Consider the following 232,748-nt stretch of genomic DNA (forward strand, 5'->3'; position numbering starts at 1 on the left):
CTTTACTTATACTTGGATGTTAGTTCAGATATTTTAAGGAAATGCTGTTTGTTCATTTGTCAGTACCAAATGTATTCTAGCCTAACAGCTGGCAAGTACATTTAGTTCAGATTTAAGTACGGTGCATGCACGCGAGCGCACACATCTCAAATAGAAATCCAAATGATATCTGTCCAACTCTTTACTAAGTGGATACAGAATCAGTTTACTCTTTTGTGTATGTTATCATGCTATGATGTAAACTCAAGATTTGAAGCTTAGGCCCTTTGCTTTATCACTAAAATACCTACTGTGGCACTCGTAGATTAAGAGAAGCTTCTGCCATTCCATCTCTACTTTCAGTAAAATATTCCATTAAGCACCAGGATAAGGCTGTTTGAAACACATTTCTAGATTGCCTGGGATAACATGAATAATTGTACTATGTGCATCAGTCGTTAAGCTTTGCACTTCATTAAACCGTTATTGATCCCTTATTCAGGGACAGGGTTCACCTAAGATGTGCTCTACCCAGGATTCTCTGAAACTGTTTGTAAAATGTCAGCTTTCAAGACTTAATGTCTTTACCACATTTCTGCTTTCACGACTTGATGTCTTTTCCATATCTGCCACTACAAGGCCAATCAGATCTTTAGGAATCATTTCCATGAAGTTCTTCCCAGTACCAATTAGCTACTTATATTCTGCTTTTAGGGAGTCACATAAGCAATCAGTCATCAGTAGTCATATCTGATATAATTAATATCCTTAGTTAACTTAAGGTAGACTGGCCTCAATTTTGCCTTTTCTAGGTTATAAAGATTGTGTTCAATTAGTATGTGTTTCTTAAGTTTGCAAAATATGTTTGTATATTAATTTTCATCGAATTCAATCAGGTTGATACTATTCTAAATTCCTAATTCCAGAAATTTTTTAAAAAGACAAAGAACAGTAATAGTCAATGAGCATTTCCATACTTTATAATATTTCACTGTACATTCTTAAAATCTGTTCCTTCAACAGGCTATCCGTTTGCCATATTGGATTTGTACCAATATAATCCTATTAATTCAGTGCAGTGATCCAGTAGATACCTACTTTTTTAACATACTTGTTTTTTAAAAATCCACTTGGCTAAAATGCACTCAATCTAGTTCATTGTTAAGGTTTTATTTATTTATAATGAGTAGGGGTCGCACAAAGTAGAATTTATTTCTCCCTTTTTTTTTTTTTTGCTTCGCAGTCACAGGTATGGTCCATTCACTCCGTTCAGTCTACATTCAGCCTTGGAATCCTTCCAAGAAATTGTTCATGACAAAAATAACTTCTCTAACCCAGCCAGGCTTCAAGACCAGTGCTTTGGCAGGTATCAATCAAATCCCTTTTTTTGAAGCCCTTATTTTTTTCAGGAAACACTTGCCACTTCACCATTAGATATTCTGATAATTATACCTTGGGTTGTCATGGTCACGTAAACATGAAAGTGTCGCGTGCTTTGAAAATTATCAACCCCCCCTCCCCCCAATAAGACGAGGTTCACTAACATACTTGTCATGAACCCAACTTGAAACCACTTAGTGAAATACATTTGGGCCCTAAAACATAGTTCCTATAAGAAGTAAAAAAATAAAGTTTGTTCATGGTTAGGAATGACTCAGGGTCTTGAAATATGCCCTTAAAATCAAAGTGAGTTGTCGAATCGGTTAGAATACATACATGTCGGGTTTGTCTTCGGGATCTGGGCCTCGGGCTTTGTAGCAGCAGAACTTCTGGCCCGGGGGAGGGGGGGGGCCGGACCCGGCGGACCGGGCGGGTCAGCGCGGCGGGGGGGGGGGGGGGGGCGAACCCCAGGCCGCCTCATCGGCCAGTTCCATCTAGGGCGGCCTTTGACTTCCCGCAAAGCTGCTCCTCGCGGCCACGCGTGTGAGGGGGATGGCGAGTCGTGTCTATTTCACGGACCAGAAGTGACTCCGGGAGCCCTGTGGCTAATAAAGGTAGGCATGGCTCGGACCACGCGGAGCCTCTATGGGGCTGCCCCTCCGTCACGATGAGACGGAGAGGGGAGATGTTGGGGCTCACTTTTGGTGGGTGCTCTAGGCATTGGGGATGACACTGACATCCCGCAGGGGGAGGGCGTGACCCCGCTGCAGGGACCCCCTCCTGCCCAGGGCCCCCAGCCCCCTGGCAGCCCTCTCCGTGGCCCTCCAAGGCAGACTTTCTGGGGAGGGTGAAGGGCCGTCCCCCCCTTCCTTATTCAAATTATTCCAGGAAACGAGTTTGGTCTCCCCCACAGAGGTCAGAGGTCAGGGCTAACTGCGTTGGGACCGGACTTGACTGAGACCGGAATGCTGAGCTTTGCACGCAAACTAAACTGCATCACGGGGGAGGGCCGACCGTGTACGGGGAGCCCGACCTTCCCGGGCCTCATTTCCCCTTTCTGTAAAAGGCGGGGACTTGAACTGCGTAGTTTCAGAATGCCCCTGCTGTTGGTCCTCGGTTTACTCTTCTATACAATGGGGGCGGGAGGGGTTGAGGACTGGTCTTCACAGTAAAGAAAGAAGCCACAGATACCACAACAGGAGCTTACGGGTTGTAGGCCCGCGCGGGAGCCTCATTGAGCATGCGCCCCCTGCCCTCGCGCGCGGCCGTTAGCCGCGCATGCGTTCACTGAGGCAAAGTGCCTCCTGGGCCGTTAACGGTTCACGTCGGGAGCCAAGCGTGGAGGTGCCGGGCTCGACGACGTCATGGCCCCGCCCCCCAAGGCTCGCTACCTATTGGGCGTGCAGCGCGAGACCCCGTCCCCAGCCGCGTGCGTGCGGGCGCAGGAAGGTGACGTCAGCCGAGACGGCGCTTCTCCCCCACGGTTGCGGCGGCGAAGTAGGAGGAGCAGCGGGAGCCTCGAGAGGCGGCCGCGGTCTCACGACGGGCCTAGAGCCGCGCCGTCGCCATGACCATCTGCCACTTCTTCCTGCAGGGCCGCTGCCGCTTCGGCGAGCGCTGCTGGAACGAGCACCCGCGCGGTGGCGGCGGAAGCGGCGGCGGCGCCGGCGGCGGGGGCCGGCCTCCACAGCAGTACCAGGCGGCGCCCTCCGGTACGGTGACCCCGGGAGCCCCGGCCCGGGCCCGAGGGGCCGGTGTTTATGAAGTCCCTACTGTGTGCTAAGTACCGAGCCAGGCGGGGGGGAGGCCAGGAGGCGGCCCCCGCCCTCTGGCGGCTCTGCCAGGTGTCAAGCATTGCCCGGCCCCGCCCGAGACGTAGAGGCCGTGATCCCGGCGGCCCCCGGGGAGTCCCGGACCCGGGGTCACCTGATCTCGCCTTAGTTTACACACCCGCCGAGGGGGGCTGGGGGACCCAGGGCTCCTCCCAGGTGCAAGGTGCCGCCATCACACCCATATCACGGGTGGGGAAACTGAGGCCCGAGGCCGGCCCCGGCGGCAGAGCCCGTCCCCCCAGCCCCACTCGGTGCGCCGTGCCCCGGGGTGAGATTGGGGAGCCGAAGGGACCCGAGCCCAAGTGTCAGAGGGTGTGAGGAAGCCTCTGGGCCCTTGAGGGGGGCTGGCCGAGAGCCCCGGCAGGAGAGAAACCCTTGGGGGGGAGATGCCTTCCAGCAGCCCCCTTTTCTCTTGGCTGAGTTTAGGGTCAGGCTGCGAAGCTCACGGGGGAGTTTTTCCGCCCTCACTTCATTTCTAGAAAAAGATCTCGAGATTCAGTCAGGGAAAAAGAATGACTCTTAGCTTGGGATTCTTCAAGGTCAGCCAGGGACTTGGGGTGTAAATGAGATGAGTGAACTAAGGAGAAGAAAAAGACTCTAAGGGCAGGGCCCGGGAAAGAGGGTCCGCTGGCCGGGCTCATCCATCTTGTCGCCGAGAGGCAACTGTGGGTTTAGTAACCTCACCTTCACGGGACTGAAAATTGCTGATTCTGGAGGGATCTGAAATGTGGTACTAACGCGTAATTTAGACCTCAGGTCTCACTGGAAACCAGCCCTTATTAAAAATGGGAAGACTCCGGGCATTTCCTAGCACGCTAGTGTAAGAAACTGGTCACCTCTGGACTATGCATGCTTCTCTGGGGAACAGTTTTTTAAATTGTTATGCTTGTGTCAACCAAGTCTTAATGTATTATTTTACTGTGACATTATAGTACTTTCACTTCTGTTTAATAAAAGTGGAGTTTTGCTGTTAATTTGCTTCATTGATACGAAGCTTAAATCATTTGTACCATCTTTGATTCTGCAAATGATTGAATTAAGCATTGTCATTTTAAGAACTTAACTGGATATGTAATGTTTGTAGAATCCTTCCATATTCTCTAATATTCTTACAGATGCAATTGGATAAAACAGTGTATAGTTCTGTTTATGTAAGGGATGTAAAGATTTTTTTTAATAAAAAGATGATCAATAAAATAATATTTGGGTTTTATTTTTTATTTTAGGTGGTAGCAGAGGGGGATGGAGCAACAGTTCTCAGAGATACTCTAATGTCATCCAGCCATCTAATTTCACCAAATCCTCATCTTGGGGGGGCGGCAGAGATCCAGGGAAGATATCCTTTGGGTTCTTTGACTCAGGGGCATCAAGTAGTGGAAGCAGAAGTGTGGGGTTTTCTCAGAATAGATTCTCTTCACTGAGCTCTAACCAAGCGGATGGGCAGAAAGATGACGAGGATAAACTGCTGTAAGTGGCTTTGGGAAAAATGACTGCTTTCCATTGGTACGGTGATAACTCATGTTTCTTCAGTGCTCTACATTTTGTGCACAGCTTTCACTTGTATTATCTGACTTGGCCTCCAGAACAACCCTATTCTCAGTGGGGTGTTTGTTTACCTGAGGCCGCCCCAGAACCAAGGTCTTTGAACTTTTTCTGAGTTTTCAACTTGAGTGCCTCCCATGGCTCACAGTGCTTTATTTATTGTTTTTGGGGGGGGCAGTGAGGGTTAAGTGACTTGCCCAAGGTCACATGTCATGTGTCTGAGTCAGGATTTGAACTCAGGTCCTCCTGAATCCAGGGCCGGTGCTCTATCCACTTTGCCACCTAGCTGCCCCTTCCCCTCCACACACACCCCTCTGCTTTATTTTTAAATCATCATTGATGCTTGAAACTTTTGGTGGTGGTGTTCAGTCATGTCCAACTCAGTGGCCCCATTTGGGTTTTCTTGGCAAAGATACTGGAATGGTTTGCCATTTCCTTTTCCAGCTCATTTCACGGATGAGGAAACTGAGGCAAACAGGGCTAAGTGACTTGCCCAGGGTATTTGAGGCTGGATTTGATCTTGGATTCTCCTCATTCCAGTCCCCATGCTTGAAACTAGCTGTGTTTATTTTTTCTAGCTACTAATGTTAAAATTCACAACTACTTAAGTGCTTCAGTTTGTTAAGAAACTGAAAAGTACTATTTTAGACTTCTGGATCTGTGATGACTTCCTTTTTTCTTGTGAAATAGATTGAAGACAAGTTTGAGAAGCAGAATTTTATGTAATCAGTGATGAAAATGGCTTTGAAGTTGGTTACTGAAGCTGGGGTTAAGGAGCTGACTTCTTCAGACTAGCATCCCATGCCACTGAAGAGCTTAAGCCAGCTGGGTTTTTTACTCTTTTCCTCTCTAGACCCCAACCAGCAGCAGTAGCCTGGTAGTGGGCATTTTAAGCCCAGTGTGTAATTGAAAAAAACCCCTTTTTGTAGTTTATTAGGTGTCAAAATCCCTAATTCAGCACAATAACCTGTTACCCAGCTTTAAAATTTTGAATAATTCTGTGAACTATTTCATCTGCATTTCCCCCCGTTTGTTCTGGAGGGTAACTGAGGCACAGTAGCTAAATCAGCAGAGGTATTTAGAGGTATATCAGCAGAGCTCAGAATTGTTTATTTTATTACATTGTAATTATTTGAAAATATGTCATCAATATATAAATATGATGGTGACGAGAATGTTTTGATTAGCCCAAACACTCCATTCCCTGCCTGCTGAATAATAATTTCCTGTCATTTGAAATCAGGAAGATGTTCTGTCTATTGTTGATAACAATAGTCATGAGTTCTGAGCATGGCCAGAATGGGGACAGGCAAGGGAGGCAGCAGCTGCTTGGGGTATGACCTGTGGGACAGAGTGAAAGATGCATGTTATTGTTTTTATAAATGCTCATGTTGTTATGTCAGAAAATTCCTTGTCCGTGGCCCACGGAGAGTTCTATGCTATAGCAGGCTGCAGGTTTTACTCTGAAGGCTGAATGTTTGCAAGGATTCTAATAGATGGATGCAATCTGCAAACCTTCCCAAGGACATGTAAAGACCTTGTCACAGCTCAGCCATCTAAAGACATTTATTTCTTTTGTGTTTTAAAGGACACTATTCAGATTAAAGAGCAAGAGAAACCAACATTTATTTATTTGTTTGTTTATTTGAATAGATTGACATTTCTCAGTGTTTTGAAGTCATTAAAAATAGCCTCATAATTATCAACAGATTTTTTTTAAGTATAGCATTCTGAAGTGTGTTTTATTGCTCTTTTCCCCCATCAGTGAAGGAATAGTAAAAGACATGGAGGTTTGGGAATCTTCAGGGCAGTGGATGTTCTCTGTTTATTCACCAATGAAAGAAAAGCCAAACATATCAGGTAACATAGGAATTCTCTATACACATACATATTGTTCATTGATGCTGCCATTTTTGCTTTTAGCTGCAGAGAAGGTGCCCACCTGCATTGGTAGAGTAACTTTGCTCATTTGCAAGTCTGTATCTGTGTCTGTGCCAACTCCATGTGTCTGTGAAGGTGCATTCAGTCACAATCCAAAAGGGGATGAAATCCCTCCCTTGTCCTTTGGTCTCCCTTGTCATTTGGTCTCCCTCGTCCTGACTTGCCTTAGTTGTTTCTCTTGAAGAACTAGGCGAGTAAGCTGGCTCCTCCATGGGAACGGCAATGCTGCTTGGGGGTCCCCATGGGCAAGGAAGGACTTCTGTCCTGGACTGCCTCTGCTGCTGCCATCACTTATCTGGCATCTCAGATGGGGCCCCAGCCCAGTTCTCATTGTCCCTGCACCAAGGAAGCTGCCCTGGGGTCCTTGGTCTAGAAAGCTTCCTTGGGGCCTCCCTTGTTGTCCACCCACCCTCTGGCCCCAGTCAGATGAGGGGTAACACCTCAAGGCTCTCCCAGTCCGCTGGGTAGTCTCCCTGGTCGGCCTCTTGTGGCCCCCATGGGGTCATGCAAAGCAGGAGGCCTGAAGTTCATGCCAAGGCAATCCACAGGCTTGGGCAAGTAAGAACAGAAGGAGGACAAGTATGAGGTGGGGTAGGCAAGGCAGGGAAGCAGGATCAAGAGAGCAAGTTGCTCAGGGCTATCGGGATGAGAGTCTGCCAGGTTCTGTGCGTGTCCCAGCGGCGAGGCCCCTTTCTCAGGGGCCAACCTGTCAGCAGCTATGCTCAGCTCATTCGCTGCTGCCAGCCAGGAGCTGGAAGGAAGGGCCCTGGGCTGCCCTCTGTTTCACAACTTCGGGGGCCCCTCCCTCAAAGGCTCTTCCTCCCCAGTTATTTTTCCTAGCCTGTGGATCCCTCATCCCTCTTTAGGACTGGTTCATGACTAAAGCCTCCCCCAGCCTGTCTCTGAACCTTCTTCTCTCAGCCTTATTCTCCACAAGAACCACCTTGGGCCGAACCTCACCCCTCATCTCTGTTCAGCTGTACCATCCCCTTCCCCAGGGCCCTCCTACCCATGTGGCCTCCCAGCAGCCTCTAATTTCTCTCTAAAGTTCTCCTAAACCTCGCTCCAGTGAAATGAGAAAAGCCGTTCCTTCCCCTCCACCAGGCTGGCATTTCAGAATCATGTTCTTGAATACACAATGGATGGACTGCAGAGTAAGACAGGAAAGGGCAAGAGAACGTATGAAGCACTGATTGCATGCCAGGCACAAAGATCCTCTCCTCTGACCTTCACAACAAGCCTTGTCTGAAATCCATCCCATGCCCTGGGACCACCCTCTTCTCCTCTTGACCCCTAGATATTCTCCCCCTTCCATACTCAGTGACATGTCACTGAGCCCTCTCTTGTCTGAGCACCCTCTGCTCATCTACATTACAGAGAATTAGGGCTACTGTGTCCTGTCCTTACAGAGAGTTCCGCTCTTGTGTGCTGTGTGCTGAACCTTCAGTCCTAATAAACCCTTTCTGGGGGAGATGAGGCAGGAATGAAAGAAGCCGCATTTATTAAATACTTACTGTGTTCAGTCTGTTGGCATTTCTACCAATACCTCCTTCTCTGATACTGCCACCAGCCTGGTCTGGGCCCTCATCATCACAGCTCCATGCTTTGAGTTCAGCCTCTTTCCCCTTCTCTTCCGAGCGGTCCAGCCTCCACACAGGTCTGACTGTGTCATCCCCACTGAATTCCCCCATTCAGGCAGCTCCAGTGGCTTCCTTGCCTCTCCAGGCTTTCCACACTACTCTGGGATCCAGGGACACTGGAGTCAGACTTCAGATCTTGCTTTCCACAAGCAGCCTTTCGTAAAACCCTTAAATAGGTGAATGAGCCTCCTCTTGGCTCTCCTGGTCAATCTTAGCTCTGTCCTGTTTCTCATTCAGGCAGCTCCAGTGGCTTCCTTGCCTCTCCAGGCTTTCCACACTACTCTGGGATCCAGGGACACTGGAGTCAGACTTCAGATCTTGCTTTCCACAAGCAGCCTTTCGTAAAACCCTTAAATAGGTGAATGAGCCTCCTCTTGGCTCTCCTGGTCAATCTTAGCTCTGTCCTGTTTCTCTATGGTGGTTTGCACGTTGAGTCTCCCCATTAGACTGGGAGCTCAGTGCAATGCCTGGCACACAGTAGGCCTTTGTAAATGCAGACCTTGCTAGGCCTGGAGGCACAGCTATAAAAGTGGATGACCCCTGCCCTCAAGGGGCTTGTATTCTGATAGAGGGAGGTAGCATGGACCTAGTAGGTGGGGGTATCATGGCCAGAGAAGGGAGTTATTTTTTGAGCCCCACAGTGGGTCATCTCCAGTCTACCACTGTAGAGATTGAGGCGTGGGGGGTGGGGAGGAATTGTTGTTGTTGTTTGTCCTTCATTCTCTAAGGGGACCATGACATCAGGAGGTGATGTCATGACATGCAGTGAATTGGATTTAAGTGAGGGAGGGCTGTGCAAGGTCACCAACCTCACTCATTCCTCCAGAGCCATCTGGATCCAGTGGCAAGATGTACATTAGGACAACTGGAGATGGCCCCGGATGTTTAAGGCAATTGGGGTCAAATGACTTTCCCAGGGTCACACAGCCTAGTAAGCATCTGAGGTGAGATTTGAACTCAAGTTCTCCTAACTTCAGGGCCAGTGCTCTATCCACTGTACCACCTAACAGCTCCTTCCTTAGGAGAGCTGCAGTATCAGAAGAAAAAATGTTTAGGAGAGGGGTCTTTCTCAAGTGGTAAGCAAAGACAAGACTCTGGAGCTGCTGGGCAGAGGGCAGATTAGACGCTCAAGGGAAAGAAGGAAAGGGAGAAGACTTGGCACAGACTGAAGGGTGCCACACCCAGAGCTCTGGATTGGCAGCAAAGTACAGAGAAAAGGGTATGACCTGGAGTCAGGACCTGGGTTCAATTTCTGCCCGTGTGATTTTCAGCAAGGCATTCAGCTCTTTGGGGCTTGTTTTCCTCTTCTATTAAAATGGGAGACTTGGACTAGATGGCCCTGTAACTGTTAGTCTCTGGACCTAGTAGACTTGCCAACTTCACTGTCAGCACTAAATCTACAACTTCCTAATACCTAGATCAAACGCAAGTGGGTCCAGGGCTCAGAGGACAGGGCCAGGGCAAAAGGGTCGTTTGGATGGAAGGAGCTAAGAATGAGGCTCAGCCCCCTGAAGCTGCCCGGCTCAGCTGCAGAGATCTGAATTCGAGAATTGGACCCTTTGATTTGCTGTTGGCATCTCCTGTGGGGCTTTGTAGGCCCGACAGTGCAGACAGCCACCCCTCAGAGAGCAGAGCTGGGAGGTGGGGAGAGGGCTACACTTGAACCATGCTCAGAGACAGGAGTCGGAATGGGCAGCCGGCCGGGGGCCAGAGTCCCATCCCATCCTCCTGTGACTGTCGCTCCAAAGTAAGCTTTGAAATCCTCATCTCTGACCACAGCTCTCCTTCTAGGCTGGTCACTGCCTCATTCCTGCTGAATGCCCTTTTGCAAATGCCTGACTTAAAGCCCTCCCCTTTCTCCCCAACCAGCTCCGCCCCCGTTTCAGGGGTTTTCTCATTAATGCCACCTGGGCAAGCCTAGACGACTCAGACTTGCCCTCCAGGCTGCTCCTCCTTTCTTGGAGTAGTCCTGACCCTGAATACTAATGACCTCTGAAGATTAGGTCAAATGATAAGTTACTGAACAAGGCTGGGTCCCAGAAGCCAATTGTCGGAGCCAGGCCCCAAGCCCAGGCTTCCCCACACTACACCGGCATTCTCCGTCCCCTGGCAGACGGCAGGATGCTCTCTGGGGCAGGCCGTCCATCCTGTTTTACTAATAGAAACTCCTTGAAACTAAGGGCCGGGCCAGTTTGTTCTCCGGTCCTCCATCTGCCACAGGGCCTACATGTTCAGTGGGCTTAACAAGCATTGCTTCAGACTATTGACCTTTTTATACCTTTGTTCCAGTTGATTAATGAGATCTTGGGGGCGTGGGGGGGCTAGTTGTTAGAAAGTCCTGCTACTCTGTTCAGATTCTCTTCCTTTTGAGATTCTCAATGATTTCTTCTTGCAGGTTTCACAGATATTTCACCAGAAGAATTGAGACTTGAATATTCTAACTATATAACCAGCAATAACTTACAAAGCTATGTAAGTTTATTTCCAGTTGACTTTATATTTAGACATCATGACCAAACTTCTGATGATTTTCTCCATATATTGTTGCTTGTTTGTGAAGTTGATGGATTTCAGTTATTTTATAGTTTGATTTATTTATTCAGTTTTACTCTAGAAACTGTTCTTTAGATAAACCACTTATATAACATTATGGTAACCAAGGCTTTATTAGTTTGGAGCATCTTTAGACTACTTAGAAAACCCCCTGATGTCCGTCTTGAAGCCCATTCTATATGTTACACAAATGAACGCCTCCCGATGTGTCCAAGACCGCAAAGAAATAAGGCTGGGCCTTGAGAGATTTAGTAACCTAAAAAATTTTATGAACTTTGTTTCTGTCTTCTGTTGCCTGTTAGCATAGGGTGGGGTGAAGAGAGTGAGTACATCTGTGCAGGGTCAGTGCACATTTGTGGGTGGGCCCCTTTCAAAGCTGCAGTGGCCGATCCAGTTTTGTTTGGCTTTGTAATTGGAGAAAGTTATACCTAATGGGATTGACGAACCGTTCTTTAAATAACAGAGAGATTTTGCCTTTGTTAATGTTTAGCATTTAAAATATCCCTAAACTATTCAGTAGTGACAAGCATGCTTATCCATTGTGTTCATTTCAGCTAAATTCCATCCAGCAATTAGTAAACCTGTGGAAGAACAGGTTACTTGAACTGAAGAACATAAATACAGCCACCAAAGGAGCACTGGTGAGCACCCGAGTTTGAGTTTTCTTCCTGGGTGGGTGGTTTGGGCCTGCCCTTGGAAGAAGAAGCATTCCTCATTGGGGAATGGATCTCCCTCTCAGCAGTGAGAGTACGAGGAATCTTTGGGCTGCCCAGAATTATCCCATGAATGTTGTCCAAAAGGGGGGCTCTGTGTTTTGGTTTTTTGGGTTTTTTTAGTGAGACAATTGGTGTTAAGTGGCTTGCCCAGGGTCACACAGCTAGTAAGTGTCAAGTGCCTGAGACCAGATTTGAACTCAGGTCCTCCTGACTCCAGGGCCAGTGCTCTATCCACTGTGACACCTAGCTGCCCCTCTGTTTTGTTTTTGAGAAAGGTATCGAGAACTTTTGGTCTCATCTTAAGAAATAATCAGATTGTCTTTTCTACTTGTATCTTCAGTGCTTGGCACAGTGAGGACTTCATGAATATCCCGAGAATACTGAGGAAACTTAAGTTTTCAGTTTGAATGTTAGTCACACTTTTTGAGAACTGGAACAAGTTAGATTAATTCCAGGAATTTCAAGCTCAGTACTTCAGAAGTATAGAAATGGGTTTTTAGAATGGTTAGCTCTAAGTACCCATTCATTGTAATGGCAGCCGTCTTTTCTAACTGAACGCACTTGATAATGCATGCGTTCTTGGTCATTTATCAAAATCAAGGAAAAATGATTCTGATTAGTAGAAGAGGGTTCCAAATTGACCCATTTGTCTCTAAGAACACTTAGGATAGACTGTATAGGACATATCAGCCTGTCATTCAAATTATTTTTTTCTTTAAAACCATCTTAATAGAAAAGAAATTATGTGATCGAATAAATTATGGTATATTAATGTAATGATACCATAAAAAATAGTAAGAAGCATACTGAGAAAGACGGAAAGAACTCTTATACTAAGAAGCAAAGCCAGATTAATAGGACCAGAGTAAAAATTTGTAACAAAAGAAAGAAAGAAAGAGGGCTCAGGCCTCCAGCTGAGCAACCTGTCCAGGGTTCCCACGGCCACCACCTGTCCAAGATAGGCCTTGAATCTAGGCCTTTTTGATACAAAGGCTGCCTTTCTACCATTAGACCATTTGGGGGATTTTCTGGACTTAGTCTCTCATGAAACTAATGAGCTTGTTTTTTTGTGTTTTTTTTTTAATTAAGTGGACTTTAATCTTGACTTGGCATGTTAGAATGCAGCACCTGAGTTGCCAGATATGTATCTATGTCTGTAAACCAGTCTAAAACAGACACTGAAATGTGCCCTTTTCTCCTTGTCTTTCACTAAAGTGAAGGCTTCTTGGATAGGTAGTTCTATGGAAAAAGGCTTTCTCAGAATTAACAATTGAAAAATTGTACTCGCATTTGTTCTTTAAGCTTTCTAAACTGAAGAATGAAGAGAATCCAGCAGTTCCTACATTTGGATTTCAGAATCAGGAAACCTCCACATTTGGTTCCACAGGTAAGGTACAAAGGAGTCTGCACTTGATGGGCCTTTCCAGGTTTGTCATCCTCCTCACACGGGAGAAAAGAAGGTGACAGAGTGGATGGAAGGGGGGACTTGGAGCCCACAGTGCCTTGGTTCATGGTGCTCTCCCTCTCCTTGCCTGAATTCCTTCATCTGTGGTTCCTTCCTCACAGGGCTCCTAGAACACAGGTAAAGCACTTGCCTCACTTTAAAGGCCCGTCTTCATGGCTTTTTCAAACCAGGCTTGCAAAGGCCTCTCCCCTTCAAAGACCCATCTCTGCAGAGTGGTGAAGGGGACAGCGGCCGATCCTCGCCTTCATTCTCCAAGAGCTGTTCTAGGATCTGACAGGCGCTGGCCTTACAAACCAGCCCGGGGTGATTAGGAAAGCAGAGGTCAGCGATGCCACAGCTCTTGGGACTGACTCAGTAAGAGCCATGAGCAGCAGCTGCGGCAGTTTTTGAGAGCTGAGATGCAGGATGTAGGGAAGAGGATTCTGGTCTTCCTGAAAATGGCTGCCCCAGCAGACTCCCGTGTGCAGAGGGAAATGGTTTCTCCTGCCCCTCACACTGACTGTGGACCTCCCAGGACCAGATGTGTCTGTTAGAACGGTAACCGAAGGCTTCCGTCATGGGGGGGCGAAGTGAAGAGAGAAAAGGGTTCCTGGGGAAGAGCTTCAGCTGTAATGAGAGGTGGCTGATGGCCCCAGCAGCTGTGCTAGGTGTTTATTTACAGGAGCCTGAACTTAATTGTTTACAGGACTGAGGAGTTTTTCTTGTTTGTTTTATTTGATTTTTTTAAAAAGCCGAGTGAGCCCAGGTTAGGTTGGGAGGCCCTGTAATCACCGCACCCCATCCCCCTCAGCCCCTCGCCTCATCTTTGTGGCACATGACTGTGTTGGGATGAGATCCTGGTCCTTGTTGCTCCCAAGCCCACCTGCAGCCTAGCCGAGGACCGGGAACCCAGGCTTTGGAGATGTGGTCAGATCCCCCGCCTTTGGGGATTGTTTGGGCTGAGCCCCCTCCCTCGAGGCGAGGCCTGGCAGTGGCACTGGACATAATTAACCATTTAAAGGGACTTTGTTCTCTGTCCCCCTCCCAACCCTTTGTCTGCTCCTTCCCTTCCCACTAATTACTCCCACCGCTGTGGTGCTTTACGCTTTCCCAAAGCACTTTCATCAGTACAATGCTGGGAGGGAGGTAGCACTGGGCCCCTTGGCCCAGTGTTCTCTCTGAGAAAGCATAGTCTGGAGTCGCTGAAGTGGTTCCCCCCCTCCTGCCCCCCGGGGCCCCCCCTCGGTTCCCCCCATCCCTTGTGCCCCTGCCAGGAAGTGTTGGCTTCAGGACCCACCCAGGTGACCTGACCCTTCATCCAGGCTCTATCCACTCTGAGAAATGGCTAAGCCCCAAAGGCCAGGTCCTCTCCCTGAAAGGGAAGGAGGGGAAAGAGCTGAAGACAGGCCAGCAGACTCTGCGGACTTAGCAGGTTTCCTTTCTTTTTTCTGCCAACACAGGTTTCCCGGTGAACAGTAGCAGCAGTAGCGGTGTTCAGAATTTTACTTTTAAGCCAGCTTCAGGATTGGGTGGCACCCCGCCGAGCAGCAGCAGCAGCAGCAGCAGCACGTCGGTCTTTGGGTCTCAAGCACTAACAGCAGCATCTTCTTCCAATTCCACCATGACCAGCCCTGCTCCCACTTCCTTTGGGTTTGGGGAGCCAGCAGCAGCAGTCTCTGCAGCATCTTTTTTTTTTAAAAGCCCGGAAGTTTTTAGCTTTGGATCAGCTGGGTTTTCCGGATTTCCTGCTTCCTCCCCATTAGGCACAGCAGGTGCCACTGGCAGTCCTGCCTTTGGGGGAGGTGCTTTTGGCTCCTCTGGCCCCTCAGGCGCCTCAGGTGCCTCGTTATTTGGACTGCCCACCAGTACCTTTGGGCACAGTGGTACCCCCTCCTCTCTCTCGTCGTCCGGGGGCACTAATGCAGCAGAGCAGTTATTCACGCCCAAAAATGAACTAACAGCAGAGGAGTTAAAACAGTTTGCAGCAAAGAAATTCACATTAGGAAAGGTTCCTCTAAAGCCCCCACCCGAAGGGCTTTTGAGTGTGTAAAGGGACATGCTTTAAATATAGGAGAACATGCTTTCTCAATGATGATTTGAATAGTGTGCACACAGGCTGCTAACTAAAATGTCCAGGCTCTGCACAGCATTTTCTTGGCGTTTTATTTTCCTTGGTTATTTTTTCATGTCCTAGGCCAGGCAGTTCAAGTGAAGTGGAATCACAGCAAAGAACCATTAGTAGTTGGGGCCTTCTCCTAATGTAATTATGAAGGGGACAACCTACCGAGGGTTGCCGGTACGCCAGAGGCTTTGTCCTGGCCCCTCACCGCACCGTAACTTTTAGAGGGTGTGCCATTGTCTAGAGCCCGAAGAGCACATGATAGACAGTGGGTCGGCTAGCCGGCTTAGGAAATGAACCAAACAAACTTAGAACTTTCCTTCATGGTAAAGGGATGTGTGTTAAGTATATATTTAAATAGAACCTGAGAAGTTTTTATTCCTAGGCAATAATAAGAGGCATTTTTTTCCTTCCTGCAAGTTTGTATCCCTCTTGATTTTGCAAAAAAAAAAAGTTTCAATCGTAGGGCTTGCCAATTGAATTACTTTCAGCATCTCTCTGATGACTAACATCCTGATACCTGAGTGATTGCTATAATCCTGATAATTCTTCTCGATGTCTTGTGAAGAAGAATATCCCCATCTGATAGATGAATAGTGAGAGAAATGGAAGTTGTGACCTGCCCCATGAGCTCATGGTGAGCGCATAATGGACCCAGGCTTCTCCGGCTCCCGCCTGGGAGCCTTGTGTGCAGAATTGTCTGACACGTTGCAGTCTCTTCTTTGTCCTCGGCTCGGAGGAGCCAGTGATTGTGCGGCTCAGCTCCTGTAAAGGACAGGAGGCAAAGACCTGCAATTACTACTTGGTCAAATCTATTCTAAGTTCTCAAGCGTCAGGATCTTTTATCAACCTGGAAAGCTCCACAGCTGGCACTGTAGACGCCGTTGCCGTATATGTTGGTGTCTTGTATTGGGCTGGTTTTTTTAATGAAAATAAAAACTTTGCCTAGCAACTGTGTTCTATACCAATGTAGCCTGAGTGATGGTTTTTACCAGCAAAAGAGTGACTGATGTTTCAGGGACTTTGTAGCTGCCAGGCCCAGGGCCCCTAATCCATACATTTCCCCCAGCTCAGGGCAGTCCTGCAGCCAGGCAGAAATCGAAAACAAACCCAGAGCTACCCTAGAGAGGGCTCCCAGGAGCCTCATCTCCCACATGAGAACTGTCTGAAACTCTCCTTCTGGTTGAAATAGCGGGTGGGGAACCCCAGAAGGGCTTTGGTTGAGGAAGCTTGTCCCAGAACCTCTCAACCAATTATTCCTGGAGCAGGTTGCGGTTTACAAAGCACCTTGTCCCCATTTTATAGAAGGGGAGGCCTGAGCATGGAACAGGAGCCGCTAGTAGAATTTGCAGCTTTTTCATGAAGTCAGCAGTGCTGTCTTTGTGGGCTAGTCCTGCCTCAGGGTTAAGCTCACATGTTGATGCAAAAATAGCATTTGTTTTTTACTAACAGACTCAGGAGGGCTCTGCCGATAGCACTTCCCTGCTCAGGAATCTACAGCCATTTCATTTGACCCACTGAGTCAAGTTCATGTTCCTTTGCCTAGCATTTAAGACCCTCTACCATTTAGGACTAATCCTCACCCCGACTCCTCGATCCCCAGCCGTCTGTTACAGTCTGGAATTCGGCCAAACTGGACTCTGTGTTCCCCAAACAGCCTGTGCTCTCCTTTGACTCCCTATGCCCAGGGGGCCTGCCCTCCCTCCCCCTTCTCCACTCAACAAATTACTGTGCCACCTCCCCCTCAAAAAAAGCCTTCCCCAATACCTCGGCCAGAAAACCTAACAGCGTGCTTTGTCCTGCGATTCTCTAACGTATTCATTCCATAGCACGGTATGTTGTAGTTCTCTCCATCTGAGTCTTCTCCCCTCATCGTACCCGAAGCTCCATCAGGGTATGGACGCTATCTTCTCTAAACTTTGTTAGTCAACAGTTGGGCACTGTGCTAAGTGCTAAACTTTGTGTCTTGTTCCAAACAAAACAAAGAAAAGGGAAAATGAATCAACTTTGTATCTTTCCCCAGGCCAGTCCTTTGCACATAGTAGGCTTTTAATTAATGTTTCATGAATGAATATGAATGAATATTTCCTTCTGTCCCACCTGGCTTATTTGAATATTGCCATTAAGTCGGAATCAGCTTAAATGTCGTTTTAAATGACCAATTTACTCTAATTGCTGCTTTAAGCGCTAAGCATGACACTATCAGTTGCATTTCTGAACTGGGATTGAGTATCCTTTTTCAAATGTTATCAGAATGAATATAGCAATTTTACACAAATTAAGGTCTCTCTCAATTCTGTCTTTCAACTGTATATTAAAGCATAAAATGAGAAGAATGCTAAGGAGTGATGACCCACCAGAAGTGGGATTCTTGTTTCCTTTCATTCTACTCTTTCAGCAGAGGCAGGTTGGGGAGAGGGAAATGATACAGCAACTGCCAGAAATCCATCCGGATTTTGAGTTTTGCTGTGGAAGTTTAATGACAGTTTTGCTCGCTGCTTCTGAGCTGTTTCCACTTGACAACCCTTTGTTGGATTAAGTTAAATCATATCCGACTTTAAAGAATGCGACGTTGAAGTTTGTGTGGATAATCACAATGAAACCTAAGGATGGAGCTTAAATAAACAAGAAGGATCTCGCAGGAAGAAAGGACCCTCTTTCCCCTTGCTCAAGAAGCATTAATGGCTCCCTGTTGCCTCTAGAATAAAATAACAGCTTCCCCTGTTTGGCATTAAGACCCTTCACAATCGGGATCCAGCCTCGACTGACTGAGCTCCCCTCACTGCCCCTTACAGACTCAACATTCCGGCCCCTTTAGTCTGCCGGCTGCCCTTCCTTACACACAAAATTCCATCTCCCCACTCCAAGACTTTGCACAAAGCCTGGAATCCCCGCCCCCCCGCCCTCCCCTCCACCCCTCAGAATCCGTGGCTTAGCTCAATACCTCCTTCTGCATTAGGCCTTTCCCCATTGTGAAGTCTCCTCCATCTAAATTATTTGGTATTTACTTTGTCTGCATCTCCCATTCACTTATCAGTGGATGCTTCTTCCCCAGTGGAAGGGGAACTCTTGAGTGTAGAAGTATTTCATTGTTGTCTTTCTGTCCCCGCTGCCTAGCAAAGTGCCTGTCACAGAGAAGAAACTTAATCAATGCTTAGTGAATTGAATTTCTCTTCTGGCCCTCCCCCTATATCATCAAATAATTTCAATGTGATGTGATAAATGGCATTATACAGAGATACAAGAATGCTCCCCTTATTCAGCTTACTTCTGGCACCCCCAGCCTTCCAGAACACAGCCCACAAACCCAGAAAAACATTTTTTAAAATCCCTGAGAAACAAGAACATAGTCATTATAAAGCTTTTGTACTTAACTCAGGGGGGAGCCCCAGAATAGGGGCCCTTACTCAAAAGAATCCAACCTTTAGGAATTGGGCAAAATTCTCTATAGAGACCTGGCTTTATTTGATTTTCTTCTAACCTCCATCCTTTCCCTCTCTTCTACAACTTAAAAGAAAGGATTAACTGCAGCCAACTTCACACACACACACACACACACACACACACACACACACACATATAAAGAAAGAACCAAAGAAAAATGTTTTTGAAGGTAGATGTTATACAATTACAAATTATCTGATAATATTCTTTTTCCAGGAGATATTGCCACAGAAAGACATTTCATGAGAAATAATCCTCCTTTTCTGCCCTAACTTATACCTGACTGAGAACTTTTCAATCCCCGAAGTAGCCATGATGAATCTTTTAAGTTTGTCAAACTTTAGCCAAACCCACCTGATTAAGTACACACCGTTAACTAAGCGCGTCACTTAGATGTAAAAGGAAGGAGTAGTGAAAACACTCTAGTGAATCTTTCCATGAGTACAGGTATAGATGTTTTTTTTTAAGTAATATTTGACAGTTAATGAAATGGTGAGGGTGGAAATTTGAGAATTTGTGGGATAAATGAAAACGAAGCTTAATTCATTCCATTTTTTAAAAATTGTGTTTAGGTTGTGTCTATCCAATTATACAAGACAAGAAAGGTAATTTACAATCAATACACTAAGCTGTTGCCCTGAGGCCTTTTTCTCTAGCACATATGATCAGCCAGCTGGAAGTCTCTTCTTATTTCCTCAGCCATTTATAATTTAAATAGCATTTAGGGCTGTCAGCATCGGAGCAGAGAAATCCACTAGTGCTCTTAACATTGACTGTGAAGGTTCTGCAACTCTCTCAGAACCTCCCTTCAGGGCTCTCGTGATACTTATTGTCCTACGTATGTCACCTCACCATCAGGGGTGAAAAAAAGAATATGTTCTTTTGATGTTGTTCAAAAAAACTGCATTCAAAAATATTTATGTGATTTTGTATTTAGGCCTCTCAAAGAATGTGTTTGACCAAGTTTGGGTTTTTTTATTTGTTTTTGTTTTTGTTTTTGTTTTTCATTTCAGTGGTAATAACTGACATTCATTCAGCCTTAGATTGTGAGTTCCCATACTTGGGGGCAGGGATGGTTTCTGTCTTTCTTTGTTTCCCCAGGGCTTAGCACAGTCCTTGGCACGTAGTAGAGTGCTGAGGGAATGTTTGCTGACTTGCCAGAGTGTTTTCAACCGATCCTCACAGTAGCACTTTGGTAGAACATACTTTGTGCTTCTGAGATATAGCTGTTACCTTTAAGAATCAGTAGCAAAATCTTGGGGTTAGTCTGCAAAGTCTTCCTGAAGGAAGTGAGTGGCATATAGCAAGAGTTTAATAGATGTATGTTCCTTTGAATTTTTTTTTAGTTGAAGTAGAGACTGGACATACTGTGTTAGCAAGGAGAAGGTGAGCATTTGGACAAAAGAAGGGATAGGAACTGGATCTCACTAATATAGGGAACTCTCTAAAGGGGGCTCTACCCGAAAGGACCCAGGTCAGCACTTCTTTCTGCATCTTAGTCTTACAGCTTTGCCCGGGCACGTGAGGTTTAATGACTTGGCCAGAATCACACAGACAACATGCTTCAGAAGCCCATGAAATGAACTGAACCTAGGTCTTCCTGACTCCAAGACTGGCTCTGTCCACTAAACCACAACTAAAAATATACCTGAAAGCAGAGATACTGTGCTTTTAACTATCATGGCATTATATTAACTAAGCAGAGAATCTGAAAAGCTTCACCATCTCTAGGTTTTGTGTATGGGAACAGGAACAAGAGCAAGGAAAAAACCACATTTGGACATCACATGTGTCTTGAAGTCACTGTTTGGGGAGGGGGGGGGCAAGACAATAGTATTTTTAGAAAAGAAAAGTCTTCAGATGTTTTATGATCCCGTGTCTTACACATGGTACTGATCTAGAGGAAACACCCAGCGGGGGAACATAGAAAACGAGGCTGAAAGATGGAACACAAATAACTCTTCGTTCAATAAAAGTCTTAATTGTATGCCCCTCCTACCCAAGAGGAGTAGATAGGGGCTCCTTCCAAATGCATCCTATGAAATGACCAGGCTTCTGTTGCTAACTAGATTCTCGGTTTGTGACAAAGCTTTTGAATTCACCTTACCCGACTAAGCCACGCTGGGCGATCAGTGCCCTGGGTGGAAGGAGGTAAATGCTTCCGTGCCTCCCACCCCAGAGGTCCTGTACGACTCTGGCTGGTTACCCCCTATTCACCTAGAAAATCGGACTCCCCACTTGCAGTGAAAACCAAAGCATCATTTCTCTGCTTGCTTTTCAGAGATCTCCAGTCTTATTGCCTGCCAGTTCCTGAGGCTGTCTGGAAGCCTCCTACTAATAGTAATAATTCACATTTTTTGTACTGTTCTAAGGTTTACAAAGCATTTCCCTTACAATAACCTGGTGAAGTAGGATGCGTCCATGTTACTATCGCCATTTTCTGGATTAGAAAACACATTGAGAGTGAGAAAAATGACTTGTACTTGGTCACACAACTCTAAAATTTCCAAAGTCAGAGCTGGGGATGCAAATTCAGGTCTTCTGACTGCTGTGAGGTCTGATGAGCTTTCCCCTCTTCCACACCCCTGCTTGGACCCCTCCACGCCCCTCCCCCAGCTCCTTCCTAACAAGCCAATAAAAGCACATTTGTTAGAATTGTGAGAAAAAAGAAGAATGAAAAGGCTGAATTGAGGTTCTCTCTTATAGAAGTATAAAACGAACGGTCTTCAAGATAGTCACAGCCTCTTCAGGAGTCCTTTTTCTACTTAGCTCTACATTATTAGCTGGCTTCACATTCTTTCAATAAAAGTTTATTAAGCAAGAAACATGTGAACTGGAGAGTTGAGATCACCACTTTGACTTTAGACTAAGCAGGGGCATTATTGAATAGCATTTCTCCGTCAGCAAAGTGGAACGTGTTCCAACAACATTTTTTTTTTGTCCAGAAACTTCATTATCTGAGATAGAAATAACATAGGGCACATCGGGGTGAATTCCAAGACGTCAGGAAAGGGGATCAGGGCCATGAAACATCTCATTAAGTATTAACTAAAAACAATGCCACAGATGTCAGAAAACAAGATTTGTATTGCTGAAGGAATCTTAGGGGCAGCAGAAGGAGAAGAGCTAAGTCTGAGGTGGGGGGGCTTTATGGAAAAGTGGGACAGATTTTAGAAGGAAGGGACCGGCTAGGAAAAACTCTTCTAGGGTACAGCGTCTTTGGGGAAACTGGTGTCTTGTCTCTCTGTTCCCAGAAACTCCCAGGAATAGCAGCAGCACCCCCAATAGCTGTCTCCAGTCCAGCCTCACCGACCCACTGTATTCTTCTCAGGGGATGGCATTACACTTCTTTTCTGACCTGTGAAATGACAAGCTTGAATGACTGATTACGGATTTCTTCCTTTTTTAGTGGGAGGAATTAGTGAACAGAAGAGTACCAGGTGCCTGAAGGTGGGAGAAGAGAGATGAGGCCAGGGATGCTAAAGGCAGATTGCACGATTAAAAATAATTTTGTACAGACACTAACGTTCTCAACAACTGTCTATCTGTAGGGAGGGATTTTTGTCTCACTCTGTCCGAACCTGGCCACTATTGAGCGTGTGACACAAGGCAACACCACCTGATGTGATTTATGGATTGTGTTTGTTTCCTAATGTGACCCCTTTTGTTGTCTTGTGGTCAGATTCCCAGGGGGTTCACTAATTGTTTATGGAGAAAAATGGTCAAAGGTTCTCTCAGTTCACTCATTTTTTTCTGGGGTGGTCCTCTGATGGAGAAGAAATAGTTAATATAAGAAAATGTCACCTAAAAAGGGGGGTGGAGAGGGGAAGTCCATCACACTCTCCTCACTAGTGATTTAACCCAATAAGCCCTTCAATGAAATGAAGAGAGACACAAGGACAAGGCTGTTCTAAGAACATCACAAATTTTAGTTTATTTTAAATTCTCTGATTAGCAGCGAGAAACTTTGACGAAACCCTTTTAGAATGGTGTGAATAGGTCATTTTTTTTAAATGGGGAGGGAAAAGAGCTTTTATATGGAAAGAATGAATCGCGGGCTTAGGGGTCCTTGAGTAATAATGGTTCTCCTTGGTGAAGAGATGGCTATTAGGCCCAAAGACAAAAGCCTTCATCACCCAGTAAGTGCAGTTATCACAGGCCATCATGATCCCTGGAATATGTAATTCTTCATCAAAGAGAAGAAAATTAATGAGTCCAAGTAGTTCCATTTTGCGTGCTTCTTGCCTAATGAGTTGAGATCTTGGGAACTGGAAGAATTAGAATATAGGATAGGACCTTTCATTACAGAATCTATATCAAACTGTGAACACTGGGATAAGGCCCGGACTGTCAAGCTGATGACTGACAAGCTCTTTCAGCACGCAGCAGTGACAAACCCAAAGAGGACTCCTGTGACAATGAGTTAAAGATGCATATTACCCTCCTTGAATTCATCCATAATTAAGCTATTCAATGTATTTCTCCTTTGACATAATTAACCACCGGCACATGTAGGCATCCTCACAACCTCGTACAAACATGCAAGCCCATCCTTCTTTCTTTCCCCAGACCGCACGCAGAAGCCTAGGAAGGCGCTTTGAGGGAAACTCCCATTGCACTATCCAAGCACCACGTAAAGGGGTCTGGAACTTGGGCAGGGGCCCTGTGGCCGGTGGGGTCGGCCAACCCTCACACATGGCTTCTGGGAGGCCAGGGTAGGGGCGTCATAGATTTAGAATCAGATGGGACCTCAGAGGCCGTGTAGTCCAACCCCATGATTTTACTGAAGAGGAAACTGAGGCCCATGGCTTCAGTGACATGCCGAGGAAGTAAGTAACAAAGACAGGATTTGGGCCCAGCTGCTCTGACTCCAGCCCAGTGACTGATGTTGATGCAGTCTTATCAGGGGCTACTGAGGGCCCTTTAAACCTAAATAGATAAATTGGCTAAATAGAGTGAGCTGTTTGGGTTCAAAGGGCAACCAGAGTAGTTAGTCCAGGATGAGTTACTATGTGCACCCTGGCATTTGGAGGCCAATATTTGTAGGCAGTAGTCAGGTCTTCCCCCCAAAAGCCCATATTCAGGGTTGGAGCTGGAAGCTGAGGTCGGGGAATGCAGAGAGGTGAATCCTAGCTGCTTCTGTCTCAGACTCCACAGAGTTTTGCTGTATTGACTCTAGTGGAAACACTGCTGGTACCCTGGTCCCTGACTCTCTCATAGACATCTCAGACCCTTCACATAGTCCAGCCCCATCACTTTACAATAGAGGAAACGAGGCTCAACAAGAAGTGATCTGCTCAAGGTCCCACAACATGTGGCAGAACTGGAGAGAGGGTGGGAAAGAATTTGGAACTCAAATTTTTAAAAAATGAATGTTTATATTACCGGGAAAATAAGTTATAAAATTTTTCCAAAAAAAATATGTGGCCGAACTGGGATAGAAACCCAGGTCTTCAAATTTTAATCCCAGTGTTCTTTCTATTGTACCTAACACTTTGAGATCCTCCACTTCAAAATCCTGGATGTCTCACTTTTGTATCTGAATCCTCATTGATTAGCCTTATGCTTGACACCTAATAAGTGCTTAATCAACGTTTTTTCGTTCATTCACTCACTCACTCACTCACTCACTCACTCACTCACTCACTCACTTACTTATTCGCTCGTTCATTCCATCAGGAAAAGTGGCCAGGGGAAGCCCTCAGCAACTCTGCTCAGTCTCGGGAAGGAGATCGAGGTGAGGTCCGGTGGTCACTACATTGAAGGCATAAAGGGAGAAAATCGGCAAGGACAGGACAGTTTGAAAAGGGCTTTGAGCGGCCCAGGCTGAAAGCAGGAGCAGAGAGGCTGGCTTATCTTCAGCGCTGCCTTCTCGGAGCCTCCTTTCCCCGAAAGGAGATCGGGGCCAGAAGGCTTGCCTGGGCACCCCTGCTCGGGACTTTCTATCATCCCAGTTTTTCCAAGAGCTCTCGGCATTAGCGGCTCTCTAGCCTTTCTCAGATACGGCTTCATCTCTGCATCTCTGCTTAATTCCCTTTCACTCGTGAGATTTCGAAGAGAGACTCTTAAAAGGAATTCTATAAGAACTTAACTCACCTCCGAACTCCTACCGAGTAAATATCTAATGCCTCAAGCGGACCTGACAGTGATGAAGAGAAATCGGTTACACTTCTCCCATTACTTAATTTAAAGAGCCTGAAATAAGACACAAGGGTTTGCTGTATTGATTGCCTGGTTTGGTAAATTGCATCCCCGGTATTAGATGATGTTTCGGTCTATAATAATTTTCAGCCTTGGACATCGGCTCTTCTCTCAGCAGACAGGTTCTCCATTACCCAAAATACACCTTTGCAAGCAGCCGGGACAAGCCTGCCCCATACACCAGAGGGACCCAGCACTGTACAGATGCTTAATCAGAGTTAAATGATGTACAGCCTCGGCCCCACCTAGTCCTCCCTGAGCAGTGTTTCAAATACCTGGCCCAAGCAAAAAAAGAATAAACTTCATTATTGGTTAGTTTTCTTTCTTTATTCCTTTTTTCCTTCCTCCATTTCCTTTCTTCCTTATTTCTTTCTCTATTCCTTCCTTTTTCTTTCTCTTTCTCCTTCCTTTCCTTTCTTCTTTCCTTCCTTCCTTCTTCCCTCTTTCTTCTTCCTTCCTTCCTTCTTTCTTTCATTCATTCATTCTTTCTCTATTCCTTCCTTTATTTCTTTTTCTTATTTTCTTCCTTTCTTTTTTCCTTCCTCCCTCCTTCCCTCCTGTTCTTTCTTTCTTCCTTCTTTCTCTAGTTCTTTCTTTCTCTTCCTTTTTTCTCTTTTCCTTCCTGCCTCCCTCTTTCCTTCTCTCTTTCTTTCTTTATCCTTTTCTCCCTTCCTTCCTTTTTCTTTTTTCCTTCCTTCCTCCCTCTTTCCTTCTCTCTTCCTTTCTTTCTCCCTTTCTTCCTTTTTCCCTTTCCCTTTATGAGAAAATGATTACTTTAATAATAAATGCTTACTTCCTAAGTTGGCATGATAGCCATTCGTTTATAAGTAGCAATAATCTAGAAAAACCCAATCTGGCCCCCAATAATTTAGCTAGAAACTGTTAGCCCCCCCCCAATATTTAACTCACCTTCCTCCCTCTTTCCTTCTTTCTTTCTCTCTTTCTCCTTTTCCTCTTTTCCTTCCTTTCTCCCTCTTTCCTTCTTTCCTTCTCTCTTTCTCCCTTTCTCCCTTTTCTTCTTTTCCTTCCTTTCTCCTTTTCCTTCTCTCTCTTTCTCCCTTTCTTCCTTTTCTTTTTTCCTTCCTTCCTTCTTCCTTCTTTCCTTTCTTTCTCTTTCTCTCTCCTCATCTCTCCCTCTTCCTGTTCCTTCCTTCTCTTTCCCTCTTCCTCTCCCCTCTTCTTCCTCTCTTCCCCCTTTCTTCCTTCCTTCTTCCCTTTCTTCTTCCTTCCCTTCCTTTCTTCTTTCCTTCCTTCTTCCTCTCTCTCTTCCTTTCTCCCTTATTTTCTTTCTTTCCTTTTTCTTCTTTCTTTCATTCCTTTCTTCCTTCTCCCCTCTCTCCATTTCCTCCTTCTCTCCCTTATTTTCCTCCCATCCTTCCCTCCTCCTTTCCTTCCCTAATCCAGAAGCTAGATTAAGCAACAAGAAAAGGAAGTCAAGATAACAGACAAAGGAGGAAACAGACCCCTCTCCTTTCCTTGGAGCAGTAGGAGACTCTGGGTATGGAATATTGCCTGGACTGTCAGACCCAGTGCTCATAGTGGCTGGTTCTATTGAACTGTTTCCCCTTTTTCCCTGGTCAGCCTTGCTGGTTGGAGAAAGCAAGAAAAGTATACCCAGAGGTGACTGTAACATACAAGCAGCTTTATGTGTTTTCCTATTTTGCCCCCCAAGATAAAGCCAAATGACTGGAAAGAATCCTGCCCCCATGTGCAGTCTGTCTCTGAAGTTCTGCAGTTGCCTATCCAGCAAGGTAAATGAGCCCTAGTTCTGGAGGACCTGACCACCCCCATGCACCCATTCACACCCCCCTCCCCGTACTCACCAGAAGGGAGGCTGCTAAAAGCTGAGGGGTCCTTACCTGGACGAGGGTGGCAGTCAGGTACCTACCTGCCACACTGGCCTAACTCTTGGGAAAAGGGAAGCAGAAATTACAAGGATGAACCATAGGAGTAACCTGAAAGGGGAACTCTGTTAGTAAGTATTTTATGTCAGCTTTTTCAGTGTGGATAGTAGTTATAGCAACTTAGCTAATTTCCACTGGACTGGGCCTGGGCTGTAATAATCATTCAATAGCATTGGCCATCAATGACCCAAATGATAGAGCAGCATAGATGGTCACCCATTGTAATGGTGATTTGCCCCCAAATGTCTCCTCCATCCAGCCACTATAGCTCTACTCCAATGTTTCAGCACCTCTGTCGATTTCCCGGATATGGGCATTTACTCTGCTGTCACACACCACAGCTTGTTCATCCTCTTGCTCCTGGGTGATTCTTGTACAGATCCTCCCATGGATCTTCTCCCAAACACCAGAGGGATGGAAGTTCTACCAGGAGAAGGGCCTTCTCTTGGGTTAAGCATCACCCTTTCTCCATAGCCTCTTTTTCAAATGCCCCTGGGAGGGGCAACCCATTTGGGTGCATTAGTTTATCAGAAAACTTTCACCAATCAGATCAAATGAACTTCAATAAACATTTCATTTCATTCATTCAAATTTCATTCATTCAAACACCTCAAACATTCAATAAACATGATGTTTACCAGGCATTGTGCTAGGTACTGAAGACACCAAGACAAAAAATGATGTAGCACACCTGTGCTGGTCAATGTTCACCAATGGGCTCTCTCAAAATGCACAGCTCCCTTAAGTTTAACCTGCATTAACATTTTCTCCATCACCTTCTGAAGTCTACACAATCTGTTAAACCATAAGTCAGCTCTGATCTGTAGCCCAACAGTGTCAATATTCACTCTGCAATTTTGACAATGGGCTCTCCTGAGTCACAGTCCCAGACACAGCCCAGGTCCTCTAGAAGTTCAGGCAGGGAAGGGGTCGCATGCTAAAGACAGTCGTCATTTATTTTACAAGCTGGCCTATGGCAGTCCCTGATGCTGGCCTAGAGCTTTGTTGCCCTCCCGGTCTGGATCAGAACATGGTAGAGTCAGGTTAGGTCAGGCCTAAAAACATCAGAGAAGAGGCAGAGGATGGGGTCATGCAAAGTCCAATTGGCAAGTCTCCACCAATTCCATATCTAGTCCATGAGACTCCATCATCCCAGAGACTCCAAAGGTCTGTTGTCCCCAGGCAGAAACTAAACCTGTGTCAGAGACTGCCTCCTTTAGCAACACAAAGTATCCCTTTAAACTATTGTCAAGTTTAATATCACTAAACACCAGCCGGACAGATCCAGGCAGGGGTGCAGGGGTGCAGGGGTGCAGGGGCATTTCTCCAAACTGTCACCCAGAGTAAAGGAAACCATTGTTTTGTCAACCTGGGATGTCCCAAACAGTGCCACACTAAAGAATTCTCTTGGTGATAATTTGGAGATGCTGAAACAGATCTTAGAGCCAAGTAGTAAATTTGTGCTCAAACGACTTTTTGTGTTGTGGTTACACACAAATGCATACATATATAATAAACAGATGTGAACACAATTATATGTATGTAATATATAATAAATATTAAACAATAAATTATTTATGGAATATATAATATAATGGTAGCCTGATAGTCATATATAATATATGCTATATAATATAACATGATGCATAATACAGTTCATATACAATATATAATTTTGATTATAATTGTTTATACCATTATATATAAATATAATTGCATGTATATCTCATTTCTAATATCTGAAAAGTGAGGGTCCCTGAATGCTGTAGGTCATTGACGATGATGACGAAGAAGGTGGAGGAGGAGGAGGAGGAGGAGAAAAAGAATTTCCAGGACTAATCCAGAAATTCAGAGATGAGTTGTGACTTAAGCATCTCTAGGCTACACTCTTTTTCTATCTACATTAAAATTTCATTTTTAATCTTTCAAAGGGGGTAATATTGCTTTTCCTTGTGGGTGCAACTTGTAATGATGATTTATTTTCCTTGCACTTGTCCAAGGTCCACAGTGAATCTCAAAAGGGCCACATGGTCCAGTTTGGCCCTATACAATATATAGGAAAACTTTCTATGAACTGAAACTTTGGACCAACCGACTCATCAGGATAAGCGGATTTCCTGGACTGTGATATTTCTGGTGCTAAGAAACTCCCCCCACCTCTCCTGAAGTGCAAGGCTTTTATAAACTCCCCCCACAGTTAGGGGCTGAAGCGCACAGCGCTCTGGGTCTGGGGTCCAGAAGACTTAAGTTCAAATGTGGCCTCAGATATTTACTAATGGGGTAACCCTCGACAAGTCACTTTGGCTCAGTTTACTCAACTGTAAAACGGGAATCAGTGTAGCACCTCCCTCACAAACTTTTGTTGCAGGGATCAAATGAGATCATATTTGTAAAGCACTCAGTGTGGTACCTGGCACGTAGTGAGTGGGCACTCGTGTGCCTGATAATTACTTGTTCCTTCCCTCCACTCCGTCTCCAGGCTCCCCACAATGGTGCAAAGTCCTCTGAATGATTCTTCATCACAAAGAGTTCCAATGGTTCCATATGAAATACGAGCAGTCCACACCCCTTAGCATGATGCTCTGCAATGTGGTGCCTGCCACTGTCTCCAACCATATCTCCTACTTCTCCCCTGAATCTCCTTCAGTGAAACTGGCCAACAATAGCCCATCTCTCACCTCTAGACCTTTGCATGAGCCAGTGCACACACCTGGTTTGCCTTCTCTCTGAGACTCAGCTCAAAGTACCACCTCCTATAAGAGGCTTTTCTTCATCTCCAATTTTGGTGTTCCCCAAACCCAGAAGGGACTTAATTTTGTTTGCATTTTGAATTTATTCATCTATGGACATCTTGCTTTCTTCCCCAAAGAATATAAACTCCTTGAAGATAGGGTCTGTTGATATTTTTTGTCCCTGACTCCACATGCCTGGTACATGGTAGGTATCCACTAAACACTTGCCAGAGGAATGAGCCCTCCCACCCACTCATTTTATGGAGAAGGAAATATTGGTGACGTGCATCATCCATAAATACATAGATGTGCCAAAGCCGGGATCTGAACTCGTGTCTTCTAACTACAAACCCACTGACCTCGGTAGGCTGAGCAAGGGTGGCCTTATGCATAGGCAGACTGTTCTGCCATCTTCTGTAATGTGATTTGAGGCAAAAAAAAAATGCCACAGTAAATTAATTCCTGCCATAAGAACTTTATTTCTTTGTGTAACCCTGGAACATAGCACAGTACCTTGTGATCAACCGATGGGAGTTGTGAGGGATAAGAGAGGGAAGGAGGTGGAGGAAGAGAGGAAAGAGAAAGAAGAGGAGAAGGAGGAGAAGCAGAAGGAAGAGGGAAAAGAGGAGAAGGAAAAAGAAGAGCAGGAAAAGAGGAGGGAGAAAGAAAAGGAGGAGAAAGAGGAGGAGGAAGAAGGGTAGAAGGAAAGGGAAGAGGTGGAAGGAGGGAGGAGGAGGAAGAAAAGGAAAAGGAGTGGGGGAGAAGGAGAAGGAAGAAGAGAAAAAGGAGGATGGAGGGAAGAGGAGGAGGAGGAAGTGGAGGAAGAAGTGATAGAGGAAGGGAGGAATAGCAGGGGGAGAGGAAGAGGAAGAGGAGGGCAGTCAAAGAAGCACCATTTCAGGCTTCAGAGGACTCTGGGAGTCTTTCCTCTGGGCAGCACCAGGGGCAGAATGAGAGGGGGAAGTCACTGCCCAGTCCCCTGACTCTCCCTTTTCTCCTCACCTCCTCTCCATCAGCCCACGCTCCCCTATGGCAGTTAATCTTTGCAGTCAGGAGACAGTCCTCCCAGTCACGATCACCTTCCCTCGCCTCCCTGATTAATTGACTGCTTCATTTATCACACTTACAAGGGTGTATCTTTTTTTTTTTTCCTGGCTGTCTGGCTTCCTGGGGGACCGACATGTTTCAGCATGTTTTCACAAACTCATCGGCTTTTAGCTGGATTAAGCTCTTCATCACCCGGGCTTGGAGGTGTTCTGCAGCCATAATAGGCTGATTGCACCAGGCTTCGAGTTGCTTGGAGGAGCAGGTCTGTGCTGAATGGCTTCACCCTGTTTTTGGACTATGGTTCCTGCCGATGCCCCCCGAGCCTCCTCTGGAAGCCATTCTGCCCTTTGGGAATGGCTGCCAAGCCCAGACATCTTTGTCCTTCGAGCCCTGCCAGAGACCCTCCATCAGATGCCTTCCCCCGAGGTGCCCATCTGACAGCTGTGCGCTCCCTACTCCAGCTCCACAGAGGTCTAATGTTCTCCCCCTCACAGTCTAAGGTTTGTTCCAGCCAGAAAAGTCTACTTCCTCCAGGCTCCTCTTTTTTGTGGTGTCACTCGGCCAGGCCTTGAGTATCTTGCCAATTTCTTGCACACTTGACGAAATGATTCAGGAACCCAAGAGCCCCAAATCAATGGGGTCTTTCTACTTTGGGGTATCGGTAAACACCACAAATCAGCAAAATGTCCCCACCCCCCTTGGTGACTTCCACACTGGCTGGAGTCTCTGCCCTGCATTAAGGCAGCTCTGTCAATGCTTCTTATTATTCCGAGCTCATAAGGAACGCTGGCCTTTTTTCCTGAGCTTGAACACATTCCAAAGCATTTGCCTGGAGGATCAATATACCGTCAGAGAGCTCACGATGCATACTCTTTCCTTTTGCCTTTTTCTACTGTTCATTGGCATTATTCTTATCCTTTTTTTCCCTTCTGGAGAACGAAGCAGGTCATGAACTGCATGCAAAAATCGCTTGGCTTTGTATCGATGAAACAGCAAAGAAGAGGAATGGGAGCCCGGAAAATTCCCCTCGACCATGAGCTCTCCCGGGTCCCCCTTTTTCTCACCCTGTGTCTCCTCCACCCCCAAACTCACCAAGAGTCATTTGGGAGAACCCGAAGAAGAACTGAAACCCCGCGTCCTGAATTTGGAGTCATCCCTAGCACTCTAATGTACCGGGCGCATCAATAACACAAGTAAAACTGAAGTAGCCTGGCTAGTCAATGGGACTCTGAAGGTCTAGGTTCAAATCCCACTTCACAGGCTGGATGAGCCGGGCAAGCCACTTCCTCTCCCTGTGCCTCCATTTCCTCATCTCTAAAATGAAGGAATTAACCAAAATGCCCTCTCAGCTCCCTACAAGGTATCCCATGTTCTCTGGGATCTACACATTAATAGGTCCCTGAAAAATTCTCTGGAAAGCACAATTCACCATAGGGAGCCCTCTTTTCCTCTGCGTTTGTACTGTAAAATGGAAGATTTGTTCACACACACACACACACACACACACACACCAATGCCAATAGTATAAGTAGGCAGCACACACAGCCTTGCTGTACCAGACCCAGCTTAGGAGGTTCAAGTCCAAGCACCCCTTGAGATAAGAAAGCCTCTCCTAGTCCACTATTTCCTCGGAGTGGGCTACTTACCAGGACCCTGATGGGGTCCAGCAGGCAGGAAGGCAGCCAAGAAGCATTCTTCTAAGTAGTTGGTGGGAAGGATGGCTAAAAGGTCGGCTCAACCCCCTGTGCCTGCCAGAGCCCTGCCTGCATCAGTGTACCATCAGTTATGCTTCTACCTTCACCAATCAATCATTTCCAAAACACCTCCCCCAGGCCGGGGCAAGCACTATGCTAAGCACACAGGAGACAAAGCAAGCCACCGACTCAAAAAGCAACCCCTGCCCTCCAGAAGCTTCCATTCTCATAGAGAAGGTGACCTGTAAACAGATAGACACCTCCAAGATGACCGCAGAGGTACAATAACCGCCAGCACTGATGTGGCACCTTAAGGATTTCAAAGTCACAAATAAGATGGCATTGGGTCCTCCCAACCCTGGCCATAGATGCTATAATGACCCTCATTTTACAGCTACAGATTAAGAAACTGAGGTAGACGGAGGTTCAATGACTTGCCCAGGACACACAGCTAGTAAGTATCTGAGACCAGATTTGGTTTTGTTTTTTGTTTGTTTGTTTGTTTTTTGTTTTTTTGGTGAGGCAATTGGGGTTAAGTGACTTGCCCAGGGTCACACAGCTAGTAAGTGGTAAGTGTCTGAGGCTGGATTTGAACTCAGGTACTCCTGAATCCAAGGCCGCTGCTTTATCCACTGTGCCATCTAGCTGCCCCTGAGATCAGATTTGAACTCAGGTCTTTCTGACTTCACTGCACCATCCAGTTACCTGGGATCTTTGGGGACAACCCCACAGATGATATTTTCTACCTGGGACTTAGAAGCCTTGTGAAGTCACTTGTGGGAGGATGTCAGTTGGTTGGTGGTTTAAGAACCTGGAATGGGAAATGAGAAGAAAGTGTGACCCAGAACAGTGAGAGTGTTTTCTGGATTGGGGGAGGGGGGTGAGTAAGAGTGGAAAGGGAGAGAGTGAGTGGTCTAATGTGGGCAATGCAGAGTTTGGGAACCAGGCCAGTGACGTTGGGATGTGGCCAACAACAAAGGGAAAGGGGTGAGCAGGAGGGAGAAAAAACAGGAATGAGGACCTGTTTCCCAGTAAATACTGCCTTGGTGAGGGCAGGTCAGATTCTGGCCACACCTGACAGGGGCCTGGCCTGGAACAGGAGCTGAGCACTTATTTATCGAGTTAAATAATCAAATCAAGCTGATTCCCAGCCTTTGGGTTCTCTCCTGGGTTCTGTCTTATATGGAAATGGCTTGTGAAGATTTCTGCCACTCTTTTGAGTGGCTTGTTTGTTTTTAAATATGCTTTCTATCCCCTTGCTATCACACATCTGATCATAATTACAATTATTGGTTTCTGTGTCTGGGACTGTAAATTCATTGATGCGGAGAACCTCACGGAGGAAACTCATCTACAGATGCAGGTTGGCCACACCACCCTCCAAATTGGAGTCTTCAAGCTGGGAAGTATCAGAGAGAGGACTTGAATTCTGCTCTTCCTGAGTCTGAGGCCAGCTTTAGTAACTTCAAAGGGACACCTTGTGTATCCTTTAAAGTCTGAAAAGCACTTCCAACAGGCTATCCGATGAGGTAGGAACTACGGGTTTTATTACGCCCACTTAACAGATGAGGAAACTGAGGCCCCGAAGAAGTGAAATGACTTGCTCAGGGTCTCCCAACCAGTAAGGGCCAAAGGCAAAAGGATTTGAACCCTCAGACTGGAGGGCCAGCCTCAATCTACACCATGTCACCTTTCAAAATGGACTATGTTCCCCCGAGCATGAGCCCCGCTTCCTGTAAGTATGTGCACAAATCATTCGGCCTCCTGAAAGATCTATCGGATGAACTTCCTTTGCTGATATTTTGAAGTCCATATTCTTCCCCTCCATCTATGAAGCTCTCATGGTTAAAATGACGAAGATCTGGAGGTTAGTTGGATGGCGTACTAACAAAGCGAGAGGCTGAATATATTTGAGCCGTCCTTTAAAGCCCAGCTCGTCTCACAGATTATTAGAAATGGAGCGATTTTAGAGGTCATCCAGTCCAACCCCACCCCCATTTTATAGATGAGGAAACTGAGGCTCTGTGGTTGTGCAAGATCACACAGCTAGTTAGCCAGAGAGTCAGAACCCAAACCTAAGTTTTCTGAGCCCAAACAGAGAGAGGGTGATACTATTCTGCCACCCTCTCCATGAGATCAACCCTGACCAGCGATACCTTCCTCCCCGAATGTCCATAGCAGTTGTATGATTTAGTGAGATCCCTGAAAATAACAAATCCCCCCAAGTGGTGCCATGCATTCAGACTCACACTATTAGAAGTTACAGTTATGTGAGATGCAGTCATTGGTTTCAACCCAATGGAAATAAGTGGTTTGAGAGTTGTGCTGCTCTTTCAGGCACTGCATCCCTGCTTACTGCTTACTGCTCATTCAGGCATTCATACTAAGACCAATGGACAGATTAATGTTCTATAGTCTGCCTTGGATTATTACTTATCTATGTCTGAGCACTTGGCACAACTTCAAGCATTCTATCAATGTTAGCTACTGTTATTCACCATTATTATTAAAAATGGCACTGTAAATGTGGTTCTTGACAAGCAGAAGTGAGAAAGGCCCCCAGCAGTTGGGGCAATGCCCTGAAGCTGGATTTGAACTCAGAAAGATGAGTCTTCCTGACTCCAGGCCAAGGAGTCACCTACCTGCCCATCTCTTCAACTAGACTATAAAGTTTCTAGAGGTAGAAATGGCATCTGACTCCTCAACACCTAGCCTACCTCAGGAGCCAATAAACATTTGCTGATTAATTGATTATATTAATTGATGAACCAGATGGAAATTGCAAAAAAAGTGGCTGTTTCTATATAGAAGTAGCTTTATCATTATGATTCATTTAAAGAGACTATAGTTTAGCTTTCATTCTTTTGTTAAGGAATTCATTTGAAAATAGAGGGTGTGCCTTTTTCAGAAAAAGTTTCAGAAACACAAATCTTTCCCCCCAAAAGTATTGACTGAGTAAGGAATTCTGTAAAGTGAGTGCTCTGATCAATTTGACAAGCTTACCAAGAGGAGAGCTTTGGTTTGGAAATATTGATCAGCCACACCTCACTCCTTATAGAATGTGGACAACACCTACAGGTCCCTTGTTATGAGTTCAGAAGATCTTTTTGTACATTTATGGAAACTTAGACTTGGCCTGTGCTCAAGTTATATTGGGAAATTTTCCAGATTGTGTTCTGGGTGTGGGCATTAACCAATTTCAGGTGATCTTTAGGAATACCCTTGAACTCAATCCCAACCTAGGTCTGAGCACAAGAGCCCTGGGTCACAGGTTACAAGGGTTTTGTTTTGTTTTTAATAGTATTTTATTTTTCCCCCAAATGACAAGGTTAATGTTACCCAGGCACGAGCCTTCTTGTGTGTATGAGACAGAGTCTGACCTTGAAAGAGTCCTAACAAATGATTAAAGTCAACTAGCATTTGTTAAGCACTTACTGTGTGCTAATCCTCGAAGATACAAAGAAAAACAAGCATCAGTTCCTACTCTCAAGGAGCTCACAGTCTAGTGGGAACACCTCTGTACAAACAAGCTCATAACAGGATAAATGAGAGCTAAGGAACAGAGGCCATGAACCTAAGAGGCTCCTGCATGGCTGAACTTTTCTAGAATGTGTCTGTTTTGAGGGTCATGGGATTGATCTCCTGGAAGGGAACCAGACTCAGTCAGAGGTTGATGGCTTTGTGTAGACACTGACCGTTGCATGCTAATGTTTCAATGAAATGAAGAAGTTAGTCAGATGCATAACACGTGACTCCAGGACTCAGTGATTCAGAGTCACTGGATACAGGCAGGCTCCAACAGATTGCTTTCCTCTTATCCCTTGAGCTCACATGCTGTAGGTTATATTTATGGCTCCTTTCCCAGGGTTTAGGATGTATATTTGATTCAGCTGATGGTGATAGTGACAGAGACCTGCTCTTGAGAGCCAGCCAGTTAAGAAGGAAGGGAATATTAATAAATAAGACTAAAACAGGGGTCCCTGATCCATTTGGTGAAGAGGCTCTTGGCAGGTCAATGTCACAGACTGTAAGGATGCTAGAGGTTGTCTACCCCATGGGGCTCTTATCTGAGCCTTCTCTGCCATCCAGGCTAAGCCTTCATTGGTCCAGACAATGGTCATGAGGATGACTTGGGTGGGATGGGAAACACCATTCTACAAAACAGAAAATTGCTACCCTACATTCATAGGCATTGAGAGGGCAGGAGAAGCAAGGGTGAGAAACAATGTAGGGATGCCCTATAGACCTATTCTCTGCCTTCTAAACTTGGCATGCCCTCTCCCATTCTGTGACTTTGACTGGCTGTCCCCCAGACCTCCTCATCTCGACCTCTTAGAACTGTTTCTTTCATGTTGTGCCTCCCACAGAAAACATTTCTCAAACCTGTTGGGGCTCTCACTCTTCTCAAATTATCATATCTGTTTACATGCTATATTCCTTCAATAGAACGTAAGCTCCTTGAGGGCAAGAATGATTTCATTTTTGGTGTTTTATTCCCAGTACGTGGAGACTTGTATACAGTAGGTGCTTAATATATGTTTCTTGGACTGCAGTGGAGCAGATTTACTCTAATGACAAAAGGCAACTGTTTTTACTAGTTAAGAACAAAAGGCCTACCTGGATACACATTCCCTAACACAGGAAGTAGATAAGAAAGGAACAAAGTATTAATCAATCAACATTTATTAAGCACCTACTATATGCCAGGCACTGTCAGCAGCAGAAATGGACAAACCTTTGAAAATGTAAGACTTCTTCACTCCTGCCAGAGAGGTGGACTGTAGAAAGGAATATTGTTTACATTGTCAGATAGGTCATTGTAGGAGACGCTTTCACTTAATTGTTTCTGTTTGTTCCATGCGGAGAGGGTGTGTATGTGAAATAACTGTAATGCAAAGGAAAAAACACATCAATAAAACCTCAATTTAAAAAATTAACACATTGGACCTAACATTGCAATTCAATTCTATTCTAAAAACCCTTCTGGCAATGCTGCACCTAACAGCTCAGATGCTGCTTTTCAGAGCCCAAATGGTTGGCTCAGACCTCCATCCCATCACTTTCCATTTGTCAAATAGCCGTCTTGCCTTTATGGTTTCACTGAATTGCACAGTGTGGGATCCTAGTGGTTGTTTAAGAAATGTTTGTGGGTTCATTGGCCATACCCCTCAAAGCATGCTGGGATTTCAACCTTGCTAAAAATGAGAGAGCAGCATAACTTTTTTCCTTTCTTCTGCCTATTTGGAAAAGTGACTGGATTTGGAGGTAGAGGGCTGGGTTCAAACCCCCATTCTGCTGTGCATCTATTATTTGTGTAACCATGGACAGTGTGCTTCATTCTTGGGGCTTCAATTCCCTCATGTATAAAATAAGAGACTTGGACGAGATGTTCTCTGAGGTCCCTTAAAGCTCTGTGGACAGGAGAGGCTAAAAGGAGGAGCTCAAGTGTTGAGATCAGGGGCTTTTCATTTTTTATGCCATGAACCCCTTTGCCAGCAATCTGGGGAAACCTCAGAACTCCTGTTCAGAAGTAAGTTTGTTGCCTGCATCCATAAGTGAAGGAAATTCAAAGTTTCACTTAGAGGTTAGTGAAAATAAAGATCTAATTATTTTCCTAAACAAGTTCACATACCCCTGAAATCTGTCCCTAGTCTCTAGGTTAAGAAATCTTGTTTTAGACAGAGGTGATCAGTAGCAGCATTGTGAGAGGAGATAATGAGAATGAGTTCTCATCTGAAAAGTGGCACCTACCTCTCAGGGTTGCTGTGAGGATAAAATGAGATAATAGTTGCAAAGGGCTATGCAACCCTAAGGTACTATAAAAATGCTAGTTATTTTATCATCACCAGCTGCCAATAACACCAAAGATCCATTGGTTTATTGAACTGATTAGTCCATTCCTCCTCATCTTATGAAGACCAGGGGCCTAAAGAAATGGAACACTGCTAGGAGTGTTAATGGGGGCGGGGGAGAGGGGATAAGGTCATGGAATGGGGATGGCTTTTCAAACTAAGATGAGGTCCTGAAATGAAAGGGGCAGAGCAAGCACCAAGTGGCATCCTAAGAATCCAGGGTACCTGGCAGAGGGAAGGGGATATGGCAGCAACCGGGAAGGAGAGGAGAGCCAACCTTGGGGGTTCTCCTCAGTGTCCTCCAGAATCATGAAGAGATAACCCAACCAGGCACTAAACAATGGACTGAGAAACAGGAGTTTCAGAAATCTGGTGAGGATATCACTGGAGAAAAGTGCTTTCACCGTTCTTACCTCATCTTACTTCTTCCTCCATAAAAGAAGCAGTTACTGCTACAAATATGAGCTCAAATGACTCCACCAAAAGAGGAAATGTTTACAAGGTAACCTTCATTACTACTTATTGACATGCTATCTCAAACTTTACATTTTTATAGTCAAGTCAACAAACATTTGTCTATTTGCTTATTTGTCTACTATGAACAAGGCTACATTAAACTCACAAACACTACAAAGTTTCTTAAAGAGGTCTCCAGTAAGGTGGAAGATAATGCTGTAAAATCACCCACAATAGAAAATCAAAATGGATGAAAATGCATGTTCTAGACTGTGATGGACTAATCAGGGAACCCTTCAATTAGGGCATTCATTTTAGACACATGTTACACATGCATAATGAATTGGACCTAGAACTGAGCAGGAGAAAGAGATCAGATTTCCCTAAAATCATTTCCTTAGAGCTCTGTAGAAATGCTGTTGCCTTTTGTGGGTTTATTTTATAACCTGGTATTTGGGTAATGTTGTTCATTTTCTCACTTTCTTTGATAATTGCCTGGGATTTTCTTAATAAATCACCAAAGCTTCAGCCAATAGGGATAGTTTGTCTCATCTCTGCTGATCTTTATGCCATTGTTGTGAAAGTCAAATGAGATAATATTTGTAAAGCATCCACAGAGCCTGCTCATAGCAGGAATGTCATCCGTTCTTAGCTTCTTCTTTCCTTTCATTTCTTTCTCATGCCTTATTCCTGGGCTAACATTTCTAGAACTATGTCAAATAGCAATGAGCTGAGGAGATATTACTGCTTTACTTCCATAGTTACTGGGGAATCTTTTAGTGTCTCCCCAGTAGCCATTTCTTAAATACTGATGTACTCCTAGTAATTTTGCAAGGCACAGAGCACCATGACATCAGATGAATGAAATTGTCAAAAAGGGAATGATTTGAGAGGATGCTATGTGACAACTGCAAGGACTGTGCATGATGCTACATTGACAACTTCCATGAGAAAAGGCACCTTAAAGAGCTTATCTAGGACAAGGGTAGTCTGAAACCTAGATGGGCTAGTAATGTAGTAAGACTGAGAAAACACTGGAATGTGTGATGTGTAATACACTAGTACCTTTGTGATCTTCTGTGGAAGATTTATGAGAAAACATGGGCAAGGACCCTCTAGGTGAGAAGGTGCAGAGGGTCTGTAATCTGCACTAATGGAGGGAGGACCCCCATCAGTCAAGCTATGTCTTTGTCAAAGCATCCAAACAGTAAAGTGCTGAATGTCTGTAGTTATTTTTCTATCTTGGCTACTTGAATGATATGAGGAGAGAAAAAGAATGAAGGGCATCTAAAAGCTCTGGAGACCTACATTAGAGGTTCCAGTTGCTTCATTTGCCCTCTGCTCATGTTAAGATGAATGTGAATAAGGCACAAATGACTAAGTTGAAATCAAAGAGTTTTATTACTGAGTTTTGAAAGGTCCATCTTGACTTTCAAGAGATTCCCAGAGACAGACTGTCTGGAGGTTCATTAGACCAATTAACACAACATGAACCCTGTCCCCGTGTTTGCCTGTTCTTTCCTCCATCTTCTGGGAAAATGCCAGATCTCCCTTCAATCAGTGAAGAATGAACTTCCTGGTCCTAGTTACTTAAATATTCTCTGAAAGTACATGTTCCTGCTCAGAAAGTTTTAAGGGACCTTGTGGGTCATCTGACCTAGCTTCTTTATTTTATAGAGAAGGAAGTTGACCCTTAGAGAAGTGAAATTATTTGCCCATGGTCATACAGGATTTGAATCTGGATTTTCTGACCACTAATATGGTGTTCTTTCCTCCATAGCATTCTGTCTTCTCTATATTCATTATTTCTGACCCAAATGCAAAATAGGTATTCATTGCTTAGTAATGATGATGATAATAGCATTTAGATAGCACTTCAAGGTTTTCAATGAGCTTTACAAATATTATCTCATTTGTTCCTCACAATAGCAGGGTAGGTGGGGTTCATTCTATTATTGTCCTCATTTTAAAAATGAGGGAACTGAGGCACAGAGAAGTGGTCTAGAGTTACACAGTTTGTAAGTGTTTGAGGCTGGATTTGAACTCAAGTCTTCTTGACACCAAGCTCAGCACTCTAGCACTTTACATACATATGTCTTTGAGTATGTATGTGTATATGCGAGCGCGCGCGCGTGTGCGCACACACACACACACACACACACACACACACACATACATACACACTGTTTTTGTTGAGTCCAACACTTCATAACCCCATTTGGAGTTTTCTTAGCAGAGATCCTGGAGTGGTTTGCCATTTCCTCCTCTAGTTCATTTTACAGATGAGAAAACTGAGGCAAACAGGGTTAAGTTACTTGCCCAGGGTCACACACCTAGTAAATATCTGAGGTCAGATTTGAATTCATGAAGATCAATCTTCTTCATTCTAAGCCCAGTGTTCTATCCATTGTATCACCTACCTGCCCCTATATACATACATACACATTATGTGTGTGCCTATATGCATATGCATATGTAGTAAGTTTTGTATATATCTGTGTATAGCTATAGTTATGTGTATTTTTGATGTTCATGCTATTGAAGGCCTTGTACACACACACACACACACACACACACACACATACACACATATATATTTCTGTCCTGTTTCATTCATTAGATACAAACTCAAGCTATCATTTGCTGAATGCCTACTATGCGCAAAATCAAAATAGATCCGACTCAATAACCCAAACAAGTCATCTTAACCCAAGCAAAAGCTACTGAATCAGAAACATTGTGTTATTCCAGCTGACTTGAGTTCTGATGCTCTTAACACGCTGAAATGGAACAAGAGTGAGAGGCAGTATGGTTAGTTGTGTTTGAAATTAATACACCAAGCGAAAGAGACTTGCTGCTCAGGTGGAAAATCTGCCCCTTCAGGTGGAAAATCAGCCTGTAAAAGAGCAACAGTTGGAGTTTGGGGGTGAGCCTGAGCCTGAGAAAGATGGGGTTGCATTGAGGCTCCTCCTATCCTAGGAAGTTGAGCAAGGGCACTTTGGTAAGAGCAATTTGTATGGTAGCTATGAAAGATGAAGAGAAGCATGGTAAGATTTGTTGGAGCCAATGCAGAAAAAGGCAAGGACCAGGACAATGAGCTAGACCGTGACCAGGAGAATAGCAATGGAAACAACGCTAAGGGAAGTGCTCTGATCAAGGCAGAGACCAATATTGAAACCGAGGCCAGATGGCAGTGGGTGCCAAAGGCTTGACTCTTTTTCTTTATTATGAAGGAGGATTCTGGGAGTGGATTGCAAAGGATTGTGATGTAAAAAGCAGAAAGACACTCACTTTAAAATGTTTTTTCTTAAAGGCTTTCAAGTAAAGAAAAAAGAGAAGAACATACTTTTTAAAAGTAAATAACTTTAGAGCTTAGTAACTTGGGAACAAAAAGCATGATGACTTACTCATCTAGAGAGGTAAGTGACAGGAGAGAGAGGGGAGACAGGCAGCCACCCTCAAGTGTGAGTCATTGATAACAGCCAAATCTCTAAACCGTGACCAAGACTATGAACTTTTAAAAGTCTCCATCAGGAAAATCCAGTCACATGAATTTTGTTCTTTCTTTGAACTGCCTAATTTATCTTTAATTTACTCCTGTCTTTCCCCCATGCCAAATCTCCAGGGTTTTGTTTTGACAAGCCTGCTCCCTACCCCATGGTAGACAACTCCCCTGTACCTCCTTGCCTGATTTTGTTTGCGGCATAGAATTTGGTATTAACATCTCAGCAATTAGAAATGTTTTGGAGGGCAAGAGCAGAGTGCAGTGAAGCACAGAAAGGATTGTCACCCTCCACATTCTGCCCATGTATTCCTGGGCAAGGGCTTTGTCCCAAAGAAATCATAAAAGTGGAGGGGGGTGGGAAACCCACCAGTGCAAAAATATTTTCAGTTCCCCTCTTTGTGATGGCAAGAAGAGGAAATGACCAATATCCATAAAGACTGGAGAACTGGTCAGGAGTAGTTTGTTAATGTAATGAGGCAGCTGGCAATGGTGGCCAGAGGGCTGGCTTGTCTTGGAGGCCAGGAGACCTGTGCTCATGCTCTGTCTTTAACACACACTGAATGTGTGATTCTAAGAAAGGTGCAGTGGCTCTACGACCCTGGCAACTCCCTAAGACTCTAAGTGATATTTGGAGAGAACTATCCTCACTGGGAGCTCCCTGCTTTAATGGAATTACAGAGATGATGATGATATGATGATAGAATCTGATGGTACTAAACAAATGATAAATGTGACATAGACAAGGAAATATGGGAAGATGCTCTAGAGAGCAAGGGAAAGTGATACCAGCAGAACCAAAACCATATCCACACTGACTAGAGGAAGGAAGGAAGAAACGAAAGAAAGAAAAAACAAAGTAAATGGAAGGAGGGAAGGAAAATAAGGAAGTAAGGAAGATAGGGAGAAAGGGAAAGAAAAAAGGAAGGAAATGGAAGGAAGATAAAGGAGGGAAAAAAGAAGGAAGATAGGAAGGAAGGGTAAGAAAAAAGGAAGGAAATAGAAGAAGGGAAGGAAAGGAAGAAAGAGAGAGGAAAAACATAAGAGAGGGAGAAAGAAAGAGATAAGGAAAAAAAGAAAAGAAAGTCAAAGCCCAAAGTAGGACTTTGTACAGTTCTGACTGGTGATGAAGAACAAAAGGATTTTTTTCCTTCCGTGATACTTCACTACTTAATACTTAATTTTCATCTACCTTGTTAACAGTAAGGGTTTTCTATCTGTTCTTGTCTCTTCTTTTGGACATTGATGGCTATTAAGTTAATAATTTAAAATTAAATATATTCTTAGCCATATGATTATGCTTAATTATTAAGAAATGGAGGACACTAGAGCTACCCCTCAATCTGAAAGAAAGACACAATCACACTTTATTCGAAGAAAGGTGAGTTAATTAAGGGTCAGGGTTAATTGGATCATTGCCCTGAGTGACAATGCTCTAAACACTTCCTCCCTCACCTCCCACCCCCCACCAGTCCTGAGAGTTGATGTAATTCTACTTTTCTTCTAATTTAACAATTTAGCTGGACCCTGAGAGCCTAGAAGAGTTCATCTAATCATCATTTCATGGACAATCTTCTTATTCAGTTCTATATGGAAATGTTCATTTTATTTGGCCTTTGTTAAGTTCAGAATTTTTTTTTTAAAGGAAGCGAGAAATTGTTTTGAAAAATCCCAATTCAGGATATACTACTACTACTACTACTAATAATAATAACCCATATGAGTTGCTCCTAGAGACACTACTAGGGTGGGGAAAGTGGGGCTTTGTCCCTGCATGCAAAAGCAAAATTTAGAAAAAGCTGCTCTTTTATTCCTCCATCAGGTAAGAGCTTTGTACTTGGTAAGTATTAGCAACAGCAGTTATTGAGAAAAATTGGTTAAAATTGGAAGGCAAGGGAGCAGCTAGGTGGTGCAGTGGATAGAGCACTGGCCCTGGAGTCAAGAGGACCCAAGTTCAAGTCCGGCCTCAGATACTTGATACTTACTAGTTGTGTGACCTTGGGCAAGTCACTTAACCCTAATTGCCCAATCCCCGCCCCCCCCCCAAAATTGAAGGCACATTTACAATCTCCTGGAAGTTTACCATCTACAAGGTCTTGTGCTGAAGGGTCAGAGATCTCTCCCTACTCACCCACTGAGCCATGTTTGCCATACTTGTCAGAATTGCTGCTTATGTCTCTAATTTCTCCTCATAGACAGTACTTTCTATGGCCATTAGCTTGGCATTCCAGATGAAGTTCAATAGTCAATTTTGCCTCCAAAGCATTCAATTCAACAAACATTTTTCAAGGTCCTCCTCTGTGGCAGGCACTGAGCTAGGGGCTGAGGATAAAAAGACAAAGCTCCCCAAAAGCTGACATTCAAGGGGGAGAGGGTGGTATTCAAAGCAAGTAATCTCCTGCTTTTTGTTGCCAAAGGCACCATCTTTGTACAAACTCTCAGTCTGCTGCTGCCTTCATCCCACAGTCCTCACTCTGGTCTCCTGGTCTCTGGGCTAGAAGCTGCTAATAAGAGCTAATCGGAGGCAAGGGTGAGCTTTGGGAGGACACTAGGGGTCCATGTCCCCAGTTCGGGTGCTGCTTAAAGCCACTCCCAATGAGGGACTGTGGCCACCAAATAGAATGAGAAGCTCCCACCCCCTCCCCAATCCTAGGACTACGGAGGGGAACCAAGAATCTGATTAAGTTGCTAAATTTATTGTGAGCCTGTCTCACAATAGCCATCCTGGCTTTTCTGCCCATTTCAAAAGATCCCACATCTAGGGCTAAAAGGGACCTGGGAGCTAACATGACTTGCCCAAAGTCATCCAGGCTGGGAGTATGTCCAGAGTGGGATTTGATCTCGGGTCCTCTAGATTTCAGAGTTGATAGTAGTTGAGATCATTCCCTTCTTCCTGCTCCTTTCCTCAAAAGCTCTCACCTTTTTGAAAATGTGGTTTTCTGCAAATGCCTATCTGACCTAGCACTTTCTTGATGTAGACCAAGCTATAGGGAACCACTTTGATATAGTAAACCTGCACTTATGTATGGTCTAAGGGTCCAGGTGGTAGAAACTTGGAACTGTGGAATCCAATTGGTGGATCATCCCCTGTGGAATGACATCAATCAATCAATCCATAAGCATTTATTAAGTGCTTACTGTGTACCAAGCCCTGTGGATACAAAGAAAGGCAAAAACATGGCTCCATCCCCATGTTCTACTAGGAGAGATGACATGTAAATGATGAGCTACACATAAGCAAGATATCTTCAGAATAGACTAGATGGAAGTAGGACTTCCCAAGAGAGGAAGACTTAACAGTTGGCAATGCTGGGAGGATCCTCTGGGAGAAGGCCATCTCTGAGCTGAGTCTTGAAGGATGCCAGGGAAAGGATGATACAGAAGGTAGGAAGGGAGGGGTGGTATTGCAGGTCTGGGGGACAGCCGGTATAAAGGTATGGAGGGGGGATTCTTTTTCAGGTCTGGATTGAGTCAGATGGTTACTGAGGTACCTTCTAACTCTAGAATACTCAATGACTCTGTAATTCCATGATTTCAAGATGTTCCATAATTATGCCCCACTAGCCTCAGCTCTGCCTCTGATTTAGAGATGGGACCTTGTACCACAAACCCATGAGACTATTGTTGTTCAGTCCTGTCTGATTCTTCATGACCCCATCTGGGGTTTTCTTGGCAAAGATACTGGAGTGGTTTGCCATTTCCTTTTGCGGCTCATTGACAGATGAGGAAACAGGCAAACAAGGTTCAGTGACTTGCCAAGAGTCACACAGCCAGTAAGTGTCTGAAGCTGGATTTGAACTCAGGAAGATGAGTCTTCCTCACTCCGGGCCTGGTGCTCTATCCACTATACCACCTAGCTGCCCTGATACAGAGTGCTGACAAATTCACCGGGTGGAAATGCTTTAAAAATAAATGAATAAATGAAAAATATATGAAAATTCACCTCTCTAAAATGGGTGGTAGAATCATAAAATAAACAGAGGGTGATTGATTTAGAGCAAGAAGGGCCCAGAGAGGCCGCTTGGAATTACCCTTGAATTTTACAGATGGGGAAACCGAGGCTAGGAAGGCTGTGAAACTTGCCCAAAGTTCTACAGGTAGGAAGCAACAGCCCAGCCAGAATTTGAACCCTGGTCATTTGACTCCCAACCCCTGCACCTCCCATGTACCCATGGAAGAATTAAGTGTCTGCAAAACAGTCTTTGAAATGATGAAGTTTGGTGTCCTGTTTTTTATAGGCAATCAAATAACGAAAGAAGTCAAGGTTAAGTGTGTGACTCACAAGCACGAGTTCTAGGGGTTGAATTGAAGACACCAGATCAGGCAACCAAGCTTAGCCCCATCACATGATGTGCCCCCAGGCCCTCTTTAATTGAGGAGAGGAGGAGCTGGCCCTGGGCTGGTGCCCGGAGAATATCCCCGCTGTTCTCCCCCAGTGGCTAGAGAGCAGGAAGTCACCCTTGGTGGCAGCGCACTGGCCCCAGCTGTGAGCTCGGTGCTCAGCCCCCATGGCAGGCCTCTGTTCCCTTCTGGGACTCCTTCTGCTGGCAGGCAGGATCCCCCTGCATGCTGCTAAACGTGAGTACTTCTCTCCATTTCTCCATTTGCCAACTCAGTGAGGCACTTGGCCCTTCCCAGAAGGGATGGGGGGAGTCGTGGTGGAGGGAGCCGGGGCCTCAGCTGGGGTCTGCACGAAAGCTTTCAAGCCAGGGTTCAGGGCTTCCCTTGGTCCATCTCTGGAGAAAAGTGGAGCAAACAGAGGCTTGTGGCATAATCATTTCCATTTGTGCTTAAGGAAAAAAATGTTTAGTGCTCTGATTCATCTACCCATTCAAGCATCATCTCCCTGAGGGCAGGAATCTCTTGATTTCTGCATTCACATCCCTGACCCCTTGTATAGTGCCTGGCATATAGGAGGTGCTTAATAAGTGCTTGTTGATTGATTGAGTGATGGCTCTACCACTCTCAGGGAGGATGTCCTCTGAGCTGCTTTTCCATTGGTGGCACCTCCTGCTCTTGGCTGAGCTTTCTAGGGCGGCTGCCCTTGACCACAGAGCAGACTGGCCTCATTGACCTCCTCGGGCTTCTGTGATAAGGATCTCAGATCAGCCGATGCCCAAGGTCTAGACCAGAGGGCTAAGGACCTACCTGTGCACTGCAATAACCCCCAGTGTCTCCAAAGGGATGTTTCTAAAGTCCTCTTTGCTTGGCTTCCCCCACCAAGATTTGCAGGAGCTTGTTAACTGGCTTGGGTGGAGCTCCTGTGGCTGATACAGAGTTGGCTCAGGTCCTTGTTTCTGGGTCTAAAGAGATCTAGGAAGTTGCCCACAAACCTGTCCTTGAACCAGGCAGCCTAGAGCAGGGTAAGGGAGCCAAAGCGAGTGACTGGTCAGGACTTCCTCTAACCCTAGGAGATTTGATTGCGGTGCGGCTGGGTGGGGAAAGCGCAGGGTTTGGAGTCAGGGGACAAGTCATTTCACTGCTGGAAGCGGCAGTTTCCTCATCTATAAAATGGGAGGTTGGATCAGACGGGCTCTGAAATCTCTTCTAGCTCCAGGTCTGTGATCCATCAATACGCAAACATTTATGGAGCACTTGCTGTATACATTCCTGCCCCTTTGTGCCTGGGCAGACAAAGCCCTCTAGGAACTAACATCCTAAAGGGAGATATAAAGGCAAAAAAAAAAAAAAGTTACATACAGAGTAACCAGAACAGAAATTTAGAAGAGAAGCCTCCAGTCTATACCCTCTGATCCCTTTGAGCTCCAAGTCAGTGATTCCAGGGTCGAGAGTACCCCCATTGAAAGTCCTGTGTCCCCAGTAGCATCCGAACTCTGGAAAAGGGGCCCGACATCTGGGACCATCAAACCGCCTCAGAATTTGCCCCCCAGGAAATCCCTCCATCCTGTTCTGCAGGTACCTCAGGGCTATGTGCCAAAACGCTATCTTTTCTCAGCCTCCTCCTTTTGATTTTCATGACAGAACCTGAAGAGAGGCCCCTCTCCTTCCCAAGATTCTTATTCCAGAATCCTTCACTTCATCAGTGAACATTAATGGACTGGGTTCCAATCTCAATTCAGTCATTTACTACCCAAGTAACCCTGTGCAAATCACTTAGCCTTTTGGGGCCTCAGTTTCCTCACCTGTAAAAGGAGGGGATTGAATTACGTTTCTTTCCAGCTCTAGACTGCCAGTCCCATGAGAGAAGGGTGGAGAACAGATGGCATTCTGGGAAGCAATGGAAAAAGGGAGGGAGGAGGTAAAGATCTGACTCGGCCCTCAAGTTCCCATGATCTCCTGATCCACAAAAGCCCCTTTCTCATGTGTGGGGCGGCTTTTACCACTAGGCAAGGGTGGGGTGGGCAAGGAAGGCAGATGTCTGAGCCTGCCTGGCCCTGGCAGGGAGCAGCGGAATGTTTCTCCCAGCTGGGCTGCAGAGCTCCGGGTGGGCCCCAACCCCAGCCCCAGGGTGTGAGCTGGGGCCTGGTGGGGGCAAAGCAGCCCTAAGTGCCTCAGTCTAGGAGAAAGGGATCAGGGAGCACCGGCCTCCCCTGGGCGTGGGCAGGCAGGGACGCCTTCCCCAATCTTTCTGTCTGCTTTTCTGCTGGAGCTAGGGGGACATCTGACCTGGGGATTACCGGAGGGCTGAGAGGCCACCTGCCAGAGGATGGCTACTGGTTAGGGACCCTTCACCAGCCCTTTATCCCTGGGCCTGGAATCAGGAAGACTTGAGTTTGAATCCAGCCTCAGAAACTTAATAGCTGTGGGACTCTGGGCAAATCACTTACTTTTTGTCTGCTTCAGTAATAATAGCACCTACCACCCAGGGTTGCTGTGAGGATCAAATGAAATGACAATTGTAAAGCACAGATCATGCTGCCTGGCACACAGTAAGTGCTGTATAAATGCTAGCTATTATTATCATAACCCACAGAGGCAGAATTGGAACCAAGGTCCTTTGAGCTCAAAGCCAGGTTTTCCACTACACCAGGCTCTCATTGTTGGTTTCAGAGCAGGAATTTTATTGGTCCTTCCCAGTGATTGTTAATTCTGTCCAACTTATCAGTTCTGAGGGTCATTTTTGTGAAAAACAATTTCCAAAGGTTTATTATTAAGAAACAAAACACAAGACAGTTAGGTGGTGTGGTGGATAAAGCGCTGGCCCTGAACTCAGGAGGCCCTGAGTTCAAATCTGGCCTCAGACACTTGACACTTACTAGCTGTGTAACCCTGCGCAAGTCACTTAACCCTCATTGCCCCACAAAAACAAAACAAAACAAAGAAACCCACCACCAGACCACTAACAAAACAAAATAAGAAATGGGTGTTTTCCTCTTTTATAAACATCAGACATGAAAAAGCAACAGCCCCTGCCCCAAGAGGCAGGTCCAACAGATGCAGGTTGGACCATGTCACTCAAGAGCTGCAGTAACTCCCTATTAGTACAGGATAAAATAGAAATCTGCTTTGGTCATTTAAAGCCCTTTGAGACCTGACTCTACCTACAATTTCAGGCTTATACTTAACTCCCCTTTCAAGGATCCTATGATTCAGCCAAACTGGCTTTCTTGCTGTTGCATCTTCCATCTCTTTACCTTTGCACAGCAGTCCTTACACTTCTGCCTCTTGGATTCCTTTTCTTTTTCCTCCAAGACTCCAGCCAGGATCCACTTCAGCATGAAGCCTCATCCTGATCTCCTCAGCCATTTATGTCTTTCTCCCCAGAGCAGGCTACCTCCCATGGAGCTTGAATCTGTGCTTGGATGCACTCTCTCTTGCTCTCTCTCTCTCTCTCTCTTTGTCTCTCTGTCTCTCTGTCTTTCTCTCTCTCTGTCTTTCTCTCTCCCCATGTCTGGGGTCTGTGCAAAAGCAAGTGCTCCCTGAAGGTCTGCCAGGCCCGTGGAAGGTGTCCCAGAGCAGCAGCTAAGGACAGGTTCTCTGATCTTGTTATTACGCTTCTGTTTATTTCTAATGCATTTCAATGCATCTACAGTTTCCCGGGGGCACCATGTTGCACAGAGCGCTGGACCTGGAATAAGGAAGAATTGAGTTCACATCCAGCCTGAGCCACTTACTAGTTGGGCAACCATGGAGAAGTCACTTCACCTCTCCCTGCCTTCATTTCCTTCTCTGTAAAATGGGATAATAATAGCACCTATCTTTGTGAGTTCAAACGAGATCATATTTGTAAACTGTTTTTCAAAACTTAAAACATATAAATACTCACTAGCTATAAAATGTAACCTCCTGGAAGGCAGGGAGTGGTTCATTTTTGTTTGTGTCCCACCCCAGAATTGAGTGCCATGCCTGCTACAAAGGAGTCACATCATAAATCCTTGTTGATTGATTAATTGACTGAAGTATTAGTGAGCTATTATTCCTCTATTTTCCTGAGAAACCAGGTCTTCTGTGGGTGGGTATTCTCTACTCTTTGCAGAATAGGCAAAAATGGCTTCCACCATGTCCTATACTCACGTAAGAATTTCCTCTCTGGATACCAGAGAGGAATGGAGACCAACAGCCGCTTATGTTCTTCCCTTCCCAATTTAGGATTTCGAGATGTGGCAAGCCATGCAGGAGCTGCTGCCCCAGTCTTTAGGCACCAGGACCGACTCCACGGTTGGTCTCCTGACCAGAATACATGGAATGACAAACTCTACCCTGTCTGGAAAGAGGGAGACTCCCGGTGGAAAAGCTGCTGGAAAGGTAGTGAGTGAGGAGGCCAGCACACCGGCAGGTGCCAGGAAAATACAAAGGAGGAGCTGGTCTATTCCAGCCCCTGCTGCTGCTTGGGTCACCCAAGCAGCTTCAGTGTTCGGCAGAGCCGTAATCACCCATCTGGACTTGCAGGACTTTGCATCCTGCTCAGAAAAATAATCCTTATTATTATAATGCAATAGAACACAATACAAGAAATTATATTATGTTAGTATTGTTATTTTGCATAGACAGCATTGCAATTACATTCCATCCCTGTATCACCTGAATTCTGTAGGATGTGCTTTCTGCTCAGTGATAACATACCACCACCAATAATGATCATTTGGCTACAATAAAATATTATTTTGCCTATGACAGAACTGTAATCCCACACCAATATCACCTGAATTTTGCAGGAACTTTGCATCCTGCTCAGCAAAAATAATAGTTAATATGATATGATGTGATATCATATTCTATTCTACTGTATTATATTAAGCCATATTATATAATGTTGCATACTGTTGTTATTATTATTATTTTCAACATGAGAGAGCTATAATTACATACTAGCATCACCTGGACTTTGCTTTCTGCTCAGTAACAACAACAAAAATAATCATCATCATATATTAAAATATCATTTTGCATCTGGCAGAGGCACAATCTCATACCAATATTACGTGGATTTTTGCAGGACTTTGTATCCTGCTCAGCAAAAATAATAGTAATTATTATTATATGATATTGTTGATATCATTTTGCATATGACAGAGATGTAATTACATGCTAACATTACCTGGATTTTGCAGGACTTTGCTTTCTTCTTAGCAAAAATAATAATAACAGTGTAATGCAACAAAAGGCATTAAAATATAATATAATCTTACATTTTATTATTGTTGCTATTTTGCATATGATACAGTCATGATTACATACCAATATTACATGGATTTTGCAGGACTTTGCTTTCTGCTCAGAAAAAATAATAATAACAATGTAATGCAACAAAAGACATTAAAATATAATATAATCTTATATCAAATTATTGTTGTTATTTTGCATATGATACTGTTGTGATTACATACCAATATTACCTAGATTTTGCAGGACTTTGCTTTTTGCTCAGCAGTGGTAATAGTAATCATAATGATAATAATAACATTGTTACTAATAAAAAATATTACTTTGCCCATGACAGAGGTTTAATTACAAATAGTATTACCTGAATTTTTAAAGACTTTGCTATCTGCTTAATAATAATATCAGTACTAATAATGCTATTTTATATTAATAATACTAATAACAACAATACTATTTTGCATATGATCAGCTATAATTACATACTGGTATGACCTGAATATTTGCAGGACTTTGCTTTCTCCTCAGCAAAAACAACAATAATAATTACGACTGCTATTATTTTATAGCATTTTTAAAATCACCTCAGATATTACAGTTTGCTTTAGTTGAAAAGCAGCATCGTCTAGCACTGCAGCTATTCAGTTCCTTCTTTTTAGGGGGGACAGCATCGGATGTGACAGTTTATAAACCGGTTGTTCTGGGACCAGATGGAGAAGAGATCATGCACAAAAGCAGGCGAGGGGGAGGGGGCTTCAGACAGTCCACACCCCTTTGTCCCCCAGTGTTCCCCAATACTGTCCTAGTGCATGTGGGGGCAAAGGGAGCCCTAGTCTGAACCTTTCCAACTGAAGAATTAGCCAGAGGGTTCCAAGCTATGGTGCTGAGAGTTATAGTTGTAGAGAGACGTGTGGAGTTTCTAAAAACCATTCGGAGAGATGCAGGTGCTGAATTTGATTTGTTTACAATGCCGGTATAGAGACTAAAGAACTAACCTGGAAGTTCAGAAGCCCTGGGTTTCATTCACACTCTGTCTGAGTGATTCTGGTCAAATCATGTCACCTCACAGTGCCCCAGACATTCTGAGACTTGCAAGTAGATGCTCACCTACGTTGGTAAAGGGAGATATCTGCGAGTGCCCCATACTGGAGAAATCACGAGTCCATTCCCTGTTTTTAAAGTGTACATTATGTGATCATTTCCAGAGGAAAGGAATGGGTCAGGCTGAGTCGGTGCCCGTGGAATTTTCTCCTTTTGTTTTCATTTCTCAGGGGGACAGGTGCGGGCCATCCTGACGAGTGACTCCCCAGCACTAGTGGGATCCAACATCACCTTTGTCGTGAGCCTAGTGTTTCCCAGATGTCAAAAGGAAGATGAGAGCGGCAACATCATCTATGATTGGAGCTGCAAGAATGGTAAGGGGCAGCCACAGCCTTGCAACCCCAGAAAGAGCCAGCGCTCTGAAGTCACAAGATCTGGGTTCAAATTTTGGCTCTGCCGCTTGGCATAAGGGATTATTAGGTTTAGAACCAGAAGGGACCTCATACTCCATCCAGTCTAAAACCCTTGTTTTCCAGCCAAGAAAACTGAGGCCCTCGGAGGTTAAATGATTACAAGATTGCAGGGGTCCAAAGTACCAAAGGGAGTCCTTTAACTCCCAGTCTTTCCCCTATCCCACCCTCCCTTTCTCCCTGGGTGTGCTTGTGCATATTCTTTTTTTAGCGAGGCAATTAGGGTTAAGTGACTTGCCCAGGGTCACACAGCTAGTAAGTGTCAAGTGTCTAAAGTCAGATTTGAACTCAGGTCCTCCTGATTCCAGGGCCACCTAGCTGCCCCGCATATTCTTTCCTCTCTCTGTTCATCCATTTTGTCATCTGCAAAATGATAGGGTTGGGATAGATAGCTGTTCAGGTCCTTCCTTACCTTTCATCTTTCATCCTTAAGCTTTCTCCAGCCCTAAGATGCGATGGAATGGAAGCCACATGCCACCATGTTAACCAAATTATAAAACCAGAGCAGCCCATGAAAAAAAGCTCTCTCAACCGTGGAGATTTGTTTGGAGAGCTTTGTGGTGCTGGCCTGAGGGCACAGCTGCCCCCCACTGAGTGGCACTAGGATGGCTGCTCAGCCCCATCTAGTTTCTTCTTTGGAAAGAGAGAGAGAGAGAGAGAGAGAGAGAGAGAGAGAGAGAGAGAGAGAGAGAGAGAGAGAGAGAGAGAGAGAGAGAGAGAAAGAGAAAGAGAAAGAGAAAGAGAAAGAGAAAGAGAAAGAGAAAGAGAAAGAGAGAGAGAGTTCTTCTAAGAGGATCTGGGCAAGTGTCTGTGTTGTCAGCTACAGACTTTTTCCTAGGCTCAAGTGGAACTCTCCAGACTGGTTCTCAACGGGGTTTTTGTGCTGGGAAGGCCAGCTCTTTGGGCTATTCAGAGAGCAGACAATTGGACAGGTGGGTCCGAAGATTTTAATTTCAATAACTTCAGCACCTACTATGTGCCTGGCCTCGTGAAGGCTTGTGAGGTTTGTTTCATTGGATCTTTATTTAAAGCAGCTGAGATAACTACCCCCTAACTTTTTGCATGTCATAGCAAACAAAATTTTTCCAGTTACTGTTGCTAGACAAATAATAATAATAATAGTGTAGCGATTACAATAATAACAGTTAAAATAATCAGTAGTAGCAATAATAACAATAGTTATAATAATCAGAATAGTAGTAATAATAAACAGAGTGGTAATAATAACAATAATAGTGCTAATAATCATCATAATCATATAGTAGTAATAATAAAAGAATGGATATTTGGTGAAATACAGATCTAATTAATCAAGCTCTTTAGTCAATGAAAATTTATAAAATAGAACAAAAAATTTCTGATCTGGACCTGAGATTTTTATCCTCGTGGGAGAGCTTAGGATGGAAAATTTCTGCCCTGCTGTAGGTCAGCAACTGTCTCTAACTTGTAGTCTTAGAAGGTTGCCTGGGGGACCAAGAGGTTAAGTGGCTTGCCCGGGGGTCAGCCAGCCAGTCTAGGATGTGTCAGAGGCCCAGCTCAATTGAGGCGGCCTTTCAGACTCAAGTCTACTTCTCTTTTGCATGTTAACATCAATACAGAAAAAAGAATCTTCTTAACTGATGCTGGTAAGATGACATGTTCCCTGAACTAGGGAGTGTAATTAATCAACTTCTTTAGTTAATCAAAGAAAGCTTGCAAAAGGGAAATTAGCAGGACCAGTTTGGGAATTCCACTCTTTCTAGTCCCTCAGTCAAAAGCTCATCTATGTTCCATCCCAGTGAATTTTTCCCCTTCCCCAAATGAAAACCCAGACCGTTTGGTTTTGAAAAGTGTTTGGAATTTCTTTGGATTCCTTCTTCTTTTTTTAAAAAACAAACAAGCACAATGGCACCACATATTTTATTGCTTCTAAGTAACATATTTCAAGGGGAGATTATATTAACTGAAAATGACATGCCGTTCATTGATGTCAAGAATGCAGAGTAGAATAGCCTTCCATATAGAATTTAGGATTTAAGAGAACCTTTGAAAAATAGAAAAATATCCTTTTTGCTCCTCTTTGATAAGAACAACAATAAAGAATAATCCGTGACCATGTCCCAATTAGGCCCTGGGTACTATGAGATGGCTCTATTCTTCAAGATGAGAGTCTTTGCTTACAATCTCTACAATTAGATGCGCGACTTAATTAGCGCACATTTAGGGGCCCTCATTATTCATTTAGTTTTATAAATAGACTTAAGTCTTCTGGCTAATGAGGCCCGGCCACTGTATCGGGCTCTGAGTTGGAAGTCAGGGGAAAGCTGGACCATTTGTTATTTTTAGTGGGATAATGATCTTGGAAGATGGGCAAGGGAGAATGTGGGGGCCATTGTGACCCCACTCCTGCTCCTGCTCCACAGTCCAGATTTCAAGTCTAGCTCAACTAACTAGTTCTAAAACCAGGCTCCTGTCAGTAATTTCATACATGAAAAAGAGTCCTTGTGATTTTTTTTTTAACAAAACTTCTCATGAAAAAACCATCAGTTGGATTTGAATGGGCTGGTGATTTGAGAACCAATCAGTAGATAAGTGCCACATTAGGTAATTAGCCTGAGCCCAGCCGGAATTACAGGTTTTCAACTGCCCTTCTACATTTATAATAGAATGGGGGTGGGGGGACCCTACTGTCAGCTCCGATCTCCCTCCATTTTCCCCCCTCCCCTATGGATTCTGACCCATTCCTTTCTGTGTGTAGGCACTGCTTCGTCTCCGGATTCTTATGTATACAACTGGACTGTGTGGACGGAAGAGAATGACTGGGGGAAATGTCCAAACAGAAGTACCCATCATGTGTTTCCAGATGGGAAGCCCTTTCCTTGCCATCCTGGATGGAGGAGGAAGAATTTTGTTTACATCTTTCATACACTTGGTTGGTATTTTATCAGATCTTTTTCTCTCTATTCCCTTAGCTAGCTCTAGAAGGAGGCAGGAAGACCTGGGTTCAGACACTTACTATTGGGTAACTCTGAACAAGGCATTTCACTTTTCTGGGCCTCAGTTTTCCCATCTGTAAATTGTAGCCATTAAAGTCTCTTCTGACTCTTGCTCTAGGATCCAAGAACAACTGTTCTATCCTTTATATGAAGGGTTCCTGGAAACTCTCATTAGCACCTACTGAACAAGATTATTGTGAGATATAACAACTGAAAGAATAATCAGCTTATAGACCTAGAGACAGAAGGATGTGTTAGAGAATAGCAAGTTCAACCCTCTCACTTTACAGAGGAGAATGTAGAGTGATTTGCAAGCTTTAAAATATTCTACAAAGGTTTATTGCTGACATTATCATGGTCAGGCATTTTGACATCCTTGTTCTCTGCTTAGAAGAATTGAAGAATTGTTTGCCTCAATGGGTTACCAGTAGCAGTGCGATTCAATACCTAAGCTTTGGAAGAAAGGATGTAATATGTGGGTGAGATCCCCAGATCTGCTGGTAATGAGCTGTATGGCCTTGATCTTTGTGACTTTGACTCTATGTGTTCTCTTATGTGTAAGACAATGGGGTTGGGCCAGATGATCTCCCAGACTCTTTTAGGGTGAACATTTCCAGACTCTGACTGGCCTGTTCACCCTCACAGCCCATTCAGGATTGTTCTGTGGGGTGGGAGGGCATTCTCTTGCCCTTTTGAGGTTTAGGTTAGAGTCGTTCCTTTATTGGTACCCTGTTACTAGGTAATTCTATGTTACGGTTAAGTCGATTTTACTTTTTGGTCTAGTTCTGGGAGTATAGTCATCATTTGAAACATGGAGTCTGTCCTTATGAGATTTGTGTGTTCAGTTCAGTTTGAATCAGTAGGCATTTTATTCTCCATAGTCTCCTCCAACGCAGATCAAGCGATCTCATTTGATTGCCCCCATCCACCCATCCCACAGGGTTATCCCTATTCACTTATAAAGATAGACAAAATGGAAAGAACCTGGGATTTGGAATAAGAAGACTCCAACTTCGGGATCAGTCATTTAATGTCTCTGTCCTTAACCTTGCTTCATTCTTGGGAGGGGCCAATTAGAATGTATACAGAACTCTTTGTAAATTGGAAAGCCCTTTTGAAAATGAGTGATTATTATGACTAGTCTCATACAAGCCATGGATAAGTTGGAGACTGCCTGTATTAACACATAATCCACTTCTCATTTTATCCAAACACAGATAGACTCCCCAGAAATCCATGGTTCACTTTGCTATTCAGTCATTTTCAGTCATGTCTAACTCTTCGTGACTCAATTTGGGGTTTTCTTGGCAGAGATACTGGAGTGGTTTGTGATTTCCTTTTCCAACTCATTTTATGAGATGAGGAAACTGAGGAAAACAGGGTTAAATGAGTTGGCCCAAACTGCATATCTAGTAAGTGTCTGAGGACAGAATTGAACTCAGGAAGACTCATCTTCCCAGGCCCAGCACTCCATCTACTATGCCACCTAGTTGAGTCTTTAATGTGAAAATAAAAAAGGGTAGGGCAGTCTGTCACCTGTGATAGCCAAGGATATATTCCTACCACCCCCCCCAAAAAATAAATATTATTACTGCCTTTTGGTTTTAACACCATAGTCCTTAAAAAATAAATAAATAACACCATAGTCCTTTCTGGATAAAGTCCTCTCTCTGTCCCTTGGGACAAAGTAAAACAGTGAAGCAAAAACACCTACCACTGTCCTCAGGTCTAACAATGTATTACAATCTTGTGCCCTAATAGTCCCTCACCTTTCTCCAAAGAGGAGGCTGGTATAATAACAGCTAACATTTATCTCTGGTGTTTTAAGGTTTGCAAAGTACTTTGCAAATTTTATCTCATTTGATCCTCATAACAACCCTGGCAGATAGGTGCTGTTAGTCCTTTTTATAGATGAGGAAACAGGTCTCCCCCAAAAGGAGGCTAAATGATTTGCATAGGGTCACACAGACAGTAAGTGTCTGCGGTCAGCTTTGACCATAAGGTCTTCTTGACTTCTAGGCCCAGCAGTCCATCTACAATGCCAACTTTGCTCTGATTCTTTGGGGCAAGTAGGGGGCTCAATGAATAAAACACTGAGTCTGGAGTCTGTAAGACCTCAGTTCAAATTTGACCTCAGACACTTAGAAACTGTGTGACTCTGCACAAGTCATTTAACTTCTGTCTGCCTCAGTTTTCTCAGCTGGGAAATGAGGATAATAATAGTACTTCCCTCCCAGGGTTGTTGTCAGGATCAAATGAGATAATTGCAAAGTGTTTAGAGCAGTGCCTGGCACATAGTTAGTGCTATATAAGTGTTAGCTATTATTATTATTATTATTAGTCTCTTCTATGAGACCATTATAGGTTTTTCAACTCCTAAGAGTTGGCTTCTTTTTTAGTCATCTTTTCTTTTTACACCTTTGTTCATTTTTTCCTTCTTACTCCATTCTGCCTCAGCCTGTACAAGTCTTCCCACATTTCTCTGAATTCTTGATATTTGTCATTTCTTCCTGCACAATGATATTCCTCTACATTCCTATAACACAGTTCATTCAACCCTTTTCCAATCAATTTCTCTTTGTAGTCTCAGAGCCTAACACAGTGTCTGGTATGGAGGAGCTGCTTATTGAATGAAATTGATTGGCACCTGCTTTGTTGACAATTTTTTGTTAACACAGCAAGTGCTGGGATGGACATTGTGGGGTACAGATAGTACATCTTTGTTTCTGTCTTTGACCTCCTTGAGGTATGCGCCCTCTCGTCGGATTGCTGGATCAAAAGGTATAGACAATTTAGTCGTTTTTCTTGCGTAATCCTAAACTGCTTTCTAGAACTGTCAGACAAATGTACAGCTCTGTCTCAAGTGTGTCTGACCTCCTACAACCCCTACAACACTGACTGTTCCCATCTTGTGTCATCTTTGTTCATTTGTAGAATGGGAGGTGACGCCTCAGAGGTATTTTAATTGGCATTCTCTTATCTGTGTCATGGAGCTTGTTTTTATATGGTCATGTAGAGCTTGCAATTCTTCTGTTGAAAACTGTATCTTTTGAGTACTTATGTATTTGGAAATGGCTCTTGGACCTTTTGTAAATCAATTCTCTGTATATATTAGATGTCAGGCTTTTATCACTAATATTTGATGATGAAATTTTTTTCTGCTCCACATTTTCTTTTCTTATTCAATCTTCAATCATTTTGTTCAGAAAAGGCTTCTTAAATTTCATGTAATCATGCAATTTTGTCTTCCATGGCCACTTCTATGCTTTATTTGGTTAAGAATCCTTCTTCTACCCACAGATGTAAAAAGTAGTTCTTTCCATTTTCCTCATTTTTTAAAAATGATGTTACCTTCCATGTTCAAGCTACATATTTATTTGGGGTTTATTGTGGCATATGGTATAGGATTCTGGTCTAAATCTAATTTATGCCAAATTGTTACCCAGCTTTCCTAGTAGTGTTTGTAAAATAGGGAGTCTTTCCTCCAATAATGTATGTTTCTGGGTTTATAAAATACTCCTCCTTACACCAAAACCCCCTCTTCCCCAAGGGGAGCAGATAATAACACTATGCCCTAGATCCACTGAGTTTCTTATTTAGGTTTTAATTTTTAAATACATTCTCTCTTTGGGGCCAATGACCTTTATTAAAATCTGGAGTCTGAGAAAACTGTGTTATTGTTTGGTTGGCCAGCAGTCTGGAAAGGAATTATTTTTGCTGAATTGTCTATGTATGTATTTAAGTTGTATCCCATCTAAAATGTCAAGCCTAGAGTTGCACTCTTGGTCCAAAGAATATATCAAAAGCAAAGGACAGGACCAGAAGCAATGAGTGAAGTGGCAAAGAAGTAAATATTAACTTTATTTTAAAAATTCTTTCCCCGTTTTCTATTTCCCTTGTAATCTTGGCTACATTAGTTTTGTTTGTGCTAAAACTTTTTAATTTTATATAATCGAAATGATCTATTTTACATTTTGTTTTACTCTCTATATCTTCTTTGATTCTAAATTCTTCCTTTGCCTATAAATCTGACAAATAAACAATTCCATACTCTTAATTTGCTTAAGGTATCATCCTTTATGTGTAAATCATGTACCCATTTTGACCTTATTCTTGTACATGATGCAAAATATTGGTCTATTTCTAGTTTCTGCCATACTGCTTTCCAGTTTTCTCAGAAGTTTTTGTCAAATTTAACTAGCTTTATAACAATTAGAATTACCCCCAGTTAGGTCTTCAAGCAAAGACCCAATAACCACTTGTTGGCTATGCTATTGTGGGGATTCTTTTTGCGGGGTATGGGTGGTATTACATGCCTGAAATCCCTTCCAACTCCCTTGGCCATTCTTTCAGAACCAGACCTCCTATAATCAGTAACTGCAATTTGCCTTTTTTCCTAGGCCAGTATTTCCAAAAATTGGGACGCTCTTCAGCCGTAGTCTCTATAAACACAGCCAACATGACTCTTGGTCCCAAACTCATGGAAGTGACCGTGTACAGAAGAGGACATAAAAGCTATGTCCCTGTTGCATCTACTAGGGATATGTATATGGTAACAGGTAAGTGACTTACCCACAAATTGAACATCTGCCATCCTTAGTTCCAGTAACATCCTCATTAGTGTTCTAAGAAATGTGGAACTTACTAATAAAAAAGCAAACAGTCTGAGTAATGTGGCTTTTGGGATAGGCTACAACACCCTTGGGTGATTTAGATAAGTTTTCTCCATTTTAACTCTAAAGGCAGAGGATTTCCCCCAGGTTTTCAGAGTGCTACATGTGATTTCATTCATTGTCCCATGCAACAACAATGTATTCAAGGTCTCCTAAGTGCCTACCATTGGCAGCCATTCTTAGGGGAGAGAGAGAATTAAATTGCCTCCATAAAACCACACAGGGGAGGTGTGTCACATTGAACTTATTGAACGTGTTCAATACAAGATAACTGTAGTATAGAATTGAATAGAATGGAATACAACAGAACAGGCTGAAAGAGAGCCAAATTCCTGTTCAGTGTCAGAGGAAAGATAATTTCTGACTTGGGCAATCAGAGAAGGCTCCCAGGAAGAGGTAGCATTTGATCTGTGTCTTGAAATCTAGAAAGGATTTCAAAAGGGGCCTATAAGTGGCAGGGATGGAAGGAGGTCATGTAAGATGTAATCAATGGTGGGAGCCATGACAGAGAAGAAAACTTCTTATTGTTTAGTTATTTTTGTCATGTCTGATTCTCCGTGACCCCATTTGGTGTTTTCTTAGCAAAGATGCTGGAGTGGTTTCCCATTTCCTTCTCCACACCATTTTATACATAAGGAAACTGAGGTGAACAGGATAAAGTGACTTACCCAGGGTCACACAGTTAGTGTCAAGTGTCCACTAAGCCGGATTTGAACTCAGATATTCCTGAATCCAGGGCTGGTGCTTTATCCACTGCGCCACCTAGCTGCCCCCTGTTCATTTACTTCTTACAGATGAAATCCCCGTATTTGTAAATATGTCCCAGAAGAATGATCGCAACTCATCTGATGACATCTTCATCAAGGACCTTCCGGTTCTGTTTGATGTTCACCTTCACGATCCCAGCCACTTCCTAAACACCTCTGCCATCAACTACAAGTGGGAGTTTGGAGACAACAGTGGCCTATTTGTTTCGAACAGTCCTGTTTTTAATCATACTTATACCCTCAATGGAAGCTTCATACTTAATCTGACCATCCAAGCTGCTGCTCCTGGCCCGTGTCCTGGGCCTTCAACCAGTCCCCCAGTACCTACCTCTCACTTTCCAGGTAAGCATTTTCTAATGTACTATTGAAGAGATCTTACCCCCATACCCCCCATGGAGGAAGAAGTTTCAATTCCAGTGATTTTTTTTTTCAACATTCATTTTCATAAGATTTAGAGTTCCAAATTTTTCTCCCCCCCTCCCTTTCCTCCCCCCTCCCCAAGATTGCAACCAGGTTATATAAGTACAATCCACAAGTGTTCTTTTTATCAGTTCTTTCTATAGGGGTGCATAGTAAACTTCCTCATTGGTTCCTTGGGATTGTCTTGGATTGTTGCACTGCTGAAAGTAGTTAAGTCATTCACAATTGCTCATTGAACAATACTGCTGTCACTATGCACAATGTCCTCCCAACTCTGCTCACTTCACTATACATTGATGTTCATTAATCTTTCCAGGTTTTAGGGGGATCATCCTGTTTGTCATTTCCTGTAGCACAAAACCATTCCACTACAATCATATAGCATAGCTTTTTCCATAATTCCTCAACTGATTGACATTCCCTTGATTCTCAATTCTTAGCCTCCACCAAGAGTTGCTATAAATATTTTTTGTACAATTTTTCCCCCTTTTCTCTTTTTCATGATTACTATTGTTACTATTGTTAACTGTTTCCCTTCCATCCTATTCCCTTCCCCATGATATTTATTCTATTATCCATCTTCTTTCATCACTCTTCAAAAGGGATTTGCTTCTGTCTGTCCCCTCCCCCACTCTACCCTTCCTCCTTTTGCCCCTCTCTCTTTATCCCCTTCCCCTCCTATTTTCCTGCAGGGTTAGAGAGATTACTCTACCCAATTGAGTGTGTACATTATTTCCTCCTTGAGCCAATTCTAATGAGATTGAGGTCTTTGAGCCAATTCTGATGAGTGTTAGGCTCATTTACCCCAGATTAAATAGATTACTCCACCCAGTTGGGTGTGTCTATTAGTCCCTCCTTGTGGCAGCTCTGATAAATTTAAGGTCTTTGAACCTTTTCTGATGAGTGTAAAATTCATTAACTGCCCTGCTCCTCTCCCATCTCTTCCCCCACTCCATAAGCCTTTACCTGTTTCTTTCATGTAGGATTTCACCTCTGCCCTTCCCCCTCCCCCAGTGCATTCCCTTCACCCCTCAATTTAACCCTAAAGATGTCATCACCTAGCTAAGTGACAGTGGACAAAGTATCACCCCTGGACCCAGGGGGATCCCAACCAAAACCCGGCCTCAGACCCAAGACAGTCGCCCACTGTACGACCCCAGGTATGTCCCCCAGCTCCAATTTTTTATGGTTCTCTGGGGTCTTGCATTTGAAAGTCAAATTTGCCATTCAGTTCAGGTCTTTTCATCACAAATATCTGAAAGTCTTCTTTTTCACTAAAGTCCCATTTGCTGATTTAAAGCAGTGGCTGGCACCTATTTTAAAAAATCGTTAATCACCTCTGCAGGGTTAGGAAGAATGAAAGGGATCAGTCATTCTGCTTGTTACATGGAGAAAAGAGGAAGGGGTCAAAGAAGCCTTGTTGGCTGAGCTTCTGAGCTCCTGATAATTGTAGCATATTGGCGTTAGAAGGGATGCAGCCAACCCATACCCCCATAATGCATCTCTGTGAAGTACTAACAAATGTTAAAATGGCCTTTGCCTGGAGACCTCCAATTAGAATGATTCCCTTCCTGCTTTCCTCCCTGCTGAGGGGTCTGTGATTAGGAAGATCTGGAGTAGGGTTACTCATTCCACTTTGGGACAATTCTAATGATTTAAGGAAGCTCTCTGACCAATTGGATTCAGCTGCTAGATATTCAGAGTGAGAAGGGACCTTAGAGGCCATCATCCTAACCCCTCATTTTACAGGTGAGGAAACTGAGGTTAAGGAACTTACCCAGGGTTATTCAGCTAGTAAGTATCTGATGCAGGATTTGAACTCAGATCCTCCTGACTCTAAGACCAGGATTTGAACTTTGAATCTTCCTGACTCCAAGACCAGAACTCTATCCCCTGGGGTGTCACCTAGCTGCTCTTCAAGCCCTCCTATATCAATCAATCAATCAAAATCAATAAACATTTATTTAGTGCCTATAATGTGCCAAGCATTGTGTTAAATGCTATTTCTGCTTCTCTCCTCATTCCCCCAAGTTAAAAGAACTCTAGTCTTTGTTCCTGGTAATCATACAAGTCCCTGCAAAAACCAAACCAAGACAGTAAATAACCCCTAACCTTACAGAGCTTAATGTTTAATATCATAATACTTCTGTAACCCATACACAAAGGGTTACACCACAAAATACAAGAGAGAGCTAGGGTGTCATTGTCTCAGTTTTGAGAAGGGAAAAAATGCACTTGACCAAGGGCAAGAAGTAGCTGGCTTCAAGGAGGCAACATCTTGTAATCTTGGTAGGATTTCAGAAGGTGGAGATATAGCTGGGGGAGGGGAGGACTGGTGAAGGGAGGACATTTCAACAATATGGAGGATCACAAGGAAAAGCCTAAGGGGTCAGAATGCTCAGCCCATGCATGGAAGAGAGCAAGTAAACTGTTTGCCTGATAGTGTGAGGTGAGGCTGGGGAGAATGAGCAAAGCCAGGTGATGGAAGACCTGGAAAGAGGGGCTAAGGCACCTGGCCTTGACCCCATAGGTAATGGACAGCCATCAAAGGGTTTTGAAGAAAAGGATGGTATCATTACAGCTGCATGAAAGGAAGATTAATGTAGTGGGAATGTAGACTGTGGATGACAGGAGGAAGAGTGTGGGAGAGAGGGAAGACCTTTTAGGAGAAGACCACATCCAGATGGGTGGCAAGGCTCAGGCTGGGGTGGGGTGGGGGGATCACTTAGACTTTGGTTGAGATTTTAAAATATTTTTGAACATGGTCTAGCACTGGGATTTCATCAGTAGGGGGAACTCCCATTACCTCCAATCTATTATTTTAAAAAGTTGCCTGGAACATTGACACCTCAAGTATTAACACCTCTCTAGTATGCATCAGAAGGAGTATTTGAACCCAGGCTTCCTGACTGGAAAGCCATTACCCCATGCTGCCTTTGCATTTCCAAGTATATGGATATCAAAATGACATTTTTTAAAAAAAAAATTGTATAATTCAGATTTCGCCTAGGAAAGACCCCACTCCTCTCTCCATTCTTCTAGCTTGGGCAGGAAAGCTACCCCTTGCTAAAATTCCATATGTATTCTGGGTTGAGAATTTTATTGGGATAATTCTGGTCCTCTACACTTAAATAATTCTAGATCTGTGATGATGATGGCCATTCTATGAGTCTGATTATGGACAAGGTCAATCCATTACTGAAGAGAGAAATTAATGAAAGTGTATAGTCCAGTAAACATAGGACTTGGGTTCATAATCATAGGTCTACAGCCAGAAGAGACCTTAAAGATCATCTAGCTAAACCCTCTTATTTTATAGTTGGGGAAACTGAGTCTCACAGAAGTCAAGCGACAGGAGCAGGATTTGAACCCAGGTTCTCTGATTCCAAACCTAGTTCTCTTTCCACTGTGTGCACTGGTCGTTGAAATAGGAAGTGCAGAAAACTTTGGGCTCTCTCTCTTCTTTATCAGTATAAGAAAGTTGAGCTTGAAAAACAAAACTCAAGAGCAACCCCATTAAAGAAACAACTGCCGAGACAGATGTGATTCAGAGGCGCTGGATGATGGCATCCTCTGGGAGCTGTCAAGCTCACCTTTCTGACTGACATGAGCGTGTCTAGAAAAGTGGCCTTTATGAGAGTTGGTTTGATTGGTGTCTTATTTTCTAATGGCAAGAAAATCACTTTTATCATATTATGTTGAACGTGTGCATGCTGCTTTTTGGCTCTCACGACATTCTCTGTTTAAAGGGCATATTTCAATCAAGGGTATAAACTTGGGGAGAATCTTCAAGAGCTTCGTGGGAGGGCAGGGAAAAGAGAAGAAGAAAGTAGCTTTTGATCTTTGAAAGTCTCAGCTACTTGTTCTAAGCACCTTAATCCTGGCCTCATAGCTAAAATAATACCTGAGAGGAGAACTGCCTGCAAAAATTGATGAGCTTTTCTACTGGAATTAAAATGATGGGATCATTCCTAAAGGTGGAACTTCATAGTTTTTGTTATATGGGTTTTTTTTTTTTTTTGGTAAGGCAATTGGGGTTAAGTGACTTGCCCAGGGTCACACAGCTAGTAAGTGTTAAGTGTCTGAGGCCGGATTTGAACTCAGGTACTCCTGACTCCAGGGCCAGTGCTTTATCCACTGCGCCACCTAACTGCCCTACATGTTTTTTAAAGAAATGTTAGTTTAAGATACCAAATAGATGATGCTTATTTTCCCCAGTTAAGTACTTCTATTTTAAATGACATGTATTTAATGGATGTTTATTCAATGGATAATCACTGGACAGTTCTGATGTATGAGACACTGTGCTAGGCACTCTGATTCAGCCAGACCTTCCCCAGCTTTCCTACCCCATTTCCCAAAATTTCTCAACATCATGCCTTACTTTTTTTTTCTTTTTAAATGCTTTATTGATGCACTTGTCTCTCTTTTTTAGTATCACTCATTTCCCAACAGCTTTTCTTCCCCCTTCCCCACCAATTGAACCCTACCTATCTTTTCATGGATAAGGACAGTTGAGAAAAACAAAGCAACACATTGGCCATGCCTGACAATGCCTGCTTTATCCATACCTTCAGCCTACCACCTCTCTGTTGAAAGGCAGGAACAATCTTCACCATCCAGCCTTGGAAGTCATCACTGGTCTTTGCCTCCTTCAGTCAGTCAATCAACCAGCATTTAGGTGTCTACTATGTGCCAGGCATTGAATCCATTTTCCATCTTTCTATCTTCAATCTGGCCCTCTCCACTAACTTCTTCCCATGTGCCTACAAATAAATGTGTTGTGGTCTCCCCAATACTAAAAATGTATTCTATCCAATTGAGTAATATTCTTCTTCCTTCCACAGCTAAACTTTTTTTTAAAGTGAGGCAATTGGGGTTAAGTGACTTGCCCAAGGTCACACAGCTAGTGTCAAGTGTCTAAGGCCAGATTTGAACTCAGGTCCTCCTGACTCCACGGCCGGTGCTCTATCCACTGTGCCACCTAGCTGCCCCCACAGCTAAACTTTTAAAAAGTTTTCTATACCTTCCCTCCCCACCGCCAACTTTTTTCACTGTGACCCACACCCTTTCCTCACCATGCAATTTAGATTCTATTTCAATAATCCATAGAAGTCCCCTTCTCCAAGATAACCAATGACTTTTTTTTTTGGTGAGACAATTGGGGTTAAGTGACTTGCCCAGGGTCACACAGCTAGTAAGTGTTAAGTGTCTGAGACTGGATGTGAACTCAGGTCCTCCTGAATCCAGGGTCAGTGCTCTATCCACTGCACCACCTAGCTGCCCCTAACCAATGACTTTTTTTTTTTTTTTTAGTGAGGCAATTGGGGTTAAGTGACTTGCCCAGGGTCACACAGCTGGTAAGTGTTAAGTGTCTGAGGCCGGATTTGAACTCAGGTACTCCTGACTCCAGGGCCGGTGCTCTATCCACTGCGCCACTTAGCTGCCCCAACCAATGACTTCTTAATTGGCAATTACAATTAGGTTTTTTTAGCCTCCTTCCTTGACCCATCTGCAGCATGTAAGGCTGGTGACATCTCTCCCCTCTCCTGCTAGTTATGCTTTCCTCCTTGGCTTCAGAGAAAACCTCTTATTCCTTCCCATCCCCTAGTCTTTGGTCCTCTCTTCTTACTTAATTCTCTCTTGACCATCTCATTCCCTGCCCCACGAGACTATGAAAACGACTCTCCAATCTCCCTCTAATTTTGATCCTGCACTCCGGATCTTCAGTTCAAATGGCCAGCAGGAGTTTTCTGCCAGATTTCCCTGAGGGATGTCAAATTCAACATGTCCAAACCCAAACTTCATATCTTTCCTTCACTACCTGCTCCTCTACTCAGCCAGCCTCACCCCTTTGAAATGATAGTCATAGCTTGGATCCTTCCCCAGGATTATGCACCTAGAGTTCAAAGGGACCTCAGAGACTGTTTTACGTCTCATTTCACAGTGGAGGAAACAGAACCCCAGGGAAATGGAGTGACTTGCTCAAAGTCATACAAGTGGCAAGCGTTAGAGGCAGGATAGAACCCTGGTCCTCTGACCCAGGGTCAATGACCTTACCCTTGAACCATGCTTCATCCCTTTGTTTCCTAAGAGGTTCAAAGTACTATGTCTAGGGGCAGCTAGGTGGCACAGTGGCTAGAGCACAGGCCCTGGAGTCAGGAGGACCTCAGTTCAAATCCGGCCTCAGACACTTGACACTTACTAGCTGTGTGACCCTGGGCAAGTCACTTAACCTTCACTGCCTCACCAAAGGAAAAAAAAAAAGTACTATGTCTAGAGGAGAGAAAGGTAACTTCTGCTCAGAGATGAGAGGAAAGAGAATGAAACCAAGAGCATCTGAGCTGAGCCTCAGACGGCAGTTTCCTGTTTTCCCAACCTCGTTCTGGCTCTGGTCACAAGCAGTGGGGTAGTTTGTTCCTTATGCATAATATGAAAGAAGAGAGAAAAGGAAAATTTGTAACTCAAGGAAACCCCTTGCTTCCCTCTTATTCACCCTTATCCCCAAATGGCATCTAATAGGCCTTGAATTTCATGTGTCAACAACCCTGTTGTGGAATAATATTGGTTGAGGCAAAATAACTCAGGATATGTCTGTAGTCCACTTTAACTAGAACAGAGGGAGCATGAAAGGGAATACTGGGAGATAAGCCAAGAAAAATACATTGAAGCCAAAATTCTGAAGGGCCAAATGCTGGGAAATGGAGTTTGGACTTGATTCAGGAGGCAGTGGGGAGCCATTGACTGTTTTTGAGGAAGACAATAGCCGTGATCAGAGCTGTGCTTTGGGAAGATTATTATGGCCATAGTGTGTGTAGAGTTATATAATTTATACACTCTTTATATAACAGAAATATAGATATGATTTTTGCTATGGTAATACATTTAATTCATCAAAAAAAAAGTTGATCTTAGTTCTTTCTCAGAAGCTTTCATTCTTCCTTTCTAGTATTTCAAAAGGAACCTTATAATTTCACTATGAAAAATTAGTCAATATCCATGGCTTCTATAGATGAATCCAACACCATATTGTATATCAGGGCATTCTTTATAAACAGAACAGTCCCTTTACTGACCTAACCCAGATTTTTTTATACAGATCTGATCATTTCTCAGGATGGGGAATGCCTGGTATGGAAACTCCCTCCAGGGATCCAGGTGAACAACTCATCTTTAACTTATGGTCTTTGAGAGCTGGATGCTTTCCAAGCCTTAAAATGCTATTTAAATGGATCACCATATTGTGTTATTTGTGGTGGTGTTGTTCCTTTTGTTAGCTGGGGTCCTGGGGGGTAGGTGATTCATCCCTGATCCCACAGTCATTCTGTGCATGTCAGGGGCAGAGCTTGACCCCAGACTGACCCTCTGGCCATAGCAGTGGTGACCTTGCAGACTCAGTGGGCTAGTCAAGCCCAAACTCCCTACCCACTGGCAGTGTGACCACCACAGCTTCTCCTGCTAAGAAGTTTATAGTCCTTTGTGGCAGATCCTTTTTAATGAGAAAGCATATGTTGATTAATAATCACATCTCAGTGTCATGATAGAAGTTTTTGGGGAAGGTTTTTGGTTTTGTTCTGCTTTTTTTTTTTTTTAGCGGGCATTTATGATGGCTTTTCATGACTTTAGCCTTTATGAAGTAGATCTGCCCATCTTCTCAGCCTGATGTAATAGATAGACTGCTAGACCTGGAGTCAGAAAGAACTCAGTTCAAATCCAGCCTCAGGGGCAGCTAGGTGGCACAGTTGATAAAGCACCGGCCCTGGATTCAGGAGGACCTGAGTTCAAATCTGGCCTCAGACTCTTGACACTTACTAGCTATGTGATACTAGGCAAGTCACTTAGCCTTCATTGCCAGGCCCAAAAAACAAAAACAAAACAAACAAAACAAAACAAAAACAAAACAACAAATCTAGCCTCAGACAATTATTAGCTGTGTGCCCTTGGGCAAATCATTCAACTACTCTAAGCCTCAGTCTCCTCATCTGTAAAATGGGGATATCACCTATCTCCGAGGATTGTTTGTGAGGATCAAATGTGATAATATTTGTAAAGTGATTTGCAAATCTTTTGTTATCATTGTTCCATTGTTTCAGTCATGTGTGCAGCTCTTCATGACCCCATTTTGTGGTTTTCTCTCTGGGGTGGTTTGTCATTTTCTTCTCTAGCTCATTTTACAAGATGAGGAAACTGAGGCAAACAGGGTTAAGTGATTTGCCCAGCGTCACAGCTGTTAAGTGTCAAATGTATGAGGTCAGATTTGAACTCACATCCCCCTGACTCCAGCACTTCATCCACTTCGCCACCTAGCTGCCCCAAAGTGCTGTATAAATGTTTGCTATAGCTTGCCTTTTAAATTAAATTTAAATCAGTTCAAAAGTAGTTATTAAGGGTCAACCAGGCACTAGACATTATGCTAGGCACTGGGGAGACAGACAAAAATAAAAAACAATTCATGTCCTCAAAGAGGTTGGTTACATTCCACCAGAGGGAAACAAGTAGGATACAGATAAGTAGATAGAAAGTAATTTCAGAGATGGAACAGGTACTGTCAGGGTGGGGGAGGGAGGAAGAGGTGAGGTCAGCCTCTAGGAGGCAGCAAGGGCAGAGCTTCCAAAGGAGCTTAGGATTCTCTGAGCCAGAGGTGAGGAAGGAGTGTATTTTAGGTATGGAAAACCATTGGAAATTGAAAGAAAAAAGGTGGAACATCTTTCCCACTTTGTCAAACCGCTTTGACTTAATGAGGGCTTCTGCTATGACAAATAAGACACTACATCTTTTTAACACCAACCAAAAGTAAGTTTCCCAGAAACGATCCTGAATTCAGAAAGGGGGAAGTGGGGGTGGGGGTAGGGTGGGAGTGCTTCTTGTAATTACCCTGAGAGTGGATGAATCTAAGCTCAGGCTCTTCCATTCTACACTACATTCTCAGGAACCCAATCAGATATCAGGATTCCCACAAGGTGTTTCTTTTTTTTTGTTTTTTTTTTAGTGAGGCAATTGGGGTTAAGTGACTTGCCCAGGGTCACACAGCTAGTAAGTGTTAAGTGTCTGAGGCTGGATTTGAACTCAGGTCCTCCTGACTCCAGGGCCGGTGCTCTATCCACTGCGCCATCTAGCTGCCCCTCCCCTTCTTTTCTTTTTTCTTTTTTTCTTTTTTTTGCAGGGCAATGAGGGTTAAGTGACTTGCCTAGGATCACACAGCTAGTTAAGTGTCAAGTGTCTGAGGCTGGATTTGAACTCAGGTCCTCCTGAATCCAAGGCCAGTGCTTTATCCACTGTGCCACCTAGCTGCCCCCAGGGTGTTTCTTGATGCTTTAATACTTGTGTTTTCCCTGTATAATAAATAAAGGCCAGAACTCAATAAAGTTAGATACCCAATGCATCAATTAGCAGGAATGGGACCTGGATTAGGAGACTGGTTTTCAGCCTGGATTCTACTATTCTCACCAATCCCTTGCTTCATTTCTTTGAGCTGTCTCACTGTGCCTAGCACAGTGCCAAGCATATAACAGGAATCATTGAAAACCCACTGCAAGGATCACTCGGTAACACCCACACAGCTGATTGTCTGCTCTTCCCATTGAATTCAGTTCAAAGTCCTAAAGTATTTTCAGTCCCATCTTGTTTTCAAGGCTTTGCTGAAACATCATTTTAAAATGTTTTCAAAGTTTCTGTTGTTATACCACGAATCTCTCTTTTTTAATTCTCAGTAAGTACTGTAAATCCCTCTGATGTTACCACCCCATTGCCTACTGGTGCCAGCCTACAAGATTGGAGAAAGAGAGTAGCTCCTGATGAAAGCTGCCAGATCATCAGATATGGTCATTTCGTGGCATCTCTCACTATTGTAGGTAAGCACCCGGAACCAGCTGGGACACCAAACTCAATCAAGAAGCATTTATTTACCGATCTCCTACCCCATTCTCAACATTGTTCTAGGGGCTCATGGAGATACAGAAGTCTAAGGTGTGAGTGCTGCCCTCAAAGAGCCCAAACTGTAATTGGACAGAGAAGATAAAACTATCTCTCCTTATGTCTTTTTTTTTTTCAATTTCTTTTGAGTCTGGTTCTCCCTATTGCACCCAGGCTAGAAGTATGATGACCAGTCATGGGCCATTCTACTTCCCTCTGCCAATTGACACAGAAACTTGGACGTGTTCCATTTCTGACCTGGGGAGTTTGTCCTTTCTCAGGCAGCCTGGTGACCCCCCCCACCCCACTTCCTGGCTCCTGGGGCTCACTATACTGATGCCAGACTTAGTTTGGATACTGGATTGGCCCTAGCCTTATTGAAGCTTAGACCCCTTAAGCTCAAGGGGATTCCCCGCCCTCAACCTCCCATTTCTTCTGTATTGAAATGGCTTAAATGGAAGCATCTAAATATTGGCTTCAGTTTTGCAGTCTTTCCAAGATGGCTAGCTAAAGGTAGCAACTCTTTAGGCCACACACTACCAGGCCATTCACCTCAGCAAAATTGGGAAATCCTCCAAGTTTGGCTGCTTTCCACCTCCCAAATGCTCTCTCTTCCCTTCTTGAATATTTCTGTTTCTCTCACCTCCCAAGAGGTCCCATGTTATTTCCCACTGGTATACATATAATTAAATCAGGTACTCTTGAAAAATCAAAAACTCTTTAAGCAACAAACAAATGAATCTCCAATATTGGCATTTCAGACAGCTTGATGAATGTCAGGAGATGTATTTGAGGATGGGGGGGGTGTAGGGACAGAGAAAGAAACTTCCTGCCCCCCCCCCCGCCCCGGCATCCCTCATACGATACAGGTATCTTCAGATCCAATGGGCTGCCTCCAACTATAAGAGAACACTACCTCCCAAATCCTGGGTGCTTACTTTCAGGCAGTTTGGGACAGAGTAGGGGGTGGAGGAGAATCTATTTAGTATGGCTGCCCGGGCTCAACTCTCATCAGCTTCTGGCTGAGTACAGGAGGCTCCCTGAATCTGGTGGGGATAGGTCCTGTTAGCTTTCTCCAGCCCCCCTGCCCAGAAGGGACTGACCACTTTGACTTGGTCCACTATTGTTCCACTTGCTAGTTTTCACAAGTTCATGCTTTATGTAAGAAGGGAAATGAAAACAAGCTAGAAGGGAAGTCAGCAGCTCCTTTAGGCTTTTCAAGAGATTGGGCTCCATGGATACGGAGCCACTGGGCAGAATCCAGGACCTTTGATTTTGGTTTGTTGGTGTCTTAACAGTGGGGAGAAGGAAGGCGGGAGAAGGCAGTCTTTGTTTGTATGCTTTGGCCTTCTGATTCACTGGCTTCTTTTTTTTTTCCCCTTCATGGGGGTTCTTGGGGGGTATTTTGTAAGAGGGAATCCTTGAAGTTAATATCATCCAGATGACAAATATTCAGAAGTCCATGTCACAGACCGAAGACCCCACGATCGACTTTGTGGTCACCTGCCAAGGAAAGTAAGTATAATAACAGAATTAAAGCAATCAGATGCTAGCAGGCCCCCAGACCTGGGGACAAGGCTATTTTCAACATGCCTTCCACCCCCTAAACAAGAAGAGAATCGCCTGATTCACTGCAGCTCCAGATAGAGGTGTAACTAGGAATTCTTTCACATGGGGCCAAAACAGTTGAATGGGGTGGCGAGCCAGGCATGGCACAAAGGCCAGTCCTGGATGATAGCACCAACAGTTGTCCCACCCTGGTTACAGCCCTGGATAAAGAACAATGATGGAATTTACCAAGTGTCCAAGGAGTTATAGGACTCATGGTTTTGCTGACCTTGAAAAATGTTTAAGTTACTAAAACTTTCAGAATGAGTCCAGCTTATTGATTGACACAAAGAGCTAAGAGAGATGAAAGGTGGCAAAATGTCACTTTCCCAATGACATCACACTCTGCTGGGGGTAACCGCAGATAGCTCAGTGCTGGGGAGGAGGTGGCAGGCTGATGGATGGGACATGCCATTAGAGGCAGCTGGTGGCACAACATAAAGAGTGCTGGCCCTAGAGTAAGGTATTCAAATCTGACCCCAGACACTTACTAGTACTTTGAGATCCTGGGTAAATCACTTAACCTCTGTTTGCCTTAGTTTCCTCAACCATAAAATGGGGATAATATTAGCACCTACCTCCCATGGTTGTTGTAAGGCTCAAATAAGATATTTGTTGTTATTGTTGTTTTAAAGCACTTAGCACAGTACCTGGCAATAAAGGAATGCTGGATCCTTGATGGATATAAAGTGTCAGTTTCCCCCATTGCTCATTCACTCACTGCCCATCCAACACTCAAATGGATGTGTGAGCTCATCTACATTGGTATTTCCTAAAATAACACAGCACATAGCCCATACAGGCCACCCACCATTAACAAAGTATTTCTCTTCCCACTCTTTCCCATCCTCCCCACCCCTCTTTCTGTGTCTGTCTCTGTCTCTCCCACCCTACTACCACCACCAACAACCTTTTTGCCATTTTCAGCATTCCTACCGATGTCTGCACGATTATTTCTGACCCTACGTGCCTGTGGCCCCAGGACACAGTCTGTGACCCTGTGGAAGTCAATGACCAGTGTTTATTGACCATAAGGAGAGCCTTCAGTGAGGCTGGGATGTATTGTGTGAACCTTACTTTGGGCAATGAGGCCAGCCTGGCCCTGACAAGTACACTGGTCTCTGTCAGTGGAGGAGGTAAGCAGTAACTCTCAGACAAATGTTCATTGTTGGTTGCATCACAATAATTGTGAGGTTTAGGGATCCAGACCTGGGATTTTTATCAGTTGGAGAAACTCCCCAAGTAGAAACCTTCTCTGCTGATGTGATCAATAATTCATCAGTCACTTATTATCTTAGAAACATGTCTGAGGGCACTGAGGCAGTAAATGATTTACCCAAGGTCACACAGCTGAGAGGGGTCAGAGAGAGGACTTGAATTCAGTTCTTCCTGACTGGAGCTTGGCCCTCTACCAATTGAACCACACTCCCTCTCAACAACATAATACTTGTGCAGAAGGATCGTAGAATGAAAATGTATGGAGAGAGTTTAGGGTGGAGGGGGAGTACTACTGGGAAGTGAGAGTAATGTTTTTTAAGAGAATGTCAATGAAGCAGTTATTTTTTATAAAAGAAAACATACACCCACATTTCCTTGAGCTATTTAGAGCTTTGCTTTCTGAGTTTAGTTAATGTCTCCCCCACAATTCCCTCTCTCCCTCACACACTGGAAGATTCATTGAACGATGGTTAGTAAGGCTTCCTGGGCTAGGATTAAAAGAAAAGAACAAATCTACTTAGAACACAGTTTGGAAGAAAGTGACTCCAGAAAATTTTGACTGGGGCCAAGTCCTCAGATGAAAATACAGAGAGTGACCTTAGACCAAGTACCAATAGGCTATAATTGTACAGTTAAGCCTCTCCTTGAATGTGGCCACATTTCTAGAGGTGACTTGAAAGGTCTGTGTACTATAAATACTAATGTTGGTCCGTGTCTTTAAATAAGCTGGGTAACCTGGTGCCAGTGTCAGGCTCACATGCCCACATAGAGGAGACAGCAGCATGGTCAAAAATGCAAAGTGAAGGAGAGGAAGCAAAAACCCCAGTGGGCTCCTGGTTTCCTTATCGACTCTCCAAAATGCCCTCTAATTCGCTCTCCCAAATCCTACCAGATAAAGACACCAAACCCACAGTGCCAAACTCACTTGGCTACTCTTCAGGAACTCAGCAGGGAAAACCAAACAGATAATTTAAAAACCAAATTACTGTCTATTCTGACTTTCCTGGTAGACATAAAATTCCAATAGAACAAACAAGGAGGGGGCCTCAATTGGGAATTGGACTTTTGTGCTAGGAGATTGTCCAGTTAGGCCCCTCCACCATTCCTCTGTAGTTGAGTATTTATTGTAGCTGATTTTATTGCAAGAATCTACTTTTTCACCCCTGTTCAAAGGGCAGGTGCTGAATAAGGGAGTAGAAAACAAAGACGAATGCCTTTAATTCTCATATCCTTAGTTCTGCTGCCTCCTTTGAGCAGAATTCCGCCAAATCTGAACATCACTTCCCTTGTGGCTCCTACTGATTCAAGGTTTCTCTACCCAGTTATACATACATGCACATGCGTAAATATACCTGCATACATACATATGTGTATTATATGTACTCTATATACATATGCATATATAGGTATATGTGAGTGTATGTATATATAATATATATTAATCAACATATGCTTTCTCATTAAAAAGGTTCAAGGCAAACTTAAAACTCAGAAAGAGCAGCTTGAGGAAACATGAGCACTAACCATTGTTTCACAGTTAGGAGACCTTGTGGTTGAGACATTCTAGGGAAGATGGGAGAGGTCATTTCTAAAAGAAATTGGAGGGGCAGCTAGGTGGCACAGTGGATAGAGCACCGACCCTGGAGTCAGGAGGACCTGAATTCAAATCCAGCCTCAGACACTTGACCCTTACTAGCTGTGTGATCCTGGGCAAGTCACTTAACCCTCATTGTTCTGAAAAAAAAAAATTAGAGGAGAGAAAAGTTAGGGGCAGGATGATTATAAGGACATGAATTCACTTTATGTCAACTCTAATTTATTAAGTGCCTACTGTGTGCCAGTCACTGGGTTGGGTACAGAAACCCCAAAGACCCAAATGAGACTATTCCTTTCTTTGAGGAACTTACCATCTACCAAGAGATACGATATAGAGCCGTAGACCATAGCATGTAATAGAATGCAGATAATATGCATGGTATTGAGGAGAGAGGGGGCACTAATGACTCGTCCATTGAGCTGGCATTTGGAGAAATGTGCACCTACTGTGGAAGAGCTCATTGCAAAGTTCTTTCTTTTCCTCCTGAGTTCCAGGGTCACCTGCCAGGGTAGGAGCAGGCATCTTGGTCTCCATCAGTGCCTCGATTGCAGTCGCTGTCCTTCTAATCTTCTTTGTGTACAAGTAAGTTCCTGCCTCCAACTCTTTGGGCATTTTCCGAGATGTTGTTTGAACAAGCCTTGCCGGCTCTCTACAAACGGTCCCTCTCTTCTGTGCCTGGACATTAGAGCAAGGACTTGGCTGGCAGGCTTCCTTTTTTGCTTGAACAAAGCCCTTTTCCCATGGTGCAGTGAAAAAAGCTCTGGCTCCGGAGTCCGAGGCTCTGAGCTCAAAGCCCACCTCTGATACTGCTGGAGGAAGTCTTTGTCTCCCTTGTAAAAAGGGTATTGGACTAAGTGGCCTCTGAGGCCCCTTCCAGCTCTCAATCTATAATTCTTCCTTCTCTTCCATCCTAATGAACTCTGATTGCTTAAACTCCACTAATATTGCCAGGAGTTTAAAAAGAAAAATCTCCAATGAAATCAGTGGTTCAGGTTTTTAGTAACAGCTGACCTTTTTTTTGGGGGGGGGGCGGTCTGGAGCTATGATTTCCTGGTGTGGGAAGTCCCTTCACTGATAAAAATCAGCCACTACCCTGTAACTTGGGGTCTTAGTTACTTGCCTGGGGGCAAAGAGGGGGTGAGTAACTTTACTGCCAGTGTGTCAGAGGCAGGATTTAAATGGAAGGCTAGGGCTCTGCCCACTGGGCCTGCTTCCTTCTCTCCAAAACTAAACTGTGACTGTTTCATGCTGAATGTCTTAAGAGGTTTTTATATTCATCAAAAACTGTGCTAAGCTAGCACTTCTCTTCCATGGGAGAGTGAAAGGAAAGCTCCCACTAAACGAGAGGTTCTTTATGTACCCTAGCAACTAGCTGGCATTAGATTGAGTCTAAACAGAAGTGATGTTTTTCTTTCCTTTGATTCATTTATTTATTTATTTTTGTTTGGTGCTTGTTATATTTGATAAAAGAATGTAAGGGGCTTTTAAAAAGAAAGTAACATTTTATCAGTGAATATCTTTTCTGAGTAACTTTTACAAACGTTTCTTGAAGGAGATACAAAGAATACAAACCAATTGAAAGCTGCCCTGGGAAGGCAGTAAATAGCAGTGGACTGGATGTTTCTTTCCATAAGGAGAAGGCTGTGTTCTTCCCAGCAAACAACGAGAAGGATCCACTGCTGAAGAAAGAGGCTGGAATTGTTTAGCACTCCAAGCAAATCTGTGCCTTTCTAGTACACACTGTATGGTACTTTACATTGGAGCTGTCCTTGAGTGGATGACTGATATAAGATATAAGAAAAGGCATATTGTAAGTGGTATACACTACTTGTGGGCATAATTTTTTTATATAGGTTAAAAGATAATTTAGAAGATTGAAGAGGGGGATTATACTGTAGACAGCCTTGGTCAGATTCTATAACTAATAAAACCACTTGGCAATTTTTTCTTTCATTGTGCTTTATGATTTCCTAAGCACTACCAGTATCTGTCCTAGAATAGATGCCTCCCCAGGGAAGCCAACCTTCCTAATTTGGATCTTACCTAGGTTAACAACAAGATAATTCTTTAAGGAAAAAGAGGGAACTAATAGGAGAGCTGTCAACTGCTCATGATCTTCTGTGTTAAAATACTAGTAAAGCAAAATAAAGGGGAAAAAAGGCTATACAATAAATTCTGCTTCTAGGTGATTCTCTGAACACACAGGGTCCTCACCCTGGTTTTTAAAAAAAATTAGGTATTCAAGCCCCTAGACAAGGGATGAATACTCAGCCCTAATAAAAGAGGTTAGTGGTGTTTCATGAGGTTTTGGCAGGGTAGGGAGAATGTTGCCTTGTCCGCTCTAAGGCTGAGAGAACTGAAGAAATATAATCCTGCCATTCTCTACCCCGCTCCCAAACAATGGGTGTGAGTTTGTCCGGCTGCCTGCCTCTTTTTAGGCCAATGCCCACAGACCAAATGTGGTGGGGAGCTCACCTGTATCTTGAGAACAACAGACAAATGAAACAGTCAATGCCAACATTCCATGACCTGGTACCTTGGTATCCTTGACTTCACAGGGGGAAAATGCCTTTTTGTACTAATTTGCTTTTATTTACATCAAGAATAAATTTGCAAAGAGACAAATTAAGGCTCAATGGTAGGTAAAACATCCTAGTAATTAGCACTGTCCAAGAATGGAATGGTCTGCTTTAAGAAATTGTTAGTTCTGGGGCAGCTAGGTGGCACAGTGAAGAGAGCACCGGTCCTGGATTCAGGAGGACCTGAGTTCAAATCTGAATTCAGACACTTAACACTTACTAGCTATGTGACCCTAGGCAAGTCACTTAACCCCAATTGCCTCAACAACAACAAAAATTGTTGGTTCCTCTCACTGGAGGCCTTCAGACAAGGAGGACTAGATGACCACTTGTAAGCTCTATGGGTGAGGAGCTACTTGTTTAAACAGAAGCTTCAGTCTGATTGCTTCAGGAGTGCCTCCTATCCTTATGGTGATCTGTAATTAGAATACCCACCTTGCCCTTCTCTTCCCATTCTCTCCACTACCACCAAAAAGCTGCATGGGTTGTTGATTTCTTTTCACTTTTGTGGCTCCTTGGGCATTCATTTTAGCCTAATTTCTCCTTTAAAGAAACGTTGGGTCAAGATGACATATAGTGTGCTTTACCTACAAATAGCCATGGGACCCTTGGACATTGAGGAATATAGAAATTTACTTGGCCCCTCTCCTTTTGGAAGAGAGATTGTGGACCATGGATGCAGAATGAGGAATAGATGCTTAAACATGGTTAACGTGCTGATTTCTTTTTGCCAAATTGTACTTCTTTGGTATAAAAAAGGGTCCTGTGGTGGTGTGAGGGGAATGGAGGCAGGTGTCATTGAGAAGACAGTGATGAAAAGAGAGAGAACCAGCAAAATAAACCACCCCCTGCTCCCCACCCAAAAAAACCTCACTGATCATGTGACTCAAACTAGGCTTATGGAATTTAAACAACCTCTTTTCTCTACATTGGTTACCTGCTTTTTGTCTCCTTGGTGAGGAAATGAGCACAAACCAAAAATGAGAATTCTCTGTATCCTCTTAGAGAGAAAGGGTGGATATCAACATCTCCATAGCTCAGGGATGCAGAGGCAGAGCTGCCTGAATTGGGGCAGTTCTACTCTTGGGCACAATGCCCACCCTTGGCTATCAGATGGCACCAGGTTGAGGGTCCTTGGTCACTGAAGACCTGGCCCAGTCTGTGGTACCTTTTTTATTCCTGCACCAGAAGGATGGCAGTTCAGTCAGTGTTGGGTAGATGGCACTGTCATCCCATTCACTTGTGCAGGCAATCTCTCAGCATGAATTTTCTTTCAGTACAATGATTTGTTCTGAAATCTTGCCTCCAAAGTACATTTGATTTACGGTGGCAGGGATGGATTATGACATTGGCAGGCCCTAAGACATGTTGAGTGCATGAAGCCCCATGCCATTTTTTTAAAAAGCATTTATTTTCACAGGAAGGATATTGAAAATATCAACAGGAAAGTCTTATATTTGCAGATATACCCAGATGAAGTTGTAAAAATAGAATAATAATTTAGCTAAAACACATGTCTTGCACTATGCCAGCTTGTGTTAGGAAATAACCTTAAATTCCTATTTTGGGGGCTATGATTTCTGGACAGCTTGACTTTAGGGTGACAGGAACCCCTGAGCAGTGGGTTATATAAATCAGACTACTTGATGAGAGCCCTGCATCTGTTAATACATTATGCTCATTTAAAAAAAAGTTTTATTAATTTTATTTTATGGAATAAAATAAGCATTTCCACAACATAGTATATTTTTTAAATGATTGCACATGAAACTGAAAATATGTACAACTTGCTCATTTTTAACACTACAGATTGATGTGGTTTTTTTTTCATAATTTTGAGAAAGCAAAGTCAGATCTGGTCAGGGAGATTATTTATTTTTAGAATTCACAAAAGAATAGTCAGCCCCTGACAGACGGATGGCAACCCATGGCAACTCATAGAAATACTCATTTCATATCACAATTACACTTTTAATCTTTTTTTTCCCCTCAGCTCTGACTACCCATCTGTTAATAATGACCAATTACTACATAGTCAGATCCACAAGTTTTTGTCATTTTAAAATGAAAATGTCTACATTAAGAGAGAAATCTCTTTTTCTCACATCTTTTTTATCAATATATTTTATAAAATCAGAAATGCTGTAGCTTCTTGTTGTTGTTAGCAGCTGTCCATATTGTGAAAAGCATGGCTTAGTGCATTTGTGTTGACTTTCCTACAAGAATGAAGAAAATAAATCAGAGCTCCACATTGCTGGGCCTCCATTTCCTTATCTATAAGATTAAGAAAGGGCTGGACTCAGTAATCCCTGTGGCCCCATCCAGCTTTAAATCTCTGTGTTTCTGGGAAATGATTCCCTATTCAAAGAATTCAATTAGAATGTGCTTGTTGCTAAGGCTTCTAAGCTCGAGCTTCTATTCCTATGTATGGCCAGGGGGCACTGTGGTACAGCAGACGGTTGCTAAGTGCTCTGCATCTTTTAAGCTCTTGCAAAGTAATTGATACTGCAGCTTTCCCAAGTGGTTTTACAGGATAAAGTTCAGTCACATTGCAGGTCTGCTAGCCCCTCACCTGTTACTGAGATCAGCCCTAACACCCATCCTGGCAGTGGATGGGACCCTGTGAAGAGGGTACAAAGACAGATGAGAGAATACCAAACTCAAGGACTCCCATGAGCCAGTAGATGCAGCCTCCACCCTGGAACATGAGCAGGCTTGAACTTCAAATGGCTGCCTACTCTGCAATCATGCTGAAGAGCCTGGGGTCGGCCCAGTTTCTGGGATTCTGGTGACGTAGAGACACAGCCCCTCTCTCTGGAAGCAAACACAACAAGGCTCCTGCCAGTCTGCAGGCTCCAAACATATGCCATGATAAAAATCCTTCCTTGCCCCTGCTATGCCTACAACCAAAAAAGTTGATAAACTTAGGGGGCTGTTGAAAGCACACTTCTCCCTAACACCACCAAGCCATCCTTACGAGGTTTACATCTCACAAGCATAATCAGAATTCTAGGGAGGGCATTGCTGCATATGCTTCGGAGCCATGCCATCTGCTCGATATTGCGAATTGAGAGTTTTTTCATATGCTGGGTTGGAGAATCACCTTGTGTGGGGAGTTAATGAGGAATCCTTCCAATAGCACCTCTTGACTGGACCAAATTGAATGTTCAAAATGTCCCACAACGAGTTCTCACTCTATGAGATTGGCTCATTATGCACCTTAGAAATTGAAAGTTGCTTCCTGGTACCATTTTCCAGCTCAGATACTTTTGCTCCAAGTCATTGTCCTCGTTGTCCTTACCCCCCTCTCAAAAGAACGTTGGAGTCTGTCCCTGGAGCAACCTGGCTTCTGATGGGTATTTTGCTTTCCCTTCCTGGGAACAAGGCTTCTCTATCACTTCCTGACAAGCTTATCCACACAAAGCCACCACACAAATGTTCCTGTCCCTCTTCCAGCTCCCCTTTATGTGTTCTCTTCCCCCTCTCAAATGGAAACTTCTTGAGGGGAGAGATTGTCTTGCTTTCTTGTATCTTCAAAGCTTAGTATAGTATCTGGCATATAGCAAGCTTTTTTATAGTCACTGGATCATTCATTTGTTCATAGTATCAGTGCTAAGTCCCAGTTGAAATCAAGTGAACATTTATTAAATACCTACTATTTATCAGTGTGTCAAGATAATGGTATGTGGTAGATAAGGGGATTTAGCAGATACTTAAAGGCCCACCTGGAGATTAATCTAAACTGATTGAATTGAGAATGATTGACTGCTGATTAGCCTACTTCAAGTTAACTAGATTGTAAGCACATCTGGCTAGCCCTTAAGAAGGTATTGTTCTCAGAAGCCAAAAACTTTGAACTTATCTCGAGACCACCTTCAAGTCCAGTGAACCAATGGATTTGAATGACGCTAGCCAATCAGCTTGAAGAACCTCCCATTTCAGGGAGGAGATCATGAAGGAGGAAGTTGATGCTGGCGGAGGATTTCTTCCTCTTGGGTTTGAGACATCGGCTTGGTGGCAGGACCTCTAGTGGGTGATTAGAAAGGCTAGGATTTCCATGATATAAGGAAACTGATCTCAATCTTTCTCTCTCTTTATTATCTTATATCTTTTAATAAACCCTTAAAAGCCTAAACTCATGGTGAATTTATCAGTGATTTTAGCCAGTTTCCCCCCCCAAACTGGGGGGGACAGATTAGAACCCACATTTAGAATTTTAAAATACACATCAGACACTGTGTTAAACACCAGAAATATCACACACACACACACACACACACACACACACACGCAGCAAAAACAATCTCTGCCCACAAGGAGCTCACATTCTAATAGGGAAGTTGAAGAGGGATTTCCTATAAATACTGATAGCATAAAATCCCAGAACATTGTCAAACTTCCTAAATGAGCTACATAATCATTCAACTCTCCACACAGGTGGGGGGGGGGGCAGGGAGAGCAAATGAAGAATACCTATTGTTCAGAACATAATAATATTCTGAATTCTATTATTGGATAGACAACCTATAGGAATCATCTATTCATACTTATATCTAGGACAGATACTGCAAACAGACAGGAAACAAAGTCTAGAATGGAATAAGAATATATATATGAGGAGATTGTCTTTCAGAAATTTCCAGGGGGGGCAGCTAGGTGGCGCAGTGGATTGAGCACCGGCCCTGGAGTCAGGAGTACCTGAGTTCAAATCCGGCCTCAGACACTTAACACTTACTAGCTGTGTGACCCTGGGCAAGTCACTTAACCCCAATTGCCTCACTAAAAAAAAAAAAAATTAAAAAAAAAATTTCCTGGATTCTTTTAAACATGTTAAACTTTCCCCCAAAATGGTTGACTCCTTTTTAATACCTATAGCCTTCTGGTGATGTTTTGTGGCTATAAGTCATAGAATACTACATATTACTACTCATAAATGCCTTTCTCTACAACCTAGTCAGAATGGTCCTCTTAGACCAAAGTGGTCCTCATAGACAGTGCTCCATTTGTGATCTCATTGTTTTTCCCTGGCTCTCATCACCTAGAAAGCATTCCCTCCTCACAATCTCTAGTTTCTTTGAAGACTCAGTTGAAAATTTAGAATTATGCAAATAAAGGAGCTGATATGTTCATACCCTTTGACCTAGAGATTCCATCACTGGAACTCTAAGGACGCCATTCATAAGAAGACAGTCCCCATCCATATAAGACAAGGTTTTTATAGCAGCACTTTTTGTGGTAATAAAGAATTGGAAACAGTAGTAGATTCTCCTCAAGTGGAGAATGGCTGAACAAATGATGATAAGTGAATGTTACTGCTCAGTTCTCACAGCGCTGTATTACATTGTTACAGTTGGAATGACAAATGTGCTGAAGGTAAAGAAGCATAGAAAGAGCAACATGAACTGATGCAAACTGAAGTGAGTAGAGCCGAGAAAATAAATAGAAAGGGCAGCTGAAATCAAAATAGAAAACGAATGTTGCAAAATGTGAAAGAACAAGCACTCACTTCAAAAGAAAAGATATCAGAAGACTCCCACCCTTGGCAGAAATCGGGGGAGGAGGTTCTCCATGAGCATTGCATATATTTTTAGACTTTGTCAATGTTTTGATCAGTTGTTCTGATTTTCAACTGGGACTTTTTTTTCTTTTGTCTTAAAAATGCTATTTGTTATATAGGAGGCCTCTCTAAGAGGGAAAGGAGAGAGACTGGGGAAAACTATGGTGATATAAAAAAAACCACAAACAAATAATGGGTAAAAACTTTTTTAAAAGACAGTTCAAGGGGCAGCTAGGTGGTGCAGTGGATAAAGCACTGGCCCTGGATTCAGGAGTACCTGAGTTCAAATCCAGCCTCAGACACTTGACACTTACTAGCTGTGTGACCTTGGGCAAGTCACTTAACCCCCACTGCCTTGCAAAAAAAAAAAAAAAGACAGTTCAAATAACATGTGAAGCTTTTCTTCATCTCTACCTCCCCAGGCTATTAATGCCCTCAACTCCCCAATCAACTTGTATCTATTTTGTTTATATTCTATAATATACCCATCCATATACCTGTTATCTCTCCTCTCCCAAAAGAATTTACTGCTTTACTTTTGTCTTTTGGGTCCTGTGTTCTAGCACAGGGTCTGGCACCTGTGATTAATAATTAAATGATTGATTAATAAATGATTAATCAATACCTAATGATTGATTAATTGAATACTACAGTCTTCAAAGAACTTAAGATGAGGGGTATCCAAAGAAGATGTCCCCAGTGGGCAGAAGCAGGCTGTAGCACATTATAAATGAAGATTTATTCATGAGAATAAATTAGGCATACTATAAAGAATGCCACCAAAAAGATGGATGGACAACAACCACAATAAAGATGGGACTGTCACAGAATTTAAGCAGGAAACAATGGTGCACCCCTTCCTCCACTGAAATCTCCTTAATGTTAAGATAATAGAAGATATCCCACAGCATATTTTATTGGGAGACATTGATGAGCATCACCCAAAGTGAACAGGTGTGTATGGATTATGATATGTAGCCCTGGAAATGATTCCCCCATTGATGAGATCACAAATCCATTATTTAATGATGATGCCTTGAACCCTATGTACCTGACACTAAAATCTGAATCCTTAGCCCTGTCTTCACTCTTCAGAGTCAGCCTCACATTTCCAACTGCTTCTCAGACATCTCCTAATTGCAAACAAATGTCAAAGTAAATTATCTTAAGGATGTTGGTGAGGACATGGTAAAAGGAAGAACTGTCTGTGACTTTGGATGGGGTTAAGAAAATTAATGCTTTAGAAAATGTGAGATTTTTAGCCCAATGAGCCACAAAGAAACAGAAAATGTAAAGGGTAATATTCAGGGTAACGTTGTAAACAAGTCTTAGGAGCTAATGGTTTCTAAGGGAACCTTTTGCATCATGAAATTGCTGACTAAAATTCTAGGACATACATTAAAAAGAGTGATAATAATAGTAAAAATTCAGAGAACATTTTCAATGGTGAAAGAACCCATAAATGGTAGTGTTCTGATCCTAGGGATACATCTATGCCAATGCATCAAATTAGGGCATTAGCTAAATCAGGGGGAAATGAGTGATCCCTTAGAGCCTTAAAGATGAGCTTTTCTCAAGTTCCTTCACCTTCTTCTCTCTCTAGATCTTCTCCCCGGGCAATCACATTCACATTATAAAAGGATTCTGATGCATTTCTTCATCTGGCATTTCCATATATCTGTTGAAGCTATTGGATTCATTCACTCATTGATTTCATTTAGAATGTAAATCTTTAGGGATATATCTATTGAGTAGAGCATGGTATGCCCATCTCAGCATTCTAGTTTGGGCTCTTATTTATTCATTAAGTGATAGGTGCCTTAGCTAAACTCCATTTCCTTCCAATTGTCCATGTCCCTTCAGTTTTCCACATATGTAACTGTTTAACAAATGTCTGTTGAATTGAATTGGGTGGATTGGGATCCAGGAAACTTTCATTCTAGGTATATCTGTGGGTGATGTGACATTGAGGAAATGACTTCTCTTTCTGACACACTGGCCCCCTCACCTATCAAATGAAGGCATTAGCTAAACCAGATGATATCTAATCTAAGTTCCTTTCTGGGTCTAGCATTCAATGATTCCTCATGACAATCACAGTATTTCTGATCTACCTCCCAGGGATGTCTGGGGATTATGAACTTGTAAAGAACATTGGCACCCTATTCTGCCATGACACATGAATTAGAAAAACATATGCTTTCTCCAGAGAATCTTCAGTTTCATCCTGTCAGTTACATGAGATGTAATTTCCTTGGTACAATTCTTCAATTCTTTACCCACTCTCTGCTTGTCACATTATTCTGTCATCATTAAAAATGTAGCATTATATGATATGGTAGGGTAATTGTGTACATGATCCATGAATTGCTGTGTCGAGAACATCATAAATGATATTTTCTGAAGAAGAAAAAAAACCCATTGGATGCTCTCAGGGAGAATTGTAAGTAGGAGGGCTACCACATGCAGAACCAATTATGGGCAAAATGAACAAAGTTGTAGGAATCAGCCAAACATGAGAACGAGGTGCCCGAAGCTACAGACAGCATCCATCCTCAATGGAAGGGAACTTGAGGGGCAGCTGGCCCTTTCTGGCCAAATCTACTCCCCCGGAGGCTCAGTCATTTCCGAGGCCTGACTCCAACATTTTAGAATTTGTTGACAATTCTACTGTGTGAAAGCAGCAGAGGTATTCAATACTCACAGGCTGCTGCTGTTCTAAAGGCCAGCCACTTCTTGAATGTCTAGTTTTGAATTCATTTCTTTCAGCGTGTGAATCCATGTTTCAGAAAATTCTGGTGTGGCTGTCACTCGGGCTATTTTGTCATTGACATCCCAATGAACATGGCGGCCTGCTCATTGCCTCAGGGGATCCTTGGATTCAAGAGCAGCTGCGGAAATGAATCTCTGACTTTAGTTCTGCCCATATCCTCCAAGCAATCTGATGATGCCAGCAAACTTGACCAGTTAAAAAAAATCCTTCCCAGCCCCCAAGGGCATCACTATCAAAAATTGGGAGGGGGCAGCTAGGTGGCAAAGTGGATAGAGCACTGGCCCTGGAGTCAGGAGTACCTGAGTTCAAATCCGGCCTCAGACACTTAACACTTACTAGCTGTGTGACCCTGGGCAAGTCACTTAACCCCAATTGCCTCACTAAAAAAAAAAAAATGGGCCCTTTCCCAAAACATTTTTAGGGAAAAAAATCAACATGACTTTGGTGCTTTGATAGACCTGTGAGCTCATCAATGGGTGTGCTACAGTCAAAGTGCAAATGGGCAGCTCAGCCATGTCCCCACCTTCTCACCCATGGTGACTCTTGTCCATGTTGTTCCATAAATACTCTCCAGGGAGTCAGAGACCAGATCTCTTGATACCACATAGACATCAGAGGAGCATATGAGCTGACTCCAGGGTGTCCCTCCTGCTCACTACATTATTGGCTCCCTTTTATCCTGTGATATTCTTCTTTGATACAATTACTCATAACATATATGCTAATATATGTCTAATCACATTTACCATGTACCTCCAAACTGCCCTTTGGGTTACCTATGACATGAATTCTTTGGAGGGCATAGGGTTCTAGGACTCATTGCCATAGTACATCACTAGAAGAATTTAGGGGTTGGGGGGGGCTCAGACCTGTGATGTCAACAGTAGAGGGAACTCCTTGTAGAGAAACTCCCACTATCCATGCAAATTTGTGCCAGCTTTGTATCTACCTGAAACTGGGGGGAAAAACTTAAGTGACTCGCCCAGGGTCACACAGAGCTAAAATAAGTCTGAGACAGTATAGGAACCAAAATCAGTTCTGCAAGCACAACTCTACACTGTGTCTTCCCTGGGAAAAACGTCACTATATTGAACAGGGTTGGACAGACTACAGCCCGTGGGCCAAACACACTGCTTTTGTATGGCCCCATGAGGAAGAATGGTTTTTATATTTTAAAATGCAACTTATTTAAATAAATGCAATACATGCAAATAGAGTTTATTTAAACACATACAGTTTATTTAAACACATACAATTTATTTAATTATACTGTTTATTTCAATAAATATCATTTGTTGAAATTTACAGTTTTTTTATATAAATGTAATTTATTTAAAGAAGCAGCTTATTTAAATAAATACAGTTTATTTAATAAGGGTAATTTATTCAAATAAAGGCAATTCATTTTGAAATGTAAAAACCATTCTTAACTCACGGGGTGGCAGCCCAGATTTGGCCCATGGGCCATAGTTTGCTGACCTCTGATATAGAAGATTTTTAAGCTTCGGGCTATTAAAAGCCTGCTCTGTCTCTCTAACCTGAGCCAAACTACACTTCTTCTTCCTTGTCCATCCACAGCATCCGTCCAAAAGATATGTGATAATGGATCAGCTCTAGGGCTTGTCCATTTAATGATCCATCGTAGTCTAGAAAATAGTCTTCATCAGTTTGCTTGTTCCTGTGGGCATAGTTTGAGACAACTCTTCTGAGTGAATTTGTGATCTCATTTCGAAGGCTCTGAAATGCTCCGGGGATTGAGGAAATCCAGCACAAAGTCCTTCCCACACAAAGGTGATAGAGAACCTCACCATCTCTAGGGAATACTTCTTCTGTTTGCAGCCTGGGCTGGACCTCTTCCACAACACCCACCACCAGCTTCCTGTTTCACACCTCACTTGATATCCATTTGCCTCTGCTGCTCTCTTTCTACTTCCTAGAATTCCCAAGCTTCTTTCAAGGCTCAGCTCAGGTGCTCCCCAACACCTCCTGGTAAATACCCCAGTGACTAGTACTCTCTGACTCTTAGAATTATTTGGCATATGTTTTACTTCTGTATATGTATGTCTGTAAGTATGTATGTGTGTAGAGTGTAAGTTCTCTGAGGGCAGAGACTATTGGATTTTTGTCCTTGTGTCTCCAATGCCTCCTATATAGTAGGTACTTGTAATAAATGTTTGCATCAAAGCATAGCATTATATGATGTGGAAGGGTAATTGTATGCATGACTCATCAAAGAATACTGAAAAATCTATGGTTTTGACCAATGATTAAGAGACAACCTATTTGAAAAGAGTTTTTAAGGTCACTTTTTACTCTCCTAAAATACATGTTCTTTGTTAGAAAGAAGTACAATAAGACTTTGTCTTCTCTCACCTTTCAATTACACGGCTCTAAAGGTTTGATCTGCCATATAATAACAGATCTACCTGCTCTTTTTCCAGATTCTCATCAAAGATGCCCTGAATGAGTGTGGAGGGTGGGGAAGGTAAGCATGGGGCATGGTACTTATTAAGAGTTTTTTGGTAGCCTGAAGAAAAGTTACCAGGACAAGGTCTTCGGTAATAACAAGTTCAGGTTTGGCTACTACAGACAATGAAAAGAAGTGGCTTTCTACCATGTGGTTAGCAGAGCAGAAGCAGTTACAGAGTATCTTACTTTCCTGGTAAGTTTTCTGTCATGTCCAATTCTCTGTTGACCCCATTTGGTGTTCTTTTTGCAGAGATACTGGAGTGATTTGCTACTTCCTTTTCCAGATCATTTTATAGATGAGGAAAGTGAAGCAGAGTGAAGTGACTTGCCCAGGATCACTCAGCTAGGAAATGTCTGGGGTCAGATTTGAACTCAAGAAGAGGAAATCTTCCTCTATGCACTATGACACCACCTAGCTGCCACAGAATATTTAAGCCAACCCAAAGACTCTCCAAGACTTCCCACCATTACCTGCCATCACAACTCTCCCCAAAGCTGCCTCAACAACCTTTTCCATTTGAGGAATTGCCACCACTAAGCAAGCTGATGTACTCTGTGTTGGCCCATGAGGAATGTACCTATTGCCAGCCCTCATTTACACTAGGGGTTTGTGTGTGGCGGGGGGGGGGGGGGGGGGGGGGCTTGGTTTTCATTGTGGTGATGACTGACTTACGTCCATTAAACTGCACCAGGAAATGGCAGAGTCTGTGTGTATTCAGCACATTCATCCAGTTCCCACTTTTTTCCACATTAAAAAGGTCAGCTGTTTGCCTGAACCCTTTATCTTCTTTTTGGGGTTACTTTCTCATTTGGCTTGATTTTTAATCTTTGCTGTAACAAGATGAGAATCTGAACATACACAGAGGCTGAGTCATCAATGATCCCTCCATCAATAACTTATCATTTTCTGTCTATTATCAAATAATCTTTTTTTTCTTGCAGTATTACTTAGTGCTAATCATATTGAGTGCCAATTCTTTCTTTCTAAGTAAAGTGTTCAAGGCATCTAAGAATGATGTTTCTGTATGGCTTGTAAACCTTTTATGTTGTTTGCTGCTTACCTCTGAGCCAATAGAGGCATCCATGTAGCACATTGAATAGAGTCCTGAGGTTGGGATCAGGAAGATCTGAATTCAAATCTGGCCTCAGACACTGACTTGCTCTGTGGTCTTGGGGAAGTCACTTAGTTTTTATCTGGCTGTTTCCTCAACTGTAGAATGGGGATAATAATAGCACCTGCCTCCTAGGGTTATTTTGACGATTAAATGAGATAATAATTCTAAGTGTTTAGTTAGCACAGTCTCTGGCACATAGTAAGCACTATATAAATGCTATTATTGTTATTGTTGCTGTTATTATTATTATTGTGTTTTCCAGCAGCAAAAGTCCCCAAGGATTAAAGCATAAATTGATTTAATCTGCAGGGTCTCAAAAGTTCTTCATACAATTTCTCTAACTTTTCATTTCTGCAAGGAGTGTGGGCACATAGGCTGCAATTACTTCCTTCATCTCTTCACAAATGCCCATCAGGGGCACTACAATCAGAGGTGACCATGTCTAACGTGAAATGAGGCTTCTTTTGGCCATTGGAACAAACAATAAAACCAACTCTGATAATTCCTTTATTTGCTTCTCCAGGGAGAAACTATGAGTCATCCTCTGATTCAGCTGCAATTTTCTCTTTTCTTGTGCCTTCATTTATAGCTTGAATGTCAAAATGAGTATGATTCATTTCCTCTGATACTGTGTCCACTTGGTCACTGAACAGAGATCTCACATTTGGAGTGTCAAGAATTAAGTTAAAGTTTATTGATGGTCTAAAAACTGTGATTCAGAGCCCCCTCTGCCTGCCTTTGAACCACTCCAGGCACTGTTACTGCAAAGCAAAAGGGCTCCATCCAGAACTGAAGGCCATGTTGGATTTTTCTTTGTGACATGGATTTTCTTGCCCAAAGAGTCCTTTATCAAGTAGCCAATCATGCTAAGCAAGCATTTATTAAGAACCTACTATGTTTCAGTGACTGTGCTCCATGCTGGGGACATGAAGACAAATTCAAAACTGCTCTTGCCCTTAAAAAGTTTACATTTTAATGGGAGATACGATCTGGCCTTTTATAGGCCTGTATATACCACTTATAAAGCTATATACAAAATATATGCAAAGCAAATCTAAGATAATCTTAGAGGGGAAGGCCTTAGCATCTAAGGGGACCAGGAAAAGGCATCCACCATACAGAAGGATGAGCTTTCCCAAGTCTTCCAGAGGCAGAGCAGAGAAGGAAGAATCCTCCAGATATAGAAGCTAACCAGTACAAAGGTATGGGGATGGGACATGGTGAGTCAGGTGTGAGGAACAGGTAGTCCAACATGGCTGGGCCATTGTGTGTAAGGATGGAGGTAAGGGAACAGTTTTCAATGCCCCAAAGAAGAGTTTCTATTTGATCCTGGAAATATTAGCCTGTCATAGGAGCTTCCTGAGTGGGAGGATGACACAACTGACCACTGAATACTTAACTAGACTGGTCCTTAGAAAGCAGCTGATTTTGGTGTCCAGGACCATCCTAGAAGCCTTTACAGCATGGTAGAACAAACCTAAACTTGTGTTCACCTAGCATAGCCTGTGAGAGCCAGTATGACCTTTCCCTGACATACAAATATACTATAAGATAGATAGATGGATGACAGTGTGATGTTTAAAATCTAATGTGTGTGTCCTTACCTGCCCCACCCCACCCCCAGCGTGAGGGGAGAATTAGCTAAGGTTTACTTATAAATTCAGCAGCAGTTTAGGCTTTTAAGCATTTATTAATGTATATTAGGGGTTAGCAAAGAGAGAGGGAAAGCCACCTTCACCTCGCTATCCAAGAGAGAACACATGAAGTTCAGAAAGACAGGAAACCTGTCTACCCTGGCCTGCTTCTTCTGCCACCATGAGCTTGTTTCTGAATGAAAAAGGTGATCCTGAGTATCCTTGAGTGGAAGCTTTCTACCAGACAGAAAGAAGGGGGGTCCCCCCACACACAGCTCCAAGCTAATTGGCTGGTCACATTCAAGTCCATTGATTGACATGACCTAAAGGTGGTCTATGATTAGAGGTAACTTCCAGATGCCAGTCTGACCTTAGATATCTCAGAAAGGCCACCTCATGCTTTCCTAGTTCTCACAATAGATAGATAGGTGTGTGTGTGTGTGTGTGTGTGTGTGTGTGTGTGAGAGAGAGAGAGAGAGAGAGAGAGAGAGAGAGAGATGGATAGCTCAATTAATTAATTAATTAATGGTGGCTAGCAGTTATAGAGCACTTTAAGATTTGCAAAGTGCTCTAGAAATGTTAGCCCATTTGCTCCTCACAACAACCTTGTGAGGCAGGCGATGGTATGGTCCTCATTTTGTAGATGAAATAATTGAGGTACAGAAAGGTTAAGCAACTTGCCCAGAGTCACACAGCTAATAAGTGTCTGAGTCTGGATTTGAATTCAGATCTTCCCAACTGCAGGTCTAGCTCTCTATTTACCATGCTACTTAACAAACATCAACAATAAATCAGCAAATGACAAACAAACATCACCCCTTCCCACAAGGGGCTCTGGACTGCATGAACTGGATTCAATATTGGAAGACCTAGACCCCTGCAATAGGAAAGTCAGGCTTTTGTCCGTTTTTTATCTAGAGTTCTGAAGAAAACTTCTTAGGTGCTTAGGTGTGGCTCATGCCTAAGGTCTCCCCTTAAAGGGGACTTTCTAGAAAAGATACTTCATGTGCAAAGGAGCTGTCTATTCCCTTTACTACATAAGAAAAGATTCATAAGTACACAGTGCACTAAATGTAAACACAAATAGCTGTGGAACCCAACCTGGGCTGGGAGCCAGGGTCCTGTTTAGTGAGCTTTCTATGTTTTATCTGCCAGCTGGACCCGGCATCAGGAAGTCCTGATGTCAAACCCAGATTCATACTCACCTGACAGCCCTGTGCCTCAATTCCATCATCTCTAAAACAGGGATGATAATCGTGCCTCCCTCACAAGGTTGTCCTGAGAATCAAATGAGATGACATGTGCAAAGTACTTTACATATAAACTCAAGCTGTTGTTATTCTCTAGGCCAGACCTAGACCCATCATCCTGCTCTCCAGCCATCTTCATGCCAAGCCAATGCATTTACCCTCCTTCTTCATGCCTCCCAACACACCTTTACCTCTATCTCTGGAAAGTCATGAAATCAAAGGGACCACTTCTGGAAAAGATGAGTTAATTGCCATCTGACTCCACTAACTATCCCTCTTCCTTGGCCATCATTTCTCTGTATTTGTTGAGTTCCACTATTAACATTTTAAGCTCCTTGAGGGCAGGGACCCTATCTTGTATTTTCGTTACTCCTTCACTGGTATTTGTTTCTCCATCACTTAGGACAGTGCCTGACACCCAGCAAGCACTTAATAAAAGCTTTTTCATTCATCCACTCATTGTGCATTGTTTTTACAGATGAGGAAGCTGAGATTTGGGGCTTTTAAGTGACTTGCTTTTGGGCACTCCATGGTGGAGTAAGGTCTTCCAATTCCAAATTTAAGGCTTTTTCCTCAAAAAGTCAGGAGCTGTTGGTGGTCACCACGGGATGGGAAAATGGCAGCCCATAGTATTCACCTTAAAGTTTGGGAGCTGCTGCCAATCCAAAAGGGAACACCTTTGCAACATGAATAACTTTCCTATTTATAATTGACATTTAATTGAACCTGCTGTGCACTTCTTTGAGGATTGACTATTTAAAGAACTTTGAACTCAAGAAGATCAGATGGTTTGGAAAAAAATTGGCTGCCAGGAAAGGCTTCATTTGTCCTAGGAAAGCCCCCTCTATCTCCATATTGTGCCTTCTGTATGACTATATGACCTTTAAGAGTTATGGAATCATCATATCATAAGTATATATACCTAATGGCTATCGTATTGCTTGCCTTCTCAATGGATGGGGGAAAGGCTAGAGGGGAGAAAATTAGGAACTCAAAAAATTTCAGTGAATGTTAAAAAAGATCGGAAATATGAACTATAAGCCATTTTGTAACTGGATTTTGGTCCTTCTGTCACAGACATCACCACTATGATAATGAGCTTTCCAAGGGTTTCTTTTCTTTTTTTCTTTTTTTGTCAATTAAAAAACATTGAGAATGAGAATGGTTCCAATTCAGTTGAACAAACATGTATTAAACACCTGTTCTGTGCCAGGCACTGGGCTAAGCATTTACCCTCCTTATATATAGTCTGTTCCCTGAGGGCAGGGAATGTCTTACTCATCTTTTTATCTCCAGCTTAGCCCAGTGCCTGGCACAGAACAGGTGTTTAATACATGTTTGTTCAACTGAATTGGAACCATTCTCATTCTCAATGTTTTTTAATTGACAAAAAAAGAAAAAAAGAAAAGAAACCCTTGGAAAGCTCATTATCATAGTGGTGATGTCTGTGACAGAAGGACCAAAATCCAGTTACAAAATGGAACCAGCAAAAGAAATTGGAAGGCACCACTTAGAAAATTCCACTTTTAATACTTAAATGCCTAATTAAGCAATTATTTAATTATTGTGTTAAGGCTTAATTACCTTCCTTTAGCCTCGTGGTTGTGACTGCTGTTACAAACCTCCAGCCTGACTCTCAAGTGCAAATTCTAGCTAGGGGTTCTTTATGTGATGTTCTCATTCATTTACATGAGCCCTTAGAGCGGGGGTTCTTACCCTTTTTTGTCTCCTGGACCCCTTGGGCCATCTGGCGAAGCCTATGGAGCCCTTCTCAGAAGAGTGTTTTTAAATGGATAGCAGAATGGATTAGAAAGCATAATCCAACAATATGCTGTTTACAAGAAACATGCCTGAAATGTAAAGATTCACACAGAGTTAAAATAAGGGGCTGGAGCAAAAACCATTATGCTTCAGCTGAAGTCAAAAAGGCAGGGATAGCAATCATGATCTCAGCCAAGGCGAGGGTAAAAATAGACTCGATTAGAAGAAATCATGTTTTTTAAATGCATAAAATAACATACATAGAATTACAAAGGAACCAAAGGTTAATGAAAATAAAGGTGCATTTTTCCCCCAGCCTAGTTGTGGACCTCTTGAAATCTACCTACAGATTCCTTAGGGGGTTCATAGAGCCCAGATTAAGAGCCCCTGCCTTAGAGTTAGAATAAAACTTCTGAGTCTGTCTAGAGGTCATTTTTATAAAACTCAAGACACAAAAAGCCTCTGCAGTGCTTAACTCTCCCCATGCATGGCTGTGTGTATGTGTATGTGGGAAGAAGACAAACCAGAGGGGGAAGATCCTTACAAAATTTTGGTCCAGGAGCCCACATTTTAAATATACCGCTTAAACAACATGTTATAATAAAAACTGCTTACATAATATGAGTATTTAAGGCTTGCAGCACATTTGACACACAGGATTTCTTTTGATCCTCACAACTACCCTGTGATACAGGGATGTGCTATCGTGATTCTCATTTCACAGACGAGGAAACAGTAGGATTGCAGATTTAGAATTGGGGGGGGGGGTAGAAGCAATCTAACCCAACCCCACATTTTACGGAGGAGGAAACCATGGGTAGGAGAGGTTAATTATCTTCCCCAATTCCCACAGAGAAGTGGCCGAGAAGGTATTTGAACGCAGGTCCTCTCACTCTGAATCCACCTGATGGTCACACTTGGTTGGATTTCGACCCTGGTCTTCCTGACTTCTCTGCTCTTCGATCCTTCGGGATTTGTGCCAGAGGCTGGCTTTGAATCCTGTCTCTGCTACCGACTTCTAATTCCCTTTCCAACTCTCAGGCTCAGGACCGACAAAAAGGGATGAGTTTTGATGCCCAAAACTGAGCAAGGAGGGAAGCCCAGGCCTGGGCCCTCAGAGGCCAGGGTCTGGGCTGCAGCTCTTTCTTTTGCAAGGGCCTCCAGAGTTTGCAGGCACATTTCTGCTCCTTCATTCCCCATTCCACACAAGTACTCCTAGAGCTAGGACTCTCCACTGAGCAGTCCTGGGGAGGGGGTTTTGTCCTTGAAAGAGAGAGCTGGCTGAGAGTGCTTTTCGCTTTTAGGACCCTTTTGTGCCTTATTATCTGGGTTTGAATATCTCTCGCTCCCTTTGTCACCCAGGCAGGCACCTCGGTTCGCAAAGCATCTGGACATCTTTCAGTAGTAATATTCTCCTCGAAGACACCTTTAAGTTCCAATTCGATCACGACCCAATTATCCGATAGATTCTAAATAGAATAAATAGGAGAGGAGGAGAAGAATGCATTGACCTCCATTCTGACTCAAATTAGGAAACCTTTTGTACCAGAAGCCTCCTTCTCTGCAAACACTGCGGCGCCATTTTGTAGAAAGCACCGCTGTGCCTCCTCTTATTAGGCTTTAGATTTTCAGGTCTGAAGTTAGATAGAAATGGAGCCTTTTACACGATGTTTTTAGATTTTATTTATTTTTTTATTTTGTTGGTAAGCTCTGAGAGGCAGCTAAGAAATACACTGTTGGTCTGGTCAGCGTAGTGGGGGAACAGTTGGGTGGTCGTTTTGTTGTTGTTTTTTCCCCCTCACTGGATTTTGGTCTTTAACTTCCAAAGGTAGGTGATCTAATCTGATCGATGCCAAATTTATCCTCAATGTCTCTGGTTTACATGAAGTCAATGTAATGTGCTGTCGTGATGTCTCATTTCTGTAACTTCCAAGACACCATCCATTTGATTCATTAGCTTTCTGTTTAAAGTGTTGGGGGGAAAGATGCTTTTCCTAAAGCTAAGGGAATCGTAGCCGTGAAAGTTTATGGACTTTAAAATTCTATTTTTCCCAGACAAAGGCACCTACATTCCTCCTCTTTTTAAAAAAAAAAATCTAAAATTAACTTCAATTTGAAAGCATTTGGGGTAGAAAAAAAAATCAAGATTTGTAGGAGAAAAACCTCAGTCCACTACGGATGTTTAAACGATTGCTAGAATAGTATGTAATCAGGGAATTCAGCATTCTAGATTCCTCCCGGGAGGATAAAAGCCTAGGACCCAAGCTGCAGGCTCAAAGCGCTGTAACCAAAAGCTACGCGAAGAGAGAAGCTTTGAGGGACAAGCCGCCAGCCTGACCTCAATAAGACATCTTCAGGATAAGCTTCAAGGCAGACAATATGCCTTTAATGAAAATGAGCCTTTAAGAAGTTTGTTGTCCCACTAGACCTGTGGGGGAAGCTCAAACCTTTGCATGGAATCAGCTCCATTCAAAAAGTGGCTTGGGGTAGAAGCTGCCGCCTCGCTGTAATTAACCCAACAGAAGCGGGAGAGAGGACTCAAGATGAGCTTTCCATCCATCCTAACCCGGTTTCGATTGGTAAACAACTTAAGGAGGAAGCTAGGACAGGGCACGGGGTCTGATGTCAGGAAGACCTGAATATAAATCAAGCCTCAAATACTAGTTGTGTGGCCCTGGTCAAGTCACTTAACCTTTAGTACTCGGCTTCCTTCTCTGAATAATAATAGAGTCTACTTGCGGGATGGTTGAGATAACATATGGAAAATGTTCTGAAAGCTTTAAGATTGCTATATAAACGCTGGCTATTATTAAGGAAAATTGTTGGTTGAGGTTGTTTCCCTCCTTCTCTTTCTTCTTTCCCCACCCCGTCTTTTTTTCTTTTCTTTTCTTTTTTTTTTCTTGACAACTATGTCAAAGTAGTTCCGAAAAAAGTCATTCCACTAAAGAAAACTCCAAAACTACTGGGTATTAGTGACAAGGGATTCCAGAAACCTCCTATCCGGTGCTGCGAAGACCATGTTTACGTTCTTTTCTTCCTGCAGCCAAATTCAAACTATAATTAAAAATAACACCGCATTTGGGGTGGTGACTACACCCCACTAGCACAGCCAGCTAGAAGGTGAAAAATTCTATCCAGCAATCTGAACGTCACCCATCCAATTTTACAGATCTGTTTTTATTAGAGCAACCATCTGTTTTGGCATTGCACGGACATAGCTTCTCCTTCTTAGACTACCGACAGCCGGAGAGAGAAATTTTCTGGCTCTTAGGCATATTCCAGTTGAAATAATTATCATAAGGCCTTGTTTACCCACAGCCAGTGAAGTGTTTCGTTATAAATAGAGCCTATTACAGTGGTATCTGCAAGGCCACACTGTGCCTTTCTATTTGGGGAAAAGGGGGGGGGGGGGAAGATTTCATTCCCTGTTCTCTCCATTACTTGCAATGTACATTTCAGATCACAGACACACCCTGTAGGAAAGTATAATAAAGTGGCAATATTTGTACTAACACTATCAAACCCAAAGAATAATATACCCTTTGAGTCTAAGATTGATATCGTGGGAGGTTTCCCATCACCCGGTGGCTGGAACAGAGGCCGAAAGCTCTAACAATATCAGGAACTGGGAGAATGGAGAAAGATTGGGGGGGGGGGGGTCAGGGAATGTATGCTCTGCAGAGGCTGGCTCGGTACTCCAGCTAGAGTCCACCTAAAACATGTTCACCGAAAGCCGAGCCGGCCCCTCTATTTTTCTAAACAAGCCTGGACTGATTAATAGACCTGCTTCAGGCAGGAGTAGACCTAAACCCATTGGCCACACATCCTCTGACTCCCCATGGGGGAAGGATGTAAGGAGTTGCCAGGCGGGAGGGCTGGGCTGCTTGTTGAATGGATGAGACGGATGTCTGCTACCTTTCTTAGCCCCGATGAAAGGGCATGGAAGAATGAGGGCCTCGTCTCATCTCATCTCATCACCGAAGGGAGATATCTTTGTACTTTAAAGATTTACATGTGTGTAGAGAAATGACCAACTTGAGCAGGAGGGGCCCCGTGTGGGGACTTTGGAGGTAACCTTTCAAGGCCTGAGAGCACTTCTTAGTCCTTTCAATTGCCTATAGCCCTGAAAGACCTTGAGACTCAGATCAAAAATGAAGCTAAAGTTAATGCCGGGCCCCTTCACCAATTCAAGTACTGGAAAGTACCAAGCAGGGATCAATCCATATAACAGCCTCCCCCCCCATATAAAATCGGCCACACTGCCAGCTACCCCATGGATGTAGGTGCTTGGTGTCCACTAGGCCACTGCACAGGCTCAGCTGGAATCAACCCTGTGTCCACCACCTGTTGGGTGCCATCTAGCAGCTCGGAGTGGAGAAGTAGAGAAGGTGCAGACTTGGGACCTACACTCACACTCCAGCTCTTCCCCTTATGAGCCCAGATGTGTGATAGGAGGCAGATCTATATATTCAGCCATTATCCAGGGCAGGTAAGTAGTGTAGTGCATATAGCACTGGGCCTGGACCCAGGAAGATCTGAGTTCAAATTCAGCCTTAGACACTAGAAGCTGTGTGACCCTGGGCAAGTCATGTAACATCAGTTTCTTCAACTCTAAAATGGGGACCTACCTCACAGGGTTATGGTGAAGATCAATCCAATAAGATGATAATTGTATAACACTTAGCATAGTGCCTGGCACATAGTAGGTACTTAATAAATGAGTTTCCTTCTCCTTCCCTTCCCTTCACAGCATCTCTCTCCTGATCTCTAGTCCTGCATTACTGACCACCAGCTGGGGATCTCCACATATCCTCAACATGTCCAAAATGGAGCTCACTTTCTTCCTCCTTCGCAGTCTTGTGACCTCATCTCTCCTGCTAACTTCCCTTTTTCTACTGAGGGCCATACTACCTGTCTGGGAGCTTAAGCTGGTGAGCTGGAGGCAACTCTTACCTCTCCTTTTCCCTCAGCTTTCATATCCAGTCCCTTGCCAAGGGTTTTTAATTCTTCCTCTGACGTCTCTGGCATCTGTCTCCTCCACTCACATGGCCCTCGTCACCTTTTGTCTGCACTATTGCAATAGACTTCTAATAGGTCTCCCTGCCTTCAGATTATTCCCCCTCCAATCCATTGTTGGCAAAGTTTCCAAACTGGTTGTGCTAAAACAATGTTCTGACTCTCACTGTTCCCCCAAGAACGTTGGATGGTTCCCTATTGCATAGAGGATAAAACAGACAATTTTTAGCCAGTCATGTAGAAATCTACACAATCTGACACTTCACACATCCTTTTATTATTAAATATTTATCTTATTTTATTTTTGTTACATTTGAGTTGCAAGCTGTTTCACTCCCTCCCTCCCAACCCAGCACTAGAGAAGGCCAACATTTGACACAGATATATATATGTGGAACCATACAGTACATGATTCCATATGTCACTTCTCTCTGGAGGTGGGTAGCATCTTCCTTCACTGGTCCTTTGTAGTTGATTTGAATATTCATGTAACTCTGAACAGCTCAGCTGTTCACAGTTAGTATTCGAACAATAGTACCGTGACTGTACACTCCATTCTCTTTATTCTGCTCATTTCACTCTTCATGATTTCATGCAAGTCTTTCCATGTTTCCTAGAATCCACCTGCTCATCATTTCTTACAGCACAGTAGTATCCCATCACAATCACATACCACTAGTTGTTCAGCCATTCTCCAATTGATTGGCATTGTCCCAGTTCTTTGCTATCACAAAGAGAACTGCTAGAAATATTTTAGATCATATAGGTTCATTTCTTTTTTCCCTGATCACCTTGGAAAATAGAACAAATACTGGTATTTCTGGGTCAAAGGGTATATAAACAGTTTTATAACTCTGGACATGATTGCAAATTGCTTTCTGGAATGATAGGATCAGTTCACAGTTCTACCAACAGTATATCAGTGTTCCAATTTTTCCACATCCCCTACAATGTCTGTTATTATCCCTTTCTGTCATTTTAACCAATCTGATGGGCATAAGATATCTCAAAGCTGTTTTAATTTGCATTTCTTCAATCAATAATGATTTAGAGCATTTTTTCATATGACTATATATAGCTTTGATTTCTTCCTCCCAAAACTGCCTGTTCATTTTCTTTGACCACTTAACAGTTGGGGAATGACTCATATTCTTATAAATTTGACAAATTTCTCTACGTATTTGAGATATGAGGCATTTTTCCAAAAAACTGCCTATAAAATTTCTCCCCAATTTTCTACTTTCCTTCTAATCTTGACTACATTAGTTTTATTCACATAAAACATTTTTAAATTAACATAATCAAAATGATCCATTTTATAATGTTATCTGATTGTTGTTTATTGCATGAATTCTTCTACCCATAAATATGATAGATAATATTTTTCACATTTTTCTATACACATCCTCTGAAAAAAAAATTTCAGTTAAAAAAGTCTATTTTATCTCCCTTCCACCCTTCCACTCCAATGGGGGGAAAAAAGAAAGAAAAACAAAACCCTTAGGACAAACCACAGTCAAGTAAACAAATTCCCACCCTGGCCACATCCTAAAAGATGTCTCCTTCTGCACCCTGAGTCTATTACCTTTCTGTCAGTAAGTAGATGCTTCCAGTCCAATGATGCTTCATCATCAGACCTTTGGTATCATGGCTGGTCATTGCATTGATCAAGTTTCTCAAGGCTTTTAGTCTGTTGTTTTCTACAATGTGGTTGTCTTTGTATCAACTGCCTTCCTAGCTCAGTCACTTCACTCTGCATCAATTCATAAGTCTTTCTAGTTTCTCTGAGACCATCATCTCTCATAGCAGAATACTATTCCATTACATTCATAACCCACAATTTGTTCAGCCATTCCCCAGTTGATGGACATAGTTTCTATCCTTTACCTCCCCAAGAAGAGTTGCTGTAAATATTTTTGTACCTGAAAAAAGAGTTCTTTTTCCTCTTTCTTTGATTTCTTTGGAAGGAAGGAAACAAGCATTTTAAAGTACCTACTAAGTGCCGGGTACTGGGCTAAACACTTTACAAATATTAGTTCATTTGATCCTCACTACAACTCTGGAAAGTAGGTGCAATTAATAGTATCTTCATTTTACAGTTGAGGTAACTGAGGCAAACAGAGGTTAAGTGACTTGCCCAGGTTCACACAACTACTGTCTAAGAACAGGTTGTTCCCACAGCTGGAGCACACTACCTCATTTACATCTTATAGAATACTTAATTCCTGGGGCAGCTATGTGGCACAGTGGATAAAGCACTGGCCTTGGATTCAGGAGGACCTGACTTCAAATCTGGCCTCAGACACTTAACACTTACTAGCTGTGTGACCCTGGGCAAGTTACTTAACCCCAATTGCCTTGACAAAAAAAAAAAAAAAAAGAATATTTAATTCCCTTCAAAGTCTAGCTGAGGTGCCACATCAGACCTTCTTTTAGTGACTAGCCGTCTCTCTCTTTCGAACTGACTTTGGATATTTCTAGGTATGGATTTATACTGAAAGTAATCTCCCTAACCACTCTGCCTGGTAGAACATAAACTTCTCAGTGTCTGGGCTTGGTTTGTTTTTGTCTCCTGTGCCTCCTCTTTGTATACCCAGCACCAAGTGCAGAGTCTTACATAGAGCAGGCACACAATAAATTCTTGTTGCATAGCCTTGAATGTCAAGGGTAATTTTGTAGAGGAGGGGACAGGAAAGAAGAAAAGGCATAGTTTCCATATTGCAGACCATCTGTAGAGACAAAAAGTCTCATTACATAGGTTATATTAAAGGGAAATCAACCAACATAGAGATACAACTGAAGGCTGCCTTGGTAAAGACGGTCACCAACCATTATGGCAAGGAACTTGCAACAGAAGCTGCCTACCAGCATAACCCTAAATGTACAAGATGTTTGCAAGCAGCATTTACTGTCTGGGAAACTTCCCCTCCTACATTTGTGCAAGTATTCAATGGTAAGAGGCTTAGCAATTGGAGAAAACAATGCGGCTGAAGACGCCTTTGGAAAGCCAACACAAAGCTGGACAATGCCCATCAAATATGCTTATTGGAGAAACTGAATATAATGAAGGTAGCAGGACCCTGCTACCTCCGTCAGAGGCCAGATGAAATGGAAGTGGTGCCTAGCTACCCCCCAGACAAAAGGCTGTGTGTTTACTGGGAAAAACGGACAATTCATCTGATCAAAGGCTTGAATGCCCACTCTGAGATGGGCATTCTGCTAAGCCCTTGGATACAGGGGTTAATCAGAGAAGAACCCTGTCCCTCTGACCTTACAGAGCATACCCAGGCACACTCGACAAACCCACACAAAGCAAGGCAACAAAGGACCCAGAAACTAAACACACTCCACATATCACATGGTGTTTTTGTCCAACAGGCAGGCAACACTTTACATGGGTATTTTTTAAATGTTCTGCCTCATTTTTTCCTCTTCAAAAAGGGTTTTGTTTCCTCCACCATTATAGTGGATTTAGTTAGTAATAGAGTTTAGTCTAGTTCGGGGCAAAAAGGGAATTTCCCCTTCCAATCCCATTGTTTCCAGAGAGTGCTGGGACCAATGGATGGAAATTACAGATTTCAGTTTAATATAAGGAAGAACTTTTTAACAATGAGACATACAACAATGAGAACAAAAGGTCTAATCAGATGGTAAGGGCCACATCAGTGATGGATTTCTATATGGATGGAAGATTGGACTAGAATAATAGCATTTTGGATTTGAAAGGCCCTTCAGAAGTTATCAAAAGTTTCTTCTAACTCTAAGATTCTATGAATTGGACCAGAAAAGGTCTCTTCAAAATTCCGTAAAGTGACTTGCCATGTATCAAAGAAGAGGTAAGCAGAAGAAATTAGGATTTGAATCTGGGTCCTCTGACCCCAGATCCAAGGCTCTAGCTGCTGTACGAGGGGAGAGGAGGTGGCGAAGAGACACGCAGGCAGACACAGACACTGGTACAGGGATAGACGGTGACAGAGAGAAAGGGGCAAGAGGTTGTGAGAACATAGAACACTAAATGAAAGGAGATGGAAGATAAGCAACTCAAAGGAAGGTCAGCGATTGCTGCAGGGAGGGGAATCATTACTGAGGAGAGCAAAAGGAAGTTAGAGGGTTACTCACTCCCAGAGCCTCTAACCTTGTGGTTCAGATTATTGGTCAGACCTCGGCCGATGCTGTTTGCCTCAGGCCTCTTGAGCTCTGCTTTAAAGGACTCCACAGAAAAAAGAAATCCCAAATTGGGGAGGGAATGATGTTAACATTTCAAATAAATAAAGTATTTCTGTGGGCTCTTGTGAAGGGGGATGGCATTTCTTAAGTGGCTACTATGTGCCAGGAACTGTGCTAAGCACTTTACAAATCTTGTCTCATTTGATTCTCACCACAACCCGTGGGAGATTTGTTGTTTTATGGGGTTTTTTCCCCTTAATTTGAATTTCTTCCCTTGAGAACTGCCTAGTCATATCCTTTGGCTATTTATCAATTAAAGTTAATAAATGCTTGCTGAATGTATAAATGAATGGATTTACCAGAGATCGAGTAGAGAGATTAAAGTATTTTTGTCATAAGATCATAAATTCAAAGCCAGGTCGGATCTTGGATGTAATTTAAGACTAAGCCTCTAACTTTACAGATGAAGAAAAGGAAGCCCAGAGATGGAAGCTACCTGCCTCAATCCCACTGCTACTAAGTGGCAGAACAGGGATGCAAACAAACCTGGGACCCCTAACTCCATATCCAACTGTCTTTCCACTGGGACACCCTGGAAAGGAATCTTTCTTTTCACCATATTCTAGCAAAAAAAAAAATTAGAAAATTGAATCAGCATGAATAACAACAATAACAACAACAACAATAATAACAGCAGCTAATGTTTATGTTACCATGTGCCACTGTTCTAAGTGCTTTACACTTGTTATCTCAGTTGATCCTCACAAGTGCTGTGGAAGGCAAATGCTATCATTATCCTCACTTTACAGATGAGGAAACTGAGACAAAGTGGGGTTACATTTATGAATATTTCTCCCAAAATGTGACCCACTAGGGTTCCCACTAAAAATGCCGACTTTAATCTAAAAATTATTGTTATTGTTGTTGTTACAAAAGCCTTTTCCTCATTACTACACTATGAGGGAGAAACTGAGGCTGAGAGAGAGTGAAATGACTTGGTCCTGTCACATAGCTAGTAAATTTCCAGGATGGAATTACAATCTGGATCTTTTCCACAATCCAAATCCAACCAACTGTGCTGCCTCTCTATTCCAGGTAAATCCACACACATTAAGTGCTTACCTTGGGCCAGATGCTAAATAAACTGAAATGGGGAAATTCTGAGGAAGAGGACCGTAGAAAGTTAGGGAAGGACCCTTGGTGGGAAGAATCGGGATAGATCTAGCATGGGTGTGTATTCACTCCGGGTGGAAGGGATTGGAGTTTCTAAGCAGTAGTTTTCAACTGTAAAAATGACAAGAGATTCCTGAAATGTCTATAGAAACCTCAAAGCAACTACTTCTTATAAAATTCTTCCTTGTTGATAAACGGATGTTTTAAACACTGGGGGACTAGAATGAGACCTTTGTTACAACCTTTTATACAACCTTTTTTGAAACACACACACACCCAGAGAAAGAAACTGATTGCGGATCACACTTCAAGAAAATTGTCACGGTACTGAAAAGATGTCCACTCATAAACCCAAATGAAGCCAGATTTTTGACATTTTAATTAAATAGTGAGAGGTAGCCACCTAAGCAAGCACTTCATTAAATTAGAGGCTAATGCAGGCAGAATGCTCTATGCAAAGAGGCTGAGGGGTCAGAAGGTCTCTAAAGAGAGAAAACCATCCAAGTTCCCTCCCCCCCCCCCCCCCTCCCTTCACAGTCCAACTGAAAACCGTCTCCCAACGTGGCTGCGCCTGCCCTGGACAGAATCACAGCTAGAAATGTCTCCTTCCACGCCCTGACACGGGGTGGGGGCCAGGTTGAAAACTGAAGTCAATACCTTCTTCTGTGTTTGGGGAAGAAGTCCTTTTTTTAGGCAATTTTCTTTCTTTCTCTTTTTTGTCCATTGCATTATTCCTATTGTATGAGAAAGGGAGCATTTTATCAGCTATCAGACATTGGGTCGGGAAGGAAGTTTCCTAGTTATCGGTGGTTTTATATTATCCACTCATTCACAAACCCCAGATGCAGAGGCAATTTCTATTCAATCCATGATTGATGGTTATTGACCTGATCAGTCCTCACAAACAGGGGACGCTTCAGTCGAATTTCACAGATGGAAGAAACAAGTCCAAAGCAGATCTCTGCCATCCCAGAAACACCCCCAGGAATCGGTGACTGTGAAAGCCCCCTGGGCTGTGTGCTCACAGCTATCTTTGCATTCACGTTCTTCACAAAACCAGGGGAGGGACAGAGAGTACCAGGCTCAGTCTTGTCACATAGGACGTATCATAAAACCACATCCAGGTGGCGAACGACAGAGCAAGATACCCTTTGTTTAGTGCTTAAAAGGACGCTAACACACAGGGCACAGTGTAGACATTTTTACAATATGTGATTTTTAAGAACTTGCTTTCTAATTTTATTTATGTATATATTATCAACATAATCACTTGCCCTGTCATTTTGTTTGGTGGTAAAATACTCTAATTCCTGGGGGCCCAGAGAAAAAATGATGCACTTATTTCCTGAAGTCTTTTAAGATTTTCTTTTTTTTAAAGGATTTCCTCAAATAAAAACTGAACCCAGGAGGGTGGGGTCTTCATCTTAGTTCTGTTGTTCACAGCTGTGTGGCTGTGGGCACTTCTGTTTTCTCATCTGTGAAATGAAGAATAGATGGTTTCTGGGTCTTATCTAGTTCCAAAGGCCCTTATCTTCATCTATGACCTCATCTCCTTGCATCACCCTTTTGTATAGATTTGTCAACCCCCAACCGTAAAGATCAAACTTGAGGCAACATAGCAAAAGCAGTGATGCTGAGAGTTTTCTCCTATCAAATGAGGGGATAGTTCTTTTCACTTTTTGAGAATCTATAAGAAAGCACAGCAATATGGCATAGTGGATAGAGGGGTGACTTTAAAGTCAAGAAGAACTGGGCTTAAGTCTCCCTTCTGACACATTCTGATCCCGGGTCCCTCTTTGTAATTGCACAGAAGGTGATGACCTGCATTGGTGGAAAGAATTTCCTCTTCCTGGAGTTTTCTCTACCAATTGATTATAGAAACGCCCCAACCCTCCTAGGAAAACATTACATTAATGGGGATTATTATCATCTCTGTCCTTTTCTGCCTCATGCAGCTGTGATGGAAAGCTTTGCAAATCATGTTCTTTTCAGTGGGCTCTGAGACCTTTTATTTATTGATTCATTCATTTGTTTATTCATTTTTACATTTTCTTGTTGCCTCTTGTTTTCGTCCCACAACCACTCCGTTGTTCACACCTGCTTCTGCCTTGGACCCTAGCTTTTGTATGAGAGGTGCTGCTGCATACCACACTCCCTCTCTGCAGTCTCCCCCCTCATTATTGAGGAGGAAGGAAGTTTCCTCCATTCTCCAGGACCGAGATTAGTCACTGCAGCTAGGGCCCCACTGCCTTTTGCTAGCGTTTTTATTGACATTTTTGTAATTAGCGTGTACAGGGTTCTCCTGAAGGCTTCCTCGGTACTGCATAATTAGTTCATATGAACTTTTCCATATTTCTTCAAACTCCTTATATTCGTTGTTCCTTTCAAAGCAATGATATTCTATGACATTCGTCCCCCCAGAATTTCTTCAGCCATCCTAAGATGGTTTTGAATTTTTGGCTGGAAATTGTTGCTACAAACATGTCAGTATGCGGAACCTCTTCCTCTCTCTTTGATCTCCCCAGGGTAAATGCCCCGTAGTGGGATTGCTAGGTCAAAGGGCACGAGCCGTGTGACTTTTCTCCTATAATTCCAGATTGTTTTCTAAAAAGACCTGACTGATTCCCAAGACGGCCGAGTGAAGCCGTGTATGGAAAAGGGCGGCTCTAGCCACAATCCCTTCCTGGCTGCCTGTTTTCATCCATTATCATTTCCACTTGGGGGAGGGGTGAGATCAAACCTCAGGACTGTTTTAATTTGCATTTCTCTTATTATTAGTGATTTGTAGCCGTCTTTCCTGTGGTTGTTAATAGTATGCAGTTCTTCTTTCGAAATAATTTGTTCTTATCTTTTGACCATAAATCTATTGGGAAATGCCATTTGGTCTTATAGATCTGTGTCAATTCCTTATATACCTTAGCTACCAGACTTATCAGAGATATTGGATGCAAAGATTTTTCTCCACTTAATTCGTGCTCTTTGTGCACTGGATGCATTGATTTTTTGTGCCAGCTTTTTAATCTTACATAATCAAAATTGCCCATCTTGTCTTTTGTGGTCTCCTCTATCCCTTATTTCTTCATTTCCTCCTCTCCAGAGCTGTGAAAGGTATCTCCTTCCCTCCTTTAATTTTTGTATGCGATGTGACCTTTTATGTTTGGGCTACGGATCCATTTGAAAAATATGGAACGCTTCACACATTTGCTTGTCATCCTTGCACAGGGGACATGCTAATCTCCCCCGTATTGTTCCCAATGTTAGCATATGGGCTGTCAAAGCAAGCACCTCTCCTGCCTTGCCTCCTCGTCCTTATCCCGTTTTTCCTCATTCTCGGGGGAGAGGCAACACGGTGTGGAGAAAACCATACCCAGTCCGGATTGAGAGGCTCCTCAGAGGTAGGACCAGCGCTTTCTAATCTTTTTAGGCTAATACCAAAAACAAACAAACAAACCAACCAACAAACCCCCAAACCCAAACAACCTGCATTTCATACTGTCCAACAAACATACAATAAGCACTGGTGACAGGCATTGCGCTTTGCCCTGGAGATAAAGACAAAGTAGAAAATAGCCAGAAGTTTCTGTTCTATTGGGAGGCAGTAGGGAAAGTAGAAGGGACACCGGATTCCAATTCAGAGGATCTAGGGGTGCTACTTCCTGCCTTCCCTGGTTGGGAAAGTCACTTATTCGGGCCAGGCCTCAACCTATTTGTGAAGCCGTAGGCTTGCATTATGCAGCTTTCTGCCTCTGGATCCCATGATGCCCAATTAGCACTGGTGACTCTCCTGTAGGAAGCCATGGAGAGAGAGTAGGAACCTCAGCGCGGTGGGCTTGCTTTGTTTTGTTTTATAATTTTGATATTTGCATTTCACTATCATTGGTTTCCTTTGTAATTCTGTGTATTTCATTTTACACACTTACAAATAGGATTTTGAGAAGGGGCCAAGTGGCTGTCCCCCAACTGACTGTCCAAAGGGTGCAGGGCACAAAGGTGAAGAACTCTTGGTCCAAAGTGTCTGTTGCTGACGTTTTCTTAGCTGCCACATGGGATGAGATGATGATGTGTGTGTGTGTGTGTGTGTGTGTGTGTGTGTGTGTGTTTCTCATTTGCAGGGAAATATAGGTCATTCCTGGTAATAGTTTGTCCAGCACCACTCCACTTCCTACTATCTCTGTTCCAGCCAAATTGGATTTTGAGCTGTTTCCTGAACTCTCTGTTCCATTTCTTGCCCTGGGGAGGCATTTGTTCAAGTGGGCCCCCATGCCTGGAATGAGCTGATGGGCCCCCCCAGAATCCTTAGCTTCAAGGCTCAAATCAGGTATCTCTTCCTGGGAAGTCTGTTCAGATCCAACCCCACGCCCCAACACTCTTTTCCTCCTCCAATTACCTGGCATGTGCTTATCTCTGCACAGGTTGTCACCCCCCAGGGCAACACAAGCCCCCCAATTTGCACAGGGTAGGTACTTAATGCGATTTAATTGCAGCTCCGCCCCTCTTTTTGGCCAGTGATGTCAGCAGCTTGTCAAATTGTTTTTTAACTGCAGGGGCAGCTGCAGTGGGGTATAATTTATCGTTGCCTCTTTCAGGGGTGTGGAAGCAGACCCCAGAGCTGGCTCATTTGTACTTCTTATTATTCCTCATCTGAAGCAGTCTTTCATGCTGTTGTGAGGAGTTTATAATTCTTCTTTTGAAATAACTTTGTTCCTATATGTGGATGGTTCACCTACTGAGCAATGGCTCCTTGGGCTGATGTATCTGTGTTAATTCCTTGTAAAGGTGTAAAGGACAATGAATTTGGAGTCTATTAGAAGAGCTGAGCTCGTACTCAGTCTGTGACAGCTACCAGCTAAGTGACCTCCAGCTTGTTTCCCCTGGCTTGGCTGATTTCCACATGTGGACACAAAACCCTGGCCTGCCTGTCTTATCCGGGGTTGTGGGGAGGGTCCTGTCTGCTCATACATTGTCTCCCCTAATTAAAAAATAAGTCCCGCAAGGCAGGAACAACTGGGGAGTTGTATGTCTTTGTTTTCTGGTCTTTGGATCTGCAATGCTTAGGTCCCCTCCTTGCAGTTAATAAATGTGGTTAAACTGAATTGACTCATTGGATCAGCCACTTACAAAGGAAGGGCATCTTAAAGCTTGTGTAGCCCAGGGCTCTTAACCTGGGTTCTGCCACCTTAGGTTTCTGGGTTTTCTTTTTCTTTTCTTTTTTGTTGTGGGGAAAATAGGGTAGGGGATTTGGGGTCCTTAGGAATTCCTCTTTTTGGGGGGGGGTGAGGCAATTGGGGTTAAGTGACTTGCCCAGGGTCACACAGCTAGTAAATGTCAAGTGTCTGAGGTCAGATTTTAACTCAGGAACTCCTGATTCCAGGGCCGGTGCTCTATCCACTGTACCACCTAGCTGCCCCAGGAATTCCTCTTTAAAGAATGACACCCTCTTGCACACAAATCCAATAGAATAAGATAGTAGCTTATTTAGGGGCTGAGGAAGGGAAACCAAGAGAGAAATCCTTGGACTTCTCATGGGGAGAAAAGGCATGGCACAGAGCATGGCTCTGAGATACCAATCTCCTCAAGCAGAAGACAGGCAGATACTTTTATAGAGGACTGATGGTGGTTCAATGAAGTGATTGGCTGACTGTGGAAAGTTCCCTTATTGGGGGAGGACCATCCCCCACTGGTGGTGGCTGGGGGAAGTTGGGTGAGGGGTGGCTCTGGATCTCTCAAGCCTTCTCTCTTCCCCTTGTTATGGGGAAAGCACGTGGGTCCTTAGGATTCCTCTGTAAAGAATTACGCTCTTGAACAAGTCCTAATTAGGAATAAAACAACAGGTTTATTGGATACAAGAGAAACTGGCTGGGAGGAAGGTTTAAAACGCTTTTCCTCTCTGACTAGACTGGGGAGCGCCCTTTTATAGGGCTAAGATGTAGTGGGTGAAATGTCCCTTATTGGGTGATGGGTTAGAGGTAGTCTGGTGGTGGGTGGTTACTCTGTCCTGGTGGGCAGCGGCTCCGTCCCCTCCTGGTGCAGCCACGCCTAACAGGATTACCTAATTGAGGGGGTGGGGAGGACTGGAATGCAGGGTGGTGGTCCCAGAGCTAGCTCAGTCTGATCTGGTGCTGCTTATCTCTCTGGGTGTGTCTGTCCTTTGGTTTAGTTTCAAGGAGAAGGTTCCTTGATCTCAAGGGAAAACTCCTGGGATTTCAAGGAAAAAGTTCCTTGACCTCCCCAGACAACGTCTGGGGTAACTGGGGCCCATAATCCTCCCATAACATTTTCTTTCTTTTTCTTCTTCTTTTTTTAAAGTATTTTGCTAACTTCATTTCCATGTCATGGGCTTCCTTTGTAATCCTGTGCATTTTATTTTATACTGTTACAGCCATTACTTTGAGGCAGGCATAGTCACCCGCCCCTGTAGTGCTTGCTGCTGAGGCAAGGGTAAGAATCTCTGATCTAGCCCACCGAGGCTTAGGGTCAGACTAGTCCCAGAGAGAAGTGAGTGTCCAAGAGCACTCAGGACTCAAACCTAGGTTTTCTGAAACTCTATCTGGTGCTCTTCCTATTCCTCCCCCTCAAATGAAATGATAATGTAAAGTTCCTCAGGATTACTCATTTCCTTCAAACTTCAACCCAAGCACTGCCAAGCCCTCTGTGCTCTTGTCAGATTGGCTGACAGGGTCAGGTTCTGCTTGGAAGGAACATGGTGGCCTCCCCCATCACCTTGTACTATGGTGTGTGTGTGTGTGTGTGGTCCCCTCCACAGAATTTAGGCTGCTGGAAAACAAGGACAGCTCATTTTCTCTTTGTGGAGAAGAGGCTCCTGGTACTTGGGGCTTATGGACCACAATAAAGTGCCCTATAAAATTAGAAGGTAAGTAAGCTCCTTCAGGAGGGCAATGAAGCTTTCACTTCTGTTTTTGTATCCCCTTCCACCTGTCTCTACAGTGTCTGGTATACAGTAGGTACTAAATAAATACATGTGGCTTGATGGATTGACCGTATCCTCCCATATCATCTTGTAGTTAACTCCCTTGATTTAGATTGTTTTCACAGGTAGAGTTTCAGTCTAGCACTGTAAGCAGCCTGAGCCCACAAGTCAAGTGTTCAAGTCCTGCTTTGGACACATACAGGCTGCAGGATCCTGGGCAAATCATTTCACTAAGGTAGTACACAATAAATTGCAAAAACTTCCCATTTATGCCAAGGACTATTTATTTTTACTTAGTTGCTTGCATGCTGTCTCCTCCATTCTTCTGGGAGCTCCTGGAGGAATGTCTTTTGCCTCTTTGCATCTCCAGCACTTGGCACTGTGTCTAGTACACAGTAGGTGCTTAATAAATGTTTAATGACCGACTAATTGACCTGTATTGGTTCTCTAACCAAGGAAATCACAGGTTTAGTTGCTCTTAAACTCTTCATGTATGTGTTGGTCCCTGATTAGAGTATAAGCTCCAAGGGGCAGTGATTGTTTCACCTTTTGTCTTCACATCTCCAGCACCCAGTGCAGTGCCTCTAACACAGCTTCTGGGCTGGTTGTCAACAAGCATTTATTAGACACCTACTGTATGCTGGTCACTGGGGACACAAAGAAAGGCAAAAACACGGTCCTTGGGGTGGGCCAGGGGAAAGTCGGGGGCCCTGTAAAGGAGGGTAAGCTCCCTGAAGGGGTGTGTCCCTAGAGGCCACTAGGGGGGCACCACGGGGTTAGGGAGCACTGAGCCTGGAGTCGGGGCAGCCTTAGCCGGGTGGCCCTGGGCAAGTCACCGGTACACAGTACGTGCTCCATAAATGCTAGTTATCGTTCTCCTGCCCAGACCCTGGTTAGGGACACCGGTATACAGGAGGTGCTCGATTAGGGGTTTGGTAGTGGTGCCTGAGCAGGGCCCCCTCACCCCGCAGCTCGGAGGGAGGCACTTCTCAGGCACCAAAACGCCAGGGCCAGCCAGGACCCCGATGACGCAGCCCTCTTCCTCCGCCCACCCACCAAAGCGCGCTCCCGAGCGCCGCCGCGAGCACGCGGGCACGCGCACACTAGCGCAGGCCTCCCGCCGGAACTGCAGTTGTCACGGCGCTGACGTCACGCCTCTGCGGCGACCAGTCGCAAGCCGCCGAGTTCCCCCAATAACCCAATGAGGGCTCCGAGCTCCAGACCCGAGAGGGAGGGGCGGGGCGGCCGCTCGAGGCAGCACACGTGAGGCTCCACTGGCGTGCGCACGCGCAGTAATGGGTCCGGGCCTGAGACTGGGGGCCCGCTGCTGGGGGCTCCTCCTGCCGCTTCTGAAGCCCCGCACCGGCGCGCGCTGGTCCGGCGCGAGGCCTCCGGCGCAGGCGCAGAGCAAGTCTAGCCGGGGTCTCGGCCTCGCCTCGGCCGTGGGGATTCGGGGGCTCCAGAGCGGAGCGTGGCGGGACGAGGCCGACGCCCGAGCGGAGCGGGCCCCGGCAGGTACGGGGCGGGCTGGGGCCGAGCCCTGTTGGTGCGCCGGCCCTCCCTCTCCTCCTCCGGCCTCCCGTGGCCGCCGCTTCCGGTGTGGAGCCCGCCTCTTCCGGCCCAGCGGGGAAGCTGAGGCCCGGGGCGGGGGCGGGAAAAAGGGGAAGGGGATGCCAATGGCTGGACCCCAGCATCGAGGGTCCCAGCCTTGGTCGTACGACTTAGTGTTGGACTTCGGCCGCCTTCGTGAGCCTCAGTTTGTTCATCCGTGAGATGGGAATACTCACGTCCTACAGGGGTGTTGCAAGCACGTGGAAAGTGCCACGTTGGCAGAAACCGACCCGAACCGGTGTCAGGCGGGGCTGGGAGAGGGGGCGGGGAACCCCGTGGGCACTGGAGCCCCTGGCTCCATCTCCCCAAGTGGGTCGTTTAAAGCGGTCATCAGGGTTGTCTGAAAGGTTGCCCAGTGATTTCCTGGAGGGCAGAGACCGCCCCTGCCGTGTTTTGTACCCCCTAGAACTTGGCACATAGTAGGTGCTTAATAAGTACCTCCTGACTTGTAGTGTTTGAGCCCCACCCACCCGGCGCAGTTGCTACTCAGGTAGTCTTCCCATTTTACAAGTGAAGAAACTGAGTCAAGGGGAAGCCAAGTGCCTTGCCCATGGTTACATAATTAACCTATCAGAGGAAGGGTTTGAACTCAGGCTTCTGACCCCAAATCCAACATTTTGTACACTAGATGCTGCTGCCTCGATATATTATTAGAGGCAGCTGGTGGTGCACTGGTTAGAACCTCAGACACCGCCTGACCCTGTGATCTTGGACAAGTCCTTTTGCCTCCTCGTCTCTCAGTTTCCTAGTTGTAGAATTGGGATCATAATAATACCAGCTCCCAGGGTGGTCGTGAGGATCAAATGAGATTGTCTTGTAAAAAGTCTGACAGGTGGCAGGCCCTCTAAGTGCCTATTCCTGCCCCACTGCAGGTAGGGCACTCGGAAGGACTGGGTCCTGTTTGGGGGACTAGCCTGGGCTCACCCCTGGTTTGACACTAGGTAGACCATTGGTGTGACCAGTATGGGAAGGTGAGGAGCTTTGTGTCGGTCCCTTATATTCCCTCTCCCCCACCCTTTCCTTCCCTCCCTCTACCTCCTCTTAAAATGACCTTTAACATTATTAAGCTAAAAGTGTTTTTGTAAGGGATTATATGTGCTTGTCACCCCCAGCCTCATTTGACCATCAAGTACCCCCTGGGCTTTTAGCCCTGATACTGTGTGGAGTCGGAGGACCCTTGAGAGTGCACTACCTATGTGCACTTGGGCTAAGGCTTTCTGGGCCCCCAGTTTGCTCTTCATTCAAGGAGGGAGTTGAACGATGGTCTCTTCCAAGCTTCTGAGCCGAGACCTTTGACCCTCATGGTCAGTCTCACTCTGGCTAGGCCTGCTGGGCCAGCAAGGTTCAAGTGTAGCTCCAGAGATGGACTCAGGAGGGGAACTGGCCCGGCTCTTGGCTCTGCTGGGTGACTAGTCAGGCTCCTGCCTACCTTGGGATGGGACCCAGCTGCCTGGACCTCCCTGTATGGGTTCTTTGGCTCTCGATCTCAAGTCTAGGCAAGCTGACGGGGCATCAGGGTCCTGGAGATGTGCCTTGGCATCACCTGGGCCCTGTCAAAAACATCCCACAGTCCCACTTCGGTGTTTGTGTAGCCAAGTGTGCGCATGCACGAGTGTGTGTCACTGATTTGTGAGCCCCTTGAAGGCCGGAGCAGCAGTCGTGTTTTTCATTCCCTCCCCCAGAGCAGGTGCTTCGAAGATAGTTGTAGAGGGAGGGAGGCTGTGCTGGGTGGGGCAGGAGGAAGGCAGAGGGTGTGAAAAGAGGCTGAAGGATGGTCTAGATTGTTTGGCTAAGAGGACTAAATTGGGTAGAGCTGCCGTGAGCTCCTAACCTAGGTTTGTGTAACTGGACACCTTTTCAGCCCCCGCATCCCTGTGGGAGAGTATCCTGGTGTCCTCCTGGGCCCATCTGAGGGTCTCTGTAGGAGCCCGAGCCCGCCGGACCCTCCTTGAGGATTAGGGGCCAGAGTGAATGCCTGCTTGCTGCTTGAGCCGGTCTCATGATGACAAAAACTTGTCTGTGTGTTCCAGGGCACACGGGACCCAAATTTGACATCGACCTGCTTGTGTCTCTCTTGAGGCAAGAAAATGCAAAAGACATCTGTGTGATCAAGGTTTCTCCAGAACTCAGATACACTGATTACTTTGTGGTTGTGAGTGGGACCTCCACGAGACACCTACAGGCTATGGCCCAGTACATAGTGAAGATGGTGAGTGGGGTCCTTGTCTTCTGCATTGTTCACCCCTTAGCTGAGCCAGTTGGTTTATCAGCAGACTGGGGTGGGGGGGGAGGGGGCGGTCAGCAGGGCCCTGTCTAGGCCAGAGGTTCCTGGAGCTTGGTCTCGTGACCTGTGCTCATCCTATAGACAGGTCCAAGAATATCTAGATGATGAGCTCCTGGGAGTCTTCTGTAAAGGACTGAGGCCTGGAGGAGGGAAATGGAGCCCCAGGTTTGCCGCTCCTGCTCTGGGGAGCTTCCCACTGAGGTTCTGCCTTGTTAGAAGTGATTTTAGGGAATGATCAGATGGATAGGTCACCAGAATAAGCAAGACAGCTGCCCATCTGGTCCCGACAAGCCCTGGAGCTTTTCGTGAAATGGCTTGTTCTCAGTCACTGGCTGTTGGCACGTGTTCTGCTCTGCACCTCGGTGGAAAAGGGCCGTGCTCTGTGTGGGTCACGTTAGTGCCAAGGGCATGCAGGGCAGAGAGAGCTCCGTGTGTGGAGTCACAAACCCCAGGTTTGAATTTGAGCTCTGTTACCTGCTGCTGGGGTGACCTGGATGACTTGCTTAGCCTTTCTGGTCTCCGGTTCTCATCAGTACAACGTGAGGGGACTGGGTATCTAAGCTGCATCTGCTTTTCAGTCTTGTTGTGCCCCCCCCCCCCAGGAGGGAAATTGGCTGGTGACACTGCCTGTCATCTTGGACAGTGGCCTCAGGGAGACCCTGAGCTAAAAGTCTATAACTGAGGGGCAGCTAGGTGGTACAGTAGATAGAGCACTGGCCCTGGAGTCAGGAGTACCTGAGTTCAAATCCGGCCTCAGACACTTAACACTTATTAGCTATGTGACCCTGGGCAAGTCACTTAACCCCAATTGCCTCACTAAAATAAATAAATAAATAAATATTTTTTTAAAAGAGTCTATAACTGGGAGAAAGGGTGGAGGCCAAAGTGACTGCCACCCTGACATTGGAGTCCCTGCTGTGCATGGGGAAGAGTGAAGAGGCCCCAGTCTGTTTGCAGTGTAGACCTCATTCTGACTTGCGTGACTTTTTCTCAGCCCCGAGAGAGTGCAGCTGAGTGTTAGTTCTCCCTGGACAGACTCCATGGGGCTCCTGGAATGTTTCTGAACTCTGGTATTTTCTTGTTGGGCTTTAAGACCCATCTGCCACCCATATTAGTGTTCCTTAGAGTGACTGAGAGTGAATCTGAACTTGGGGTTCCATATGTGGCCCCTTTTCTTACAGTGGTGGGGGGATGTGACCCAAGGGGAAGGGGCCCAGTGACCTATCTGTCAGATCATTCCCCTGGAGCATGGGATTGGGGGAGAAAGCTCCATTTTGGAAGGCCTGACCTGCATTGTCATTGGGTGATTTCATTTCTTTTTAAGCTTTGGTGAATGAACTAGAGCAGTTCTCTTCTCATGGAGGTAACCTTTGCCCAAGTAAAAATGCCCCTTTTGATCAATAAATGCATTTTAAATGCCATGAGAGCCTTGTAAAAAAGAATGGCGTAGTTTGTACAAATCTGGCTTTTTGTTGCAGCATAAGTTCCTGAAATCCAAAAGCGATCCTTATGTTCGGATTGAAGGGAAGGATGCAGATGACTGGCTGTGTGTGGATTTTGGTAAGTTTGGGGGTGGGGGGAGACACTTTACAGACTCAGCTTGTTCCATGTGTGATGTATTGGGGAGGTCTCTCAGCTGTTGCTGCAAACTCCTTTCAGACTGTTTTCAGGAGCCAGAAAGTAGGCCTTTGAGAGCAGCATGCTTGTCACCGAGGGAAAATGACTGGAATTTGGGTTTTTTTGTTTTTTTGGTGGGGCAATGAGGGTTAAGTAACTTGCCCAGGGTCACACAGGTAGTAAGTGTCAAGTGTCTGAGGCCAGATTTTAACTAGGTCCTCCTGAATCCAGGGCCAGTGCTTTATCCACTATGCCACCTAGCTGCCCCCTCGGAATTTGTTTTACAGAATGATCAACCAGGAAGCCTGGTGTTAAAAACCTCCCTCCTGGAGGGCAGCTAGGTGGTATAGTGGATAAAAGCACTGGCCCTGGATTCAGGAGGACCTGAATTCAAGTCCAGCCTCAGACACTTGACACTTACTAGCTGTGTGACCCTGGACAAGTCACTTAAACCTCATTGCCTCGCAAAACAAAACAAAACAAACCTCCCTCCTCCCCCCAAACACCCTGCTCTACCTCATCACCACTTCTGACGCAGATGCTGAGGTAGGAGCTGGCCACCCCCATCCATCCGTTCATTCATTCATTCATTCATTCATTCATCCCACACATGTTTGAAAGCCTGCTCCATGCAAGGTGGTATGCTTTGCTAGCACATGAGGGGAGAACAGAATCCAAAGATGAATGAGACATTGACTACTCCCTGGGAACATTCAGCCTAAGAGGGCAACAAGTGGACCACAAGGCCCATTGAAGAGACCTATGGCGGTGGTGCAGACACGGAGCCTTTCAGGGGACACATCAGGAGGGCATCATCACAGAAGCAGTGGCAGCCACATTTGGCCTAGGTCTTAACATGTGGACAGTCCCTTCTTTAACAAGCAGAATGGAGGGCAAGGGAATGAGCCAAGGCAGGAACCCGTGAAGCAAATTCTGAGGATGGAGACATATTTACACCAAGCCCTGGACGGAGAGCCAGGACTCCCCATTTTGCTCCTCACTAGCCTGAAGGTGTTTCATCTCTCACTTCATTTCCTCCTCTGCACAACTAAGATTTCATGAGTCTAAGGGGAAGCTGGTGGGGGCGGTTCTGTTGCCAATGACGCAGTGTGGTCCGGAAGGTTGGTGACCAGAAACCTGATCGGACGGACTTAGGACCATCCATCAGGAGAACCACGACTGGAGCAGGGAGACCAAGACCAAGAAGAGTGCGGTGGTCTTGGCCTGGAAAGGACAGATGGAAAAAACTCAGAAGGGGCTTGAGAACCTGCCTAGGGAGGAAGGAAGAAGAGCCAGGAAACTCCCAGCTGAAGCCTGGGGAGGATGGGGAGGATGGGGAGGATGGGGGTTCTCTGAACTTGTGCTGGGTTGGAAATGTTCAGTGGGTCCCGAGAGGAGGCGTGCTTAGGTTCTGCCACCTTGGTGTACAAATTAAGGGAATGGGGTCAGGTGCTGGAAGGGAGATCTAGGCCCACTCCCTCCTTTGTAGATGAGGAAACAGATCCAGGAGGGCTAAAGTGGGAGCCCAGCCCACAGAGTAAGATTGCCGCAAAGCTGGTCAGTTAGAATTCAGACACAAAGTGACTGCAGAGCCCTGGGCTGGGTGCAGGGGGTGAGAGAGGGTCCTTGGCCATCAGGGGCTCTTTCTGCTCTACTGGGGCAGAAAGACCAATGAACAGGCTAGCTTGGCCCTCTTTACAGCTTCTAGCACACAGCTGGACATAATCTCTTCATTTGTTTTTCATCTCCAGTTGAGCTGTTCAGAGAGAGAGTGCACGGAAAGCTCATCTTTGCTTTCCAGTTTAGTAATAAATTGGAAGATGAAGACCACGATCCATGTTGACCTGGCCGGATTTGTTAAAAAGTGTAGACATTTCATATTAATGGCCCAGTTAAAGTGATCTATATTCGTTGATGTGTATGTGTTTCCCTGGTTATGTTCCCTCTTTTCAGTAAATGATTTAAATGTATGTCTTTTGGTAATTATGATTTCCTGATTTTCTGGAATTAAGAACTTGGCTTCCTAATTGTTGCAGTGGCTCTGTTTTGACCAGTGTGGGTGATGGCTCAGATCAAGATTCTGATGTAGCTACAGGATCGGTTTTTGAAAAAGGAACTACTGGTTGGGGATGCATACAAATTCTTATGCAAACATTCATATCAGCTGTGAGTAGGTGGGTTGTTCAAATGAGAGTGTGTATTTTATGGGGGTAGGGGGATCAGTCTTGCCGACCACTCGTTTAAGTAAGTCCTAATAACCAGAACGATTATTTACAGTGCGGTGCACACAGGAAGCTTGTGTTTGAGAGAGACGGGCCATATTTTGTGTATGTTAGAGAGGCAGGTACAGTTTAGTGGAAAGAGTAGACTGAACCTGGAAGCTGACTTGGTGTCTTTGGTGCAAGCATTCAACCTCCCCGCTTCCCTGTTGGGAAAATGAAGAGACTTTGCAGTGCTGTTTTAAGGAAAACACTCATTAGCTACAGAAATGAGCTGTTCTGTGTGCAAACATCCAACCTGTGCCAACACCTACACAGCACTTGGGATACTGGTAATTTGCTTAGCCGTCATAGTCATTTCTAGTTATAGTTGAAATCGTCTCCAAAAATTGGGTAGTCTAGGAGCAAATCTAGTCCATCTTCTCATAACTCTCTTCTCTCCCTGACAGGCAGCATGGTGATTCATTTGATGCTTCCAGAGACCCGAGAAAGCTACGAATTGGAAAAGTTATGGACTCTGGGTGCTTATGATGATCAGTTAACTCAGATCACACCAGAGTTGATGCCCGAAGACTTCATCCTTGGATTTCCACCAGAAGAGGAGCCTTCGGCATATTCTCCATTAGAGGTGGAGAGAAAATAGCAAGTTTTGAAGTGGCTAGAACAGGCAATGTTCTTAGGAGGCTTTCTCTTTGGGTTAGCAGTGAACTTATCTACTAGGACAGTGGGGTTTCTTTTTGCCAAGCACACTCTGGCATGCACTCAGTGTGGGAAGCTCATGGAAAACAAAGCTTTGGAAAGTGGGCAGTGGCAACACTAGGGACACGCTCACTTGGTCTTTCAGGCAAGTGACCCCGAGCAAGAAGCACAACCTACAGTCAGGAGTGGCAGAGATGGGTCACTTAGGTATAGAGCTAAATTGCTTCAACCTTTCTCTGACCCTAATCAGGTTTTTGTGGAGTTGTTTGCCTGGCTTGACTTCTGTTCATCTCTGAAGTCATTACTTCTTGTATCATTTAAAGAACTCTCTCTCATAGAATGAAATGTTTAGAGGAGGGCTCAGCTTGCAAGTTTAGCATCATGCAAAAATGCCCTTTTGTTTAAGGAATGACTTACATGGGGATCATCTGCACTTGGTCTTTATTTTTATTTGGGGGGAGAGAAGAAAATCATGGGAAAAATCAGCAGCTCTGTTTACGCACTGTTTCTAGATTTGACGTTGACAAAATAGGAAATAAAAAATATTAACTGATAGATGATTGGTTCTTAATTCCCAATTTGTATATACTTTGCCCCCTGACCCTGAATTTAAGGTACCGTAATTTTAGCTGTAAGCTTGTTGATATGAGTTTAGAGTATGATTATATTTATGGACTTTCCACATTAATAGTTGTGGAATTTAAGTATTACTGCACATTTCAGAGCCTATTAGCTGCTACCACTTGGAAGAAAAAAATCAATTCAGTGGCACCGAGTTTCGTGACTCTGGCTAATTAATGACAGATGTTACTCCAAAGAACCACAAAACTACAGGGAAAAAGGACTGACAACCTAATATAAAAATAAGAGTTTAATATAGAATAATATTCTAATGTAGAGATCCAAGGACCTCAAAAGCAGGCTAGCTTAGGTATGAAAGCTATGCAGGACATGAAATCTGTAGTTTGCAAATCACTACCTTAGTTTCCCTTCTCCCATTGAATTGACCTATCTAACAAATTTACGTAAAACCGGTGCTTACAGAACATTCATCAGTGGGACATGCTCCAAAATAAAATTCGAAACTCTGCTTTGATACTAATTAGATTTCTCAACTCCCCTATAGCAAATTTTAATGCTTGGCTTCACAAGGCAGTTTACCTAGTAATGGGTTAGCAGAAAGATGGGAGGAGGGCTCTGGCATATTTTGAAGTCCCCTTCAAGGTTCCCACAAACCAGCTTAACATTAGTCCTCAAAGTCTGATTTTGAGAACCCTCTCAATAAGTTCAAGGTTTCCTTGAGTCTGTATAGTAATAGGAAATTTTTATCCAAAATCTTCCCGTTTCCATTTACCAAGACTAATAGGTAAAGATATTTCTGGAGGGAGGTGCTCATAATTATAAGCTCATAGATGCAACTGTCAAGTCAGGTGCTTTCTAGCTCACCAAACATCTCCCGCCTCCCCATACCCCCCACAAAAACTGCCAGAGGTCAGGGCAGCTAGGTGGCACAGTGGATAGAGCACCAGCCCTGGATTCAGGAGGACCTGAGTTCAAGTCCAGCCTCAGACACTTGACACTTGCTAGCTGTGTGACCTTGGGCAAGTCACTTGGCCCAAATTGCCTCACCAAAAAAAGGAATCATTTTAAAAAAAAAAACTGCCAGAGGTCTCTAGTTGCTTAGAGTAACAAAGCTTTCTTCCCTAAACAGAAGTGTTAGGTTAGCAGAACTAAGAGTGTACACAGGCTGCAGAGGTTGGTCCAGAATTTTGGTTTCCTCTGCCTCAAAAAAAGCCCTTCCTTTTCCCTCAACCAGTCAGAATACCAGCAATGGGATTTTTCTACCATGCACTGGAGGTGTCTTATACAACTACAACTGTGCTACCTAATCTTTGCATTTTAAACGTAATTTATGACTTTAAAAAAAGGAACAATCCTTGCTGGCATTCCAATCTGTCACCTTTCACACCAGAGTTACACACACAGCATGAGCCATGGTGGGAGTAAGTTATGGGGCTAGGTCTGAAGGCATGTGTAGAAGAGGCGCTGCTGGGCAACTAAGGACAGCTTTCTCTGCCTGGGACAAGCCAGCCTGCATTTTGCCAGTCAATGTGTCTGGTCTCAGAGCCTCTGGGACCTCCCTGAATTCCAGACAGCAAAGTAGTGCTCATTTGGGCTAGCTTAAAGGGCTAAATATGAAAAAGCGAAATGAAACCACAAACCAAGGAAACAAGGATTCCTCATTCCATTCAGATGTACCTTGAGCTGCAGGGGGCAGGGGCAGGTGGGGGGGTGGGCACATGTGGACAAAGATGGATTCTGCTCTGGGAGGTTTGGGGGGCGGTGAGTGAGTTCATTGGTGGATTTCCTAACTAGGCCTAGATGCTCACAGTGAACAAATCAATTGAAAACAATAGAATTTAGTGATACTAAAAATTAAAAGGGAAATAACTGTGCTTAAATTAGCGGTAAAAATAAAATGCCTGTTAAATGTGCAAAGCTCTTGCCACCCAGGGGCCTGCGCTGAAATTCTCCTCAGCCCAAAGCCCGGGTGCTGGCCAGGGACTGTTCAGGTGGAAGCAGTTCCAATTCCTATTGGAAAAAAAAGATTCTCAATGCTAGATGGTGTTCACTGTCAAAAGAAAGGGAGAGGCTCGTTTCTCTGCTCAGACTACCAAGTATTTTAAAACCAAGTAGGAAAAGAAAATGGAGGAAAACATGGAGATTGTGTTCTATTCAGAAATGCCTCATTTTAGTGTGATATTAAGAAGGAGATCAAATTCTGTAGGGTTGGCCCTTGGGGATTAGGCCCTTTGTGTGCAAAGACAACGGAGAGGGCTCAGAGGCAAATTGCCTGGCTCCGTGTAGACCACTCACACCCATGCACACACACACTCATGTACATACGCACACATACACACCCATGCACACCAAGTGTCACCACATTTCACAAACTGAGGTAGATTGAAGTTTATTGGAGAAACTTGAATGCGTAGTAGCACAATCATTTTTTTTTTTTCAATTTACATTTTTTGAAATTGGAGAGAAAATTTAGCTTTCCTACATCCCTGTCTTTTGACTATTTTATTTTCAGCTGGTTGGTTGCATACTGTCTATAAATCCTACTGTCTTTTATCTTTGCCAGACTAGGAGGCTTTATTTTATTTTAGTTTTTTGGGGGTTTTTTTGTTTGTTTTTTTTTGTTTGCTTTTTTTTGCCTTTTGTTTTTTTAAACACTTTTGGTTTTTTTTTTCTTGTTTAGCTCATTTTTAAACTTTCAATGTGGTTTAGTGTGGCTCGTGACTGGCTGGATGTGTCACCTTTCCTTTTCTTTAAATATATCTTTGGCCTTCCTTGCCCTTTCCTGGTCATGCTGCTAACAGCTGTGATCACCTAAAAACATAACAAGCACCAGAAATGGCCCAACAGATCACATGGCCTACAGAACTAAAGAGGAAGCTAGCTCTTTGAACACAAGGAACATCCACACGGACTGCATGGATCTACACTGAAGCATCATTTCTTTAGGCAGTGATGGTCAAAGGCACAAAGAGTTCATGCATCTAATCAAGGAGCGCAAACAGTCCAGTCTCTTGGAGCTAGTTCAGCTCCATCTCCTCTACCCCCAGCATCTCGCCATCACTTCTTGGTTTGGTTTCCCAAAAGAGGACAAGTTTCTTAAAGCCCATTTTAAAAGAAAAATCCTAAGTAGCATTGCTGCTCTCCTATTGGCATTGTTTAGCATCTTGGAACATTGACTAAATTTGGTAAATTTTGGTGGCAGAAGCCTTAGGTGGCCTGAAGTTTTGTTTTCCAATTCTATTCCTATCAACCACCAGCTCAGAGCGCTATGCTTGCTCTTTTCCGAATGATCTCATCTTGTTTCTGACTGTTGGCCGATCAGATTTTAAATCTGCTTTGTTTTAAAAAAAAAAGTTTCGTGGCTTTGTTTTATCAAATGTACAGATTGCCAAAAGAAAGAAAAAGGTTTTTTTTTTTGTTTGTTTTTTTGTTTGTTTTTTGTTTTTTTTTTTTGAAGTGCTCTCTACGTCTGAGGTAGTTTTGTAAAATGCATATTCTTCTTTCCAGGCCCTGGCCAACAACTCAACATTTCCCTTAGTAAAAATGCAACCAATTTTTTTTTTTAATTCCACTGGCTTGGGATACATATATCTAATCTTTAATTATTCTTGTTGATAATTTACTGGGTATAATTCTAGTCCGCCAATTAATCATACCACGGATTATTTTGATGAGCAATGGGTAAGGAGCAATGCCCTTCTTTCTCTCTGTTCAAGTTGGTATGGTGAGAACACAAAGCTTAATTCAACCAATTTCTAAAATGGTAGGAGAATATCAAGGACAATAAACATCAAGTCACTTTTACAACAGATTTCAAGAATGTAACACAAGGGAAATGACTCTTAATTTTCTTGTTCTTGTTGATGTCGCTGTTCTTCTTGTTGGTTTCTTTTAAAGCCAGGTTCCGGATACTTGAGAGGACATTACATAGAAATTTAAAACACAAATTCAAATTTTGTCTGGTGTCCAAATAAGCTTTTGGGTAGGTGAGACCTCTAATTGTGACTTAGGGATAGGTGTTTCCTCACCCATCTGTTAGATTTAGTCTCCACTTTGGTTTGGCATCTTTTGTTGAGAAGGGCCGTTTCCTGTAATCTCTCTACTTTCGCCTGGCCTGAGCCTGGCCACTTGCCCCAGAGAGGGCGGCAGAAGCACCACCGCCACCGCCAGTTGCGGCGGCAGCGGAGGCGGCGGCGGCGGCAGCGGCGGCAGCGGCGGCAGCGTTGGCATTCTTCTGCTGCTGCATCTGCTGCTGCCTCTTAACCTGGGCCAGAATCTCCTGGATTTTTCTCTGGGCGAGCTGTAAAAGGACAAAGCCTTGTAAAGAACACTGGGTCACAGCTCAGTAAAGGCTCTGCAGCCGTCCCTCCAAGATCTTAGAGGGGAGGTCAGCAGGAGAGCAAGGACAAGAACCCACTTTCTAGGATCGGCATCTTCAGTTAGCAGACATCTTTTTTAGCCAGTGTTACTTAGCCACCAACCTCACACAGACACGTGCAGAAGAAGCAGGAAAGAAGGAAGGAAGGACACTTAATGCAGAGGCTTTAGAAGGATCTGCCACTCACCTGGCATGCGTAGAAGTGGCCAGTGATCTTCACAATCACTTCATCGTTCTCATCAGGAATCTGATCTCGGGGAACAACCACCTCAGCACTGGTCAGGTTCTGCAGCTCGTTCACCTGCAAACCAGTTTTTGACAGTGATTATCAGGGATGCCATTTGCCTAGAACGAGAGCTCATCCTGTTCTGAATGACCTCCCCAGATCCCTCATCATGGTTTGGGCCTGGGTTCCTGAAAGCCAAGTTGAAAATGAAGGTGGACAGATCTGATCCCACACGGGGAAGGCTTAACATGTAATCCAATAATTGTGTTATCTCAAGACCAACCTAACCTTCAATGAGCTCCCCACCAGGATGACTGACGGCAATGGATTTTTGGTCACGTCATTTCTGAAAGACCTACTTTTAAGTCATATCAGGGTCTCAATTTATATTGGAGGAGGAAACAGCCACACCAATGAAAATCATAGATCTTCAAGATGTTGTAAAGGCATCATCCCTTCATAAGAGCATTAATATAACTTACAAACAGGAAAAGGGGAAAAAAAGTTAAGTTTCCCCCAAACTCACAGGTAAGCTAGTATGACCAGGACTGGTGTAATTGTCAATTTAAATATAATGTATAATTTCAGTGGACCTTAACATACTTAGAGCATAAGGGAACTAAGCTTTTTAATAAGTATTAAAACACTTAAAAGTATCACACCCTTATGGTTGCTCACAGTAGAGGTGCCGAATTAATACCTCAAGTACAATTCTTTTCTCATTCCTACGTCCAATGGGATAGTATTTACAAAATGCCCAACCAATGATAGTGGGATAGAATGATTGTAAGAGACACACTAATGGAGAAGATTCAGCAGCCTTGACTTTCCCGCTGGCTTAGCAGAGGCCAACATCCCAAGCTACCATTGATTAGGAATACACAGGGATGTCTCTGGTTTGAGCCCAAAGGTGTGCCTTTGGCACATGGCCATGCCCTGTCCTTGGTCCTGTCCACACAAATGGGCCCAAACTTAGTCCTTTAAAACTCTCTTTCCTTTTCATAGTATTTCAAAAGCTGTACTGAAATACTTACGGTCTTTCCTCCCTTTCCGATGACTCTCCCGGCAGCATAGGAGGGCACTTTGATGTGGGCCTCGAGTTTCACCTCCTCCTTGGGTCCAAAGAAATTCTCCTCCTTGAGTTTTCCATAGATCCTTCCCTGAGCCTGGAAATAGAAACACCAACCCCACAATCACAAGGGAGCAAATGTGCAGGGGCAGTAACTTGGTAAGACAACCTAAACTGACATTTGTCAGATGAAGTGAAGTTGTTTTCTGCTCTGGCTAGGACTTCAAAATACAATCAGATCTTGAATAAAGTTAGCACACACTACTCATTCATTTCCAAGAGTCAAATGTATACCCTACAGAAAAAGCATGAAGACACCTGTACAGGGGACCTTATGCCAGCATTTCCTCCATTCTAACACGTTCTCTGATATTGACACCACCTCACCAGGCCCATTCTGTCTGTGCAGACCATACCTTGAACTGGGCTTCAGGGGGTCCAGTGATGGTCACCATCCTCTCCTTGGCATCTGGTGTCTCAGCGGGGGCAATCTACAACACAACAATTTCATCAGCACAGAGCTCTGTTTCTGGTAGTACACTGATTTCTATGATTTTTTAATGATACTATGAAGGGGATGTTGAGACAAATGGGGAAGGGAAAATATTAAAGAACTTTAATGCCATCAATATGGGCTACATTAAGGCCTCACAGAAAAAGAGGATCCTTGAGCTGGGTCACCCAAAAGGCCAACTAGTCCAGCCTGCGTTTGAACACACTAAGTTTCCTCTTAAAGGAGACTTATTACAATGAGCAAGAAACCAAAAATCTCCAAAGTATCCCACTCTACTCTATGATAACATTCATTGTTAGCACATTTCTTGTCACTTTGAATTTGCTGGTTCAAAGAAGAAAACCACTTTTTGCATTAAAAGCAGACGGGCCTCGTCATCTGTGCTATCAAGATGAACACAAACCTTGCTGAAAAGAATGTTTCTGATTTGGTGGTTTAGCAATTGCTTCCTTACAGGCATGGGGAAGCAACTCTCACTTTTAAATCGGGTTCATCTTATAGAAAATAGCATGTGGAAGGATATTGTGGCTGGTTGGCACGTCATGAGGGCTTAATGAATGCTTGTCAACTGACTGGAAGAGGCCTTAGAGGTCAGCTAGTCCAACTGAGGTCAAGCCTCTCTCAAGAAGAACGTAGTGCCTCTGTTTTAGAAAACTTTCCCACAAAAGAACCAATCACATCTGGCAAAGTACAAACCCAATACGATGCTAGTTTTCTTTTATATTATTTGACATGTCTTTATTATCAGTTGAGAGGCGGTTTGGAGTAGTAGATAGATAACTTGTGCTCAGAACTTGCCTCTGACAATATGACCTTGGCAAATCACTTAACTTTGATAAGACTCAATTTTGTCATCTGTGGAGTGGGAATAATAATAATACCCACAGTACCTTCCTCCTAGTTATTGTGACGCTCCAATGGGATAATACATGCAAAGTACCATGTAGCTCTTAACTACAGCACCATGTAAATGCCAGTTGCTATCAGTTGCCTACAGTAAAACTAGATTAATGTTATTGTTTTATACAAATCTACTTTTTAGACCATTCTTTCTTTTGCATCCCTTCCCTGTGTAGTCTTAGTGGCCTGACTGTCTGTCCCTCCCACCTTGTGCCAAGGAGACAAAAGAGCTGTTACTTGAATCCACTGAAAACAGTCTAAAAAGTTCAGTTCAGCCTTTTTAACACATGTGCATTTACATAATGGGGACACCGACAGCATCAACTTTGCATTTCAAATGGAATCACAATTCTCCTTACAACCAAATCACCCAGAGAGTTGGTCCTGATCCGATGGATCATTTGTTGCCTCAACGTGTCAAAACGGAGGGGACGCTTCCCACCCACATGGCCAGGCCTAAAGGGACTGCATCAGAGTCATAGCAATTACCTTGATAGAAGCTCCTGCAAAACGAGAGAGCTGCTTGATGTGCTGGCCCATCTTGCCAATGATGGCTCCCACCGCCATCGCAGGGATGAACAGGTAAACGGTCTCATTTTCAGCCTGTTGCTAGAAGAGGAAAAGATGATATGGAATCACATCTGCCAATGACTAGACTTGCCAGAGAGGAGAAGAGACGAGAGGCTTGGCCCCCATCCCAAGAACATTGGTTTGATCTCCCTTCTGAATTCTAACCCAAGTGCCTTGCACATAGAAATACCTAGAGAGTGTAGGCAAAACCCAGGATAAATTTTGTGATCCTACAGCTAGTGATAGAAGAACCTCAGAAACCAAAGTTTATTCTGAAAACACCTCCCCTGCCTGCAGACCCCAAGTGATTCATGTCAGAGACCACCACTAATGGTTGTTACACCCAAATCCTTCACATTGTAGGGTTCTTGTTTTGTTTGTTAAAGATTGTTTTTTACATCCCATTTCTTCATATTTTTACAATATCTCTATAACTTACAAATTTAAAATGTCTACACACTGTCTTACAGTTTAAAGAAAGCCTGGGGGAGGGCAAAATTAACCAAGTTAAAGGTTAAATAAGTGAACTATTTCTAGATTCCCCCACTCCATTCCCAAGGTAAATTACATTGAACTCGGCACATAAATTGCGTAACAACCCTGAAGAGTTTCATAAATTTTATAGCTTCCTTTGTGTAGGAGTGATCTGGAATGATAAACAGCCCAGTTTAAAACTGCCAACAAGCCCTCTCGTGTAAGATTATCTAACAGCTGGGAAAATTGGCAGCAAAGACTAGCAAAATAAATGCCAGACTGCACTTGTATGAGCCACCCAACATAGATGCCATGACCATTAGGAGCACCACCACTTCACTGGGCTGATACCATAGACAACGACAATGGCAACGAATGTTTTCTCCAAAGGAGCATCACCTTTGGCCATTGCACACTCATATCTGGTCAAAGAATCTGGGACCTTGCTTCTGATACTACCGAACACAATCCCTGTCCCAGTTATAAAGAAGACCTCTGGGCCCTCCCCTCATCATGAGTTTACATCTAAATAACCCCCCACCTTCCCAGAAGTCCACTTGCTATGGCTGGCCTCTCACTTCCATTTACCAATTATTTGTCAGCCTCCCATCCCAAACCAACTCCGGACTCCCCAACCCCTTCCTGGTGGTCACTATCTTGCTAGCCTGCCTGGCTGAAGGACATGATGTGACCCAGCAGGCATGACATTTACACAAAGAACAATTCGGAGTAGCTCCTTTCCTGGAAAAGGTTCTCTCTGTTTATTTTCAAATGTACAGGGCCATAACTAGATCAGATGAGCTGAGGGGAGCTCAAAGTGGGAGTCCTCAGAGAGCACACTCAACGTGTTCATTTAATTTTCAGTTCACGTTAAGATGACAAGCTTACAGGTAATTAACCAAGACACGGGGGGGGGGGGGGGGGGGAGATTCTGTTTGTGAGACTCTGCAAAATTCCAGAGACCAGGTCAAGGTCTCACAGATGTGCCTCATTTGGGTTTGTTAAAAAAAAAAAAAAAAAAACACATCACAGGTCCCTGTTAGACAGTCTCAGCTTTTAAATAAAATCTAGCAGACATCCATAGCCTACATTAAAAAAAGGAATTAACTTGATCCACTTCATTAAAATCCTTTTATTGGTGAAGCTCTTTACATGCAAACTAACTTGTGTTGTAGGAATGCTTGTCTTGAGAAAGTGTGCCTTTCTCTAGAATTGTCTCACTCTCTGTTCCAAAGTGAATGTATGTTTAGGACAGCCTCATTTCCCATTGACTAACCTAAGCCAATTCATTAAGTCTTCCAGCAATTGAGAAAATGACCGTAGAAATGCTAGCCAGCAAACCCCCCATCTTTCCCTAAATTTTGGTAAATGCCTGAGTTCTGAATTCTTTTGAGGGGTTTTGTTGTTGTTGAGTCACTGAAGTCACGTCTGACTCTTCGTGACCCCATTTGGGGTTTTCTTAGCAAAGATACTAGAGCAGTTTGCCATTTCCTTCTCCAGATCATTTTGCAGATGAGGCAACTGAGATAGACAGGGTGAAGTGACTTCCAGGGTCACACAGCTATTAGGTGTCTGAGGCCAGATTTGCACTCAGAAAGATGAGTTTTCCTGACTCTAGGCCTGGCACTCTATGCACCAAACCACCTAGTTGCTCCTGTTCTTAAATGGTATAGAATATTTCCCCTCAACATAGCAATTCTTCTCAACCCTAGTTAATGTAGAAAAACAGTTAACCAAAATAAATAACTCAGCAATGTGATGAGACAACATATACAACATTTGACAACTATAGTCCCCTGCCATTCTGATGAAATAGCCCTTCCTCCTTTTCTAAGATAAAGGATAGCCAAGAGGAAGAAGGTATGTTTCATTATCTGCATTCTTGAACCAGGACTGGCCATTACCTTAGACTGAGCTCAGCTCCTTTTTTACAAACTATTTTCCTGCCCATGTATTAAACCAGCAGGCTTCCTGTGCCTCAAGGTGCTCCTTTGGAGACCCATTTTGTTGTGTTGCAGAACAATTCAACACGTGGAAAGAGAGCTCAGAGATCCATCTTCATTTTGGGGAACAAGAATCCACATAACCATGTTATGTCTTCAATCACTGCCCCCAAGCCTGCCCACATGTGGATGGAGTTGGTGACTCTTTCTCCCTGGCAAGACCTAAGGACTGACAAGAGTTCACTAAGAACCAGATGCCAGCAGAATATCAACACTTTTCCAAAAATTTCAGCAGACACCCATAGTGAGAGAACACATGAGATCATCAGGATGACTAGACCAGCCTACATTCACTCCTCCCCAAAAACTGACTTACCAGAAGCTTTAAAAAACAAACTAAGCACCCCCTCAGAATTTAGTCTCCTTTGCAGAATGCAGCTTAGTCATCTACTCTCCAGGAATCTCAGCAAGGCTGATTTCCATCTGTTATTTTCTTTCTACCAGATGCTTCTTCCACATCTCACTTGTGGAGTTCCCAAGCTTGATGGCTAAGATAGTGATCTGATTCTCCACACAAGGATTTTAATTCAAATATAGTTAATTTCGTAGCTAATTTCACTTCCAACTCCCTGTTCAAATGTATTTATTTTTAAGATTCCCATTCTGACAACTCCATTCAGAGACATCTTTACTTTTGTCAATGAGCAATGTTTTTTAAATGCCATTTTCCTAAAAGAAGGTTTATTTTAAGGATGTTGTTCGAAGCCTAGATATATCAGTTTGGGTTGTACATTGTCCAAGACTCAGTGGTGAAAAATTTCAAAGTAGCTCTAAATTTCCTACCTCTTTGCATTTTTTTTTATTAATGAGCCAAGTTAGAACTTGAGGAAATGCAGCTAAAGATTTATTTTCTAGATCCTGTCCAGCTTTCAATGTGGACCATTTCTGATTATTCATTGGTCTACATTTTACAAGGTTGTTAGGATTATTGCCAAAGTGATCTTCTCTTCCCAGTAATAAAACAAGGATTTTATATGTATGTACACACACACACACACACACAACCACAATGCATCCTGAAAGGGGAAGGAACAGGAAGAGGGGTAGGAAGCATGATTCTCATGATTGTAACAAGAAGCCCTTGAACCTGAGCAAAGAAGCAATGTTAGAAATGTGCAGGGTTCAGGGATGGCTTCTAAAATTGTCAGAGGATTTTCAAACACATGATGTGATTATACATCTGAGACAGATAATTCTTGATCTGTAGGACAAACCTAGAATACAATGGTTATTAGAAAGGAGAGAAGGGGTGCAGATTGAGCTAGCATGCATTCAAGATGTAAGAAGCAGGTCATTCCTGAAGGTTTCCAAATACTTTCTCCTCTTCCAACCGTCCACCTGCCTAAACCTTTCTCATCTCTGGACACTTCAAGGACAACCTCTTGGCTTCACCCCATCCACGCATCTGGCAATCTTGCAGAAGCCGCTTGGAGAACAGCAGACAAGATCCAGTCTTCAAGGGACACAGTGACACAGACAGGAGAGAGAGCCGCGAAGAGGAGCACACAAGGATGATGATGCGCAGAAGGAGAGCGCCCACGCCAAGACCCCCAGGCAGAGAAAGTTGTGCAGAAACCCCAAAGAGACACACACACACGTTTCACATAACAGAAAACAAAACGTTTTGTCTGTGTCTCTCTCTGGGTCTCTGGCCATGGTTATTACTGGTCCTGAATGCCTTTAGTACTAAGAAAGCATGTGTTAACAGAGTTGGCAGAGACCTGGTTCCCACTGGCGGCAGAGAAAAGGCAGCTGGAAGCCAAACATGCGAAGACAGTTGATTTGCAGAGACAGCTTTTCCTGCAGGGACTGTAGTAAGGGCTTACATACCTACCTGCCCATTTTCCTAAGGACACATTTCTGATGGTGCTTCTCTGGTCCCTGGGAGCTGGGGGATGGTAGGGTTAGGGAGAGGGAGGGAAGGAAAGGGACAGGCTGCATGCTTCCCAAGTGTGTGTGTGTGCAAGCTCGCGCGCACACACACACACACACACACACACACACACACTTCCCACCCAGTTCTCTCTCATTTGAGAGAATTCCTCTTTACTCAAATGGCTCATTTCAACATCCTGACCCCAAAATATGGGGGGTTACACAGGTTAGAATTCAACCCTCCTCTGTTCTTCCTAACACTCCTGGGGAAGAGAGGATGAGCCTGAGACAAAGCCCAGGAAAAGAAGGGAACGGTTACTACATCTAAGAAATCAAGTAAATGCTGTTAGGGAAACCTTTGGCACCCAAGCAGGCATGGTGCCCACTGTCTAGACACTATAAAAACACTTTCTATGACTGCTCTGAGATTTCTAGGAAACTGTGCACAGGGCATTTTCTTATCTCTACCTGGCAGGGAGCCTGAAACCTTTGATCATCAACGTGGACCTTGCCACAAGGCCAAAATGGGGGAGGGGGATATTTTGCTTTTACAGGCTGTGCAAAGGAGTGGGTGGTTACAGAACTTAATGGGGGTGGGGGTGCTCTCTGCTGGAATGAGGTGAATCTCCACATCTAGTGTCTGATACCAGCTCAAGGCTAGGGCCCTCATGTTTTTTATCTGATGGCAGCCCTTAAAAGGCTCCCTGAAATTCCACTTGGCAGGGACCCTGGTGAGCATTTCCCAAGCAGGGCACAGCCCCTGGATCACTGAACCCTACCCTCTTTCCTCTGCCGCAGAAATCAATAAAGACGTCTGTCTGCATGCTCAGAGATTCTACACCTTGGAATATTAGCCCCCCACCCCCTACCCCTGCATTGAGATGGCTTGCTCTCTCCCCTCACTTGCAGCCACTGTATGGACTCGATGATTGATTAGTGGTTCAGTTCATGAAATGTATTGTTCTCTTTCCTTTTGTAACATGGGAATTTACTGGGAAACCTCTGTGGTCAATTCCATTTCCCCCCTCAGTTCCTAGCACTATACAAACATAATAGGACACTGAAGAAACATTTGATGAATTGTGTCTTACTAAAGTATGCCCCCCCACACCATGAGTGTGCCTTAAGCCCGCTGGAGAAAGGCCAGTTTGAAATATTCAAAGATCAGTTTTTCAATCTAAATAATGTTCTCATTTGTATCCTGGACAAACTGTTTAGATTCAAGGGGAAGGTAAAACCTGATCCTAGTAAAAACTCTAAATTAGCCATATATCTTTACTTCAGACCACCATCACTGGAAGTGGATGCTGGTCTGTTAACATGTGTTTTTTTGACCAAGTGACATAAAAAAGCTTTTTTTAAAAGGCAATCTATACGTAGTTTAGACATTCATTTCTCAAGAAACGATTTTTCATACAATTTTTGAAAGGATGCTGGAGTTGGTAAACAAATAGCCAAAACCACCCAAGAATAAGACAGATAAAAATAACTAGGAGGGAGAGGCTGGGGATCAGACAATGCCATTTCCAGTGATGGAGTCCATACACCGATCTTAACCTGGGCTCTGGGAGTTGTCCTTTTAATAACTATTTCACCATGATTGGTCTCCTTCATAATCCTATATTTTTTACTTATAGATTTAAACACATTATTCTGGGAAGGGATTCATAAGCTTCACCAGATTGCCAAAGGGTCCACAACACACGAAAGGCTAAGGATGTGGCCCCGAATGTTTTCTCCCCAAGAGAACTTAAACTGTGGGATCTACCCAGCTCCCATAAGATCAAGTGGGGTTTGAGTGTGGCCTCAAATCGCTGTTCCATCATGTTTCTTAAACCTCAAATGTCAACAACTAAATAAATATGACTTTTTTTCCAAGTATGAGAATGCTAATCTGTTGAGAAAGTATGTCGACATGAAGACCTTGTATACCAAAGGCAAGGCAAGACCTCTTGTGGGAGACAGGGCAGGAAAATGAGTGTAAGGTCATCCGGTGTCTCCCTTGCACTGTCCAGGGGAAAGGACAACCATACCGCCATGATTACTTTGGTCCAGTTAGCAACTCTGTAAATAGCTGCCATGCTGGAGGAAAAGACTGCTTAAGGCCACACTCCTTTCTCTGCTCTCAATCCATATTTACCAAGTAACCTTCTCATCTGAATTCAGTTGCTCTACTGGGAAGGGAATGCTCCAACTGGGTGGTAGGAACACATAGTACAGTTGGCAGATCCAGTCTTTGTGTTTTTTAGGGAGGCAATTGGGGTTAAGTGACTTACCCAGGGTCACACAGCTAGTAAGTGTCAAGTGTCTAAGGCCACATTTGAACTCAGGTCCCCCTGAATCCAGGGCTGGTGCTCTATCCACCTAACTGCTCCTGCAGATCCAGTCTTAATCATAAATTATTAAAGTGGTTTTATGGTAGGAATTGGGCTCATGGGCCTTTTGACATAACAAGCCAAATCTCTCTGGTGGCTGATGGACAAGCCAGGCCACTGACCTTCCCTGCCTTGAAGTAGTAAGGGATCGCAACCTTGGACCCATGGCAACTTAGTCCAAGTACACCACCTGAAGGGAGAGTATGCAAGTTTCTGTACCTTTCTTTCATGTGCTCCAAGCAAGTCAACACCGCTAATCCGGGATCCTTCCCTCCCCTACCACTAGCTCAAGACATGCCATTCAGGAAGAGGCTGTTCCCAGGTGTGGGGCCACCGCCCTCACATTCTTGCCTAAGCACTTCATGAATGCCCTATTTGTAGACGTTCCCAAGGACTTCTCTGCAGATTTTATAGAACCCCTTTTAACAACAGGAACATAAAAGTGCCTGATGGCAGGTCTGCCAATGAGTAGTTGCTCCTATTCATCCATCATGAGAGATGCAAGTATGAGCATATGCTGGGGCTCTGCTTATTTTTTCTGGTGGAGGAGTGAACCCAGCAGTCTACACTGAAATGAAACCGTGCATGCCAACTAGAGCTAGCCTTTGGGCACCTGGCAAATAGCCTGCCTATCCCTTCTTCTTGTAAAAGATCCCCCCCTGATTTCAGAAGCAACCTGGATATGAGTTTGAGGGATTAGTTAACAGCTTTATGTCTTACCAAAATCATGTTGAAGCTATTAAAAAGAGAGGAGCAGGGAAAGAGAGAAAAAAGGAATGATGACTCATTCTACCCAACCCAAAGCCAACAACAGAAAACCTTGCTAAAAAATAAATCTACCCACTTAAAACTGGCAAACCTATTACAAAAGGGGCATGCTAGACACATGATTAGCAGCTTTTGAGTGGATTAAGGAAGAGAATGGATTGGCTCCAAAGGGGAGGACACGAAACAAAACTACCATGTCTTTGCCTTAACTAATCCTTGAGAACATCTCAAAATCTCATCTCATTTCACAAGTTCCATTTGGTTTCTTAAAGAACCCACTGAATGAAGAAGTGATGATACAATGCAGAATCCAGGGAATAGTCCCTCTCCCGACCTCGCCCTTTTTCACCTTTCTGTATTCTTAAGTGGACATCTCCCCTTTCTTCCCAACCCTGTCTCTAGCCCAGATTTCTAGGAACTCAGAAGAAGAACTCAAAGAACATGACTGTAGAGCAACACCAAAGGCTAGGTCTGTCAGACAGTGCCAGCAAACTGCCAACACAGGACCAGAGGTTGGTGCCCAGGGCTATGCCAACCTTCTTCCTTTTTTCTTCATAGCTGCCAGTTCTTTCCCCACCCTTATCCTCCATTGGAGCATTTCTGAAAGCACCATTTCCTGTTACTTTTGGATGCCAAATACTGCCACCTCAGAATTGGGAAAGCCAACCTCTAGGCAGAAGCTCAAGATTACTTGCCATTTCACTGGGGAAACCCAGTGGCTGGTAGCAGGGAAGGCGGCAGGCCTTGAATCTATGGGACAGTACATCTGGGCAGAGACAATCTAGTAGTGAGGCAAAGGATGCTGGGTATATTTGCTGTGATAAAGTCGGGGGAGAGAGCAAATGCAACAGAAGCCTCAAAAACTTCCTTCCAACTAATTGAATGACAGCAGCATGGTGACAAGGGCACCATAGTGCATTTGTAGTCAGCCAAGCTGGGCAAATGTGCAAGTCACTTTGTCTCTTAGTTTCTTCAACACTAAAAATGAAGTTAAATATATATATATATATGCATGCATGTGCATTTATACATGTGTATAGGTGTGTGTGTAGGATTAAATGTGTTCGTGCATGTGTGTGCATGTATGCATGCATGTGGTAAAAACCTAACTCACCACTATGGTTCTCTAATCTATTATGTCTAATCAAATTCTGAATCTGTCACCCTCTGAAGAAAGTGAGAGAGATGAAAAGGTCTGGTAGCTGAAGTTGACTGTAATTTGCAATGACATATTTAATATCAAGGAAACACTAGTGACTTACGGATTGGGGAAGCTGAGGATAAAGGGAAGAAAAAAAAAGAATTGTGATTCTAATGGAACTGTAGCTCTCTCAGATTGTTCTGTCTTACAGGTGTTTGTAGACTTGGTGTTGTGGTGTTGGACTTTTAGCGTCTCTGAGGTGAGAAAAGGAAAAGGTCCAAAGATATATTTGAGTAAGAAAGAAAAAAGGAGAAATGTCATGTGGGGCAAGGCTTTGGAAAGTGACTAAAAGGGCAAATATTTACTGGTTTAATTAATGTTTGTACATGTAAATATTCTGATTCCCATTAAGAGAGGAGCCTGGTCCCTTGGAAAGTGGGAAAACTCCTCTGTTCTCTGCTGTCCTTGCCTCTCTAGACTCTATTTCACTCAATTGCCACAATCCTTTTCTGAAGGTATCGATCAATCTGACCTGTTAGCTCCTGGCACAGTGGCACCCCATGGTCTCTAAGATGAAGCCTGAAAACTCCTTTGGGTCCCACCTCCCAAGTTTGTGGAGAACTCTGTCTAGGTCTCACCTACTGAAAATCTCTCTTTGTTAAATCAGATTTAAGATGGATTGTTGGACAGAGGGACCATTAGACTCAACATTAGCTTTTATCCATCTAAGCTGTTCAGGATGGTGAGAAGGTAAAAGCCCATAGGTACATCTACAGCAATACCCAATGCTGAGGCTTGGCCTGAAATTGGTCAGCAGCTGATGAGGCCCAGGGGCAAACCAAAAAAAGTGAAGCTTTATCTCTAGCTTTCACACCCCTCTTAAAATAAGAAACGAGGAAAGCAGACTGAGGGTGAGACTGTCTCAAATTTTCTCACTCATAATTTAAGCTCTAAGTACTCAACTTCATAGTGAATATTCTCTTTCTGCAGGGTTCTATTCCAAGAGAAATCCTTCATCTGCTTGGGGCAAATGGTCCTCTGCTATCAAAGCAGTGCTGGGAAGGTCACTGCAGCCTTTAAAAAGCCATGGGGCTGACAGCATATTATGTTTCTTCGCCAATGAGGTCATGGGTGAGGAGAAGACTCTCCTTAACAAGCAAGCTTAGATGTCCAAGGACACATGTGTGTCAGTATCTCAGCCACCATGGCAGCTGGATGGCAAGGTATGCCAGCCACAGATCTCCACTTACATATATATGCTCAAAAAAGTGGCCCAGCTGAGAGTCAGGGAGATTAGAAAACACTAAGCAGCCACTCCCATGTATTATTCTAATGGCTTATTCATTTGATCTTTGTTTAAAATACAGAACAGCCAAAATACAACTTGACACAGAACCTTTAAGGTCCCTTTAGTTGTGAGGTTCAGTAAAGGCCCCTCCCTTAGGCTTTCTCTTGCAGCCCTATTCTAGTCACTGCCTTATTATTAGTTCATTTGTTGCTGTATTCTTGAGCAACTGAATGTCAGACAGTGTCTCCCTGGAGCCTAGAAGAGCCTATGTTTTTCCTTGAAGGCAACCATGTTACACAGTTCTATACTGGAAAGTCCACCTGATCAGACGTGATGCTAGTCAAGACCTTAGTGGTCACTTTCCCTTCTCAGGCCCAATTTCCTCTTCTCCAAAATGTGTTCAGCCCTTCCCCTCCTAGAGTTCTTAAGCTAACGAAGATGCTGAGGTCCTCTCAAATAAGAGCTATTTGTATTAGCTAGTACTAGTTAAAGAAAATATAATAGAGGAACATCTCAATGTACAAAAAGATAAATTGATGGGATGGGACAATTTTTCACCTGGAATTCTTTTAAGAAATATATCTCCAAATACATAAACAACAGGATTCTATTTGTATACAGTTTTTCTGGAAGGAAGTTCTCTAGAGATCACCCAGTGAGGTACACCCAAAATCTTAGGAGACACAAATCCTCAATGCTCAAATGCATTTGAATAAAAGCACTTGACACACCTAAGGCCCTTTCAGGTTGGCTTTACATAGGTTATCTCACTGGACTCTTCCCAAGAGCCTAGTCTCACACAGCTAAGACCTCTTGGGCAGAATTCAAACCCGTGCCCCACCTTACCCTCCACCCTCAATCCAAGTCCAACTCTTTCTTCATCCTACCACATGACCCTACTTGCTAGTCTCTCACAGGAGCCCTGAAAAATCTCCCTCTAGTTTCATCACTTTTGTCAGAAGATGCTTTTCCAAGACATTGATATCCCTTACTGCAGAATGAAGTCTAAACAGGGCTACAAAACCTGCTAACATCATTTGTTTGCATTTTGTTCAAGACCTCTCCTTGGGGAAAAGTGTTTTTAGTTCTTGGAAAGCAAACAAGGGGCAGGTTGGATTTTCTCACATTATTCCCCTGGCCCAAGAGACACCAGACAAGACAGAGAAGAGTTTATGTATATACATGCATATATACATACACACATGTGTATATACACATACAAATTTAGTGCAAAGCTCTGTAACATTAATTGATCAACACTGAATCATATTTGTTATCAGACTCTCAACTTCTTCCCTATGGTAAGTTATTATTAGTCTCTTAGTGTTGTGAGAGGAAATGCCGACCAGGCTCAGAAGGGCTAACTCACCCAAAGAATTGGAGGCTCACAGCAAATCTTGTAAAATAGAGAGGTTTATTAGGAGAGAGGAATACACGGCCAAGATACAGAAACACGATGGAGACTGCCTCTCCAAGCAAGGAAAGAGGTGATCTTAAATAGTTTACAGACAAAGAAAGCTACGTGCCAAGCGCCAAGCAAAGGGATTGCAAAACTACTGGGGAGGGGATGCCTGGAGATTGAATGATGGGCTAGCAGTAAGATATGAAGCACCCATCCTGCTGAAGTACAAGGAGTCCATATTTCGAGCGTATGGAACTTGCAAATCATCTTTGTTCCTTGTAGACCTTGGTATGCTTATCGGTGTTTATACCGTATACCGAACTGTCCCTGAATGAACTAGGGTCGGTACCAGGGTCGTCGTGCTCCAGCTACACCGCATTCCTGAGGTGGGAGACAGAGCTGTTTTTCACTTCTGGATTCTTTGGTTTTAATGTCTAAAGTCTAAGGACGAGGGGTTAGGGTCTCTAAGTGTTCTTGGGGGCCCCATCCCACTACATTAGGAGAGTGGATTTCTCTATTTTTGAGGGCCAAAGACTGGTTCCCAAAGCTGTTAAAATGGAAAGTGAGCTAAGCAGGCACCTTGGAGGTCTTTCAAATTGTTATTTCACACAGAAGAAAAATTGATGGAGGATAAAGAGGATGGTAAAAGTGGGAAAAGTTACTTTATTGGGCGGTAGACAAAAGTTGGGAAATGGGCTCTTGGGGAGAATATGGAAGGGACCAATCACTCCTCCCTCTTGCCATGGCCCCAGATAGACTCCCCAAACCATCATACCACCATAGAGGCTGACAAGGAGAATTAATGCATGGTTACAATCTGGACATCAAACTTCTAGGGTAACTTGCTATCGTAAAACTGTTCTGGCATGGGGGGGGAGGGAGCAGGGCAGGGAACATCAATGGAGTCACTTAAGAAATCAAGGGATGGAGTTGTCCAAACCCACAATGGGGGCATCTCCCAAAACTCAAATCCCAGACCAGGCGTTACTCAGTGGGAAGCTCATCTGCAAGATGGGCCCAGGTCTAGAGCAGGGAGATTAAAATTCAGTAACTCTAATGGACATTGATTCCTTTGACAAGGGACATGTGGAGATGTGGAGGGCCCAGGGAATATTTCCTTTACATTTTGGCCAGGACTTGGTACTAGTCAACTAGGAAGCCCCCCCATCAAACAAAGAAAAACACCCCAAAGGAAAAGGTATGCCTAGATACCAGTGTCCAAAGGGCCCCTGATTTTCCTAAGGGCAGGAAGGAAACAAGCCCTTGCAGTTTGTTATTTGGAGTAAATCTCGACATTCAAGTTAGTGAGGTTACTCTGTCAAGAACACACCATTGACCGACACTCCCCAAATCCATCCAACCAGCATTGACTAAACAAACACTATGTGCAAGGCTCCGTGCTAGGGACTGACAAACCACAAGCTCGCTCGGGAAGGGGCTGAAGGGACTCAGCCAATGGGCAGAGCAGGGATCTGTGTGATGGGGTTAAAGCTGGCTAAGAGCACCTGCTGCCTGAAAGGCGGGCCTGGGCTCAAGTGGCTAATGGGGCACCCCCTCCCTCACCCTCCCAGCAAGGGGATGCTGCTCCAAGCTAACTGTGCCAAAGACCCCATCACCCTCCTAAAACTTCCTCTCGCGTTTTATACAGCCCCAAACCAAGAGCTTACCCCATACACCAGGTAGTTAGTAGCGGCTGCAGCTGAAGAACCCCCCGAATTGGAGGATGAGGGCATCGCAGTAGCAGAGGGTGGGAACAGACCCAGGGCATTCAGGTTTAATCCGGGAAGTAAGTGGGCTTGAAGCTGCAAGGGTAGGAAGGTTAGGTATGTTATGACAAAAAAATCTAGTGCCAAAACTCCATCACATCACAAGACAACACTCAGAATAGGAGCTAGCTCTCTCTCACTCACTCTTGCTTTCTCACGCTCTCTTTTAAAATAATAATAGCAATTCATTGGCATTCGCATGTCCAAACATCACCTGAAGGCCCCTCAGACCAGCAGGGGAAGGGGGGAGTTTGCACTTGCTTGTCTCCTGCTTGTTCACCTGCTGGGTTTCCCCATAGTATAGAAGTGGTGCCCATAGGCAGCAGGGACCATGGCCCCCACTTCTGGCACAGTACCCTGGGCCACCCGATCCACCCACAGTGGGCTCTCACTGAATACAGACCACATCACTTAAACACTCTTGCTGCTGCCAATGGGTGATGCTCTTCCACTGAGGCCCAAACCAGATCTACGGAGCCAGGAAATGCAGGATGGCCAAGAAAGGAATGAGACAGATTGAAGCAAGGCCTAATATAAAGAGTTTCATGCATCTTAAGTCCTTCAGAAGGAAAGCCCCCCCATCCACCCAGCCTCCCTAACTTTCACATTGCTATTCCCTTCTTGTCTCTCTTTTTTGGGTGGCTGGGGGAGAGGGAAAGGACAGGAAAGGGAGAAAAATAGTCAATTTTGGAAAAGGGACAAGGGTGGGAAGAGAAGGGGGAAGGTGGAATTGAAAAAAGAAAGCCAAGAGTAAAATTACCCTAAAGGGACAAAGAATCCTATCTGGGGAAAAAAATGCCTAAAGACTAGACTTGCTTCCAAGCAGTTCCCCTTGGGCAATTCCTGACAAGTAGTGCTGTGTACTAACACTGAAACCCTCTCCTCTCTCAGTCTTCATCACCCTCTCTCTCCTCTTCCTTCCCCCCAAGCTCAGGCTAACTCCTCACAATCCAAGGTGCTCCTTCCAAGAGGACTGACTGCCCTAGCTCAGGGCAGGTGTTTCAAGGTTGTGAATTTCTAGTAGGATCTTACCCTGGATAATTGGGGGAATATTCTTTGGCCAGATAAGGGCTGTCTAAACTCTTCTAAACTCACTCCATATAACTAAAGGGTATCTATCATCTTTGCGTAAACCAGCTCACAGGTATGCGAATCTGGTCACACTGAGAGTGCCAGCATCCGCCTTCACATTTCTACATGGAGGGGAACCATCGCGATGCCCAAAGAAAGTGTGCCTCAGAATCTACGCCAAGTGGCCATGTGCCCTGTTCCCATAGCATGCTGTATACACAAGTGGAGCTCTCTCATGGACAGCCACACAGGAAGAGAAGGCTACGTTTCCTTTTTCTTTAAAAGGGGAAAAACCAAAGTTCTAGGCTTGGAATTGTAGGAACTGGCCGCCTTTTGCCTTTTGCTGTCTCATAGGGTTGTTTTAATGATGAAGTGAGGTCCTAGAATACATGCAAAGATTTTGAAAAGAACAACAGGATTAGAAGTGAGAAGTCACATCTTTAAGTTGAGGGCACAGGGCAGTCTGAATGAAGGCATGAAAACAGACATAAGGAGAGGTGCTCGAGCGACTCCTTGGTTCTTGGATTTGGGTCTCAATCTTCCTGAGGAATTTTTCAAAGGCTTAGCCCATTGCTCTCACTTGGACACTAATCCCCACAGGAAGCATCATTCATTAATTATGGTCTCTTTGGTTTTGAGAAATGACAGACAAGATGAGGCCGCCATCGATTGTCCACTTTTCATTTAGAAATTCCCCTTTCATGGCTGAATTCCTAAGCCAGGAAGGTCTCTAACCTATCCTTTCTTATCCCTTTCTAGTGGTCTGCTTGGGGACTGTGTTCCACTATAGACAGACTGCTTTGTCAATCAGTCAGACAGCTCTTGTTCCCAAGCTGTAACTGATGCTGAAAGAGCTGGGGGGAGTTGCATTGGTAACCTACCCCAAAGCTCCCTTTCATATTGTCCAATCACTAGCACACCCCCTTTCAACTACAAACACCAACCCCATACTGATGCAATGCCAGGTCTGTTACAGTCCTATACATGAGGAAAAGATTTCATCAAGTATTCAATTCCTAACGGACCACCCGCACCCAAAGAAGATAGCAAGGGAGAAAAAAAAAAAGCCTTAATCACCTCCAGTATTTCAGAACTCACATTCATAGCACTGAGATCACTCTCATAAGACTCCCTTATTTTCTTCATGATCTCCTCCTCAGCCTTGCCGCAAGTCTCAATGCTACCTTTAACAGTGATGGTACGCTCTGGGTTGTACAGAGTCAACTCCTGCAATCTGTAGAGTGGAGAAAAGACACACAAAGGAAGAGAAAGAGAAAGAAAGAAAGAAAGAATTAGGAAAAGACAGTTAATTCCCATGTAGTCACAAATGGCGATTCACACCCCACCGTTGTAGCTGGTAATAGCTAAAAGCAGATGGTCAAACATAATAGGAATTAGCAAAGAAGCAAGAAGGAAAGAATTGTAAGATAAAGAGGAAGGCAAGAGAATGCTTCTCTTCACAGCATCCTGAAGAAGACTGGTCTCTTTACGGCAGCTCAGTTTTAAAGCAGACTTTAAATGGTGTTGAGAGATCAACCATTTAAGCCGAAGTCACGTCTACTTGTCATTTGAAAGGGAAATGCAAGGCAACAGGATTCTCGAGGTAAGAGTCTACGCAGCCGAAAGGAGCGTCAAGCAGGGCCCCGTTACACCTTTAGCTCCGTTCTTACGCTCCGAAGAAAAGACTACAGCCATTCCAGACAGGACAGCACTTAATCTTTCAAATAACGTACAGTTCAGACGGACACATCCGGTGTTTACATTTGTCCAGGGCAATGTTTGCGGGGCCATCCAACAAGGAGGAAGCACTCACCACTTTCAAAGACCGGGAGCTTAGTTGTGGTCAAGTCTTCTATAACCTACCTTAACCAACAGCTTCAAACGAGAAACCAAAATCGTCAGCTTTAATGGCTCAGACATAGACCAGATCATTCAGACACCATTAAGATACAACATCAAAGGGGGCAAGGCAGTCAGGCTGGAAACTCGGAATCCTAACTAGGGGTTCTGGTGTAGCATAATTACCTCTCCTCACCCCCACCCCTACCTTCCTGAGATAGCCTAGGCCAGGAAACAGACAACTCCAATTCAAGCCACTTAGACACGAGTTAAAAACAATGGTGGAAAGGGAAGTAAATAACTATGGGAAATGGGACTCACATGATATTATGATATTTCATGTTATTTACAACTAGATAACCCCTGAATTAAGCTAAATAACTTAGGCTCCTTAGGTGTTATTATTTCATACTTCTCAGCCTCGACCCCTCATTAGAAAGGTTGACTTTGATACAGTTAGGAAAACCGTCTTTGCCTTCTCCAAAGAAGTCATACTATGCGCCAACTTTTGCCCTCCTGCTATTTTATATTGTCATATGTTCTCTCCCAGCTTCCTAGAAGAGCACTTCATTGAAGAAGGAAGGACCGTCATTGCAAACTAGTTTTCTCTTGAATTTTCACATCTGTTTATATTGCAGAATCAGCCTGCTGTAGCAGATAGAAGACTTGGAGTTGGGAGTACATTAGTTCAAATCCCACATGCCTTACTGGCTGTGTGACTATAGACAAGTTGTTTAACCTGAGTCTCCAACAATTGTCCAAAGCAAAGGAGAATTGTGATCCTGACAGATGGATTGAGATCTCATAGCAAAAAAAAAAAAAAAAAAGAGCAAAGGAAATACATGAATATGTTAGTTATTGATAATTTCCCTCCCCTTTTCCTTTACATTAAGGCAAAAAATTTTCATGTATTCTCCCCCCCCCCCCCGATTAAAAAAAAAAAAAAGTTCTTGATTTTCCACTCAACTTCTCTTAGGCAACAAGGGCCAGAGAACTTAATATATGATCAGACCATGTAGGACTGGAAGGAGCTTTAGGGATCTATGTAGTATAAACCTCTCATTTTACTGCTGAAGAAACTGAGACCCAGAGAGGGGAGTTTATTTGCCCAAAGTCACACAGGTAGTAACTTGCAGACAGGATTTGAATGCACGTCCTCAGCCTTCAAATCCAGTCTTCTTTCTACTACGATGAGCTATGTATGTTGCCTTAGCAACCCTCTTAACCCACATGGAAAGTCAACATTGAATCCTTCTTGCTCCTCCACTGGAAACAGATACACCACCTCCAGTGGGGGCACCAGAAGGATGCATTCGTGTGGATGGTAGATAATTCAGAAGAATGAGAGTGAACATATTTAAGTACATAGACAGAACACAGGAGAGTAGCAACTCAAATGGAATTGATTCAGCTCTGCTGAATAAAAGGTTCATCGTGGCTTGGGCTCCCGTGGCATTTCAAGATATTTGAGCCCAAATCTTAAGCTAGTGCAATACTTACGGTGAAATGGTGATCTTTGTATCAGTATCCTGCTCGATTTTCTTCAGGTTCCTTCCTTCCTTCCCAATCAGGCGGCCAACAAAGTTGTTATGGGCCAAAATCTTCAAAGGAATTTCCTCGGTGCTGCAAGACCGAAACACATCAGAAACTCAAGGCAGGGGGGGAGGGGAAATTTTTAATAAAAAAGATAATATCCACTCATTCAGCAAACATTTGAGTGCCTACTATGTACGAGGCATTGCACTAAGCGCGGTCCGAGATGAAATACCATGGAAGTGCCTGTTAGAAATAGAGGAATAATTTAGAATTAGAGGTGATAGTACTGGACGGGGATTTAAGACTTGAATTCTAGCCCCAGTTCTGTTGCTGAAGAGCCGAGTCCTGGGCAATTCCCTTCCCCTCTCTGGGACTCATTTTCTTTATCTATGAAATAACAGTGGGCTGGACAAGATGGTCTCTAAAGAATTCTTTCCATTTCCAGCATTCTGTTATGAAGACCAAGAACCACTTAAAAAAATCAGTGACATGAATGAACAAGTCCAAATGACCCAAATCGCCTGCTCCCTAACCTCCAGAGATCAGCATCACATTGCAGAGCCTTCGGACAGTAAGAAAAGCTAATACTGCTTTCCAATGCCAAGCTGATGAATGATTAGAAGCCAACCCGCTGAAAGAGGGACTCGCTGGTGAAAGCATCTTTATAAGGGATTTTTGATAGAAAAAATGATGTGATATCATTAGAGAACTGGTGCTCTGGGCTGTGGCAAATCTTTGTTAAGGCAGTTCCCAGTCAAATGGGCCCCTTTCCACAAATGTCCTCCTTAGTGGGGCAACAATTTCTATGGAAAAATGTGCTCACACTCCCCATGTTATATACATTTGGTCTTTATGCCATCCCACAAAATTCTATGTTAATATATAAGCACATAAGATCCTTGACCCCATCCCTACTTCTCTCATGGAGGAGTGAGAACAAGATCCCTCCCCTGCCCCAGCTCCAAGCCACTAGTTGTGGACACCACAGGGAATAATGGCCATAGACTGGAGGAGAGGAGATTAGAAGGATATTGGTGATCAGTGAGTACCATTGGGTCAGTCCCTCTTTCTATGATTTTGACAACTCCAGGGATCAGCCCATAGGCAGCTATTTCCAACACTAGCAACTGCTGCTTTCACCCAGGGCTTTTCCTAGATCCCAGTAAACATATTTAATCCCAGGACATTCTCTTAAGAATGTACCCTTTAAGGGAAATGGGAAGAGAAAGAGTAGGAGAGAAAACTTGGGCCCCTGGGAAACCTCTGATCCTCAAATAATCTTTTTCAACTCTTGTTTTCTTTAGAGGTCAGCAGGCCAAGGCCAGGGATGAAAAATAGAGGTCTACAAGGCCATGAAAGAAATACACCCAAGCCAGGTTGGAAAGAGACAAGTAGAGTGTTTCCCTCTTCCTTCTTACCCAAAGGAGCTAGAGCCAGCTGGACCATGAAGGTGCCACTGCTCCTGGCAAGACAGTATCCTGCTTGGCACCTCTGCCTACCCCTCACTAGGATGGGGAAGGCCAATTCATTTTTAGAGAAATAAAATGTGGATGTAGCTAACAATCATGGAGGGAGGGGAGATGTGAAAGGGAAGGAAAGGCTTCATTCAGACTCCTTTTGACCATGTGAAAAGTCAAGCAACACTTTGCTCACCAGCCTGCAAGAATGCCCACTTACTGTGCAGAAAACCAAGTCATGAGCCCCAGCTATGAAAGCAAAGCATAACAGGCAGAATTAGTAAGCAAGTTAACAGCATGCTGGCTCTAAGTTGCCACTGGCCCCTAATTTGTAGGTCATGGAGAAGAGACTGACATTTTAGGGCTGACTTCCTTTAAAAGGTGAAATCGGGAGACTCTACACTGATATCTCTAGAAGGGGGAAGAGATGCTCTCTCTTTTGCCTCAGCCATCAAGGAACATGAGGAGAGAGACAGGAATTAGGTACATCTCTTTAGTCAGAGCTGGGTGATCATACAAATATCCAACACTCTAGTTTTTTAACCCAAGATCACAAAACCCATTGGCACAGCCATTACAACCTTTCTAGTGCCAACAAGGCCATTGAGAAACTCATCCAGTTCCCACTTGAACACCCAAAGATTGATGGCCAAGGTCTAAAATTAAAAAGATCTAAACCCCACCAACCTGAAATGAACAGGTACTTTTCTTCTAAGTTGCTCCAAATACTCCTATTCCCATTTCCTCCCTCCCCATCTGAGAGGGGCTGCCATTATTGATGGATGGCCCAGAGGCATTTGGTAAATACTGAATGATATCCAGGATTGGCGAGAATATGACATGCATGACCTCATGTGAACCAAATGACAACCTGGTGAGGTAGGTGCTTACTGGTATGATCATGAACTCCATTTTACACATGAGGAAATGGGTTCAGACAGTAGAAGATATTTGCTCATGACTACAAAGGCAGAATGTGTCAGTCAGTGGCAAGATTTGAATCTAGAGCTCCGAGCCCAAGCCGAGTGTTTTATTCACTAAGTGCACTGCATATATTCTTTTAATCCATGGGTAGCTGTGCTGCAATTAAAACCTTGCTAGACAGGGAGCAAGACCAAGTCTCCAAAGCAGCTAAAGTTATAGAACTGAGCTAAATCATCCTCTGCAAGTGACCCAAGAACAAAATTCACAAATCACTCCCTAAGAAGGATGATGGAGGGCTGACATAGTTGTAAGTGCAGAAGGTTAGAGCACACATCTTTACCTAGGTAAAGCCAATACTGAGACAAAACTGTGTTAGCACTGAAGAAAGGCCCCTGATGGCACATAAGCAGGCATTTCTAAGCAGCATTAACTGGAAGGCACTGTACTCAGACCAATGGACCTCAGTTGGTTGAGAAACTTTTGTCTCCCACAGCTGAGGCTGTTGGTGGCACACATGGACTTGTACCCATTCCTCCTTAGAACTCCAGCAGAGTTCTGTTTAAACAGACCCCAAAGAAAGCACCACTGAATAAGGAAAACTCTCTTCCCCAGGCAAAGCCCTTGACTCACAATTTCGTATCCTGGGCTTCCTTCTGCATGATCTCCATGATAATCTTGCAAGCAGTTGAACACCCTTCCGGGGAAGCATGGATAGTAATCGGCTTCTCAGATGCACCTGCATTTTCCTTGCGATGAATGTCAATTCTTTCAGAGGGAATGGGAAAAAGAAATGGGGAGAAGGTTAGCCCCCAAAGAGTTCAACCTCTTGGGCTGGTCTAGGCCTCACAACTCCCACCCCCTGCAATTTCTGAGCCAAACCAAGTAGGGGCAAAGAGTGGGGCAAGTCACTCCACCCCCCCAAAGTGTCAACTCTTGATTATCCCCATGGGGCGTCTCCATTTCTGGTGACCTCTTCAGGTGAATCTGAATCCCAGCAGAATTTCCGTCGACAATCTAAAATGTTTCTGGGCCACCTTTCAGTACTGCCCATGTGGACGGTAGGTGCTCAAGGGCTGGAAATTTATCGTCATCATCATTTCAGCAGAACGCCAGTGGAAAAGTGATCTGCTACCCGGGAGTCTTACAGAGTCAACAAAGGCAAACAAGGAGGAATTAAAGGATCAAGGGTTTAGAACTAGAAGGAACCTCTGAGGCCATCTAGTTCAGCTCCCACATTCTTAAGAAATGAAGAAACTGAGACCCAGAGCAGTGAAGTTCACTTGCTTCAGGTCATACAGGTAGGAAGTTGCAGAACCAGGATTTGAACCCAGGCCCCCTGTCTCCAAATACAGTGTTCTTTTCACTGTCCCACGGTGATCGTGCCAGTGCTCTTCCCCTTTCAGGGCAGATGATCAAGAGTTGACCATGCATTTAGTGTGAAGATTTCTCAGGTTATTATCGAAATTACCCAATTCCAAGCACACGCACACGCATACAGAAATGTTAAGGGATTTATGGTTTCCGTAGCAGAAAGGACCACTACTCCAGAGTAACACTCAGGAGTAAAGGCACAAATATCCTCCCTGGGTACAAGACAAGGGCTTACAAACTTCTTCTAAGTAGCACAAGCCCCTCCCCTCCCCACCTTGTCTTTCCGATGTTTCCCCACCCATCATGCCACACCCATGTCTTTACCTTGACCATATCTCTGAGAGAGTCCTTCCCACCACCACCACCACAGACAACAGCTCTCTAGGGCGTTAGGCACAGGCAGCAGCTACCATCCAAGCAGTCCCTGAAAAGCCTGGGGGGGGGGCGTGAGAGGAGGGTGCCCCTGCCCTCAAAGGGGCATGGCAAAGGAGTTTTGGAAGGGGTGGGAAGTAGCTGAAGGATAAAGGTACTGTGTCTGCAAAATTCTCATTGGGATCATGAAGTGTATATTGCCATTGGGGCTGCACCCCAGCTCTGACTTCTAGAAGCATCAGATTACAGCTACAGAGCTGGAAAAGACCTCAGACCTCTGCTTTAACCACCTTCTCTAACAGATGAAGAAACTGAGACCTAGAGAGATTGACTTGCTCAGTATTACAGAGGTAAGCAAGTGGAGCAGGAATACCAATCCAGAAAGCCAGACTCCAAGTCCAGTCCTCCTTCTGTATCATGTTACCTCCTTAAGTTTCCTCCTTGTCCCCACTTGGACCTCCCTTCAGCAAAGGTGGGTGGGGGAGAGCTCAGCCCTACCTGGGCTCCCCTACTGTTCTTCTTCAACCTTCTACTCACAGGTCTCCTTTATGAGGGGACAATATCAGTGTCAGGCTCCCATCTCATACACTGGGACAACCCCCAGGGAGGTGGCTAGGCTTGCAAATAGACTCTCTTCCACCTCACAGTACTCAAGCTGATGCAGGTACAATTAGAACTAGAGCTGAAAAAACGACAAGCCAGATATGGGCTTCGTTTTTATCCTCAAATGCACTACATCCATTGGGGAAGCCAACTGCCCTAGTCTGCAGCACTTCTTCTCACAGGCTGGCAACAGTTGAGCAGGCTCTTCCAAGGCCAGCTTGGGTACTACTAGTTGTCCAGGCCATGCCCTTTTGGGGATAATGGAATGATGCCTCAGAGGCAGTCCACACCTGCACCCTGCCTCCCCGCCAAAAACCCAGAAGCCGACAGAGTCATCTTGGCAACAGCACAGCAGCAAATGCAAACCACAGCTCTGTCACTGGTTTTCTCTCATTGAAAGGATGGCCAACTGGGGCCACCCAGAAATAAAGAGAATCTTGCCTACAACAGGGCTAGCCATTGGGAAAGAAGAATCCCTGGATAGGGTCCAGTAGGATCCCTATTCCCATTGCTTCCATTATTGTCCAGAGCCACATTTTTCCAAATGCCCCTTATCTGGAAAGAGATGCCAACAGTCTTCTCTTCCCATCTCTCCCCATCCATTTTACCCCATTAGCAATTAAACATCAGATCACTTGGGAGAGGAGGGAATGTTGCTTTGCTGATTAGGGCAGCCCTCTGAGGCCACTTCAGAAAGTGTGTCCATCAAATGATGATTAGTTTTGTAGCCAAAGGTAATTAAATCCACTGGCAAGGATCAGCAGAGCATTCGATGGAACAAGCCCACCACCTCCTCATGGTTTCTATCACCCAGCTTCCTGCCTCCCCCATTGCATACACTGCCAGCAAATTTATACTGCAGAATTAAAAACATGGTGGACTAGAATTCACAGCTATATCCCATCAGGTAAGTCAATAAGTGATCTTACAAGACACACCCAAATTTGGCAAATGGTGAAGAAGGGGAAACCAGCTAGAAAGTGTGATGAGTTAAGAGATGCAGCCTGAAAAATAAAGCTGGACAGGGGTAAGGAGTGGGGAGGGGAAGAGATAACAAAAGGGTCAAGAGGCTCATGAGACCCTAGGAGAAGCGTTAGGGCTTAGCTAAGCTCTTGGGTCACAGGATCCTGTCTCTCCCAGACCATGCCTGCTTTCTATTAGATTTTGGCCATCAGCTAGTCCCAGTGCTACTTGAGTCTGTACACAAGCAAAGCATTCTCACCTTCTGCAAAAAAATATTGGGGGGGGTCCTCCTACCACTCCCTCCCACCAATTAACTTCTCACCCCACCAGCCCTCCCATTCTGCAATAGTTTCTTTCCAAGGAAACCTGTCCCCTTCTGCTCCAAACAGGGATGGCAGGTTCACATTGGCCAGCACAGCCTAACTTCAGTCCATAAAACATGATATTAACTGTGCGTGCCCAGCACCTACTCTGATGAAGATGACCAGAGTAAACTATCTGAAGATTGCCATCCTGCTACAAGAATGCTGTGGAAGAGGAAAGCCTGAGCCACTACCAAGGACAGCTACTTTTCCACTACTGTTTATTGGCTAGCAGGCAGCTGGATGCATCCAGTCAGCAACGAGTATGGGGGCTGTCAGGGAAGGGAAAGGGAGGACGCTTTAAGTTTTCCTTTTGTAGCAAGATGCCTGTGACAAGCCCCGCTGAGCTCACTGAAAAATCTGCTCACTTTTCATTTTCAATATAAAACAGAAGATTTCGTGAACTTGAACGTTTCAGTGGCTAATGTTATTTCCTACCACCCTGGCTGACCAGCACAGTGTACCCCAACCTTGATCTTTCAGAGTTATTAAGTAAGTTCCAGGAAGGTTCCCCTTGAAAATCTGCTGGAAGTATCTCTAAAATCATTTCCCCATTCCCTCTCTTCCCCAGGACTTTACATCTCTTTTGCATACCAAAGAATATCTTTATAATGAAACCATGTTATATAGAACTGATCAAGTGATTTAAGATATATAGAGGAGAGCTGAAATATATTGTATATAACTATATTTTCCTACCTCTAATACATTTCAGTTCCTCGCTGTCCTTAATCTCATGGCTTCAAAATGTCTAAATATTTTACTTTTTTTTTTAGTGAGGCAATTGGGGTTAAGTGACTTGCCCAGGGTCACACAGCTAGTAAGTGTTAAGTGTCTGAGGCTGGATTTGAACTTAGGTCCTCCGGACTCCAGGGCCAGTACTCTCTCCACTATGCCACCTAGCTGCCCCTATTTTACATTTCTAATAATCCACCAGCTACCAATCTATACACAGCAATGTGGTGACAATGGGAAGGTTGCTCTTACTGGTTTCCTCTTCAGATCAATGTGAGCCACTGGACTAAGTCCAGGCTATCCACAAAGGCCCTGGCCAGCCTGAAAAGGGCATTTCTAAGGCCTCTGGGAGGCCACAAATGAAGCTGAGATGTAATCAACAGATTGGCCCCTGGAAGGTTCTACAAGATAGAAAAGGCCCTGACCAGGTCACCCCCAGGAAACCACAAGGGAAGGAAAGAAAACACTGTGGAGGGTGTGCTATAGACTGCTGGGATCTTTTGTAGCTACATTACCAGTCAGCTGGGGCCCAAGAGATAAGAGAGGAAGTTTGTTGGCAAGATAAGTTTCTCATGTTCATTTCAATTGCAAGGGGAAGGACGGCTCTTGAGATGAGGACAGGAGTCTTAGTATACTATAAAGCCAAGCCAGAGACACTAATAAGAGTCCATTCTCAGAGAGAGATAAAGTGCTGGGGGGACTCCTTCCACCCTCACCCCTCCCCCACTAGAGTGATTCAATGGAACACACATGGATGTCTTGGAATGTCCCTGACACACAGGCCACTTACTTAGACTGTGTCTGCTTGGTGATGTTTCGAATGGTAGCACCTTCTTTCCCAATAATGGCTCCAACAAACTGAGTGGGGACCAGCATACGAAGAGGAATATCATTCTGGTGGTTCTGCCCTGTAGCTCCTCCTGGGGACCCCTGTCTATGATGTCCCCTGTGACCGTGGCCGTGGCCATGGCCATGACCGTGGCCATGACCGTGGTGGCCATGGCCGTGACCGTGGTGGCCATGGCCGTGACCGTGGTGACCACGGCGAGATGGCACAACTGGAGAGTGCGGCACAGGCAGGTCAGCCAACTCATCCGGGATATAGGCAACTTTCAGGGTGTACCCCTCGAGCTGAAAGCCATTTAGCTTCTCAATTGCACTGATACACAAACAAATGGATATGGGGGGAGGGGGAGAGAGAGAGAGAAAAGAAAGGAGAAAAAACAAACCATAAGTTAAGTTTAATGGTCAAGGACCAAAAAACTTAAGGTTTTTTATTGCAAAATTTTACAGAAGAGACATACAAAGTAATTCCAAATTTGAGGTTTTGTTGTTGTCATTCAATTAAACAGAGCAAAATGGTGGGGAGAGATAGAGAACCAGTACCTAACAAGAAACACACAGACATGCTTCACCCCAAGTGCTTATATTAATAGAGCCAGGGAACTGTGATTCTAAAGGTTGAGTAGCTTCCTCTACCAAAGCAGTCGATAGACCCCCTAATCTTCAATGAAATTACATCAATTGCAGAGACTGGGAAAAGAAATCAATCACCCTGTTGATAACCCACTATATGCAGTGATTTGGGGATGAGACATATGGTCTATCATTGGACCCTGTAACAAAAGCCTTACTAGCTTCCTTTGCATTTTTTTACTGGTTGAGGCTGAGAGAGCCCAGCAGAAGAGGAACTAGGAATTTTGGCACCAGGGATAAGCAGGAAAGAACATACTATCAAATTAACTTTGCAATCTATGATATAAAAAGAATATGTTCATTAAGGGCAATTAGTTACTGTCCTGGGGCTACATTTGATTTCAACTAAGATCATTTGTTACTTTGCTAATGAAGTGTACACGTTACATTTTTGTAGCCTCTCAGTTTGAGCATCCAGGTTGTCCAACCCTTGTTATGGCTCTGAAAGCCAATCTATGAGGTGGAGAATTTAGTGAACAAGGTCAAAGATCTCCCTGAAAAATGTGCTTTGGAAACCAAGGAAAATCTCTTTACTTGCTAACAGTGAAGTGCATTAAGTAAAAAGACTGAGTCTAACCTACAGGTGATCTCTCTAATTCAATACCAGTTATCATCTGGGTCAGCAACAACTGAGAAAGACCCAGAACATTAAATCAGAAATGTGTGGGCAATGTTGGTCTTCAGATCCTTCTAATCTAAGAACTTCATCCAATTTGATGGAACAAACATTTGAGAGGAGTCCAAGAAGATATCTCTGCGCTATTCCCAAAGATGGCAGGTAGGGACGAAAGGCAGGTGGAATGAAGCACCTGAAAAATTCTTCATACCACATGACACACACACACACACACACACACATTCACAAAAAACCAAACATATAACCAACCCCAATTGACTCTACCCCAAACATTACAACATGGCCCCAACAGTGAATCCAAGCAATACTTCATGCACTAAATATGCAAACACATACATCCCCCACTGCTCATTTTCCTCTGTTACACCATTAGAACAAAGAGACAAGGATAGGGACTGGACCTGCAATTTCCCTGGTCTAGAGAAATTCCAGGTGAGGAAATACCCTCTGCCAATGCAAGTCACCACCTGCTTTGCACATTCGATCCTGAAGATATTGCCTAGAGCACTAGGAGAGGAAGTGTCTTTCTCCAAGACACATGGCCAGGACGTGTCAGAGGCAGGGTTGGAGTCCTGAGCTTCATGTCCCCCAAGCCAGCTCTCTATTGACTACATCATGCTGCCTCTTTCTCCAGAACTAGAACACCACCACAAAAAGCTGCAACAAAGCAATGTAATTCAACCCTAAACCAAGACGCCGATGTCTTCTGAACGTGGTTCCAAGGAACTTCGGGGGTCCAGGTCTTCCCGCTGATTCACTCTGCCGAGCTGGGCCTTGAAATTATACAACAAGGCCCAACGGGGCAAAGTAGATCAGGGGTAAGAAGATCATCAAGATGATGTGGTGTTAGACTGGCTGAGTGCAGTGCTGGACTTCCTAATCCTAGATTGCTAAATATTTCACTTAGAATAAAAAGTTAAGGGAGGGGGGTAGGAAGTGTCACCAGCATTTGTTAGCCCTTGTTGGGCAGGCATCAAAAACATGCATCTCAGAAAGCAAGCAAAGATGACATGCATGTCCAGATGAGCAGAGCCCGGAGATAGCCTCCTCCTTCTGCCTTTATCACCCAGGTATGTAACTACCTTAAATTTCTCCTTAGGGACCAGCTACTGGTCCTGCTTCCAATTCAACCAAATGCTCTTGTGGAAAATGCCACACCTCAATTAAGGAGAGTGGGGGCCATCTTTGAATGAGCACAAGACCTCAGAAATTCACACCGTCATTAAACTACACAAGTGTGTCAGAAGAGAAAGGGGCTGGCATTTTGGGCCAATCAACCGTCAGCCCTCAAAAGGATATTAAGTGGGCAGCTAGGTGTCGCAGTGGATAAGCACCGGCCCTGGATTCAGGAGGAACAGAGTTCAAATCCGGCCTCAGACACTTGACACTAACTAGCTGTATGACCCTGGGCAAGTCACTTAACTCTTATTGCCCAGCAAAAAAAAAAAAAAAAAAAGGATATTAAGCCTTCTTTGAAAGAGAGACTAGAAAAGAACTAGTGTCTGAAGGTATCTCTGTAAGAGGCATCTTATGGAGGTTACAGCTACGGCTCTGTGAAGAGAGGAAAGGTCAGGGAAACTCTACCAATTCCCTATCCTACCCCAACTCTGAGTTGGGCACTATTTGCTTCACCAGCTCGCAGGCCTCTGAGGGCGAGTCGATTCCAAGCATGATGAGTATTTCCAAAATTATATATATGTGTGCGTGTGTGTGTGCGTGCCCATACCTGCAAACACACATACACACACATAAAGATAACTATGGCTCAGATCAACCTTCGTAGGTAAAATGAGGCCCCTCTGTTAGGCTAGATGAAGGAGAAAGCATATTTATCATAAAATCACAGGATTCCCAAAGCTGAAAAGGGACAAAAGCAGCCATGTGTTCCAACCTGAGCCCAAATGAGCATCATCTCTACATCTCCTCCTGAGCTAGGTGAGGAAACAGTTATTCACACATCACCTAGGACCTGTGGAGTGATGGATCTGAGCAAGGCATTGGAATACCAAGAAAATTCAGTCTCAACTTGTTAAATTTTATGGATAATTTCAAAATCTTATTTTATGCCTGCTTTAAAAAAGTTTTCTTTGGGGGGGGGGCAGAAGAAAAAGCTCACATTGAAGAATTATACATAGCCTCAGTTCTGAAAGCATACTGATCTGATGTAAACAAAAATTGTCCTGGTACTAGGAGCAATAAATTCTAGGAATAGAACATTGCTTCTCTCTCCCCCTTGCCTCCCTTCCCCCAGATAGCCCCTGAAAATGCCCATAATGCACAAAGGTTAGAAGTCTCTAAAACAGGAGAAGAATCTGAGCAAGCAAGTATCAGCAATCAATAAGCTATTTCTGTACCCAAAGCAGACCAAGGGGACACAGGGCTATCCCTCCATGATTCCATGGTAGCCCAAAGGGGAGCATGCACATGGCCAGCTTTAGCTGACAAGCTAACTTTGCAGCCCACCAGAGTCAAAGACTGAGTCTGAGTTTCTGAATGTGAAGAGAATAGCTGAAACTCAAGCTTAGCAAGCCTGACGTTTGGTTAGGTTACTTAGCGAGATTTGCTGCTATGCCCAAGGAATGTTAGTGGTCAGCTCTTTAGGAAAATCATGTGACTTTTCCAAGCACATCAAGTTAGGCAGGATATTGACACACATGAAATAATAAGACATTTTGGGTTAGCCTTCAGTTGGTCATCATAGCTCACATTAAAATAGTGCTTCACATTTGATCATCTCATTTGATCCTCACAACAACCCTGTGAGGTAGGTATTCCAGACAACTGACCATGAGGCAAGGATGGTTACCTACTTGGGAGAGTATTCAATTTCCAATACCCTCATTCCCTGTTCTTGGATGCTTTTACTGCACAAGTAGGGAGAAGGAAAGTTATCAATTTTGCCTTGGGTTTTTTTTATGTCCTGATGAAAGGTAGAATTGTTTTTTTCTTTTAAATAGCACCTTTCAGAGCAGAAAAGGGTCTTAGAGCTCATTGAGTTAAGCCTCCTAAGGAAGGAAAATGGGCACCAGATGAATTGATTTAGTTTAGGTCCCGCAGAACAGAGTAGGATCACCTGGGTGACATTACAAGATGATGCCAGCTCAATCTAGACAATGCTTCGAGGTTTGCAAATCTCTTTGTGTACATTATATGAACATTTTAAATGGAGTTGGGTAGAAGGGTAATTCTAGATCTTTCCATGTCACATTCTAAGAGCAACCCAATCCAACACAACGTGTGAGCTGGCACCCAACCACATGCTAGGAAGGACAAAAATACCTTTCTCTTAAAGATGCTGCTGTTGTCCAGCCATTCATATCGTTTGACATGTCATCTGTTTTTACATTAGTGAAAAGCAGGCAGAGAATTTGATGACAATTTCTCATTTGAGCACTAAAGGTCAGAGGCAGGTTTGAAGTCTTCTGTCCCCTGTTCTGTTCCCTCCCTCAGTCTCCTTTTTCAGTCCTTGCTTGGGCTCTTACTGCCTTCCTTCCCCCGCCCCATCTCTCAGGTATCACTTAAACTGGTCCCTACTAGATTTCATCTTGTTTTATCAGAATCATTTCTTGAAATTACAAAAGATTATTTTGTGTTTCAGTATCATCTACATAACCCATGAGGACACTGTTGATTCATCTAAGACATTGGTAAAAAAAATTCTAGTTAATATGAAGGACACCACAGAGTGTCATCAGGGCCTTGAGGCTGATGCCATTTCATGGATGATTCCTCTTTAGGTATGAGCCTGGAGCCACCTGTTCACCTTCCTAACAATGGAGAGTCAGGACCATTCACTTTGAGTCACTGATAGGAATAATAGGCAGAGACCTTCCTGAAATGGAGTTCCATCAATCATCTCCTCCCCATCTGGGTGGCCTGTCACCACCACACACAGTTAGAAACTAGGGGATCATCATTTGTCCTCCCCTGAGAGATGTGGCATTTTGTCTTTCCCCCTGGGTATTAGGGGATTGGTTACTGGCATTCAAATCCCATCATATAGCAACATGAAAGCAAATGTGGGGTTATTTCCTCCTACCCTTCTAACTGAAGATGAAATGATTTAGTTTAGGTTTATGGTCACCAGAGACTTCTCAGGGTCACCAGGAGTCTTCTCTAAGGTAATGTCAGAAAATGGCCTCTAGACCCCAAGGTACAAATCAGCATTTTTTTTCAAATCATCAATTCTTTTAATCATCAATTCTTTTTTTTTTCAAATCATCAATTCTTAAGTATGAAAAAATATTTTACTCTTTTTTTCTTATAACATGGCTTTCCAATCATGGGATCATGGATTTAGAGCTGGGAGTGCCTTTAAAAGGCAGCCAAGCTACTTAAATCCCCTCACTCCACAGATAAGGAGCCCAGAGAGGTTTAAATGACATCCCAAGGTCTCCCAGGCAGTGAAGGGGTGGGATTTGAACCTGGTCCCTTGATTCACTTTCCACTTTGGCATGCTGATTCTGCCAAACAATCAACGCAATTTTTTAACACATCCACACTACAGAAGGCATTGCAGATGGAACAAGAAAGAGTTGTCACCTTCAAAGAACCTTACAATCTACTGGGGGAAATGATGTGAACCCAGCAACAAATAGAAACCATAACAAGTAATCTAGGAGAAGGGATCTCACTCCTGTAGGAGAAACACTTTACCTGGATCCTAAAGGAGCAAAGGACATTTTGTAGTTGCTTGGTTTTGCCTTTTTTGATAATGGATCTCAAGTCAAAAGACAGAGTTTAACTTCTTCCTGTCTCCCTCACACATTTCCACTTCCTATCTACTAGTGATTTTTTTCACTGGAGATACACAAAGGGGAAGGGGAGGACCTGTATACTTTGCTATCTTGAATATCAGTTTTAGAGCTAGAAGAGATCTGGGCTGTATCAAACCATCTTTTTTTTTTTTTTAAATCAATGAGGAAAAAAAGTTTGGAGAAGCAAGACAATTGTCTTCAAGGTCACAAAGATAGTCAGCATTTGCCTTTATTTGTTTTCCAATTAGCCTTGCCACTCTGGTCTCAGCTGAAAGGGGGCAAAAATCTCAATAATGCCCAGATGGCCTCATTTCCTCCTTATTTGGTAGCTCTTGGAAGTGTTGTGTATGCTCTCTTGGGCTGGAGGATTGGCCAACATCATCTTTCCAACCTCCTTGTCTTTCGATATGGTAGTATGGTATCTGCCTTTCTAACAACCTGTGACTTTGTAAATATTAGTAAGGCTTTCATAAGCTAAAAGCCCTTGGGGCTATGGGTTGCTGGGATCCTAGCATTCCTGGTAGGTCAAAAGACTGTAGGTCAAGCGTCAAACTTTAGCTCAAGTTCATCAAGACAGCTGTCACTTGTAACAACCACCAGCTGCTGATTTGTATTTTGTGTCAACTGGACCACTTGAAGTGGCTGTTTTCCTGGATCCAATTACAATAATTCCAGCCAGCCCAACACACCTATCAGACAAGCCTTGAGGGTATCATTTCTCTGGATCTGATCACAGAATCATAGATTTAGAGCTGCAAGGAACATCAGCGGTTACTGAGCAAAACGACCTCATTTTATAGAGGGTGACACTGAAGCCCAGAGTGAGGAAGAAATATTCCCAAGATCACAGAGGGAGGAAGTGACAGCTCTGGGATTAAACATCTAGGATGGGAAGAGATTGAGGATGGCAGGTGTGGCTCATGCTTTCACCATTCCTGTCACTAGACATGTCCTTGACGCCATGTTAGATCTCATATCACCAATAACAAATCTGTCTATCAATGGTTCTGCTCATTCTATTGGATTCTAGATCTGTAGAACTATAATTTATGTGTTTGTTCAACTTGGGCAATTAGGGAAGATAAATGAGGTTTAGCTATGGAATTTAAGGGTAAAGACATTTCAATTCGTGGAACAAATCCAACTGCCAAGAATACAGGCAACCATTTCTTAAATAAAGAGAAACTTAATAAAATGCCATATTTCAGTTGGTGCTTACTGTTATTGGGACATTATTCAAGTCAAAAGCTCTGATAACATTTAACAAAGAATAAATCAGACATTTTGTAAAATATCCATATATATAACATATACACACACATGTATATACAATGTCCATATAAAATATACACAACACTATGGTCCTGCTGGTACCAGTTCGAGAGACAGAGGAGCTCCTCATAACCTTAGCTGGCTATATTTTGCCCCATGGTATAAGTCTGTGGCTCAGCATTCCTCAAATTTCAAAGAATTATCTGTTCACATTTTTTGCAGTTAAGAATGTGAAGACAATATGATCCATGTGAACTAGTGTTTCCACCCGGGAGCTTTCAGGAGAAAGCCACGGGCATTGGCAGAGGGCAACCTCCAGGCTATTCAGCAGCATCAGTTCTGGCATCTATCTCCCTCCCTTCTGTCCAGCTCCCCCCTGCCCCAACGTTAATGGTGTCACTAGAGCAAAATTATTTTCTTGCAATCAGGGAACCAGGTGAAAAATGAAATGGTACTGAATACTTACAGTCTCGCCTGCTCCTTGCAGCTGTAGGTCACATTGACCACGGCAGTCTCAGTCTCAGTATTAACTAGAGAATGAGAAAAATACACAAGAACAACCAAATTAAGTCTTCCTTCTACTTCCTTCCTTTGATCAATTTGAAATCAAATGAATTCAAGAGACTTGTACCTTGTTCACAATTCTCCACCGTCCCATACTGAGCCAAGACGCTGTCCAGCACCTACAAGGGAGACAAGAAACCAATACAAACTGGTTAACCATTGGGTGCTTTGAGTTGTTAGCAAAGATAGAAATATGTTTTTAATTGCAAAGCAAATTATGCTGGCCAAGAGCCAAAAGATTCATTTGGTCTTTGATCTAAAGAATTACAGGAAGGACACCAGGAGAGAATACATGTTTCTCTCTGTCTTGCCCATCCCTGGATCCCTGGCTTCAAATCCATTTCATGCTGGCTAACCTAGGAGCAACCATGTTGTGGCAGCTTGAGGGAACCCTGGATGCCTAGTTTTTAGGATTGAGGGAAAAATGCCACATTTTCACACAGATACATGCAAACATTTCCTTTTAACACACAGCTACATGAAAAAGGAGCTTGAGTCAGCTAACTTGAATATTATCTTTTTTCAAAAAAAAAGATCCCCTTTAAAAAAAAAAAGCCTTCCTTTCTGGACCCAGGGATAGATATAACCTAAGAAAATGAATTCTAGTGAAGGTTTAACTGAGAGAAGAAATAGAGATCTCAAAGGACCCTGAGTTAAGATATAAGATGAGTGCTAGAGAAAAGGACAAGTGAAAAATCCTCCCTAAGAAGTGAACTTTCCCTTTAACATTCACATATGATTACAGTAAATAAAAGAGGGAACCGTGGTTGTCTTCTGAGGTGTCTCTAAGACTGTGGTCCTCAGAATTTGGCACACACAACGCTAAGCCTCCCACCTTCTGCCCGTATCCTTGAACACCCAACCTAAACAAAGATTCTGAATCCAGAATCTGGAGCAGAACCCATTGAGAACACAAGGCCCCTTCTCTCTCTAGTTCTCCATACAAGTTTATGAAATGTTGGTTGTGTGCGCTAAACTTTTTCTTTTTTCTTGCTTGTAAGGGATAGCTGTCTGGTAGGGGAAGGTGCTACAGTGGGAAATATCTATGCTGTAAAAACAAAGATAGCAATAAAATTATTTTTTAAAAAATAAGGAGGGGTTTTAGAAGGCATAGGATCATTTTCCCACAAATCATCAAAGAACAAATATTCTATAAAGAGTGTATCTCCCTACCCCTCTATCCCAGTAGGGGCTAGATTCATGTGAGAAAGAGAGGACGACAGATGTGTTCTGTTATGTTCCCTAGCTCTTCGGCTTCCCCCCCTAAGGCAAACACTTCCTACTAAAAATTGAAGCTTAGTTGTTTCTTCTAAGAAGATATCTTCTGTGGTATCTCCTAATTGTTCATTTATTTAGTAGTCCTTTTTAAGGTAGCTGGTCACTGATGTGACTTCAGTAGCCTAAGTTTTTCAAAGTAAAGCTGACTTTAAAAAAAGTTATCATCGATTTATGGAAAAGAAACTATTTGTCAATTTCCACATAGTGAATTTCCTCTCAGAAGCAGGTGGGGGTGGGGGGCTGAGAACACCTGGACAGCAATAACTGGGAGCAAAGGCAAAATTACTTGTAGGGTTCATTACACTTTCATGTTTTATCTGAGATCACAACTACTGTTAAAAGTATTAAATAACAGAGTTTGCTTCAGACTTTGACAAAAAAAAAATCTAGAACGGCTAACTTTCTGAATTTGGTATTGTTTACCTAACTCTCCCTCTCTCCAAAGCCTGACCACACATGTGGTCTGCACAGTAAATAGGCCAGCAATACTGATGGTGGAGACAGCCTGGAGGCAGAACAGCCACCACCTAGGAGTGTCTCTACTCAAAATAGAGAGACCGAATCTCTCTCCAAACCAAAGCCCATTACAAAGCTCAGGGTGAGGCAATGCAGTTCTTTATGTGGAAGACACATTTAAGAAGAAAGTTTGGGGGGGCAGCTAGGTGGCGCAGTGGATAGAGCACCGGCCTTGGAGTCAGGAGTACCTGAGTTCAAATCCGGCCTCAGACACTTAACACTTAATAGCTGTGTGACCCTGGGCAAGTCACTTAACCCCAATTGCCTCACTAAAAAAAAAAAAAAAAAAAAAAAAGAAGAAAGTTTGGGGAGGAAAAATAAAAACAATCTAAATTTTCAAAATCTAACAAATGCAATAATACTAACACATTTATTTCATGCTTTACAGGTTGCTGTGCTTTCCTACAAAAAAAACAAAGGTCACTATTCATTGCTCTTTATTAGGACAGCAGGAAATGTCTATCAAAAATCCTATAATGTTAATGCTTGAAATCACCAACTTTGATAGGAAGGAGTCTGATTATTCATCAGGTTTTTGTCTGCTCCCTTATTTTGTTGGTTGTTTTTCAACAACAAAAGGGGCCTTTTCCACTTAAATTAATTCATTTTAGAGTTCTTTATTTTGTTAAGGAAAAAAAAATTCACAGGTGAAACAGAATCTTAAATGCTTCCTGAAAGCAATTGGTTCAGTCATTAAAGACTGTCTTCTCCTGTAGTCAGGGGCTTATAGAAAGTAAGTAATTCTTTCTGAAATCTGCTACAATTGTTGCCCAGAACTCCGCTAATGTTACTTACAGAAGTTAAGGTCTTTCCCAATTTTCCCTCTAAAAGTTTCCATACATCACATTAATTTTACCAAATTGACATTGTGCAACTTGTTAAATTGCCCTAGTTTTTAAAAAATTGAATCCAAGTTGTAAAAATCTTAAGTGGCAGAAATACACATTGTGAAGGAGGGGGGAAAAATCCATTCAGAGGCTCTCAGTTTTATTTATATTCATTGTACATTTTATAAACCAAGGGATAATGAATGCCATCATTTCCCAAACTGTCCTGTGGATGAAAGACTTGGAATCCTTCAACAACAATTAAGAGTTACAGTCCTTAAATGAAATAGGCACAGGAAATTGGACAACTCCTTTGAAGCTAGGAGATGGAGTACAGAAGGGGTCTTCTATGAAGGTTTGAAATTTGTCTGGACGGGATCTGCCATAGGAAACAATGCCAGATTTCATGTTCCATGATACCCCAGTCCACTCAAACTGCTAGAAAAACTTATCCCCTGGACTGTGAGCCACTCTTTTTTTTATTTAAAAGCGGGGCGGGGAGCAGTGAATAATTTCTACAGAGAAAAGTAAATCAGGATCACAGAACCTGAAGATTTGGAAGGGACTTTGAAGGTCATCTAATTCAACCTCCTACAGATGAAGAAACTGAGGCAAAGAAGAAACTCAAGTGCTTTGTCCAAGGTTATTTAGTTGTTGGGGCTAGAAGAAGAAACCAGGATCTTCTGATTTGCTTATTATCTATGTCACATGAATCTGGGCCTCTGCTCTCTCCATGCCCAGGACTGCTCTCTCCTCACACCCCTAGTCAATAGATTATTTTCTACATTCTTGAAAAATCCCACTTTACATTTCTCTCTCAAGCCTGGATTGATCTTTGATCTACCACCCACACCCACATCAAAAGCTTCAGTGAAGGCACAAGCACTTACAGTTTGTGTGACTGTCCCTGGACAAGTCCCCTAACCTCTCTAGGCCTTGGGTTTCTTCATCTGTAAAAGGACCGAGTTGGAGACAAGAGACCGCAAAGGTCCAGATGTAAATCTCATCCGTGGTGAGAATGTCTAAGCAATGGAAGCTCAGAGAGTCCCCGTGATCCCGTCCCCTCATACTGGTGTCCCTTTGTGATAACCAAGCTCTCTTCCAGTCTAAGACCCTATAGTGGAGCTGGAGATGCACAACAGATCTCAGAGTCACAGAACGTTAGCAATGGAAGGGAAACAACAATCCAGAGAGGTGATGGGACTAGTCCAGAATCCCACATATCCTAAGTCTGGGCTCTTTACTGAGGCATCCAATGAGGTAAGTCAAGGATCAGTGCTGTTCTTTAGGCACTGAGCTAAAAGTGGAAAGAGGGCAGCTGAGAACCAACACCCAACCCCGTTCCTCACCCCAAATGCCTCCAAAGCCAGCAAAAGTCAGTACAATGTCACTAGTGAGACAATGCCAGAATGTCTGTCACCAAGCTAGTTCCAACCTATACCACCTTTCTCCAGATGGCACCAGTGCCCCCTGTACCTCATTCATCCTTTTAGCCTCCAAATGTTCATGGATGATCCCTTCCCTTCTTCCCCTTTGCCCTACAGCATTCTACAGTTTTGTATAATCTGTAACCCTTCCTTGACAAGGATATGGCTGAACTCCAAATTATAAGGGTGTGTGGGAGGGGCAGCTAGATGGCGCAGTGAATAGAGCATTGGCCCTGGATTCAGGAGGACCTGAGTTCAAATCCAGCCTCAGACACTTAACACTTACTAGCTGTGTGATCCTGGGCAAGTCACTTAACACCCATTGCCCTGCAAAAAAACAAACAAGCAAAAACAAAAACAAAACAAGGGTGTGGTGTGGAGGAAAGTTCCTAAAAACCTGTGTAAACTGGGGCCTAATAACTGGAGACATTCAATTGCTGCTCTTCACAGCTACAGGGGAACAGGGGTATAGAGGGGGGGAAAGGCTAGGAATTAGGAAAGGAATGTTAAAAAGGAAAATGGAGAAAAGGGGTCAGACTGGCTCTCTACCCTCAGAGAAAGGGTAGCAAATGGAAAGGAACCCCCTCCCCAAAAGGGCTCTCATTTGGGAATTTGGGTAAACAAGCTCTTCTTTTAAAATCCAGTGGCAGAGAGAGATAGCCACATATCACAGAGAATGAAGCCCCTAGTAGGCACCCTGAGTGCCCTTTAGGCCCAATCACACTTTAATCAATAAACTGAATACCTAACACCAGAGCTTGGCTGGAATGGGGATTCTTACTGGGAAGGGAAGTCAGTTTGAGAGCCTGACGCCCCTTTGGGAGAAGCCAAGTCTTCGTGGAGAGAGAGGCTTTAGCCAGTCAGAATAGACTGGGAGCAGAAATGGAGGTGTGAAGGGGCCCCTTCTAGGCCATTTCTTCACCTCTGGGGTCAGGCTGAAAATCCTCTCTCCCAGGGGTCCTATTCATGGGAAACCAGGTCTAACTGAAGCCTAGTTACAACATCAACTCTTTGCCTGCCAAGTTGGCAGGCGCGTCCCTGGGGGCCCTACTGGCGAGGAGCTGGTGTTGCCTACCAACCACACAAGCCTGCATTCAGCTTTGCTTCTCCTTCATCCCCCCACCCAATGTGTGGGCCCATGGCCATGGTGGGGGAAGAGGGAAAGACTCTGCAGTTCCATTACTGTCTCTCAATGCCTGAAACAACCCATGCCCTGGCTCACTGAGGCAAACCTTCAACATTAGGAGAGACATCATGAAAAGTCAGTCAATCCCAGCCCAGGAGAACAGGGCTTTCTCAAAGCTCCATCTACCCACCAGATGGCTGGGGAGGGGAGGGTTCCCTCCCCCCACACCAAAATAATCTTGAGCTACCTGTATTAGCCCCTCTGAGCCCTAGCTAACCACTGTAGTGGAGGGAGAGAAGTGAAATGAAAAGCCAAGAGAGACCCCACTCCCCACCCCAAAACGTGACCAGCCTAAAAGTTTGGTCTCTCTTCTGGGTTAGGTCTCCCAGATCTGGGAGAAGGCTCCCAGATTAAAAAAGGCTAATTGCAAGGAGAAAGACCATCTGATCCAGGCCCTAGGATCCATTTCAATCCTGCAAACAACGATTAAGAGCCTACCACCAGGCTGCCTAGGAAAATTCTGGGATACTACAGGAAAAGAAAAAAAATCCTGCCCCTCCACCCTTTCTGAAACACAGGCCTCGACTACATGCTAACAACAGAGCCGGCTGTGCAAACACGCCTGCGGCAGTTAGAGGGCCACAGCCTCACCTGCTATACAGGGGCGTGACCGAGTCTGAGAAGTGGTTTTTTTTCCCCTTAAACACTGACATCAGTTTCTTCCCTGCTTTTATCTCTCTAGGTTCCTCAGGCCTCCGCCCTGTGAAGGCCAAACCTGGAGGGGGATGCAAGCTGCCCCCTAGTGGGATGATCCCCTGGGGAGGGGGGGGGCTCATGATAGGGCAACCTTTCAACATCCAGAGATGGGGCCTTTGCACAAAGGCCACACCTACTTTGTAGAGGGAAGGAGAAGAGGGTAGGCAGGCAGTGGGGCAAATGTCATTTCTGCCTCCCCCACCCACCCACCCACCCAAAGGCCTTGACCAGGTTCCCTTCCTCTCCAGCCAATCCCCAATAAATTGGGGAGGAAGAATTCCTTCTCCTTCCTTAATGGTCTTCGCCATAATCTTAATAGTTTTTTAGTCTTTCCTGGGGAGATGGGGCTCCAGTGGTTGGTTATGCAACAGAACTCCATCTTAGTCACAGGAAAGAGACAAAGTGGAAAGGAAGCGTGCCCAGCATTTGCATACAAAAAGGCTCAGGTCAGTTAACTCAATCTGAGGCTCCAGAGCTTGGGGCAGGACTGGCAGGCTTCAGGCAGGCCCTCAGACTTACACACTCACTACCCAAGATTATGTGTGGCCTCAGTCCTTCCTGCACACGTAGCTAGCTAGCTGGCCCAGACTTTAGGAAACAAGCAAGATTGGGTTTTCTTTTCCTTGCCTCATTACAGGGTCAGGTTTCTCCACCCACCCCTCCCTAACTCAAATAACATCTCAGACAGAACCTTAAAAGACCTCCAAGAATTTTGTTTTTACACTGCCTTTAAAAATGAGCTTTCAACTTTCCTGCATTTCCACTAGCCCCTCAACAGAGAAGGCCGCAAAGCAGCTTTATGAACCTTTGGATTATTTGAGAGAAAACAGAGGGGATTTAGCATTCCCCCCTCAAAATCTCCATGAAATAAATTAACAAAGAAATGTACACCCTTAAGAATGAGGTTTATTCTTAAAAACCTGAATGCAGGGAGCAATTTTAGTGATGTTAAAACAAAATATATCAATAAAATTTTGTTGAAAAAATTGGGGTAGAGAGGTAATTTCTATGATTAGCATAAACTTGGACAAATTTCAGTTCCAAAGAAAGATATATTTGGGGGTGGGGGGCGGAGAGATAGAGCAACACAAGAGAGAAGGGTATGCCCGTGGCATTTCCCTTCCAATCGGTAGGATTTTCTGGGTAGGGTTTTTGCAGCAATATTTCATTTAGCTTTCAGCTTGCTGGTATTTACCCAGATTTTCAAACTAGATAAATTGCCTCCATGGAATACCAATAAGACATTCTTGAAGACTGTCACTAGTTCTGGTTTGCTCTTTTACCAAGCAGGCACTGATGGAGGTAGGTTAATAGACTTGTGAAATAGATGCCTAACCTATCCTCAGCAAGATTGAAAAAAGGCCCCAGGATGGCTGCCTTTGCACTCAAAACTACAAATATCTTCATTTTGTTCAACATGGCTACAAAAATCTTTCTTTCAAAGGCACTGGAGATAAATGGAAGCAAGTCTGTCCAAACAGGCTCTCTCTCTGTGGGTATAATTCTCATCACTTTTCTTTCCAATTTCAATTTTCAAATCTACCTAGTGATCTAATTACTCCACCCCCCCACCAAGAATGCTGGATACTCTCCCCCACCCCCATCCCCAGCAATCCCCTACAAGACCCAGATATTTATCAAGCAGAGAGGGAATCAAATATTTTTTTTTACCCCAAGCTAACTAACTGTTCAATGTGATTGTTCACCTCCAAAGTTGCAGCTTTGCTAAAGCAGCTATGGAAGGGACTTTAAAAAAAAGTTTACAAAGCCTACCCCATAGAGCTTGAATTCTATACCCTAAACTTTCTCCCATTTACATGCACAGCAAATTTCTAAACAAATAACTCACTTAATAATAACAATAAGTTAAATTCCAGAAAGCCACATGGCTTCCAGCAGAGGTTCAAATAACTTCTACCCCATCAACCTCCTGCCTACCAGGGGGACCCAGGCTCCCTTTCCCAACTGGCATACTTTCCACTTTTTCTGGCCAAAAGAAAAAAATAACATTTCTAGAAATTCCAGGAAAGTGTCCACCAGTGGTTGGCCACCAATTATCCTTCCAAATTACTTTGTTTATAAAAAGGGCGGGGGTAGAATCAATCACTAATCCTATTTCCAAATGAGATACTGGAAGCTCCAAAGGACCAAAATGTTTTGTCTCTAGTGACCCAGAGCAAGCTACTGTGGACAAAGAGGCGGGCACCAACTATTCGTTATTCTCCAATGAAATTAGTCTTCTGAAGACAAACTCCAGTGTCTCAAAAAAAGGTGAACTGAGTTGGTGAGTATCTCTCCTTCCCCCCTCCTTAGTTTTGGCTCTGAACTCGTGCTATTTGTCTGGGCATACTGCCTTGTTACGTTGGAAATTTGATTTTATTCAATCTTGCTCAGGAGTCCAGAAGCCTCTGGGCAAGGGCAGCCACAAAATCCAAATGATGAATGATGACATCCTCCTTAGACATGACTGGCCACACAAAGTAATGCCTGATCATGGATGTCAGATAGCCCTGAAAGGGGAACAGGCTCCTGCCACCAAGCTCCTTTGAGAGCCTGAAGACTCTTGCTAATATCACCACCCAGATCTCAGTTGAAACTTGATAACAGTAACACTAAACTTGGTTTTTTTCCTCTGGGTTTTTTTTAGAGAGAAATGAAGAAAAAATGTAAATTTTTTTAAATCCCCAGAGTGAAAAATGACACTTAAATTAACAGGTCTCCACAGGTGGGAAATACCACATGTGTTCGCAGATTTTTTTTTTTGATATATTGATCAGTTTTGTTGATTCTCCCCGCCCCCCTTCCCCTTTTTTCCTATGTTTCTTTTTTACTTTTCAAAGAATTCTTCAATTATATGGTATAGATCTCAGGAAGGGGAGGAAGAGGGATACAGGGAGTTGATACAGAAACAAAAAAATATACATACCAATAAATATTTTTAAAAGAAATTGGCAAAAAAGCAGGTTTAATACATGCGGGTATGACAAAGAACCTTGGAAAAAATAATCTCTTGAAAGCAAAGTGGAGTCTATTTTTAAGGGGCTGCAACCTATTCTGTTTAAAAAAAAAAAAAGCTTAAGGCCACACTTTACCTAAAGGGTTAAAGAAAACTCCCCTAAAGGGACCATGGATTTAAATTCTACTTTAATTTTGAGTTTTACCATGGAGGACCTTCGATATCAACAGGTCTCTAACTCACAACAGCACACAGGAATCCAAGGCAAATTCTCCCCTGCCTTCTTCCCTTAGGGAGGGCGAGCCCCACCTCTTGATTTTTTAATCCTAAACCCAAGCTTCAGTTACAAGGGGGTCCCCTCAACCCTCTCCTGGAGGAGCCACTGTGGGTTTCCAAAAAGTCTTCTGATCTGGGTGTGGAGCCCATGGATTGCGCTGACTCTGCAAGAGAAGGGCCCCTCCCCACTGAGAAGAAAGGAGCGTTGGTTGGCCTGGAGACCAGCCAGGGAATGTTTCAATATCCACTGGCAGATCTGCCTGGGGGGGGGGGGAGGGGACCCCTATTCAAACCAGTTGGGAAAGAGATGAAAATTAGGCTGTTGGCAGCTTGCTCTTGCCATCTGGCAATTGGTATTTGGGGGAAAGGTGGGGTTGGGAGAAGGGGAGCCCAAGCTCTAGCTCTACAGATACACACGTGAGGTATGAGATGGTTAGAGAGCCAATGCTCCAGAGTCAGAACCTGGGTTCAAATTCTGTCTCTGATGTATATTGTGTGTCCCAGGCAAGTGGCTCAACCTGAATGTTTTGAACAATTCCCTAAGACTTGCAGGGAAGGTGCCAATTTTAAATGAAACTAAATAAATAAATTGTAGGGCCAGTCCTAATCCATACCTATCCGCTTCTTTCCTCATGCTTAATGGCCATCTTAGGGCCGGCCAATAAGATCCATGGGCACAGGGAAAGCATGGGCTCTCTACTACAGTACAATCCATTTATGTAATTGCTGAAAGCCAGGAGCCAAGGGCAGATTTCCCCTCTGGGATCTGTCCTCTACTCAGGCTAAGGCAGCCTTGTATTACATCACGTGTGGGACAAATCTATGTGGTGCCAAAACAACTGAGAGACCAAGGGAACCTGGATTAATTTCAAACCCCTAAAACCATGAATTTCAATGATATGGGATTTGGAAACCTTTCTTCTGCCAGAGCTGATGAGTCTTCCACAGACTCCCTTGTCAATCTTGGTCCAAGGCTTAAGGTTTGAGATTCTCCTGAAAAGATGATTCGTGCTATGTCAAGACTTAAAGGAGAAAATCACTCAGGGCGTTTCTTCTCTTTCCACCCCCAAACCTGGCTTCCAGCAGGTTTATAGATGGGGGGGGGAATAATTTTTTTTAAATTGTCACAATTCAGGGGGTTTTCCCCCCTGGTTTGCAAACAGTAATAATGCCAGCAGGTTTCTCTAGGCAAAGTTGGTTGGGGTTTTTCCCCTCGCTAGAGGAAAGGGATAGAGGCTTTTGTAGGGAAGGCCTACAAAATACTTCCTTGCACCTGGCCAAGTCTCCTGACTCCCCCCTTCCCCCTCCTTCCATTCCCACACCAAGCAGTGGCAAGTACTTTGCGAAGAGTCTCGTATGTGAGGCTCTTCCTCGCTTCCTCTGTACTGGGAGGCAGATTCCCCCTCATACAAATAGTATCAAATGGGAGACTCAGGGGGCCCAGCATCTGCTGTCTTTCTTCTAAGGCTAAAGGATGATTAGATGCCAAAGGTGAACAAAACTTAAAAGGAAATCCTAAAATGTAAAAACAGCCTTTCACACTTGCAAATCTCAAAAGCCCCAGCCTGGGCTACAGCATATCCCTCTTAAGAAGTTACTAAGTGTTTTAAGTTCTGTCACTGCATACTATATAACCTGGTTAAGTTTCTGTAGAAAAGTGAATGGTGAAAACTGAACTGCAGCCACCACCACCAGAGAAATGAAGGAAGACTGCTAGCAACGTCAACAGATTAGGATTCGAATAATACTGTTTCCCATTCATCCCCAAACCCAAGTCATAATTTTAAAAAAATTTGAGGAAAAGGATAGATATTAACTAATATGTCCTTGGTCACAGTCAACCAGCACTTCAATCTTCTGACTACCCCTTAAATGCCCTGCAGCCTAACTTTCCCTTTCAATAAAAAGAAAAGAAAAAGAAAAAAAGAATCAAAAAAATCTGGGACTAGATGTCTTTTTCCCACTCTTGAAGGTACCAGGCTTTATCCAAAACATTCCCCTAAAAGACAAAGGATTTGAAGCCAAAGATCAATCCCTTCGCTCCTTCCCTCCAGTCACATAGCAGCCTACTTTCAAATCATAAAAGTTTGCAGAATCCAACAGGCACTTTCCAGTCCACTACCCATGCCTTTCTCCGTAGATGCCACGGATGATTTGGTGATAGTATAATGGAGAGAACTACTGATTGGGCAAACAGCCGACAGCCAGCTGCTGTACTTATCACACCAGCTTATGGGGGTAAACAGCTCTGCACTTTGCTAAGACTTGGGCAAGAGGTTGGGGAATCAGTAGAATGAGGACAAAAATCATGACTGAACTGTGGGTGTTGTTTCCCACACCCCACCCTATTCTTGCTTTTGGGTTCTTTTTTTTTTTTTTGTAAGGATACCTGGGCATCAAGACATGCAAGAGACAAATGCCCTCCCTTGAAGGGTGTAATTTTCAAACAAGGATCTTTACAAACCTGTTACCCTTGGATCTGTAACCCCCTCCCACACTGGCATTACACCAAGCATAGCAGAACACATGAAAAGCAGCAGCATCCTGGGTATACTTCCATTTCTTTATGTAGCTATCTATACTTAATAAATAAATAAAGACCTTGCAAAGTTAGGCAAGCAGTGACCATACCTGCCAATTGCTTTCAAAATGTCCCCAGGAGGATGTATTTAGGGGAAACAGGCAAGTTGGAGGACAGCCATCTTCTGTAGCACTTGCTGTTGCTACAGCTGCTCCTGGGGTCCCTGGGAGTGCATCTCATACAAAATCTTATAACCCCATTCACTGCATATTCAACCCACAAGCTGTCTAGGCAAGATATTAACATTTGCTGGTCCCCAACACCAATGTTAACTACGCATACATGTCTTGCTCAGTTAGGTTAGGGACATATCTTTTTTGGTGAAACCTGCCTGACATTACTTGTTTATTGAAGAAAATGTGTTATAAATCAAGGTCAGAAAGAGTAAAGAAAATGTTCCCCACTGTCAGAGGTGATGGATTCAATACGTAGAATGAAACATACATGTTTGAACATGGCCGATGTGGTGATTTGTTTTGCTTGATTTTGCATATTGGTTACAAAGGTGCCCCTACCTCTTTCTTAATGGGAAGAGGGGAAAGAAAAAGAGGTGGAAGGAAAAAAAGTGTTAATTTAAAAAATAATTTAAAATACCAAAAAGGGGGTTCTGCTTGGGAGTATCAGGTTCAATAAATGGAGGAGGGGTATGGGGAGTCAATTCTCCTAGTCATTGGGTAAAGAACAAGAGCAAAAATGTTTGCCCAACCAAGGTTTTACATGACATTTAGTATTTTCTTGAAGCTTGAAGTTGGAATTCTATTTCTCCAGCTCAAAAACATTACCTGATATAAAGCCAACTCCTCCTAACACCTACTTCTCGGTGTCTTTTTCTGACTTCTCCCCTTTTTCCAGCCCCCAGGCATGGTTGTTTCTTGGGGCTCTGTCTACAGCCTTCCATTCCCATTCCTCCTCCCCATTTTTCCTCCCTCAAGGAGCTCTATTCAGTCTCCTATTATATCACTTCCTTAAAAATGACCCCTCTATCTACATTCCTAGTCTTGACCTTCCTCAGCTGCCCTCTAGTCTGGGTTGTCATGGTATCTTCTCATATTCAAGACCTGCTCGGAACATTCCAGACTTTAGCAGCAGGTGGTTTGACTTGGTCTTTGGGTAGAGAGCAGAGGGCTTGCTGAGCCAGACCCCTTTTACAATACATTCACCTGGTGAACAAGGACATATGTTCAAAATGGCTTCCTCCAGTTAACAGCTGGGGCTTGGTGCAGGGAGTGTGCCCTTTTTTGGTGCCAAGCTAGCTGGCTGAGCCAACATGGAACATGCACACTGGGTCTCATTAACACTTGGCCAGCACCAGCCGAAATAGGAGAGAGGGTTGGAGTAGGCCTAAGATTGGAGATTCATTTACTCACCAATATCCCTGTTGGTTAATGCTATGGCAGACCATGCTTTACACTGCTCAGATACACAATCCTGGTGTTTTCTTGGTCTTGGTTGTCTGCCAATCTCATAAATTATCCTTACAAGGAATTTGGAGATTTAGGGTGGTACGAGCTTGGATTCTGAGGGCAGGGTGGAAAGAGGTAACATAGAAGCTGTAAGTGCCTGGGGTGGGGTGGAGGGGATGACACATTGCTATTTGTTTCTTCGTATTTCTAGGAAAACACTCATCTTCTTGCCAGAAGAGGCTAAGCACCTCAAAAGAAAGATAAAATTGAATAAAACCACCCAAGTAGGGCACAGTTCTGAATGGCAAGAGTGACTGACTGTAGGAGAGAGGCAAGCTCAGCCTCACTCTGAGCCAGTCTAAGGAAACATGGGGCCCCCACCCCCATGGATGGATTGCCGTGCACCCTGTCTCCAAGAAGATTGCCCTAAGTAGAAGGCTTGGCTCTGCACCCCTGCCTGTAGGCATACTATGCCTACCTTTGGCCCACTCTGATTTCCAAGGAGCTCTGGACAAGAGCCATTGACAAGTAAGAAGGGAAAGGCAGTGTTGACTAAGAGGGGAGGAGAAAAGCGGAGACTTCCAAAATCAGAAATGCTTCTTTCCTAACCGTGGTGTTTCCTGCTCTCTCACCCACCACTGCATTCTTCTAGAGGGAGAAGTACTTAAAGGGGAAGTACTTAAAATAAAGGCAATTTAACAATGGTTTAAAAACTTAAAGTGAAGCTCACTCATGTGAAGACTTTGGGATCCTAATAGAAGATGGGTTTTTTGGTTCATCTGTTTTCTTCCTTCCGAGTCCCTATTCAAGATTCTCTCTATATTGAGTCAGGTTCCAAATGCCAATGTGCAAATGAGCAGCCTGTCTGGGAGTACCAGGATATCCCTAGATATCTAGCTATATAATACCTATCCAGAGTCATCCAAAAGAATCACAGAACTGTAAGAGTCTCATGAAAGTGACTGCAATCTAGACTTCTACTCTTATTCAATTTTCTTGCTTTTCACTCATGCCTAAACAGACAGATGCCCAGAGATTAATTTTGTCAAACCCTATTATAACCCAGCTCAATGTTGTTCATGATATTCAAAGTCAGATGGCATAGTTGAGTCAAGAAGGGCAGTCTGAAGAGTCTGAGCAGCTGCCTTCAAATCCCTTGCTCTGTCATTTTATAACCAGCTGACCATACAGAAGGCCAATAACTCTGATGAATCTCAGTTTTCTAGTTGTATTTTAAAAAAAAGAAAGGGGGAAAAGGGGCTGAAGCTGAGGCCCCTTAAGGTCCCTGGCATTTCTAGATCAAAGATCCTCCCAGGGTAACCTCAGTCAAGTCCCTTCACCTGGATAACTTGAGTCCAGGAAGACCCTCCTCCTCCTCCCTATTTTCTCTCATCCTTTTAGAACAGCTTTAATCGAAATATCCTGGGGAAGCACAAAGAGCACAGGACTCCCAGATCTGATTGAATCCTGAGCCACCATAGCCTCGGACAAGCAAGCCTTCACCTTGCATTTATTAATGCAGGTTTTCTCTGTATGTGACACCATGCAAGACCCTGAGAATACAGAGACAAAGAAGCAACCATTCCTGTCCCTAAGGAGTTTATATTCCAGGGGAAGAGACAACTGGTGCAGAGGGAACTATATACAGGATACAAAATCAATACAACAGGGTTAGGGGAGGGAGTCCCTTGATCCTCTTTGGGTCTGTTTGCTCATCTGTAAAATGAACATTATCTCACCTATGCCTCTTTCATGGGGCTACCAAAAGGAAATCACTTGGTAAATCTTAGTGCACTCTACAAAATGAAACTGTTTTTCTTTAAAATGATACCATATTGGTACCATCTAAGATGCTTATTCTTCCAAAAAGAAGAAGCCTAATAGGCATGTCCATTATAAAACTCCTCTGCCCCTAACTGAGAATGAATTAAGAAGCTAAACCCAACCTATCTTCCTTGAGAGACATTTGGCACACTTCCCATGTGCTTTCCAATCCCCTACCCAACTACAGAAAATACTTAAGGATAGTTACTGAGGTGGCCAAGATATGTTAATAAGCACATTTATCACTTTAAGAAATAGCCTATTTATGAATCATTTGTCTTCAGATAGCCATGAATATTGATAGAAATTGGAACAAGATTTTCTGGACTGCTCCTACACTCCTTGAGGGGCCAGGAAAAGATTTCAGTGCCCAAGCCTATCGGAGCTTTCCATTCCTTCTCTCCAACACATTTTTTTTTTCCTGGATGTTAAAAAATGTAAAAGATGAAAACAAACATTTTGTTCTGGGGCCAAATATCAACTTGGTCTTGACTTCTAATTTTTCTTTTTCTGTGACTTCCATGAAGCAGGATCATCTCCAAATCCAACTTCAATTTCAGACTTCCAAGATGGTTCTAGTTGAACTCTGGCGATGTGAGAGAAGTCAAAACCAAATGATCTTCTTCGAGAATGAGTGCAGACAGTGATTCCCAGGAGTTGGGTTCTTCATTTCAAGGCCAATGATGAAGATTAAAGGGAAAAGTTACCCTCGGGAGAACAAGGAGTAGGGAAGAGAGTCAACAGGTTATTTAACATCTCATCAACCGCTCCTTTGATCCCCAGAAGGCTATGGCTTGGAGATGACAACTGGGAGGGCCAAACTTTTAGCCCAGTGGACATGGCCAAGTTTTGTAGTCAACACCCAGGAGAGCCTCATCCAGGGATGTGTTATGATGGCATCCTTGTCAATATCTTTTGGACTCTCTTTCTGGAAGTGTTGAGGTATTAAAGGTGGAAAAACTGGCCCAGGAGCTCTGGGGAGACTGTTGTGAAGAGGCATCTCTATCCACTGAGGATAGAAGAGGCCTCATCATCAGACAAACTTTCGGGATTGAAGGAAGAAGATCTTCAACTACAGTAACTCTCTTGCATGAGCTTTTCCATGTCGCATAACTGAAGTTGTCTATTTTGCTATGTTCAATGATGCTTCAAGACGCCCTGAGTCACACAGACAGGTCAAGTGGGCAATGAAATCCCAAATCCTCAAAGTGACCCAGAATGGGTAATACACTCATTCCACTGGCCCCTCTTGTGCCTAAGGGTATGGCTGTGGTTAGGCAACCAGATTGTCCATGTACAGAAAAAGCCAAGATAATTTGGCACAATGGGTCCTGCATCCAAAACAGCAGCTCTATGGGCCAAGTTCTTTAAGCTACTGAATTACCCTATCACAGGAAACACTATGGACCTGCAACAACAAAACAAGGGTTTAAACTCTCACTATCCTTTGCATTTCAACACAACACTACCGATTGTAACTACTGGTTACTCGTAAGTGTAGCTCAAGAGATGAATACAAAGCCAACAGTTCCTTCCACACTCGCCACACCATAAAAAATTGTCCTCGGGACTTCAGGCTTCAGCCCTTGCAAACACTTCTTTCTTTTCTTGGCAGCCTTGGAATCGAAGTTGGAAGAAAGTCTGAGTTGCACGAGATGACTCACCCATCAGTCTTCACAGCTCCAGAACAAGCTAACCTGTCTAACCTTTCCCTCAAAAGCTCTCGTGGACCAAGTGGACTCCAAGATCCCTTCCAGCTCTAGATCTATGATCCCGTGATTCTATGATCTCATAGCATTTAGAGCCAGAAGGGATCTTAGATCCCCACATCCTACTTCTTCTTCCTACCTGTTTATTTTTCATCCACCAGCTGTTTGGCTTCTTGGATATACACTTACAGAACAAGGCAAGCCTGACCAAGCTGTCCCAGAAAGAGCCCAACATCCATGGCAGGAGATATTCCAGGACCTTCTTTCTGGTAATCTTAGCTCATCATCTGATGGTAGCTTAGAAGTACTTTTGATTACCTGGCTCAAGAAACCTGATGGCCCAACTGTGGAAGGGTCACTCATTAAAGCCACTAGAGAAGATTGCACAGTTCATGGAGGTGGGTGAGCTAACAAATGACATTCTATCTCCGACTTCCACACCTATGCATGGATGGTCTCTCTTTGGCTATAATGCCCTCCCCTAGGTTTCTTCAAAGCTGAGCTTCAGGGCTACTTCCCCCACAACACCTTTTCTAATTCTTCCCACTCTGGCTGTTAATTCTTTCTCCTCAAAAATCACCAAATTCCACCAGTTTTTAGATAAACCTTCTGGACACATGTTTAACATACTCTTACCCCCAGCTTAATAGAATGTCAACTCCCTGTGAGGGTGGAGACTGTCATTTTCCACCTTTTTACCCACAGCCCAGTGCCTACATATGTAAACACTGACTGACTTTCAAAAGTGCCAGATTTTAGTGAAGCCGATTCAGAACATCAGAGCAGCCCTTTCTGTCGCACAGTCTGAGGTTGCATTAAATAATACTCTTATGGAGGAACACATGAGAGATTCCAGCTTCTGAGGCCTCCTATTTCCTGAAAAGGGGGAACAAATGGTCGGAGCAAAAGAATCCCCTCCTCAAAGCCTCAGCAATCTCTCATTAGCCCTGGAAATGGGGGAGGAATGGGCTTCATTTCTTTCAAGTCCTAGAAGCCACTTGCCCAATTGTGTTCATTTCCAAAATATTAACATTTGGAGATTTTGGATTTGTTTTCAGAAATGGAGCTTCCCCCAAATGGAAAAATCAACTTTAAGGTACATGACTATGTTAAGAAATCTAAATGTAGCTTCCAATAATAATACACTCAAATGTTTAAGCCAATCTGTTTCTAATTATTTTAGGAGTAGTCTTTAATATAAGTAACCGAGGCAGGATTGGAATAGATCAGGGATATAGCTTCCAGAACACTCCTCATTTCCCATTGCAAGCAGCCACTGTAAACAAACTAATTGAAGGACCGAACTAAGTTTATGCCAGGATTTCCACTGGCCCCATTAGTTACTGGAGCAGTAGGGGCTGGGGACTGCAAGCTCTTTGTGCTCATTCCCGCTCCAACAACGACCTCCAGTGGCCTGGGGCAGATGAGGGTTTTTCTGTTCTAGAAAACAGAAGACATTCCATTTCCTAGGAATGGAAGGACAGTGATGTTTGTTTTTAAGATCCAAAAATTAAACCATCTACCAGGGGAAGGGTTCTCATTGCCAGACAGTCCTGAGCACCCCTGACTGCTGGCATAACAATAGTGAGGCACCAATGGACAGTGACTTTCTGTTTAAACTAGTTTTTTCCTAAACTGCCATAGACTGGCATACATAAGGTCCTTATGTATGACTTTACCTAATCAAAAGGTATCAGAGACAAAGAGGACCTCAGCTCATCTAACTTTATATAGAATATAACATCAAACATAGGTAGATTTAAAAGCTAGAAAGGACCTCAGAAGTCATCTGGTCTAATAGGGAGGGAAGAAGGAAAAGGAGAGAAGAGAGGGAAAGAAAGCATAAGGGAGAGAGAAGGAAGGAAGGAGGGAGAGAAGGAAAGAAGAGGGGAAGGAGAGAGAAAGGGAGGGGAAGAATAAGGGAGGAAGAGAAGAGGGGGAAGGGAGAAAAGAGAAGAAGAGAGGGTAGAAAGGAGAGAGAAAAGAAAGAGGGAAGGAAGGAGAGGTAAAGAAAGGAAAACAAAAGAGAGGAAGGGAGGGAGGAAAAGAAAAAAGAGGAGAAAAGAAGGGGAGGAGGGGAAAGGAAAAAAGGAAAAGAAAAGGAACCCTGGATTTAGAGTCAGTCTCTTGGGCGAGTCATTTCCTCTGTCTGAGGCCGTTTCCTCATATGTAAAATTAAGAGGAGGAACCAAATGACTTCTAAGGTCCCTTCCAGCTGTAGATCTGTGCACATCACGCTGGGATAAGGCTTAAAAGACAGACACGGTGACGAAGAATTGGCTCTTGGTCACAAATGCCCGTGGAAGAGGCGGACAAGGGAAATCAGTTTTTGATCTGGAAGAGACCATAGGTCTTTGAGATGAGGACATAGAGGCTCATACAAAAGAAGTGACTTGGCCCAGGTAGTAAGTAGGAGAGATTTGAACCCAAGTCCTCTGATTCCATATCTAGCTCCCTTCTCAAGAACTGGCCTCCGAGGGAACGGTCTTCTCTGCAACCGGGAGGGTTAACACTTCGCCTACTAGAATTTCAAATCCATTTAGCTGAGATTTCTGATATTCAGCTATTACTCAAGTCTTCAAGAATACACATTACTGGCAAGCCAGCCTGTGTGTAAAAGGCTGAGTGACACACACCTATCAACAGGGATCATTTCAAGTGAGCTGAGACAAAGTGGCTCTGGCCATCTTGAGGACCCACCAGCTTGACTCCATTTCCAAGTCTCCATTCACATCCACACCCACTAACACAGGGACCAAAGAGCATGGAACACCAGAGGCTTAGCATGATGTCTGTCATGCTGGCCCCGCCTCTCAAAAAGCAAGGTAATCATGCAAGATTAACAGTGGAAACCAACTAAATCTCACTTATAATTAAAGAGACTGACAGGGGCTTAAATCCTGCTAATTTGCAGCACTGCTTCCTCTCCTCTTCCCCTTATACACTAAAAATTGAGATGGTCATTTTCTTCCAGTAATTTTCCATCCATTTATGTGTATGCAGGATAACCCTTGGCAAGCCACTTTTAAAGCATGCCTTCCATTCAGGAAAAGGAAATAGGTCTGGGGAATACAGCCCTTCTAAAATAGATAATCTGATTCAGACTCAAGTAGGGGGTGTGGGCTTCTTTCTTAACTAGTCAAAAAGTCCTACTAGAGAAAAGTTACTTCATTTTCTTGGCCAAGAGGAGGACTTAGAATTTAAAAGAGTCCTTCAATGCAAGCCTTATACTCACTAGTCAAATATTCTTGTATACAAGTAGGAGTCAGCAAATATCTTTATTCTGAGAGCTAGTCAATCACGGGGGGGGGGGGGGGGGCAGGGAGGAGAGGATTCTCTATTGATTTTGTAAATAAGCCAGAGGGGAACTAGCTACGATTAAAAGGAAGATTTTCCAGGGAACCATCTTTATTAGGAGTCAACCTCATCCAGAAAGCTCGACAAAACCCTACATCTGTCTGAGGACAACGGCTCTTTGCTTAACCATTTCCCAGAAACTGTTCACTTCTTCAAGGAGAAGCAGTAAAAACAAGAACTAAAAAGACCCCAAATGGTACCAGTGAGGAAGGAAGGCATTCCAGGCATGTGCAAAGGGATAGGGCTAAGAAAAAGGATTCACTACATTGTGCTTTGTTACATCACATTTAAGGTCCAAATAACATTCTGGAGACCTTCAGTGGAAGAAATGCATTGGGCTGAAGATCCCTATATGAAGTGTCACCGAATTGATAGCAAGCTATCAAGTTTTCAAATTCCCAAGATTGAAATAAGGAATCTCATGCCTGATTATTTCCATTAAGTTCCTGGAAAATCAAACCCAGTATCATCCTAAGTGATCCGAGCCAGGAAACCAGCCATGGCATCTCTGGATTAATAGGTCACTAAAGACTCCCCCCCCAAAAAAAACCCCTCAAATCAAACTGACCCTTAGCTACCCCATCCTAAAGAAAGCAGGATGTTTGAGTTTCAGCCTCGGTTAATTAAATCATTGTTTGCAAGCACTACAACCTGAGTTAAGGACACATGCACCAAGCCAGAGCCATCTTGGATTCTGAGTACTAGGCATGACTTGCTTCCACACAAATGAGCAAAGAGCAGGAGGAGGAGGGAGAAAAGGAGAGCTGGGAGTCACAGGATATTGAAGTCTCCTAAAACTCCAGGGCAGGGAGCCAGTGGGGCACGAAATGCACGCAAAGGAATTTGCATGGCTTTCAGCAGGATGAGTCCCACGGAAATTAAATCTAGCCTTCTATTACAGGTAGAAGGTTTTTCCTTCTCTTCTCTTACCTCCTGCCCATGAAGGAAATCTCTAAATATTAAGATTGGGTTGTGGATAAGGTACAATAGGCCATTCAGTTCCACATAAACAGAGCAGGGGGGGAAAAACAACCTCCAACCACTGTGAAGGTCCCTTATTCCTTCCAATTGCCTTTGCTGCTTCTAAGGCTGGGAACAAAAAGCTTTGAGGACTGTCATGAGATTTCTAATTATAAGTAAGTAAATCTTATGACTGGAGATTTCCTCATTTCCTATCTCTTTTTCAGAGAAGTTAGAAAAATATTGAAGTCATCACCATGTACTTTCTAGGAGGCTTGCTCAGCTCATCAGTGATGGTGAGACAACATGGCCCAGTGAGGAGGGTAGAGGCCGGCATTGAAGAAGGAAGCCAGCTTTGGAAATCTCTGTCCAGTCTCTGCCCATCCATTTCAGAGGGTCCTAGGTTTAGAGCTGAATGGACCAGGACCTCAGAGGGCAGCTAATCCAAGGCCTCACTTATTCTTCTAGACACAGGTAAGAGGGAATGAGTAGGAAAAGCCCAAGCAGGCAGGAGGCCCAGGGGTCCTTCCAGGTCCTTTGATGTCCTACCTCTCCTCCTCATGCATCACACATATACACAACACAGCCCCATCACCTATTATGGCAAAACCACGCTAACACTTAGTATGGTTAGTTTGTTGTGGCAGATACACACCCAAAGGACTCACAATTCATCTTAATCACTTACCTTCCAGCAAGGGATGAAGACAACTTGTGTACCAAGGGACAAGGGCCCGCAGTACAAATCAACCGTCAGCTATACACAAGTAAAATGCAACTTAGTAGAACGTTTGGGGTTGTTTTTATTCTTTCAATCAAAGTCAAATATAAAAAGGTTCAAATCACCCATTATAAGAAGGAACACAACACAAAACTTAAGTCAACAAATGTCATAAATACCCATACCCTGCCTCCCTCCCCCTCCCCCCCCCCCCAAATACACATTCTCTATTATGGACAAAAGGAGGCTAGGGCCACATGGAGGTTTCTAGCATGGCTGTTCTCCAAGTCCAAAACCACAGAGTCATCTTTGATGACTTCACGTATCATGTCCAATCAGTCACCAAAAATTGTTCATCCTCCTTTGAAAGCTGACTGCGGCAGTCCCTTTTCCTTTCATTTCCAATGTTAACACTCTACATGGATCCCTCATGAACCCATGTTGAGACTGAAGTAATAACTGCCTTGGTTTCTTCCCTCCCAGAGTCTTCCATCTCTAATCTAGCCTCCTTTCTACCTTCAGCTCCATCTTCCTTTGACATTTGCCTGCTCAAAATCCCGTCATGGCTCCTAATATGTAAAACACACATGCTTTCAGGGTCTTTGGGACCTAACCTACCATTTCTGGACTTATCCTCTATTATCTGCCATGACTTGACTCAACCCACATTTATTAAACACCTGCTACACCTGCTATGTACCCTTAGGAAAGTTATGGCTACAAGAAGGAAGGAAGGCCAGTACCCAAAATGCATACTGCCAAGCAGAGCATTTAAGTCTAGGAGGGGCAAAGTGAGCTGAGATCATGGGACGGAAGGGTCATTATGGCAAAAAGGTGAGGAAAAGGGAGATTGCAGTCCTAGTGTAGAGGGTCTTCTGTCCAGCTAAGGAGTCTGACAATTCTGCAGGCAACAGGAAAAGCCCGAATATGTCTCGGCAGGCACATGGCATCAGCAGCCCAAGATGTTAGAAGCTTAACATGGCGGCAATGTTTAGAAGAGACTGGAGGCAACAGAGATGGGAAGCAGAGATCACTGCTGTTGCAAGAGTCTTGAGGAGAAGTTAGTCCCATGGTGATGGGACTGGAAAGAGAGGAACAGATTTAAGAGATGTAAGGGGGAAAAAAAGAATTAGCAGTAACTGGGGACTGAATGGAGGTGGGATCAAAGAAAAGGGGGCGTCAAAAATGAATAAGGTTTGTGACTGAGTGACAATTGGAACAATGCAATCATTAGTGGACAGGGGAAGCCAGAAGGATTGTGGATGGGGGAGAGAAAATGAGCTCTGCACCAATTCTTCATGTAGGTCTTCTTACCCAAAGTGCCTGCTACATAAGAAATACTTAATAAACATCTGCTGATCTGATTGATCTTCTGGTGGCTGGTTTTATTTGAGTTCTGCCTTGGGACTAAGAACAAGAATCACGGGAAAAGCTTTAAGATACCAGTTAGAGGGAGACTTGAGTCCTAATGACCTTTTTTCCTACTTAAAATGAAAAGCACACAAGGTCCTGGGCACACAGGTGGCTGGCCTGTTCCAAGTCCTAGCGGATCTCTGAAAGGCGTCATTCTGATAACATTTACCCGCCGCCGTGACACATTAACACAGTTCTCAGAACACGGCGCTTATCTCAGTTTTATGAGTGAAACATGACAAGTGTGTGGACTTTAGGACCCAAGAACACAGAAATGCATGATTGGCTCTTGTGCAAAGTTAGGCTTGTGTGCAGTGGAAATGGAAGACATTGCAAGGACACTGGAGACTTCCAAAGGGGTGGGGAGGAGATGGAAGGAGAGCCAGCATCCAAATAAGGGAGAAGTCAGCCATTCGACCAAACAAAAGTGCCTTGAAGGCAAGGTTGCTTCTTTTTTTGTCTGCCCCCATGCCAAGCGCCATCCTGTGCTATTAGTAGGTGCTCAACAGATACTATTTGAATTGACTGTTTGAATTGGGGGAGATGATAGGAATATGCCAATTACAGACTGAAACAACTTGATAAAGGGAGAAAAGGTCTCAGAGAGTTGGCGTTAAATACAAAGGGTAAGGGGAATGTCCCAGTGACCTGCAGGTTATGCTATGTTTGAGTTTCTTCCATTGCAAAGAACTATGAATGTTCAAACTCTAGGTTAAGCAGAGTAAATAAGTGGAGGTAGAGCTCAGAGCCATGTTTTCTACTTCCAAGGACAGGGTTCTTTCCACTTTCTACTAAAGTCCCTCAGTGAAAAACAGGTACCAGATCATCTTCTAGTAATTCATGAGGAATATTCAAGGAGAACAATAGGAATACTACTCATGGTTTACACACAAATGTACAGAGCAGGAGTCATCAAAGGACATGGAAAGAGACCAAATTGGTAGCTATGATGTGACAGAATTAGAATAGGAATCCATGATGGGTCTAATTCTTTAGACATAATTTTGGTCCAAAGAAAAAGAGAAATGGCTTGTTAAGGCAGGATTGATAGAAACCTTGTCAAGAAGTGACAGTGACATCTTAATGTTTAACATAGATAAGAAATGAAAATTCAGGCATATTGTATGTGCCCTAAATTTGAGGAGAGTAGATTTCAAAGAGTTTAGGCAAATGATAGTTTCTTGTGTCCTCCAATTATGCAGGGAAGTCACCTGAAGAGGAATGATATGCTCCCAGGAATGCAATGACTTTAATTTTGTCCATTAGAACTTCAATGGGTGGGGGGGGAGATAGCTAAAGAGATTCATGTGGACGCACAGGGAACTCATGGATCAACTTTTGTTTTGTTAGTCACATATACAAGATGGAGAAAGATTGTGATCAATGTTAAAATAATTTGTTTTTTTTAAAGGACTTTTTTTTCCTGTTCTAAGTATAAGAGGATGAATAAAGACCCAGGACTATGCCTCAATGGTCTAAGGAGGCAAGTCTATTTAGCAATTCCTCCGTTTCTGTTCCCTCTGCCAAAAAGAATGAACTTCAGGATGGAAAGCAGAGAGCAGACACCATTAGTTACCAGAGAGGCAACACTCAGGTTTGGTGAGATGATGGGTGCTAAGGGATTCTCTACTTCCTCCCAAAGAGCTCAAGGTTGGTGGCCAGGGCATCAGTTCACAACAGGTGGAACCCTCGCCCTACCATTTGCAAACTGGATGACCAGGGGGTACTTCCCAGATGACCCAAGGAAATTAGGGAGGTCATGATGAAGGGACCTGCTGCCACCCATGGTCACCCCTAGGTGAGAGAGAGCAGAGCTGGACTCTGAAATCAGACCCTCCTGTTCTTCATCTGGCACTCATTGCCCACTGCAGCCCAGTTCCCAGGATGACACCACTCTCTGGACACTGATTAATCAGTCATCACAGCTTGTTCCTTGCTTTGATGTAAAATGGCATTTTCTGGTCTAATCTGTACCCAGCCTTGAGATAATCCCCAAAGGTAGGAAATCCACTCAGAATATGTGGTGGGAGAGGCAGCTGGGTGATAAGCATATGCATTTACTGCATTAAATTCAAAGAAACCAACCCTCTTGACCCATCTTTTTTCCATCTCCTATGCTAATGTAACCTCTCCTACATCTGTTTCCCCTTGGGTCACCTCAGGCAGGGTGGAACATATGCATGGCAGGCTTACAGCAGAATCTTAAACCAGGACATGGTTAATATTAAAAGCTGAATCCAAAGGAGGCAAGACTCAACTGGCCACCAACAGCTGGAGCAATAGGTCAACTTGGGCAACAGGAGGCAGTTTTCTGGTTTGCCAGAACATGGACCCTCCTTAACAGAACACCCAACAGAGAGACCATTCCATTACAGAACATGTGGTCCAGCTGGTCAACTCTCAGGAAACTGAATAAGAGACACAGGAAGGGCTCAACTGATATTTGAAAATAAGACACATAAATGGGGCCCTGTAGTTGGGAAACAGCATGGGACAGGGACCAGGGCACCAAATTCAAAGTCAAAAGACCAAGTTTGGAATGCTGGCTCTGTTACTGGCAGCCCAACAGCATCAGGGTCTGTATGGGGGAAGTCCTTCCAAGCACTTCAAACATTAAATCCAGCCCTACTATGCAGGGTACTTTCCCCAAACATACATACTCCACCCCCCCACCCCCCACCCCCACACACACATACATGCACACATAGCCAAGATTTCTTTGCCTTCAAGAAAGCAAAGAACTCAGAGGGGAAAGCGGGCCCGTCCCAGCCTGCCTATGAGAAGTCAGTCATCTTCTTTTTCCCTGATTGCAAAGAGAACCAAAGAAACCCTAGCAATGGGCTCCCAGGATGGGCACAGAAGCGTCCTGTCCATCTATAAAAGGAGGCACTTTTTGGAGATCAAAGTGGAGACAGCTGCAATGTGCACACACAGCCACCCATTCCAGTGCCCCATTTGGAAAGGAAAAAATCTTTCGAGAAATGTCTGGCTCGCACAGATGAGCCAAAACGTCCCTCCGTAAATCCCGAGAAAGTCTTCTCTCCTCCAAAGACAGAAACCGAACCCCACCACACCCCTCCTTTCTATTTCCATTTCAAGGCTGGGCTCCACTCCTGGCCCTGGCAGGGCTTGCCCAGGAGGGCTCCAGCTCAGGAGGAGAGAAGAGAGGGAGCCGCCTTGGAGACAAGACGGAACCCAATGATTCCTGATCTGCTCACAAGCCAAGGGCCAGGAGGCAAAGGCATCTCCCACACTGCACTGCAGCTGCAGCAAATTCAGGGGCCAGGGAATGGAGTTGTTCCTCTTAGTCCTTGAGGCTTTTACCCTCCTTTGATTCTTTACCCCAGGGCCAAGGCAAAGAGCAGAGCAAAGAGTCAGGGGGAGGGCTCTGGAGCCAAGCTGCAGTCTTGCCAGCTTCTCCCAAAGAGCACCCCCCAACTCTTCTCTCAGTGGGTCTCCCTCTGTTGTTGCCCCTGCTTGCCTCCCTGGGGGACTCTGATTGTGAGTTCAGGGATCACCAAGCCCCTAGGCTAAGACTGCTTAGAACACTGCTTTATTGCAGGATTTTAAAAAGAAAGAAAGAAAGAAAAGAAACTGGATAACATCTTCACAGAAATTCACCGGGCTAAGGGGGGGAGAGGGGAACACTCTTTTTTAAACCTTATTACAGACTACCTGAATAAGAGAAAATGGGGAAATTTAGGTAGTGTCAAATCAAGAAATATCACTAAAACTCTATTTTTAAAAAGTAATAATTAACAAAAACTTGCCCTTTTAGAACATATAATTAATATATAATTAAGCAATTAATAAACACTTGTTGAAATGGTTTGCAAATTTTTTAAAAATATATTATCTCAGTTGAGACCCACAAAATACTGCCAGATCCATGCTGTTATTTCATTTCAAACCTAAAAATATTGAAACTCTGAGAAGTAAATGAAGTGACTTGCCCAGGGCCAATCAGATTAGCTAGGAAGTGTGAGGTGAGGGTGGGTGAGGGCTGAATGCTGGTCTGTCAGGGTTCTAACCACTAGGCTACAGATGTAAAAAGCTCAACAGGCTGTTTTCTTTTTGTAGAAGAGCTGAAGGATATTTTATTTGGTGAGAATTGTTTTGGGTGGGTGAATAAATTATACACCCCCCCCCAAAGAAATGAATAAAAATTCTCATTTTGGAACAGTCCCTTCTAAAGGGTTTTGAATTATTTTATTACAACCCCAGGTATATCCCTTGCCTGAAGGACATTCTGATGCTATAGGGTTTTCTATGAGGCTCACGGGGGAAATGGAAGGTGTAAGAGGATGACCATCTCCTATGGTTGGGTCACTCAGTTATTAGTAGCTCACCCAATATAGATTTCTCCCCAAAGCACTATCACATATCCCTCTTGGCAAGTCCCTGAGGGATTGAGATGTCAAAAATGGCTGACCGGTCAAGAGCCTGACAAGTGACATGGCCAGAAAGACACATGTTTGGGGCACACTGGTCCTTACTCCTTTAAAAGGAGTCTTGGCTGCTCTCTGCTCAGCCTCCCCCCCCCCACCCCAGCTCAGCCCCTTCCCCTCCCCAGACATGTGCCAAAAGCAGAGCCCTGCTGGCGCCTTGAGGTGAGGTAAGCATCAGAGAAAAGCAACACCTGCTGTCTTCCCATAACCCTCCAGTGCATATGGGCTGAAGGTGCCAGGAAACATTTAACCAACTCCTCTGGCAGCCACCAAGCCTCCCAAGAGGGAGCCCATAAAATAAACTCAAAGGACCACATCTGAAATGCCCTCTCTCCTCCTTCGGCCTCAGAGTGCTGCCTTTAGTCCCCAGTCCAGCTCAGGGGCCTTTCCTGACCCCTCACCCCTCCAAGCCCTCACCTCTTCCCTCCATGGGTTCATACTCTCACCCTCTCTACCCATATTTTGGGCATCCTTATTTGTGTACAGGAGAGGCTGGACTCTTCTCCCGTAACCATTAAGCCCCTCAAAGGCAGGGGATGCTGGTTTTTTCTTGGGAGCCCCAGAGTAGAGAGACTTCTTCATAATTGTTTGATGAACTGAACTGAATTAGAATATATTGTGCCCGGGGGCAGCTAGGTGGTGCAGTGGATAGAGCACTGACCCTGGATTCAGGAGGACCTGAGTTCAAATCCTGCCTCAGACACTTAACACTTACTAGCTGTGTGACCCTGGGTAAGTCACTTAACCCCAACTGCCTCACTAAAAAAAAAAAAAAGAATATATTGTGCCCAGAGTAGGTGCCTTGCCTAAGCAGGATGTCCCTGCCTGGACATTTAAATGAGGAAAAAAATTTGAAATATTGCTCAAAAACTGGGGAGGGGGAGAGAGGGAGGAAGGAAACTTAAGCTCTGCTTAGGACATATCAAAGGACCATTCCCTTGCCTGTTATGGTATGGAACCCAAGGGAAGGGGAGATAGAAGGCTTTTTTAAACTATGCAGAGCAGCCAACATTCCATATGAATATATGGGCATCCCGCATCCCTACACTGGGCTCAGCCACCTCGCTGATGAGGAATGCCCCATGTGAGGCTTCTTGACCTCTTCTTTTAGCTTTTTGGACAACTACTCAGAAAATGGTCTCCCAAAGGGCTGAAGCAGCCCCTTAGTGGGGCAAAGAACAGAAAAATAATGCTCTAGAAAGGGGCAGAGGGCATAGACTTGAGGCCTTTCCACCCTCCACTAACACCAACCACAATCTCTGGGGAGCCTGGAGGGCTCCGAGAAAGCTTCCCCTCCTGGGACAGTCACACCACGCTTTCTCCAAAAGGGGAGCAAGCCATGGTGATAATGGTGTACACATGCTCTTTTTTCCTCTGGGACAGTGACCTACACTAAACACACACTTGATAAATATTTGTTATGGTCAATTATTATTCAAGACCAGCATTTTCATGGGCAGTTTTAAAAAAAATTCTAGACTGGAAGTGAAGAGTCCTATAGCCCATTCTCTGGGTCTGCTTGTGACTTGACCAACATGAGTCAGTTCAATTCTCTGTTCCTCAGTTTAGCCAATTTATACAATAAGGACATTCCTTGCCTGATGTGGCTCAAAGAGATATTGCAAGAGAGGAAAACAAGGTTCATAAAAAACCTTTGGAACAGTTAACATTGGATGAGCCCAGTCTGTACCATAGCACCCCAGAGAATGAGAAGGGTCAGGAGGAAACTATCACTGTCCAGGAGTGAGAACTCAACACTGTAGCCTTTAGTGACAGTCTCCCCTCTTCTTATTAGGCAAGGTTTGCAGGCAGGAAGGTATGGGCTTGAATCCCAGATCTGGCCTTTATTACTTGGGATATTCCAGGCAAGTCACTTTACTTCTCAGCCTCAGTTTCCCTATCTCTAAAATGGGGAAAATAACTCCATGGGATTGTTGACTCTAATGGCAATCTAGGCAGCATTCTGTGCACTTGACTATATGTACAGGTCAGATATTATTATGGTCTTATTCCTAAGGGCAGGGAAAGGGTGGGTTCCCAAAAAATGGTGAACAAGTCCCCTCTAAAACATAGGATGGGGATAAAATCATGTCACAGAATGAAACACTAAGGGTGTGTCTCCAGAACATGCAAAAATGCAGAGCAGTGGGAAGCATCATTCTCTGTCAGATTGGGGAGACTTGCTTCCAGTCAGCATCAGATGTGAATTCTCTCCAATTCAAAAAAGTCAGTTACATTTTAATGCCCCCTGGTAAGCAAAAAAAAAAAAAAAAAAAAAAAAAAAAAGGCAGCCTAACTTGGAATCTCAAGCTAGTTCTCAAGGAGGCTTTTCAAATGTGTGACCTCACAGGTAATGGGTGCACTTGCATTTAGATAACCCACTGACTTCTAAAGGCAGTCTTATTTCCAGCTAAGCTAGACTAACCCGGAGTTCGGGAACTTGGATCTTTCAGTGAAGATAGCAAAACCAGTAGCTTCCCTATATTGACCTTGAACTTGGGATCTCTCATCAGTAGAAATCTAGTCCCCAAACAAATGCTAAAATAGAGGAAAACTTTGCAAGAGCCTCACAGCAAGCATCCTCAGCACAATATATGAGTAATGCCCAAATAAAAATGTCTCTTCCCAAGGACTGGTTGGTCCTTTCATACAAGGATTACCAGTAATCAATGGCTCTTCTTCTTAAAGGCAGTGGTGGCTCACTGTAAATTCTTATGTTTATGATACCAAAGGAAGAGCCTCTGGGATGCTGGGAGGACAAGAGAAGACGCACAAGTTTTTAATGTGTTATTTTAAACACATTTTGTGCCAGGAAAAAATCAAGTCCCCATCCCAGAACTTTACAGGGCCTATTACCAAATGTCCTTTAAAAGGGAAAAAATACATTCAAAATTTCTAATATATATATATATTTAAATATTCAGAAAGAAGTAGCCAGGGGCTCAGTGTGTTTTTTGTGTTGTTTTGTTAAAGAAAAAGAGATAGATTATTCTCCGTTTCCCTCATATAAAAGGGCCACCAAAAAAAAACCCCAAACCCAAACTTTCCACTGCTGCCTTCCTTGCTTGGGGCTTCTTGTCAAGTCATGATGTCCCACTTGGGATATCACAATCAGTCTTCAGAAGCTTCTGAGGACACAGAATCTCATTCAAACTTGGGCTCACCATGATCTCTCTCTACATACACACACAATTAGCCAAATACCATCATTCAGGGGCAAAACCAAGCAGACAAGTATTTGGAAGACACCAGTGTTTACTATTTAAGTTTCATTTTTTAAGGGTTTTGCCAAGCATGGAAATTTTGGTTTAAAGAAGATGACTGAAATCTAGCCAAGGAGAGCTGGCATGGACAAGCCCCTTGGTTAAGGAACCAGACAGCATCAAGGAATAAGCATTCATCCGAGAAACCCATTTAAATACTTTTTTAAAAAACACAACCCAAAGAAACCAAGGCAGTGAATAGCTTTAGGAGACTAGCTCCTTTCCTTGCTCCATAAGGCCCCCACCCAAAGCTACTCTCCAAGAGTAGAACTAGGGGCATGTGGGCTCCAGCCGATGCAGGAAGCCAAGGGAGTATCAGGGATGGGGACAGACCAAGGGAGGGGCTCAGGAAAGCTTAGGAAAGAATCAATAGTAACAACTTCTTTTTAAATATAGGAATTCCTACCTCCCACTGCAGATGAGGAGGGATGTTTCGGATCTGGATCTTACGGCTCCTGGGGAGAAATAAAAGAAAAGAATTAGGAGATGGGAAGGAAAACACATGCAAATAGTCCCAGCGAACAGCATTTGGAAATGACAGTGTCACATCTTCCGTTAAAAATATCAGTGTTCGGGGCAGCTAGGTGGCGCAGTGGATAGAGCACCGGCCCTGGAGTCAGGAGTACCTGAGTTCGGATCCCGCCTCAGACACTTAACACACACTTGCTAGCTGTGTGACCCTGGGCAAGTCACTTGACCCCAATTGCCTCATTAAAAAAAAAAATTTTTTTTTAAATATCAGTGTTTAAAAAAATCAATCTCTTCCAAATTGAAAAAAAAAATCACAGACTGGAAATGAGGCCAAAGGAGAAGAGAGAGAGATGTATACATTGAAGAGAAGCACTTCTGCAAAAGTCGGGTCAATATTTCAAGTATTCTAACATAAGCGATGGAGCCAAGGACAAGAGAGAAAGGATTCCCTTTTGCTAGGGACATGATTTGCCTCCATGCCAGTCCTCCTATGATGAGTGGCATGAAGGTGCCCCAGGCTATGGCAGAGGAACCCACACCATCTCTAAGGTTGGCCCCAGAGAAGACATCTGCCTCTGGTTTGAGGCCAGACCCAATTGATCACCTTCAAAGCACTAAACCAGTGGCAAAGAGGGGAGGGATAGGAGAGGAGGAGGAAGGAGTGAAAGCCCAGAGTGAGACTATTCTACACCCTTAAAGTGTTGAAATGTCTGTGGGGGAGTTTTGCATCTCAAGGCAAAGCTAGAGTCTATAAACTCCTTTTGCCCATCACCACAAGTCAACCTCATTTTCAAAAGGGCTAGATATTATAATTTTCCAGATCCCAGATCCGGAAGCAAACAAACATGATCATCCTCCCACCCCCTTACTGGACTGATCACAAAGAGCACTTCAACTCAACAAGTCAACATTTTAATAATCTCTTCCTGCACATCAAGCAAGGTATGGTGCTGAGTACAAAGACAAAGAAGCAAAAAAAAAAAAAAAAGATAACTTCTCCTCTCTCTGGGAGCTTCCTTTCTAAGGAGAGCAATCACTATGTACCCAGAAACACAAATACCAAAATGCTTTCCAGAGGCAGGGCAAGCATTCTAAGAGCTGGAGGGCAAGCATTCTAAGAACTCCAGAAATCAATTTCAATAATTCTTTGTAAGAAGTGGTTCTCTGTTAAGGAGGAGGGATTCAGGGAAATTTTTAGGCAATGTAAAAATAAAAGATATCAATAAAATCTATTTTTAAAAAGAACTCAATGAGTTCTTAGTTCAACATTTACTAAGTGCCAGCTCTGTGTCAGACATTGAGGGAGGTAGGAAGGTACAAAAGCCCCCCAAAATACAAATCTTCTCCTTCAAGAATGTTATATGCTATGGCTGGGGGACGATATAACCTATGCAATGATAAGTCAAGGCAAAGCAATTGTGGGAAGGACAGAGTGCTAATACTAGAACAAATGGAGGAAGAACTAAATTAAGAAAAATTTGTTGGGTTCTCCATTGAATTAAAATATTTATGAAATATCAGCCAAATACCCCCCCACCCCCCAATCTGAAGGGTAATCTGGAGCAAAATCAATTCCCATCTCAGGAGTTCCCTTCTCCTCTATAAATTATGGAATTTGAACTAGCTGTTTCTGAGGTCCCTTCCAAGGGATCCAAGTCCAGAATTCTTCCCTGACTCCCTAAGTTCATGATACTCCTCCTTTTCCTGAACTCCAGATAGTTCTATCACTTTTTAGGTGATCGGTTATCTCGTAAATAAAACATTGGCTTGATCAGTCTACAGCCAACACTAGTTGTGTTCAGCCTAGATGCAAAACTAATTCCTTTGTCTCCTCCTTCCTGCTTCACCAGGCACCCCCCCCCCACCAAGCAAACACTGACCCGCACCCCTTGAGGAATTCTAAGGAAAACAAAGCAGAAAGTATTAATAAAAAGAGAGATTGGGGAGGGGCTGAGGGAGATATTACAGGGTTGCCTTCTTTTATTAGGAAATAAAATTTGGAGCAATATAACTTCCAAAGAGAACCTATTAAAGGAGGAAGGAGGAACACATGCCCAGAACAAACATATACCTTTTAATTTTTTTTTTTAAGTCTTTGAGAGAAGATTCTTTCTTTGAAACAATCCAGGGCCAACATAAAGATTTCTCTGTTGTCACAGGAAACTAGAATTGTGTTTCTAGGAAGTCAGACCCATTTTCTAAAAAATGTTATTGCTATTTCTTAAAACAAAGAGAGTGTGGGATCTGATTAACAAAAGAAGAAAGAATCCTTTGATAAATGACCAGGGAAGAAAAGCATAGGGCAACCTACTGGGGCTACCTAGGGCTCCCCCATCAGAAGAAACATAGGTATACAAAAATCTGAATTTATAATTCAGGTAAACTGGGGCAAGGGGTTAGGGAATGGATGGGGGAAAAAGTCACATCCTTAACAAAAGGAGGCTTCACTTTCCTGAAGTAGTTAGCACTCAATTTTCCTTTAAATAGGAAATTCCCCCGGTGTCTTTTCAAAAAGAGAGGCACATTTACATATCTCTTGGAATATCTTTCATGTAAATTTGGGGACTGGGACTCCAACAGATTTCTTGCAATAGAGCCCGGGGTCTCTCAGCCTGGTCTCCTCTAAGAAATTTCCCCCATCTCTTCTCAATCCGGTGGCTATTTAGCACCTTCCCATTTTCCTGCTTGGTAGTCTAAAATTGTGCATCCAATATATGGGGAGTGAGAAAATGAGATCTCCCTGAAATTGGCTTTATTTATTTAAGAATATGGTTGGTAGAGTATATAAAATTTTTAATGCCATTTTTTTTTCAAAATTTAATTCACATATTACCCGTAGAAAATCTTTATTGGTATGAAAAGAAAAACCCAACTCCCAAGGTAAAAGGCATAGAAACAAACCTGCCCAGAGGAAGAATTTTCTTCCTAGAAAAACTGAAATGCTTCAAATAAAATACTCATGTTACTACTGGGCTCTTACTCCAAGATTAGTTGATTGGAGGAGGGGGGGCAGGGGTTGGTTGGTTGGTTTGGGTATTTTTAACTATTTAGTGAGAATATTTTTGCATAAAATAGTTCGAAATAAATTCTACACACTGGATATAACTATATTTTGAAGACACCCCTCTCTACCCAGGATACCCTTTTACAAGTCAAGCCAAAAAAAAAATTGATGCCTTCTTTACTAGTGGGCTTCTTCCTCTTATTGACTATGAATCTAGAGACTGGTGGGTAGGACTGTCCCAATCTACCTAAGTCTCAGAGAACTGAGGATCAGACAGATCTCTCAGTTTCTACAGATGTTAGAAACGGGGGTTCATTGCCTTAGATCCATAATAGAAAAACAGAAAAGAGAGCAAGTCTAAAGCATAGGAAGATTCGGTCAACTCCAGTGCTGCTGCTTTATCCACCCCCCCCCCCTGCTGCTCCTGCCTCCCCCTCAAAGGTCACCTTCCATCTAGAAAGGATGTCTACATAGATCTTTATTTACATACATGTGGTCTCCTCCATTAGAATGTGAGTTCCTTGAGGGCAGGGATGGTTCATGCTTTTTTTCCCCTTTTTATTCCTAGCACTTAGCATTGCGCCCCACTGTACGCATTTAATACGTGCTTGATTCACTGAAAAGTGATCTCAAGGTGGTCAAAACCAGGCTCCCTTCCCTACGCTTCAAAAATCAACAATGGAGCCCATTCCTCTGTTGAAAGGTAAGGTCAATCCAAACTTAAACCATCAAATTCCATTTGAAGTGCCCTAGAATCAGTCGGTATTTGTGAACCATTTACTTATGTGCTGGGCACTGTGCTAAGCACCGGGAACATGAAGACAAGTCACAAATCCCAGTTTATTAAGAAGAGTGTAACAATCAGGTAAATTTTCCTAAGGAAAAAGAGTGCTTTAACCCAGCTTTTGACATGTTCCACATTGCCAATATTCTGACAAACTAGGATTCTGGTGGCAAAAATATTACATCGGCCACCTCCAAAATAAAATAGCCTGGACTTGTTGGAAAATGGTGAAATAAGTACTTTACTTGAGCCTATTTCATTCTTTATTAAGATCATTCAATGAATTTTCTAGATATTACTAACTCAGTTATCTAGAAGAGAAGGGACGCTTGTTTTCATTGAAATCTGGGTGATCAAAAAATCTCTTTGTTTTTTGCCAACTTTTTTACGGATATGTTAGCATGCAGTGCCAGACATTTCTAGCTTCACTTGCTCTTCCTATCTTCTTTCCTCCCTACACCCCACAATACGGATGCCTTCACTACAATTCTATGAGCTGAGAAAAAGGAAAGCCCTGCACGTGCTCCCCAGATGCAAACTACAAAGTCCTTTTGGGGGGGTTGTTTTTTCTCCGACTCAGTTATTTTATCTCCAAAATGAAGTTGGACTAGATTATCTCTCAGGCAGAGGTTTTTAATCTGGGATCCATGAACTTTACTTTTTTTAAAGTTTACTAACTAAATTTCAATATGCTTAGCTTCCTTTTGTAATTTTATGCATTTTATTTCATGCATCTAAAAACATTATTCAGAGAATGAGTCCATAGGCTCCAGCAGATAGTCCAAAGGAGTCCAAGACACAAAGAAGGAGGGGAATTCTTGCTCTAAGATCCTTTCCCAAAGCTCTTAAGGAGACTAGACTTCCCCGTGCAAGACACCAGGTGGCGACATAAGTCCAAGACTTCTGTCCAAAGGGGCCACCAATGAGTCTATTACAGACAACTCGGGTTTTAGAGTTAGGAGAGCCACTCAGCTCAAAAACAGTCACTTTCATGTAACTATGATTTCCCAACACTTAGGGATAAGGGTTGAATTTAGCTACAAAAATATAATTTGTAACTTTAAGGATTTTTTTTGACACAAGGCTTTTTCTATGAGTGCAGTATATGCGAAAGACACAAAATGCTTTGTGTCCCAGATAGTTAAGAGAAATCATTACAATAGATGATGATCAATAACGATATAATTATCATGACTGCCCATGGTGGAGCTTTAAAGCCTGCAGACACATTCAAGTGCTGCTAAGATCGGGACCAAATGAGGGTCTATGAAGTGCTTTGCACTTGTCAAAAACAAAATGTTAGAGAGGTCACTCAATTTGGAGGTGGAAAAACCGTATTCAAATTCTGGCCTTTCTACTTGCTTCTTGTGTATTCCTGGACAAGTTGTTTTGCCACTCTCTTTTTTTCCATTTTCTCATATGTAAAATGGGGGGATCGGGCTAGACAATGATATATAATTGATATAAATGTTAGTTACCTTCTTATCCTCTCACCATTTTACTGTCCTCATTGGTAAAAAGGAGACACGAAAAATGTTTTTGTTATTCTTTCCCCACAGGGACAGATTGGAAGATCATAGATTTAGAGAATCCCATCTAGTCCAGCTCCATCACCTTATAGCTAAGGAAATAGACACCTACAAGAAAGGAAGTAACCCGCCCACGGTTCTCTTAACTCCCAAACCTGTAGACTTTCCACTGCTCCAAGATGAGTCCCTTAAAAGGCTGAATCTAGGGGGATTGAAATTATTACAAAGACAAAAGACATCCAAAAAAAACATTTTCTCAAGATTAATAAAGCAGGATTTAATACCTGCAGCACTTACCTAAAAAGAGTATTAGGCAGAACAAATAGGCTAATGAAAAGAAAAGGGTGGGGTTTTTTTTCAAACCTTGAAACTCTCAGTTATTATCATAATCAATGTTCTCATCTAATCCGACACTTTTGATTTCAAAGATTAGAACCCTCAGGTGAGGAGGCTTGCTCAAGGTCTTGGCCTCACAATAGATGCGGCACACGGTCAAGTTTAACAATCTGATTATCGTTGAAATGCATGAAGTGAGTATATTCATTAGAAGACACAGAGAGTATGATTAATCTGAAATTAAATGATAGGTCATGCTAAGTTTTCCCCATACTTATTATTATAAAGAAGACAATGAGAAGGGCAGACAGCTGTTCTTTAGCCCGGAGTTATTCAAAAGATTATCTATGTTAAGGCAACCAACAGCATTTGCAAAATTACTACTGAATTTTAATGTTTCTAAGAAATCCACATCACTTAGACTTTTGAACTGCAGGCTGGTGGTTTTATTCCCTCATGAATGCTACCTGATAATGTCTCTTTCCAAGCCATTCTCCCCACACCAAGATTGCTTTTTAAAAATCACCTCTTCCAGGAAGCCTTCCTGATTGTGCACACAATATTCTTATCATTTAGTGTTTACCTTTTTCAAGGCTTCCTATATGATTTCATAGTGTATTTGTCATGGCAAATGTACTGGTTGGCATCTCCAACCAGCCTCTAAGTTCAACGTCAAGAACTGGAAATGACTGTGAGAAAAGCCTGGTATCGGGGGAAAAAACACCGACTTTGGATTTCTGGGTCCTGGGTTCATATACTACCTTTGTCACATTAACTGGACAAGTCATTTTACTTCTTAGAGCCCAAGATTCCTCATCTGTAAAATAAAACTGAGTGATAAGATAGTTTCTAAGGCCACTTACAACTCAAACTACGATTGCCTCTCGGGCAGTTTAATGGGACTGCTTCATTTCTCATGGGTAAGTCGGCTACCAAATAGGTTGTCAGCTCATTGGCAGACAATGTTTCTTTTTTTGTGCCAGTGCTGGGACCTATAAAAGCCCTATGAATACTTGTTGAATTAAGTTATTCACAGACTATGCCGTCCATCCCTGAACAAGAGAGTTGACTCCACTCTTTGTCCTAGGTCTTAAGCATCTGAAAATGTAGCCTTCCAACAAAAAAGTTCCTGCAACCATTTCATAAAATCACAAATGTTGCAATCCATGGCAGGAACCCATGCTGTTTAACATTAACGGCGGGCTCTATGGTTTAAATGAGGGGCTTAATAAGACTTTTGCAGGTCTTCCAAAAAAAAAAAAAAAGAGCAGGCACATCTTCTGGGCTTAAGTTTCAATGATTTAGTAGAAGGAGAGCAGTCCCAGGGAAGAAAAAAAAAGCCCAAAGCTTTATTCTACAATAGACTATTCATAGAGGCTTCAGACACATTTGGGGGGGAAAGGCTATTGTTCTCACTTTTCCTCTCATATTAAAAAACAAAAACCTTGAGGTTTGCATAGATCACAAAACAGAATTCCCCCCAAAGGGTTTACCACCATTTGAAACCAGCTATTAAGATAGTAGCTGCTCTCAAATCTAATCAAGTTTACTCTTGGCTAGCTCGGGATGAAGTTCTATTTGTTAAAGAGATTCTCAAGTAACTGAAATAGCTTATTCTTACCCGATGCACAGAGAGGGTGTTTTTCATGCTCGTTGAAAAGAATTCACACTTGCTTTGGGATTATTAAAAAAATTACAGCCATCAGTCCACGAAGGAAGAGCTTTGCTAAGTGGACTAAAGCAATGGCAATGGGAAAAACAAAAACAATTTGTCATTTGGACAAAGCCAAAGAGCTGGTCTTGGAGAAGAGCTGTGTGGCAAAGGACAAGTAAGTTAGCCCCTCTCAGATTCTGTTTTCCCATCTCTAAAATTAGGACAATAGTACCTGCCTTACGGGATTTTAAGGATCAAATGAGATAATGTATGTCCTGCAACATACATATGTGGACTATTCGCAAAGTATGTCTGGGGCTACCAAACCAGTGTGATTTCACATGAACACTCAACAGGTATGACACATCCAACAAAGCTCCCTGGAATTAGATTTGGAGCAAGTAGTATTTGAAAAATGACTAAGTGACAACACCCATTTCTCTAAAAACTGAGACTCCCATCACCTAAAGGTTCAGAAAATGGAGCAGCCTAGCCTAGGCACCCCCTCCTGATTTGTTTCTGGGCACTCAAGTTCCACTGCTCACAAGGCTTATTTGTTCAATTTTTAAACACTCCACACACAATCTGGCAGGATAAAGCATGCAAGAGAATATAATGGTTCACAAGAGGAAAATAAGCATTTAGAAAAAACAAATCCCCAGCTCCCTGCATTCAAGCGATTGGTCCCTGGCGGGAGAATAAGCTAGAGTGACGGTGGTCAAGGACTCCATCCCAATCCCTCCACCTGGCCTTTTGAGCCCTCCACCAACTCACCTCTTTGTCTGGCTTTGTATAAGCCCATTTCATTTCTCCCCTGCCCCCCACTCCCGCTCCAGCTCAGTCAGGCTGGATTGCTCTTCAAGGTTACAGCCCAGCCCCCTCCAGCATGGAATGAAAGCTAAAAGCAGGGGGCTGTGTGCTAACAACCACAGTTATTCCCTGGATATGGATGCAGGGATGCCGACATGCCTTCCTTTGAACACGCTGGAAAATTATATCTGGATCTTTGATTTAGGGAGGAAAGGGACCTTAGAAGTGCATTCCATTCAACCCCTTTCATTCTACAGATGAGGAAACCCAGAGTTGGGGAGAGGGAAGAAGACTGGTGAGCCCCACAGCTAATATTAGCAGAGCTGAGCCTGGAAAGCAGGCCTTAGGGCTCCAAATGCAGGGTTCTCTCCGCAATACCATGTGCTGCCTCCAATTCTCTTAAGGAAGGGTTCTGAACCCCCTGGTCAGGCTGCTGAAGCTGATGGATCCCTTTTGAGAACATTTTTAAAGACATAAAACAAAATACAGAACATTATAAAGAAAAGCAACGATACTGAAACACGGTGATCAAAATCGTTTTAAAGAAAATTCATGGACTCCAGGTTGAAAACCTCTGCTAAGTGTCTTTTTCGGCAGAGTACTGGAAGAGACTTGCTTCTTTTGCTAGTCAGCAGAGTAAGAGAACATAGCTTGGAAATCAAAAAAGAGCAGAGGTCAAATCTCGCCTCCGCTACTGCCTTCCTCAAATCCCTTCACCTTGGTGGACACGTCTTCAGGACAACCTCAACCCTGACCCAGCAGCTGAAGGAAATCGCAGCACATAGAGAGTTCCTGAGTCTCTGTAATAATTCAGTAACAGCCTTACTTGTTTAAAGCCAATACCTACTTTTCCCTTTCCTCCGAATTGGGCCAGGGACAGGTTTGGGTTTTTTTGTTTGGTTGTTGTTGTTTGTTGTGGTTTCTTTCCCCAACTGAACAAATACAGTAGGACTTCCTAGGACATCACCTACAAAAAAGCCGCAAGGAACCCTCCAGGTAGGGAGTTTTCTTATTACTGTAAAAACACTGTAAAATCTTCATGTAGATAAGGTGGCTTGCTCCCAGGCAGCAGTTAGCTATTCTTCAAGCTTACAATTAGACTAAAACCACATAATTATGACCATTTACGACAAGGAGAGCAATAACCCTACTTAATGCATTTTTAAAATCTGGAGGGGAGAAAATTTAACTGCTGTTCGCCCTTTATCCCCGACTGTTAAGAAACAACATTTAAGTATCTCCCAAGTTAAAGCTTTTCAAAGCAGATTTTTAAACTTGGCAGGCCTTGGACTCCACCCTTGTGCCTATATGTTTCGAAATCAAAATGCCAGTAAGCCATCAATAATGTCTGGGTGTTGGTCTAACCCTCTTTCTAAAACTAACAACTGACATTTCTAGAAAAGCCTGCAAAAGCACTTTACATGCACACTCGTACTTGTGCCCTACGGCAGGAAACTGCCGCTATACTGGTTTTTATTTTTAACAGTTCATAACAGAATCATTGATGCAGAAATGTAAGGGACCCCAGAGATCAAGTAGTCCAACTCCCTTAAGTTACTGATGAGGAAACTGAGCCCCAGAATCAAGCTACCCTCACTAAATCTACTCTAAGTGAGGTTCTTCCTCGCTCCCAATCACCAAAATCAGAGGTCTAGCATAGTATGAGATTTTCAGACGTCTGAATAGAGGCTGTTCTGTGTTGCACTTGACAGAGTTCTTGACTTACATTCAGGAAGACAAATGTGGCTTTAAATCTTGCTTCTCATATATTCATATATGGTGTGTGACCCAAGGCAAGTCACTTCATTTCCTGAGCCTCACAGGGTTTTGCGTCTGGGATTAAGCATCCCACATGTAAGATATTAGATTGACACTGAATTACCCCAATGCCATTGGGGAAAAAATTCATATCACATGGAAAGTCAGTATAATGTGCAGTTACAGCTTTGGCCTCAGTGCCAGAAAGACCTGAGTGAGAATTCTGCCCTGAGAAGCTTACTAGCTATGAGGCCATGCACAAATCCCTTCGCTCTTTTAAATCTCAATTTCCTCATCCGTAAAACAAGAATAATAGCAATGTGGACCTCCTAGGGTTACTGAAATTTAAAATGTATAAGTCCATTAAAATCAAACTAATTTTTTGGTCCTGTGTCTCGTTTCTCTGAAAATTAGTAATCTACGTAGGATGATCTTCGAACCACAATCACCCACACTAAATAAGCGTTTAAGGTATGTAATTTTGAAGGGTCAAATGAGCTACATCGGTAGCATACTCTGAATCTGTAGTAGACAGAGACATTTTAACTTAAGATAAGTTTGTTATCACAGCTCCAAAAATGTTCTACTATTTCTATAAAATAACTTCTTGGAAAAGATCTGAAACCCAGTCATGAGGAACACCAGTAAGCAAAACTTAACTTGTTATATCTGGGGGTGGGTGGGGGAGAGGACAAATGAATCTTTCAGGAAGCTTGGGTTTAGCTTCAATACCCCTCCAACAGGTGTGTTATTTTGCAAATAATTTTTAAAAGCTCTTCAATAGGGCACATGTTTAGCTTAATAGCTAAATCAGTAACCGGGCGAAGGCACCTCAATATTCACTTGGCTCAGCAGTTACGGAACTGTAAATTTGTCTCCAAGCTGAAAGCTGCGGTCTGTGGTAGGGTGTCCATGACACAGGGGCAAGTCAGCCACCTCAGACTCTGATTTCAGAAGGAAAACCGGAGAAAGCCTCCTGCCTTAGAATTGGAAACACGAGGGAAACTGAGCCAAGAACTAAGGATCTTAAAGTTCTTTTACAAAATCAATTTCACAATAAGGATATTGCTGCCATCTAAATGGTTGAGGATATATGCTGGGTGGACTTATTTAGCGTCCAGGGGCTTGGGATGTGCTTAAAGTGCTCTCGTGGTCGATACAGTTATGAGTGAAAATTTACTTCTGACCCATATATTTAAAGACTAAATGATAAGAAACAAAGATGGAGATACTCACACCCCTTGGGTGTACTGTTTGAAGATTCTGTCACAAATCTGAATTCTAGCAGTTAGGAGGGACTAAATAAATAAGTCAAACAGGTTACCAGGAAGTTTCTGGTAGCCAGACTCTTTATGGGGGGCCCCTAGAGTACTGAAGATAATTAGATAAAGGACCTATACTTCAGTAATGGCTCGGATAGGCTGTCCTGGCTCTCGAAGCCAGTCGAAACTGATCACTGTATGCCGTGTAATGGGTTTATTTTAGATGTGATTCTTTCTGGAGATCTTGGTTGACTAGACAACACTTTCACACACAACCCCAATTCTGTAATTCCATGAAAGAAGTTTGCTTTATCCTTCCACAGAGTGCCCACGACCTAAAAAAATGGCAAGCTACTCTTCAATGATACGTTTCAGTTAGCAGGAGATTCATAATAACAGCTAGCTCTAGTTACGTGAAATCAGTGTGAGTTGGGACCCAGGGCTCCACCCTACCGGCCCCCCTCATTGCAAATTGCCTCTTGTATTACAATTAGAACTAGGTCAAGTTTATACACCACACATTTTCAATCCACCACTTGAGAATTCATTCTCTCCCCCAAAGAGGACTACATTCTCTATGCTAAAGAAAGAAAAAACTGAGTAATTTACAAAATAAAAAAAAATACTAGCAATAATACAAAATTGCAGACACAAACCATGAGGCTGGAAGTTCAAGGCATCCTGGGTATTGTGAAGCTGTGTTCACAATGGGAAATTTATAATTGTGTGTTTGCTACAATTTCTCTATCAAAAATAGACAGAATTCAAAGACAGAATTAGCTCCACAAAAACCTACACAAGTCAAAAACAAAAGTTTCATTAGACAGGAATTCTGTAAAACGAAAAGGGGCAGACACTCAGACACCTGGGCTGAGCAAAGCACAGAATTTTCACAAAAGAAGGAAGAAAGCATGAATAGCCTTCCCTCTCTTAATTTACATACATTTACATCTATTCAAACCTTTAAGTCTTCATTTTAGAAACATTCAAAAAAGCTCAAGCATATTTTCAGTGTAAAAGCACAGATAAAGACTGCCTCTGTTTCCCTTAGCAATATGTTAGAGGTGGTAAGAGTGGCAGCAAAAACAAAAACAAAAAAAAACCCAAAACAATAAAATCTTCTCATTCGTGTTGCCACAGGATTTTTGTTTAAAATTTTTTTTGGCCGTACCATTTGAAAGAAAAATTTACTGGACACACCCTACAAAATGTAAAATAAATATGCTCAACCAGAGAAAACAAATTCAAATCCGGTAATGGTCATGCAATCGTTTTTATCAAAATTAATTTTTCAATTTTTATCAAAGTTAATCTTTAAGAACACCTCATTTCAAAAACTCATTGCACGACACAAATCTTAAATCTATGACAGTATGAAATAACTACCTTTGTCTGGGTGTATGGAATCGCATGTTTATTAATATGAGTTTAAGTTGCTAGTTTAAACAAATATTCCAGGCACTAAGTATTTACAGCTGCCATGGAAAGCAATCACACCAACATGCTATTGTTTAAAAATAAAACATTTCACAACATAATTTCAAATTTTTAATGACTATTGCTGCAACCGGTTCAATTAAAAACTGAAATTTTCGTTCTCTAAAAACAAGCTTTATGCCTCTAGATATTCAAGATCCTTTTCACCAACTCCTTTTCAATAAGGTATTCTATATCTAAGAATTCTTTTGCCTTAAAAAAAATAGTTCACAATTTGACCATCGTTTTTTACTTGTTAGGAGTAAATTCAAATTATTGAAAAGGTTGATACGGATGCAAGCGGGAGCTTTAAAAAATTGCAAGAGGAAGGTATGAAACATGGATTTAAAACTGATTTCTAATTATCAAAATGGAAAGAAGGGCTTTCTTACAGTTTAGGGACAAAAAGCATTTTGTAGCAATTGTGAAAAATAAATTCTAACATTCTTCTCACAACAATCTCAACCTAGCTAATTGTCAAAAAAAACACCCAAAACAACACCTTGGTCGAAGCCCCTGGTGTCCAATGTCCTCATTAGAGGTGACAATGGCTGACTTGTTACTTCTCCAACCAGTTCACAGCCTCCTGCCCATCACAGCAGCTAATATTTGTTTTATTTCACTTTGTTCTGAATTTTCAATTACCTAACACCCAGATTCACAAATTGGACTTTATTCTTCTTTTTAAAATTCCATACCGATTGGGTAGCTCCTGAGTCTGGAGCCAAAGGGACATTCAATTTTTATTTATTGATTTGTCAGTTTTGTGTGTTAAATCACTGAGGTTCTCAAGAACACCGACACCTAATGCACACACATGCTTGGAGCAGGTATGCTCAATGTAAGGGTTTATTTGATATATCAATAAGATAATTGTTCCATTGCGGGCCCCCCACTTTACAAGCCACCCCATGAAAATCATGGCAGAAAAATTCAAACTTTGTGGATTTGTGGGCTGAAGTGGTTTGTGCATTTTTAAAACCTTGCTCCAACCCTTGACAAAATTTGTCTGAAATGCTCATCTTAAATTGAGGTCAAAGTCCCCTCCCCCCCAACCCTGGGTCAAAAAGGGAGGCAAAACATGGATAGGAAGCAGGGTGTACCAGATGGAGAACCGACCTCAGATTCTGGACCACCTAGTTTCAGGTCCTACCTGAGGCAGACTTGCCTGTATGTCCCTTGGAAAATCGTTTAACTCCTCAGCACCCCCAGCCAACCCTCTGAGTCAGGGGTTCTTAACTCGAGGTAACTGAACTTCTTGTTTTAATATCTGGATAATTAATTTCAATATAATAGGTTTCCTTTGTAATGCTATGCATTTTGTTTTCTGCATTTAAAAAATCATTATTTTTAAAAGGGGTCCATTAGCTTCACCAGGCTTCCAAAGGGGGTTGCAATATATGGTGAAGAAGCTGTGCTCTCAAACTCTAATTTGAAGAGATGGAGTAGAGATTTGCTTTGAAAAAGAGGTTCCATGATAATGAAATCATACTTCCAATAAAAGGGGGGAAATCCACCTCTCTCCCTTAAGGAGCTTGGAGGGTAAAGGCCAGCATATACAGTTCAATGCAAACTTTTTGTTGTTGCTAGAAGACATGGGTAGAGAAGAGGGGATCTATTCAAAAAAGGTGTCTCATACAAAAGGGTATCAATAAATGTTTGTTTTTTAAATTGGGTCCTCAAAAATTCCCCAGACAACAATATTAGAAGGGCATTATAGGAACTGCCAAGCTAAGGACTAGTATTTATTAGAGAGGAGAGCCAGTAACATTTAAAGGACACAGGCATTTGAGTACACACAAGACACCCAACATTTTCAGTTTCCAAGTATAAGACATTAGCTTTCAGCAGGACGGCAGACAGGGGACAGGTGAATGAGTGACTGAACGTCAATCCATTGGCACCTCAATCCATTACTGCATATGGCAGAGGGCAAAGAGAGTGTCAATCAGATGTTGGAAGAAAATTAGCACTTCTTATATTTAAGCCATGACACTCACATATATAAATGTGTAACTAATCTATCTACACAGAGCAACAGACAAAAAACTGCCTGAAAAATAAGCCTCAGGATAAACTACCCTCCTGAAAAGATCATCCTTCTAAATTCAGTGAGTCATCTACTGCTTGCAGACCTCAAACTTTGGGAGGCAGGATGACCTTGGCCAGCACCTTCAGCACTTGGGTGGTTTTCTTGACTAGTTCAGGAATAATGGACACTTAGCTGCTACAGCTGCCTGTCTGTCAGATTTAGCTCCCCAATCCCTGGGGATGAAAGGGGCCACTGGCACAGCTCAGAGCTACCAGACCCTCTTGGAACCCTGGCTTCATCTCACTTTATGGTTCACCCATTCATTAATGAGTGGAAACTCAACATCTGATGAGTATGGATGCAAAGTACAGAGATCCGCATCTGGGGGCTCAATACGTAGCTTCCAACAGGTATCTGCTCAATGGAGGCTTAACTCATGCTGAAAAGTGGAGGGGGGAATAGTGAAGGAGAAAGAGGAAGCACAGAACATTTACCGACTAACATATGGGGGAAAAAACAAAAGGGAAGCTTACGTGAAGAGAATTTGCGGAATTCTCTAGTAGTCCCAGAATAGAGCTTTGTATAGGGACATGTATGTGTTATATTGTTAGCAGCTCTCAGCTAAGCAAGCTCCTTCTATCCATGCAAATCGCACCTCCTCCTATTCTGTGATACAGAGTTTAGAGGTTGGTTTGAGCACAGGGGAATGAAATAGCTCTCCCCGAGGTCACAGTCAGAATGGTCATATCTGAACCCAGGTCTTCCCTGTTTCAGGATCAGCTTCTAGGCATTACACCCAGCTGTCTCTTCGTGCCTCATAAACCTTGAGGAAGCTAAAACAGTATATAGCTCGAGAGAGCTATTATTCTACACCAATGAAGTCCCAGCTCTGATTTTATGACAAAAGCCAACAGAATTTAAAGTTTCCACTTAACAGGTCTCAAGTCTTTTTTAAAAGGCTCTCAAATTTTGAGATAGAAAGGACCTCAGCTACCATCTACTACCTCCTTATCTCACAGATGAGCAAAGTGAGGCTGAAAAGGCTATTAGGCCAGATCATATAGTTAGTGTCTGAGGTGGTATTCCAACCCAAATCCTCTGAATCTGTTTTTCCCAGCCACATTGTCTCTCTCCATTCTGAACTAAAATGGGAGATAACTAGAAAGTTAGGAAAGAGATGTTTTTTTACCATCAGGGTCCCTGAGAGGAAGTAAAAATATATAAAAATGAAAGGACTTCCAACCTGGAAGTAGAAACCCCCAAACTATCACTTCTTTGGCTGAACACCTTGTTGTGCTGCTGTATGTACAACTTAAATCCCAAGGGAAGTCAATGATGTCAATAGATTTTTACCTTTATTATTTTTATGCAGCTGGTTTTTTTTAATTATGTACCCAGCAAAGGGATTGCAGCCTGTGCTTAAGGAAATTGTCGAGGCTCTAAAATGACATCCTCCCATAATCCCAATTAAACCAGATTTTTAAAATGTTAATTAAATCATGAGAAGTAGTCACCTACCAAGCACTTCATTAAAATTAAAGGATCATGGGGGAAAGTACTGTACAAAAAAAGGCCGAGGGTCAGAAAGTCTCTATATTGAACCACTCGGCCAAATTTATGCCTCTCGCTGCCTTCCCAATCCAAGTGACAATAGGCTCCCAACCTGGCCATGCCTTCCCTAAACAGGCTAACTGCTGGGAAAAGGTTCCCTCCCGCCTAGGGAAGGCTGCCAAGGCACGGACTACAATCTCTCTCACCCTGAGGATCAGGATCATCCAAGGCAGTCTTTTTCCTCCTTCTCCCTCCTCTTACTCTGCCTCCCATATCAGAAAGGGAGTTGTGTAATTCGAATTTGCTCTACTATCATTCCCCAGTCACTCAGGGTGGGAAGGAGGTTCCTAAGTTATCTGTGGTTTTAAATGATCCACCCATTTGCGGACCCCACTGCCAGGGAGAATGACTATTCAAGCAGTGATTGATGGTTATTTGCCACAGTAGTCTTCCAGATTACAAGGGTGCTCTTTCTCTTATCAGTCACACTTCACAGATGGAAGAAACACATCCCAAGTGGGCTTACACCTTCCTGAGACACTCCTAAGAACTTGTGATTGTCTAGGTCGTCTGGACACTGAACCCACAGCTATCATTCGGGGTGTATTCATCAAAAACAAGAAGAGAAAGAGCCACAGAATGAGGGACCACGTCTCCTGCCACACTAGACTGTGGTACTATACCAATCCCCAGATTTAGTTGGACATCTAGATGGACAGACCCCCTCATCATCGGGCCATAAGGAAAGCAGAGGACTTAGAATGGGTGGGGGAGGGAGGAAGCCTTACAATTTAATGGTTTTCAATAAGGGAGAAGGGGAATTTTTTATAAGATATTAAAAAATAAAAAAACCCCAACCTTTTAGTTCTCTGAAACTCAGTTTCCTCATCTGTATGATATGAGGGTAGCAGGCTAGATGACCTGTAACATCCCTTTCATCTCTAAACGAGTCACTGGTAGGAAAGCTATTAAGGTATCTTTTAACCTGACTACCTGTGATCCACTTGGATTATTCTGCCTAATGGGAAGAAAGCAAAGCACGTCATTGCTGACTTTAGTCTGTCCATAACTCAAATATCCCTTGTAGCCAAGAGCTTCCACCTGCATTGATCAAACCTTCTTGAAACAGCAAAATGGAGTTATCTGGGTCTCCACTCTGCAGAGGGAGCTGCTAATGGGCAAAATGGGCAGTAAAAGGGAAGAAAATAAGAGGGCATGAATCCTCTACAAAATAAATAATTAGCCCATGGAAAATGGAGGTACTGACAGCAGACTAGCATTAGGAAACTCAAATGGCTTAATAATAAAACTGAAAAGAAAAGCTTACTTTATGAGGTCAGGTGGGAGAAAAAAACATCAGCTACAGGGGAAAAAAGTCTCTTGGATCTTTTTCTCTGCCATAATTTCAAAACCTGATTGATGTTGATGACAAGAATTTTTTATGTTTGAATCTGTATACACACTCTCATATTTATATATATATAAATGTGTGTGTAATGTATATAAACATATGTACACACACATACACATTATATATATATATATATATATATATATATATATATATATATATATATATATATATACATATATATAGTATGTAGTATATACTGGCAATGTTACCACTGAGTCAGCCTGAATTCTGGAAAGTTCTATTTCCATATGTGTCTGTACTCAGACACATACAAAGCACAAAATTTCCAAATTTTATAACCCAAACAAAATAGACACCCATAAAGCGTTACAAGCCAACTTGTATAAACAAACATTTACTGGGCAAGAATTTGAGGGATATGAAACCCTGGATTGTTCAACTTTCTTTACACACATATAAATCCTTGGATTTCATTTAACAAATTATGCCCTAATAAATTATCATACAACAAGTCGGAAGTAAAACTCAACACACACACATGAAACTTGTGTTCTTTGGCAATATGTGAGTAATTAGCGCAGGAACTAAAACAGGCAAAAGTATTTTTTTTAAAGGCGGGCAGAGTAGCATCCAAACCCAAGAAGGAATCAAAAGTCTATAGAAGTTTCTAAAAACTTTGTTTACCCGTCAGCACCCAAGAAAGCAAAAAAAAAAAGTTAAAAGAAAATACATACATGCTTAAAGACATTAATTTCATTAGAAGACAATTTGTAAGCACTTTCCCATAGAAATATATTTCCAAAGATTTCTAACTCGCCACATCTGAATTGGAAACCCTTCAAGAAATAAAATAAGAGATAACCCCACATTCTCAGAGGAAAAAAAAAACCTGGAAGAATGTCTAGTTTGCACCCTTTCCAAAATACAGGCTGAGTTCTAATCTCAGAAGATTACTTTGATCTCCAGTTTTTAGAATTCATCTCCTAAACCCAAGAACAATTGAAAAAAACAAACCTCCAACGGGCACTGATGAGGAGTCCTTTGTTGCACATGTTTTCATTCGTCTCTGAAGCAAGACTTTTTCAGAAGGTAAACAATGTTCCCTCTCTCCTTGTTCTATTTGGAAACAGGTGTCATTCTTTACCACATAGTCAAATTCTTCCTGGTATCTAGACATCGACCTTGTGATACCAGGAGGATTTCATTTCCAACTTTCATTCTGACATTTGAAAATACCGGGGAGGAACATTTGCAAAATGTCAAAAGGGGCTGTGACCACACCCTTGCAATTTTTTCAATAATTTTCAGGAGCCTACGACTGTTCATTCCCAGCTCCTCTCCACTAACAGCAAAAGGAATCGCCACCAGTTTTAATGGTCTCTCTTTCTCTACACACACGGTCCTTCTATGGCCAGTATGATTTTGTTTTCTGAGAAAGCTTGTTCTTTTACAAGCATCTAACATACAGATCTTTAAATCTTTTTATTTTTAAGTGTGAATTTTCAAATGGCTAAAGAGACCAAGAGATGAATGATCTTCAGTTTAGAACTGGAAGCAATCTTTGAGAATAGGTAGTCCTTTCACTGCATTTTACAAGTGAAGAAACGGACCCAGAGAGGAGAAGCAATTTGCCCAAGTCCAATTAATTTCCCTCCAAAGTATTTTCATTCTTTTTCTTTGTCATTAGAGGAAACAAAGGTGAAGGGATTAAAGAGGACTATGTTTTGAAAACATTATCCTGTAAATGACCGACTTATCAATTACACATTGGCAGATTTCATCCAGTATGCTGGTCTAGGCAGGGATAGCTATCTGTATCAGAGAAGGGCATAACTCTGCCATCTCATGGAAATTACAGATCCACAGTAAGCCTGTGTGAGATAAAATTATTTCCAAATACATAGATTCGGGTTGCACAGATAAATGAAAGCATACTGACCACTAGCAAGCTACCCTACGGAACACTGGACAAGTGGTGAATTCTCAGGACTTTAGTTTCCTTGGTATGTAAAGGGGGGGGGGGAGAATCAAGCAAAATAAACTCTGGGATCCAATTTAGATTTCAATCTATGATAACATGAAACACTCAGTTTTTTTTTTAATTTGCCCATTTCAACTGTACCAAATTTACAACGTAGGGAGAGGAAAAGACAGGTTATACAATCATTAGGTAAATTCAGTCAAATCAGTTTGCTTTTTTTTAAGGTAAACCTATTGAGAAATTTCAAGTAATGTTTACTGCAGCCTAAGGTTGCTAATAAGTGTTCCTCTGTATCTCCTCTCATCCCCGGACCTAAGCAGAGCCAAAAGGACTCACCCATCTCCCTTTCAACATTTTCCCCTTTCTTCCCCGATACTTATTTCTCTCGTTAATCAAACAAGATGTATTAAGCTTCCCGGGTCTAGGAAATTCACATCCTGCCAAGATATTAAGATCAGTGATTTAGAGTTGAAAGGGACCTCACTTCAGTAAACTGAGGCACAGAGAGGTAAAGCGCCTTTGGAAGCTGCTTAAATGGCCCGGATCCTAGTGGTGGTTGTTTTTTTGTTTTTTGTTTTTTTTTAATCAATTCCCCATAAGCTTTTTTTTTTTTAAACTATTCCCAGGGCTTGAGACCGGGGAAGACCCATTTTAACTAAAGTACAACACTATCAAGATGAAACCCCTATTCTCCCCACCTCCCCCCATTCCATTTTAAGAGACACTGATTCTATCGTGGCTTCAACATTAAACAAAGAAAACTACCCTTTACAAACGAAACTAGCAACAAATTTACAGCTCAGAAGTGACTTTCTACTGTTTGTTGCCTGAATCTCTCCTGACTACATCTCTCCCCGTTTTTGCCAAGTTTGCCTCTGCCCTGAGGGTGTCACCTCCTGGCCACACAAAAGGACCAGAATCCACTGAGAACTCCTCCTGCTTGTAGGGAACCCTCATATGGAAAACTAGCCTTGCTGGGGGTCCAGTGCAAGGATTTGGGTTTGTTGTGTTCCCTTCCCTCCTCCACCTGCCTTAGACACAGCATTGGGGTTCTGAAATCAGCAACAGGTATAGAGCCAGACCAGCTGAGCAGACGGACCCTCTGAGCAGGCATGGTGCTTCTGCCCAGTCTCCAGAGGAACCTCGGTCGAGACTTTCAGTGGCTCATGACAGGCTCCCTGTAGTTTAGTTCTTTGGCACTATCAGGGCATTTCCCCCCTCATATAGGATTGGTTTTGGAAATTAAATTGTGTCCAGATGCCCAAAGAGAAGCAATGGTATCACATTTATAGTTAACTCCAAGCACCTACATTTCTCCTCTTCTTCTTGCAATACATATCTGGGAGAGGCTACAGAGGGATCGCTAAGAGAGCTGAATTTGTCTCTGAGTAATTAATATTTATAAATAAATTGATGCACATTTTATTTCCAGTTAATTTCATCACAATACACCTCCCTGAGGTGTCATCAAAAGCAGTTGTAGAATCTTTTATTAATTCTGGTTTCTCACCTTCTCAAGAGAATTGTGGTCTGAGCATCCCCTCCAAAACAATTCCTGGTCCTTTGAGAATGCCTTCATTAAAATACCCCAAGGACTACCTGTGCTACATAGAACCCCAGCTTGCTTATCGGTGATAATGGGATTGTACCTGGAATGATTAAGGGAAGGCTCGATTTCCCCCAAGATTATCTGAGCCCAAGGGCTTCAATAATCACCTCAAATTTATTGATTACATTATAATGCAGATGTCCCTTCACTCAAATTGGATTCCAATGTTTATCAGACTATTGCCAGCAGCCCGTGTCTTCCTGGGACAGGAATGGTGTTAGATACTGGCCTGGAGATGGTCTAAGGGCTTCAACTAAGGAGAAGCCTTGCTCAATTTCAGAGGTTCTCACCATGTGGAGAAATGTTTCATTTCCCGCATCCTTTCCAGGACAGAAAACTAAGGCCTCGTGGTTGTCAAAAAGAAACCAAAAGGATTCTGGAATAATCTTATTTGCAGGTGAGGCAATAAAGTGAACTGGGGCTGGGTTTAAGCTAAGCCATTAGAGAGGAACTGTGATTTGCATCAATGCATGAAGTGCCATGAACAAATTAAATGGAATCCTTAAAATATTACAGATGAGAAATGTGAAACTGAATTATGTAGTAGGCGGAGAGAAAGGTGCCCCAGCCAGTTAAGCAGCACTGTGGGCCACGGGTAGAGTGGAGATGGAGGGAGAGGGCTTTTTGTTGGGGGGGGGGGGAAAGAGTCCTAAACCCTGACTCCAAAGTAAAAATTCCCTAAGGGCAGATCCTCCCCGAGCCCCCTCCCCATTACCCACAGAGGCAAATCAGTAATAAATCTCTAATAATCTTACCGAGCAGCCTGGGGCGATAAAAGGATATGTGTCCAATTGAACACAAGTCCTTCCTGAATTAACCCTCTATCCACTAGCTGCTGAATGTCAGGTTTAAATTGTGTATCATAGAAACTGACCTGAAAACTTGATTGTTTTTAGCTGGTTGCTGGCTAACTGGTTAAATAAAAACCCGGATCCTCTCCACAGTCTAGCCTTGAAAGGTAATTCCTGAAAATATCTACCCCTCCAACATCAGCATTTACCAAATACTTTTTTGACATTTAGAAACAAGAGGTTTGGGAAGTAGAGGAAGGTATGTAAATCCTAAAATCTTCTATTAAGCCATTTGTTTCTCCACGATTCCCTGACCCATACTAAAGGATATAAAGCTAAAACAAAATTTAGTAGAGTGACATATCTTTAACATACACTTAGTGTTAAAAGAAAAAGTCCCCTACACTAGTCCAAGATAGGATCAAATATCCCGAAGGCAGGATGGACAAGTCAATCACATGCAACCTGCTTGCCCAAAAAAGCTCATGTCACTTAGATCTCTGCACTAGGCTAACTATATCTGGAGTATCGTTTTGTTGTGGGCACCAAATTTAAGAGAGGGATATTGACAACCTGATCTCACCCAAAAGATGGTGAAAGGTATGGAAACCATGTCATGAGAGTAACAGCTGAAGGAATTGGAGATGATGGGCCGAGAAAAGACTGACAGAAGACAGGACAGTGGTGTCATCAAATAGTTGGGGCAGGGGGGCAGGGTGTCAGGTCAAAGAGAGACAACTGATTCCATATAGGAAAGGACCAGAACCAATATAACAAGTCAAAGGAGGGTGAATTGCTTCCCAGAAAGGAAAAAAACTTCTAACACTTGGAGCTGTCCTAACATACAATTAGTTCTCCATTTAGGTAGGGAGCTTCCCAGCAGTCAAAGTGTGTGAGTAGAAAAAAGCTGGAGCTCTACCTGTCAAGGACATTGTCAAGAGAGGGCCCCTAAAGGGTGTGTTAGTATTAAAAATCCTGGCAGAGCTGCAGCTTAACCTTTGTCACCATTTAACTCTGTTTCTTCATTTGTAAAACGGACATATGACTACATGGATTACCTGCTTAGATGGTTTGTGAACAAAGCATATCTAAATCACAACCTAAATTGACCTATTAGTAGGTGATCCCAAAGGTGTTTCTGATTCCGATCGCCCATGATTATCAATGCCACAAGACAATCAGTCAACATTCCATTAACCTTGAAGTCTTGAAGACATACCTAGGGAGGTGGTGTTTCTCTCTCATTGTCCACAATTCTTTTCCTTGTCTAAACAAGCTGGGGCAGCAGGAAGCCGATGAGGTTAAAAGGCTCTGCCACCTACCCAATCTAAGTCACTTTATATCCCGTGATCTCATTTCAATGCTTGTAAATGTTAATAGAACAAAAAACAAAACCTCAGACGTTAATAGGACTGGACTGACTTAGATGATAATATGCCCAGTTCGAAAAGTGGCCTCTGTATACAAAATGCTCAGATTATTTATGTTCAATTGGTAGACACTCTAACCTAAAAAATATATTTTTAAAAAATAATCCAGCATTAAATAAAAATTCTAAAGAAGGAACTGGCTTTGTCAACACCCAGTTAAAGGCTCCACCGAGTTCCTTCGAGAATATTCCTTCAATATGTGAGGTTTCCAACAGCCACGTAATCAAATTTCAGGATCTTGGGAGAACAGCACATTTCATATGCATTATGTCTGTAAACCCAATTTCTTCAGCGTTCAAGAGTTAACCATTCATGTGTTCATTTTTAACAGGAAGAATAAGGAGTACTACTCTCAGTGAAATGAAAGGAGCAGAAAAGCCTAGTTCTAATTAACTATATGAAACACTTAGCAAACTTTAATGAATGTATGAATATAGATCTTTTTCTACCATTAAAAAATTAAGTCTATCCTAGCTCACAGTCCATATCGTTATATTACCATTATATAAATGTATATGCATTTGTGGAACACACATTCTAAAATCTTATGCTGAATTACAAGATAATTGATAACTAATAAGCTGGCAATATAAAACACATTAAAATTACAAGATATTAGTATGCATGTAGGGCACTTCACAAACTTTCAATTCAGGCACAAGAAGCTTGAACATTATTATTGCTAAAATAGAGTTTCTGCTCATTAACAACATCCCTTGACATAGGAGAAAGCAAAGTCCAAGGAAATCAAATTTCCTGGTGCTATAGGCTACTCTGGAAGCAAAGGAACAGGAATGTCTGGGGAAATTACCCCAAATCTGCACATACCAGTACCCAGTTGCCAAATCCACCTCTAAGCCCATGGACTCTAAATCCAAGCACCTGGGACACATAGTTCTACGCAATCCTCAAATCCATGCCTAGAACCTTGTACATGTAAACAGAACATTGCCAAGTACAGCATGGGCTAACTACTTCATTTTTCCCCTTTCCATCTCTCCCCCAAATCACACATACCAACTGCCAAAACAACTGAATGGCTATTTCATGCCTTCATTAAATATGTATATATATATATATATACATAAATATATATATTCCTAGAAAAAAATTATTGCCAAAAGCCATAACAAATACTTCTCCTAAAAAATTCCATAGTGACTTGGCAGCTCTCTTAATGTCAATTTATTTTAATCAGCAAACTATTAATTACCCAAGTATGTAAGAGGGAAAGATTGTAAAGCGCTTCAAAAATCATCTCCCCCTTGAAGAACGTCAACCTCAACTAGAACACAGGAGAAAGAAGACTCTAAAAAGCAGCCAATTACACCCAAAGCTCCAGACTTAGTACAACAAACATTAAAATAACTAAGCAGGGCTTGGGGGTTCATTTATTTCAAAGAGCCTGCCAAAATTCTAGAACAAAAGGACTTGGGACCGATTCCTTAGAATTGGTTGTAATAGGACTTGACCCAATTAAAGAACTTATTTGCATCAGTTAGCAGGAAGGCTAGAAACTGGGCTGTTAGGACTCAAAATTACTACTTAGCTATCCTAAGTTTTAAATGTCTTCCTCTGACCTCCTAAGCTTAGCAGTTAGACAAAAGCCAAACTTCTTGACTTAAAAAATTTTAAATGCAATGTAACTAAAATATCTTTAAATAGAACCTTTGTCCACCCCTCAAGCAGCCTACGATTGGAAGGCAATACATTTCTATTTTTTAGCTTCCATTGTGGCTAAAACTAGAGCAGAATGCCACGTCCAAAATTCAGGATTACCAATATATTTGTCTAGAGTATGTATTCAATAATTTTCTTATGCCCAAGTTAATAAAGAACCATTCAATTAATTTATAAAGTTTAAAATTTGAAGTCAAGCGGTTGTCTAATAAGTTTCCTTACTTCTGGAAGTATCGATTAAAAAGCCCCTTGTTACTGGGGAAAACCAACATTCATGTAGTCCTCTAGACAGAATGGTCCCATCTGAGCGCTTTTTTATATTACCCATTTCATACAAATACGTCCTATATGATTGTTGCCAAACAAGGTAAGTAACCCGTTGGCTCAATAAGTCATCTTCTTAAACTGAATTTACATGTAGAGGCCATTCCAGCTTCATTTTAAACTTCTAGAGAGAGAAACTGGCCCTAAATGGGCTGTTCTCTAGAAGAAGCTCCCTCTCATTAAGGTGAAGGATTGATGTGAACTAAACATTAGATAAGAGTTTGGGTTTCGTTGGTTTCCATATTTGATTTCATATCTTAGCAAAAGTCACCTCCCTTCCCTGGCTTAAAGTCTAACAGGGCCAGGAGGGAAAAGGTGGAGAATCTAGGCTCACTTTTTTTTTTAAAGATGGCTATACTGAAACATTTAATACTGACTACTTAGAAAGCTCATTATACAATGTTTTCGGTTTACCCAACTTTAATGTTGGTTACTCCAAAGTCTTCAATCCAGGGCATCTCCACAAATGGAACGAGTCAGCTTTAATTGATTTAAAAATGAGGGGAGTGGGGAACTTAGTTCTATATTACCTGCCTAACTTGATACAACCCTAATCAAAGGGGAAACGGCTAAATCTGGGGGAAAATCCCAGCAGAGTAATTTAGAAGGGGGAGAAAGTTGCAACTACGAGAGACGAGGAGCTCCGAGGAGCTCCGGGGTTTGTTGTTTGTTTGTTTGTTTGACAAAAGGCTAGGTTCGAACAAAAAGCAGAGCCCCATCCCCCCAGGGGGCCAGGACCAGAAACCTTCCCATCCCCCTCCCCAGCCCACAAAGACTCTGGAACAAGTGACATCATTTCGATTTACATAATCACACAGTAGCCAACACACTGCCCCACCAGATTCCAGCTGCTCCAGACACCTTGTTCAACTGGGAGCCTCTCAAAGGTGCCAGAACTTTCATATTCATCCTAGTCCCTTTCTCTAGCTCCCTGAAGGGAAAGGAAAGGGGTGGGGGGGGGGCAGTATCATGGTTCTACAGTAAGTTTTGGTTCCACCAGCCTCGTTCCCATTAGCAAAGAGACAAAGTCACGTCCCACACTAATCCCTCTAGGGAGTGAGGTGGGCGTGGGGAAAGTGGGGCCCCATCCAGAAGCCTGTTAAGATAGCCAATTCGGTCCTCTGAGCTGGGACGGAAGGCGTCTCAAACCCTAGAGTCTTGCTACCATCTTCCTCAAGTTCACAGGCGGCTGAAGGCAGACGTGCCACGTTGCCTTGGAGACTATCGAAGTCTTCAGAACCCACAGTGCTTGGGTTCGGCCACCTACCAGGCTTAGAGCTAGTTTCCCTGTATCCCTCCAACCCATCTGCCGCAGCGCAACTCGGAAAAAAAAAAGCAACCCGGACCAGAGTTAGCCGCTGGCTGGCTCCCCCAGTCACTTTTCGGGCGTGCCCCTTCTCTTCTGCAGGTCTAAAGGTCATTTTTGCAAAGGTGGGTTCCCTTTACGGGAAGCCCACGTATCCACCATCCCCTCCTAATTAGGGCTAGAAGCTATTCATTGTCGCTGTTAATGGTAAATAGTAGCGCCCTCTGCAGGGGTTGGTTGGCCTTCCGGACCCAAACCCTAACCGACACCCCTTCTCTTGACCTTCCTCCCCAGGACGTGTTGCGGGTACAGATTACCCATTCGGCATTCTGGCCTTTCTCCTCCCCCTGGCCCTGGTGGCCCTGGGAGCAGAGTGGTGGAACCGTCTGGGATCAATGCAAACTCACTGTGGGGTGTTTTCGAGCAAAAATGCCTTCTTTCGAACGTGGCCCGAAAACAGAAGGCTGCCGCAGTGCCGGGGGGGGGGGGGGGTGGGGGGGGGGGGGGGGGGCGGGGCGGCGCGGGGGCGGAGGGGGCAACGCCTTCATTGCCTTTCCACCATTTCTTCCCCCCCACACTACCACCGTCAAGGCCGGCTGCTGGGCTAGGGGGTGGGGGTGGGGTGCGGGAGAAAGAGACTCGTCGGCCTGAGAAATCTGAATTAAGATGCCGGAGGATCACGGGTTAACTCCGGGAAGGAAAAGCGGGGCTAGATCCTTGGGTCCTAGGCGGACAGGCAGCATAAATAATATTCCTGAGCGCAAAGCGCTTCACAAATTTCATCTTCGACTGTCCATACTACGTATGGGGTGAGGGAAAAATGGGGCTGGTGCAGTTTCCAGGATAGTCCTGGCTCAACTTTCTAAAAGCAAATTTGAGCTGCCCAGCTAGAGAGGGGGTTGGGGGTTACCAAAAAATCTATTCCCCCAATTCTAGCCTTGAATGTGTAACTAAACACGTTCTTTATTGAAGGGGATCTGAGAGAAATAGAAGCTCTCACCTTCTATATGGGCTTTTAAAAGCCATCACTAATTTGGAAAGGACAGAACTGTGAAGTCTCTTAGCATATTCACAGTTTTAACTACAGCAAACTTCATTGCTCTGGAGGGGGAATTTCAGTCAGAGCGCAGATAGGAAAGTCTGAATTGGTCCCAAGATATTTTCAAGTGGACCAAAAAATTCAAGTATGGGGGGGGATTGTGTCAGAATTCTAATCTTCCTGCCCAGCGGTTAGAATTGTAATACATATGGGTGTGTGTGTGTGTAACCCTAATGGGGGGGAGAGGGGGGGGAGAGGGGGAAGGGGGGGGGGAGAGGGGGGAGAGAGAGAGAGAGAGAGAGAGAGAGAGAGAGAGAGAGAGAGAGAGAGAGAGAGAGACTAGAACTGCTGCCTACAAATTACCCATACTATTTCACACACCAAAGCTCACCAGGTCTTGCCTCACTTTATCTGGAGTACCCACCTTTTTTCAGGATTTTTCTTCTTTCCTTGAAATGGTAAAGAAGCTTAAAAGAAAACAACAACATTCTTTCCCACTATTTTATGTCATAGAAGAGTTCCCTGCTCAAAGAAAATAATGAGCCCCCAATCCCCGAATTAATATTTCTGGAGGAGAGGAGGTCTGCAGATAGCAGACTCCACAAGTGCACAGAGATGGCCAGGTTTTTTCTTTCAAGCTGGAAGCTTGCAGTAGAAAGGGAATAGTTTACCATAACCCAGGCCACTATGCAAGTATATTCTCTATGACCAGAACCAGGGTCTTTTCACCTCTGATATGTTCCTAAATGGGCCTTTAGGTTTTCCGTGTAATATATTTTCGTTTTCTCCAGAACAGGAACATGAGAGGGAGAAACAATGACATTTGAAAGAGATCATGCTTTGGGTACACTGACAAATGAGGGGAAAAGACACACTTTGTGAACCTTTTTTCCCCCTCGATAACATCAGTCGGCTGGGGCTGTGTAGGGCATAGAAACCCCCAAGACCGTCTTTCTTAGGTCAATATAGGTGGCCCCATTCAAGACTGCCAATTGTATTCTCTGCGACCTATTGCCCCGGCTCCCCCAAGATCAGCCCGGAACTGGTCTTTGCTTCCCCACTTTCCCTGCCAAGGGAACTCTGTTTTTAAACCTTGGCGAATTACCTTGTGATCTTGGCCTCAGGGCATCCCCTGAACCACCTCTACAAGCCCACCATTGCATCCCTCCTTTCCTTTCAGCCCAAGAGGTGCAGGACGGCTAAAGGGCCACAGGGAGGAGGCAAAACGCCTTTGGAGCCTCGCAGCTAAGCAGCGAGCCGTCAGTCTGGGAAGGCTTCTCCGGCTCACCATGGGCATTTTTTTTTTGGTCAAATGACAGCCTTAGAGTCGCCTGCGCCGTCTGGCAGACCTGCGCATCCTCAGGAGCGCCCGCCCTACCTGTTTCCTCCTCCACCCCCCCCACCCCCACCCCCTTGCCTCCCTCCTTGCTAGATCTCTGCTCGAATCTGGGGCTCGAAGCACCTGGGGTGTGGGAGGAAATCTGTCAAAAACGACCTCTGCGTGTTGTTTTGGCTTTTTGTTGTTGTTTTGTTTTGTTTTATTGGGGGGAGAAATCAGATTGATGGCTACTCACACGCTTGCAGCTCTGCCGACGGCGGGCGGCGGCTAGGGGCTTCGAAATTCGGGCTTTCGGAGACCCTTCCCCATTTCCACGGGGAAGGGCTATTGAAAATGTACTTACGGTTTTCTCTTTCCTCTCCCCCGCGGTGATGCCGCCGCCAACCAGCCGCTCATTCCCTCACGTGCCCGTCCGTTATGTAACGCGAATCAGCCCATTTCATTTCCTGCTAACGCCCCCCTCTTGCCTCCCGAAATTGTGGTTTTGCAGCCCTCCCTCTCCCCCTCAGCGCCCTCCCCGGGCTGTCCCGTCCGTCCCGTCGGTCCTGTCCCCAGGTTCTGAGGTTCGTCCAACCCAAAGAGAACCCGCTCCGCTCCTCCCCTCCCAAGCCAGGCCGCCACCCTCAAACCAAATGTCTGGCCCGCAGCCCAGGCTTAGTGGGGATGGGATTGGGGTGGGGGGAAAGGGTAGTTGGAGGGGTCTCAGTGACTGAAGAAATTCTGCGGGCCATAAGCAAAGACCGCCAAGCGCCGTCGTGGCAACCCGTTTTCGTGGTGCGGGGAGGCCACTTTACTCGCCCCCTCCCCTTCCTGCAGTGGTTTGGACAGGGGGTAGGGGGGAGCAGAGAAGAGGAAAGAGAAGAGGGAGGGGAGAGACATTACCTCTGTCTCTTCGGGACGGAGTGCTCCACCTCGATGAGTTTTCCGTGTATCTCCACTTTACCTACAAACAGATAAGGGAGCAAAAGGGGGGACTTGAGGCTGCTGCGCGCCCAGGGCCGCCGCCGCCGCAGTTCCACGTCGCCTGTCTGCAGCCCCCCCCCCCGCCCCCCGCCTTCCTCATCGAGCTAAAGCTGCACCCAAGTAACCGCAGGGAAAAATTGACAGTTGGCAACCAACTAAGGGGGACCACTTGGAAGCCTCCCAAATGTGGGGGGATCCTGCACCCCAATCTCAAACCTAATCTCTCACTTCTTTGGCACAGGGGCGGGGGCGAGGGGAGGAGGGAGGAGAGCACCCAGAAAGAACAGCCTCCGAGGCTAAAATGCTGGGCACGTTTCCTCCCCCCCCCTCCACCCCTGGCGCAGCAGAATAACCCGAGCCCCTCCAACCAAACTCGGGGGCTAGAGACTCCCCCACTTTGCTGAGCAACAAAATCTGCCTCAGGTAGTTCTCAGAGACCACAGGCATCATTAAAAGGTGGGGTCAGAGGAGGAAGGGGAACCCCCAAAAACCCCAAGTTACATTTTCCAAAGGATGGACGCCCCCAAATAGGGACTCAGGGCGCAAAGTCCCTGGGGAACCCCAAATCCACGATTCCCCAGGAATTTGGCTCTACAACGCCCCAACTAGTCGGAGCCTCTTTTTTCCCTCCTCCTCTTCCTCGCCTAATACCCCCTTCATTTCCCTGCCTCCCCACGGACCCCCCCCCCCCGTCACCCAGCTTTTGGGCGGGTTTCTGAGAGCAGCCCGGCCTCGCCCCCTACCTCGGACAGCCCGGGGCGCCCCCCCACCCATTGGGCCGCGGCGCCATCGTCGCCGCAGCCCCCCGGAGCGAGCCAGGATGCGTGCGGGCACTCTTCTAGCCGCCAGAAAAAGGGCCGGTCGCCGCCTGGGGCCGGGGCGGCCGCGCCTCGTCCCCAGCCAGGCTCGTCGGTGGTGGTGGCGGAGAAGAAGGTGGCGGTGGTGGCGACGGCGGCGGTGGCTGCAGCAGCTGCAGCAGCGAGCCAGAGCCAGAGCCGCAGCCTGGCAGCGGGGGCGGGGGCGGGGGCGGGCGGGCGCGCGGACCCCCACCCACCGCACGCACGCACAGACGGGCGGGCGGACGGACCCCGCCGTGCATGCACACGCGCGCGCGCGCACACACACGCACACACCCACCCTTCTTCCGCACACTAGCATGAAAGCCAAATGCCGCGGCCCCCGGAACCTGGGAAATGGGAGGAGGAGGAGATGGAGAAGGCGCACGCTCTGTCTTAGACCCCCAGCGCCCGGGACAGCAGCCAGGAACCCACCTGCCCCTGACTCTTGGCCGCGCCTGAAGAGGAGTCCAAATGCAAGGGTCTACACTCCTCCTCGGCGGCGAGCGCGCGGGACCGGGATGCTGAACCCGCGGGAGCGAGCGCAGTTCCCAGTCCCCTGAGCCTCTTAGGGTGGGTAGAGGGGGCGGGCGAGCCGTGTCAGCAATGCTGTGCTGCACAGCTTTCTACCGGCTCGCTCGCTCCCTGTCCCCTACCTGAGAGCCCCCAGTCTTTGCCTATCACGGTGTCCTGTCTGCCTCCGTACCCTTCCACCCACCCCGCCTCCTTCTGGTGCTGCTGCTATTGCTGGTGCTATTGCTGCAAACCCGGCTCAGGTTAGCGTAAAAGAAAAAATAAATAAAACGAAAAAACGAGCGGATTATCCTCCTTGCACGGCACTTAATCTCCCTCCCCTCTCCCCCAAGAGCAGGCGCGAGTCCCGAGATTGCGCCCGCCTAGAGAAGGGGGTGCGACCAACCTGCTGGGGAAAAAGTGGGGATAGTGAGCGCTAGGGGAGAAGGGAGGCAACGGGCACAGGGTGAGCGCAGGTGGCTTTCTGCTCAGACCCCAAATCTGCCCTTTTGCTTCTACCCTTCTGCACCGCCCGCGCTCGCTCGCTCGCTCGCTCGCTCGCTCGATCTCTCTCTCTCTCTCTCTCTCTCTCTCTCTCTCTCTCTCTCTCTCTCTCTCTCTCTCTCTCTCTCTCTCTCTCTCTCTCTCTCTCTCTCTCTCCCTCTCTCTCCCTCCCCACCTCGCGGGGCAGCGTGCGCATTACTTGACAGCGTCTCCACCGGTTTACTGGTGAGACACCCGACAGGTTGTGGGGAGTGAAACAGACAGGGGATAAGCATCAGGGCTGGAAGCCTCAGTTGCACGGACAAGACGTGAGCCTATCTGTTCGTCCTTTCCCTTCTCCACACCCCTCAAATCTAACCAACCCAGTGGGCACCCCGCAGTGTTTCCCCATGAGCTGCGAGTCTCATCCCTTGGCACCAGACTCCTCATGCAGCTAGAGTCTTGGAAAAGGAAGGGAAAGGCTAGTGGCTGGGGTCGCAGGTTTGTTCGTCCCCCAGGAATGCCGAGGGAGCCGTTGGCTCGAACCCCGGACTTAAGGGGACCCACCTGATAGGGTTTCGATGGCCTTCATCGCCCAGTTTTCGTCTGGGCAGTCCACGAACGCGTAGCCCGATTTCACCATGAAAGAGCCGGTGTAAGGGATCTTGGAGTCGTTAAAGATACTTTCTAGATCTACCGGACTCACGCTTTCGCTCAGGTTGCCGATGTACAGCTTGTTCATTTTTTTTTAATTAAGAGAAATTATTAAAAAAAAAAGTAAAATCAAATTTAAAAGCAAGGCACGGATGTACCGGTTGTTTCTCCTTGCTCCTTTTTGCTGCTCTAAAAGCTTCTAACACTTACGCTACGCTACACGCCTAATGCTAAAAAAAAAAAAAAAAAAAGAAAAGAAAAAGAAAGAAAGAAAGAAAGGGGGAAAAAGGGGAAAAAAACCAAATAAGAACGAAAGACTGAGAAGGAAAGGGGCAGACTAGCCGTGGGTCAGCGGGCTTCTCTCGCTCCCTGGCAGGGATGAAAAGATAGCTTCACTGCAACCCTAAAGCCAGAGTAAGGACTTCTCACTCTGCTGACGTGCGAGAGCAAAGCCGACCAGCTTTGTGATGGGAGGATGGCGGGGTCGGCAAGAAATAGGAGGAGAAGGAGGAGGAGGAGGAGGAGGAGGAGAAGGAGGAGGAGAAAGAAAAAAAAAACTACTTTTTGTCTCTGCCCCCCAAACCCCTTTGCCAGCAGCGAGCGGGCTGTGAAAATGTCACACTGCGTGAGTGGAGGCGCCGCCTCCCCATAAAAAAAAAAAAAAAAAAGAGAGAGGGAGACAGGCAGGAGGAGGGGAGGGGGGATGGGGGATGAGGGGGGGGGGAAGAGGAGGAGTGAGAAGAGGTGGAGGAGAAGGAGGGGGGGAAATCACTTGGATAGTCGGGCTATTTGAATGAGCCACGTGTTCAAACTACAAATCAACGGTCTCACGTGAAGAATCCTAGCTCCTCAATTAGTGAGATTTAACCAAAAGGCGGGGGGGGGGGGGCCGGGGAAGAAGGGTTGGAGAAAAGGGGGGGGGGAAGAAAATCGGAGAGGAAGAATAGGGGAGCAGAGAAAGGAGATTGGGCGAGGGTCACCGAGGAGGAAGAAAAGATATGGCAGAGGAATCAGTGGGATCTTGGGAAGTATAGAAGCTCAAGTTTAGGGGGGGAGAGAAGCGGGTTGTTTGAGGGGGAGAAGCTACGTGAAACTGAAAGGGCGAATTTTCTCCTTCTCTCCCCCCCCCCCCAGGAGGGAGACAGGGGTCCCTAGCCTTTGAGTTTATCTCCTCTGGAGGATAAATTGGAAAATGTAATTTTCTTGGGTATTTTACACACACACACACACACACACACACACACACACACACACACACACACACACACACTCACTCTCATTTTCTCTCTCTCTAGCTTTATCACTAGACTCTCCCTCTCCCCTTCAGGGCAGCTGCTCCAGTGAATGTAACCTCCTGCAAATCAGGGAGGAAGTTTTCTGGGTTTACCATTGGAGAAAAAGCGAGGAGGGGGAGAGAGGAGGTAGAAGAGGAGGGGGAGAAAGGGGCGGTGGGAGATTGGCAGCACAAGCCACCCCCCCCTCCCTCTCTCTTCCCCCCGCCCCTCTCTTACTCCCCAGCTCCTTTGCTCGATTCCTCCCTCCTATCTAGAGCATTAATCTGAGGGGTCTTCGGGGCTCGGCTCCTCTCGGCCAGCGTGGCCCAAGCCCGGGTCCACAGGGTGGGTGAGTCGCTGGACAAGCTCGCTAGAGAGCGAACGAGAGGGTGGTCGACTCGGGTGGGGTGGGCGCTACTCGGCGGTCACGGGCCTGCTCGGCCCGACTGGACGCTGGAGAAGGGGCTTCTGAGAGGCACCCAAAAGGGGCCCTTCCACGAACAGCTGCACGTCCACCTCCCATTTCATTTTTGGAGGCTCTCCTGGTTCTGCCTTGCCATTGGTTGCGAAGCACCGAAAAGACTAGGGGGCTTCAGGTGGGAAGCAGCCGGCTAGCCTGCGGGCTCCGGGGGCCGCCTGGGGAAGGGGGGGGGGGGGACGGGGGACGGACCGACCGCCGAAGGTTTCTCTGCAGCGCTGAATCGGGCCCGGACATGGTAACGTTTCTTGCTTTCGTTCTGCTGAGCTTTCAGCTGCTGGGCCTTTTGGGGCCCAGCTCTTGGGGCTGAGGGGTGGGGGCTAAGGACAAAAGGGGAGGGGTGACGGCGGCTACCGGGCCAAGTGGCTAAGGCGTTACAGGCGGGGAAGCGAGCTCTTCTGTAGCTTCTAAGGTGGGGCCGGGGGCTGGGGCTGGGGGGGGGGGGGTGCAGAGAAAGAGAGCAGGCCGAAGGCTACCCTCTCTCCCCTCATCATCATTTACTGAGTATAGAAGTCCCCCTAAAAGAAAGGGTTCAGACTACCCCTTTCCCTCGTCTCGAGTACTAATCACCCGAGAAATATCGAAATTCTTGGCCTGCCGCCCCCGCCCCGCCGCTTTTGCAGGTTCCCTATCCGGCTTCAGGGGGCCCTTCATAATTTTACCCCCGTTTGCAAAGGAGACAATGCTGGGTTTGTGGGGGGTGGGGTCTGGGGCCAGTGGAGCCTTCCCGGCAAACAAAATGTTGACTGAAGATGAAGAAAGGATAACGAAATGAAAGGTTGTACTGTATTTCGTATAGAAAAATCAAGTAGTTTGTTTAAATAAATTCTGGGGACTCATCCAGTCAAAGATTTTATTTATTTCAAGGCAGATATTTAAAGGAAGATTTAAAAAACAAAAAGGCATTCTGTGGAAAATATTTACACGGGTTTTTTTTTTCTTTTTCTTTTTTTTAACAACATGAATCCTAATTTCATACATAGGCTACAAGGTAATGGAAACATCTTAAATTGCTTTGTTATCTTACAGGGAGAAAAGTGGAGTGGCGGTTTTTTCCTTTTTTGCAACAATTTAGAAAAATTGTAATTTAATCTGGAAAATATGAATGAATTTTAATTTTGATGGGTTTAGTTCTTTTCGAGTAAAACAGTTTGGCATTAAGGCGGGGTACCGGGGTTTGTGTGGAGTGCGAGTGTACCTAGGGAATAGAAAGAAATCATTATCGGGCACAGAGTGATATTTTAATTTGTTGTTTGATTTTTTTTCTCCCTTTAAAAAAGCAACAGTAATCTTGTGGACTTTACGGTGATAGTGAGTTGCTGGTGTGGAGCCGAGGCATCCTTTTTTTTTTTTCTTTTTCTAAAATGCAACTCATTTTTCTAGCATCGGTCCTCTGCACCAAACAATAGAAATATGTCATTTTATTTGTTTGGGCGTGGGGTTTTTTTTCTTTTTGCTTTTTTTGCAATTCAGATTCACTTTTATCAGATTCACTTTTATCATGTATTCAGTGTACTTTGATTTTTCCCAAGTTTTTAATTTATCGAAGTTTTAGGGATGGGGGACAGGAGTGATCACAACTTCTATTTTGTAGGGGGAAAAACCTGAGGAATTGACAGATTTATTTTCTCTTACATTAACATTTTAGTTGTTTTTGGATTTTTTTTTCACTTCTCATTGACCCCATTGCAACCTAATTTTTTTTTGAAGGATCTTCAATGAGCAAAGGACTGAGAGAGATATTTTAGTCCCTTGGAAGACAATGTTGGTTAAGTCGAGGGGAAAAAAAAAAACCACAACTAAAAGTACTCGAATGGACTGGGCTGTATTCTTCACAGATCCATAGCATAGAAATTATCAATCTGATTCTTTTCTTTCTTTTTTCTTTTTCTTTTTTTTTAAACCAAATGGGGTAAGTACATTGTTCCTATGTGGGCCAAAACAAGCCAAAAGGAAAAAGAAAAACAAAACTGTTGGAGCCTTCCTCATTGTTAGAAATAGTCTCTCACTTTGATATACCACTTATTTAAATTCTTACAAACTGATTGCTGAGCTGTAGTACTTCCTCCCATTTCTCTCTGCAATTGTTTTTCATACGGTGGGGAAAAAAATTTATATATATATATATATTTGGTCACCTTTATGCTTCGTCCAAAGGTAAGTCAACGAGCTGCTTCCTTCTGGTGTCCTGACAGGGATTTACTATTTTTAAATTAAGGATCTGGAAACTCTCTAAATGCCTTTAAGTCGTGGTTATTGGTAAGGCGGTTTGCTATTTAAAATTATGAAAAAGCCTCTCTAAGGTTTGTCTTATCTCTATCAACTCAATATAAAAACTGGAATTGCAGATTTCCAGGGGTTTTCAGAAAATAATTTCACCTAATGATTTGGTATAAGTGACCAAAAAAAAAAAAAGGAAAAGAAAAGGAACCATACACATACAAAACTTGATGCAACTTCTGACCCACTGGGCCGTAGTGACATATCATCTCCAGGTTCTTCATAGAAGTGGATTCATTTCATTCCAAATCTTTCAAACATACTTAGTACTTTTCTCTCAAAGTCTGAGAGGAACAAGGCCACATCTGCAACACGAGACAGACATACTGCCCTTCAGGGTTAGAAGGTACTTTTTCCTCAAGAATATTCATCCTCAGTGGTACTAAAAATCACAAGTTCCAGTCGCATTTTAATTAAAAATTTAAAAGAATTTTACTAATTAATTTTTTAACCCAGGCCTCATTCCTATAGTTCGAAAATAGGCAGTTCTAGCATTTCCCCCCACTCCAATGTTTAATGCCGAGAAGCATTTGTATTTACTCTCAGAAGGGGGTGATTTCTTTTTTCTTTCTTTCTTTCCTTTCTTTATTTTCTCTCTCTTTCTCTTCTTTCTTCTTTCCTTCCTTCCTTCAACTACAACCTGTTTTCTCTCTAGAGCTAGCCTCCTCAACTCTTTAATCAGCCTGACCGGAGGGGGGGGTAATAAAGGGGGGAAGTAATAAAATTGTTTTTGAGGGGCTATGTGATAGGAAGGGGGAGAAGTCAATTACTATCACAATATTCACAGGTTATGAATATAAGAGCCAGATAGGGAGGAAAGGGGAAAGTGTCCTTAGTCACCACCCCTCCTTCAGACCTCACTGCCTTAAAGCAAACAGGCACGCTTATGCAGCTCACTCCAGCTAGAGTGGACATTTACACGGATGTGCCTTGTACAAGTTAAGTAATATTCGCTCAAACAAATAAAACAAAACCCAACCACTTTTATTCCTTTAAAGCAGTTCTCCTGGACGCTGATCTACTTCAAGCTGATGTACACTGGAGGATCCGTGGGCTTTGCCCACCCGCTCCCTGGAATCGACTTTCATTTATTTTGTTTGCTTTCAAAGATGGAGATCAGAAAGAAGATGGGGGTAGTTTCCTTGTTCCCTGGCTGAATCTGCGAAACAGTGACTGGGAAGGAAAGCTTGTTGCCTGCGGCTTTCTCTCCAGTCTGGCCCAGGAATTACCTCCTCCCCCCCCTCCTCACCTCCCCCCCCCCCCGCCCCCACATACACACACATAGAAAACCTCACACCCCCTACCCCCTCGTCTGCCTCTGAACCCCGGGTCAGGCTCAGTTTTGTTAGGCTCACTTGCACCCAGGGCCAAGCTCAATCTGGATCCTTTGCACCCAAAGCCAGTCTGATTTCCCCTGGCCTCTGAGTCTCTGTGTGAGATGTCCTGGTTGGGTTTAGGACGTTGACCGGGAAGGGCGTCCGAAGAGGAAGGGACGGGAAGGGGCGGGGAGAATGAAAGGGGGTGTGGGAATGACCTTCGTGCTGGCTTTAGGGCAGTGGGCCCGGCTGGGCCCACAACTAATACGTTTATCTGGAGTTCTTTGGCCTCCCCGGGCATCCCCGAATCCCCCGGTCTAGTTCCGGGGCCTCCCACCACCTCGGGCCGACCCATCCAGGCGATGAGCACCCGGGCCGGCGGGCAGATGTTTGACATTAGCGCTCTCTCGCCTCGCTCCTCCTGCCCCCGCCCCGGCTCTACGTGTAGGAGTGAGAGCTGGGAGGCAGGCAGCGGGGGAAAGTGGACGGACTAGTACACCAGGGGAAGGGGGCGCATCATCTTGGGCGCGCGAGCAGAGCCAGGCACGAGCAGTAGCAAGAGAGCAGGAAGGCGAGGAGGCGAACTACGGTCTGCCAACCGCTCGGCCCGACGCCTATGAGTAGCCAGCCGTAGCGAGCCCGAGGGGTAGAGAACCATCCGCTCCCGCGGGCCGTCCTGGAGGGAGTGAGGCTGGGTTTCGAAGATCCACCGCCACCCTCCGCTACTCACCCCCTCCCTTCTGCACATCCGAGGAGGTGGGAGCGGGGGCTAAGGGGCTCTGGTCTCCAGTTGGATGGAGGAAGGAGCCAATCAGAGCCTGCAGCCTTGCCAGAGTCCTAAACAGCCACGACCCGATCTGCTTCCAGCTCTTCATTCAATTGGCCTCTCAGGCGACCTCAGCAACAGTATCTCTTGTGGCGCGGAAAATAACCCTTTGCTCTCTAGTCTTTCATTGTTGCTGCCCTCATCTCCCTTTTCCTTGCCCCTACATTTATTGTTTAGCAGTCTCCGGCCCTTCCGCCAACCCCTGGTCCTATCCCCAAATGGTGGGTGGGGTGTGGTAGAAAGTACAGAAATAAGTATTGGTATGTATAGGAAAGCCTCCGCAATATGCAAAGCTCCTGCCTGCACGATTGACCCTTTCGTGCCAAGGGAGTGAAGGAGACCACCTCAACTTTCTGTTCTTCTCGCATTTTCCCAGTCTATTCCAGAAGTCGTCAGTTAAC

General features: G+C 43.9%; 4 protein-coding genes and 1 non-coding gene across 9 annotated transcripts; 3 read left to right on the forward strand and 2 right to left on the reverse strand.

The window, feature by feature from the left end:
- The first annotated feature begins 1,915 nt into the window (after positions 1-1,915).
- On the forward strand, positions 1,916-16,110 carry NUP42 (nucleoporin 42). Of its 2 annotated transcripts, none has more exons than XM_043967874.1 (7): positions 1,916-1,973; positions 4,418-4,658; positions 6,499-6,593; positions 10,710-10,786; positions 11,422-11,508; positions 12,886-12,970; positions 14,488-16,110. In XM_043967874.1, the coding sequence occupies exons 3-7, from the start codon at positions 6,518-6,520 to the stop codon at positions 15,075-15,077; spliced, it is 915 nt and encodes a 304-aa protein (XP_043823809.1). In that variant the 5' UTR covers positions 1,916-1,973; positions 4,418-4,658; positions 6,499-6,517; the 3' UTR covers positions 15,078-16,110. The 2 variants fall into 2 exon arrangements, with proteins under 2 accessions (XP_043823809.1, XP_043823808.1); XM_043967873.1 differs by lacking the exon at positions 1,916-1,973 and adding an exon at positions 2,813-3,071.
- Positions 16,111-46,432: 30,322 nt separating this feature from the next.
- Positions 46,433-78,430, forward strand: GPNMB (glycoprotein nmb). 3 transcript variants are annotated; one of them, XM_043967763.1, is made up of 11 exons: positions 46,433-46,556; positions 50,529-50,684; positions 52,811-52,954; positions 55,788-55,961; positions 60,426-60,584; positions 61,493-61,807; positions 71,596-71,736; positions 73,210-73,312; positions 74,333-74,541; positions 76,709-76,802; positions 77,773-78,430. In XM_043967763.1, exons 1-11 carry the CDS (start codon positions 46,487-46,489, stop codon positions 77,924-77,926), a joined length of 1,719 nt encoding a protein of 572 aa, XP_043823698.1. In that variant the 5' UTR covers positions 46,433-46,486; the 3' UTR covers positions 77,927-78,430. The 3 variants fall into 3 exon arrangements, with proteins under 3 accessions (XP_043823698.1, XP_043823699.1, XP_043823700.1); XM_043967764.1 differs by having other exon boundaries at positions 76,715-76,802; positions 77,773-78,429; XM_043967765.1 differs by lacking the exon at positions 50,529-50,684 and having other exon boundaries at positions 77,773-78,429.
- A 30,461-nt stretch (positions 78,431-108,891) lies between these two features.
- LOC122730204 lies at positions 108,892-108,999 on the reverse strand. Its single transcript, XR_006353413.1, has one exon. It is a non-coding gene; the product is annotated as a U6 spliceosomal RNA (small nuclear RNA).
- Positions 109,000-113,919: 4,920 nt separating this feature from the next.
- Positions 113,920-121,627, forward strand: MALSU1 (mitochondrial assembly of ribosomal large subunit 1). Its single transcript, XM_043964988.1, has 4 exons — positions 113,920-114,157; positions 116,284-116,462; positions 118,016-118,097; positions 120,823-121,627. The coding sequence occupies exons 1-4, from the start codon at positions 113,938-113,940 to the stop codon at positions 121,014-121,016; spliced, it is 675 nt and encodes a 224-aa protein (XP_043820923.1). The 5' UTR covers positions 113,920-113,937; the 3' UTR covers positions 121,017-121,627.
- Positions 121,628-124,061: 2,434 nt separating this feature from the next.
- Positions 124,062-224,580, reverse strand: IGF2BP3 (insulin like growth factor 2 mRNA binding protein 3). Of its 2 annotated transcripts, XM_043965144.1 has the most exons (16): positions 224,431-224,580; positions 223,607-223,667; positions 193,590-193,638; positions 162,410-162,461; positions 162,245-162,308; positions 154,427-154,795; positions 149,861-149,995; positions 147,039-147,092; positions 146,814-146,936; positions 144,552-144,708; positions 142,305-142,439; positions 129,231-129,350; positions 127,744-127,818; positions 127,293-127,424; positions 126,220-126,333; positions 124,062-125,954 (listed from the first exon to the last, which is right to left on the reverse strand). In XM_043965144.1, the coding sequence occupies exons 1-16, from the start codon at positions 224,459-224,461 to the stop codon at positions 125,754-125,756; spliced, it is 1,872 nt and encodes a 623-aa protein (XP_043821079.1). In that variant the 5' UTR covers positions 224,462-224,580; the 3' UTR covers positions 124,062-125,753. The 2 variants fall into 2 exon arrangements, with proteins under 2 accessions (XP_043821079.1, XP_043821080.1); XM_043965145.1 differs by lacking the exon at positions 147,039-147,092 and having other exon boundaries at positions 144,573-144,708.
- Positions 224,581-232,748: the final 8,168 nt, after the last annotated feature.

Source organism: Dromiciops gliroides, chromosome 5 (assembly GCF_019393635.1).
Source record: "Dromiciops gliroides isolate mDroGli1 chromosome 5, mDroGli1.pri, whole genome shotgun sequence".
Classification (NCBI taxonomy): domain Eukaryota; kingdom Metazoa; phylum Chordata; class Mammalia; order Microbiotheria; family Microbiotheriidae; genus Dromiciops; species Dromiciops gliroides.

Coding starts and splice junctions, on each gene's coding strand:
- NUP42 (XM_043967873.1), top strand. CDS start 2,927: ATGACCATCTGCCACTTCTTCCTGCAGGGCCGCTGCCGCTTCGGCGAG. Junction 4,659..6,498: donor GATGACGAGGATAAACTGCT/GTAAGTGGCTTT, acceptor TTCCCCCATCAG/TGAAGGAATAGTAAAAGACA. Junction 6,594..10,709: donor AGAAAAGCCAAACATATCAG/GTAACATAGGAA, acceptor TTCTTCTTGCAG/GTTTCACAGATATTTCACCA.
- GPNMB (XM_043967763.1), top strand. CDS start 46,487: ATGGCAGGCCTCTGTTCCCTTCTGGGACTCCTTCTGCTGGCAGGCAGG. Junction 46,557..50,528: donor CCCCCTGCATGCTGCTAAAC/GTGAGTACTTCT, acceptor TTCCCAATTTAG/GATTTCGAGATGTGGCAAGC. Junction 52,955..55,787: donor TGATTGGAGCTGCAAGAATG/GTAAGGGGCAGC, acceptor TTCTGTGTGTAG/GCACTGCTTCGTCTCCGGAT.
- MALSU1 (XM_043964988.1), top strand. CDS start 113,938: ATGGGTCCGGGCCTGAGACTGGGGGCCCGCTGCTGGGGGCTCCTCCTG. Junction 116,463..118,015: donor CCCAGTACATAGTGAAGATG/GTGAGTGGGGTC, acceptor TTTTTGTTGCAG/CATAAGTTCCTGAAATCCAA. Junction 118,098..120,822: donor CTGGCTGTGTGTGGATTTTG/GTAAGTTTGGGG, acceptor TCTCCCTGACAG/GCAGCATGGTGATTCATTTG.
- IGF2BP3 (XM_043965144.1), bottom strand. CDS start 224,461: ATGGGTGGGGGGGCGCCCCGGGCTGTCCGAG. Junction 162,309..162,409: donor GGTGGAGAATTGTGAACAAG/GTACAAGTCTCT, acceptor CTCATTCTCTAG/TTAATACTGAGACTGAGACT. Junction 149,996..154,426: donor ACCAAGCAGACACAGTCTAA/GTAAGTGGCCTG, acceptor TCCCTCTGAAAG/AATTGACATTCATCGCAAGG.